Here is a 253,530-nt window from a genome sequence, read left to right on the forward strand (position 1 = left end):
AAAACTACCTATGTTTTTATACCTAGATCCAAAAGCCCCAAATTTAAAACACACCTAATATTTTAACCAATTTTTTGGGGTTTTTCTTTCTAGCATATACCTACTTATACTATGTATAAATAATTAACTGTCCACATTGTATTAGCTAGGCATATGCATATGTTTTTCTTAAAAAATAATCAACTGATGGTTTCATTACGACAATCTACCATTTTGGGGGTTGAAAAGATTCACATAGGTATTTCAGCCTCCTCAACCATCGTACTGCTACTAGAAATCAAACATAAGATATACCATGTGAAATATGGGTCTATAATTCGCCATCAACTATTGAGCTACCCATTGGTGGTTGCAAGGCATAAGTATCTGCAGGTTGGTTAATTAGGTCTTTCACTATAATATTAATGGCGACACTTTTAGGCCCAAATGTACAAATGATGATAATCCTTCCATAATTCAATTAAAATATCCTCCACGTAGTAGCTATGTGTTTTCCCTTTTCATGTTCATATACACCCCGCTCTATTATATTTATTATTTTCGTCTGGTCCCCCTAATTATTTTACTATCGGGGCTCAAATTAAATTTATCTTCTTTATTAGTTGTCTATTAATTTATGGTAATACCATCTTATAGTTAATTAATCAAACCTTGATTCCCATCATACTTACAGTTGGCTACCATTTTAATTTTTTTTTTAAATGATTATTATTAAGAGAATGTGGAGAATCAGAAACTATTACAATAATTAGGCGAAAAAAATGTTTTGAATTTGGAACACATAAGTACAAATCCAACATCTAAAATTTATTAAGATATTGGACCACATACCGAGTTGGCTACCTCAAACTCACAACAAAAGAACAAAATGAGAATCAAATTTCACTGAATGCAGATACCTAACCTACATTGTTTAATAATTTAGTCGACATGGAGATCTTGTAATGATCTCCCAAACCCATAGTTTTTTGTATACCTTGATAGTTACTGTTTTCCTATAATATACACGTTGGTACTTAGTTTTGAGTCAAATTTGAAGATATTTATTCTACCTTCGATGATAGCAAGTTTGACCAGTTCAAAATGGGATGACAAATCAAGGTTGTTGGGCTGGTACATAGACAACAACATTCAACCACTTCGTATAGGTAAAGATATATTTAGTGACGAAGTGGGAATTTTATGTGTGAGATGGTCTCTTACATACATAAGTAATTTTGAGAGTAATTTGCATAAAAATTAAATGACCCTAAATTCAATAGAGATAACTAAAAACATTGCACAAACCCAGAAACCCAAATATAAGGTAAAGAGTCAACACGATTTTTTTTATTTATAAATATAAGTTAAAACCAATGAAAAGTTGAAAGAATAAGGAGGGGAAGTGAAGACTGCACTGTAGAGAAATGGAAAGAAAAATGAGGCCTAGCTTGGAACAAAAAAACATTTGAATTTAGAACACACTTTAAATTTCAGGGTATTAGACTGATATGCAACAACATCTATTATAATGGCAAGAAGAAAAAAAGGCAGGATGGACTAAGGATCATTTTGGTCTCTTAGTGGTTTCGCCATTGGATATATACACTAGAGTTGCATGAAGATGACGGCTCTCACATTGGATATGATTGCATTGGATTGAGTGAGACCACAATACCGTGAGAGTTTCATATTTTTGCAAGAGGTGTCACACTAATGACTGCTTAGTCGATACATGATACCTAAAATATGATTTGTTCTCAAACAAGTTACAATTTATTTATGAGTAAAGTGTTGATTTTTCCCCTGAACTTTTATTTAACTTTCGACAATTGGAAAATTGAGAACTTAAACTAATTTTTTTTTGGCCGATTTCCCCCTAATGTTAGTTTTCATTCATTCCATCAAAATTTCTGTTAAATAGAAGTACATGCGCAACATGTGAGGGTAGTTCGGTCATTTCGTTCGTTAAAATAATTGAAAACCTAGATTTTTAGAATGTATGATTTTATAGCTTTTGTGTCTGAATGTTTAGCGAAGTGACACTTTTGTCCTCAAAGTAGAGTTATGTGGTGTGCATGTGATAAGAGTTAACGTTAATTTGGATGGAATCTATGAAAAACTATCTGTAAGGGGGAAATTGGCCAAAAAAAAAATTAGTTTAAGTTCTTGATTTTCCATTTAAAAAGTTTAGGAGAAAATCGAAAGTTAAGTTAAGGTTCAGGGAGAAAGTCGGCAATTTACTCTTTATTTATTATTTGGATTTTGATTATAATAATAAATTGAACACGCTATGGAAACGTCTGGATAAAAGGCTTGCTCTAAAAGGGATAAGAACAATACTAGAATATGACAAAGGGATTTTGGTACGCTTGTATTGGAAATAATTATTATTGCTTTTACTTGGTAAATTAATTTGATCACGTACACTACATGTGTTCAACATGCTTTTGTGAACATGTATGTCCCATATCGATCTGTATTGACTAAAAAAACCATTCAGGTGTGGTGTTTATCTGAATCCTTTACTGTCATGATTAGAGTTTATGATTTGACCAGATTTGATGATTAGCTTAGGTAGCTAGATAGGATCGTTATCTTCTCTTCCAGCCTTGTTCAAATCAGATACGATGGTGGGAAAGACCTATTCCGATTTGGTGTACATCTGGCTAGCAGCTTAATTAAGAGAGAAAATTAAGGATGGATTTGGTTTTCACTTAATTATATGTATGAGTCGTTACTGATACGGTATACTTGTATAAGTGACGTTATATCTGTATGCTAATTCTTTGTGGTTTTTGTTTGCCTACTTCTACATGATCTTTGTTGGCTGTCCGTTTGGACTTCCTTGAATGAATGAATCGCCAATTGACCAAGAAAAAAAACTATATTTTGAAACGAATTTAGTTACAAGTTTATAACGTCGAAGTTTGATTAATTAAACGCAAAGCAAAACTTAGGAATATCCTAGATAATATGCTTTGATCAAAGGATCAGCAGCACTACAAACGATGAAGGTTCTAGCGAGAAGTACGTAGCACCAATTATGTATCTGCATCTTTGTTTTTTCTTTCCAGCTATATTTGAGTCATTTGACAGAGAATTATCAGCATTAGTTATCAGCAACATGCATGATGGCTTGCCAATAAATTCCAGACACTGAGTTTACTTTTTATTTCTTCCTTTTACGTACGCCAGCAAAACCCTAGTGATGGAGGAGTTCGAAGTAAATACGAAAAATCATAGTTGCCGGTGAAATGGTGTCCGAATCCGGTATTGGTACGTGTACCAGTACTTTTTGGATTCGATGGTCAGTTCGATGGTTTATCCAATAATCTCTAATAATTTTTAATCAAAATACATAAAAGAAAAAACACCTGTAATTTTTGGGAAGAGAAGATGGAAACAACTGGAATTTTGGAAAGCTCTATGCTTCTGATTTTCATCAGGTAGAGGGCAGCCGAAGAGGGAGATGAAGAGAGATAAAATGTTTAGTTTAACTGTAATTTTTAACTTTTTTTTATTGTGTTAGTTTGGGGACCCATCTCGAGTGTTGATTTTTTTGAGGAGAAGTAAAGAGTAGGAGGAGAGATTTTTCAGTATGACCGGCACACGAGGTGGTACGTCACGTGTTACAATACAAATTTTGGGATATGTGTGTTAAAAAGTTAATAATTTAAAAAATAAAAATTTCTACCACTTACATAAAAATACGTGATGTACCACCTGTATTCTCTTTACAATAAGAAATTTCTAAAGTGGGAGGCTGATAGCATTTCCCAAGCTCCGTATTAATTTAATATTTATATTATTCTGATTAGATAATTAAGTGAATTAATTGTTTTTTATTTGTAAATAAATAGTTGCTTACAAAATAATCAATTTAAACAAAAATAATTGTTTACAATAACTATAAATATTATTGTAAAATGTATATTATAAATATTTTTAATTTATATTTTTAATGAATTAAGAACAAATCGAACTGAATATCGTACTGTCTATGTATACTCTCTAACGAATGATACTTTAGGTTACCACCGAATTCCGTACCTGAACCGAATCACGAACTCGAACCGTATCCGTATTTGGCAACTATGCGACAAATCAAAGCAATTTTGTGGTGCACGTATAAGCTATCCAGAAATTATGAGAAGATGATACGACCAGCTGAGCTGCATGTCATATGTCTCATATTCCGCGTTGATAAATAGTTAAATTTCCCAACCAAAACCTAATATAAAGGCAATACTTCATTGTCTGCTTGTAATAATTTGCAGATCGATAGCGTTGTCACACTCACTCTCACAGGTCTCTTCTTTTGTCTGTTTTCCAATTAAATTATCCTTATGTCGTCGACAGTGATTGGTGAACTTATAAATACTGAGACAGTGAAACTCGACTTGCATTGGAGAACAGTCAAACGTATCAATTGTCTGCCTTACAAGAGCGGGATTCTAGGAGTGAGACTCAAAGTCGCTTGTTAGTTAGTGAACATCAAGATAAATATTGGGATAATATGATAAATGCATATCAGTGAAACTGAAACAGCTAGCTAGAGATAGTAGAAATGCTTGTGAAAATGCAGAATCAGGAGCTTGGGCAACGACAACACTACCTGTGGACGTAATGAGTGCCAATCCAATATCCATATTGTAAGTTTGTAACCAATCATATACTATCTTTAACTCCAAAATCCCCCCCCATCCCTCAGGAAAAAAGGAAGATTCAGAGTTTGTCTACTGTCGCACATGTACTGTCCATTCTAAATATATATGTGTAACTGAGATAACATGCACATGCGTGTAAATTAAGATTAAAATATAGCATATGATCATGCTAATGTCCATAGCATATGCCATACTGCCACCCAACCCAATGTTGTAGGCACATCAATAATCCTTGACTCGTTCTCGGATATCTCTGCCATTGATTTAGGTGACTATGAAATTTGGTATGTGTGGAACCTGGACTTGCACTCACAGCAAGTCGAACAATATGGAGATTGATGCAGCCTACGAGATGTTGTGAAAATTCTTCAGGTGAATGTCTCTCAAATCTTGATCTTCCTCCCTAGTTTAATCGTTATTCATATGGTATTTATCATGTCTACTATCAAAGTTCTTGTGTGGTTCAACAAAATATTGATATGGAATCTTGTCTAATTATTAAAAATGTTGATTACAAAGAATTTTTAGAGTTGGAGTTTCATGATTTAATGAGTTCATTGGAAACTTCTAGATATGTTGATTTAATTGGGGTTGATGTCTTCTACTTCAGAATTTCCAAAGTTTTGGTTGATATTATAAATCGAATGAAGAAAGAGAATGTCAAGGTTGCGAGGTATGCTATTAAGGGTGCTTTTCATGCTTCAACAACCAAATATGAAATGCTCCAATTATCTATTTGTTTGGACCGGTAGAGTTCAATTTTATCGCTCCAAATCAAATATCAATATGATAAATACCTACATTGTAGACAACTAGAAGAACAAAGATGCAGACTCTTAAACAAGAGAAGATAGTGGACCATACCTATCCAGACTCTCATCGCACTAGAAGATAGTGGACCATACATATCCATCATATTTATCATTTTGTTTCGTTTTTATCCACTACGGCACATGCTTTACAAACTCGTAAAAATTATAAATACCTACATTAAAATTACCTCAAACATAAGTTCAAAGAACCTGCTCAATTCCTGTTAAAGATAGCAGTGAAATCAGTAACTACATAAATCCTTCTACCACGAGTCTTGCCGGATAACTTGATTTCAGGGAAAACATATCTGACAAGAAAAAGAAGCCAACAGATTCATAATCTGGATTCTCTATCTCAGCAATGCGAGATTGTCTCCTCCAACAATCATGTAGAGTACTGCAAATATGAAAACAAACTGAAGCTCAAGGTAGAAATAACGATCTATTCCATCGTAACGCAGCTTTTTGAAATGTAGTATAAATGTGCGACTAACTTGCAATGGAAAATCTGTAGTATGAACTAAGGCCTTTCAACTAGGACCTTTTGCTTACGCTTTAGGTGAAAGGAAGGGCAAGCTTGCATTTTTTGTTGAGGAAATTGGAGGACTTCTGTCCAAAAATATAGATTTTTTAGCAATAAATATGAGAAAAAAATTGTAACTGAGTTAAAAAGTTACCAAAAAGATGATTGCTTCACATTGTAACAAGTATAGTGGCCAATACTCACAATACTGTAATTCAATACTCCAATTTTCTACATTTGTTTGTGTAGTTTGTTCTTTAAGAAAAGAAGACATTTTTTCTTCAAGTCGTGTTTTTACTATGAAGAAGAAGGTTTAGCAGGGGAGCTATTGAGTATTGACAAGAAAATTATGCTCTGTCCGGCTCCGCAACTGCGAACTTCTCATATCTAGTAGTTAAGATAATAACAAAGAAAGAAATGAAACTGAAATTGTTGTCAATTTATCATAAAACTAACATCTCGTATGCGAGAGGCCTTTTTAATCAAATGCGACTTGTAGGTTTTTCGGAATGGTTGTAAATTGATCCATTTCAGTGTTGGTATAATTTTATGTCACTTCACAGGGAAAACCATATGCAGTTTTTATGGCTTCGAAATTAAAGAAGAATTGGATTCGGAAATTCGTAGGTACGTCGATGGTGGAACAACTTCAAATCCCATCCCCTCGAGCAATACCTTTCCACGCGAGCAATATCTTTTTAGGTATCAAAAGATGTTCTTAGTTTCAAATCTGTTCGTGTGGCTGGAGAAGTTCTTGAGTACTTCTCGTATAACTGTCCATTTCTCGTATGATACCTCAAGAAAATGTAGAACGATAAGGTTCAAATGAAAAGGTTGCAAGCATTCACCTTTTATAATAGGTCAAAAACTTGTCAAATTTAATGAGTTCAGTCTCGTCATTGATAAATTCAAGCACACGAAAGGAGGCCTTAGGTCGAAGATTGTAAATAGATTGCAATGGATCTATATGCTACAACTCATGCATACATATTATGTGGTAAAGTGAGCTATACTACATGTGTAATCAATCCAATGAAAGTGAATGGACATGTGAGAAAAAAGAAGCAAAAGCAAAACCTCAAAGCTCAAATTCCCTTCCCATTTGGTGCATGATGGAGATTCACCTACCTTGCACTATGCTAGTATTGGACCAAGAAAGAGACATTGAAGTGGATATGGATTGCTTTATATCTTCAAAAGTTGGGTGTGAATGTGATCCATACCCAAACGTTTGTGAAAAATCCGACCACATCTCATTGGATTGCAACGTTCGGAGCAAATATGCATCCATGTCCTCAGTCTCCGACTCATCCTGCTGATCGTTGTTCTTCCCCTCCAACACTTCAACCACTTGTCGCATCGACAGTCTAGCATTTGGGTCAGGATATGCACACAACAATCCCAAATGCAAAAGCTTTTCCACTTCCTCCTCATCAAACTCTCCCCTAGCCCTTAGCCTCTCATCAAAGGCTTGTAACAAGTTTCCTTGCACCATAAGTTTCCACACCCATTCCACCAAAGGTGGCATCCCACTCTCTAGAGGCCTCCTCCCACACAGCACTTCCAAAATCAAGATCCCGAACCCAAACACATCAGTTTTCTCTGATGCTCGCCCCATCCGAATCACTTCCGGGGCCAAGTAACCTACGGTTCCGACAACCTTAGTTGTGCCAGGCACTTCACCGTGTCCATGCATCCTTGCCAACCCAAAATCCCCAAGCCTTCCATTCATTTCCTTATCAAGTAACACATTACTTGCCTTAATGTCCCTATGTAGGACTTTGGACTCCCAACCCTCATGTAAGTACAACAGCCCTGAAGCCACATCTTTCAAAACCCTAATTCTGTCTTCAAAATTCAACATCTTACTCTCATCACAATCAAAAACCCTTTTGTCCAAACTCCCATTTTCCATGTAATCATACACCAACATGAAGCTACCTTTCTCTCTCTTGCACCAACCTCTCAACCCTACCAAATTTCTGTGCTTCAACCTCCCAATGCTTGAAATCTCAGCCAAGAACTCCCTCATCCCATCATTTTCATGCGAAATGCGCTTCACCGCGACCTCCCCCCCTCCTGCTAAAACACCCTTGTAAACCTTCCCATTGCCTCCAACTCCGATCACATTCTCTTCATCGAAACCCTTCGTCGCGGCCTCAATTTCCTGATAGGTAATTCTATGTGGCCAGTACTCCAATTCCCAATCTTCCATTTCCTCTCTCTCCCTTGCCAGCCTCCTATGCCTCTTGACCAAAAACAGAGCAAACAGAGCAATCAGACCAATCATAAAAAGTCCACCCACTGTGATCCCTGCAATGAAACCCTTCGACTCGAAAATCGACCTCTTTGGAAGCACAAAAGAAGGCAAACCAGAAGTGATCAGGCTCTCACTCAACGAAAAGTTGGAATTGCTAAAACTCCATGCCAAAATCTTGTGGCTCTCAACTAACTGCCCTGTTGAACTTGTGAACCCAACAAACATTTCATCCTTAAAAACACCAGACAAATTGTAGCCAAAACTCAACAACGGGGTTTTCGGCCTTTTCGCGCCGGCCCGAACCATTGTAATGTTGATAAGCAGATCCTTGAAATCAATCCAAACCTGGTAATTTTCCCCACTATTAAGCTTCAATTTCTTGAAACTTTTTTCATCACTTCCATCACTATTTTCCGGCCAAAAACCTGCCTCGTGTGCCTCGACAGATTTAAGTGAATTCACATCAACGCCGACATGGTTGTCATTAATATCTCCAAATTCCTCATTCTTAAACACATCAAATTCGACACCGAAAACATGGTTGTCGGACTTACCGTCGTTGGTGAGGTTGAAGAGTCCTAGATGCTGGCTGGAGCTCGTCCCCTTGATGCCGGTTTCCGGCACAAAAATGAAGACCAAGCCGTGGCCGGGAAGCGTGTTCTTGTATGGGGCAATGGAGAAAATGAAAGAAGTTGAGAAAGGGTGTACGTACAATGAGTTTGGATCTTTGGTGGGGATCTTGGACTTGTAGAGCGCTCGGCCGATGGAGAAGTTGGTGTTGTTTGTGAGCGTTAGGGTTCGAGATTCGACGGTGGCGTTGCTGTAGAGGAGCAACATATCGGAGGAGTTGAAGCCATTGAAGACAAAGTCGACGGCGAAAGCTGGTTGGAAGGATAGGATCGAAGGTAGTAGAATCAGGAGGAGGAGAGGTTTGTGATTTGAGTTTGTCTTGTTCATTGCAGAAAAAATCAGAAAGCCGCGGACGCGGACGTGAGTTAGGTCGGTTGGTTAAGTAGTGCGGCGCTCTGACTACAGCTGATGGTGAATCTACGAAGATTAAAGTAGTTTAGAATATCGAAAGGTAAAACGGAGGAAGCTCACGATGGTGGAGGAGGTAAAGGGCCACTAATGGATATCGGGAAATGAATGAAACAGGAGAATTGTTGGTGATGCAGATAATGGTCTCTGTCCTTCTTCACGTCGGCTGATAAGGTGTGTGTGTGTGTAGTGTGTACGGTCAAAGACCCAAGGTCAGGTGATTTGTCATTTCTGCCCTTGGAGATGGGTTTAATTACAAAAACGGTAGGGTCAGACTACACGTGGATAGCACCACGAACAAGCAAAATGCAGCATTCTTTCTCGAAAGTTGAAATTTAAAAGTCCTCTAATCTTAACATTTTATGGCCAAATTTTAATTTTATTAAGTCAATTTTGATGGTCTTATTTGTTCTGAGAATCTGAGAAATTAGTGGTTGGGATTTTGTCTTTTTGTTGATTCGAATTCTAATGACATACTAGTGTTGCTTAATTTTCTTGAATTCCTTTCGCTTCTTGATTTGTTGAAGTGTTTTTTTTTTTTTTTTTATCATAAGGCTGCCAATGCTCAATTTAAATCAGTTGTTTTTCTTTTTTACTATCACTATTTAATTCAAACTTTAGTATAGTTAATATTAAAGAAAGTTATGGGCGAAAGATGAGAATCTTCGGCTCGAAAATGGTTTTCAATAGATAAATCTACATTTCTTAATTAAATACAAAGAATTATAGCTACATCAACGATCAAAAAGCAAAATCTTGCTCAGCAGGTGGACTATTGAGCATTTGTACTTGGAATTGAAGAATAAACCCTAATCATTAGGGACGTCACCACTTATCAGATGTCAGTATGATTCTATATTATGCATTAGGTTTTTTATTTTTTCGTGGTGTCAAAGACCCAAATCACATTAGCCTTTCCACTCGGGGGAAATTGATTAAAATGTTAATTATATTTTATATATTGGGTCAACCAGTGTGACCAAAATGGCATGTTGGTTATTTTGATAGAAACGTTGGCCGATTTCCAAGAGGAACCAGGTTAATATCCAAAACCGAGGTTGAAGAGTCAAATGGGATGGGTGCATCTTTGGTGAGAGAGATTTTTCAGTGTCATCGTCACACGGACATCATGTGTTGTTATATAAATGGAAGGATGTGTATGTTAAAAAGTTAATAACTTAAAAAATAAAATTTCTCATCACTTACATAAAAACACGTGATATACCACCCGTGTTCTCGTCACAACTAAAAATTTCCCCATTCCTACGAACCACCACCAAATAGATTAGATTCCCTTTCGTTTTCCGGGCCACAATAAAAAATTAAAAATAAATAAAGTAAAACGTACACAACGTCAACATATTCAAATGGACAAGGATTGTTTGTCCTTCCACTTTCGGTGTCCTTATGTGCCTTCTTATTTTGTGTGGTCACGGTTAAGCCACGTCAACATTTTATAAAATATTGACGTGGCTTAACCGTGACCACACAAACAAAAAGACACGGAAGAGCACTGAAAGTGGGAGGCAGACAATCCTTGCATTCAAATGGCAGCTGCCGTTGGACTCTCTCCATCAGGAAATGACTACAAATGTTTTTTTTATTTGACCGAGCGATATTATCTACATCAACGGATATGAAATGAGTATAATTTTACAATGAGTTAATAATAATGTAGTTCAAATTCATTATTGGCAAGAATTGAATATAAAACTAAACGAAGAATAATATCATTAAACTGTAATATTAGTGTCAAAAGATGACTAAAAATTAAATGTTTGACATGATTTATATGTAGAAAATGACTGCAATATAACCACTCTAGAAGAATCCACCTGCTACCGTACAATGAAATAGAAAAGAGGTGTTTTGACTTTGGGACAAATAGTTTTAGTTGGTCAGATATTTGACTGTTATTCTAAAATATTACTTCTCAAGCAAACACGGATTCAAACTTTATCAGTCTATATATTTTGATGAATTCAATGTGGCGTATTCTCTCGTTTGTGAAAAAAAAAAGTATTATTGGTCTAAATTTTTAATTTGTTTACAATATTTACATGTATTTAATAATTACTATTTCGGAAATCAAAATGATAATTATATTAAATACATGTAATTACATAAATTATATATAATTATCACACGTTACATGGTGTCTCATTCCAAATATTAGAGAATGATAGGATTGATGTCTCATTTATATGATATATTAATAAAGAGAACTGTTATTAGTACTTCAAAATTTTCATTCTACACTATTCACGAGTATATTTTTCTTTCTAATTATAGAAAGTTTGGAGTACGAAATGAGATTTTTGGAATTTTAGTAACAATTTCCTTAATAAAAACACATGTATAATGTTTTGGGTGAAATAATAACATTACATAGCAGTGTGAGTGCACCAAAAAATTGCTGGTTAACGTGGGCTATGTTTGAATGGCATGTTAAGTTGAGGTACATTAAAAATTATGTACCATTAAGTAATATGGTAACACAACTTAGTTGCTAACCACTATTATCATAACGACTAAGCTTCTTTCTATAAATTACTTATGCCAACTAATTACCTATTTTTTCCAGGTAGATTATGAATAAGTATATAATTAGTGATATAAGCCATTAAGCGTTATAAGGTGTGAATATAAATACATAAGAAAAATATTAAATATAAGAGAGATTGTAAAATTATGTAAGTAGAGTCTTAAGCCACCTTAAAAAGAAGAGAGACGGTGACTTTAACACGGTGGGTGGCCTAGGCCTATCATAATCATTAATCAGTGACCGATTAAATAATTAAATGGCCATGATTTAAGATTAATCTTTGTTAATTGATATTCATCATAAGTTCACATGGCACATGATTACAATTTGACAATCATGATTAGCAGAAGGCGTCATTTTGGGGAAATGTTGCGGATGAGGTCAATGGGTTTGGTTGATGATCTTATGAAGGGCAGTGACAATCCCAACCTAATTAACTCCACACATGTTGTTCTCATTTCAAAGGTTCCAAACTCGGATTCTGTCTCTCAATTCCGACCTATTATCCTTTGTAACTATTCTTACAAGATATTGTCTAAGGTCATGGCAAATCATATTAGGCCGTTGTTGCAGGAGCTGATTTCCCCATCACAGAACGCCTTCATAGTAGGAAGACAGATCCAGGATAATATTGGCATTGCACATAAGCTTTTCCATTTCCTCAAAACGCAAAGAACAAGGTGGAAATTTGAACTTGGTGTCAAATTATATATGCATAAGGTTTATGATAGGGTGGAATAGGATTTTCTAATAGCAGTCATGGAGAAGATGGGGTTTGATCAGAAATGGCATAATCTAGTCTTCAAATGCATATCTTTCGTAAACTTCGCTGTCATTCTAAACGGACAACCCAGACCAAAGTTTGCCTCCTCACGTGGCCTCCGTCAAGGTGACCTATTATCCCCATATCTATTTCTTTTCGTAAGTGAGGTCATTTCCCTGCTCATCACGCGGGCTAGTGAAAAAAGGATGATTACAGGGGTTCAAATTAATCCTCAAGGGCCTGTTATTTCCCACATCTTCTTCGCAGATGATACCCTATTTTCATGAAAGCTGAAAATGAGAACTACATCAACCTAGTAAATTTAATCAAAGAGTATTGTGCGGCCTCTTGGCAACAGGTAAACCTCCAAAAGTCTAGTGTGTTCTTCGATGCTAATGTCCCTACAGCCATATCGGAAGAGCTTGGTTGTATTCTTGGGATGCCAATAGTTAACAACCTTGGGACTTACCTTAGGGTGCCATCTATGTAGATGAGGTCCAAAAGAAAGGGGCTTACATATGTTAAGGAGAGGATCTTGGGAAAAATTCAGGGGTGGAAACAATCAACCTTGTCACAGGCGGGAATATGGGTTTTGATCAAGGTTGTGGTTTAGGCTATTCCAGCCTATCCGATTAACCTATTTAAATTCTTCGCCACCATTTTGCAAAGAAATATACTCTTTTATTTCTAACTTCTGGTAGGGGCATAATGGGGATGAACGACACATACATTGGGTCTCCAAGGATACTCTCGGGATCCCAAAGGTTATGGGGGCTTGGGTTCGGAAACTTCATGGACTTAATGATGGCTTTCTAGTGAAACAATGTTAATGTTTAATCCAAGAACATGACTCAATGTGGGTGATGGTTCCGCACGATACTTCCCACACTATTCCTTTCTTAATGCCAAGCATGAATGCTGAGCATCCTGAGCGTGGTCAAGTTTGCTTGCGGGAAAGAACCTATTGCTTAAAGAGACCCACTGGCAGGTCATGAATGGAAAAGAGATTCGGGTGTAGAGTGATAGATGGATACCTTTCCTTCCAGTAGGACACCCCCTCCTAACCGGGACTGTGTAGGTCTGTTGCAACACCATGATGGAGTTTTTAATTGACCAAGCAAGTGGGGAATATGATATTGATTTTTTAAAACCGTTCCTTTCGACGATAGAATATGATGCAATCCTAGAAACTCATATTGGTGATCCCATGCTCTGGGATATGTTGGTGTGGCCACTAGATAAAAGAGGGCTATACTAAGTTAAAAACGGGATATCATTGGGCTCATTCTCGTGTAATTCCAAGGGTAAACCCAGATCTTCATCATTTATGTCCATCCTGGGTTCGACTTGGAAAACAGTATGGAAGCTTACAACCCTCTAAAAAAAATCAGGTGCTTTATGTGGAAGACGATGCATAATGCACTGGCTAAAATGACGGCTCTCTATAGACAGAAATTTGCTTCTTCACCACTATGCCCCCTGTGCAACTTTCATGAGGAGTCGATTAAGCACCTATTTCTTCTCTGTCCTTGGGTGGAAACAATATGGTTTGGTGAAGTTTTAAACTACAAGGTTAACATGAATGAGATCACAACGTGGACAAATTGGATTCTTGCAATTATCAATGCCAACAAGAACTCGAAGGCTGAGCTGGAGAGGATTTTGTCTTATGTTGCCTTTCTTTTGTTGGCATATTTGGAAAGCTAAAAGTTGCCTCCTTTTTCCAACATCAACAAATCATTCCGAGCCAGGTGCTTGCGGCCATCTCCACTAATGTATATGCTTTCACGGATGCTTCGCGGATTCCCACTATGAGCGTGGTGCAGAGCAGACATGTCAACCCTGTGCATGCCCGATGGACTACACCGAGCCCTTCTTTTGTAAAAATTAATGTTGACGCTAACTGGGTGGTTGCCATGGACGCTAGGTTTGTTGGCGTTGTGGTGCGAGATTCTTTTGGTAGCTTTGTTGATGTTCACAAGTATTGTCTTAATGCTCCTAGCGTCGCTGCAACAGAGGTGATGGCCATTCTTTGCGGATGCAAATTGGGTATCTTATTGGATCTGAACTTCGTTATTGTTGAATTTGATTCCTTGGAATCCATCTCTTGCCTCAGAGGAAAGATAACAAATGGCAGATGAAAGGTTTTTCTAGCCCTGATGAAGAGCTAGAAATTCGGAGAATCATTTCATGACTGTCGCTGGTCTTGGATACCAAGATCAGCCAATATGGCAACTGACCAGTTGGCATCGCGAAGATGTTTGGAGATGTGTGACTTTACATGGGTCGATAGACCCCTATCTTCACTTGTTTATGTCCTAAACAACGATGGGTTACCTTGTCCTCCTTAAATTTGTATTGGTTGCGTAAAGGACGCATTTTAGCTTTGCTTGTAGCGTCGAGTCTCATATCTCCCCTTGCACTTCCTGATTTGTTATTTTGGTTGCTTGCCTTGTTGTGGGTTTTCATTGTGTACTTTGACATCTTTATCATGGTTTTGATAAATTTCCAATTCACCAAAAAAAAAAAAAAGCGTCTCAAATTGGAATTTTATATTGGAGTATATATATAGTTTTTTACTTGATTAAACAACACCATAATCCGATGTCATTACTTGGTTTTCCAGATTCATCATCAATTAAAAAATGGTTAGCATGGTTTGTTTGTTAGTATTGGCAATGTCTCATTTGCTTCGGAGCAGCAATGTTTAGTGTAATTGAAATATGATCACGTGAAATTATTGTTCTATTAAAATTATAACATGTATTTAATTTTTATTAATATATATTAGAAGGAGACGTTAGATCATGTTATTCATCCTTATTATATCAGTATAACACATAGAACGATATATTATAGGTGATTTGTGTACCTAGTACTCATAAAGATTTTGCTCTCTGAATGACGTAGGAATAAAGAAACTGCTTGATAATGCGAACAGTTTAGAAACGGTCCGAGTCGTTTAAAGGGTTTTTCGTGATCAATGAAGATTTATTGTTGCTTGTCTTTTCATTTTCTTGAAACATGTCTTTATAATCTGTTCTTTTGCTTTGTAATAAACAACTTTGGTTCAATACAAAATTCAAAAACGAGAGTTTCTCTCTCAACTTCTGGAATTCCAGAGTTCTTTCAAGGGAGACCGTTCGTGATCCATTTTCTTACAACACACGTTTTAATTCACTTTGCCCAGTAAACACACTTAATTATTGTGTGATCAATATGAGAATATTAATGAATGAGTAATGCTAGAAAAACAAAATTTGGAGGCTAAATGATGTGTCACCAATAGGGATGAACACGATTATCAACTCTTAAGTAATAATTCAATTATCAACTTTCATGTCATTTAGTTTATAAAATTTAATCTCCCTAATATTACTTTTAGGGATGTGCTATTCACACACCCATTTTTACTTCTCATACACCCCTTATTAATTTCTGTCCGTTGATCTTTTTCAATTCATCCGATCCGACGGTCGAAAACCAAAAAGGTGTGGGATAAGTAAAAAAGGGTGTGTGGATATCACACCCCTATTTTTAATGAATAGTTACACTGTCACTCAATCAATTTGACCTTTTCATCTATATATATATCACAATAATAAGATCGAGTGACAGTGTAACTTTGAGATATTTTTTTCTTAATTAGGCCAAAGTATTTTCTCTAAACAAATCCGTTAATCCGAATACATATTACATAAAATACACAATACATACAGCTAAATAGTGATGCAAATCACCTCAGAAAAATAGTGATGCAGATCGAAGTTAGAGAAGTTCCACCGTAGGCAATAACCTGATGGACTGGCTCTCAAACAGTGTCAGACCCGAGCAACTTGGTCTAGCATATGCTGGAGATTAAGCCCGGGCTCGAGGTAGAGGCTCGGCATGAGTTGCCAGCCCGAGAGCCCGAAGGCAACATTACTCAAGGCTGACGTCAGGGCAACGTCAGCCACAATAAAAAATTAATAAATAAAAAATGTAAAAAATTAATTTAAAAATGTAAAAAATTAATAAAAAAAGTAAATAATTAATAATTTTTTTTTTAAAAAGGAAAAAAATTTTAAATTTTTTTTTAATTTTCTATAAATATGTTATCATTATCTTCCAACTTACACCATAATTTTATATTTTCTCAAATACTCTGGGTTGTAATTTCTTATTTAATGACAAGTGCTATAACGAGACCGATTAAAAATCATATCCGAAATTACAAATAAAATTATTTTGTATTATTTTATAAAATAAAAAATACTAATATTTTATTGCCTATTGTCAAGGCTATTCAGTGTAGGGGTGAAGATGGAAAAGGTAATTACTGTTCATTGGATACTATTCAATATTACTTGCTTTAGGGGGCTTTTGCAACGATGAAGTTGCTCTTATGAACGCATATTTGCCTGCATGACCAACACACCACATGGGTTTGACAACCAATTGGCTACAATATATATATATTATAACAATGACAATATTTTTTTATAATTTTCTCATTCCACCAAATTTTACCAAAAAGTGAGCAAGGAATTGATTGATTTATTTTACTTTATAATTATGATTTGAAGTTAACACATAATTCATCAGAAACAAAGTCAAAGATCTGTATGGATTGGAGGATTTTCAAACAACAAAATCATAAATTAAAATACTCAAAAACGTACTAAACAAAACATTGATATATTAATCCATAAAGTTTTTCATAAACATATTACATTATCTCTCAACACGTTTTTATGCTTTGAAAGCGTTACATGACAACCTCATTCAGTGGCAAAGCTACATAGGAGCGAGGAGGGGCGACCGCCCCTCCGCTCGTGGGAAAACAAGCCCAGGAGCGAGTCTTAAGCCCCTCTGGTTCGGCCGGAATCTGGAAAACATGGTGTTGTTCCTGTTCATGCTGATGCGCTGCTCCCCAACCAGTGCGCAGGGGTTTTGTTTTTAAATTTTAAATCCAGGCCAAAACGACGTCGTTTTGGTCCTCGTAAAAAAAAAAAAAAGATTTAAACTAAACGGCGTCGTTTTACTTGTTATATGAATAGAAAAAATAATATTGCGGGGAACCACTGGTCCCCATTCCCATCCAACCGGTTCTAGTTTCCCATTCATCCCCCCACCACACCTTCTTTTCCCAAAATGATAAAATCCCTTCACTTTTCAAAAGTGTGCCCAATCCCAGGCTCCCAGCAAGCCATCCAACCCTATTCCGTTGGCCTTCCATTCCAGCCGCCACGCCAGACTCCATATACCACACCAGCAGCCCCTTCCCAAATTTGAGGTAAATTTTTTATTTTCTGAAATATATATTATTTCAAACCCTAATTGATTATTTTTATTTAGAATATATGATAATATACTAATAATAATTGATATGAATTCTCTGGGTATTGACAAATGAAATTATTGTTTAGGGTGAAAATTGAATTATTGATTATTGATTGATTAATTGAATTATTGAATAATGTATATGATTATTTATATTGGTTAGTTGAATTGAATTTTTGTTTATTGAATAATTTTGTATAATTTTTGACATTTGATTAATTGAATTGTTAGTTGGATTAGTTATTAGTCATATCAGCCTAGTCTGCTTTAGGATTAAAAGTCTTAAGATTTTTTTTCTTCCCATTATACAGTTACGTAATAGAACGATACTATAAGACCCTAGACATAGACGTCGAATGCTTGATTATCCACCTAATTATGGTGAAACAATTCGTAGACATTGTCTCCAAAATAAACCTTGCCAACCTAAATCCCACATCATCCGCATGCCAAGAAAATTTAGCAACAATCTATGTTTTATCACTCGTTGGTTTGCCATTTTTGTTTAACTTTGCACTCTTCTAAGTTCGCCCCTCCCCTTGATAATTCCTGACTTCGCCACTGACCTCATTATCAATACAATCCAATATATATATCTCTCTCTATAAAAATAATCATGTTATCATTTATATCCATTGATCTCTCATCCGTCGATCTTAAAAAATTTCATGACCGAAAATGATCTTTCAATGATAGCAGTAACACATAAAAGAATTAATACTAATGTTACAATTTTTTTTTTTTTCACCAAACAATTGAGTGGGGGTATCCGCCCCTGGCCCTGAGGTGGTTCTGTCCATGCGACAAACACTTGTATTACTGAATTAATTCAATTACACCTTTACTTTAAATACTTGAATTTTCCTTGCCTCTATCTGGCTGCAAGTCAACCATACATATGCATGCAAGTAAACAGATTCGATAAGGGAATGGCCTTGAAGTAAATGAGTAAAAAAGTCAATAGTCAATCATACGTGCTGATTGATTAGCCAGCAAGTAGGCGTTCCAGGTGTACATGCAACATCCGGTATAAGTAGTGGTACGTAGGAAATACATGGCAACTACACATAAAAATGCGAAGGCACCATCCCTGTTAAAAAGACGGAGGAGGTAATGTTACCAGCATGCACGCCTGGATAACTTTTTTGTACCACCCATTTCGACACGAAACGATATGAAAATAACAGTTCATTATCGAGTCACCTGTTAAGAACTAATACGATAACGTTTGTCAGATTTAGACGTTAGGCATGATAATTTATTGTATGATCCGTTAACCCGACACGGTCCGTTAATGAATTGGATTGTTTTCCAGCCACCTGTTAAAAAACAGTTAAGATAATGAGTTTGACGCGAGATGATCTATTAAAATAAAGAGTATGACACGAACACAACAAATACGATCCGTTTACCAGCTTAGTAGTAAATTGGTCGAAATATTCAAACTCACAATTTAATCTTGTGAAAAAAATTACGGTTTAATGAACTTTTGAAAAGTAGTCCAATGGGGGAAGATGATTTGTCTGCCTCTGTATTGTGCCACATGCATTTCTCCTTCTGGAAACACACTAAAGTTTGGAGGAAAATTCTCCCGGTACTCAAACACAAGATATGGAAGATGCAACCACCAAGTTATACAATATATTCAGGAAAAAGTCACAGAGAATTGTATTACCATTGACTGTCAACATAAATCATGATAATTTAGTTTCATTACCTGCATAATTAAATATGATAAATACTCGGGTGCATTTATTTCGTATATCGACAAATTGAAAAAAAAATGAGCAATTTTGATTACAATATGTGCACAATAAAAAGGTTGGACAAGGCGGTGCACCCTAGTGTGAGTTTAAGTATTGTTCGATTAATAGATTTTCGGTCCCGACGTACTTAATTTTACATATTAACTCATATTTATAGACACATGATTAGTTGGTCTAGCGCCACTTAGTCTCTACTTTATTTGAAGAAGGTCTCAAATTTGACTCACAAGCATGCGACGACGTTACATAATAATAGTAAGGTCGATACTATGTTGTAATATTTTATAGCATGTTGTAAGAGTATACTTGGAAGTTGTAAAAATTAAAAATCCATATTGTTTGTCCCAAAAAAAAAATTTAACAGATAAAAACATACTTTAAGCTACTGTTGGGCCATAGGCCCATTTACAAAATAATCGGGGCTTAATGTAGAGAGAGTTTCTCAATTTTTGGAGACTCAAATTGCACCAGTCCATCCATGTATGAGGCCGACGTTGACCTATCCAATCTGCTATATAATTTTTTTTGTCAAATAATAAATTTTGTTACATTAACTACCAACAGAGTTCGTACCTATGTCGTCATGCAAGGGCTTAACACCTTTCTTATACTATGATAAAGGGTCACTTGCAATCTGCTATATAATTTCAGTACACTATATTTATTATTGTATATTTTTTTATAGTCATAGGACTGAATAAATCACTAACAAATAAAAATAAATATAAATAGATAAGGGAGCTCGAGAGACACAGAAAAAATATAAAAATTATTCTTCATTTGTAGGTGAGAGATCTTATATTCGATTATCGCCAGAAGTGAGTTTGAACCACATTATTGCTAGCACATTGTAACGCTAAACACACTCCCTTCTTCTTAATGTAGATAATATCGTTAGTTCAAACCAAAAATAAAAAAATAAAAAAAATGAGCTCCTAAGTTAAGAACTTATAAATCGGACCAGATAAAACGAGACTCCATAGGGTTTCATGGGTCATAGCCATGCGTATGACAATCTCTAGCACCACCAAGCAAGTGGTCCACTCCACTGCCACCGTTGGCGTGGTGGTTCAGCCGCACGGAGAGGAGTAGCATTGATTAAAGGTGGCGAAGTCGTGGTCTGGCCTGGTCCCTAATTGCCTATTGGGAAGCACATTGGAAAGTTTTGGCACATGATTTTCAATTATTTAACAATACAAGTCATGTTTGAAATTTCTTCGTTGATATTTATGTGGAAATATCGGAAAAATCCAAGAAATATTAGAAAGGGGAGCGAAGTATTCACAAGATATTGGAGAAACTCTTAATTTTTTACTAAAATTGACAGATTTTATCAATATTTTCGACATATCGATTAAATTGACAAATTGACATATGACATTCCCTAAACTGTCATTTTAAATGTCTGCATTTTTTAGCAAATTTCCATTGAAGGCAACCGATATCGACATATCTATCGATATTTTCACACAATTGTACATCGATATTTTCACAGATAGGGATATATTAAGCACTGCTTGTATGTAAAAGGTCTTAAATTTGAACCTCGACAAAGATGAACTTAAACCAAATTAATATAATTACTGATTGTGAGATTTAGCTCACTCTCTCACCTATTAATGTAGATAATATCGAAGGTATATAAAAAAAAAACAATACACAACACTTACGTGTCTCGTAAAGGGATTGGAACGATTTAGACGTGTTTTAATTTTAAAACCAACCATTATTTATTGCATAGTAATATAGATAATCAGTGATTAGTGGTGGCCTTTTTCTAATTAATTCATGTCACTATTAACTTTCAATAATTGGAAGCAATGAATTTGACGAATGTTTTAAACCTTGGCTACTGTGCTTATCCAAGTTGCATCAAATTAATCAATTTGCAACTTGGACTTTTTAATTTGAATTGAATTTTTATTTTTTATTTTTAAAAACTTATTTATGAGCATTGAAAACTTTCCAAATCAAACGAAAATAAATAAGAGGAGAGATTGCATCAAATGAAAGTTATGCTCCCTTTGAGTACTAGCATGACAAGTGGCTTGAAAAGCTGAACAAAAATCAAATCCAACTGTCCTCATTAACTCATCCTGCTAGTAGTTAGCCCACTTAAAATAAATCAAGGGCTTTGATTTTTCTTTGCACAAACTAAGTTCTCAGATTTTCTTGTCTTTAGGCTTCAGACACTAAGGTCTGGAGAGGTTCCAAATTAATGCATGACGATCTTATTCATTTTTTTTAACTCACGATATTGGAAAAAAGACGAACAAAACACAGTACTTCGAATGTAAAGGTAAACTCTCTATACTAACTAGAAGAGTCTTGCACTTTGTCCACTTTTCAAAGAAGTAACAGATCGAGAAACATATTGCCTAGCACATATACTTCTATTATCGATACATAGTTGTATGAGACAACGTATTAATTGAAAACATTACAGATCTGAACGTTCGTATACGCAAAAACAGAAAAAGACGCATCTGATTTTGTATGTTGAAAACTTTTTATCTTATGGTCAAGATTTCATCACCCATTACATAATTGAGAGGATTTTCCAACTTTCCCAGAAACGTCATAGTGCACTCTAGCCAAACCAAGTAGGAAGAAACAACCTTGTTAGCACAATCCCACCCCCACCAAGGAGGACAGTTTTGACGTTCCGATTTCGACAAGTACTTTCTGTTTTTCCGGTGGAAAAGTTTGTACTTGGTACTCAACCATTAAACTGCGCACAAGTAAATAATTGTACTGTTACTGACATGTCAATGTGATTGTGGAAGTTTTCGGAGCAGCTGGTGACCTCGCTACGACATTTTACTTTTTTGGCAGCGATTTGGATGACTTACAGAGATATTGCAGCCTAACCAATGTGTCAAGAATCGAATACAAAACTTGCTATGTGGAATACGAGTTTAAAATCATCCTCCTAACCCAATGGTGGTTAAGGTGTTGTAGAAGTTGGCATGTTGGCTTAGTATCTTCTTCCTATTACACAATTGTTATAAGAGTTTTTATCTTTCGCATGATCTCACTATACTGAACGCATCGGTTTATATCTTTTGTCCTTTCTAGCAATGTCTTGGAGCATACGTGGTTAACCAATTGAAGGCTAGAAACCAAAAGTATTAAGCTGTAAACAATAGTTTTACAGTTAGATTTTAGTTGCGTCAAATACATATTTTCACATAATTATAATTGATCGTCGATAATAACTATATTAAATACATATAAATATCGTACACCATCCCACGTGCTAAACGTCTCGATTTGAGCTTAGGCCAGCCCGAAAGATGAATACGGCATGAGTGAGACAAGGTGACGGCGTCTGGTTGTTAACATCGGGCACATGGCGCAGGTTAGACAATCATAAATTCCCATGCTTTCATTTAAAATATTTCCACAAATTTGGACAAGATATATAAATCCCGAGAATTTTTTCAGAAAATCATCCCCTCAAAATTAGCATAATAAAAAGGAAAGGGAAAAAGAACTTTGATTTGTATGTAAATTGTGATCCCGGATTCCTTCACACAAGAAAACTAGATTTCATAAAAGCCTAGATTTGTGCTATAAAGTATAAACCCTACAAACCGAATGCACCAATCCCTAATTTTCCACCCATTGACAGAGTTCAAATTTCATTGATTTCAGTGATTGGAGCAAAATTTTGTTCGTTTTCTGCAAAACTCGATTCCCAGAAGCATTTTTGTTCTTGCTCGTCGCTTCCCAACTTGGAATTTTGGTTTTTGGATTCGAGAATAAAAAAGGAGAGTTTTCGGAAACGCTGAGTTCTGAGTGTTGTTTGAGTGCAATTGGGCAGCAGGGGAGCTTGCGATTCAGTGAAATTTGGGAGTGGAACTTGATTCTGGGGCCGATTTAGTGAGTTGGGTCGTTGAAGTTTTGGGTTTCTGATCGAGAAAAAAATCTGGGTTTTTGGGAGATTTTTGAATGATTGGGCTGGGATTGGGAGGAGGAGGGAGATGAGAGGGGCACATGAAGGTTTGGATCAACAATGACTGGAGGGTCATTGGGAATTCGATCAGGGAGTTATGGTTCTTTGGATAAACAGCTACACAACAACATCAACAGCATCAACGGAGTGTTGCCAATCCAATCTGCGCGTAAGCCTTCGAAAATGCTCAAGGAGAAGGAGAGGTTGTTCCACTGGATCTGCAAGTTTGCCGGCCGGAAGAAGGTTGGAATGCTGCTGCTCTGCCTCATCTCCGCAGCGGTTTTTGTCTGGGTTTTGTACGTTGGAAAAGGTTCGGCATTCGTTTTCCTGTGCATGTTTGATTTTTTTATAAGTTAATTTGGTTCTGTTTTAGTTGTATCTGTTGATGAGGGTATTGGGTTGTTTGAGTTGATCCTAGTTGATTTGGATATAATTATTCTTCTGTGATAGTTGATTGAGTTCGAATTTGAAGCTGGGGAAGTGAATTGGGTCGAATGCTAGTTATCAACTGAGAGCAAAAGATTAGTCTTAGCAAATTGATTAAGCTAACCTTAAAGTCGAGCACTGCATTTCGCACAGCTTTTGTAAATTATGCTGGGAAAATCACTATATTACCATTATTTTCAAGAGATACTTCTAGTATGACAGTGTGGAATGAATTTTTATCTGCATTAATATTGGCTTCCTTATCTGGTAGTATAAAAATCTTCTTTTAGTTGAAATTCCTCATACTAAGTTCATTTCTTAGACTAAAAGATGTTTCCTTGTGTAAGTAATATACGCTTATCTGCTCATATATAGGTGAAGACGGACAAGATGTTGTCAGTGTCGGAAACATTAGTGTTAACAACAGCATCACTTTAAGTATTTCTGAATCCTTGCGAAAACATGGACCTCAAAGTAACAACATGACTTTTTCGCTGGCGTTGCCTCCTCCTCCTCCTGCTGTTTTTCTGGGTTACACTCTTCCTCCTGGACATCCATGTAATACATTCACTTTGCCTCCCCCACCAGCAGATAAAAAAAGAACTGGACCACGACGTAAGTTTCTACATTTTCTTTGTTTTTGGTTATGCTAGATTTTCCTCTTCTCTGGAAAAAACTATTTTTCCGTTACTTAAACTTAAAGATGGCAGGAATATTTGGCACTGAGATAGGTTAACAACTCATGTGATGTTGCTGAGTTTTATTCCTTCTTTACTTTTCAGCTTGTCCAGTATGTTACCTTCCTGTGGAAGAAGCCATAGCCTTGATGCCCAAGGTCCCTTCATATTCTCCAGTTCTGAAGAATTTAACATACATTTATGAAGAAAATTTATCTAGAAAAACAGAATTTGGAGGCTCAGAGTTTGGTGGATACCCTACATTGAAGCAAAGGAGTGATTCATATGATATAAGAGAGTCAATGAGTGTGCATTGTGGGTATGTGTTTCTTCCTTTTTGCTTTACCTTGGTCAAGTTTTCTGTTTTTATTTTTCAGACCTGACTTTTGTTTTTTGAATTAGTTAGTCTTATAGTAATGAGCTTCCATTGGCCCTTCACTCATTTAAGTATACTGTGCATTTTGCTTGACGGATTTGAGCATCAATCAGATTTGTTAGAGGAAGTAAACCTGGCCGGAATACTGGATATGATCTGGATGAGATTGACCTAAATGATATGGAGCAGTGTAATGGTGTGGTTGTTGCATCGGCTATATTTGGTAATATGCAGTATAATGTTAATTCAACTTTCTGTTAGATATATTGGTGGATTCCTTATCAATTGAGTTTGTTTTCATCAGGAAATTTTGATGAGATAAACCAGCCAAGGAACATTAGTGATTATTCCAAGGAGACCGTTTGCTTCTACATGTTTATAGATGATGTGACAGAAGCTTACTTGAGAACATCTGGGAAAATGGGCGGCGATAGGAAAGTTGGTATATGGAGAACTGTGGTTGTGCATAACCCTCCTTACACGGATGGAAGGCGCACTGGGAAGGTAAGATTTCTAATTTTTTGTGAGCAAATTTTATCGACTCTAGAGTAGAGTTGTCTTGGGAATAGTTGCCTGAATTCGCTCTTTGGTTATGAATTATCCGTAGACAGGTGTTTATCATGTTGTGCAAGATTTAGATCTTAAGTGGACATTAAAATTATTTGGGAACATGTAAGATATCATTCAGCTTCTCTAAAAGGAAAAAATGAGTATAGTGTGAATGGTTGCGTTTCCGTGCATTTAAATGTGTCAATAAGATAATGAGGCTTTCTTTGCAGAATGCTGTGTTTTATGTACATTTTTAGTACCTTGACATAACTTTGACACAGATTACATCTTTTGCAGATTCCTAAGCTTTTAGTGCATAGGATGTTTCCTAATGCCCGTTTTTCCTTATGGATTGATGGGAAACTTGAACTTGTCGTGGATCCATATCAAATTCTTGAAAGGTATATCTGATTGAAAGTTTCACAAATATCTAGCCATCTTAATTTATTTATAGGTTATTTTTTTCACCCAAAAATAAAATAAAATTACAGCTTAGTCTTTCACTTTCTATCATGATAAATAGGTCTTCGTAATTTTTGTTTTTTGAAAATTACCCTGAGTATGGAATATCATCAGTGTCTTGTTCAACATTTTGGCAAGTCTGCTTCGAAGAAACATCCAAATGTCCAGATGCAAAATACCACCATCATAGTAATGTTGTCAAACAAGTTCATTTGTAATATGATATCTTTTGTTCAATTTCCTGGTTACCTCTTTCAGATGCAATTTTGCTGCTTACAACCACGTCTAACTGTGGCACATTGATATATTATCATATGCTTTGCTTAACTTACAAAATCGCTTTCCAGTTAGTGCTTTGAGTCCTGAAAGCTTCTTTCCCCTATTTGACTGTCCTTTACGTTTGCCCCACCATTCACATTTGTGCGAATAAAATCAAAATGATCCTCCAGTGCGGATGAAACCCCCCCCTCAAACACGACAAGATATTTGAGTCTTACTAAACTTATGTTAGATCCTGTCCATTTATGTACTCCTATCATTTGGATACGAAACATCAGATTGAAAAGCAATTATGTTCCCAGTTCACGGAAGGGGCTTTGCTCTTTTACGCCAAGCCTTATTCACCCTGGTTTTACAAGCATTCATGCTGATACATTCTTTAAATTTAACCTATATTTCAGGTTCTTGTGGAGAAAGAATGCAACTTTTGCGATTTCTAGACATTATAAACGCTTTGACGTGTTTACTGAAGCTGAGGCAAATAAAGCTGCTGGAAAATACGACAATGCCTCTATTGACTTTCAGGTTGAATTTTACAAAAAGGAAGGTTTGACCCCATATTCTGAGGAAAAGCTTCCCATTACAAGTGGTAGGTGGACCTTTCACTCTGTTAAAACATTTCGTGTATGTTTCGCTTTTACCAAGTTTCCTTGTTTTGGTCTTGCTGCAGACGTTCCTGAAGGATGTGTTATAATAAGGGAGCATGTCCCTATCAGCAACCTTGCCGCTTGTCTTTGGTTCCATGAAGTTGATCGTTTTACTTCCAGGGATCAGATTAGTTTTTCCACAGTGAGAGACCACATTCGGGAAAAGACAAACTGGACTATCAATATGTTCTATGACTGTGAAAGACGCAATTTTGTTGTTCAGGTACGCATGTATATGTTTTGGAAGTACGGGTTTTTTCTCCCTTTGGGAGGGATGTATGGGGGTTTCTGGGTGCTATTGCATTTCGATTCTCTCTTTCTCATGTTCCTCGATGCATTTCGTGTGTGTTTTTCACTGTCTACAGAAATATCATAGAGATGTATTGGAGCACATGGCTCCTCCTCTTCCTAAGGCCGTTCCTCCACCACCGCTATTACCACCACCACCGTCACCCCCAGCTTTAAGTAACGAACCACCAGTTAAACCATCAACCGAAACTTCACCCGAGAGCATTGTAAAAGCCCCAGGTAAGAGGCCTCCAAGGCGTGGGAGAGATAGAAGGTCGGGCTCTAGACGTCACCGCAAAATCGTGGCCGATGCTAGAGACATCGATTCAAGTTAAAAGTTTTGTTCAAGAAAGTTGCATCATTCTTTAGACCTCCCCCTTCCGAAACTTGTTCACGGCGGCGGGGGCGGCGGTTACGGAGGATTTGTGCAAGATGAGAGTGTCCTAGCTCTGCTTCAACATGGAGCGGCTTTCTCCTCATTCTTTCCACCTTTTGGAATATTGTCTCAGTTTTTTTACTCAATTTTTTGTTGTACATATAGAAGTATAATTTTTCCAAATAAATTATGAAAAATATGGGTTGCTACCAAAATACCCCCTCATGTGTAGTGGCCCATTTTGTCCTTTAATTACCATTGTACCCCCACCCAAAATTATATACTAGTAGATGTCTCTTAATTTGAAAAATCTATATTTTTTTTTTGTCTTTAATTCTTTATCTGAAAAGGTAAAGATAAACAACATTTGTGTTTTTCTACTGTCAATCAAACACGTGGACACCAGTTAGTAAGTTAAGACGACGCATATTATGTTCTTGAGCTCATCGTACAATTTTATATTTGAAAATTTATTTCAATTTTTTGGTGGGGGTTTGGTTTCGAACAGCCCAAAAACATTATCTGAGAAGTACAAACCAGACGATTTTTAGAAACTCGTAAAATATCAGTAGAAAAAAAATCACCAATTCAAATAGGAGGTTCTTCAAGAAAACAAAAGCCCATATCAAATTATCAATGTTGTAGCTCCAATTGGTATGTAACAAAATTCTTCTCTCTGTAAATATGCTTGAGCTGAGAGTATTCGAATTGGTTCAAAATCTCATGATAAATACGCAAAAGAGAAGTAAGAGGATGAAAATTATCGACCCCTACATAGCCAGCAATAGAATGAACTGAAGGATCATTCTTTCTTTTAGGTCATCACAGCAGGACGATTCTTCAAAAATATCTTCCGATCCGTTTTTACCTCTCACACGTCTCTCTCAAAATGAACGTAAGGATACACCACCCTATCTTCAAACCCAAAGGTGTTGTTTATTTGTTATTTGGTCAGTAAGTAGACAAGATGCTCTTAATCTTTAGCTCAACCGATTTGAAACAGTAGGTCCCAGTTGGAATCTGTCGGTACCACTAGGATCTCGCCACGTTTCCATCCCAAGACCAAATGGACCCCATCCGGGTCCCACTGGATCCTTATCCTTGCTGCACTCGCTCATCACCGTATCAACAACAAAACCAAGAACACATTTTTCACTTTTATCTCCTGAATTAAAAATTAAACCAAAAAGAAAATAAATTTGAAAAAACGTTATCAATTAATTATTTTTCTCCTTCACCTTCTTCCCAATTTCTCAGAAACCAAAGGGTTGATCAATGTCATCGCCGGCGCCGACACCTCGATAACTCGATCCCAGCCGTCCGATTGATCGATGTCATCGCCGGCGCCGTCGTCGGCCTTCTTCGTCATCTGCCTCCTCCACTCCCTAATCGCCATATCCTGCGGAGCCCTCATGATGTTCTACATGACGGAGGTCTACACCTTCGGGCACGGGACCGAGACCGCCCAGAAGCTGATGGGGTCCACCCCCCACGACCAGCTCCTGATTCGGACCTGCGACTCCTTCTCCGGCCTCCTCCTCTTCGCGATCGGCTTCCTGCTGCTCATGGTCTCCTTCGTGAAAGATCGCGAGTTCCAGACCTTCTTCGCCAAGGGGTGCACGGTGCTTCACGTTTTCATGGCTCTGTGGCGGTGCTACTTCGAGCGGCGGGTGGAGGACCTCGCCTGGGACTGGCTGAGGCAGACGGTCGGCGACGTCTTGCTGGCTGCGTCTTGGGTTTTCTTCCTTGTTTTCTCCTGGAGAGAAAAGTACGACTAAGCCCCTCTTCTTCCTCGTTATTTACGGCTTCTTGTTTTGTTATATGTTGTTAATTTGCTTTTTGGTTCAGTCACATGTTAGTGGAATATTGGTCATCTTTGTTGTACATATTTACTTTTGTGGATAATCAAAGTTGAAACACATCATCCTTTGCTGGTCATTTTTGTTCATATGCCATGCAATTTATTATTCGAGCGATATTCTAATCTAAACGAAGCTGAGACTGCGGGAGGAAAATCCGAACTCTTGTGTAGTGGGGCGAGTACATTGCTCTAGCTACCTTGGCTATGCTCAGGTGTGTCGTTTTTGTTTATATTAAAGCATATGACTTGGTGACTGATAAAACATTGCCTTGAAGGCTTGAACTTATCCGCTGATGATCATAAGTATGTTTATCTTGAATCTTGAAGGCAGTTAAAATGTGTGGAAATCGGAACTTGGATTTACAGGAATTTAAAGGGGTTTTAAGTGGTGGATTTTTTCGTCTCTGGCCGGTATCTGTAGCCGTGATTGTATCTGCATAATCCTGATGCATTATGGTTTTTGTTGGAATTGTGCTATTTGGGATTGCAAATCTGCTTCTTCTCATGAACTGGAGTACTGAACTGCTAGAAATCTAGTTGAGAAATTACTGTTGTTTCATTAACCTCAGATTGATATACTATTCGGCACTCCTCTGCCCGTAATCCCTGGTTCTGAGCTTGGCATGAGCAGCTGGTATGGTGACACTCCAGCCCCGCATCTGTTCCGAAGGTTTAAGTCGGCATTTCTTTGTTCAATCTCTTTCTCAATGCACTTCATCTCCATTGAAAATCTGTAGAATGCCTCGGTGATCACCGTGTCAGCTGACCAAGTTGACAAGTCTTTTCTCCCCCCGATATATACCTCATCCGGTGAGTGCGTTGAAAGGATATCTATTACAGCCATGTACTTCGTTGCTTCAAATAAACCTGGCAGGGATGATAGAAAGTATTTCTGTGGATCTCTTATGAAAGCAACATACTCGGGATCATGCTCCTGCGGCAATAGTCTCCGCATGTGTGGTGGGCGGTTCGGGACATACCCACCATATGGATATTGCCCGTAGTTCAGTGCTGCGTGCTGTGCTGATGAGACCCAAATGATGGTGGTGAGTATGGAGATAAGATCATCTGGAGTTGAGAGTTTCGGCCACCAGCTAGCATGGTGAAGATCGCCATGGCCTACATTGATTGACTCGTTGTACCATGCCTGGAGTTCTGTATCACAATGAACCACACTTGCATCAGGATAGTAGTAATCGACATAGGTCCGAACCAATGTCTCCATTGCCGACCATATGAGGAGTCCATCTGTTGCATAAGGGTAATCTTCGACCAGTAGACGTATCCCGTGGACTTGTGTAGAGTCCGGTATTGCCATTCCTCTATGCAGAAATGATGATGAAGTTAGTAAGCTGCCCACTGCTGGAGATGAAGAATTTACAGTTCAGTGATGATAGATAAATAAATTGAGAGAACTTCAATCAAACCTTCTGATGAGATCTGCAGGAAGGCCCTGAAGGTCAAAGCGCCACCAATCTCGATACGCAGCACAACTAATCTCCATGCTGTATCTACCGGCACTGAAATCAGACTCGATTATCCCTCCAGCGTTGATGAGAAACTGACGGGCCATTGCATTTATCTTCAAGGTGTACCGCATGTGAGGACTGAGAAGCTTGTAAATTGGATGCATCACACTCAGCTGCCGGTGGGCTGCTATTATGAATGGCTCCATGCAGGCGTGAGTGCGTAACCTGGTTCAGTCATCAAGTTTCAGGTTGTGGCATGTTTGCATATTATCAAAAATTAAGGTAATCGGTGTGCATACCAGTGGTGAACCAGTTGATGAACGCAGGCGTCGTTGGAGCATACATGGACTTTACCGAGCTGCCAAAGCCAATTTGTTGTAGCATCAACTGGAGGAGTGAGAACCTGCTTAGATGGTGAAACTGAATTGGTTGCAGAAGAGCTGAGTTCTATAGCAATAGGCTTTAACGTTCCCATTGACGTCAAGAACAAAATTGTACGCGTTCCATAAGCTTTTCGATCATTGAAAGCGTTTATTTGGTCCAGAAATGGAAGGAAAATGTCATGATAGTCTAGTACGAACAGTTTGTTTTCTTCTAATGCCTGCAACACAACCATTTATGCACTTTAGTGAACCTTTCATGTGTTTTACGTATGAAGTAATCCATGTCTTTCAACTATTTTTTCCTTCGTCGTCGTACCTGTTGTACGGACATGCCGTCGAGATGGCCTGTTATATGTTCCTCCTTGAGTGCCGATTCTTGTGAACCATAAATGGAGGGGTTCAATTTGCTTACAGGTGGGAAAACCGTGAGCCTTTCGATGCTCAGAGGGTTTATGCCGGCAATTGCTTGACGTCCGAATTCGTCGTCTTCCAACCCGGAAGATATTGCCCCTGAAATTGGAGTGAGATTTTAGAAACATTCATGGCTTCATGATCATGTTCACTCAAATAATATGATGCTTACGACATGACAATTTTGGACGTTCAAATCTGAGGAATTCTTGAACTTTGTTCAAAGGCTCTGGTGAAGACGTGTCTTTAAACAAACCAATTTCGTCTGAGGACCACTTGAAAACTTTGTTGTCGCCGGAAATGGTTGTAAGGGTAGGAATTATATGCCGGAGAATTCCCTTCAACTTTCCTAGCTCGAGAGCTTGCATCTTGGACTCTTCAAACTCTTCGTCTCTCGGCACGTAAAATGCCGTCGACTCGTTTATCGACGACTCTATTTTCTCATCTGTTGCATAGACATGTAAGTCAAAACTAATCGTATAATGTTGAATACCCTTTTTTGGCCCAAAACAATTGAATTACCCTTTTATTGTTTCGCTAGGGAAATCAGTCTATAGTACTTGTGACATTGTCGATATTTTGTTTTGATACTCTATCATGTAGGTCGATAGTTGGTAATCACAATAAAATATTGACAATGTGCCATATACGTGCATTGGTATCTGGTACCAGTCAATCACTCTCCTTACCTGTACTGGTTGGAGGGCGTCCGGTTCGACAACGTCTAGGATACGGATTCTTGTGGCCTCCAAGAATTGGTCGGGAGAATTCAACTCCCTCATCTGGATTTCCGATGTCATTGTAGGTGTCATAGTCGTATATTCTATCAAATGGCGTTCTAAGTCCTTTCCCATCACCCCTCAGCTGTTCTAGCTCCATCTCTCTCGGCTCCTTTAGCCCTGCTGGTGTCTCACTTGGTAGGTAAGCCTGCAAAATTACATTTACATATATCATACAAAGTCACATAAATTTTTTAGCCTAAATTTTTTGTGCATAACATCTGCTCTTTAAACAGACACGTAATGTATTGATACTAGATAGCATGTTGGCTACAATGATATTGACACATTACCAGTGACATAGATTAACATAAAGAACGGGTGTAAGTCGGACTAATGAGTATATGATCTATATAAATATAATATATATCTTGGTATTGTAATATGTGTGTGTGTGTGTGTGTATATATGTATGTATGTACCTTAGTAGAGAAGAAGATTCTTTTTGAGGACCCATCAGCTTGTTGAACCCAAGAGTTGCAGGCAATATGCACAACACCTTCTATGTTGACGCTATCCAAATAAATCTCCTCCTCAAATCTGTTACTCACTGTGATGGCTCCTGGCATCCCAAATTTTGAATCCACCATAAATTTAACTTGATAAGTGCTTTTCTGATCAGCACTTCCCAGTTTTAGATCCTTGGACCAATCTAGTACAGCTTCGTAGCTCAGTTTTGGCTTCGTTGATTCTTTGTTTGAAACAAGTTGTACGGGGAAAAGCCAAAATGAGGTTTCAACAAAAACAAACACATAAGAGAAAGAAAAGAAAATCCAAAATCCGCATACCAACAGATGCAATAGTACTTAATAATTTGTTAAATTGTGTTTGATCTCATATATCATCTTAAATAGTAATGCGTACGTTTGTTCTTAATTTAACCACTTGTATTCATTCAGGTGTGAGGCTTTATTTCAAAAGACGTATAAAACTAGTGAGGCTCACACATGAGATCAAGTAATAAGCTTTCTTTACCTGGTTCAGTTTCAGTACTAACAAGCTGTAAAACAACACCCCTGTTGGAATGGTCATGGTTGCCGCCAAACCAGTGACGTATCATGTGTTGGATATTTGACTTCAGAGGTCTCCTTACAGTCACCAGCGCAGAGAGCTCCAAAGCCATCACAGGCTTTTCTGCTTCATCAGCAGCAACAGATGAGGAGGACATTGACATTGTTACCATTTTATTGTTCCCTTGCCGAGCAACACCACGACGAACAGCAAATCGGGCTGCGCCAGCATCCTCCGTTTTGATTGTCTTCCTTTCTTGGAATCTCATTCTCTTTGTTGAAGGAAAGAGATTAATGGCAGAATAAGTATAATCCAGTGGACTTGAAATATTGTGAACATTGGGATTAAACATGCCCATGGTAATTGACATAACTATATATATAAAGTTGGCCTGGTATATATAAGGGTTTTGATTTTTAGGATTTCAAATATTTTCAGTTACTATAAATTTTGATCAGCCTACCACATCCAATAAGCTTGGAAGTTATGTTGGAGAACATGATCGCATATTGTGTTCTCCTTAATTTGCCAAATTACATAGCACTATACATTGAGAATGGAGATGTTTAAGTTGGATCAATTTTCTCTTTGTTTAAGCAAAAAATGATAAGAGAGATTAGAGATGCGGGAAACAAAATATGATGAAAAATAGACATTTATGTACGATTGCACTAGTCTTCTCATGTGTGGTCGGTGAGTTGGGACATAACTAACCACCGTATGCGGCCAAAGTTTAGAGCAGCATGTTGGGCGGATGTGATCCAAATTTAAAGGGACACCTCATACTTAGATATTTTCTGTTTGTTGTGACAGTTGTAAATTTGGTTACAACTGTTTTGTAACTAATCACTATGTTAGTGGTTAATCTAATGTTATTAGTCACTAAGCTTATTTAGCAAAGTGTATATAAACTTAATTGTAATTACTTCCTTACTAAGAAATGAAATACATAAAGCATTCTTTCTATCTTGGTATCACTCGCCTCTCTGCTTAACCGCCTTTTGATCTTCCTTTCTCTGCGATTCGATCTTCAAGTTCTTTCTCTCGATCTCCAATTTCTTCTTCTTCTCAGCAATGGCATCGTCAACTTCTTCGCCTATGCATCTTGAAATTGTTCCTCTTAATCCTACACCGATTGAGTTCGTCGCCCCCAATTTCTCTGCGATGAACCTTAATTCTTCCAGTTCGTCGATCTCATCGATCACAATCCAGAATATTAGTTGTGTGGTGCCTATGAAGCTATAGCATGACAATTACTTAGTCTGGAAGGCTCTCTTTGCTTTGATTTCCAGGTGCTACAAGCTCACTGGCATCGTTGGTGGTTCCGAGTTCTGCCCACCGCCTTATCTTCTTGATCAAACTGGTCGCACTACTGGAATTCCTAACCCTGCCTATGAAGCTTGGTATAAGAAGGATCAGAATTTCCTTATTTGGCTTAACTCTACTCTCTCTCTGAAGAAATCATTCCGTTAACTGTTGGTGTGACTTCATCTCGTGATCTTTGGCTTAATCTTGAAAATCGATTTGGAGATGTATTTGCTGCTCATATTCATCAACTCCGATCTCGTCTGCATTCTTTACACAAAGGTGACCTTTAGATTTCTGAGTATCTGCAACGCATCAAAGGTATTCTGATGCTTTAATGGCGGCTGGTTATCCGGTTTCTGATCATGACCTTATAGCTGTCATTCTTAATGGTTTATTTGATGAATATGAATCTTTTATTGACTCTATTATGCTGAGAATTTCATCAACCCTTCTGGATGAACTGCATGGTTTATTGATCAACAAGGAATTGTTCATGAATCGCAAAACGAAAGGTGTTGTCTCTTCCTCTCAAGAACCTTTACAGGCCTTTGCTGCTCAATCTCAGGGTCCTCTCCTTCCTACACCACAATACTATTCCTTTCCACAAGCTTATGCTGCTCAATTTCACACTCCTCCCAGATTTCAGAACAATTGTGGCAAATGATTATTTTAGTGCAATAATCGTGAGATTGAGCAGCAAAGGCCTGTAAAGGTTCTTGAGAGGAAGAGACAACACTTTTCTTTTTGCGATTCATGAACAATTCCTTGTTGATCAATAAACCATGCAGTTCATCCAGAGTGGTTGATGAAATTCTTAGCATAATAGAGTCAATAAAAGATTCATATTCATCAAATAAACCATTGAGAATGACATCAATAAGGTCATGATCAGAAACCGGATAACCAGCCGCCATTAAAACATCGGAAATACCTTTGATGCGTTGCAGATACTCAGAAATCGAAATGTCACCTTTGTGTAAATAATGCAGACGAGATCGGAGTTGATGAATATGAGCAGCAGATACATCTCCAAATCTATTTTCAAGATTAAGCCGAATATCACGAGATGAAGTCACACCAACAGTAAACGGAATGTTCTTCAAAGAGAGTAGAGTTAAGCCAAATAAGGAAATTCTGATCCTTCTTATACCAAGCTTCATAGGCAGGGTTAGGAAGTCCAGTAGTGCGACCGGTTTGATCAAGAAGATAAGGCGGTGGACAGAACTCGGAACCATCAACGATGCCAGTGAGCTTGTAGCGCCTGGAAATCGAAGCAAAGAGAGCCTTCCAAACTAAGTAATTGTCACGCTATAGCTTCATAGGCCCCACACAACTAATATTCTGGATTGCGATCGATGAGATCGACGAACTGGAAGAATTAAGGTTCATTGTAGAGAAATTGGGGGCAACGAACTTGGCCGGAAAACGTTCTAACAAATCAGCTGTGTTCCGTCCAAACCACAAAGAGTTAGCCGTTGAAAAAGGTACCATTCTCTTCGTCTCGTTGAGAAGTGTGATTTTCATTTTTGAATCACTTGATTTCGTTGAGTATTGAAGAAGTTATGAACGTTTAAAGTTTACCCAGTTTCCGGCGAGTTTTCAAGTTTTCACTCGGACCTGTCAACTTGAGGCTATTTTCCTGCCATCTTTGGCAACCAATGGACTTTGAAATAGGTATAATCTTATTCTACACTTTCCTATCTTCATTTTGATATATTATGGGTTGAATTTGGTTGAGAAATGATTGAGTTACAAAGTTTTGAAAATTGCGCAAACTTCCGGCCAAGAGCTTCGGGACACTTAACAGAGTTTTTAACGGAATGACCAAAATAATGGATGGTGGACAATCTCAAGACCACTTTTATCTATTTGGAATCTCAGAGACCAAATTGATGAGTTATGCAAATCTCAAGGACCATTTTGACAATTTACCCTATTTAAAATTAAACACAAACAGTACCTGACAAAAATTGACCGCACGATGTACGATGAACGAACACAATTTACGGATTCCTGGAATCCTCCCAAAGAGGATCCGGCGAGGATTTCTAGAATTATAAGACAAAATAACCATGTAACACGTTTAGCATATTCTCAACAGTGGCCGTAGAGAACAGCACTCAATTAAATCGTACCCTGTGACTGTATATCATGCATGCTCTTAGGCCTCGTTTGGCAGCCCGTATAAGGAATTGGATAGGACAAGTAATACGGATCCGGGTGTTTGGTGCAACTATGTACTAAATAGTACCGGTATTACTTAAACTAGGCCCACATCTTTTATCCGGTGTCTGCCCGGTTATTTATCCTTCCAGAAATCTCCGTATTATTTAGTCGGGTCCGCGTCCTCGCTCCATCGGTCTGGCGCATCGTTCTCTTCTCACTTCCGTTGCCATCGTTCTTCTTCCTTCTTCTCCTTTCTTCTCCTCTCTTCTCCTCTCTCTCCTCAAACCCACTCACCAAATCGCTCAGTCGTCAATCTCAGGTTCTTCTTCCTCCTCCTTTCTTCTTCCCTTTCTCCTTTCTTCTTCTCTGCCTCTCTCCCTCCTCTTCAGTTCCTCGTCGCGGGACCCGCACGGGTTCACGTGCCATCGATCCTGGATTTGAACTAGATCCGACTGAAACCCACGTCGTCGGAGCACAAGAATTGCCTGCATTCACCTACTGCCCAACATCGCTACAACACCGTTCAACAATATCGACAATCTAATGCAACCTCTCGATAAATTGAAAATCAAATTATGGATTAAATTTGGGAAATCAGGTATCATATAGTCACTGGGAATCTCTAGTTCATATCATTACTTCAGGTAAATGTCGTTCTCACTGGGAATCTCCAGTACGTTAAATTTGGGAAGTGTTGATAATTTGCAGTTTGCTATGGGTAACTGCCGTTCTCACTGGCCATTGATGCCAGCACCGACAATCCGCTTCTTCTGTATAGAGGGGGAAGATTTGCTTGAACTGGTAAGGAGAACTGGAGAAGGGAGTGAGGGTGTCTGGTGTCTGGGGGCTATGCGGTGGAGAAGATCTGGGGAGATTTTTTATTTTTATTTGTTAAAATTTGGTTTAAATAAAGGACAAATAGAAAATAGAAAATACTATCAAAGTTCAAAATCACAAACAAGATATTTTTATTTTATTTTTTATTTTGATGCATTCGGTTGTTGTGATTTTTTTTTTTTTCATTAGTCATCAAATTTTTTTAGTAAAAATAATATAATCCGATCTCTTATCCAGTACAGTACCAAACACATAAATAATACGGTTATTAATACGATACTACACCAAACGCCCGACTAATTTAGTCAGTACAGTCCGATGACAGATTATCCTATCCGACTGAAATAGTCAGTACAGTCCGAGCTGCCAAACGAAGCCTTAGTACACTAACTTGTCTCCCTCTGTTTTCAGCAAAGAAACATAGAATAACTTACATGAAATAGGTTCACCGCCATCTTGACATCCCAATCTATTTATGTTGTATCTGTGGAGATAAATTTACGCATGGCAGTGTATTATTCTCCACGTAAGTCGTCGAAAGAACGAATAACAAAAATCAAGCACGACCAAATAATAATCATGGCATTGTATAATCCTCCATGTTTTCTTCAAACTATACAATACGACTACACTCAGAATTACAAGGCCTAAAGACCTTTTGTTCAGTATACAACTCAATACAACCAAGAACTGATCCCAACAGGGGAAGGCACTAACCTTGTGAAAAAAGAAAGCTCTTCATTCCTCAAGAACAAAAACCCGAAACAAAAACAAAAATCGAAATGTCGAAGGGATTATCTAAAACATAAGAATGTGAATGATTAATCGAACTATCGAAGTATTAGAATTCTGTGGTTTTCAATGCAATAAAAACTAATACCGAACAATGTCCTGAAGGCAATCGAAAAAGTGAGTGATGTTTATCTTCTCTTTTCCGGAGTAGATAGCCTCGGCAGAGCCTCCTTGGTCACCCTGGGCTGCCATCTCAATTAACATGTAGAGCTTCTTGATGGGCATCTAGAGAGTGACATAGATGAAAGTTGGATATTAACAGCGGAAAACTAAAAAAAAAAAAATGAAGGGATGAAGAAAATTAAGGATGTCAAAGTTTACATCATTCAGTGCCTCTGCAGCCGCATCGATGTCTTCGTCAGCAAAAACATTCAACTGGGCTAGCACCTACAATTAGAAAAATGCCAGGAAATTAGGATATAGGTACGAAGTTCAAAGTTTATCAGTTTACAACATATTTGCTCTAACATCGTGATAGACATTCACTGAATCATATTTGGAAGGCGAGGACATTCACTTACCAACAACGTCAAAACAAAAAAAGCTGAAAATGTAAAGCCGAAAAAATAACCAAAATGGAAACAAAGGTATCGTTACCTTCTTTGCATCCTCCGTCTTTAGTGTGGGTACATTGTAAGTGACAGAAAAGGTATCACAAAAGCCGATTGAATCTAAGAAGCCCAATTCACTTGTTGTTCCAAATACCAGAAGTTTTTTCCCCTGAAGAGGAGAGAGGTTAAAAACAAATATTATGGGCATCCAAACTCCATAATCTTCAGAGATGCAAAAAAAATGTAATCACGTTCCAAAAAGTATGGCATTGTATAGACTCAGCTAACAGATATCCTAACAGGTGTCTTTAATATTCAATGAAGTCGAGGATAAATGACGAACCTTAGGAGGGAGGCGCTTAAGTAGGACCAACAATGTTTGAGATATTAAATTGGAAAACCTTGGACCAATAGCAACATACTCCAGTAACCTGCAAAGCAAATTAAAAAGACCAATTTATTCAAGATAAATGGTTGTTAAAGATTTTCGGAGACGAGCGAGTCACAAAAGTCAATTAAACTTAAAGCAGCAGTAATTACCTTTCAATGTCATCTAGGATAATGATGCTCAATGGTGACTTGTATGCATCCTCGAAAACCTATTCAGGAAATAACAGAAATTGAAACGAAAACAAAAGACATTCATCCATATGCGTGTGTATACACAAAAGGATTTTCAGTTAACAAACAGATCATCCCAGAATCCTGAATAATTTACAATAGTTGGGAAGTTGAATATTTGAGACATGAAAGTGACATCTCTATAAGCGAGCAAGAAGACAATACAAACCTTTACAATTTGTGCGCATTTGGTGCTCTCATGAAGACCAATCATTGTCTCAGCCGAGACCTATCCAATTAAAAATTCAAAAAAAAAATTGTAACAGGAATAAAAAGAATATTGATTATTTGAAGACTGCAAATTCTTGAAAAGCATATTAATATGTAAAGTGAAACAAATAATCAGGGAGCTTACAATCTTGACGTAGGGAAAATCACTGTCGATCCCAACAGTAGCCGCTAATGCAGATTTACCACTGTCCAAGATGGGTAAAGTTCAGAATGCTCAAAGTAAACAAAAAGCAAATGAAAATAGGATAAAAATGCACACAACCATGCATACCTGCCACTCGGGCCTTCCAGAAGGCAAGTAACAAGTGGGCTTCCTTTGCTCAATTTAACTTGTTCCACTAGTAATATAGCTCTTTGATATATGTGCTTATGTCGATCACCACAATCCACCATGCCATTAAGTCTAGAAACCAAGCGACAAAACCATGAGAAAATAAAATATGAATAAAATTTTTAATAGGCTCCAGATTGGCTTCAGACTTCCAAAAAACGCATGACTTCATTTTAAAACCAGAGTCAAGATTTCTGTACTTTTACCAGGGCCTGTGCTTGCTAGCATGGTGTAATTTAATAAAATGACGAAACCAGATAAATAGCTGCCACATTTCCTATTACTCCACTGTTCTGAAGTATAATCTGAAGCCATACCTGCATCTTTGAAGGTCATCAGTGGAGGCTCCAAATGCAGGTACAATTTCTTGGAGTGCATGGAGGAAATCATCCATCGTAACCTTAATACTCTCTTCATCCACTGGTTTGGTAAGATCATCCAAACTTAGTTGTCTATTCAGAGCAAATGATACTGCACTTTTAACAACACCTTCAAGTTCTGCACCACTGTAGTTTTTCGTACGAGCAGCTGCAAACATGAAAGATATAATCAAACCCCTCCATCTCCTTCAAGGATACATAGGTATGGTTCAAATTATTGTCAGAATTCTTAAAGTTTCATGCATTAACAATTTGGAACATTAAACTATCAAAGAATATTCCAATATCAAGGTCATTGATTTTTAAAAACATTATACCCCTACTCAGCCTGAGTAAAAAAGTCTTACTGATGTTACAACTTTTAAGAAACAGAGGAATTGAATAAAAGGTGAAAGAGTAGGAAACTTTTTATATGTAGTGATGTAATCTTATGCATATCCCAAGATTACATCCAAGTAACAGATTAATAAGGATCTGGCAAGCATGTCACGTATGCACATACCAAGCTCTTGGAGGTTTACATCCGGGGAAAGAAAAGAGCTCTCCTTCATCTTGTTTGTATGAATCTGAAGAATCTGCACACGACCATTTTCATCAGGAAGGCTTATCTCAATTTGAACTTCCAAACGTCCTGGCCTACAAACAAGAAAAAGACAAAATTTAGATGTTTACTAAATAAACATGTTGTGAAAAGGGTTTGGAGAGAGGAGCACCTCAAAAGGGCTTCATCAAGCAAATCTTTTCTGTTAGTCATCCCAATAAGCAAAACATTATTGAGAGACTCCACACCATCAATCTGAAAAACAAGCAGTTTCAGACATATTGATGAGATTGCTTACGAACACAAATAAGATACTGGCCTAGAAAAGTTTGTTAGTTTTTGCAAGACTTAATAAGCACAATTGCAAATTTCACTAACCTTCGTGAGTAACTGGTTCACAATACTGTCATGAACCCCGGTACCATCTCTAGTTGATCCTCTTGACTGTATTGCAGAATAAAGCATGTGTTATAGTAAATAGCATAAAGTATGAAACCTTTTGATCCAACTGAAGCTATGCAACTGTGATAATGAAGCATTTGGAGGTTATACAATACAGAAGAAACAAAAGTAGGTGAACAAGGAATCTTAGTAAATAGCATAGAGTAAGAAATCATTATACCTTACAAATAGCATCAATTTCATCAAAGATTATCACATGCAAATCACTCTGGTCTCCTGGGGAATTAAGGACATAATGACATTAGAAATTATTGAAAAACCAACCTAAGTGCACTTGACACACACACACACACACACACACATATATATATATATATTTTTTTTTTTTTTCATACCGCGAGCCCTTTGATCATTCTCGGCATCAGCAAATAGATCCCTAACATTTTTCTCCGTTTCACCAACGAACTTGCTCAAAACTTCAGGGCCATTAACAATCTAGCACAATTCACAAAAATATAAATATCATCAATTACCCTGCAAACATGCTCAAACAGCTTTGGAACCTTAAAATAATGTGCTAGCATCAAAATAATGTGTTAAATCATGATTCGGCATGGTTCAATGTTTACAGCTGGCAGAACTTAATCGATTCATTACCTAAGCCTGTTATGAAAAATGAGAATACAATATTGTTACAATGAGTACCTACTTAATTTCGTCTCAGTTTCAACTTTCACGTGTCATCATTTGGTAAGTCTTATTTGAAATTACAGCTGAAACTTAGAAAAGTAATCATTCAAACATTCATAAATTCTCAACTGTCCGGACCAATGAACAGAACAAATTCTTAGTCCTAAGAGAATTGAGTCAATTGACAACTCTCAGAAATTTGATTATTGAAAAAAAGGTGGATCAAGCTCCAAACCTTTGGTTCTTTCCCGTTCAACATCTTTCCAATTTGACGAGCCATGAGAGTTTTTCCAGTACCAGGGGGCCCATAAAGCAGCATACCCTTTACATGCTTGATCCCTAATCTGGAACATCAAAGTCCTTCCATTAAGGAGCGTGGTATAAAGATAAACCAAAAAGATATCAGTGCAGTTTGAAGAATTAGTTATCTTACTTATTTGTCACGTGAGGAGGGAATACACGGGATGCAAAAGCTCTTCGAAATATATCTGCAAACTCAGCACTTAAGCCACCAATTCCAAGTGTTTCAAGATTAAACTCCTTGTGCCTGAAAATGTTGCTACTTGCAGCTTCACGCTGATTTACGATCTGGAGAATAAAAAAATTTAGAATATCAAATTTGAATACATTATTTTATAATGTATATACTATTTAAAACGTTCTCCTGAAAATGGCCATCATATCGTGACTTTGATATATGCAGCTAAAAAAAAAAATTGATCAAAGGTGCAAGTACAAAACTATTTGTCATTGCAAGACCTTCTCGACCAAGTATGAAGTGAGTCAACCAATTTAATATATGATTTTGTTTTTTCCTATTGTAAACACATGGTCATGAAAAACCTATAATGATAAGTTGATAACCATTACCAACTACATGAAGTTACTTTTTCTGAACATAGAATAAGGATCTACTTAGCCTGCCTAGACAGTGATACTAAAATATGTCATACAGTCCTTTCCACCAGTTAAAACTAATTGGTCTGACATAATTTGACAATTTATAGGAATAAGTAAAGATTAACATCAAAATCTCACCTTTATTCCACTTGCATTTGATGTCTCGAAGATGAAATATGTATCATTCACAATCATCCCTCTTTCAATACCGTTATTGGACTTTTCTTGTCCCTCTACTGCTGCTTGATTGACAGTAAAAATGTAGTTAATCCCGAGAAACTCAAATGATACTCTTTGTCCAGCCGTCATGACCTGCACATAATAAGGCCCAATGTTTCAAAAACTCATGACCTTCAGTATAGGTAATATATACTGATAGGAAAGAAGGGGCGGGGGGACTGAATGAGAGAGGATCAAACAAGCAAGTCAGGAAATAAGAACACAGCTGATTTTTCAAGCAAAATATAGCTGAAGTTTGCATCTATTTTAATTGAATTAGTACTTGACCACTACAGCCTAACCAAAACAATTTAGCATGAGTTGGTTTTATTCTTTCCTTAATTTAATAGTAAAATTCATACACACATTCAAACGATAAGGAATCTTCATTTAATGATATACGTAATCAATTCGGTAACCTGCCTTGAGAAGATCATGTTAGAAATTCGAACAACATTGGTTTCATTATTTGGTCAGCGGGGGTGCAAATAAGCATATGCATACGATCCACAATAAAGCCATAACAAGCATGAAGAACAAGTAACCTGGTTGATAAATCTTTTTTTAAGTTGGGCCGACAGACGAACAGCATCAACCTACAACACAATGCGGAAGCTCTTCAGAATCCCCAATGCTTTGAATGGCATTTGTATTTCTAAACAATAAAGTAAAATTCAAATCAATATGCAAATACCTGTTCACTCTTAGTGCCCTTTTTCACAAACTCCAAATCCAGCGTGAGCAGCGCCAGATTGAAATCCTCCGGCGGAACAAACCTAAATTAGGGATTTCAAAAACACAATTAGAAACCTGAAAAAAGATCGAAACCTCAGCTCCGAGCCAGTGATCCTTTAATTGATTGAGGGCCTGACTAACCTGCTAACGGAGACTGAATCGCCACTAGAAACCCTAGCATGCCGCCTTTGGATTGCGTTTAGCGCAATGTGGCCGCTCTGTATGCTTGGATGACCGGTTTCTTTCAATTAAGGCCACCAAAAAACACAACATAAAATTCACACCAACTCCAAGCAAATGAATTTTCAAAAATTCGAACAAAATTGTAACAATTTCACAATTAATTATAATCAAATCAAAGAAAGATCGAACAAAAGGGGTGTGATCGAGTATTGCCGGATTGCAGGGAAAAATTGTATGAAAACTGTAAAGATAATCAGAAATCGTGAAGATCAAAAGGATATGAGACGGTGAGGACGAAGGAGTCGCCGACGGAGGCTAGGTTGAGCTTAGTGCCGGGGATGGCGAAGTTCTGTAGATCGGCGGGGGAGCAGTAGGCGAGATTGGTGAGAGCGAGTTCTGCAGCAGGGGTGTTGGTGACGATCATCATCACCCCTGGACGAGAGGAGGAGAAGCCGAACCGGCCGGCCATTTTATGATCGGAGACGGAGAGAGAACTTGGTGGACGTTTTCTGGTTCCTTTGGTGGTAAGAAATGGAGAGGATGAAGTTTCTTCGAATTTTTTTTGCTTTAGATCGGAAGGAGACGGTGAATTTTGAATTTGTGGATTTTTGTCTCTGGTGGCCCAAATAAAGCCCAAAACAACAGCTGGATTTGATCGAACTTTGTCGGTCCTTTTAATAAGCCTTGTAGCCCAATCCCAAATATTAGCGACCAATTGTGTGCCTTTAAAAACAGGAATAGAGACATTCTCTGGATCTCACATTTCGGAGCTGACAAATCGAGTAATTTAAATTTCGGATCACTTATTTCAAATTTTACAACCCTCATTAGTTTATCTCTTTGGCTTATCTCATAAAATACAAGCGACGAGATCTCTCTTTCTTGAATTGTTCGGATAACTTGGGACATTAATTTCGGATTGCGAGGTTCGTAGAGGATCTGGATTTAAAAATGAGTAACAGAGGATTGAAGACACATTTAAACCAATTATGTGCTTTTTAAATGAGTAATGCTAGGTAAACTAATTTTTAAACCAAATTTGTAAATCATGAGATATATCATTAACATAAAATAAGTACGTTAATTAATACTTAAATAATAATTTGATCAATAACAATATATTATATGGTTTATAGAATTTGGTCTAAATAGTTGATCGCTCTAAAATAATGCTACAGACTAAGTTTTTTTTTTTTTTTTTTTTTGGTCAAATAATAAATTTTGTTATATTATATCTTAGATTAATCATCAACGAGATTCGAACTCATGCCGTCATGCAAGGGTCAACTTTACACCAAATTTTAACGCTTTTATAATAACAACTCTAATAAAAGTGCTTTCGCATAGAAGCAATTGCATTCATTTGGATGTGCTTTTAAAATAAATGAAAGTGTTTTTGATGAAAATATTTTTTCAACCAATCTTTGGTAAAAATGCAAGTAACTCTTAGAAAATCACTTAAAGTACTTTTAAAACCTAAAAATATTTTTCCTAAAAACGCTTTCATCATTTTAAAATCACGTCCTGACCCATAACAAATTCCAAACCCCAGCCCCGGTGACCAACCGGAACATCGGCCACGGCCACCTCAAAAACCCCAAACCGAAGCGAAAGCTTAAACCCTAGCCCTGAAAGGCCGAAGGCAATCTCAAAAACGCCCAAATTCAAAAACCAAGGCCAGCATAACGACGGTCATGGCGACCCGACGGGGCCTCCAAGCTCTGACCCGCCACGCCTCCGCCCTCTTCTCCATAAACCCTTCATTCCACTCCCTCCCAACCCCACCTCCCCTCCCCATCTACCAACCCCTCAAATCCCTCACCTCCAATTTCTCTCTCATTTTCTCCAACCCCGATCCCACTCGCTCGCTTACCCGCCATTTCTCTTCGAAACCCCGAATCGGCGACGTAAATGAAGACAATGATCACAGTGACGATGATGAAGATGAAAATGAAGATGAAGATGAAGATGACGATGACAGTGAAGGAGTTGGGGACAGTGAGGACGAGAGTGCGTACCGCTGCAGCGGTTCGAAAAGAGAGTATACTCCAGAGGAGAAAGAGGTGGAGGCTGCCGCCATTGGGTACCAAGTGATTGGGCCGCTTCCGAGGTCTGATCGGGTTTTCAAGCCCTATGAGCCAGTTTTTGCCGTGGTTCAGGTTCGTGTGTAGTGGAAATGGAATATTATCTTTCGGCGTTGAATGAGACTGTTGGATTTGTAGAATTGGGTTTTGATCAATGTGATTTTGTGTGTTGTAGGTTGGTTCACATCAGTTCAAGGTTAGCAATGGGGACTGCATTTTTACTGAAAAATTGAAATTCTGCGAAGTGAATGATAAGGTTGGTACAGATTAATTGTTGTGGGTGTGTGTATTTCGGTGTTACGATGACATTGTTTGTTGTAGATATGTGTGAACTTTATGAATTGATCTGGTATGTTATGGCCCGCTTACAAGTGGAAATGAATACCTTGGTGAGATCTTAGACTTGGAAGATGAAAACTTTGCACCGGTATTGGTAAATATACTAGACTAGGAAGATGGTTTTGTGATCAGCATTGAGGGCTTCCTTAGTTCGAAGTACTAAAATTTTGATGTTATTTCTTTTCCATTGGTGTTCGATTTATATCCATGCCCTCAAGAGGGCAAGTCAAACTAGCAAACTTACATTTGGTTTTTGTTATCTTTTAATTCTATCCTTTCCGGGTTGTTTTGTAATAGGTCTTGGGATGTCTATCTCAGAACTTAGCTAAGTATACGAAATGAGAACCTTTTTGAAGATCAAAGTCTTGTATTATTTCATAAATTTTTGGTAGATGCAGTCTTTTAATTTCATATATGAACTCAATTGTTTGTTCTTTTGAATGGTTGTCTATTGCAGTTAGTATTGAACAAGGTTCTCATGCTGGGTACAAGCAGTCAGACAATAATCGGTAGGCCCATATTACCAGACGCAGCAGTTCATGCCGTTGTTGAGGAGCATGTAAGTGTGACACCACAGCATTGTTTCTCTTTTCTTACCCTGTGTATACCTGGGTTTCAATGGAAGATTTATTTTTGCTTGAGAGGTTTTTCCCCATAGGCTGAGGGTGGGGAAAAACCTATGTTGTCTAAAGAAACTAAATTTTGAAAGAAAAAGGGTTTAGGGTTTAGAAAGCAAACTATAACTGGTTTAGGGTTTAGAAAGCAAACTATAACTTACTTTTCAAATTGTTTTTTAGAAACTCTGCTTCTTAAACTTGTAACGCGGAAGAAGAAAAAGGTCATTGTTGTAATCAAGCTTCATAACTTGTATACCGTGCGCTAATGTAGTGTATCACATATTGTTAATTTCACCAAATTCTTTATAGCCGAAAATAGTGGGATAAGAATTTGACTGGCACTTTACAATATATATACTTTGTTTCTCTTCAAATTTGGAGTTTATATTCATATTGTTCCTTTTTCGCATCTCAGGCATTAGATGCAAAGGTAATTATATTTAAGAAAAAGAGGAGGAAGAATTACCGTCGAACCAAAGGACATCGCCAGGTAATTATTTTCAGAAATCCCTTGTCCGAAGAGTCACAATTTCTTGTCTTAGTACAATGATTATCATTTTTCTTGGCGTCTCTTTTCAGGAATTGACTAAGTTGAGGATAGTTGATGTTCAAGGGATTGAGAAACCAGAGCCTGTAGTCACTGAAAAGCCTTCAAAGGCACCTGGAAAGAAAAAGGAAAAGGTTGCAGCCGCTGCTTAGGATAGACGTTCACTATCGCTGAACATTAGCAATAGTGGCACTCCGTTCATAATGCTGTGCTTTTACGGTTAGCATGATCAGATTCCTCTGTTGCTCCATGCACATTTTTGGATGTCATTCAAAATAGAAAATTTAGAATGGAACCCGGGGGGTAGTTGTTGTAGGATTTGTGTCACAAATCTTCGCCATTCTGTATTTAGAAGTGCAAAGTATGAAAAACCCTGAGCTGATTGAATCAGTTTTGTTCCTCATGGTCTTTCCTTTGTGCTCGATCTTGACTCTTCTAAGACGTGAACGATGATGCAACTCGTGCATGAACCACGAGAGCGTTTCTTGCACAATTCCTTGTATGGCATGTCGCTGTTTTGTTCTCGTGTCATATATGGATGTTGGTCGAAACTTAGATTGAATCGAAAGTTGTAAGTTTTATTGGTCGAAATTAAGATTCAAGTTGTATCCTTCTTTTCAGTTGAATGAAGAGTATGTGAAACACTAAGCTAATACCTTCTTGCAGCTTCACTTTTTGTTAATGTGTGATTTGTTTTTGGTCAACTTGCAGAACCTTGATAGTGCTTTCTAATTTGGACTAGTACATCCATGATCCACCAACATTTAAAAAAAAAAAAATCACTAAGGTTAAACTAACTTAGACCATTAATTTCTGAGCTACACGGCACTTTCGGACCTTTTCGGATTAATAGATCTGTACATCATTTTTAATTTCCGACCATCGGATTGAATGAATTGAAGAAGATTGAATGACAAAAATTAATAAGGTGTGAGAGAAGTAAAAATGGGTATGTAGATATCACACCCTAATAGGTTTTATGTTAAGTCAATTCAAACTTTGTCAATCTCTTCAGTTGCTACCTTATGATGTAATCAGATTCTTCAGTCTAATTGTTGTATATTTCTATGTTGAAGCTAAATCTATGGCAACCAAATTGGGAAAGGATTGTCTTTTGATTTATGTTTTAAATTAATCTAGACTGCAGGAAATGAATTTGAATTCAGGTGTATAGGGTGAGTACATCCGTTGTAGCCAATGTAGTTAAAACAACATCTTAAGAGGAAGGATTGGCTTTAAATTCATTTTACATAAGCTTATATAATCCATGGATGGAGAGAGAAGGCCGAGACTCCAATCCTTCTCATTACTCAAATAATGATGTAAAATTTCGTTGCGAATAATGGTGTAAATGGACTCAGTGAAGACTAAGCAAACTGCAATATATATGACGGATTTGTGATACTACTTTCTTTTCCTAATTTTTTACATACGTTTTTATAGGGTTCATTTTGTAATGTATTTTAACGATTCAAACCGTTTATCTTTTAGGTCTTCCCTCAAATATCATATCTACCAAAAATCTCCAAATCTAAAACCATATGACTATTGGGTTAAGTGTTTAGGGTTTCTTTGTAGAATCATATTCGTCTATTTTCTTTACTACAAATGAATGTCACTAAAAATGTATGTCTTAATGGTTTTGGATTTCTCTATTTTTTCCAATGATGATATATGAATCATGTTCTAAAAGACAGACATGGTTTTGGATTTCTCTAATTTTTTTAATGATGATAAATGAATAATGTTCTAAAAGACAGACAATTCAGATCGTTAAAATATATTACATGACAATTCTCACAAAAAACACACACACATAGACATATACATATACATATCTGTTTCGTTGACCCAAAACTTGATCAGGATGAAACCCATCACTTTTGGTCATTATACCACTTCTTTGTCTAAGGTCCCACGATCTTTTCATAATGCATTCCTGTGCATTCCAGTTACGTTAAATCCCACCACCATAATAGTTTGTAGCCTGTAAGAATTTGGTTTTCTTTCTCTTTTCCGGTTTTCCCTTCTGTTTATGAGATGTAAACTTGTGATATGTCGTTATCAATAAAATATGATCTCATAATTTGTCGTAATTTATGAGACTGTAACTTATGATTTGTCATCTACGAAATTTCTCATATTATTTTGCATGTTTATTTAAAATTAGATCTTAACTCTACAAGAGAACATCTCAATTTATAACCCATGATTCGAATTGATAATTGAGATCTAATTTTAAGTAAGCACATAGCAATTGTAAACGTGTTCAGTAAGAGGGAGTGGAAGAAGCAATAACGCCTAAGGGGGACAGCTGGAGATTGTTTGTAATAGGTCATTTGGGTAACTAACCCCGCATTGAGATTCTTTTTCGATCTCGAGTCCGAAGTTGATGAACTAAGTAAATTCAACCACTCATTTTAAATATTACGGCCTCCATTAATCAATTTAATTGCCCACCTTACAAAAATCAAAGGTTTAGATTTCAATTTTGAACGATCTAGAGTACGCAGTTAATCAGTTTTAAACTGCGAGATCCAGAGTGTCCCAACTAAATATTCTTCTATGATTTATTTTTCTGTGGAGTCTAATCTTTTGTGTTGATGTTGGTCCGGATGGTAGAAGAACCAGCTATAGAGGTATACAGTATATGAGAATATCCCCCTTCCATGAATAAAAGTGCTTTTTAAGTGGATTAAGCACTTTCTGTTTGCCACCTGTAAATCCTCTTTCAACTACTTACTATATTTGTATACAGAGTTGGCCATTTTCCCTAAGGCACTTTTGTATCCCACTTTTCAATTTAATATGATTATGCTAATGGAATTCTTTGTCACTTTAATAGTTTCCCCACTTCATCTCATGCATAAGGGATTCTCCAAATAAATCTCCACTAATACCATCTTAAATTAACGTACGCATGTCATTAGTTAATTAATTCTCTCTGTCTTTGTACTATAACAGAATATGATCCGGCCGACGACTATTAGCTTAATATATTTCCTAAACTTTAATTTCTTAAAGATTGTCTTGGACTAATAATGACCACTAATTATAATATCAAGTTTGTGTTCATGATAAACTATGCTAATTTATCTCCTCGATTGATTTTCATCCATGTTAGTCGAATCAAAATGTTCAAGACTAAACACCATTCGATTTGGATAATATCAATTGTAGTGCTAGGGGACAGTTTAATATATAGAGGGGGCATGTGTTTGCACATCTATAACCGAAATGAAGAAATCATGCATGGTGTCATAATATGAGCATACGTAATTGCTCTTTATATGGTCAATTAGTTTTACAATGAATTTTAACCCTTTTTTATAAGGCCAGAGAAAGGTTTCTCACATATGAAGTTAAACGGCCACATGTGCTTTACGTCACTCAATTTGTGTTGTCTGCGTGTGTGGGTTGAAAATTAAACACACGTGGAGAGCATGTGAGAATGTGAAAGTAAAATAATCTCAAATCGGTGAAAGAAACAATCTTATAACGGCTTATAAGAAGTTGAACTACTCCTATATGATTAATTAATTTTAGAGAACTTTAACGAAAAGCTTCCGGTACTGTTCACTTTAACGAAATACCATATTTTTACACTAAAAAGTTAATAATGGTACTATTCAATTTACCCTTTATTTTGTCTTTATCGTTAAAACTCAAAGTTTTCAAGTAATTTTCATTAGTTTTCCTTTAATTTTATAATAAAACTTCAACTCATTTTATGTAGTTCGATTATTATTTGTGTTTCCTTTATTTATTTATTTTATATTTTTTATGAAACGCACATTCAGTGAAAGGAAGAACGTGATCCTTGCATCACCGCTTTTGTCTCTGAAGGCTTAAAATATTTAAAAGATGGAAATTATGTTACATCCACCTTCAACGGTATGGATACACTACTGCTGGACCAACTTTATTCCAAAACCATCACCCTCGAATAACCAAGGTTTGAAAACTAAAATCGTCTCCTAGATCCGTCTTCTCCTCGTCTAAAGTTGTATTGTTTTGCTATAATAATATATTTATATTAATAATGAGATATTTGAGCTAAATCATAGTCCGTTGTCTTTTCCTTTTTAAGTACTATAAGAAGGACTTGTATAATATAAGTACATCATTATGGTGACGTTCTGTGCTAGCAATATAAAAACATGTAATGATGTGGTTTTGTATTATTAGCTTGAGACGCTACTGAGATGGTGTAATTTACTATACAAGTTAGCTCTTTTGAGTTGTAGTGCTAAATGACATTGCATTTGAATTAATATATATATATATATATACAGAGAGCTTAAGGGGAGGGATCCCCATTTTTTGAAAAAAATGGGGATTAGGTGTGGGACCCACTTCACATCTAATTTCAACGATCCGAACCGTCTATTTTGTTAGTCTCGATTCATAGATCAGCCTTGCAAAATATTAGCTAAATTGGAAATGTTTAAGATATCTAATTGGGTTAAAGGAAATGAATGAATACTTTGTTATATAAGAAAATATGAAATTTGATATTGATAATTAAATAGGCAAATGGTTTCGGATTGAATTGAATTTTTGCAAGGATGATCTATGAATCGAGACTAACAAAATAGACGGTTCGGATCGTTGAAATTTGATGTGAAGTGGGCCCCACACTTAATCCCCATTTTTTTCAAAAAATGGGGATCCCTCCCCTTAAACTCTTTGTATATATATATATGTATATATGTACACAAAAGTGCAGAGGGAATTTATCATGAGTGATCAATCAATAATATTCAACTTGTTGATCCCATGGGGTACTACTACACTTCCTGCGCATATACTACTAGGGTTTTTAAATTATCAAAGGTATGAGATGCGCAACATACAAATTAAAACCATCAATGCATTTCCAGACGATCCACCATATATGTCTATATTATAAGATGATTACGCACTAACCGGATTTTTTGACATGATTTTGCTGAAAAATATGAACTCTTGTAAATTTTGAATTTTTGGATTGAATAAAATAAATGAAAATTAAATGATAGAATTAAGAGTGTACAAAAATTATATTTATATATATACTAGTCAGTAAGTTACTATGGGGCTTATAATTGCTCGTTTGGGCTCATTTTCCAACAAAATATCATGATATGAGATTTTAAAAACCATCATTTGAAAACCGTTCGTGCAAAAGATTACTCAAATTGAAAACCGTTTTACCGTTTGATTGTCCTTGTGAATTTTTTTGCAAGTTTATAAGAAAATATTGTATTCGTCGATTTGTTTGATTTGACTAACTTTTTGCACTTTAAAATAAACAGTTCGGATCTTGAAATTTTGTTACGAAGTGGGCCTGACGAGCTATTAACGTTATATTAACTTACTAACCCATTATTGCTTGAGCATTCATGTATGTATGTATATGTATTAACTTACTAATCCAACAAGCTATTAACGTCATATTAACTTACTAACCCGTTATTGCTTGAGCCTTCATGTATGTATGTATGTATGTGTATATATACTTTAAATGGTTACCTACGACAAAGGGACCAATGAATGCAAATCTTTATACCTCGAAAGAACATGGTTGGTCCCTTACGAGCCGCCGAGGACACTAGGATGAATCGGAAGTAATATCTAGGGCAGATACATAACAACCAAAAGACAAATTCCATGCAAGTATGCAAATATAATTTCTCCATAAAAAAATAAAATTAAATAAAATTAAAAAAAAAACGAAAAACAAAAAACAAAAAGCACAAGAAGGATGTGACAGTTTGAAATAATTCACCCGAAAAGATTAGAGAAAGTAGCCGCAGAGAAAGCAAATATAGAGTTTACTATGTAGAGGACATAAAGGTCTGGTAGTTAGGAATTAGTCATTTTCCATTGCCTATATACTTTTAGCATTCTGTATGTCTAATTTCTAGTGCTGTTAGGGCAAGGCATTAAAAGTTTACTCATCTTTTCGAGACTTTGCCTGGAAGAGGACCGAACCATGTTCGTAGCCTTTTAGTTTTGTACTCTTAAATGGTTCATCTTTGGTTATTATGTGAATTGACGAATTCATGTGATATACTATGAGTGAACGACTACATCAGAGCATAGTATTAACAATCATGAATTAGTTATACATACCATGCATAATGTATGCATGTGAGATATTCCAGTACTACACATTTTTCGGCAAACAATAAAACATCACACTTGACATTAGTCCTGCGACAAGAGTTCAATTCTCACTCTTTCTTTTCATTATTCAAGCCTTAATTAGCCCTCCATTATACTGATCGAATCATAACATATCGAATATAATCTTCTTCTTTTTTGTACAAAATATTCCAAAAACATGGGCTGCTGCCAAAGTATATTATCTCCTCTTTAAAATTAAACCAAAACAAGTGTTTTGCATCATCTAAAGGTACTTCTGATGCTTATTACATTTGTGTATCTCCCTTTATAAAATCAACATTAAAATTTATTTTCGAGAAGGATTTTTCTCTATAATTTAATTCTCTAAGTGTTTCAACTAATGTTTGTAACTATTATGTAAACCGCAATATTTATTTATAATCTAAACTATAGAAGTAGAGGGATTGAACTTGGGCATATGGGGGAGCCTAGCCAATCTGGCTGCACCCTCGTCTGTGATGAATGTAGGGCTTACATAAAAACAAGGTTTGGTTGCTGAACAATTAGCATCGGTTCTTGCTTAAAGCTAATGCTGCTCCTAACTTGACACTTGTCCAATTAACTTTTCAAGCTGGATAATTCTGTGTAAAAAAAAACAAAAGATCTAAACATGTGTCAAAGAAAGGAGAAGCCACATTGGCTTTCAGCAGGAACGCTAATTGTTCAGCAACCAAGCTTTGTTCCATGCATAATCATTCCTAGCAAAAAAAGGGCAAAATGGTAATTTGATAGAAAAAGGTTCAGTGAGGTAATTGTACTTTCAACAGTATTTGTGTCCGATACCGTTGGTATATTCTTTCGCCGTACGTCTTATAATCCAACTGGCTGCCACCCGCACTCCAACCCCTCCAAATTAATGAGCCATCACCAAAATCCAAATTTCAGAAGAAAAAAAGCTCTCTGTCTCTGCATGCGCGCCAATCCACCGTGCCCATCAATGGTTTCGAGGCTCGGCGACGCCGCGAGGGATCTGTCCGAACCGGGCAGCAGCAGCATCTCCGTATCTGGAATCCCATCTCTTCCTAGCTAAAACGTGGGAAAGAAAGTGCTAGAAAGTGACGGAAAATGAGACGACTGATATTCTTCCGAGGGATTGTGTCCTGGGTCGACTTTCTCTTGTCAGCTTTTGATGGCTTTCTGATGTTTTCTCAGTATTACTGGCTGTATTCGTAACTTTTTCTTGCCATGGTTTCCCCTGCTTTTCAGAGGCTCCTAATGGTACGGACACCGCACACACTTGTTTTTGTTGATTATATGATTGTTTTTTTAGTGGATATTCAGAAAGTTTTAGACTTTTAAGTTCACTGGGTACTGAAAAATTCTGGGTTGGAAGTTCTTGAAGTGATTAGTGTACCAATTCAGTTTTTTCATGATTTCTTTTGGTGATTTTTTTTTGGAAGAAATGGTTAATGGGATAGAAGGAAGTTGACATGTGAATAGTTGTATACAGAAATTGATGGGTTCCTCTGGAAATTTAATACTTTTTGGGTTGCATGTGGAATTCTGGATACGTGAGGTTTGGAAGAAATAGTATGGATGTCAATTTGAAGTCTCAATTATAGAAAGTATGGTCTTTTTGGTAGTTATTATAATTTATAAATGGCTTGCATCCTTTTTTTATTTCGTACTAGAATTTGAAATTATTAGTTGGAAGATGTTTGATTCTTGTCACAAATGATTTAGTTGGAGTAAGAGCTTCTTTCTGGTTTTAATTTTTATCTCCCTTGGGCATTCCACAGTAGTTTGAGTGTGATGCCTATATATAGGAATCAGACAACTTGAGTTTGATACCTATAACACTATTGCTACACTAGTGTGAGTTCAATATATTGATCTCAGTATCACACTAAATTTTCCGGTGCATTGTAGGAGTGTGATTCCTATATGAGTTCAATACATTGGTATCACACTCACTTTTTCTAGCCTTAACCTACTTGTGTTTCCAAAATTCTCCTCAAATGTATTTTGGATACCGAAAATCCAACTCTTTTTTCAAATCCTCAATTGGTATGCAAATCTGAAGCAGCTGCTCTCTCAATTATTGTTTCTAAAGTTGCTCTAATGGAAATGAAGCTTTGCTGGTTTTTGTTAATGGTTATAGAAGATAGCAAAAAACAAAATAGTAACAATACGCATCCAGAAAAAGAGCACATGCTAAAGATGCAAAATTTCCATACGATACTAAAGTGCTTTGGTTTGGTTGTTTCACAAAGATGCTAAATCTTTAACAATTTGAGGCATTCTTTCACGCACGAGGAACTAAAGCGATTAGTTAAAAGTAACATATTCTGTTTTCTGCATCTACTCATATTCTCGAACCTTTTCCCCTCTAACTTTCACACTAAAAATGAAAGGTGACTCTTGCAGGTTCACAGAAGCTCTTATCACTGTTGGCCTTGAAAAGTGGCTATTTTGTAAATTTCTTAGAGTTTTTGCAGATATTAAGGTAGTGTTGTTGCTGAAGTATCATACTGTTTATAGAAGCTCTCAAGATCTTTCTCGGTGAAGGTTGTTCTACCTGTCTGAGAGATGACGCAGTTTTTGGCTGAACTGCGGTAAACAAAGCGTAAGGACATACTTCTGTTGGGTGGATTAAACTTTGATGGTCTCATTTCTGCATTCTGTTGGTTAGTTCAGCTCAGCTAACCTCCTTTGGCAGCAGATAATTCCTGACAGAAACTTCGACTTCCTTTTGGGGTACATCTCCTTTGGCCAGAGACACGCACACATCTCCTGTGTGCATGTCTCTATATATATTATATCAACTAGTTCAGCTCTGTTGAGCAGATCTCCTTTGGCAAAAGTTACTGAAGTTCCCTTTCGTTGGTTGACTTCCTTTCGTAGTGGATGAGAAGAGTGCTTCTTTTGTTGAATTGTCATCAATTTATCTCAAACTCCAGTGTTTCTTTAGGGCAGATCTCCTTTGGCATTCTCCTCGCTATTTCGGCAAGCTTCACCTCAACCTCTGAGAAAGATCTCATCTGGCAGTTGCAATCCATTGACAATTCTGCAGTTGAGAAAATCTCCCTTTTGAAGTTCTTCTGGGTAATTGGTTGTAGTCAAAAGTTCACCCCACCGATCGGGCAAATCTTCTTTGGTACTCGGAGTCCTTTGTTGACTTCTGTTACCCTTGTAGGGCAAATCTCCTTTGGCATTTGGAGTCCTCGTAGAGTCCTGTTATCCCTCCCTGTATAGGGCAAATCTCCTTTGGCATTAGATCTCCAGTTTTAGTGGTCAAAGTACCCTACTGGAGATATCCCTATCTAATATCAACTGGAAAAGTGTACGGCAAATCTGTTTATCACAGAGGATGTTGTGGCAATAGTCATCATTTCATCCTTTGGAGACTACACACATCCTTGTAGGAGTTCAAGATAAGCTCAGATTGTCACGGTGTTAAGATTCATTCCGTCCCGGAAGGTATGTAGTCGACATTACTACTGTACTATCTATTTACATTTATCGTTTGTTTCCAACATATTTCTAGTTTGTGTTAGACTTCAAACAAATCCTAAGTTGCAGAAATAAAATGTACTTAGTTCTGATTTGTGTGCTTTCTATGGCAATTGATTTCAAAAAGATCCTTTGTTTTGCAGTTCAGTGAAGATTAACCAAGTTTCTCAGACGGCTTGTAATTTTATCTGTTCCCATTTTGCAGTTGAGGTGAGAAATCCTGCACCGCGGACTCTTTACTCTTTTCATTCATTTGATTTTGGATTTATTTTGTGTTATCTTGTAATCATGTTTTATATGTACATGTACACATGCATCAACGTAAATAGATTTGCAAACATACCTCTATTCATATTTTTGACATCGAACTGAGATGTACGGTTATCTTCCCATAGGCATCTGAATGACGAATGTACTCCTCAGTGACTCGGATTGGGAGAGTTTTAGTGAGAGTGGTAGTAGTATGGATCAATATGAAAATGAATCTTTCTATGGCGGGCATGCGAGCAGCATCTTGGCCAGCCTGGAGGCTTCCATTGGGAAAATTGATGATTTTCTCTCGTTTGAGAGGGGATTCATATATGGAGACATGGTATGCTCCGAAAGAGATCCATCTGGGCAGATGGGCAGAGTAGTTGGGATTAATATGTTCGTTGATTTGGAGAGTGTTAAGGGACACATAATAAAAGATGTTAACTCTAATAACCTATCAAAGATACGCTCCATTTCGGTGGGGGATTATGTTGTTTGTGGTTCATGGCTTGGAAGGGTGCATAGAGTGGTTGACCATGTTCTGGTTGTATTTGATGATGGAACGGAGTATGAGGTCACTGCTGTGGATCAAGAGAAGCTCTTGCCCATTTCTCCAAACCTACTTGAAGATCCACAGTACCCATATTATCCAGGACAGAAAGTGCAGGTCAGACTCTCAACCGCTTCCAAATCAACTAGATGGTTATGCAGTAACCGGAGGGAAAATCAAGTCGAGGGAACTGTTTGTTCTGTGGAAGGAGGTTTGGTGTATGTTGATTGGCTTGCCTCTGTTCTCATGGGTTGTGATTCGAAATTGCCTGCTCCTCCACGTGTGCTGGATCCGAAAAAGTTGAATGTGTTGTCATGTTTCTCTCATGTAAACTGGCAGCTTGGTGACTGGTGTATGCTTCAAGTTGCTGACGATAAAGCTGTCATGGAGCAGGATTTTCATAGTGCATCTACTTGTGAGATGAATAACAAGCCCAAGATATCAGGAAGAGGATTTAGGAGAAGAAACGCAGATTCAAAATTCGATGAAATCTTTGTTATCATAAAGACAAGGACCAAAGTTGATGTGGCGTGGCAAGATGGTAGCCACTCTTTGGGATTAGATTCACAGACACTAGTTCCAGTCAGCGTTGTAAATGATCATGAATTTTGGCCTGAACAGTTTGTCCTGGAAAAGGGCACTTGCGATGATCCACACATGTCTAGCAGCCAAAAATGGGGTGTCGTGAAGGGTGTGGATGCAAACGAGCATACAGTAAAGGTGCAATGGAACACTATCCCTGCACCTAAACAAAATTACTCCGAGGGAAAACAGATGGAGGAAATTGTGAGCGCTTATGAACTAGCTGAGCACCCAGATTACTCCTACTGTTTTGGAGATTATGTGTTCAGGTTGGTCCAGAATCAGTTTGATGAACAAGCGGATAAAAACTATCCGCTCACAAAGATTGACATGAGCGAGGAGGTTGCTTCTGAAGACAAGGACTGTGGTGAGGATCAAGAGGATTACACTGATAAATGTTACCTATCTCACATTGGAAATGTTGTCGGCTTCAAGGATGGAGCTGTGGAAGTGAGATGGGCTACTGGTGTTACAGGCAAGGTATAAATTAAGCCGTCCTTACTGGTTTGTTTATTCATCATTCTGTGTGTAAGATGATTGCCTGCTGACTCTGGTTTCCCCTTAAATTTTGATAGTCATGTCATGTTTAAGTTTTTTGTTGGTCATTGTTACAGGTGGCCCCTAATGAAATTTTCCGGTTTGACAAACATGAAGGTTCAGCTGCAATTCCTGCAGAAGATGACATCGAAGACTTGAACCGAGAGATGATTCAAAATGCAAAGCAACCTTCTAACCAGAAGGGAAAGGTAGAGCCATCTCTCTCTCACTCTATGTTTTCTTTTTTCAGTTTTCAATTCATTGGGTGCCAAGTGTTTTTGAAACATTTGGTGTATATGAAGTTTATGGAATGTTTTGATGTTTTGGTTTTCAATAAACTTGACATTATTGCTTCCCATAAACTCTGAAATTCCATGGAGGAAGCCTGTATTTTCTGCATTTTCCTCGCAACAAGCTAAATGACATTTTTATGTTCAGGATTCATTGAATTTGGATGATGGTGGCAAAGATTACACAAGGGAGTCTAGTTCCTCTTTCCTTCCTCAAGCTGCCATTGGATTTTTCACAAGCATAGCTGCGAGTCTTTTGGGATCCCATGAGTCTGCACCACTTTCAGGTCCTTCGTCATCAGCCTGTATTTCTGAAGTTGGAAATGAATCTGAGATTTCCCATGAGAAAGGAATAGCGGAAACTTGTGACCTCTTTACTGAGCAACAGTCAACGACTGAGCTGGAGAGGTTTGAGGAGAAGAGCATTCCACATTCAAAAGCTAATGACAGTGCAGATCAGTTTAGGCAGTTTGACATAGTTGCTGATTGCACCGACCACCATTTTCATGGTGCTAACAAGGAGTTGGCATTATCTCAGGTTAGAAACATGATAATATTTCCCATAAACATACCATTTCATATATTCGTATAGCAGAGTTAGTCGTGATTTTTATCTGTTCGGTTCCGTAATAGGTGAAAAGAGGCTGGATGAAAAAGGTCCAACAAGAGTGGAGCATCTTCAAGAAAGATCTGCCTGGTTAGCACTTCCATCTGTTTTTAAAGTTTAATTTGTAATGGTTTTCATTGGTAACACAAGGGATATTTTTATGCAAAGTGCTTTTGAACCATCTTTAGAAGAACAACACTAACTTAACTTTACCCATCAACAGAACAAATCTATGTCCGCGCCTTCGATGAAAGGATGGATCTACTGCGAGCAGCCATTGTTGGTGCACCTGGAACTCCATATCATGATGGGCTTTTCTTCTTTGATATTTATCTTCCACCTGACTATCCTCATGAACCGCCTGTAAGTACTTGCATGTGGTTGTGCAGTTCTAAAATTTTACATTGATGTTTATCATCGTGAGTGCTAATTTAGCATGTCAATCTTGAAATTTTATGTAGATGGTACACTATAGTTCTGGTGGGCTACGTGTCAACCCTAACTTGTACGAGTCCGGAAAGGTCTGTCTCAGTCTCCTTAATACATGGACGGGCACAGGCACTGAAGTTTGGAATCCAGGGAGCTCCACCATTCTTCAAGTTCTTCTCTCCCTTCAAGCCCTCGTGCTTAACGACAAGCCATATTTCAATGAAGCTGGGTATGATCAACAGATAGGAAGAACCCAGGGAGAGAAAAACTCCGTAAGCTACAACGAAAATGCATTCCTGATGACATGCAAGTCCATGCTGTATACACTCCAAAAGCCACCTAAGGTACAATGCTTGATTCTGGATTCTCATTAGGTTTTCCTTTCTGTTTTAATTAGTAGTGCAATATGTTTGTTTGGTATACATTGTAACTTAGTAATGTTGATGCAGCATTTTGAGGAGCTTGTTATCGAACACTTCACTCGGCGCTCCCAAAATATTCTAATGGCTTGTAAGGAGTATATGGACGGGGCTCCAGTAGGGTGTGCTATCGATTTCCTGAAAACTGAAGATAAACACAGTAAGGGAAGCTCTACCGGATTCAAAATCATGCTCTCTAAGCTCCTTCCAAAATTGGTTGAGGCATTTTCCAGCAAGGGAATTGACTGCAACCGGTTCATGGGGCCGGAGAAATGTACATGGTGCAAAATTGTAATATAAAGGTACCCAGGGAAGATATTCCTGTCATGTATATAAATAAGTCCATATGCTTTCAATGTGTGTTTGCTGTATGATTGCTCATGTAAATAGTCTGGTTGTTTACCCAAAAAGAAAATTGGGGTGGGGAGAGAGAGAGAGAGAGAGAGAGAGAGAGAGAATCCATGGTGGTTTGTATGTGTATAAAAAATGGGTTTCTAAGATTTGGAATGTGATGAATCAGTAATATAGTATGCCGTGCTTACAGAATTTGTGAAATAAAAAACAAGAGTTGTGTTGTGTAGGAAGTTGGTTGCCAAGAAAAAGAAGTACCAATTTTCTCACTGCATTTTACAGGTTTGAGATTATTTTTAAAGGGTGGTGCTAGCCAGATATTCATTTATTTCTCACATACCCCTCTTAATCCGGTCGGCGGATCGAATGAAAGATCAATGGGTAAAAATTAATAAGCGTATATGAGAAGTAAAAAGAATGTGTGAACAAGACTACCCGTTTTTAAGAAAAATGGACCATGAGGTTTCAATTTTCTCAAATTGTATCATGACGTTTGAGATTGTATCAATTTACGCATTTTGTTTATTTGAACATCAATCCTCCATTAAATTGATAAGCTATTGAGTCAATGTATTGCAAATGTGGCTTACAAGTCAACTCAATTACAAGTCTTATACTCATCATGTCATCAATTTAATGAATATTTAAATAATTGATTAGACAAAAATGCAAAAATCATTATAATTTCAAAAAATTTAAGTTGCACTATAAGAAAATTAAAATATCATGCTCTGTGGGAATAGATTCACATGCATTAGTTCAGTAAACGTTTTAGATGATCATGAATTTTGGCCCCAAAAGTTTGTCCTGGAAAAGGGTACTTTGTGATGAAAAAAACCACATGGGAAATTCCTGAACTAAGAAGAAAAGGCCACACATGCTAAAAGAAACACTACAATTCTACAATTACAGACTTATCATAAATACTATACAATTCATTAGTCACAGAGAACTCACATTGAACCAATACGAAAGATAAAAATAACACTCATGAAGACTAAACCCTGCAAGCCAAAGAACTATCGTAAAGTTACCACATGGAAAGCACCAATCACCTTCTAGTGATCTTACCATCCTCAACAAAGAAGTCTTGCTATGAGCCACCTAACAAACATTGACAGATGCCAACAAATGTTGCTCTCGTCGTCTACAGAGGAAGATAGCGATCACTATTCCACATAGAATCTCTTCGAGAGAGTGAAAGAACCACAACCAGTCGATGAAGGATTGTCGAAGATAAGGTAGGGAACAATGGATTTTTCTCTCTAGCAGCTAGGCATTTAGATGGCCTCCAGACAAACCAGTGATTCTATGTCCTCGTTCGTAAGACACTGTAATGTGCAAAACCAATCAACCATTGAGAGTTGATGATGGAATTAAGGTCTAACTAATTGGTTGTTACCTTCTTTGTCTCAGCCAATGCCTTGAAATGTCGAAGCACCTCGCCAAATTTGTTTTCTGCCAGATCATGACCAAGCTGAATAATAATACCAAAAAACCAATTAATTAGTATTACTAATGAGAAAAAGATTTACCAATAATTTTAGACAACAAAAATAAAAATAAAAACCTGCAAGAGGCGAGACTTCAAAGCATGACGATCATTGTAACAAAAAGGAGAGAGAGAAAAAAAAACATTTTTCAAATTTCCAATCAATTGTTTTATTCCAATTGGTGTATACCAGACCGTGTTTTCGTCAAAATTTGACGAACGCAAGTATTGAACGATGCCGGTTTCATTAGAATGGACAAAGCCAATATCTTCTGCCGAAAATCTCGTAGGTACTCTTACTTTTAAGAACTCCATCCTAAAAAAAAAACAGACAAACACACACGAGATTTCTCTTTATATATACATATATTTATGAAATAATTCATTGTCTATAACTGTATATATCTTTTACTACAAATTAAAATTAACCTGGTGAACTCCACTAGCATGCGAGAAGATGTTGGCTCTCCAACTATAGCCTTATGTAGTTGTATAGAAGGTTCACTGTACTCTTCCACCTAATTATTATTGCATGTAAAAAGTTTTACCTTACAGAAATTGAATTAGTATTGGCACTCTAAAAAACAACATCCCGCCTTAATTTTTCTCTTCTTTAAGTTTAACATTATGGAGGAGTGCATGATGACAACTTTTTTCTAGAGAACAAACAACAAAGAAAAGTAAAAAGAACAAAAGAAGAATTACCATCGTGTTGGTAGATACAATATGCATTGTATATATTCATGTGTGAAGTCCCCCAAATATGTTACCACGAGATTTGATGGCTATCACAAACTATACAAACATGTATAAGAAGAGTACTGTGACATATTTCATTGTTAAACTATTGTTAAACTACGGATTTAGAACATTGATTAGATAATTCCTTACTTAAATTACATAACATAAGCTATACTTATCATTGGTGACTAAAATAGAGATTTAATTCCTCTAAAGAAGCATTTACAGCCCCTTCACCAATGCCATTGATTGTGACTTCAAGTTGTCTGGCACCAGCATATGCACCCTATCAAAATTAGATTTGTATATTTCTTAATCAAAATTAAATATATGTATATCTTATTGGTGTTGAAAATTATATATTATAATTAATATTACAATATTTAATTTCTATATGAATGAAAAATAAGAGTCATGTGTCATAGTTGAATTCAAATTCATGAGTTGCGTTTGTTTGTTGGAACTTTAGGCAACAGTTACAATGCATCAAAAGGGGTGGCTTGAGTTCTTTATAAACTCAAACATCCCACATATCTAATGGACCAAAGATAAGAGTTTTCTCCAATGTCTTAGTAAAAATCCAAGTCATGTCTTGAGAGTACGGAATATATGAAGTTCGCCAGAGTCTGAAGATTGAAGTGCTTTGACTTCGGATTATAGATTGTTGAATCCTGAGGGACGGACGCCTACCGAACTACAAGCACAAGAGTATGGACGAAATTATGTCTTTAGGACATTGCATTTATGCAAGCCTCAATCTCCAAGTTTGTCAGTTTTTTCTAATTTTCTCTCTAGTTGTTTATATTAATCTCATATATAATTGATGTTGTGAATTTCTTTATGATCATTATCATTGGAATTATATTATTATTTTATATATTTTCTAATATTGCTCCAGGAACTTAATTAATCTGTGTATATAATTGTAATGGCATACTGCTATTGCATTGGCCGTGGCGAGGTCAAAATCGTTATGGCAATGTACGGATATGATTGCATTTTCATTTCGGATTCTGTTGGGAATATATTCGGGGTGAGTCGGTGGTTGTGGTTGGGACAGAGCGTAGCAGCAGCGCGTGTTTGCCCCCATCAAGCAGCGCGTTAAGTTTTTTTTTTTTTTTTTTGTAGTGTTTTAACTCAAGGGTAGCCTTGAACTTTCACACAGACTTTCGGTTAGATTTATAAGAAATGAAAATTGTTGGCTGAGAATAATTATAGGGGTAGAAAGAGTGGCTAGTTATCTAAATTTCTTAGGGGAGAGTTATAATTTGAATCTGATCTGTCGGCAGAGTGAAACGCAAAGCATGACATTGACAATGGTGGAGATCCCAGAGCAAAAGCTTTACGACGGAAATCGATTCCCGGCAGTTATATCTCCGACTCCGACTCCGACTCCAGCTCCAGCAGCAGCTGCTGCTGCTACCCCTCGTCTCACAGAAACCATCCAAGCGAATAAACAGTACATACAGGACCAGCTCCGAAAATCCGGGGCAGTACTCTTCAGGGGGTTTCCTGTAAATATAGCCTCGGACTTCAACGACGTCGTGGAGGCCTTCGGCTACGAGGAGAATCCTTACGTTGGAACTGCTCCTCGGACCAAGATCGTGGGTCGGGTTTTTACCGCCAACGAGGCCCCACCCGATGTCAAAATTCCATTTCACCACGAAATGGCTCTGGTAAGTGGCAACTATATAGTGCATTTCATTACTTTTCTATTACTAACCAGAGGGGGAAGAGTCCTAAATTGTTACTATAATTTAAGGATGGGAGAGCTTCGAACCGGAATAATAGTTGGAAACTCAAAACCCTATTCACTAGGATATTGAACGATATCTTATTCACTAGGATATTGAACGATATCTAATACAGGAACATAACAATAGTTAAACCTTTTTGTTGAATTTCTTCAGTCAAACACACCCTCTATATGTGTGTGTGTGTGTATTTATTTATTTTTGAAATAACATCCTATATATGTATAATGTTCTTTCAAGTTGCAGAACGTGTTGTTTTTATTTGTTTTCCTTGTGTGATGCTTATGACGTGTCGTTCAGTATCCAGAGTACCCATCCAAACTGCTATTCTTTTGTGAAGTAGAGCCTGTAAGTGGGGGTGAAACTCCCATTGTTCTAAGCCACATTGTGTACGAGAGGATGAAAAACAAACACCCGCAATTTGTTCAAAAATTGGAGGACCATGGATTGATATATACCAAGATTATAGGCCACCACGACGACCCTTCTTCCGCGATAGGCCGTGGCTGGAAGGCCACATTTGCGACCGAAGATAAGAACATAGTTGAACAAAGGTATTTATTTGTACTACTACATACTGAAAAGATGACTATGATAAGACGCTTACATAACGATAGGACTACATATTGGCAGGGTTTCTAAGGAGGGGTTTAGGTTGGAATGGTTGGAGGATGGAGGAGTGAAAACAATCAAGGGACCGATCCTGGGCATCAAATGTGACAGCAGCACAGGGCAGCGCAAGACTTGGTTTAACAGCATCGTGATAGCATATACAGAGTGGAAAGGAGATGCAAGAAATGACCCTGAGAAGGTTGTCACATTCGGGGATGGCAGCCCGTTGGCAGCGGATATCATCTACGACTGCCAGAAAATTCTTGAAGTTGAAAGTGTGGCCATCCCTTGGCGCAAAGGTGATGTTTTGCTGCTGGACAATTTGGCCGTTCTTCACTCCCGGAATCCATGTACTACACCTCGCAGAGTCCTTGCCGCCCTCTGCAAGTAGACTAGCTAATCAGCTGTATTAAACAACTAATCATATGTGTCCTCATATGTATCTATATTATAGTATGCCTTGTTTACAGAATTTGTGAAATAAAAAGCAAGAGTTGAGTTGTTGTGTTAGAACTTGGACTTGTTTGGTTGCCAAGAAAAAGGCAGAAGTAAGAAGAACCCTATATGATTGCTTTGTGTATCTTTCTTTTCTGCCCCTTTTAACCTTTTTTCTGGAGGTGTAAGATAATCCCACAAGATGAACCCGTCATTCCTCTTTAATTGCAAATAGTTTTTCTATCAAAGTTTGATTTGTATGCAGAGAGATTTATTTCGAATAAGGGTAAAAATGGAAGTATGAGGACATGAATGGAATTTTACAAAAAGGGTTGTCTTCTCCAAGGTAACTAGGGTTGCTATTTACATAATTTTGTGTCTGATCTGGAAGCAATAATTAATCTCTGTCCCATGTTACACGATCGTACCTAACATGAATATTATATAATACCAGGATCCTCTCCTGAGCAGTTCCCTAGGAATCCTAAGGATCCCGCAATCATGTCCGTTCATCATATATCGTGCGGTCAAAAATTATTTAAAATTTAAATTTTAAAATTCAAATATAAATAGTATCTAACGAAAACTGACCGCACGATATAAAATGAACGGACAAGATTGAGGGATCCCGGATCCCTAGGGAACTGCTCAGGAGAGGATCCTCGTTCTATTATATAAACCACAAACGATTAAAGTATGGCAGCAAAACAATGACGGCTTGTTTTATTAATATTTCACATTTGTTAATTACACTCCACATATTTAATACATTTTATATTTACTTTTTAAATTAAAATTTTTCTTAACACACCCCATGTATTTTCCAATACTACCCTCACACCTCACACCTCATATCTCATACACCCCACATCTCACATCATCAACTAATTAACCACACATCAACCTCTTCATCTCTTTCAAACAAAAGAATAATCCACATATTAAAGACAATAAAGATGAATTAAATTGTTGTATAAAATCTCCATTTGCCGTTTGATTTATAAACATCCATCAAATTTTCTTAAACAATCATGTTGGATTCTAAAAAGCCAGATGGACAAATGGTAGGAAATGTTCTTATAAGGTCATGTCAGTTCCAACCAGCCAAAAAAAAATTGAATTTCTTCATCATCAAACATCCACAAGAATATTACATTTAATTACATCTTAAAATTTTCAACATTCTCTAGTTTTCTTCCTATTTCTTGGATTCCAATTAGAGCAGGCTTCGCAAAAAGAAATTTTTATTCCATTATTTAAATATTTTTTTTAATGTGAAAACCAATGAATGAACGAGGAGCAGAACTCGATTTTTTGTTTCATTCATCAAAAGATATATTTTCATTAACTTGTTTGTGTTTTTAGGGTTTTGTGTAAGAGCAACTATGAGGGTTTGAATATTCATTTCATATTAGAGTTACAAGTTGTTTAGTATTACATTTTTAAATGGGATGTATTTAACATGTGGTGTGTTAATAAAAAATGAGGTGGATTGTCTGCCATCCCATTTCCATATACTCTTTCCATCCCTTACTGTTTGTGTGGTCACAGTTAAATACGTCAATATTTTATATTGATTTTTTTATAAAAACAATAAAACAAAAAGTAATAGGAATATAAACGTAGCTTAACCGTGACCACACAAAACAGTAGGAGATGAAAATAGTATAAAAATGGTACAGCAGACAATCCACATCCAATAAAAAAAAACCAACAATAATTACAAAGAAGACTCTTGAAGCAGCAGCTAACAACAGAGACGGAGACAGCATGGCATTGACAATGGTGGAGATCCCAGAGCAAAAGCTTTACGACGGAAATCGATTCCCGGCAGTTATATCTCCGACTCCGACTCCAGCAGCAGCTGCTACTCCTCGTCTCACAGAAACCATCCAAGCGAACAAACAGTACATACAGGACCAGCTCCTAAAATCCGGGGCCGTACTCTTCAGGGGGTTTCCTGTAAATACAGCCTCGGACTTCAACGACGTCGTGGAGGCCTTCGGCTACGAAGAGAATCCTTACGTTGGAACTGCTCCTCGGACAAAGATCGTGGGTCGGGTTTTCACCGCCAACGAGGCCCCGCCCGACCACAAGATTCCATTTCACCACGAAATGGTTCTGGTGAGTGTTACGCTATGTTTCCATTTTTAATGTTAAACTTAAGGCTGAGCTCGGGAGTTCGATCCGAATCTTTATAAAATAAATAGAACTAAGAAACTAAAGTAAAATAAAAAGAAATGAAAAATGAAATAAAATTCAGTGTTGCAGTGGTTGTCTTCCAGATTGAAGTTTGGTACAAAAATGTAATTAGGGGTATAATTTAGGGGGCATAACTATAGATAAACCTTCTACTGTGGTGTCTTACGAAGTGTCGTTTCAGTATCCAGAGTACCCATCCAAGCTGTTATTCTTCTGTGAAATAGAGCCTGTAAGTGGGGGCGAAACTCCCATTGTTCTAAGCCACATTGTGTACGAGAGGATGAAAGACAAGCACCCGCAATTTGTCCAAAAATTGGAGGACCATGGCTTGATATATACCAAGGTTTTAGGCCAAGATTACGACCCTTCTTCTGCGATGGGTCGTGGCTGGAAGTCCACATTTGGGACAGAAGACAAGAACATAGCTGAACAGAGGTATTTATTTGGAGTATAAAATGTTTATTATTGCTAAATATTTAAGCTTTAAACAATATGATCTGATAACAAATTGCAGAGAAACAAAACAAAAAAACTGTGCTAAGACGTATGGTACGTAACGATAGGAACTGCATCTTGAATTATATGCAGGGCTGCTAAGCTGGGGTATGTGTTGGAATGGTTGGATGACGGAGTGAAAACAATCAGGGGACCGATCCCGGGCATCAAATGTGACAGCAGCACAAGGCAGCGCAAGGTTTGGTTTAACAACATCATGGCAGTATATTTAGGGTGGAAAGATGATGCAAGAAATAGTGACCCTGAGAAGGCTCTCGCATTCGGGGATGGCAGCCCCTTGGCTGCAGATGTCATCTACGACTGCCAGAAAATTCTTGAAGATGAAAGTGTGGCCATCCCTTGGCGCAAAGGTGATGTTTTGCTGCTCGATAATATGGCCGTCCTTCACTCCCGGAATCCATGCACTACACCTCGCAGAGTCCTAGCCTCCCTCTGCAAGTAGACTAGTAAGCTGTATCAAACAACTCATCATATGTCTCCTCATATGTCTGCATATATTATATGATAATGTCTTGCTTACAAAATATGTGAAATAAAAAGCAAGAATTGAGTTGGTGTTGTTAAGATTTGTTTGGTTGCCAAGAAACAGACAGATATAAAGAATAATCCCGACAAGATGAACCCGTCATTCCTCATTACCTGCAAATCATTTGCTATGACTTTGATTTGTATGCAGAGAGAATTAATGTATGTCTGATACAAATAAAATAATGTACTCTTAATATATTATTAGGATTCAAACAAAATATTTTGTGATTTGGAATTATATCCACACCGTTGATTTGGAATTAGAGGTCGCACTTGGTGCGATGGCAAGTGCCTTCGCTCATGAGCGGTAGGTCTCGGGTTCGAGACTTGGGAGCAGCCTCTCCATAAATGGGGGTAAGGCTAGCCAACATTCACCTCTCTCAGACTCTGCGTAAAGCGGGAGCCTTGTGCACTGGGTACGACCGTTCATTCCTTACGTATTTATCATGGCTAATATGTAGTTTTGGTTGTTTTACTTGCCTCCGGTATATTGTTGAATATACTCTACATACTTTTTCACACTACACTCATACTTCACACTTTCTACATACACCTCACATCTTAACGTACATCTCAAATCAACCTTGCGTACTCCATATTCTTTGTTAAAAAAGAAGAAAGAGAGTAAGTAACCTACATAATTCCTCAAATTTTCTGCACATCTAGGTTTATGTCTATCTTAAGATTTAGGTTTCTATATCCATTTGGCGGAGGATCAAGTTTTCATCTCTGTTTTACAAAGCCAAAAAACTGTAGTGAGAAAATGCAGATCTTCGTTTATTGAAGTTTAGGGTTTTGTAGAAGCAGAACTAGATCGAGGAGTTCTTTCTTTCTTTGTCCTCTGCTCAAATGCATGTGACTCTGTCATAAAGTGTATGGCACCATTTTTCCATGCAAAGATAATCTCTCTCTCTCTCTCTCTCTCTCTCTCTCTCTCTCTCTCTCTCTCTCTCTCTCTCTCTCTCTCTCTCTCTCTCACAGTGGCAGAGTGTAATCCCTAAAGGATTTGCCATTTATTTCAACCCCGAAGAATGTATTGTGCTTGAGGGATATAATTCCAATGGTTCGGATATAATTCCAAATATTATGTTTGAGAATCCTAATAATAATAAAATAAAGGGTAAAGTGAATAATATCAGGTTTGACTTTTTAGTGTAAAAATGTGGTTTTTCGTTAAAGTGAACAGTACCGCGGGCTTTTAATTAAAACTTTTTTTTTATTGTGCTCGAAACGCGAGTGGTACATCACGCCACATTATATTGTGATTCGTGATGTATTATTCCGTAAAAATCTCTCATCAAACTTGGAAAATGATCCTCTCTGGATCCCTTCCTCATAATCCACCAAGTCTGGGGATCCGGACCATTGAAATTTGATCAGCTAAAGTTATTATAACTTTTAAAGTGAGCCTATTTTTGTAGTCATTTGATCAAATTTCAATGGTTCGGATCCCCAGACTTGGTGGATTATGAGGAAGGGATCCAGAGAGGATCATTTTCCAAGTTTGATGAGAGATTTTTACGGAATAATACATCACGAATCACAATATAATGTGACGTGATGTACCACTCGCGTTTCGAGCACAATAAAAAAAAAAGTTTTAATTAAAAGTCCGCGGTACTGTTCACTTTAACGAAAAACCACATTTTACACTAAAAAGTCAAACCTGATATTATTCACTTTACCATTTATTTTATTATTATCGTTAAAACTCAAAGTTTTCAAGTCATTTTCATTAGTTTTTCTTTAAAAAAAATTGTGTTTGAGAATCAAACTTAACAAAGGCTTCTCGATCAACAAGAAATGGGGATGACAATGTGGCCATTGGCATTTAGAGATTTTATTTGTTGTGGACAGAATATCTATGAATAAAAATGTAATTCTTATTATATATTTGTATCATTCATTTGTATCATCTATCTAATAGAGATGAAACTCACGTGTGTTGGTGAGCTTTACCTCTATTAAAGAAATGAGACAAATAGATGGTAAGTATATGAAGACTAAATTTGCTCCATTTTCTTTTCATTTTTTATATCATTAAATAATTTTATGCGGAATATATTTAGAAAAATAATTTTTATATCAATAACGTGTTTTGCAGATTGAGGATGTCCTCTGCCCAACGTTTTTTAATGAGATTCCTAAAATATGCGGAATAGTTAAGTTCCCTTATTTTACGTAGGCGATCTATATTTATAATTAACCTGCAATTTGGCTCAAAGCTCCTCAATTTCTTTCTTTTGACGCTTCAGAATAGCAGCATCTGTTAGAATCTGCCAGGAATGACATATTTGACATTCGCAAGGACACTCTCTCTCTCTCTCTCCCCCCTTTCTATTTGGTTGTCTACAACTCTCTAATTCCCTCTGTAAACTGAAAATCAGTTTGGAGAAAGAGGAATCCGTACCAATTTGAGATAATTCTGGAAGGCAGGAGCAATCTGATGGAAATTTAGAAGAAACTTCGAAAAAACATGTGGAGGAGATTGGTCAGTGTAGGAGAAGAAAGTGAATTCGTGTCTCTTTTTTGCATGCGTTGCGGGGTGGAGTGATCCTATGCTCACTTTAAACGTGCGGTAGGAATAAAACACAAACATTAATAATTGAGAAATTAGAATTATGGAGAAGGAATAAAACTAAATTAACCACAACAGAAATTGTGTTACCGACTTTGTCAAAGGACTAGTTCTTGTTGGTTTTTTGCCAATTTCATCTTCTCCCTGAGACTCCAGTAAAACAATTCAATTTGTTCTCTTCAGATTATTTTATTTTGTGTTTTATTCACATCTCCTCCCGCAAAACTGCTTCATATCCCACGTTTGCTTTTATTTTCATGCATGTTTGCGTTCCACAAAACTGCTCCCATTACACAGTTCAAGCCTTCAACTGCAGAATAACAGTTTTAACTGTAAACGTGTTAGGTTTCTTTTTTATTTTTTTTTATTTTTTACTCAATTACTGAAAGCAGTTTGAAAACTGCAGTGGAAGCAAAATTGAGAAAGTAAACGAAATAATTTAAAGTGAAATGATAAAGAACTTATAAACCAAAACGTACGGACGATTTCTTGCCGCTAGATTTCCAAGGAAGCAAAATCTTCAGCTGATGCAAAACCTCGTTTGGTTGGTTTTTGTAAGATCCCACATCGCCTGGGATGAGGATTTTGTAAGCCTTGTATATATATTCTCATCTCTACCTAGCACGAGACATTTTGGAAGCTCACTGACTTCGGGTTCTGTAGAAACTCTGAAGTTAAGCGGTAATGAGTCAGAGCATTTCCAGGATTGATGACCTATTGGGAAGTTCTACTCATGTGAGTTTCCAGAAACAAAATCTTGAGGGTGTGGTCGGGACCAAAAACGGACAATATCGTGCTACGGGATGTGGTGGAGTCCGGGTCGGGATGTAACAATTTGGTATCAAAGCCAATTCCTGGCCAGAAGTGTGCCGACGAGGACGTCGAGCCCTTAAAGGGGTGGATTGAAAGATCCCACATTGTCCAGGGGTGAGGATCTTGTAAGCCTTATATGTATATTATCATCTCTATCTAGCACGAGACATTTTGGGAGCTCACTGGCTTCCGGTTTCATCGGAACTTCGAAGTTAAGCAAGTTTGCAACAAGAGTGATCCCAGGATGGGTGACCCACTGGGAAGTTCTCATGTGAGTTCTCAGAAACAAAACTGTGAGGACATGGTCGGGGTTCAAAACAGACAATATCGTGCTACAGCAGAGTCGACCCCGGGATGTGACAGTTTTAATAAAACTGTCCTTGAATAAAAAATAAAATAACTGAAGTGGAGCGGTTGTATTGAGGAAAATGTGGGAGTAGTTGTGTGTGTGTAGAGAGACGAAAAGGGAGAACAAGGGGTCATGGGTTTTTATCTTCTCTTTTCTTTTTCTTTTTTTCTTTTTTCTAATTTTTAATGCCCTTTTTGTTTAACATATTTTTCATTTTTGTTTTTGACAAAAGTATTCCAGCTATTTTGTTTCTATTATTTTAAACTAGTTGTAGATTTTTTTGTTTGTGGGGCTTTATAGTTTTTTTTTTTTTTGTAAAGCTTTGAGAAACCAAACTCTCCTTCTGACTTTTTTTAATATTAAAGATTAAAGATTAAAGATATTATTGGTGCAAATGTGAGTACTTTTTTTTTTTTTTTAAATACTTGAAATGTTGTTTGATGGAAGAACATGAAAATGATTTTTTATTACTTAACGACACTTTTAACTTTTTTTTATTATCAAACAATGTCAAAAATAATTTGTCTTAATAATCTAACAATGCTTTTAGTTATTTCCAAACATGTCTAGTTAATTATCGGTCAGTGAATATGAACCTGAGCGTTAAAGAGCATATACACTGTTTCGACCACAATTAAACCGTAGCCTTGAAAAATCATTATTAAAATTAGCAAAGAGTGTTGTGGTCTATTTTATCTGACAGAGGGACTAGGGCCGGCGGCAGAGAGAGAGAGAGGAGAGAGATGTGTGTTTGTAGAATTGTAGGGGAATGTGTGTGTTGTTATCCCTCCTACATTGTGCCTTTATTTATAGTAGTAAAGGGAGAGAAGATATTCCTTCTCCTCCAAGTAATACAAGTTGTAATAGGAAAGGATAACTAGAATCAAATCTTATCTAGGATTTACACAATCATACTTAAACTAGGAATGTTTACAACACTCCCCCTTGAGTGGGTAAATACTCAAGGTAGATTCAGCATCATGCAGAAGTTGAGGAAGTCGACTCGTCGGCATTGATTCCAAGGAACAACGCTTATTCTCAATAAGGTAGGAACTTGCATAAGTATTAAGTCTCACTAAAAAAACCCTAAGGCTATGGCAAAAACCCAAGTAGGGACAAAATCCATAGTCTAAGGAAAAATGCGTGAGAAATGCAAAGTCAAAAGAAACGTCTACAGGACGTCATCAGGGATATGACCAGCCCAAGGTGGGTGCCTCGTTAAAACCTAGTTAGGTAGCAAAAACCCAGTGGGAAAAATGCTCCTAATCATAGGGAAAAAGAGTACATTAAGATCAAGCAAGTATCTAGAAGATACTCCCCCTGAGTTTGACATAATTCCACAGAGAAATAGCAAAGTTACAACTCAGAAAGTTTACGCATACCAATTCCATGAACAAGCTTCTGAAACGTCGCCTTCGGTAGTGATTTGGTGAAGAGGTCGGCCAGATTGTCTTGTGATCGGATTTGCGTGACTTCAATCTTCTGATGCTCTTGTTGTTGATGTGTAAAGAAGAACTTCGGCGCAATATGTTTGGTGTTGTCTCCTTTGATGTAACCCTTCTTGAGCTGTTCGATGCAAGCTGCGTTGTCTTCAAAAATCGTCGTCGGGGCATTAACGGCGGGATGAAGATCACAGGAGCTTCGAATATGGCCCACTACTGCTCTCAACCAAAAGCATTTCCGAGTTGCTTCATGTAAGGCGAGAATTTCAGCATGGTTAGACGAAGTGGCAACTAAGGTCTGTTTAGTTGACCTCCAAGATATTGCGGTGCCTCCAACGGTAAAGACATAACCCGTTTGAGAACGCGCCTTGTGCGGATCAGATAAGTATCCAGCGTCAGCATAACCAACAAGGCGAGAATCAACCCGATGAGCATAGGGTGCGGCATCACTCGAGGATTCGTAGGGATAGAATAAGCCCAAATCCGTAGTACCCTTAAGGTAACGGAAGATGTCTTTCACGCCAGTCCAATGTCTGCGTGTTGGTGCATTGCTGTATCTTGCCAAAAGATTAACAGCGAAGGAGATGTCGGGTCTAGTGCATTGAGCTAAGTACAATAAAGCGCCTATCGCACTTAGATAAGGAACTTCAGGCTCCAAAATCTCTTCATCATCCTCCTTCGGACGGAAGGGATCTCGCTTTGCATCTAGCGTACGAACGACCATAGGAGTACTCGAAGACTTCGCTTTATCCTCATTAAAACGGCGCAACACCTTCTGGGTGTAGTTCGATTGATGTACTAGGATTCCATCCGAACAATGCTCTATCTCGAGACCGAGACAGTATCGAGTCTTACCTAGATCTTTCATCTCAAATTCCGACTTCAGGTGCGAAGCAGTTCTCGCGAGCTCTTCAGGAGTTCCGATGAGATTCATGTCATCGACATATACTGCAACAATCGTAAATCCGGAATGTGACTTCTTAATGAACACACAAGGGCATAGTTCGTTATTCACATATCCCTGACTAGTCAAATACTCACTTAAACGGTTATACCACATTCTTCCGGATTGTTTCAAACCGTATAGTGAACGCCTCAGCCGAATTGAGAGCGTGTTCCGGGGTTTGGAAATATTTGAACCAGTCAATGTAAGTCCTTCGAGAACTTTCATATAAATTTCCGTATCTAGATCCCCATAGAGATACGCGGTTACTACGTCCATCAGCTGCATATCCAGTTTTTCGGAAACTACCAAACTGATAAGGTATCGAAAAGTAATCACATCCATAACGGGTGAGTAAGTTTCGTCATAGTCAATCCCGGGGCGTTGTGAGAAACCTTGTGCTACAAGACGAGCTTTGTAACGCACAATTTCGTTCTTCTCATTACGCTTCCGAACGAAAACCCACTTGTAGCCAACGGGCTTCACATGTGGAGGAGTAGGAACTACAGGTCCAAACACCTTACGTTTCGCAAGTGAATCAAGTTCGACTTGGATTGCTTGTTTCCAGTTTGACCAATCAGCTCTACGTCGACATTCATCAACGGAACGCGGTTCAATGTCATCGCTCAACATGATCTCAGTAGCTACTGCAAATGCTAATGCATCGTCGACAATCATCTCATTTCTACGCCACACATCATCTAAGCTAGCATAATAGACCGAAATCTCACGATTCTCGGGAGGAGGATTCGTCTCTTCAAGGACGCTTCCATAATCTAGAATTTCCTCATGAGTTGGGTAAAATGAGTAAGCGATAGTCGGATTCACGGTAGGCTCTTCAGGACCTTGTGCCGTGGTTTTCCTCTTCCGGGGGTGTGAATCCTTTGAACCAAGGGGTCTGCCACGCTTTTGTGTAGGGGCAGATGATTGGCTAGCCGCTAATGTACGTGGATCACCAGAATTGGCGTCCCGGGCTTCCAGGAGGGTAGTCTGTCGTACATTTGGTACATCCATCTTTGCAGGCGTATTCGCAGCTGGAATATGTGATCTTGTCACGCGCGCTAGATCGGTGAAAGCATCTGGCATGCTCTGAGCTATGCTCTGGAGATCTAATATGCGCTGCACTTCAGCTTCAGACTGAGCGGTGCGGGGATCTAAATGAGACAAAGTGGGAGTCGTCCACGATAATTCGCGTCGTTCATTAGGAACGTTGACGTTCTTATCTCCCCCTAACGACGGGAAGACTGTCTCATAGAAGTGACAATCCGCGAAACGAGCGGTAAACAGATCGCCTGTCAAAGGTTCTAAGTAACGAATAATCGAAGGAGAATCATATCCGACATAGATTCCCATCCTTCGCTGAGGCCCCATTTTTGTACGTAAGGGCGGCGAGATCGGCACATAGACCGCACAACCAAAAACGCGCAGATGCGATATGTCGGGTTCACATCCGGTGACCAACTGAAGGGCACTAAATGGTTGTGTCGCAACAGGCCTCAGGCGGACCAACTTTGCTGCGTGCAATATTGCATGGCCCCAAGCAGCGATCGGGAGCTTGGTACATATGACCAACGATCGAGCAATCATTTGTAAACGCTTAATGAAAGCCTCTGCCAGGCCATTCTGGGTGTGAACATGGGGTACAGGATGTTCAACTTCAACCCCAACCGACATGCAATAGTCATCAAAAGTTTTAGATGTGAATTCTCCAGCATTATCTAATCGAATAGATTTGATCGGATAATCAGGGTGGTGAGCCCTGAGCTTGATAACCTGAGCCAACAGTTTGGAGAATGCAGCGTTCCTTGTGGACAACAAGCACACGTGTGACCAACGTGTAGAAGCGTCAACCAAAACCATAAAATATCTAAATGGTCCGCAGGGAGGTTGAATCGGTCCACAAATGTCCCCCTGAATCCGTTGTAGAAAAATGGGAGGATTCGAACGAATCTTGTCATAAGAAAGCTTAGTAATAAGCTTTCCCATAGAACATGTTTGGCATGCAATTTCATGGATCGAACCTAAGCTTCGGGTTAGTGGATGCCCGTGTGAAGTTTTGAGGATACGGCGCATCGCTATTCGTCCAGGATGTCCCAAACGATCATGCCAAAGTGTAATTTCGTGCGCGGTCCCTGTGGTAGGGCCGGCCACATAGTGGCATTCTATGGGGCGTATGGTCGTAGTATACAGACCACTCGGGTTACGCTCCATCTTCTCTAGAATACGCTTCTGGCCATATTCGTAGGAAGTTACACACATAAATTCAACTCCATTTTCTACGTGGGTTTCAGCGTGGTAATTGTTATCTCTAATGTCCTTGAAACTTAGTAACGTTCTTCCGGAACGTGGAGAATAGAGTGCCTCAGCAATGGTCAAGATTGTACCATTGGACAACATTATACGTGTCTTACCGTATCCTTCGATCAGGTTGGATGGGCCTGAGAGGGTTGTCAGAGGTGCATTTTTAGGTACGAAGTTAGTGAAATAGATGCGTTCACGCAAAACAGTATGCGTGGTTGCACTATCTGCCAGACAACTAACTTTCCCACTAGTCATACCTAGAATGAAAAATTAATTTGAATTGGTCACATGCATAAAAGTTTATAAAAACAAGTATCAATTCAAAATAATTTCATTTATTCAAGGAAAAAACTTAATATCCAAAATAAATCGCCAACTAATAATCCAAAACATAAAGGAAAATTGTTCAAAATCAACCAAAAACAAGGTGGGGTTCGGCCACAAGGTGGAATTCGGCCCCAATTGTCTTATTTTAACTGAAAAATAAGTCTATGTCTAAGATTCTAATCTTCCATAGGAGTGGTATCCTCCTGAAAATCAGAAACCTCCATCTTTGTAGTCTCCGGTTCGTCCACTTGCAGGAAGTTTGATTCAAACTTCGTACGACGAGAATGATATGCATCCACAACCTTCTTGGGAGCACGGCAAATACGGGACCAATGGTCCTTGGAACCACAACGATAGCACATATCGTCATTCATTGTGGCAGGTGCTTTGCCCTTATTCTTGAAGTTCGGGGCCTTGGGAGCGAGGTTTGGGCGCTTCTGGGCTTTGTTTCCTCCCTTGGATGGGCCTTGGCTCTGTTGACCTTGGTGAGATGGCTTCTGGCCGCCCTTACCACGCCTCTTTTGGCGTTTTGCGTGCTGATTAGTGCTATAATGTGCTTCAGGCACAGCAGTAGCCCCAGTAGGTCGAGCTTGATGATTCTTCATCAACAGCTGGTTCTGCTTTTCAGCAAGAAGTAAAACAGAGATCAAATCCAAGAACTTAGTGAACTTCTGAGCTCTATATTGTTGCTGCAGGACAATATTAGAAGCAGAGAAGGTCGAGTAGGTCTTCTCCAGGAGATCCTCTTCAGTCAAAGTTTCATTGCAAAACTTGAGAAGTGATCGGATTCGACAAACTTCAGAATTATATTCATTCACAGACTTAAAGTCTTGGAAGCGCAAGTGCTGCCAGTCGTGTCTTGCTTCAGGCAAGAATATGTCCTTTTGGTGATCGAAACGATCAGCCAAAGCGACCCATAATGCACGTGGATCCTCCTCAGCAAGGTACTCAGTTTGTAGAGCGTCATGGATATGTCTTCGGATGAAGATCATAGCAGTGGCTTTTTCAGCTTCGCCAACAGGTTTATCTGTTGCTTCTTCAATAGCAGGACGCAAGTTCTTTGCAGTGAGGTGGAGCTTCACATCTTGAACCCACTTGAGGTAGTTCCTTCCAGAAACCTCCAAAGCGGTGAAGTCGAGTTTGTTCAAATTCGACATGTTCCTATCACAAAATGGATGAACAAGATGTGGTTAGTGTAATGGAGAAAAATCAATCCATTCACATAGGAGTAGAACATACAGGTTCTAATAGACATGTATTGGTTTAATTTTGCATGAAAAACTTCGGGTTTTCATGGGTGATATATTTAAGTGAAAACTTCGGGTTTTCAAACAAGGCATGTGTATAAGAAACTTCGGGTTTCAAAGTAATTATGAACTTCAGGTTCATATATTCCTGCAGGTAAACACAAATATATATGCAAACAAATATGCAAAGAATATATGCAGAAATATTGTATAATGATAAGTGAATTAATTTATTTTTGGTCTTCGGGGCCAAATTAAAATGTGGGTGAAAATATAAAAACCCATATTATTTAAAAAAAAATTAAATAATAAAATCTCGGGGCCTAAAAATATAGGCCAAGAACCCTCGGGTGGGATTACAGGCCCACGGGGTGAGAAGAGGGGAATGGGCTGCTGTGTGCAGCCCTAAATTTTTTTTTTTTTTTTTTTTTTTTTTTCTCGGGCCGTTCCAGGCGAGCCCAGAAACTTTTTTTTTTTTTTAGATGCATATATAATTCAATGAATCACATATTTACTTTGATGCATATGCAAATAATAGTTTCAATGCATGTACATATGTAAGATTCAATTCATGGCAAATATCAAATTCACATAATTGTAGCAATTTTGATGATGAAGCATACACAATTTATGTAGAATCTAAAATACGTTAAACGTAAAGTTGGGTCATGCATCATGGTGAATGTTCATGCTATCAGGGCTTGCAAAATATCGAGTTAAAAGCCGTTGTTTGGAAAGAACCTGATTGCGTGATGATATGGATGAACTGGTTTGATGCAGAAAAAAAATCTCCAACGTCAGATTCCTAAGCGCAGCGGTAGGAGCGTGCTGATAACGTGTTGTGGTCTATTTTATCTGACAGAGGGACTAGGGCCGGCGGCAGAGAGAGAGAGGAGAGAGATGTGTGTTTGTAGAATTGTAGGGGAATGTGTGTGTTGTTATCCCTCCTACATTGTGCCTTTATTTATAGTAGTAAAGGGAGAGAAGATATTCCTTCTCCTCCAAGTAATACAAGTTGTAATAGGAAAGGATAACTAGAATCAAATCTTATCTAGGATTTACACAATCATACTTAAACTAGGAATGTTTACAACAAAGAGCACTTTGTGTGTGAATAATTTCTCTTAATTAGTGCATTTTTTTCTATACTATTATTAAGAGAAGCCTCATTGTCAACGTTTTTCTCCTTTTTTTCCTATTTTGGCCTCTTTATGTAAATATTGTGTATCAAAAGTGTTATTAAGGGAAGGCTCATTGTCAACTTTTTTTCCTATTTTTTCCTCATTATATAAATATTGTGTATCAAAAGTGAGGGTAAAATTGGAAAAATAAGTATACGATTGTCATTTTCTTAAGAATAAAAAAATGTAAAATAGGGAAAATAGGGATATGATTGTCATTTTGTCAAAAGGTACAAAATTACTATTTTACACTCCTTTTTGTCAATAGTGTGTAATAGAAAAAAAGGAAAAAGTTGACAAGGAGGGTTCTCTTAATAATATAGAATAGATATAGATAATAAGATTAGACAATAAAAACAGATGTGTCGATAACATCACTCTTATTAAAAATAAAAAAATAAAAAATAAAAACTCATAATCTGACAAGGAAGAAAAGAACTATGAAATTAAAAAAAAAAGATCTTTTGATATAGGCGCCTCAGTTTTGAATTTTCTAGATGAAACATCCATGTCTTTTAGTGATTTGATTAAACTTTTTTTTTGTCATAATTTTGGTGCTATATGCACATTATATTGTAACAAATTTCCTATAATCTAGCATTTTGATTACACTCTCCTCCGTTAGAGATAATTGTAAAAAAAAAATTGGTTAGATTCAATTTATTTTCACAATAATGCTACAATTTAGCAATAATTATCTATGGTTTAAGATATTTTCTTTCCAAAATAGTTTAAAATATTTTTAAATCCCCCAAAATCAAACGTACCGAAATAAGTTTTTTTGTTAGTATATTAAGAGAAAATAGGATTGAGAATAATATAAACGTACCAATACACAATGTGTACAAAATAAAACATACCAAAATAAAAATAACGTACCAATATTAACAATATGTATCAAATCAAACATACCAAAATTGCAAATAAACATATCAATTAATGATTTTTGTAAATTCAAACGTACTGGCAAATAATATATACGTAATGTATTATACCTAATAATAATACGTCAACAACTATGCTTAAAAAAACAACGAAAAAATATAATTTCACAAAAAATATTGAAAAAAATTACACGAAGCTTTTATGCTGATCACCAACTATTTGAAAAAAGAAATAATATTAAATGTTTGCATAACAAAAAAAAACACTGATAAAAAAAACATATTGGGAAGAAGACAAAATATAATTTAATTACTAATATTTTCACTAAATAAGAAAAAGTGCAACATGCAAATAAAAGAATAAATTCAAAAATTATTTTTAATTTTAAAAAATAAAAATAACTGTTGATCAAAGCACTTTAATTCAATTTTAAAAAGGTACATATGTTTAATTTAAATAATATATAAAAACTATGGGGATTCTAATTTTTCAAAAAAAAAAAAAAAAAGAATAAATTGCAACTTTCTTCTCAGATTCTTCTTCCTCATCAGCTCTCTCAGCGATGGAGTCCAATTTCTCACCACAATCTTCGGCTCCGTTGCCCAAATCTAGGGTTAGGGTTCTTCAAGTTATGCGATTCTCCTTCTTCTTCCTCTTCTTTCTCAATTTCGCCACCACAGCTTCCGCCTCTGTACCCCAAATCCCAAAATTCGATGCCCTATACTCCAAGCACTGCAATTCCATTGTCCCCAAATCGGACACCGATCCCTCCAAATGGTTCGTCACCAACCTCTCCATCGCCGACATTGGCTTCGGAAACGGCTACTTCTCCGGCGGCGATCAGCTTTTCGGTAACCTGAACGGCTTCAATTACCTGAGGACTCTCTCCTTTTTTGCCAACGAGGTGCGTAAAACCCTAACCGAAGGGATTTTCGAAGTCCGGTCAGTCCTGCGGCTTCGCGACTTCTACAAGGTAGGCGACGGCAACTCTACGCGCCGTAATCTGCGGTTGGTTTATCATCCGAGAAACGCGTATCGGAAGGGAATGATGAGCTTTAGGCTCAGTGGGTACTACTCAGAATCTTCAAGGAAGCTTTGTATGGTTGGAGAAGGTATGCCACAATTTTTTGGGAATCGTTTTGTCGCTGTTCTTAAGCTTAATTATCCGAAAAGTTCGAGTATTTATGATAGTTTAATCACTGGGATTTTAGAGAGTTTGGATGAGAAGAAGGATCCGAATTATTTTGAAGCTCTGAACATGTTGGCTTTATATCAGAGAACTAGCTATGAATATAAGTTAGCTGGGAAAGATAGTGAGAATGGTTGTTTGCAGGGCGGTGATGATGGCGGAGAGAATTTAAGTCTGAGAAATCCGAAGCGGGGTGTGTGTATGTTGATTGGTAATTTTCGCGAAACGTTTGAATTGGAATATGGGAGTGAATGTGGGGGTGTGAATTGTGATCCTGTTGGTGGGGATGCTGGAATTGCATCTTCCTTGGTTTATCATGTAACTCGGTGTACAGATGACAGGAATATGCAGATGTTGTTGGGTTTTTCGAACACTAGCGGTCATAATATCAAATTTCCCTTTGATCCCAAAACAACTTTCATTGCTGAAGGGGCATGGAATGAAAAGGAGAATCGTCTTTGTGTTGTTGCGTGCCGGATATTGAATTTTACAGAGTCTTTGACTAATGCATTTGTTGGAGATTGCTCGACTAAATTGACTTTGAGATTCCCAGCAAGATTGTCTTTAAGAAATAGGTCTACTGTTGTGGGGCAAATCTGGAGCAACAAAGAAGTGAATGACTCGGGTTACTTTGGTAAAATTGGGTTTCGCAGTTTGTCGGGATATTTGATGAAACTGTTAGATTACAAATATGACTATTCTGAGAACGAGTCTATCAGAAATACATGTGCAGAAAAGATGGCTGGGAGAGGCAAAGGAAAGAAATACCCTGCAGAGTTTTCATTGGACATGAAATTTGGCATGACAGTGAGAAACAGTGATGGACGCCAAGCATATGGTTATTCATCCCCTTTATTTGTGGACGATGAGCGAACTTTTGGACGCCGGTTTTGGGATAACTTGCCGCAAACAGACTCACCAATGCAGCAGAAGAAAAAACATACCCATAGCAGTCCAATGAACGTCAGCTATAGGTTGTGGTTCGCTGATTTTGATTTTCGTCATGATGTTTTCCCATCTAAAGCAGAACTATCCGCTGAAGGAATATATGATAGGGATTATGGTAACCTATGCATGATGGGATGCAGGCGTGTACCATTGAAAAATCAGACATTGATTCAAAAGGACATGTTAGACTGTGCTATTAGAATTAATGTACAGTTTTCTCCGTTGGATACAAAGAATCGTGAAAATGTCAAGGGAAGTATTGAAAGCACAAGGGGAAAGTTAGACCCTCTCTTTTTTGAACCTATTCAGTTTTCATCGAACTCAATTTACTATAACCAAGCTGCAGCATCCATTTCAAGAATCGACTTGGAAATCATTATGGTTCTCATTTCCAACACCCTCGCATGTGTCCTTATCGGATTGCAGCTCCTGCACGTGAAGAAGCACCCAGATGTTCTCCCATTCATTTCAATTGTGATGCTTATTGTTCTTACTCTGGGATATGTGATTCCGCTTCTGGTCAACTTTGAAGCAATGTTTGTGCCAAGCCACGGCATCATCCAGCGGGATACTTTTCTTGGCACTGGTGGATGGCTTCAAGTGAATGAAGTAATAGTCAGGATGTTAATGATGGTAGCTCTGCTTTTGCTGCTACGTCTTCTCCAACTGATGTGGTCCGCAAGACAAGGCGATGGAAACCAGAAGAGCTTGAGAGATTCTGAGAGGAAGGTTCTTTATGCAACTCTACCATTATATATAGCTGGCGGACTGATAGTTTGGTTTGTGTACACCTACCTGAAATCACACAGGCCTTTTCTAAGAGTCCGCAATCCCCGGCACCACCACAGGATGGCTTACCGAGTGTCTAGTCTCCACCATCTTGCTTACGACAACTACTCTCTCAGGGAGGACCTCAGCTCTTATGCCGGCTTTGTCCTGGATGGTTTTCTGCTCCCTCAGATATTGTTCAACTTATTCTTCAATTCAAGAGAAAAGACTCTGGCCTCCGCCTTTTACTTCGGAACCACCATAATCCGTCTGCTGCCTCATGCGTATGATCTTTACAGGGCTCGGACCGGTACATGGTTCCTTGAACTTCCGAATATTTATGCAAATCACAGAATGGACTTTTACTCCACTGCCTGGAACATCATCATCCCCTGCGGCGGTATGCTGTTCGCTGCCGTTGTATTCCTGCAGCAGAGATTCGGCGGGCGTTGCATTCTTCCTAAAAGATTTAGAGAGAGTTCTGCTGTATATGAGAAAGTTCCTGTCATCAGCAATGAGCAACTGTGAAGGACATAAATTTACCCAAGATTTTTTTTTTTAATGATAGAAATATAGTCGAAATTTTTTTTTTTAAAATGCAATCTCTTTTATGGTGATAATTTCAAATTTTCGGTGGTGGTGATGGAAATTTCATGTCCACTATTGTTTTGGGGGGGTTCTAATTCTATCTATTGACATGGTCAATTGGTTTAAGGCGTAAAATTATTATTATTTGGAGCTTAGACTTTGGGTTTCTAATTTCGGATAAGTTGAACTCTTTGGTTTAGGTTTCAAGTAGGATTTAGTTTAAGGCTTAAAACTATTACCATCTGACGATTAGATATGATGTGATGACATCTAAAGGGCATGCAGGACCATCAAATGATAATAGTACTATGCACCTTCAAAAATACCATGCATAGCTAACTTTGTCCATGAACGCGGATTAAAATTTAAAGAAACTTAAGTGTAACTAATGTTTTCTCAAGGGTCATTCGGTTTCTCGGCCAAAGAATGAGGAGAGCAACTTACATGAAATAAATTTACCGCCACGTGACATCCAGATCCAATAATACATCACGTGGACAAAAACTTGCACATGGCAACGAAATATTTAACAAGGGACACCACGTGACGGTAAATCCAGTCCATGAAAGTGCTTATCAAGAATGAGACTTGGATGAATTTGGGGTACTTTTCTGTGACTAAAAAGAATATAAATTCTGTTCCAGTTGAGACTTGAGAGAGGAATAGAAAAAGTGATAGGTGGGAAATTGCATTAAGATTGCTTTAAATACGCTACCTAGCATAGAACAGAAGCTACGCTAGATATGAACAAATATTTACACAACCAGATCCTTAACAACTAATCACTCGAATTACTAGAATTACCCTGCTTCATTACAAAATCTCTAGCCCGAAAAGATTCGGAGACTCGCAAATTGAACACAGGAGCATCAGAAGAGGAGGAAAGATGTGCTGATTAGTGCAGATCAGCAGCTGAATTCACCAATGGAAGAATCGTGACCTGAAACATAATGCAATCCAGTTAGATACTGTAGGGTTTACGGCGGTCATGGACTCCGGAGAAGGAGCACACAAGCACGAGTGAAAATGGAATCGAAATACTACCTCTGAACGCATCTCATTGGGACTTTTTGCCGGAAAGAATACGAGATATCTGAAGACCCCGGCTGAACGCTTCATTGAACAAGATCCTAGTCTGCATTGACTGAAATCCAGGTAACCATGACAGCAGTGCCACAGGAGCCATAACAATTACTCCGAAAATCAAATCATACAGTCGGGCCAACGAAACAATAGTATCCCACACCACCGTAGACTGCAGAAAAGGTCTGAGTACTTGAGCTATTAAGATTATACCGTAGCCAGTAGGGATGAATGCCAAGAGACTTGAGATGAAATCAAGAAAACTGATCTTAGTGAACTCAATCAGCAACACGGCTACGAGTACTAAGGCAATTATGACAGTAAGCTGAACTAGCCGGTAGTGAATGTGGTCCTTTGCTGCATATTTGTCCTGAGCATATGCTAGGACTATATAGATTCCAACAGCCACTACCATGTATATCCAAGATAACAAGTAAACAGCTATACTTGTATTTTCATTAGTAATCTTCAGTTGATACACAACACCATACTGGAAGAAGAAGAAACGAAGATCCAGAATAATTTCCAACAGCTTTCCCCAAAGACCAGTTGTTCTCAGATGATCTTGTTCCTCGTACCACCATGTTTCCCAGCTCTGTTCAGCTTTCGTAAACACACCCCCGGAATACCATAACCAGTTTATAAAATCATCAAAGTCATATACAGTTTTCAGCCAGTCAAATCCTGAGGGGTTGAACACAAATGGTGCCATTATCCACGACAATACGAGACACCAGCTTGAGATTGACATGGCAATGTAAACAAAAGTATCCGCAACAGAGCTATGAGCAGCATACACTATTAAAATGATCCCAAGCTCAATTGCCTTCACAAAATGGCTTCGAGAGTAGAGTCGATAGTTCTCAGCAAAGCTCTTGTGTTCGACCACAAAACCACGTCCAGTTGCTCGGTATTTTGCACCCCCATGAAGAATAGTACGGCCAAAGAAGTGAGTACGAGTGCCCATTGAGAATGTGTAGAAAGCTGATGCAAGCTGCAACTGCATTGTTAAGAAATCCCAAACTGCTCGAAGGAAACCCTGTTCAAGAGAGTTTTCGACAATCATTGGGAGGGCAGTGAAGAGACCTAGCTGGATAATAAACTGCTGGTTCAAGATCACACCAAGCGATTTGTTGGTGCTTGTCTTTTTTTCGATGCCACTGAGAGAAAGAAAAAGGCGGCCCCACAAGAATGAATAAACAGTCAGTATCACCATCATCGTGTTAAAGTAGAACCCAACAGTTGAGTAGAAGAATGAAAGCATTCGAAAGAAGTCCAATCTATGACCCAGCCGGTACACATCTCTGCTTAAAACCTGCTCACCGTTGCCACTAGCAACCTTAGCCTCAAACATCGAGATCTGATTCAACCCGACATCCCTCCCCTTGCCCACCTGTATATATTCATGGTGAGTCACATTGCCACCTCGCAATGTACAATTGAAGCCAGCAAATATGTCCTCGCTGATATTGATCACTTTAGAAGCCTTGCTAATACCACCCCGAGGCAAGAACCAGAATCTGTCAAACACATCTGGGTGACCGTAGTGCATTCGCACCTTCAAAGGGTTTGCAAGAACACGCTGGTTCAGGGTCACAAAACTCATCTCCTGAGCAGACATGAACCAAGCAAGAGACGACACAGAACCAGTGAAGATATTCTCACGGACACCCAAGATAGTCGGCTTCCTTATACCATAGAAGTGCTTAAATTCCTCCAACAAATTCCGCATTTTGAGTGCCTCCTCAAAATAATTGTCTTGGTTCATGTCAATGGTCTGAATTGCATCACCCCTTGTGAAGATTATGGCATGGTTCTGATTTTCTGGTTTGCCTTCCCCAAGCTTCAGTGGACCAGGCAACCTAATCCGATAGATCTCAACCTCCCTTTGCGTCCCCTGATCATATTTAACAAGGACAGAGTAATACTCAACCTCGTCCCTCCCCAAGTGAACCTCATCAACATAGGCAACTCGAAGGGCCTCATTGTCTTTCATAAGATATAAGATCTCCTCAGCACGGTAGTCTCCCTTCGCCTTGTGTTGCCCGTATACTTGGCAGGCAACCACGTATGTGAACTTCAACATAGCAATCCCATGTTCATTCCCCTTGAATAAATAACTAACGCTGCTACTTGTTCTTCCAAGTTTCCGAGAAGAATGAGTCATGCCTGACTGTATACCATCCAAACCACTACTTTGGCTTCTCAAAACATGAGAACCAACTTGCTGCGATCCATCATCCCTTATGTCCATCTCAGATGCAGTATCAAGAAATGCAAGCATCTTAAGGGCCCTATAGTAGTACATCATTCCTCTAACAGTGCGAGATAATGTCTGGCCTCTGAACGATGCCCAAACACGGAGATCCCTTGCCTTCGTTTGAAAGATTTCGTCATCATTCTCCATGCCCTGTCTGTGCATCCGTTCCATAAAGTTCGTCCACTCATCTGCATAAATCTTCTGCAGATAAAAGAGGGTGGAGATGCCATCTTCATTCTCACTTCGAAGAGCTTCTTTTCCATACAACACTTCCTCATCGTAGTATGGAGTCAGCACGCTGAAAGCCATCATTTTTTCAACATAGGGAGCACGGGGCATATTCATAAAAAGAGAATTGCTAAAGAAAGCAATACGTCGCCTCGCCTCAAGATTCATTGGGACATTGTGCATTGAGTCTCTAGAAGTGAGAATTGTATGCAGTCGACGCAGATGCCTAAAGAAGACCGCATCCTCATCATCAGGAAAGTTGACTGCCTTTTCAAAAAGAAAGTCAGCATCAGCGGCTGATCTACGAGGTGCCAAGCCTTCCATCCTCAAGGTGTCCATGGTCTTCTTCACCCTCGGGAACTCACGAACAGAAAGTTCGTACAAGGCCTGCAGAACATCCACAACCTTGCTTACATCTTTCTTTTGTTGCATTAGAAGCTCAATAAGGGAAATCAACTTAGCATGAATCTGCGGAAGCAGAGACATCTTGTATGTAACCGTGACCTTCTCAGTCTGAATACATTGATCTATCTCCATGAAAAAAATTTTAACAATGGAATTTTCTTCCGTGCCATGTTTAACAACCATGTGAAGCAGAAGATACTTGATGCTGTCATAAGCTTCAATGACAGCACACCGCCGATACTCATTCTTGCATATCTTCAACCAAAGCAACAGGTCATGTTCCTCTCCCATCTCTTTTGCCTGACTCAGAGCAAGCAATAGTTCATTGCAGAGGAGGCAACATGGCCAGCGAATAACCCTAATGTTCCAGCAATTAGGTGGCAGTTCCAAGAGCTCAAGTTCTCGATCACTAATGAGATCTTCCTCCCTGAAAGTTGTCATGATTTCATTCCATATCAAGGCAAACCTGGTAGCTTCAACTTGGCTGGATTCAGTTTTCTTGTAAGCTTGACCAAGTCCATAACGCAGTTTCAGTCTGTGGATGGCCTCACGGAGCTTCTTCACCGCCGTCACCTCAGGACGTAAGGACTCCTCCTCTGGCATAAGATTAAATTGCAATGCACTGGCAAAGAACTGAAATCTAAGCCTTAGCTGTTTTATATTTCGGATCTCGCCCAAATGTGAAAACAGCCCAATCGTTGCACCAATTAAGGATTGGTAAATGGCAAACCATATTTGCAAATCCATACAGTACATCAACACAACAGGGATCCACAAAAACACGATTGCTATTCTATTCCCGCTGCCAAAAAACAAATGTATTTTGTAATCGAAATGCTTTATGTCCAAGAGAGCCTTCGTCGGGGAAACAAGAGGCTTGATCTGCAGGAAATAACTGAAAGAGAATTTCGAGCCCAAAACTGCAATCCAAAACAATGTATACTTAATATTACTGACAAGCCCCTCCCTCAGTCCACGACCCACGAAAATCCGCGTATGAAACCACCATGTAAACACATATAGTATACTAAAATCCAACTCCTCAAGGAAGTTTCTCACCCAAGGAACTATAAATAAAACCAATGCCAACAACTCTGGGACAATGAAAACAAGTGCAGCCTCAAGAAATACTACAATCCTCCGATTGGCCTCAGCGGACCACCTCCCATCTTCATTCCTCTGAGCCCAAATCTGCGCATAAAACACAGAAAACACAATAGTCCACGTCGCAGCAACCAGACCCTTCAGCACCATCCTCACCCCAAGCAACACTGTCTCCTTGGACACCAAACTATACTGAGTCCCAGCATCAAGCACCGCCTGAAGAAGGCGAAGACCGCCCCAAGTAATAAACACGGTCAGCACCTGCACCTGATCATCCCTCCGATCCAACGCCTGCCACGGATACTCTGTCTCCTTCCATGCAACAATAATAGCAGCCTGTAAAAACAAAATCAACATAACCCAGAGCTTATCAAAGCTCCTAAACAGATTCCAAAACGACCTCTGCTCCACAAACCCCGTCTTCCCAACCCTCCGATCCTTCGGAGTAGTAGCGAAAAAGTTACTATCGAACCTAATCGGCCATTGGAGCTTCTTAAAACACCTCCTAGACCAAAAATACTCGTTTATATCATCATAATTTCGCCACGCCGAGTGGGGAGCAGTGCCATTTCTGCTGCTCTCCACCTCGGTTTTAATCGTCTGGTAAATTGGCATCACCACACTCTTCAGATACCCGCAGTCCCCGGAAACCGAGGGCAGAAATGGGCGACCTGTATCCGGGTCCGTATACTCATCAAGCACTTTGTTCAGTTCCATAGCCATATGATGATAAATATAACAAACACATTCGGGTACGAATCGAACGTTACCGGACTCACCCCAAATCAGCAGGAACAGCGCCACGTACAGCAGCTCGCGCCGAAGGTCGTCGCCGCCGCGGCGCCTGGAGAAGATGATGCTCGACTTCCGGCCCAGGTACGAGCACCAGGAGGTGTAGTTGTAAAGCAATTTGCGGCGGAACCGCTTGAGGACGCTGGGCTCGAGCGAGTCAACTATGTTCGGCGGCGGCTGGAGGCGCATTTGGGAGTTGGCGAGGTGGAGGACCAAATGCTCCCGCTGGTTCCGAACGTTGTCCATTTGGAACCCGAAGAATAGTCCCAGCCAGTCCATCAGGTCGTAGGACGGATCCCAGGGGATGAAAGGCGGCTTACGGAGGTCCCCAACGGCGCGTAGGGCTGCGGCGGCGGCGCGTACCTCGGGATAGCGGAGGGAGGGGTGGTCTGCGAGGAGGTCGTGTATGGGGATTATGTTGTAGGCCTGTTGCATCGGCTGCAGCGGCGCGCGTATCGGTCCGCGGCCGCCGCGACCTGGCTGCGGACGCTGCCGGAGATCCATATAACTTCTTTCAGATTTCAAGGCGTTTGGATTTTCGGTTTCGGTTTCATTTGTTGCTTGTGGAAGTGAGATGAAGAGACTGGGAAGCTGCTGGGTTTTTAGAGGGGTGCTGCTGGGTGTACAGATGGGTTGCTGGGTTTTTTTAGGGTTTTTAAGTAACGTACACGCAGGCTGTCGCTATTCGCTGCGGATGTTTTGATTTGATTTGATTTGATTTAATCGGAAGGGGGTTGATGGTGTGACGTGAAGACACGCGCCAGAAGGCGAGTTGTGGAGGACGATGGTAATATAGGCGAAAGTGGGGGGACTGTGGGTCCGAAGTCAGCCAACCGTGCCGGGTGGGACCCGCCACTGAATATCTCCATTATCAGATATATCCGATTCGTCTCGAAAACCGAGGGATACACGCAACAACCCCAGCAGCAGCGCACGTTCAGTGTTCTTTGAAACGATGCCGTATGGTGATTTTGAAGTTTTCTACTTTTTAGCATATCAGACGAATCCAACGGGTTTTTTTTTTTTTTTTTTTTTTTTGGTCAATAGAATCCAACGGTTATATGTCACACATGCAATGGGAAAAAATAAAAAAATAATTTTTCTTTAATAATATTTTTTATTTTTCTTTAAAAATAAGAACAACTGATTGCAAACTACGATTATCTACCTTTTTCAGGGATCGAGAAGACTCGTAAAGACAAACCTTCCTCTGATTTTTCCTTTGATAATATATTTTGAAGAACAAGAGATTTATGTAAAAGTACATGTATATTCTTCCTAACATTAAACATAAAGAAAACTTTTTTTATTAAAAAAAAAAAAAGAAAAGTAAATATGGTGGCAGGAGGGATTTTTTGGAATGTTGGAAGTGGTTATATGCTAAATATAGTACGGAGGGAGAGGCTGGTGATTTGATGCGATGGGTGGTTGGTGGCTTATGGAGGATATGGAAATGTCGTAACAACTTGGTTTTTGAGAAGGTTGACATATAACCCATTGTTGCCATACAATTGCTTAAACAACAATGGGAGGAGTGGATGATATGTGATGAAGCACATGTGAAGCCTTCTTCCCGTGGGCAGCAAGTGAGAAGACCGAACCCTCATGGGTGGATCAAGCCACCTTTTGGAACTCTTAAAATTAATTGTGACGGTGCTTGGTGTAGTCGGACGGGTATAGGTGGTGTTGGGTGGGTGGCAAGAGATTTTGTGGGCATTTTCAATGGTGCTGGTGGTATTGGCAATATTCCTTGTGTCTCGAGTATTATGGCGGAAGCAATGCGGGTGGCTTTGGTGGCTTGTGTGGAGAGAGGCTTTACCTCTATACAATTGGAGACTGACTCTCAGGTTCCTGTTGATATGATTCATGGCCGTATACAACCAGAGGTGGTCTTGGATGGTATCTAGTGGGATATAAGTATATTGAAGCAACAATTTGATGCTATTGAGTTTTCCTATACTCCTCATGCCTGTAATAAGGCTGCGCATATGATGGCATCTTATGTCATGCGTATGGGGGGTAGTCATTCTTGGGATGGTTTAGAACCAGAGTGGTTGTTTAATACTTTGACTTCTGATGTAAACATTTCGATTCGTATTTAATTTTAATCCAACCTTTGACAAACAAAAAAAATGAAAGATTTTGTCATAAATGATCGTTGAAATTTACGTAATTCACTATTTTTATCTTTTATGATATAATCTTAAAAAGAAAGATGAAAATTCTTAAGTTTTTTTTATATCCAATCGAAAGAGTTGTTTTTGAATGATGAAAATGTCCCCACAAACGTTGTATCTTTTAGACCCACCTTTCGTTCTTAACAGACACTTTATGATATTAGAGAATCTCAAATATTCAAGTTGAACTTTTACTCTAAGAAATTATACTAATTAAAGTTGGACTTTAAACAGTCCCTATTATTACAATATTATGATTTTTTTTTTTTACTTGTAAATAAATTCGATACTAGTTTATTATGTTGTCTCATCACATGTCATTTTTTAACGATGAGATATATACATTAAAGAGTGATAGGAGAACAACTGATATTAAACCTGTCATGCACAAAATTCAAATCAATACTTATAAATATAGAAAAATATTACAAAACCGTAAATTGACTATAATCAGAAGTTAGACTTGAAATTTAGTAGTAACTTCTTTTCTCATTAAATGAAGATTGTATAATAATTCATTAAAAAGAACAATCAACGACTTTTCAAGTCTTGAAACCTATAATTTGATGTTACGTTGAGAAAAAGGTCGGGTTTTCTTTTTCTCTTTTCTTATTCTCCTTTTTTATGCTGACATTAACAGCTGAAGCACAAAAACGTGGGTATGCACCATCCTTTTGTTCTGCCGTGTCGTTACCGGATATGCGTCATGTGGTGCTCTTATTTTTTTAAATGCTCGTTTAGATATATTTTTAAAATGATTGAAAGTGTTTTTGATAAAAATACTTTTAACATCAATTTTAAGTAAAATTGTAAGTAAATCATGAAGAAAAAAAAATACTAAAAGTACTTTTTGAAAAAAACACTTAACTACATAAAACACTTCAAATATTTTTAGAACCTAAAAACATTTTTTCTAAAAACATCTTGAACCATTTTTAAAAGATATACAAACAAGTCATATATTATTCTCTGACTCGTGGGTAAAGTTTTAAAGGCAGAGAATCTCTTACACCATTTTATTATAATATTAACTAATTTTATTTATTTGTCTAAAAATCATATACTTGTGTGCGTATACGCACTGCTCACAAAGGAAGCGTCATCGAAAGGGGTCGGATCAAAATTAATTTTGATACGTTATCGTCGTTGTTTATGTAAAGATGCGATTATAAGGTAAAGACTATGAGCAAAAAAAAAATAGAAAAAGATTTTGGAAGACTTAGAAAGAGGTTTTACGAAAATATATGAAGTATTTAGAGATGATAAGAGACATGATGTAAAAACGAGTACAATGATATTTTAAGATTCATACAATTGATCTCACTTAGTAAAATAAGGATTGATAATTCTCGTTGTTGTCATTTTCAAAGTAAATCAAATATGAAAATCTTTCATAATTAAATATCACTAAAGTTTGAAATTACACGTGACAGATATGCATGACACTAAACTACTTGAACTGAAATTAATATTTTATGAAGACCAAAGTATTAAACCCCGATTCCTAAACGTATTAGCCAATAAAACTAATGGTTTTATAAGACGTGAAGTTATGAATTTGTAACATTCCAAGTTCCAACGGCTACATCACATTATTTATTGAATTTATTTCTGTACTAATGAATATCAGTTCTGTAACCCCACTAAACATGTGCCATGAATTTAATAGGACAAGGATTGTCTGCCCTCCACTTCCGGTGCCCTTTCCGTGCCCTCATGTTTTGTGTGATCACTCACGGTTAAGCCACGTCAACATTTTATATTGTTTTTTTTATAGATATAATAAGACAAAAATAAATAGTAATATAAAATGTTGACGTAGCTTAATCGTGACCACACAAACAGGAGGGCACGGGGAGGACACCGGAAGTGGAGGGCAGACAATCCTTGTCCAATTTAATAACATAGGAATTTCAAAAACCCATAAGACATTATCATGCGGATATACTTATGAATGATTCTGTTTTTTTAAAGGGACTTTTATAAGAGCTAGGAATATCAGCAACTAGTCATCATTGTGTGATTCATCAGCGACAAGAATCGAACCAAGAACGTGTCATGTGAAATAATTATATTCATCGCAAACCACACTAAATTTTAATTTCTTTTTGTATAAATGAGGGCTTGTTTGAAAGCGTTTCAATACGACTGAAAACAACTTTTGGTGAAAATGTTTTTGAAATCAATATTTAGTAAAAATCTAAGTATATCCTGAAAAATCACTTTAATCTTCCTGCAAGAAGCACATATCTAGTTGAGGATTCGAGTTTGAGACGTATTCTAACGTTTAAAAGAAATACATCACCAGACAAACAGTAGTTGGTAACTCAAAAATGTTGGGTGTCCAACCAGAATGCAACTAGGCGGACTATGAAGCATAGGAAAGACCCAAAGCCCACCTTCATGGACCACTAGACCAGTGGCATATTTCTGCATCATTAGAGTTCTCATTTCCAACATTCACCACATTTTCATGCACAAAGTTTGACTCATAACATATTTTGAGATCAAAAATGGTACAATAGAGCTACAGAAACAGTTTATCTATATCATTTTCGCTTAATTTTTCATCGAACCTCGAGATTTTGAGCTCAACTAATGCTCCGCGACATCCCTGATCTGGTTCTTCGATTCAGCATTTCAGCTTTGGTCCGATGCACCATACTTGGCGTCCCATAAGAAGCAATTGGTAATAGCCTTTCCATAGATTGACCAGAAAGTCATAACATTGCATTTGATCCTGGTTACCGGTGATCTGCCAGTTGTCTCTGCTTGCAATCCAAGCAATGTGATAGAACCCTATTTCGAATCATGTCTTTGTTGTAGAGGACAGCTTAAATCCTCCTAATGCTAACTAGACGATTAGTTGGAGCCTCGGAGGTGATCTCATTCATCACCAGTAATCCATACACGAACAGGAGCCATCTTTGAAGTGGTGAAACCGAAGCTTATCCCGAACAATAATTTCTCGTTTGGTAACTATAGAAATAAACTTAATTGCCTCATGGCAGTCCTCGCACATTCGAAGATTCTTTACAATCCGAATGGACACACCATCCTTGGTTTTCAACAGCCCAAATGTGATTGCAAGCTTCTCACTATGATATCTAAGGGCATATTCCCTCTCTTCTTCTTCCACTTCATGCATCACTGACTCAGGCGCCGGTGCATACCCTGCTTCCCTGCACCGGGACATTAGTTCATCTAAATGCTGATAAACTTCACTAGTTTCAGGGTGGGACTTGTCTCCCATGCTAAACAGGTAGGTTCTGTGATTCAAGTCAATCGTGCTATAGCCAACTCGCTTTCTCAAGCTTCTTCCCATCATCATGTTTCTAATCATTTCCACCCGATCCATCTGGCCTGCCAGTGCATATATATTCGAAAGCATTACATAATGGCCAGGATTTTCAGGCTCAACCTCCAACAGATGTTCAGCAACTATTACTCCAAGATTGAAATTCTTGTGCATCTTGCAAGCCCCAAGCATGGCAGTCCAAACAGCCGGGGCTGCCTCCTCAGCACCAAGCTCTTTAATCAACTGATATGCTTCATTGAGAAGCCCGGCACGCCCGAGCATATCAACTAGGCAAACATGATGCTCCACACTTGGCACTAAGCCGTAATCTTGCCTCATGCTTGCAAAAGCCTCCCGGCCTTCTGGAACTAGCCCTGCATGAGCACAAGCCGCCAAGACTGCCACAAAAGTGATGGTGTTAGGAACAGGACCGCGAGCTTTCATTTCACGGAAGAGCTCCACAGCTAGAGTACCATAACCATTCGTTGCATACCCAGAAATCATAGCCGTCCAAGCAATCACATTCCGTTCCTTCATCGAATCAAAAACTTCTCTTGCTTTGCTCACATTCCCACACCTAGCATACATGTTAATCAGTGAAGAGCCTAGAGCCACATTCACATGAAGGCCACTGTTAATAACATCACGATGCACCGAACAGCCTAAGCCAAGAGCTCCCAACTGAGAACAAGCCGCCAATACGCTCACGAAAGTCGTCGAATCAGGTTCAACACCCAATTCCCGCATTTGATCAAACACCACAATCGCTTCTTTCGATAACCCGTTTTGCTCATAACCCGAAATCATCGAATTCCAAGCCACAACACTTCTGTCCGGCATTTTATCAAACATCTTCCAGGCGGCACCCAAATCTCCAGACTTGGAATACAAGCTAACGAGAGCGGCTTGAACAAACGAATCCGCGCCGTACCCACATACCAAAGCATGCGAATGAACGCCTCTTCCGAGTCTCAGATCAGAAAGATCGGCACACGATTTAATCACCGACGTAAAAGTGTAGCTCGACGGCGGAATGCAGAAGGCGAGCATGCTGTGGTAGAAGAAAACGGTGTATTGCGGGAAGCCGAACTTCGAAGAGGCTTTGATGAGGGAGTTGAAGAGGAAGGCGTCCGGGATCGGAACAGAGAGGAAGAGGCGGTGAGTGTAGAAAATCGAACCGGCTTCGCAGGCCAGAGTGAGGAGCTTGGTGAGGAGGGCGCGGCTGCGGTGCGAACCGGACACGACGAGGTGGGCGTGGACTTGTTGCAGCGGTTTGATCCGCGGACCGGCTCGGAGAAGAGCGAGGTAGGCCGGAGACTTCGGGGCTGAACCGGCGACTCCGATATCGTGCCGGAGCTGTTTGGCTTCCATGAAAAAGAAGGGAATTGTATGAGTTGTTCCAAACGCAGCGTTTTAAGTTTTAACACGCATTACAAATTAATTTGCAGTTCGCGCGAGCAAACTCTAGTGCAAAGCGCAGCGTTTTAACATCCATGAGGGGTATCCTTTTCCTCCTCGTCACCCGGTCTCTGACAGCAGTAGCCGTTCATGGAAAGAGATTCTCGATCTCTTCTACCAAAATCACCAGATCAAATAATCGGACCTTTTAAATTTTATTCAACGATAAAAAATTATCACAGTTTTTAAGATGTCAAAACAGATGGATCATTTGATGAAATTTGAAAGATCCAAATCACTTGATTCGATGGTCTTGGTGAAAGAGATTAGGAAATGATCTCTTTCTGCCGTTCATGACTAGGCCAGGGACTGCTCGTGTACGACTGTCGGACCAACATTGCATAGTCTGTCTATGGTCCGACTGACTGTCTCACGAAAATATGCGATTTTCGGTGTTTGTGTATGCTGCTTTTATACTGCTGCCATACAAAAAACTAAAGCCTTGGTTCAAGGCTTGAAGAGGTTTTAAGTGGCTATGTTTCGAAAGTAAGGTAAAAATTATTAAAAAGTAGATGTGGATTAGACCAGTTAGATAGAGCATCGTGTTTGCTGCTTACAGAATTTAAAATATCTTCTTTATAAATTAGAGTAGTTTATCACATCGTCTCATCAAAAACTATTTTCATTGTCCCTTGCAGAGGACTTAGGAAAGAGCAAACCTTGCAACAACGTTGGACCAAGTCTAGCCGTCAAAGGCTCAAAGCATGGTTCATGTTGGTCTTTATTAACTTTCCCATTGCCAAAATGAAGTGTTTCTCGATAATATTAACAGCTATCAGGAGGCTATCCTAAATAAGTAGATGAAGCAATCAACTGAAGATATCTAAGAGATGGTTTGGTATTGCTGTGCTTTGAAAAAAAACTGATTCTGCTGTGCTGTGAGAATAAGCAGCTGTAAAATAAAACAGCAAAGTGTTTGGTAAATTTTTTTGTAAAAGTGCTTTTGAAAATAAAAAGCAATATTATAGTGTTTGGTAAACTTTTATGTAAAACAAATGTGGAAAAAAACCGGTTTTTCAAAGCTGGGTTTTGCAGCTTCTTGTTTTTTGCTTTTTTCACCAAAAACGGTGGAAAAAAGGCCAAAGGTGAATGTTTACAAAACACAAAAACAGCTCTCAGTTTTTTTTTATACCAGTTTTTTTCAAATTCACCTCAGCACCAAACTAGGTCTAATAAATAACCTGAACTTTATTTTCATCATTCCATTTCCATGAGCTAAGGCCATGTGGCCATGTAGGTTGTGTTTGTTGGTTCCAGAATCCAGATTTTCAGTTGGCTTCTGGAGAAATTTTAGTTTTGTGTTCAATGTGCATCACATACATCTTCAGGTTATTCTGACCGTTGGATCACATATCTTGGATGTGCTTGAGATTCCTTTATCTACTGGATATATTAGCTTGAATTAATCTTTGAAGTAGACAAAATCTGCTGGATTACTATTGAATTAGTGTAGTTTTCCTTACCTATGTTAATGTTAACAAGAAGCTTGTGACATCTGTTAATTTTAAGAAGAAACATTTAGAAGAATAAAATTATTGAACAAAAACATCACTTATATCAACTATTAATGTCATATTAACATTTAAGTACATGATTTTTTTTCTAAATGTTATTTTTAACTTTTAAGTATTTTTTTTAATATGAAATATATCTTTGAGAAATAACCCTAAACCAATAAGAATAAAAAAAGACGATGAAACACCACCAAAATGGTAATATTTGTCCAAAATTGTAGCTAATGGTTTTGTAACCAAGTTATGCAATCAAATCACGTTATTGTTAGCCTATTGTGAGATTAAGTCCACTCATTTTTCTTAGTATAGATAATATCGTTTGTTAAAAAAAAAAAACTAAGATATATCCCGATGACGCTGTTGACATCAATATATGTCTTATTAAAAGGCAATAGGACATTGCCTACTACTAGGGAAAATGTTAATTTTCACACATCAAAATCACACACTTAACCCTGAGACAAGTCACCTAATTAACAATTAAAATTTCTACAATCTCAAAGATATGCATCAATTATCAACTAAATATCTCAACAATTTCATGCATGACAATTAAGTTCGTAATTTTTCAAAAAACGTATTTTCTGGGAAAAACAGTTGTATAAAGGTAATACGAAAATAAAACTGCCCACTCACCTGGAGTTCGCCCAACAACTCTCTAGAACCGTACATCAAGCCGTCATGACGATCAGTGCCTAGAACAATAATCAAATCCAACCTCAGAAATCCTGCCGATCGAATACATAACTTATATAAGACACGTCACTACGTAGTTCGATCCGGATGATTTGCAACTCAGATTTCAAATCCGTAACTTCCAGAGGTCCACAATATACCTCTAGGACAACATCCTAAAATTTCATTACCATCCAACGGTCGGATCTCCGTCAATTTCCAAAACTAAGTGACGGTTAACATTCTATTTTATGAACTTATATAAGCCTGTGGCAGTTGATCATATTTTTCTAAAATCATTCGTCATACTCATAAATAGTATGAAAGAGAAAAAAAAAATTGACGATGACATTTTCGAAAAAAAATAATATAAAAAGGACTTTTTCATAAATTCCAAATTAACAGCCATTCAAGTACAATATTACATTCAAATTTTTACAGTGGAAAAAGCAGAAATGCTGAGAAACATCGAAAGGAAAATTAACCCAACAGAATTTCAAGGTAATTAATTAGGTTTTGCCACAAAGAGAGGATTAAGAACATTGTAAAGAATAAATAGATTAAGCACATAGTAAAATATTGCTGCAAGGATGCCAGCAACAAGAGCTCCACTGACATGGTTGCAAAACTTGGAGACTTGTCCACAAATTGGCAGCCAACCAGCGTGAGTGTTCCCTTTCTTCCCCACTTGAGCTATCGCCAAGGCTGCTGACATGCTTGAAGTAAGAAGAAGAGCTGCAACCTGCAACAGTTTCAATCCCTCAGTTCCCATTACAATGGAAATTAGAATAACGGTTCTCGTGACAAAGACATACTTACATGAAACAAGCACACTTAAAGTGGTGGTTTCCACCCGGTGCATGTCTATCACGTGTAACTTTTTCACATGGCATTGCATGATTGGTTTGGGACACTGACACTTTAGTGTTTTTGTTTCATGCAAATCCTTCTCCTCAATCCGACTTCTTCTTACTCCGATTCCATGTTGATAAACATGTCATTATTTCAAATAAAAAAAGGAAGAATTTACTTAATGATATGGTGTTATTACCACATCTAGGATGATAACTATGCGCCACAGTGAGCCCTTTGAAGAAAGAAGCAGGATTATAAGGTTGTATCCACTTACAATTGCCTCCACAATCACAAAGTACCTTTTTACATGTTTTAAAACAAAGAAAAAGTTATACAAAATGCTAAAAAAAAGTTACATAAAAGCATTAAGAAGATGATTAATTGCGAGGAAATGGACTATCTAGAGAGAGAGAGGTCGACGGTCTACCGAACTTGGATGCATATTGCCTTTAACAAACTGACCTAACTCACGTTTGCGAATTTGTTACAAACTTGGAGAAACTTGAAGAGTAAACTTACGTGAAAGTTGGGGAATCACTGAATTTGGCCTTGAAGGTCAAGTTCAAGACCCTGGTAGAGTCGTGGCTGTTGACCATAACTATGGTGGCAGAAACAGTAGCAGCCAAGGCCAGCAGCCTCAGCACAAAGGTGAAGATCCTCCTGGTCTGAGTCATGGAGAAGTTAACCTAAACGACAGAGTTTTACAACGAAACGAAGAACTAAGCTAGGGAAGATCGAAATGCTGAGGGGTATATTTAGAGCAGAAGAGGGTAGATGTAGAGAGTGTGTTAGGAGGACAGATAGGTGGTGGGGAGGACCGGGAGGTCGGAGGGAGGGCACTTGTCTTCTTTGTATTTCTTTACACCAACAAGGGTTTGGTTACCTGCAAATTGTACAAGAGTCTGAAGATTGCCGCAACACCAGCCAATTAAACTTTTACACAGCAACACGGGCCCCCGCCCGACTAAACCCGTTTTGGGTCCGTTCAGAGCTTGACACGTGGCTTCTTCTACAAGCAAAGTTTTGATGAAGAATTTGTGTGTAAATTAAGGGATCATAGCACGGTCCATTTATATTATGTGATTGCATGCATGCATGCACACCACATGATCGATTGTTCTCATTTATTGATTATGTTTCGTGATATGAATCGGCCAAAAGGTCAAATAGCATTTGGATTTTTAATAAAAACTTGTACATGGTTCTAGTAAAACGCTTAAAGAAAAATATGTACGAGTACAAAGTACTTCTTCCATAAGTTGTATCAAATGAATCAATGATCACAAGAGTGACGTTTACCATTGAACGTGATTGACCAAAGTCTAGCTACATCTTGGGTTAGTTTTACTTTTGTCTTAATCTTCACGAGTCTTCAAAGCCTAAAGAATTGAAATAGTAAAAGTGAAGGAAATGTGTCAAGGAACTTATAATTTTGTTAAGTAAGAGTATTTATCTTTGCACATGAGTTTGATCATCCTTATCATCATTGCTTGTCCAAAAGAGAAGTGAACATAATGAGAGTATAATGAGAAGGAAATTCTATATATGCTAAAAGGTAATAAAAATATGAAATTTTAACGAAAAACTTCTGGTAATGTTCATTTTAACGAAAATCTACATTTTTACACTAAAAAATCAATTATGGTACTATTCACATTACATTTTATTTTGTTCTTATCGTTAAAATTCAAAATTTTCAAGCTTTTTTCATTAGTTTTCCTATAAAAACACTGGTCATTCAATAGTTTTTTGACGGTTTGCTCCCATTTTATTGTTTCCGCCTCTTCATTTTTTAAATGCTGATGTTTCTACCTCATTGCCTTATCCCTCCATTCACTTTAAAATAATATCTTTTTTATACCAAATTGTAATCAAAATTGGTAATGAACAGGGGGTGAAAGCTAGCTCAAAGATATATTATTACAGACAAGGCAAGTCCTAGTGACTCTTAACATATCATCAAATAAACGAATCTCAATTCATTTAGACAGATACTCAAAATATTAATATTTAAAATTCATATTATAGCTCCAATTAATAAGGTCATCGGGAACCATGTTTTTCTCCTAATACACATGAATCAGTTCACAACCTCCAATACATCTCATAAACTGTCTGTAGTAATCAATATGTTGCCAAGAGGGTGAAAACTGGTATTAGTCATATCGGTGACCAGATGAACCATCAAAAGCCGCATTCATCTTTAAACACTAAGTTTGAAATTAAGATCACACGTCAAATATCAGAATACTTCCCCCATGAGGAGTAGTCAGGGTATTTTATTTTCAATCGTCGAATCGAATAAATTAAAGAAGAACAATATAAAAATTAACAAGAGTGTATGAAAAATAAAAATAAATGTGTCTTTTAGGTTTCGTCGTGTGAGTGCGTTTATTCCACCACGAGAGTCAACGTCGTTTTTCTATCTTACGACCGAAACCGCCTTAATCTTTACGTCGTTTTTTATCCAACTGAACCACCTCTCTACCACCTTGTCCAAAACGCATAAACCAAATAAAAGCTCACTTCGCTCGACATTTCCAACTCCGCAATCCTCCCCGGTAAAGTCTCCTCCGAACCCCAACGGCGAAGAAGCTCCGCTAGGGTTTCGCTCGCACTATCAAACGACCCCGTTCAATCGGGCGCAGAGAACCAAACCGGACCCAGACCTAGGGTTTCGAATCCCAATCCGCCACCGTAGATCATGGAGGAGGAGCACGAGTACGACGATCAGCAGTACATGGAGGACGACGACGAAGACGAAATCACGCAGGAGGACGCGTGGGCCGTCATCTCTGCCTACTTCGAGGAGAAGGGCTTGGTGCGCCAGCAGCTCGACTCGTTCGACGAGTTCATTCAGAACACAATGCAGGAGATTGTCGACGAGTCGGCCGATATCGAGATTCGGCCTGAGTCGCAGCACAACCCGGGGCACCAGCCTGATTTCGCCGAGGTAGGGTTTCCTCCCGGGAAATTATGGGTGTGAAATTGCCTGCGTTTTCTCTAGGGAAACAAACGGGGGTTTTAGGGCCGGTTTGCCAATGGGTTTTAGGGCTAGTTTTACCAATGGTAGAATTTCTATTAAATGGTATTGTTGTTAACGAATTCAAGCTTCCTAATTTTTGTAGTTTTAGGGGTTATACTTGGTGCACAAAACCACAAACTTATAAGCAAGCGAGCTAGGGTTTTATTCTCACAGAGTCACAGTTGATTTCTTTGTTACGAAACGAAAGGAGAATTTGGATTGGAGCATTGTTTGGAGCTTTAATACTGTTGTATTCAAGCAAATGGCATCGTCATTAAATAATCTGAGCTTTGTAGTTTTGTTGAATTTATTGGTAATAATTGGTGCAAAAAACTAAAATTGGATAAGCAATTGGGAGCTAGGATATCTTTATGCCGGTTAATTATTTAGTACAAAATGAAAGTAGAATTTGAAGCATTTGTCATGGTTATGTTGTTTGGAGCTTTAACACTGTTGGGTTGGATTACAGACTGTATGCAAGATTAGCTTTGGTCAGATTTATTTGAGTAAGCCCATGATGACCGAATCTGATGGAGAAACTGCAACCTTATTTCCCAAAGCTGCAAGGCTGAGAAATCTGACGTACTCAGCACCCTTGTATGTGGATGTCTCAAAGAGGATGATAAAGAAAGGACACGATGGCGAAGAACTCACCGAGACCCAGGATTTCACCAAAGTATTCATTGGGAAGGTGTGTAATGTGATTATAATTATTTCAATAACGATGGATGAGTTTAACAGTGCTAGTCAACAACTTGGTTGAATTTGTTTTGTTGCATATTATCAGGTTCCTATAATGCTTCGGTCTAGTTATTGCACACTGTACCAGAATTCAGAGAAAGATTTAACTGAGCTGGGAGAGTGTCCATATGATCAAGGTGGATATTTTATTATAAATGGGAGTGAAAAGGTTCTTATTGCTCAAGAGAAGATGAGCACCAATCATGTCTATGTGTTCAAGAAGAGGCAGCCGAACAAGTATGCCTATGTGGCTGAAGTTCGGTCTATGGCGGAGTCTCAAAACAGGCCGCCCAGTACCATGTTTGTTCGGATGCTTGCCCGGACTAGTTCTAAAGGGGTAATGAAACTGATTGTGGCAGTATTGTTTATTTTTGTTCATGTAGTGTCTGCTTTTTGTTTTCATTTTGTTTGTTTGCATTTGTATTATTGCAGGGTTCTTCGGGACAGTATATCAAAGCTACACTTCCTTATATTAAAGGGGAAATTCCTATTATCATCGTTTTCCGGGCTCTTGGGTTTGTTGCCGATAAAGACATCCTCGAGCACATATGTTATGACTTTTCTGATACTCAAATGATGGAGTTGCTCAGACCTTCTTTGGAAGAAGCATTTGTGATTCAGAATCAACAGGTGTTTTATCTATTTCATGGTTTGATGTCTACAAGTTTCTCAAATACTTTTTAGCATGTGGCTTATTATTCTATTTTCTGCTACAGGTTGCATTAGATTATATTGGAAAGAGAGGTGCAAATGTTGGTGTAAGTAGAGACAAGAGAATCAAGTACGCGAAAGAGATTCTACAAAAGGAAATGCTTCCACACGTTGGTGTTGGAGAATTTTGTGAGACAAAGAAAGCTTACTATTTTGGGTAGGTTTTTAGGATATGCATTAGCATCCAGTTGGATTTTGAATTGTTAACTAAATGGGCATTTGTGCTTGTTCCAGATATATCGTTCACAGGCTTCTACTCTGTGCACTTGGTCGGAGGCCAGAGGATGACAGGGATCATTATGGAAACAAGCGGCTTGATCTTGCTGGTCCCTTACTTGGAGGCTTGTTTAGAAATGTATATGTTTTTAGTGGAAATTAAAGGTTGTATGAATTTTTTACCATTATGTTGTTGACCATGGAACTGTTTATGTAATCGCAGCTATTCAGGAAGTTGACTAAGGATGTGAGAGCTTATGCACAGAAGGTTATTTACATGAACCCTGAATTTATTAGATTTCTATTTTATTTGGGTTTTTACTTACATATTTAATTCATGTTGCAGTGTGTTGACAATGGAAAGGATCTTAATCTGCAATTTGCCATCAAAGCTAAAACCATCACGAGTGGCCTCAAATATTCACTTGCCACTGGAAACTGGGGACAAGCAAATGCAGCTGGTACAAGGGCTGGAGTGTCGCAGGTGTTAAATCGTTTGACATACGCATCCACCCTCTCACACTTGAGAAGACTGAATTCTCCAATAGGGCGTGAAGGTAAAACCACTTTATGCTTTCTGGCTTCTGCTGTGTTTTGTACTCTTATGTTTCAAATGTAAAGACTTTGGATCAACCCTTCTCTTCACCAATCCTCTCCCACGCAAATGACTGAATCAACCTTCCTAATGCCAGTCCAGTCAACCTGTTTGCTAGCCCAGCGCTAGGGCATCCTCGTCTTCCAGCCCCATATGCAATTAGCTTGCATCCTCCTCCTTCATCACTCCATCCATCACACCACTCCGACCTAAACTTTGTAGCGTCCTCTCACATCTCAGGGTCCCTATGGTTGTAGGTCTTTGGATTGCAGTTATAAGCCTCATCTGTGGTGTAAGGTCAAAACCTGTAGCATCTATTTTTTCCCAATCATCTTGTTGCTACTGCTATTTGTGGTCCCCTCCTTCCCTTGAACTAAAGGTTTCTTTTATCAGGGAAATTGGCTAAACCACGTCAGCTGCATAATTCGCAATGGGGAATGATGTGCCCAGCTGAAACACCCGAAGGCCAAGTGAGTATCACATTTTAAAAGTTCTAAGTCTGCAAGTTACCTTGAGAAACCCTTTCTTTCTGTACATGGCACTTAAATCTTAGTTTGTCTGTTAAACCAGGCATGCGGGCTTGTCAAGAATCTTGCGTTGATGGTATACATAACGGTAGGATCAGCTGCATATCCAATCTTGGAATTTTTGGAAGAATGGGGTACAGAAAACTTTGAGGTTTGTTCTATTAGTTGTAATGGATTCTGATTTATGTTTTCTTTATTTCTTTAGTTTGACAAGCGTCTTTATCTTGGCTGTAGGAAATTTCACCTGCGGTTATACCCCAAGCTACAAAAATTTTTGTTAACGGCTGTTGGGTTGGAATCCATCGTGATCCTGAAATGTTGGTGAGAACATTAAGAAAGCTAAGGCGACGGGTGAGTATCTCTTTTATTTATTTCTTTAAAATTGTAAATTCCAGTAGATATGTGCCAAAAGAACAATGCTCAATCTGCAACATTCAAAACATTGGCTTTTTAATCAGAGTCTGTTTGGTTAATTTGCCCCATTCTTTTCTTCCTCTTTTCCTTTTCATCTTGTGCTTTGGTCTTACCTGCCCAATCTTCATAGTGCGTGCTTATAACCATTCTGACTAGTAACTTTCCACGTTCAAATGTCACAATAAATGTTACAGATGCTGATTACTCTGTACTTGTGCAGGTTGATGTCAACACTGAAGTTGGGGTTGTGAGGGATATCCGTCTGAAAGAATTGCGGATATATACTGACTATGGCCGTTGCAGTCGTCCATTATTCATTGTGGACAAACAGAGGCTTCTCATAAAGAAGCGAGATATTCATGCATTGCAGCAGAGGGTGAGCTAGCAGAAATCTTCTATTTAATTTCTTTTGGACTTCCAATGTTTACATCAATCTACCCTTATATTCTTTCAGGAAAGCCCTGAAGATGCTGGTTGGCATGACCTTGTAGCGAAGGGATATATTGAATATATTGACACTGAAGAAGAGGAGACTACAATGATTTCCATGACAATTAATGTTAGTAGTTCTTTCTGGAAAAATGCATCTTGGTTTTATTTGGATTATAAAGAGACATGTAGAAGCTGTAGGGATTCATGATTCAATTTGGAAAAACTTGTGTGCAGGATCTTGTCCAAGCAAGACTCAATCCTGAGGAGGCATATTCGGACACTTATACACATTGTGAAATCCACCCATCACTTATTTTGGGTGTTTGTGCTTCTATTATACCATTTCCTGATCATAATCAGGTGATTTTGTTGTACAGGTGAATTTAATCTGTTTGATATTTTATTAAGTTATTATTTCATATATTTATTAGCTATGTTGTGATCAGTCTCCACGTAATACGTATCAATCTGCTATGGGGAAGCAAGCTATGGGGATTTATGTCACCAATTATCAGTTCCGGATGGTATGATTTGGTTCTCACGTGTAATTAATTATTTTATCTTCTAATGTTGAATGTTGCAGTTGATTAATGAGAATCTTCTTGTTTCTTCGCTCAGGATACATTGGCGTATGTTTTATACTATCCTCAGAAACCACTTGTCACCACACGAGCCATGGAGCATCTCCACTTCCGGCAGCTTCCCGCTGGCATCGTAAGTATTTAACTTTGTTTTACTATTCCTCTCTCTTTTCGCTTTTCTAACTTAGTGTCTGATGATGAACGTTTTCCTTGTCTTCCATTCCACATCAGAATGCTATTGTTGCCATTTCCTGTTATTCCGGTTATAACCAGGAAGATTCTGTCATTATGAATCAATCCTCTGTGGACCGTGGATTCTTCCGGTCACTATTCTTCCGATCTTATAGGTCAGTTTATCTGTAACAGCTATTTTGACTACAAGTCATTTGTTTTCCTACAATGTTGCATCAATAACTTTTACCCGTCACAGGGATGAGGAGAAAAAGATGGGAACCCTTGTCAAAGAGGATTTTGGGCGTCCTGACAGAGCCAATACTATGGTGAGAATTTCAATTTTTAGCTTATGTTTCCAATGGTGCTGCTCATGTAGTATTGGACGCTATTCTAAGGTTTGAGTTTACAGGGTATGCGACATGGTTCTTATGACAAATTGGATGATGATGGTCTTGCTCCTCCTGTAAGTATATGCATATTTGTATTACTACGATTTTTTGTCAGACTATACCCTGAAACAAAGATGAACTAATTAACTTCTCTTTGATATTACCTTAGGGAACTAGGGTTTCAGGTGAGGATGTCATCATAGGAAAGACCACACCCATGGCTCAGGACGAGGCTCCAGGGCAAGCGACTTCGCGTTACACGCGGCGTGACCACAGCATAAGCTTGCGCCACAGTGAAACCGGCATAGTTGATCAGGTTAGTTTTCATTTCAGTTCCTTCTCCCCTCTGCTTGCAGCTCTACTGGCTTCTTATCACAAGACTGGCATTTACTTTGTGTTTGTAGGTTCTACTGACGACCAATGCCGATGGGTTGCGGTTTGTCAAAGTAAGGGTGAGGTCAGTCAGAATACCGCAGATTGGTGACAAATTCAGTAGCAGACATGGACAGAAGGGGACAGTGGGCATGACTTATACGCAGGAAGACATGCCATGGACTGTGGAAGGGGTCACACCTGATATAATCGTGAACCCACACGCTATTCCATCTCGTATGACAATTGGTCAGCTGATTGAGTGTATCATGGGGAAGGTTGCAGCTCACATGGGAAAGGAAGGAGATGCTACTCCTTTTACAGATGTGACGGTGAGTTGCACTTTCTCGTGAATTGAAACGTTTCTTTAGTTGCTTCTTTTGTTTTTCCTGGAAATTCTCACGTTTTATTGTTTTCTTTGTTAGGTGGACAATATCAGTAAAGCTCTTCACAGTTGTGGTTATCAAATGCGTGGATTCGAGACCATGTATAATGGTCACACGGGCAGGCGGCTCAGCGCTATGATATTCCTTGGCCCCACATATTACCAAAGACTGAAGCACATGGTCGACGACAAGATCCATTCACGTGGACGGGGCCCAGTGCAGATCCTCACAAGGCAGCCAGCTGAGGGACGGTCTCGTGATGGTGGTCTACGATTTGGAGAAATGGAACGAGATTGCATGATTGCCCATGGTGCTGCCCACTTTCTGAAAGAAAGATTGTTCGACCAGAGTGATGCATATAGGGTTCATGTCTGCGAGCGTTGTGGGTTAATAGCTATTGCAAATCTCAAGAAGAATTCGTTTGAGTGCAGGGGTTGCAAGAACAAAACTGACATTGTTCAGGTACATCAATCTCTCTCTCTCTCTCTCTCTCTCATACGATACATGAATTCACGCCTACAGTTATAATATTGCTCTGATCCCGTTCTTACGGTAAGAGGTTAATGCTATCCGCTGCTCGTCTTTCATTGGTGTAGGTTTACATTCCTTATGCCTGCAAGCTGCTATTCCAAGAGCTCATGTCAATGGCCATAGCGCCAAGAATGCTCACGAAGGACATAAAGCCGGCCAAAAACCAAAAGAAGAAAGGAGGCTGATATAGTCGAAGTTGATTGCGAAAACAGACACGTCCTTTGTTTTCGCTGTTTTCGTCAAAACAAGCATGGAGTTAACGATTAGAGGCCTTACCGTCATAAAAATAGACACACGCCGGAGTTTAAGGAGGTTGAAGGCGGCTCAGAAGGTTCATCGGTTCCTGCCTTGGGGGGATTGGAAGACATAATCAGAATGAGTTGAGATGTATTTTCATGGGATTCGAAAGGCTTTGTGTTTGGAATCGGTTCAAACTGTATTGTTCTGGTCTCGTTTTAAGTTGAGAGTTAGAACCTCCTAATTGTAATTTTTCTGTAGTTAAGCCATCACATTAAATCATATATATAAGTACATAACATTTTGTTCGAGTAAATGTGTGTTTTCCTAAGGTGTGTGACATGATCATTAAGTATAAGGCCGGAAAAAATACCCGAAAACACCAAACTCTTTTCTTAATCAATTTGAACGATTTTATAATAAAATCTACATCTTAACGCCAGGTCAGCATTTCACTTAATGTTGGCAGACCTGTAAATAGGTCCGGTTTGGGTCGGGTTCAACCCGATCTGTTAAATTAACGGGTTACCTGTTTCATCCGTTAACAATTATTATTATTATTATTTTTTTTCATAGAGTTTATTTTTTGTTGTTAAAACTTTACTGAAATTATTAAAACATTTTCAACTAACGGGTCTAATAGATTGACCCAAAGTGACCCGCTATTTAACGGGTTGTTAATAGGTTCATCTGATAGTGATCCGACCGTTAAGCATCCATCCAAATACTAATATTAACGGGTCGGGTCGGGTCCAAATGTCAGGTCTAGAACTTGGCCGCTAGAACGACATCGTATCATGATTCATGACACGTCCAACTCCAAGGCGTTTTCTGCAATCCGCCGCTTGTGCCAAGCGACCAAGCGACAGCAACGGAGACGCACAGAGGAGGAGGATGGAGAGCAAAGTGGAAGTAGACGAAGCGCCGCAGCCGGAGCTCCAATCCACCGCCGCGCAGCCATCACCGCCTTCCGGTGAGTCAGTGAGCCTCTTTCCGTTTTAGATTCGTATCAATTGGGTTTTTTTTTTTTGGTTGGAAAAGGAAAAAGGTTTTTGTTTTATTCTTTTTAATTTTGTTATTTACTTTCTTTTTGTTGATATATGTGATTGTGATTAGCATTTAGGAACTGCAACTGGGTTGGGTTCACTTTTAATTGTAAAGGTTACCCAATTAGGCGCATATGTGTATGTGTGTAGCCATGTTGGCTAGAGCGAATGTGCTTCCTTATGCACCGAGTTCGAATTCTTTCCCAATAGTTTAGATTCGTTTATAGTAGAATATCGCTTGTATCGACAAAAAAATAGTTACCCACATTGGCAACTGTCTCAATAGTCTCTTTAACTTTCTATTGTAAGAATGGAAAGTGAATAATTTGGGTTACAATGCACTAATTTCATTGGAACCGGATTCTCTTCCCTCCAAATCCCTTCCCGTTCAGATGTTGACGTGGCTTAATTGTGATCGTTTAAATACGAGGGGACTGGGGGGGAGGGGGATTTGGATTCCTGAGAAGAATGTCCTTTAGGGCCTTTCATTTCATGTTGGGATTAATAAATAGTGCAAAGTTTTCTCACCTGGTGAGGTGTGTGATTGTGATGTAGAAATAGCTCAACTGGTTTGTGGCTCTTGCCGCCGCCTGCTTAAGTATCCACGAGGAGCCAGACATGTCGAATGCTCGTGCTGTCAGACAGTCAACTTTGTTTTAGAAGGTTCTTCTCTCTTCCTTCACTTGGATACTTGGAGTAGCTAATAAGTTAAGCTTCTATGTATGTCTTATTTCTCTCCTCTTTTTTCTTATTTTCTGTAGTTTAGGATGATTTTCTATATCTTGCGCCAAAAGGTAAGGTGACAATGCAAAAAGGGAAAGAGAGGCTGCAGTGGCATTGAAATTTCTGCAAATAAGCCATTCATGAAGCTAAACCGTGATCTAAACTAACCTCAAATGTGAAAAATTCGCAATAATACTCCAAAGCGTGATCTAAACTTAGAACGCAGTGTGCAATACTTGAGTTCTAAGCCAAAAATCCCGATGGATATAATTCTATTGCTTCTCTTGTAGATTGATAAGTTTCGGTTACCAGAGCCTTCGAGCCTAATGCCTGTGTATTAAAGTGTCGTTTTCTCTTCTGCAAATGTATGTTCTAGTTTCTAATGGATTCTTTTTTTATCAGCTCATCAGGTTGGACAAGTGAAATGTGGTAGTTGTGCAGTGTTGCTGATGTACCCATATGGAGCGGCATCCGTTAGGTGTTCCTCTTGCAATTTTGTGACAGAAGTTGGAGTAAGTAAACAATTTACTTGAAAAAGTAAAATAGTTACGTATGTGCTCTAGACATATCGGAGCCATTCATTTATATATGTTGCGATTGTAATCCATTTGTTAGAGGTAGCATTCGGAACAATATTCCGGGATAATCACTAAGTTACGTCGTTATACTTCTCGCACGTTTCCCTAAGTATAAGTTTTGGATTTGTAGACTTCACAATAGGTATGATGCGACAAGGAAAGTTATATTTTTAATCAGTGAGCATACAGTGGTGGTTGTACTTTCATGGAGTTGTTTCGTTGGTAGTAGTCAATATGGTATCATTATGAGGGAGAATAAGAAGAGATTAAAAAAAAAATGAGGGAGAATAAGAAGAAAAGCACTTCTGAGATAAGTTGTCTGTCATTTGTATAGTTATTGCAAGTAGATCAGAATGCAATTGCTTGTGTTTCATTTGTGTGATTGGATGTGAAATGTTTCTTTGTAGGAACACAACAAGCGCCCGCCATGGTCCGTCCAACAGGGGCAATCACCAACTCCTCCTAATCCTGTTCACTAAACTGCTCATGCGAGTGAGGCAGTCCAGAAATTGTTACTAGCATCCGAAGCTTGGCAGTACTCTGCCTTGTATTGCCGTTGCATGGATTGGGGAAGAACGAAGGGCTTACACCAGAACTGGTTGATTTGATCTTCGCAGGAAAGGATCTTCTTGGTACGATCGACAATGAACAACTCTTCTCCAAATTTAATTTGCAACTGTATATAAAGTTAAACTGTTGAGCCGTAGTAAGCTGTTTCGGACGAAAATTTAACGAGACTGATTTGACATTATGTTAGCTAAACTATTTGAGAGAAATGATATGTTGTGTGACTACCAACAAAGATCACCGATCTCTAAAACGTTACTATGCTTAGGGTGCAAGCAATTCCCATGACGAAGAGAGAAGCATTCTCGAACGTCATGGGAAATTATAGTATAACGGTACTAACGGACATTAACGTCAATTTCGGTTCACTACCATAGCGAAACTGAGAAAACTACGCAGAGCCATGTACTATATCATATTGAAAGTAATAACAAACGTAACACCTCGGGTTAACGGAGATTTAACGGCTGAATATTTGTAGCACTGCCCTTTTGAACTCTGAAGTGATCTTCAATCATCTGCCGGGATGTCCTCGTCGGAACGCTGAAAGTTCTGTCGTCCTGTGATTGCAAACAGAAGAACAAATCTTGTTTTGAGACGTGTTTGCAGAGAGAGAGAGGTACCCGCTGCTTCTTTTTCAATGACTTCCAGTTTGGCAATTTTATCAGCGCAACCTTTCTCATGTTCAGAAATCAGACTCCTTTCTCTCTTCCCTGACATCAACCCGCCGGAACATTAGCAATATCCGATTCCTACTTCACGGTAAGGAGAGAGTTTTCTTTTTCTTACTCAATTGTTCATATCGTGCGCAGAGCCTTTCCTTCTTTTCTTCGTACTTCGAAATAATTCCTGTCAAACAACTTCCACAGTTTGCAATCAACAAAGACCAGCAGCACTCATTTGCATTGTTCTCTCTCCCTATGTTTTGGATATAGCTCAACAGAAGCATTTCCTTTACCAAAACAGAACAATAATGCCCAACAGCATCGAGGGTCTACACGTAGATTCATAATTATATGATTGCAAGACCTATACTGCGGTTCGGGTATGATCTTTAATTTCACTTTTACAGGAAAAGGGAGATGTGAATGCTTCATTGAATGTGTGGCCACATGGGATATGACAAGATTAAGAATGAGAATATCCGAGGTAGAGTAGGAGTGGTTGTTGAACATAAAATGAGCGAAAATCGGTTCAGATGGTTTGGACATGTGAATTGAAGACCTACAATGCTCCTGTTAAAAGATGCGATTATAAGACCGAAACTCAGGCAAAAGGAGTAGAGAAAGACCTAGGAAGACTTGGAAAGAGACTAAGAAAAAACATGGAGTACTTGAAGCTAACGGAAGATTTGGCGCAAAACCGAATGCAATAGCGTTCTAGAATTCATATAGCTGACCCCAATTAGTGAGATAAGGTTGTACAGTAAAACGAAGAGAGACCACGGAACTACATGTAAAGTAAACCTCCTATCCAGCTATCCACGAACCCAAAAGTATGCGGAAAAATAAGTCAGTTTCCGATAGTCAGTCGCAGTACCTATCATTCTCTCAGTTACTGTAACCAGATTATATCGACTTGAATTTTTATTACCAACTACGAAGACAAAACCAATGCAAGGAGTGATGGTGATTGGAACATATACTGTATGCCAAGAACTGACCTATTAGGGTTTAGGACCGCGTACCTTTCAAGGCCTGCAGATGGTTTGCCTGATCCTTTCAAAACTTTTCATAAACTGCTTGGAACTTGACAGCTTCAGTCTTCAAGCAGTTCTTCTCACACTGCATACATAAAATCAAATTAATCAGAACAATAAATTAGGGCATTACACAATGCCTTCCAGCATAACAACTACATATTCAAAAATTTCGTGCCGGATCATCCATCGTTTTCCACAGCTCTTCGAAAGGTATTTAGCGAAACTTTGCCTGACAAGTAAAGAAAACAAAATGTACCCAATTAGTTCACTTGTTGCGAAGAAACTATTGATGTGAAAAAATTGAAAGAAGAAGAATCGATGAATCGGAAAATTGTACTTGGAGAGGTCGAGGTCGAGATCGAGGTGATCGGAATTCGAGATCGGTGGCTCGGTCCTGCGCTTCTTGTTGCTCGCTTTGGCGGTCGACATTGTTGTCAGCGTTTGGAGCTTGAGGATTTTGGTTCGGAGGTTGAAGAAGGTCGTTTGAGTCACTGGGTGAGATTCCCGCGCATTCAAATTTGGTGCTCTTTAAACTCGCGAGTCGCGACTGATAATTGGGCCAGGCCTTACGCACTTCTGGGCTATAATAATGGGCCGAATAATAAGATTTGGAAATTTTTATTTAAACCTATGTAACATCTTTTTACACTCAACTTAAAATTTGAGTGTTACTAGACCCACCTCAATATTTTATTTCTTCACCCATCTTTTTATAAAAAATTTAATGACATATTTACTCTTATTAAAAAGACTTTTAGACCCCTATTTATAAATTCATTATAATGTTCTTGTAGTTATAATAAAAAAATAAAAATTAAATTGGCCCAGCAAACTTTTCCCCTCCCCCACCCCGTTTCCTTATCCCCCGTCTCCAACAACATTGAATCAGGGAAGTTGGAGATCTCCAACAACTTGATCAAACAAAAAAAAAAAACACAATTCAACTCATGGAATTAGGGATTCTATGAATGAACTAAGACTGTGAATTGCAAAGAAAGGAGGGAAGGGACAAGACTTACGCGTCCGTCAACCTGGAGATGACCAGATCCAACAACACATGCACCCGAAAGACATCCAACCTCCGACCCATTTCTCACATCTCTCTCCGATCATTTAGTTTGGTAGTGCTCTGTCTCTCCCCTGCTTCTTTCTCCTCATCGCCCTCCCGTTTTGCTCTCTTCGATGGCGAGTACGAGAGGTCGATTGTTTCTTTTTAATATTTTTTTTAAATAAAAAAAAGAATTTAGATATATTAAAGGTTATTTTAGGAATAATGGTGGGTGTAGAAATAACATATTAATTTTTTAATATTTCATAGTGGGTGAATTTATAATGTGGGTGTGAAAATAAGACAATGGGTGGGTTTAATAGCACTCTAAAATTTTAAATGTTAATTGTCTATTTTACCCTATTACATAATTACTATTAAGTACAAAATGAAATTAATAATAAAACTCAAATTTATCGATAAACCCAAACACTATAATTAAACCCTATGATCACTATTTGTTTATCCTACATTCATTCCGGCTAAAACCATAATAGCTCTCATAGAGAAAACTAAGTTTTTTTTATTGATGGATGATGATTTTGAAGTTTTGAATCCTTCAACCAAGGTATGACTCAATTTATGAATATTTTTTTCGTTTGATTTCAATTTTTTAGAGTTTAGAAGATGAGTATTTTGGTTTTAAATTTTTTTTTTCAATCAATCCCGCATAGTTTGTTTATTTTTATGCAACAATTTGTTGTTGCAGTTGGTCTCCCACTATTCATCTGCACCACAAAAAACCAAAAAGACTTGCAGATATTGCAAGGACCTTGGATTCCGTTTGCTTCTTTTGTTTTTATATATTTTTTTCTTCTCGTCGGTGTAGTCTAACTACACCCCAAAATCATGGCATCAATGTATAGTATTGCCTAAAAGTCCTAATACAAAATTGCACATCAAAAAACCAAAAAGACTTGCAGATATTGCAAACATCTTGGATTTTGTTTGCTTCTTCTGTTTTTATATTATTTTTTCTTCTCTGTCGGTGTAGTCTGACTACACCCCAAAATCATGGCATCAATATAACTATTGGTGCAAATAGTATTGCCTAAAAGTCCTAATACAAAACCTGCACCCCAAAAAACCAAACAAACTTGTAGATAGTAGTATATACAAGCAAAAAATAGAGTTAAAAATCAAATGGGTGTAAAAATAAATTAACATATTGAATTGGGTTTATGGAGGTATATTAGGTAGTAAATTAGGGTTTAAAGATATATTAATAGTTTAGTTAAAAATCAAATGGGTGCAAAGAGTAAGTTGAGTGTAGAAATAGGTTACATGGGTTTAAATAAAATTTTTTTCCCCTTTGAAAATGTATGTATAGTAGCATTTAAGCATTAAACAGTTAGTGAGTTAATATTGTCCTAACTAACTATTACATGAAGTAACCTCGTAAAATGAATTAGGTTTATGGGGGTATATTAGGTAGTAAATTAGGGTTTAAGAGATATTAATAGTTTAGTTAAAAATCAAATGAGTACAAAGAGTAAGTTGGGTGTAGAAATAGGTTACATGGGTTTAAATAATATTTTTTTTCCCTTTGAAAATGTATGTATAGTAGCATTTAAGCATTAAACAGTTAGTGAGTTAATATTGTCCTAACTAACTATTACATGAAGTAACCTCGTAAAATGAATCGATTCTATGTTTTTACTTTCGAGTCATTCTTACGGAAGTTCACTTAAATCAGAATTGTTCAGTCATTTGTTAATAACCAGAAGATTTATTTAATATCTTAGTGCAAGGACAACCGAGCCTTTTAAAATAAGTTCTTCCAATTCCTTATTTTACTTATAAAAATGCTGTGAGTCGGCCAACATTAGGAGCGAGACAAGCAAACACGAACCCATGAGAGAAATGACACCTGCTACGATCATTTGTTTGCAAAAATTTTACGCACGTCATAAATTGTAAGTTGATTGATTCAATTACGTCAATACTCTTCTCAATTTGAATGCATGTATGATACTTCGTTGAGTACCTAAAACATGAAATATCCAAACGAATGGTTATTGTTGTATTAACTTACAATTGACTAATTCTTGAGCGTCGATTAATTATGGGAAAACTTGATATAACTCCAATTTTTTGAGCCAATAGTAGGAATAGTCAAATTTATTAAAATAAGTCCAATTCTTTAAATTTAATTATTTTATTATCAATAATTATCTCTTAAAAGAAAAAACTTATTGTAAAAATCAAATTTCTTCCTGATTATTTCTTTTTATTTATTTATTTGTTATTTCTTGTTCTTCCTCTTGCTTTAACCCATTTATAGTTTTTTTTTAAACTTTTATAATCAACCTATATCACAGGTTAATTGTATTTATCTACCTATATGATAGATTCTTTTTCATAGTCAACCTATCACAGATTAATGTGTCTTGCTTGTAGGTATATTATAATTTTTTCTACCTTTTAGTTAGGTTTCATATCTCACTTATAGGTATAATATACCTTCATATATTTGCTACTTGAGTTAGGGTAGAATGTTTTGCAGATAGATTTATGTTAGTATATTAATTTTTTGTTTGTTTATAAGATATTAATTAGATATTTTGGAGTTGAAAAATGCATAATTTTAAAAGATTTTAATTGATTTTTAATATTTTTAGAAAATATAAAAGGAGTATAAAAGAAATAAAAATATATAATTAGATAACTTGAGTAGCTCCTAAAAACATTTTATGTTTTTGGACCTGGATCTAAAAGCCCCATTAATTATTTATGTTAAATATTAAACGTTTTGAATCTGAGGACTTGGAATGGTCGATATCGGCAAGTCAATAACTTACTCTTAGAGTCATGGGTCCCGATGTCCAACCGAATTAGCATCCTAGTCCCTATATATAAACCATCAATAGTCAATTTAGCTAAAAATATGAAAAGCAAAAAGGATTCCGATTTCAAATTGTAGAGTTGGTCTTTAGTCTGGTCCACCTTCGGTCTAAAGTTTATAGCCCCTCGTAATTTTCCCCCCTTCCCCAACTTAATTTGTCTTCTTATAGAGGACTGTCGGCACTCAAAATAACATTGTGACAGTAACCTAAATCAATGACAGATTGTAGAAAACTTAATTAAGAATCATAATGTTGGATAATGCATCAATCTATAATGTATTATTTGGTCCCAAGTTGATCAGATTCTAAAGGCTTTTTAGTTAAAATGATCACAAGATTGTCAAAACTCTTTATTTTAGTCATTGAGATATAAAACTAATAGAAGTGGTTTATGAGATTGTCCACTATCAATCATTTTGATCATTCTGTGAAATTTTTTCATTGAATTGAAGAAATCACTAGTTCAAGTGGAGGAGTTGATTTGACAAAAATACTCTCAATTTAATGGAGATTTTTTACGGAATAACCAAAATGATTGACGGTTGATAATATTAGGATCACTTATATTGATTTTAAATCTCAAAGACCCAAATGAGGAGTTATATTAATCTCATAAACTAGTTTGGCTAAAAAAACCTATTCTAAAACTTCTTCAAGGACTAAATCGAAAGTTATTAGTTCGTTGATGATTTTCAATTTAGTCTATACCCTAAAAGTTCATCATGCATTCCTATTAAAGACAATCAAGAGAGAACTTGCTGCTCAAGGATTTTTTTAGATAGATTTTAAAGCGTGATCGTTACAGATGACTATACCGACAATATATTATTTCTTTATTTGTTACCATATAGTCGTGGATGATAAGATTGATAAAACACGAACAATAATTTCATACATTTTGTAAAATAATAAATGAATAATATTATATGACAGAATCGTTTACGATAAAAAGCTCATCGACTAGTTAACATCATCTCTAGAATAATTCCATAAAATGACAGTTGTCGTTGTTCAATTTCCGTCGCATTGGCCAAATTGTGGGACATCTATGAAGCTCTCTGCTGACCTTTGCCTTGGGGCAGGCAGTCATTTCGTATAAACATATGGTGGCTAATTTTCTTTTAATATTTCTTTAGCCGTATGTGCTATGTGGTGACTTGAGAAATTATTTATTTGTACCCATCATGTGTAATAATTTATCTTTCTCTCGTTTTTACAAAGATTGTCACGAAAGTTTTTTATTTTTTATTTTTTTTTAAATGAAGCAATTGGTAGTTTCATCACGGTAGTTAATCTTTTCAGAGTCAGAAAGAGTCATATAGGCATTTCAGCCTCCTCAGGCCACAATCGTGTGATTCACCAATATCAAGAATCGAACGCATGACATGTCTTGTGAAATACAACCGAAAATTTGTCCCTAACCATTGAGTCATCCTGTGGTGGTTAGATTGTAACAAAAGTTGGCAACAAATATTTTAACAAAAAAAAAAGTGTTTTTCTAATGTGAGAATGTGAGGACAAAGTCTCAATTATTAAGGGACCAAACCATGCAAGAACTTATAAGAAGTTTGGGTATTTCTCATATTGTCAATTAGTTTTATGATAAAACCTTAACTTTCTTCATGTTATAAGAGCATGATGGCATATGTGTGAAGCCAATGGTCACAAGTAAGAAGTTATTACTTCCCATATTATTAATTATTAATGCCAATTAATTTTGTGATGGAAGAAATTGAGTGTTTGATTACAACAATAGCGAGAGTTTGAGAGATTATTTAATTTATAGTTTTACATTGGGCCACATCAGTGGTCAATAAAAATTAGGTACTCAAAATGAGTATCTAAGTATTATCCTTTATTTCAACTTACGCGTTTTGTGTGAAACTCTCATCGCTCTTTTTTAAATTTAGTATAAATTTCATACACAATAAAATAATTATAGAGGCACTGTAATTCTCACGTACAATTATTGGATTTTCCCAACTAAGAAACCCTAATTGTTATTATTTGATGTGATTTTTGATGTGCATATGCACCAATTCATTTGGCTGGTTGTCAGCCATCACCTCGTTGGTTACTAACCTTTTCCAACAACTTAACCATTCTCACCTTTTAAAGCTCTAGATTTTCTGACCTTTTCTAGTCAAGAATTTCATTATAAAACTAATTCTTCATCACCAAATCCTTCTTATTAAATTTACTAATTCTAAGCAAAAATTCAGAAAGGGATTCTCTCCAGATCCCCTTCCATCGAATCCAAAAATTTGATACAACAGCTTCAAACAGATGGTCATTTTTAAAAGTTATAATAATTATAGCCGTTGGATCAAATTTCAACGGTCTGGATCTCAAACTTGGTGGAATAGGTGGAAAGGGATCCAGAGAGGATCCGCTTCCTAAAAATTCATACAACTTATATTACGACACATAATATATATAGTAGGTAGTAGGTACTGCAAATGGTTTATTCAGACTAGATACATTTTTTGATCGAGTTTTAGTAGTTTTAGTCTCGTGAAAGGGAGAGGAGAGAAGCCCATTAAAAAAACAAAATTGATTCGTCATCATAGGATATACATCTAACGGTTAGAATCAGTTGATCCGTCGAATTTGGACAGAAAAGTCTAGAGAGGATCCGAGTCTGAATTTTCATACATTATTCTGCCAAACTTACATGCACTCTTAATGGCTAGATAAGCAGCCAGGGGGAGTATACAAGTCCTCCAAACCTTGAGGTGAGAAAACCGGTTGTATACCATCTTTTAGTAATTACTTGAATTGCGATGTTTTAACTTTCAATTCCACTTTTGTGAACATAATTTTATTTGCCATGTATCGCAAGTGTGGGAAGTTCCTAATAAATTATAATTATTAAAAAGAAGGTTGATTAATCAAGTGACTACGTGCTCGTTTGGAAGTTCTTATAAATAACTGAAAACGTTTTTGATGAAAATGTTTTTTGGTTCTAAAAACACTTCAAGTACTTTTTCAGGATTCACTTGCATTTTTATTAAGAATTGGTTCCAAAAACACTATCATCAAAAGCGCTTTCAATCATTTTGAAAGCATTTCCAAACGAGATATAAGAACATAGTTGAATTTATATATACAGGTGTTGCAAGTTGGCATGTGCATGCATGCTTGGAGGTTAGAAAAAAACAAAGACTCGCGACAAACGCACACACATTGTTTGCATATGAGTACAAGATAGAAGAGGTGCACTTGACTTTTAACGTTTCAAACTTTTGCTAGCTAGGAAACCCTGCGTGTGTGACTCCAAGTACTTCACCTTGCTCGTGGATTTCTGTCCACCACGAGAAAAAGAAGGGGATGAGAGACCAAGAACAAAATAAGCTATGATTCATCTGAAAGGACAATTCTCCACCACCAGGTGAGGCATGTGCATGAGAATTGTATGTGTGCATACACCAAAAGAACACAAAGATCAACTTTCTTGTATTTGACTTTACTCAGCAACCTTCCTATTAGGTTAGGCTCAAGAGATAACTTTTAGAGACGAAAGATACGGAAAAGAAGAGTACTAGTCTAAAAATTAATTAATTATTTCAATTATAAGTCTTTTTTTAATAACATTTGTATTTGTTTTCACTATCAAATGATGTTTCAAGTGCGGCTCGTGTGAATATCGGGAGACATTGTACTTATAAGGAGCTTGATGCCTAACCGTTATCGCTAGAGTATCGCGAATGCAATAAATTTATTGTAGACTTTGTAAATATTTTGTCGTTTGTTGAGAATGAATCTAATATTGATGGAAGGAGAGATCTTGAATGAACTTATAAGTAAGGCGGACTCCTCTTCATATTGTTAATTAGTTTTATGGTAAAATTTCAACTTTTTTCATGATATCAGAGCAGGTTATCCCACGTGTGAAGTCAAGCGACCACACACGATCCACATCACCCCATTATGTTGTTCACGTATTAGACTTGAAAATTCACCACACACAAAAGAGTGTAGAGAATGAATCCCACATTAATGGAAGAATAATTCTCCACCATTTGTTGAGGCATGGGCATGAGAATTGTATGTGTGCATATACCAAAAGAACAAAAAGATCAACAAGTACTAGTCTAAAAATTAATCAAGTATTTTTTTTAAATAATTTGTCTTCATTATCGTATGATGTTTCAAAGTCCGACTCACCTGAATGTTGAAGACATTCTACTTGTAAGGAGCTTGATGCCTAATCGTTGTTGTGCATGAGATAACTTTATTTCTGCTCTTTGGTTTTAATTGAATTTTATAAATATTCTATAGTTTGCCATTTTCTTTTTTTAATAAGTATTTAAATTATAGTAGATACTAGCTTACATAAATTGGCTAAATTAGTATTTTTTATTTCACCCGAATTTAAATTTCTCTTTACTTATTTAAAAAGAAAATATTTTAATTATGAATGCGTTCGGATGATGATGCATGCAACAGGCATTATCGGCAAGATAATACTAAGGTGCTACTCATACACTTACTTCTTGATTTGGCCAAATCAAAATATGTTACATGTTTCTTGTTTTTTAAGGTCTAAGAAAATTGAATAATATGTCTATTATTCTTTAAAACGATAAAACATGTGTTAAAAATTCATTAAATAATATGTGTATTATTCTTTAAAACGATAAAACATGTGTTAAAAATTCATTAGGCCATAATCAAAAAGTAAGTATATGAGATAAGGTGCATTTTAGATTACCACCCTCAAGTTGTGGTAATGTTTACTACCCTATTTATTACTATTATATGAGTTTAAATTTCGAGATATGTGTAGTGGATGAACACAAATTTCAAAATTTAAATTCATCTAACGGTGATAAATCGGGTGGTGAACATTACCACTACTTGAGGATAGTGAGCAAAAATATTCCTATAAGGGATACTAATTTTTTTTTGTCAAAGATTCTCATTAATGAGTATCTAGAGTAATGCTAGGTAGATTGCATTCGTAGACTAAATTTGGAAACTAAATGATTCTCACATATAAGAAATAAATATATTAATCAACACATTCAATCATCAAGTTTCATGTCATTCGATTTACAAAATTTGATCTATAAATTTAGCTTGTCTAACATTACCGAGTACCTAAGTATTATACTTATCGTTATGGGCATGAGTTTGACAACACAAAAATGTCTGGTTGCGCCATGTGCACCACTTTGCTGTACAATTACTCTCCTTATCACAAAAAGTCCGGATGTCTTCTAGAAGGAGGGCCGGGGAGCTTTCATCCCATGCAATTCATCGGGCTAAGTCTTCTAAAAGGAGGGCCGGGTAGGGAGCTTTCATCCCATGCAATTCATCGGCTAAGTCTTCTAGAAGGAGGGCCGGGTAGGAAGCTTTCAACCCGTGCAATTCATCGGCTAAGCATCGGTTAAGTCTTCTAGAAGGAGGGCAGGGTAGGCAGCTTTCATCCCATGCATTCTCTGCAGTCTCATCAATATACATATATACATGTGTGTGTGTGTGTTGTGTGTGTGTGTGTTCCCGTTGTCTAATTTAATCCCACCAATACAATTTAATGTCCACTTCTCCTTCTCACATCACTGGTTATTTTCGTCAAGGGGGAATGTGCTAACTAACATAACTCCACTAGGACCATTACTTTAATGTGCTCTTTCTTGCCAACCATATGCACAGTGACGGATTCATAATATTTTTTCTTTCCGATAAAATGAACAATCATTTGCCATGCATTCTCTGCAGTCTCATCAATATACATATATATACATGTGTGTGTATGTGTGTGTGTTCCCGTTGTCTAATTTAATCCCACCAATACAATTTAATGTCCACTTCCCCTTCTCACATCACTGGTTATGTATTTTTGTCAAGGGGGAATGTGCTAACTAACATGACTCTGCTAGGACCACTACTTTATTGTGCTCCTTTGTGCCAGCCATATGCACAGTGACGGATCCATAATTTTTTTTTTCCTGATAAAATGAACAATCATTTTGCGTTTGGCACGTAAGGGAGGATAAGGGCAGATTTAGGAAATTTTCCTCTCAAGAGCAAGATGAACCAGACAATTGCCCTTGGGCACCTACGTACGCTGCCTCTTCTTCTTTGAGGCATTTTTGATCTTCCTCCTATATGATAACCGTGCTCAAGGAAAATCTCATAGGAAGATTTGGACCCTTTGTGTAACAAGCGGCTGGAGTCAACTACATTATACACCAGCTCCTACGTATATTTTTTTATTGGGGGCAAATGTCCCTCTCGACAAGGGTGGATCTACCTTGAGGCATGATGGGTCAACTGACCCCTCCTAGCTTGAAAAGTTTATAAGGAAGAGTTGGGTGTTACTCTTTGAAAAACTGAGATGTCCTTGAAAGTTGTCTGCTAATTGCTTGACGAATTGCTCCTATGGATACTAAGCAGACTAACTGCTAGCCTCATGCCTTATGCGTTGCTATGGGCATTTTTTTGATATGCTCACTCGGTATATGTTGACATTTGTCGGCATGCTCACCCAACAGTTATTGACATCAGTTAACATGTTCGCTCAAAGGCTATTGGCATATGTCGACAGACATGTAATATGACTTGACAAATGACCTTATACCTACCAAAACTCTATGAAATGTCAATTTGCATAGTCTTCCGTCCAAAAAAATTTATGCACAACGCTATTCTCATTGCCCCCACCCCCCCCCCCCCCAAAAAAAATTAGGAAAACTAATGAAAAGGGTTTGAAAACTTTAAGTTTTAATGATAATGACAAAATAAAGGGTAAAGTGAATAGTACCAGGATTGACTTTTTAGTGTAAAAATGTGGTTTTTCGTTAAAGTGAACAGTACCGGGTGATTTTCATTAAAGTTCCTAAAAAAATTTCCATACATCTGCCATTACGTCTCGAGCTCAAACTGGCAGTTTCGTCTTCCTATCTGCACATGTTAGTTATTCGCAAGAACGCTTGTCATAAGTATTTACTATGGTATTCATAATGCATTGTTGAAATAAACCACTCATGTTTCTTCAACGTTAGAACTTCATTGTCTTCGCAAATGATGTTATGCATAGTTGTAAGCTGTCTATAAATATGTGAACCCAAAGAAAGAAAAAAAAACACTTTCATACGTGAGAGATGGATATTTCACAAGGTGCGGTTCCCTTCCGGCTTCTAGAAGGGGACAGTAACGATGGGGTAAGCAGATGACAAAGTGACACAGAGGAAATTGTTCGACTTAGTTTAATTATTAAATATTATTTATTCTTGTTGTTATTTAATTTTTTATTCGCTAATCAGACAATAATTTATTGAACAACGAATAAAAAAGGGACAATTATTTAGCACTTCAACGGGATTACTTTAGTAAACTCTGTTGTGATTCATGTGAATTTTTGACTTTAGTGCCGTCTTAGGACAGTAATTTCGTTTAATAATCCATCGGGTCATGTTACTTACTTGCCCTCGGGTGATTGACTAAAGTACAAAGCAAACACGTTCACGGTGCAACTTTGCTTACCATGATATTTATTCTTAAGTTTAAATTTTTTAAAATTTGTGTATATTCATCACACAAATTTTGAAATTTATACTCAAAATAGAGTGATAGCCATTATCATCACTTGAGGATGGTAATAAAAAAGGAGACAGATTGTCTGCCCTCCTATTTAGGTGCACTTCCCATCCCCTCTTATTATGTGTTGTCACGGTTAAGCCATGTCAACATTTTATATTGATTTTTTTTATAGACATAATAAGACAAAAAGTGAAAAGAATATAAAATGTTGACATAACTTAACCGTGACCATACAAATAAGAGGAGATGGGAAGGACACCCAAATAGGAGGGCAGACAATCTACCTCCAATAAAAAATGCACCATAATGCAACAAGGGGTGGGTCCCTATACCGTTTATTGAATCAGGGTGAATTTTTGCTCTTTGTCCATAAGTGGAGGTAATGTTCACCACCTCACTTATTTGTGTCGGTCTACTTCATAGATTTTGAAATGAATCCATTTGATACTACGAAGATCTTCTAAGGCTTAAGTCGGAGTACAACATCGAATAACTGTGTTATGATACAACAATTATTTTATAGAATTTAAAATCAGAATGATGAACATCACCATCACTTATTCGTTCACTTATTCGTGGAACAGCAAAAATATTACCATGTGACTTGTTTGTAAAACTCCAATAGAAAAGTTAGAAACATGGGACCGGCACCTTTGATTGTATTTGTTTTTACTTAAGGCCACTTTTATTATGTGTACATTACAGTTTTCTTTTTACTTTATGTCAATTTCATCATTATAATTGAATAAATTGGGCAGAGGTGTGGGATTTGGTCATAGGGTCAAGGAGAAGCACAAAAGGCCTTCATACGTTACTTCACAAATACTCAATGTGTTAATTAGAGCAATTAAAGTCACTTAATATTATGATCCGATGATATTTTTTTAAAATTTATAATTAAGAAATTTTAGATTCAATTCTCGTCAAAGACGAATTTGAACCACATTATTGATAGTCTATGAGACTATCTTCCCCTCTTCTCTTGAGCGTAACTGAATGACAATTGAAATATTCTTTGATATATTCAATCAATATCAACCAACTATATATTCTTACTCAAGAATAATAATTTTTTTATGTTATCTGTGAGTATAGTTATTTTGTTGAAAACAAATTTCGCAATCCGCCATTAATTAGTGTTAACTAGGATGGATCTTTTCTTAAGCATTTTTTGTCATTAAAAGTTTGCAAAAATGGAGAAATCTGAGGTACCATAGATAACTACCAAGCCCACAAGCAACCACCGGCTACGGGGGGACCGTTGATACGCCGTGCAATTTTGTACTTGAATTCCCTTTGTACCTGCTTGTGCTACTCTTCTACAACCATTTCATCGTTGTACTTCTGTTTTCTCTAATAAATTTTGGGTGTCATTGGTGTTTAAATGGATAGGAGTTCTCTATTTAGGGCTAGGTTCCTTCATTTTGCTTATGAAAATTGCAAATGAATCGTAGGCAACTATAATTGTACAACGACATGACTTCGATGTTTCTCTACTACCTAATTCTTCGTTATCTTGGATATTGTCGTTGAGAAAAAACCTATATCCGTTTAGTAAAAACTCTATGTATAAAATCTTTTAATTTAGTTTGATTTTTATCACACATATGGCTGCACTACATACAACACAAGAATAACTACCTATGTATATTTTGCCAACTTCTTATAAAAAAAAAAAGTCCAATTTCTTACTAGTCTATATTGGGAAGAGATCATCTCTAGATCTATTCTACTAATGTCATCGGATCAAGTAATCTGAGTTTTTGAAATTTCATCTAACGGTCCATCTGTTTTAACATTTTAAAAACTGTAATAATATTTTTACCGTTAGATGAAATTGCAAAGGTCCAAATCATTTGATCCGGTGTCCTTAGTGGGGATCTCTTCTTGTCTTTATTTACCGAATCCTGACCCCTAAAATACCGCATTTACCAAATTTTTTTTTTTGTGCGAAGATAAAATCCGTATTTACCTAAAAAAATCTAAACTCACGCGCGTATCAAGCAGTGGAAAGCGGAACTTGAGAATTGAGATGCACAGTAATTACTGGGTTTGCCTATAAAAGCAGGACGAACGAGACTCCCACCCCCTCCTTCTGATCAACGCTCTCTGTGCTAAAAATCGCCATTAAAGCTCGAATTGCAAATTCTCGAAGATACCCAGAAAGAAAGTTTGAAGCTTTGGTGGTAGGAAGCTCTCAAGGATTGAAAGCGATTGCTGTGCCGATCTTCTGGGTTTCTATTCACGGTACGTTTGTCAATAAATTTTACCTTTTTTTGCTGCATTTGTTCCTGAACTGCACCTTGGTTTTTTCTGTTAAGATGAAAAGACTTGAAGGGGACGTTGAAATTTGTGGGTTTTGGGTTTTGTGGGGATGGTGGTGTGTTTTGGTTTGTTGAGCCGCAGATCTAGCTTTGTTTCTGCTTTCGGTTTCATCACTGTTTGGATTTTTGGGGTTGTTTGGTTGCTGGGAAACTGGTTTGGGGGAAGGCAAAAGGGAAATGCTTGGGAAGTTTGTTTCTTTGGGAAACAATTCTCAAGCATTTGCCTATATCCAACACAACAAGGGGGTGGTTTTTCTTGTGGGGGTGTGGATATGGTGCCAGAGGTTTGAATGCTTGGTTTAAATTAATCTGACACTATATTGTAAGCCAAGAGATATGTGTGGTTTTTGGGGTTTTCTGTGAGTCAATCCTGTTCAATTTTATGATAGTTTTGTGAGAAGTGGTTTCTAAGTGCATGTTGAGCTTGATGAAACTCTGTTTTAGCTGTTTAGGGGCATGTAGGTGTGCATCTTCGTGTTTTCGGAGTTTATAGTGTTTGGTCGTACCCGAATTCTATTATGATTTCCTCTGATTGTTGTACTTCACCTCATGCTGGAGGGTTTCCCCACAATTTGAGGGTGTAGTGAGATGTATACCCTCAAACAAGGCTGATCAGCTAAGCGTTATATCGAAATGAGGTCGGTTGAATCCCTCATTTCGTACTTGTGTCTGCTATAGAGCCGGGGTGGTAGAAAATCCGGAAAACGTTTTTGTTTAATTTTGTGTTGTGCTTGATGGAGGGTTCGGGATTGGTTCAGTTTCCTCGTCAATAGGCATTTTTTCCGTCACTGTTGTTCTACAGCAATTTAGATTGCTCTATGTCCTTCATTAAGCTGAGGAATTCTTGCAGCTAATCAATTTGGTTGGATGTCAACTCAAACATAACTGTCTGTGTGAGGTAGAATGGTGAGTGTGAACTTGGTTGAGAGATGTGTGTGTATAACAGTTTCCGGTGGCTAAAGCGGGTAGCATTCTTGATCCAGTGCAGATTTTTGGATCACTCGGATTTATTAAGTGAAACTTTTTTTCCATGTTTCCTTTAATCTGCAGCCATACATGTTATGTGAACCTATATGTATAAAATACATCCTAGGCAGTGGCGGATCCAGGATTTTAAACTCGGGGGGTCCCAATAATAAATTTCAAAAAAATTATAGACAAAAATAACATTAAAAAGTTAAATATAATACATTTCATTCAAAATCATACGCAAAACAACATTACAAGCTATAAAATCACAAAACAACAAATCGTCGTTTTTTCTTTGCATGCAAAGTGTATGGGAACTCATGCTTTGTAGGCCTACAAGGTCCCATTTGCAAATATGTTCTTTGAACCTCATCTTGAATATTAGAAGAATAGTCCTTCATTCGAATTCTTTTTCTTGGGTCTCTCTCAAGATTATTAAAATCAACGTCACACTCATTTTGTCTTGAGCTCGAACTACCAGAACAAATAAATGGTGCTATTGGCTTTGGAAGGAAAAATCTTTCCATATTTCTTATTTGTAAACTACATATTTAAGCAAAAACACAAAACATATACCGATTAACCAATAAACAAAAATTCCATCTAAATTCCAATGATAAAATGAGTATACAAACATAAAACATATCAACAATCATATCAATAATAGACTAAAAATCTCCATCAATATCTAATATAATTTAATTGAGATTAGATTAGAATTCTAAAAAACTTAATTGAATTTTGAACCAAATAGTGATGGAGTGGAGAATTAAAACAAGTGGATATATGATATTGGACTTACGTAATTATAATATGGGATTGGGTCATGGGTGAGATTAGAAATTTAGGGTTTTGAAATGGGGGGAAAGAGGGAACCAAATAATAGGGAATTGGGGGAAAAGCAGCAGGGAAAGAGAGAACTTTGGGGAAGGGCTCAGGGGGGCTGGGCTTTAAAATTAAAGCAATATTGAGTCATCATGCAGGGCAAACGACAACGTTTGTCTACCTTTTTGTTTTTTTATACTTAAAACAATGGGCCAAAACACAGCCGTTTTGGACCAATTGGTAAAAAGCCCTATTTTCTTTCTTCTTCCCGCAGCGTCTTCTTCTTCACTGCTACCTGCAACTGCAACCTGCAACCTGCACAGCAGCTCAAACCTTGTGTTCGAGGGGTCCCCCGGAAATTTTCTAACAGGGATTTAGGGTCGCCGAAGGGTCCTAGGACCTCCCAGGTCCCTCTGTAGATCCGCCACTGATCCTAGGTGCTATGAGCGGGTGCTCTTTGGAGTTACCGTTGTCTCTAAATTGGTTTCATTTGTCTCTCACAATGTGGTCGTGCACTGCTATATTATTTAAACTTTTTCCTCTCTCGCAAGCATTTGTCTTGTCTTCCATTTGTTAATTTTCAGTCTGATTGTTTTGCAAGGTCATCAGATGAGGGACCTTCAAAAGACTCATGGTACTGAACTGATTTCATTTATCTTTTCTTTTGCAGTACTGGTGAAAGAAAAAACAACAAATTAAAAGAACCGAAAAAATGGCCTTGCAGCAATACTTTGCACACGAATGCAGATCCGTATCGGGGGCAACAACAGATTCAGAAAATTCCAAAGGTGGGTTTGACTGCAACATCTGCTTAGAATTTGCGCACGAGCCAGTGGTCACCTTCTGCGGCCATCTATTTTGCTGGCCTTGCATCTACAAATGGCTTCACGTTCAGAGTGCCTCCCTTGCCTCCGATGAGTGCCCTCAGTGCCCTGTTTGCAAGGCTGATATATCGCACACCACCATGGTCCCACTTTACGGCCGGGGCCAAACAACTTCCGAACCTGAGCATGAAGGAAAGATGACACTCTACAGGGGAATGGTAATACCGCCCAGACCATCAGCATGTGATGTGCAAGCTCTCATATCTAGCACCTCTCAGACCGTCCAGCAACTTCCATATCGTAACCCTTATCAGAACCAACAATATGACCCTCAATCATACGGCAGTTTTGGGGAACATCCTTCCTCTCCACTCCTTGACCTCGGAGGCACTGCAATGGCAGGTGTCCACCATCCGGCGGTTGGGGTATTTGGAGAAATGGTTTATGCAAGGGTGTTCGGAAACTCAGAGAGCGTATATGCGTATCCGAATTCTTATCACCGAACGGGAAGTAGTAGTCCAAGGCTGAGGAGGCAGGAGATGCAGGCAGACAAGTCACTAAACAGAATATCTATTTTCTTCTTCTGTTGCTTACTTTTGTGCCTTCTTGTCTTCTGAAGTTCAGAGATTAGGTCATTCTCCTTCTCTGCCATTTTGTTACTGTATAATTAATGCTTGTGAACATAGATAGATGAAATTAGATGTGAAATATAAGGGGTAGTAATGATGCTAGAATTTTCTAACGGCTGGATGTGCGTTGAAATTTTTTAGAAAATTCCATGATCAAATCATATTATGTTGTATGGATTATAGTTTAAACCAAAGTATAAGTTATTATAGATGTTCGTAACACATATAGGGGCCGTTTGAAAGTGTTTTTAAAATGATTGAAAGCGTTTTGGATGAAAATATTTTAAAAACTAATCTTTAGTAAAAATTCAAATGATCAAATAAGCTCATCATAATTTTACCAAATTGTTATCATAACAAAACTTAGGCCACTCGGCTCCAATGGGGAGCCCGATTTGGCAGGAATCCACGGCCCAGACCTGAGGCTATATAACGCAAAGTTGATGTTAACCACAATTTAAATTATTGCTAATAATTTTATACAGAAAAATTTTAAAAATTAAAAAAAATATTCAATAAATACCTAACCATGCTTAAAAATCATATTCGAAATTAAAAATAAAATTATCTTTCATTATGTTATTAAAAAATAATGATAATATTTTAATCCCAATAACTTGAGCTATTCACTTTAGGAATGAAAATGCACTTAGGCTATTCACTTGGGGCGATTGAGTTGCCTATAATCCAAGGAGGCTTTTGGGGATGGAAGTGCTGTAATAAGTGCTTTTGGGAAGGAGGGGCTCCATCCTATATGGCCGGCAATTATTTCACGGCGGGTCTGTTTTAAGCCAACTTGGTCACACAAATATGAGCTTTTACCAGTCCAAGCAGCCAGTCAAGCTCTATTTATTGCGTTTGGTGAAGTCCTGATATATTTGAATGAACATAACAGTATACATTTGAAGCCACTCAAGCGTTATCCACACTCTTTCATTTTTCACACATTCTTTGTCAATTTATATTATTTGATCTTATTCGATTCATTCGATCCGATGGCTGGGTGTGTGGATAGCACACCCTAAATCAATGATTTCAACAATAAGAAGATAGGGGGAACAAGAAATGAAACATTGCTTAACTCATTATCGAGAAATCGGAGTTTGACACATATTAGACAAATATCTTGGTAAAACTACAAAATGAGAAATTTTCTTATGTTAAATTATGATAAGAAGAAATGACTCCACACACCCTAAATCAATGATTTCAACAATAAGAAGATAGGGGGAACAAGAAATGAAACATTGCTTAACTCATTATTGAGAAATCGCAGTCTGAGACATATAAACAAATATCTCGGTAAAACTACAAAATGAGAAATTTTCTTATGTTAAATTATGATAAGAAGAAATGACTTTTTATTCATGCTATGTCCACTTACCTGTCCTATTTTTCTGCCAATCTACGTATATCGTCCCACCAACCTCAAAGTCGAGGTAATTGGTTCACCTATACCCATCCAATTTCCCATTGAAATGCACAAGTAACAACATTGGTTTGGTTATTTTCAACCGCGAAACATCATCTTCAACATTAATTGTCATTACCAATCACTAATCAAAAGCGGTTGGCCGAACCAAGAAACTTCCTGCATCACCAATCACAATGTCCAAATCAAATTGATTCTTATTTTGGTACAACAAAATAGTTGTTCTACCTTTAACATCAAGGTGTTGGGAACACGGTTTAGTACATCAATTGTACTATTACACTTGGTGTACCGAACCGTGTTCTTGACACACTAATTTATATATAAAACGTGAAGAGAAAGATCCTAACAAAGAATATATAACCGATTATACGTCAGATCTCTATTAACTTTAGATCCAAGAATCTTATATAATCCTCGACCGAAAGGGTTTGTAACTTTGTAATGATGAAATTAGATTGTGGTGGACACAAAGATTTGTGGGTGAATGTGCATCCCAAAATGTGTTAGTGTGGTGATAATGTTGGTATGGAGGTCTCAGTCACCATTTGGCCACCCAACCCCAACTGTGGTGCTGGAAGTTGCAATCTTTACTTGATGCCAATGTGGAGAGATTTTTTAGTGTGATCGTCACACGAGGTGGTACACCGCGTGTCGCTATATAAATGGTGAGATATGTGTGTTAAAAAGTTAATAACTTAAAAAATAAAATTTCTCACCACTTACATAAAAACACGTGATGCATCCATTAGGTTTGTCTATTTGAATCGCTTGGTAATTGCCATGTGTTTTAGGTCCACTTAGTTTTGTCGTTTTACATTCCATTTGCATCCAATATTTGAAAATAATGTAAGTGGCAGCCTGTCGTGTTTTCATGTGTTTCAATAACGTTATTTTATGTCCTGTGATATTATGCTCAACTTAATTTCATATTACAAATACATGCGATTTAGGTACACTTATTTGTGTTGTTTAACATTCGACTGCATCAAATACTGGTCCTGGCAACTTGTCATGTTTCAATTTGTGTTGTCATGTTTCAACTATGTAGTGGGCAGCAGGAGCTACTGCTGATTTTTCAGCAGCCAAATTCCGTTCTTTTTATTTGGTGTGAGATTATGCCCAAACGTACGAATCTAAACTAATTTGTGAATCTTACATGTTGGGCCATATATCACCCATTTATAATACATTTTTTTTTAGACAAAAGTTTACTACTATTAGGAGGAGTAGTTTTAAACCCAAGACACATTGATAGAAACTCACTACCCGATCCATTAAGATATTGGACCACATGCTCATCTGTTTATCGGAAATGTGTTTAGCCACAATATATCTATTAGTTGCAATACCAAGATATGCGTTTAGGTCCACTTATTTGGGTCGATAGCATTTGACTGCATCAAATAGTAAACTTGCCAAGTGTCCTTATGTCGTATGAGATTATGCTAAACTCATTCACAACTTTTTCGTATCATGTCTAATTCTATCTATTGACTAATACTATTCAGCCACAATAAATTTAGAATGGTGCTATCTGCACACTCTGACTTTTTTACATTGGACTGCATCTATGGATATCAAATTTCAAAGTGGGGCCGCCTATAATTATGCCAGGGGGATGGAATTCTTCAAATCATATTCAAACTAGCCACTAAACCACATTGAGATTTATGGTTTTTACCGCTTTTCACACAATTTTTTTTTAATATTTTTTTTACACAAGTTTGTTAATTTTTTTTTTCCACTGATCTTCTTCAATTCATTCGATTCAACGGTCGGAAATTAGAAACGTTTGTGAGAGGTAAATATAAGTATATGGATAGCACCATCATTTTTTTGTGTCAATGAGATTTATAGACTTAAATCTGAATTTTCTTCCCATTTCATTGAATGACCAAATAAATTGTTGTACGCTTCTACTTAACTGGAGTTTATATTGAGAACGATGTTTTAATTATACTTGTCTATAAGGTATTAATCATTTGTACGGCCAAGCGATCATCAAAACTCAAAATTGCTATTAGAATAATTTCGCGAAAGGATTGATATTGACACTCCACAGTAGTTATTTTGGAAGAAAGTAATATTCACCGACAGTTCGTTAAATAAGGGACAGAAGTTGGTTAGGGATAATGAATGAGTGGGCCTAATGACCCAGAAGGGGAGAGTGTGAGAGATGGACCTTAGTATGCTTATCCCAGTGGATATTAAAAGGAAGGTAAGGCCTATATGCGCTTGCGATTAGGCCTCGTTTGGTACGCAGTTTTGAACAGGATATGGACTAAGTTCAGTTACATCTCGTAGATATGATCACGAAACAAAAATCACTTCTGGAATCTTCAGTGAGTTTTTGACCAAGATTCCACGCATAATTTGCTCACTCAAAGTATAAGGAAATGCTGATTCGTTAAAACAATCATAATATTTGTTACCAAAAAAAAAAAAAATTCATAATAAGAAAGGTGGATCCAAATATGGAACCTCGAATGCGGAGATAAATGCTCTTAATTTGTCAACTTGTAGCTCAATTTGGAATCTGTATGTACTCCCCTTGGTGTTATTGGTTTTTTGTTCCCGACACTTTAATTCATGAAAGCCTCCTATTGGTCCTTGGTCTTATATTGTACTAGTAAATTTATTAGTCTCAATGCATATGTGTGTTAGGTAAGTTGATTAAAGCAATGTATCCGATCTCTTGAGTCCAAATATGAATCCACTTTAACATAATAGAGTAGTTCAAAATATCATATCATATCATATTACAAATAATTTTTTTTATCATCGGTATTAATCGTGGGATTATTGGCCCGAAGACGGGGAGAACTACTGTTGTAGGAAAACGCTTCTTGATAGCGCAACCCAATTAAAAAGGTCAGTCAAGAAAGTTATGATCGACCCAGCTTACTTAGAAACGATGAAGGTCATCCACCCACCCACCCCTAATAGAAGGCGAAAGCACTTACTACATACAGAGGTGGAGTGGGGCGACCCACCTGAAAGATGTCAAGGTGCGACCAAGGGCTCAAAGGAGTTCATCCAACTACAACTTCATTAGAAACAAATAAGTTCTAGCACCGAAGGACTTTGTCCTTTAGATGGGGGTGGTGCTCTCTGTCGTGATGATCACTTATGTATCTTCTAGACACAGTCGTGGTTAATTTGTGCATGTGGCGCCATTAGGGGTTTATAGATATGGTGAATATCTACAAATATACCATTAGAAACCACATATTGTTCTTGTGGGTTTGGTAGGCTCGTTAGGATGATGCCTTAATAACCAACGAAGTGCGCCATTGTAAGATCTCACATGATGAAGTGCCATGTGGACGTGTCTGTAGTGTCTTTAGTCTTGTACCTTCGGACATGGAACAAACTCCACGACAAGTAACATGAGATGAGTTTGGTAACTCACTTACAGTGGGAACTTTGTAAAGCAAAGAACAAGGTTTTCATTCTTGCATGTTTACAAAACTCTGCAAAGTCATCGTTGTATCATGACACGGTTATTCGATGTTGTACTCCGACTATAGCTAAGCATTGTGGTTTTCCGGGACTGAATGTAGTTCAAGGTAGCCCGGTTTGGTACCTTTAGTCTAAGATTAGACAAAGAGCAAGGAGATATATATATATATATATATATATATATATATATATATATATATATATATATATATATATGTATGTATGTATATATATATGTGTGTGTGTGTGTGTGTGTGTGTTAAGAGTACTGAAGGTTAAGGTTCATAAAACTGTAAAGGGTGTAAACCACCAGATTAGATATTTGGTATATGTGTTAGTTAGGGATTGCTGAGTCAGCTAAGTTACCTTTGGTATTTATGTATAAATACTCAATGTACACAAGACACAATTAATACAACAGAAATACATTTTACACATTTCTCTTTCTCTCTCTACATTTCTCACTCCCTCTCTAAAATCTCTGATTTCTTACTTGCTAAGTTTCTGTTTTCAACAATATGAAGCTCTGCCGGGTAAACCGTGGCTCCCACCGGGGTTATTCATGACTCGGCTAATAAAAAGCAGTCTCAAGCAAGGAAATGCAGGATGGAAGGTGGAAAAGGTTGGCTTCGTTTCACAGAAAAAGGACTAAGGAAATTGAGTCACTCAACGGCGGGGTCTAAACACGAAGAGTTGCACTCGTTGCGGAACTTAACTCTACACTGACGACGGCCCGCACCACTTGTGTCCGCGTTCCCCGAAGGCAACCCTCTCTTTCATGCATGCAAGCAGCAATACTGGAAGACCATACTCACATGGAAAGAAAGAAAGAAATATATAATTCATGAGAGCATTGCAGCCTTGCGGACATAATAAGAAACTCTGCCAGATTGTTCCAAAATTGGTCAGACTTCACGGCCCTTTTGATTATCTTTTCAATGTTTGAATTTCTTGAGGGGTACCTTTGGGATGACCGATGAGTAAACAATCATTCAATGCACCCAAACCCTAAATTTCACATCTTTATTTGTACCTAGAATTTTCTACACGACTACTTGAGTTTTTGTTACGTAACAAAAAGAGTTTTATGGTCATTATATAGTGGGATATTTTGTTTAGTCAAGTCAAATAGTAGAACTTTTGTTTGACCGTGTATTTCATTATTCATCTAAAATAAAAATAAATAAGTTTCATCATTAATAAATTCACGAAAGTATCAGTATTTGCAATTGCTCTTTTATTATTATTATTATTTGTTAAACATAAAATTGTCCAACGCCCCTTTATTATTCTCATCGATCACGAGTACTATAAAGAAAAAATGGCTCCAAAATACTGAGGCGTGTACTAAAGGACAACTACTAATTTAAGTGTAGCCTTGGCTTACACTCAGCGAGTACTCCTTATAGATCCTCCACGTGCCATTGTCCAAGGAGAGAATAATGAAAATTCTATGCCTCCATCTATTTTACAAATCTTAAAATGATATAATATCCATGTTATAAATTAGGCTTTTGGGAAAGTTGCATGAACTAAGAAACTTAAAGAAAGAGCAAAGAAAAATAAAGCCAAAAGGAAGCAGTCCACCTTCCACGCCATTAGCTAATAGTTTCCAAAAGCTAGAGGGTGAAGAGCATGGTATAAATAAGAGGCCGTACTTGGAAACAAAAGATTCAAAAGCTAGCTAGCTAGCCAGCCAGCCATACATGGCTGAAAAATCTTCCCGGACAAGAAGCACCGCTCCGTTTCTATCTAAGACGTTCGATTTGCTAGAAGAAAATGACGGAGGAGATGGTGGTGGGAAGAGAAATATTGTCTCATGGAATGTAGAGGGCACTGGATTTATAGTATGGTCTCCTGATGATTTCTCAGAGCTCTTGTTGCCTAAATATTTCAAGCACAATAATTTCTCCAGCTTCATTCGCCAGCTTAATACCTATGTGAGTCAACCTTTCTTTCTATCTCAACAATTTCCGTCTATTAGATTTGAACTCAAAATTTCATCGGCTAGATTTAGCATTCTATCTTTATACAAAGAATATACTTATGGAAAATATACGTATCTTATCAAAGGTTTAGAAAGCTAAGAATGTTTTCTTTGGTTATTTTTTATCACTTGATTAAGAACCCATTATTTCATAGATTAGAGAATAAAATCTAGGGTTTGAACCATTGACTGGTGTACTCACTAAAAGATTTCTTGGATTGAGGATGATGGTTTTCTGTTTGGTTGGTGTAGGTATCAGAGTAGGTTGTTCCCAATATGAAACATAACCACCACATGTGTTTCGCATCACCGATTTGTATTGTTTTAAACTTGAAAATTCACCACGCGTGAGAGTGCATGTTGAGAGGGACCTTGTTGGTGCTTATAAGAAATTGAACTATTTCTCATATTACCAATTAGTTTTATGATGGTAACCCCAACTTTTCTTCAAATTATACCTCTCCCGGAACAATAGTCAAACTACAAGAAAATATAATTATTTGATAATAAACCATAAACTTATACCCACTATGTGAAATACCTGGTGTAACTGCATTTTTATCTCCTCTTAACATGTTTTCTTTAATTCTCATGTTACTTAATTTGACGTCACGTGAGAGAGAAAAAATGAATATTTCTCAATTTCACGCTAGAAATTTCAAAATAAATCCATTTTTACCTATTTTCCTTTTGGTCACAGTATCTCCCTGGACCCTTCAATTATTTTAGCCAAGGTAAAATCTTATTGTCCTTTATCTTAATTATTTTCAAATCCATGTGCATCCGTGTGTTTGTAGTCTAATTAGCAATCATTAGCGGTTCAATGGTCAAATTTGGTTTTGGAATAAACAAGTCTAATCGTGGTAGGTACCCTTTTATCCTTTTGCAGGAATATGGCCTCTTCAATTTTGTCTAATACCATTCTCCCAAAACAAAATTGTTTTCTTAGTCCAACGACAAGAATTTTAGGTAAAAGATGTATATGCCTGGTTCTCTTTTTGTGACCGCTTTTAAAATAGTTAAAAACGTCTTTAATTTTTTTACAATATTTGGTAAAAATAATTAGGAGCTTTTTCAATTACAATACTATTTTTAGTACTTTTTGAAGTCTTAAAGAAGCACTTGCGTTCTTAGTGAAAATTTGGTTGTGCTTCTAGTAAAAGAACTTATGATCATGAACGATGAGCTACATATATCCTAGGTTATTTTTTTATCTCATAATTCGGATGGGTTTACAACACACTCAAACCATAGGCTTGGTTTGTGCTTGCTTATGAGCAGAAGTGCTTCCAATAAAAGCAGCCCCAACATTAGTCAGAGGCTTAGCTATTTTAACTTGTGATCCTAACCCTCAAACCCTAAAGCAGGGATTCAAAAAAACATCACGAAAAGAGTGGCAATTTAAGCATGAGAAATTCCAGAAGGGCTGCAGGGAGATGCTAGTGGAGATCACCAGGAAGAAATGCGAACCAAGTGCTTTTCCAGTGTATCTAAAGGCTTCAGAAGAGAGTGGGAGCACAAGCACTGCAGTGGCAGCAGCAGAAGAAAACAACTGCCTGCTATTAATGGAGGAGAATAAGAACCTGAGAAAGCAGAAGTTGGAGCTGCAGGTGCAAATAGCTCAGTTCAAAACACTGGAAGGTAAGCTGTTGGACTGCGTTGCTCAGTGCATGGACGACCATCAGAACAAAGTTCGATGCTGATGGCACACTACAAATTAGTTTGGCTTTATGGAATAAAAGAAATTGGCAGTTCATCAAAACGATATCCCTAAACAATTTCATTCGAGTGGATGACCGTTTTAGCCATTTGTATGAATAAAAGAAATTGGCAGTTCATCACGAGAATACTAATTGTTTACCATAATTGTTGGTGGACAAGTTAAATAACTAAACGGACTTCAAATCAACTTGAGTTTTTTATCTAAAAATGATCTTTAACTAATGATAAAAAAAAAAAAAACAAACGGTTTTGATTATTTTTATTGTTTGATTAAATAAAGAAAGTTTATCATACTGGGAATCAAAATCAATCTAGAGGGTTGATGTAAGTATTACAATAAAGAGGACGGATCCATAACACCACATTTTTAACACCATTAAATTCACCCACTATTGAACCTCACATGGTTATTTCTGATAAATATATTTAATCATTTCAAGGAAAATTATTTACTTTTTCTGCATAAAGCCCACTAGCCCATATTTAACTAGACCAGCCCAACTAAAAGGCCCAATTTCTCAAATATTTTAGCCCTTTTTCTCTAAAAGCCCCCTTCATCTTTATTTCTGTGGTTCTTCACCCCCAACTCCAAAAACCCTGAACTCTAAACCATGGATCCGAAGCTCTTCGCCAAAACCCTAATCCGAAATGCGATGGCGAGCAGGTCCTACTACACGAGCCGGACCAAGAAGCCGACCCTATACAACAAAATCAGTCCGCTCGGAAACCCTAGCCTGAACGTGGTTCCGGAGCTCGACGACTGGGTCTTCAATGGCAACAAGGTCCGAGTCGCGGAGCTTCAGCGCATCATTCACGACCTCCGCAAGCGGAAACGATTCTCTCAAGCCCTCCAGGTTTTCTCTCTTCCCTTGCAATTTGCGTAATCCCCTGTTTGGTTGCTCAGAAAATGAAAGAAAATTGAAACAAGCATCAAAGTAACTAATATTAGTTAAAGGAAGTGAGCGAGAGTGGGAATTAGGATTTTGGTTAGATAATGTGTTTGTTTGTATCAAAAGTAATTGGAAAGTCCTCTGCTTTTGAAGTAATATGTTATAGGTTGCAGATTTCGGAGTGGATGAAACAGAAGGGGATATGCATATTTTCGCCGGTTGAGCATGCCGTGCAGCTGGATTTGATTGGGAAGGTGCGCGGGTTTGTTTCCGCGGAAGAATATTTCGATGATTTGAGGGAGGAAGATAAGAACTTCAAGACGTATGGTGCTCTTCTGAATTGCTATGTCCGGCAGCGCCAAGTGGATAAGTCCCTCGCTCATTTGCGAAAAATGAAGGAGATGGGATTTGTTTCTTCGCCTCTAACTTACAACGACATCATGTGTTTGTATACGAATGTTGGCCAGCATGAGAAGGTCTCGGGCGTTCTAGCTGAGATGAAGGAGAACAATGTCCCTCCCGACAACTTCAGCTATAGAATCTGCATCAATTCGTATGGTGTGAGGTCTGATCTTGAAGGAATGGAGAAGGTTTTTAAAGAGATGGAAAGCCAGCCTCACATCGTCGTGGACTGGAACACATATGCTGTCGTTGCCAATTTCTATATAAAAGAAGGCCAAACCGACAAGGCAATGGATGCTTTAAAGAAGTCGGAAGAGAGGCTGGAAAGCAAAGACGGACTTGGCTACAATCATCTGATTTCGCTCTATGCGAGTATGGGGAATAAGGGTGAAGTTTTGAGATTATGGGGTGTTGAGAAGAGTGCTTGTAAGAGATGCATAAACAGGGATTATATGGGCATGTTGGTATCTCTGGTGAGGCTCGGTGAGCTCGATGAAGCTGAGAAGGTGATGGAGGAGTGGGAATTGTCCGGAAACTGTTACGATTTTCGGGTGCCACAAACTCTCATTATAGGCTACACGGTAAAAGGATTATATGAGAGAGCAGAAGCTGTGCTTGAAGACTTGATGGAGAAGGGAAAAACAACCACCGCGAGAAGTTGGGAAATAGTGGCTGCCGGGTATGCAAATAGGGGTGAGACGGAGAAGGCTTTCGAGTGCATGAAGGCGGCTCTCTGTCTGTCTTCCGAGAAACGGTGGAAACCTAACCTTGGAGTTGTGACAACCGTATTGAGTTGGCTTGGTGATGAAGGCAGTGCCGAAGATACGGAAGCTTTTGTTGGGGCGTTGAGGAATGTCATCCCGGTGAACAAGCACATGTATCGTGCTTTGTTAAAGGCATATGTAAGAGAGGGTAAAGAAGTAAGTAGTGTTACGGATCGTATGGAAGCTGATGAAATTGATGTTGATGACGAAGAAACAGAGGACATATTTGCCACTAGTGAAAACAAAGAACACATATCCGCAGATTAGAACATCTGCGGAAGCTTAGGGCGTGGCGAAAGGTCTGCAAAAACAGATTTTAAGACGGTTTTTGTGGAGTTTCACGATTAAAAACCATAACAATTTATGTGAAAAATGCGATTGTTGGGATTTCGTGCTGTGAGAAAAATGTTATATTCCATAAAAGCATTTTTGCCATTCATCGGCCCCTATTAGTTAGGAGAACTTTAACGAAAAATCATATTTTTACACGAAAAAGTTAATTCTTGTACTATTCACTTTACCTTTTATTTTGTTCTTATCATTAAAACTCAAAGTTTTCAAGTCATTTTTATTAATTTTCCTTATTAGTTATTGTTTTAGAATTTTCAAGCTGAGAAATAGAATCAATCACACAAGACAACCATTTAGAGCTCATTTGGAAGTGCTGTTAAAATAACTGGAGAACGTGTTAACTTTTAGAGAAAATGTTTCTTGATTCCAAAGTGCTTCCTGCACGAAGCACGGGTTATGCTTCTTGTAGAAAGCACTTTTAGTGCTTTTTCAAAATTTCTTTGCATGTTTACTAAAGATTAATTCCAAAAGCATTTTCAACTATTTAAAAAGCAGTTTCAAATGAACTCTGGATTATTTAACAAATCTCACTTCCTCCACTGCCATTCAGTTTTAGCAATTGAATTGAACAAATCAACATAAAATTATGGGACAAAATTAAGCCTAAGCATGCAAAACGTCCAAAGGTACTATATGGCAACAACTAAAATTTGAACAAAAAGCAAAGCAGCAACCGATAAACTTGATGATCTTGCTTAGAACTATCCCAAATAACCCCAAATTTGCAATCGTCGATTGCACAGGAAAACATATGAAAGCGTTTAATAAGACAGCATCTCAAGCAAACTTTTGGAATGTGTATAATGTCAGCAGACACTGCATAACATCAGAATAAAAATTGCTTTGCCGGGATTATTTGATAAATCGAGGCTGCGCTTCACTCTGTGAGGGTAGCTTTAAGCTCTCCGTTGCTTTTCAGCTCCATCACGATATCACAACCTCCGATCAGCTCACCTTTGTAGTATAGCTGAGGATACGTTGGCCAGTTGGAGAAGACTTTGATCCCCTGCCTCACATCCTCGTCGGATAAAATATCAAAGGACCCAAAACTCACACCCTCTTCTCTAAGGGCATTCACGACCTTGGAACTAAAACCGCATCTGGGTGCATCGGGTGTGCCCTTGATGAAGACCATCACTGGTGAAGAAGTAATCAATTTCTTTAAACGATCTTCAAGAGTATCTTTCGGAACAATCCCTTTCTCTGCCAAAACCTTCTTGAGCTCACCACTCTTTTGCATCTCCAAAACAATATCTGATCCACCAATTAGTTCACCTTTGATGTATAGTTGAGGATAACTGGACCAGTTTGAATAAACCTTAAGCCCTTGACGGACTTCTTCATCAGAGAGAATATCAAAACTCTCAAAGTCCACCTTTTCTTGCACAAGGATATCGACCACCTTTCGGCTGAAACCACACTTGGGTTCATCTGGTTTTCCCTTCATAAACAGCACAACAGGGCTTTTATTAATCAGGCTTTCGAGTCGAGAGTTAAGAGTTTCACTCACACCAGTAGATGCTGAGATTCCACCCTTTCCGCTTCCAGCTTCAGTTACTTTTGCCCCAGCAGAATCAGTAGTATCAATTCCATGGTCTCTGAAAACTTCCTTTAATTCACCACCCTCATGCATTGAAATTGCTATGTCACACCCACCAAGAAGCTCCCCTTTGCAGTAAAGCTGCGGAAATGTTGGCCAGTTAGAATACTTCTTCAACCCCTCCCTGACTTCACTGTCCGAAAGAATATCGAAACTTCCATATTTGACATTCTCCTTCTTCAAAATGTCAACAATTTTTTGGCTAAATCCACATTGGGGCGCCTCAGGGCTACCTTTCATGAAAAGCATGACTGGATTGGAGTCAATCAGCTGCTGCAACCGCCTTTTCAAGGCATCAGCAGGGCCATTTTGCACTTGAGTTTTCACCTGGGAAGAACCATTTTCTCTTGCTAACTCTTGGACTGTTTCGAGTATGGTCGATCCAGCAGCCATCCCAAGGCTTGCAGGAGCAGCAGGTTCTCCAGGGTTAATTGATCCCGCAATCCTAGCAACTTTATTGGCCAAACTGGATGGATCTGCGCCTTCTAATGTATCAGCAACCTTTCCATCCTGACAAATGAAAACACAAACAGAAAATGACCAAGAGAAGAAAAATACACAGAATTAATTACAAAAGTTCATTAACATCATTCATATGGGATTACTCAGTAAATTCAAACTTTACACGCTTTACCACTTATCCTATTAGAATGAGTATCACTATATTGCATGTGACAACTAAGTTTGCACTACTTCATCTTCCAAAAACATGAGTCATAAATCATCCTGCGACAAATAACTCGAAAGTAGCAGGCCTGGTTATTTTCACAGAGCACGTCTTAAGTCGAAGTATAACAAACCAAATCACCATCCGAATTCTCTCACATTCTTCGGGGTGGATAGCCATTCAAATTGATAAGGTGTAACATAAGGCTTCTTTTAATATCTGATATTCACATCACAATCCATGTCACCATCCTCAGATCCTAGTCCTTCTCCAGTCACACACACTAACAAAGTGTTCCAATTGAACTTCTACCACCCTCTCTCAAATTTTGAGTTTGGCATCATAAACGGAGCGTATTAATACTTAATTCTCATTAGAAACTATCGTACCGCAACTATTATCCTATAATTAACAATAACAATAAACTCTTAACTCAATTGTAAACCACCTGCCACCAGATGCAAGCTAAATACCCCACCACATTCACACAACCTGATTAACCAAATGTAAAACCTGTTTTCACATTCGAAATTGAACAACCTAATCATGCTTATTCAAAAATCACACAGGCAGCATCAAAATCACCAAGAAAACACGTATAAACCCAATAAGCATACCTTCACAAAGGCGAAAAACGGCACAGCAGAAACCGAATAGGCCTCGGATATCTCCGGCTGTTCCTCAGCTTCTACCTACAAATTTACAACCAAAAGTAGATTAAATTTTAAATTAAGAAATATATATATACACACACAAAACAGAAAAAGCAAAAACCTTTAGAGCAGAGGATGAAACGTTACCCTTAAGAAATGGGCGTGAGGGAAATCGGTGGAGAGATGGGCGAAAACCTCGTCCATGTGCTTGGAAGCTTCACACCACGACGCCCAGAAGTGCAGAATCACCGGCGCGCCGCCGTGAACCAAGCTATCGAGCTCCTTCTTCGACTGCACATCCTTCACTGAGCCACCCATCGAGAATGGAGTCTGCTGAATTCGAAAACCCCACAACCAAAAGCGCGAGAGAGAGAGTGTGTGAGGTTTTTGAAGCTGCTTATTATATCAGAGCAGAATGACCATGGAAAGACCTAGAAGACGCTGTGGCCTTTTGCGAACGTACTCTTTCAGCTGACGAATCGTGGAGGAATGCGATGGATCATCTCTCGCCGTTGATTTCTCTTGGGATTGATTCCTCTATCGTGTATGTGTGGGTTCTATCCACACGATATTGCTTGGTGAGTTTTAGTTTGTAGGGTGCAACTTAAGTTGGATCAACCCGAATTCGATTTTGTCTAACTCAATTTAATAACCCTCCTAATCTCAATCCGACCTCAATTAAATCTTTTATTAGGTTGATAGTGCTATTTTTACCTTTTTATGTTGTTCAAGTTTTGGTATACGTTTTGTAATTTAATTTTAACTTTGCAGGGTTTGAACATTAAAAATAATCTTTAAGTTGTTTGCTTTAACTTTTGTATGGATGGATGTATAAATGAAATTTTAATTAATATTAAAATATTTTTAAAGCGTCTGAGAGGTGATAATAGAAAACATTTTCTTGTAATGCCTGAATCTTGACACGTTATGTTGTCGGACTGTAAACATAAATGATGCATTGGTTAATTATTACTTGAATGCATAGCGTAAATTCACAATCTAACAAGAGAACGTTACCCGTGTGAGTAAATCTGAAACATTCAATCCAAGATTTCAAACAAAAGATGAAATTAAAGTTTAGTCCCAAGCCAATACATAGCAAATGCCTCTTCTTTTTTCTTTGGTAATTGGAGATTTTCACTGCTCAAAAGAAAGTATACATCATCAGTTCCAACTCCTTTCAAAATCTTAATCACATTTCGCAAAATTTCGTTACTTTCTCCTCCAACGATTTGGTCGTCGATCATCCCTAAATCTCAATCTCATAAGCACCTTTTCGAGAAAGCACTTGAATTCATTTCTTTGTGAGAAATGTTAATTGCTTTCGATTAACACTGGCTAATTGGACTAGTATTGTTCCAGCATTTTCTCCTTCGGTCCACTTAATCGATTCTTCCTCCAGTAGCTTCAGAACCTGCGTCAATTCGAAATACAGAAGTCAAATAACGAAGCATTTGTTAAACAGATGCAGCAAATAATTATGAATCAGTCTTACCAATGATCGTCTTCGCGATCCTTTTGAGATATCTTCCTCTTTTGTATCGCATATGACCTTAAGGTACTTGATTGCTGACTCGAAGATAGGAGACGATTTCAATAAACATGGGAAGAAGTTCAAAGAAAAATAGGAACACAAGAACAATTACTTACATGAGATGCCAGAAAATGATGAAATTTGACACTTCAAAAGACGTATTGCCTCCTTGGCACCGCGTTCTTGCAAGTCAAGCACTATTTCACCTTGAGTCTCAACATTTCTGACAAGTAACAAAATAAACGAGAAGAAGATAATAATTAGCATTTCTGACAAGGAATACAAAGCAACAGATGACAGAACTTTTGATAAAACGGATTCTAACCTAGTTTTAAGAATCACTTCATTCGACTCATCCTCTGCTTCACGCGCCTTTTTGAGGAAAAAATGTCCCTGCAGTAGCACAATAGAAGTCATAAATTAATTTTCTCGACGCAAAAAAAATTACCAATGAGGGGGTTGTTCTACACTTGAAATTTTGATATCTTATCATTTTAGCTTAGATGCGTGAGCAGGTCAGGTTCTGTATCAAACTACGCCTTGTTCAATGTTTGAAGCAGAGTCACAAGATGCTGTATTCTTTGTTAAGGAAACTAGTTCTTTTTCTTTTATTTGTATGAAAAAAATATAAATCATATCCAATCACTTCATAACAGAAAGACGGAAACCTTACTTGTTCTAGAAGTTTGTAAGCTCGATCATGATCCTCCTTAGCAAATGCGGCTACAGCCTAACAAACGAAATGATATCCTTACTCAATAGCGTGTAAAAATTTAAGGCTACTAAGAGACACTACCCTCCATGTTTTATATATCAAACAACTGGACATAAGATAAGCCATAAAAAGATACATACAGCCTGGTAATAGTCCTTCATCGTACTCCGATAATCCTTCACAGATCTACGGAGAACCTGGTAGCTATCTTCGTCATCTGCATCTGTAGTTCTAGCACACTTTAATTGTAAAGGAAAATACAAGCATAAACATGGATTTGACAGACAAATTGACACAAGCAACACACACAGAAATTAGCTACGGCCTCAAAATGTCTTTTGGATTAATCTGGATTTCATAGGAATTGAATAAATTCTTAAGGGCACCATTCCCTCCACAAAGGATATTAGGGAAATGAAGTTTCTCCCATATATAGAAAAGGGTGCATACCTTCCTCGCCATGATGATGTTGATACACAACAGCCGACTTGTACTCTGAAATGAAATCGTCCGGAGGTTCAGCAACTAGTTGTCCATATGCTCCATATCCACTCCCTGACTTTATTGTTCTTCTTGGTCTCTCCACTAGTCTCTCCTCGGCTCTCTCGGAAGCACAAAACAGAGAAGCCAGAATATCCTTCTCGAGATCATTTCTCTCCTTTTGCTGTCCAGTAAATTCTGCTTCGTTTGTATTTGAAGCCCTATCTCTGTTACTGCATGAGACGAGCACAAACAAGTCAGAGTGATTGTTATAATAAACTAGGAACTAATGAACACTAAAGTATTGAAAACGCATACCCTTCGGTGGAGTTTTTGGATTTTCTGTCGGATGATACTTCATATTTCAGGGACAAATCTGCAGACTGGACAGTAATCTCAAATAAGACGGAAAGGGAGATAAATACCAAAGTAGAATTTACTAAGCATGCTGAACCGATTTCATGGACTAGATCTTACTGTACCTAAAACCTAAATGCTACACAAAACGAGCCCCCCCTGTCCATCAAAACTATGACAAAACAATAAAGACATTTTTACTTTCAAATATTGATTACAACAGCTGCACAAAACTGCATGAGTACATCCACTTACATGAATTGTGAGCTCTCGTCGTCTTTACCTCTTTATATGAAGTTAAGAAATCCAAAAGCTTAAACAAATTATATTATAATTGAATTAACTTTTCTGAAGAACTGATTGGAATGTACATTAGTGATGCAGCTTGACATGTAATTGTTTAGAAATCAGAAGGCACACAAATCCCATTTTGGAAGTTTACTAACCTTCTCACTGGATTTTCTGATGAGTTCGTTCCTTTTCTCGGAAGTTGATGCTGGCAGATTAATCAGTTTTTCCATGCTCTGAATGGTATTAAAATGAATTGTATAACATCAGCAAATGGGAAAATTATTTTACACATACATCATATAGTAACGAAAGGGCTACAACAGTTGTAAAGAAACTACCCTTCAGGTTTCGAGAAGTAAAGAGGGTTTAGTGTACCTTTTCCATATCATATCCGCAACCATCTGCGTATTCCAAATAAACCAGGATTAGTGTTCACACATTAAGGTCATTGAACAAACAACGCTTAAATACAACACTAACATCCATCAATTGGATCCAAAGTAGTCATCTTAAATCTGCAACCATCAAACAGATTGCAATCAAAACTTTCAACACTCAGTTCATGCACCAAGTCTTTCTTTTAATTACGGTATAAGGATCATGCATTGCCCCAACTTAATCATTTTCTTACTTTTACTCTCGTCTTCCTTCTCTAAACCAACTCACTCTTGCCCTCTACACTTCAATGTTCTTTCTTCCGACTCTTCACTCCCAACTCCGATAACCATGAGTGTGTACGATACTTCAAGTGAGTGAGTGAGAGCGTGTCTAATCGTAAAAGCATTATATCATCTCCATTCGAGAAATCCAACACGAGCGAATTCATCAGAACTAATAATCCACATTATGCTAGAGAAAATTCAAATCATCCTTAACAATTTCAACAATCATTTCAGACTCGTAAAGACTAACCTTCATGTAAATTTATAAACCAAAGAACAAGTCAAACTGAAAATCTCAAAACAGAACAGATAAGGATCGAACTTTACCAAGAACTTGCCGAATCTGATCCCTCTCTAGCTTGAACCCAACTCCAAGCATACTGAACAGAAAATCCTCCATGCCCTGGTGGAGCAGTTCATCCCTTGAGGAACACGACTCATCGTTTTCGACCCAATTTTCCGACATTGGCAACACACTGGAGTCCAGCTTCAAGGGCTTGGTTGCTTCATTAGACCCATTTGCCGGCGCCGGCGCCGTTTCCTTCACATACTGCTTCCCAATAATGCTCGAAACGCTACCAACCGAAACCGGCCGATATTTCGGCTTTGAAGGTCTGGGATTCCCATCCCCGTTCCTATTCCTATTCCCATTCCCATTTTCTTGATAAGGCGGCTTCTTATAGATACTATTGGCAGGTAATCCGGAAGTTTCTCCGCCATTGGGTGCAGAGGTAGCCAGGGCTTCGGCGGCGGCGTCAGCATTCTTCCCTGCCTTGCAATACGCAGAAGTGATTTGATCGAGAGAAAACGCAGCCCCAAACACCTCCAGCAAACCCCTCAGCGCCATATCGTCAGCGAGACTCGACGCGCCGTTCGAACCAGAGGCCTCCATTTTCCCAGAAACACGTAACACAAAAATGGATTCTGGGGAAGACGAAGAGACTGATTAGAACAACAGAGGTGGATTCTTCCCTAAACAAAATTCTGGGTTTGAATCAGGAATGCAAAACAATCAACCCCATTTGAACAAAAATTTAAAATTCTTAAGAATTAATCGGAATTTCGGACTCGTAGACTCAAAGTTTGAAGCTTTTGGTACTCAAAAGACGCTGTTTTTTTTTTCTTCTTTTTTCAAAAATCCAACAGCAGCGATAATATTGAATTGAATGGTTTCAACAAAATCTGAATGCGAGTGAAGTTGTGAGAGTGAGTGGATTGAAGAATATTTTGTATAAATAAATAAAAAATAGAGAATAAAGTAAACTTGAAAAACAAAAACAAAGAAACAGAAGAAAGCAGCATGCTTTTGGCGCCTTCGCTGTTTGCTTACTCGCTTTCTCCCTTCCAAAGCACGTTCCTTCCGATGGAAGTTGTTGCGGAACTCCCAAAGACACTGAATTTTTTTGGCCCACTGAGTGATTGAGATTGAGTGGTCAAGTCTCAGAGTTTAAGTACTGATAGGTGATTGCCTACCTGGTTAAATACCAACAAAAAATACATGGATTTGGTCAACTAAATTGTGTGATGTTAGGAGGAGTTGTTCACGTGCGCATAAGTGATGTGGCCGTTGATACATTCGGGTTTACATGCATCAATGGGTGAAAGTGACTTAACGGAGACTATACCAAACCGCTTTGATAGATTAGTTTATTGTTTGATATTAAATTGGGAGAATGTTTGGTATGTTTTTTAAATTTTCATATCTAAGTTGATACGCAATTCTATATCAATAAATATATGAAGATTTATATGTATGTTATGTCATTGGTTGATGAGAGATTTTTTAATATTTCTGGAACACAACGTAGTACATCACGTGTCATAATATTATAGCACGTGGTATACCGTATTATGTTTCAACTACACATAAAAGTTTATATGCCACCAATGTTTTCTTTGAAGACTATATTAGTTATGACTCATTCTAGTATCTAATGCAGCAATAGTATTAGTGTTATAGAAATAAAACATGTGTACTTGGTGGCGCCACCACCAATAAGAAAGACCCAAATACATATTACATTTACATCAAATTGCCCAATAAAAATCGAGGATAGTCAATAAGCTCATTCAACAAAAAAAAAAAAAAAAAACGAAAAAGAGAACCCTAATCCTTATCCCGCAAAGGCAGAATGCATTTGGTGGCGCCACCACTGCCGCCACTTCCACCTCGCCATAAGCCACAAGGGTAGTTGCCCTAAGAAAATCGACACTGTGTTGGATTCGACAAAGGCATTGCAACATCAAAATTTCAAACCCGCAACAAGAGAACAATCTCAACCAGATTTCTTCGATGAAAACATCACACCATAAGAGAATCACCACATCCAAACCCCAATCACAAACCCCTGCAAAAAAAATAAAAATAAATCACAAACAATAAAGAAGAGATGGGGCTAAGGGGCATTAAAACACCCTCCTAATTTGCTAAAGGGTTATTTTATACACACCCCCACAATTTTATAAACACACCCCACATTAAAAAACTTTCTCAAAAATTCCAGTTTTGTCCCTCATTCTTTTGAAGCCACCCCACTCCCCACACCCCCATTCCAAAAAAAAAAAAAACACACTCAGCAGCCCCAATTCGACAACCAAGTATATCAGATTACCTCCATAAACATCAGCTGGAAACTCCCATTTATTTGGTTACAATCCAACATTTCGACTCATCAACCCGGATACTCCTTTACCTTTATCACCTTCGTCGTCGAAGTCGTCGTCCCACACAAGCCACCCCATCGTGGCCCCTCTTTGTCTCTCACTTTCAAAAGAACATAAAAAAAAGAAGACATTTCTTCTAGAGTATCAGATGCAAATGCAATAGAGAGAGAGTTGTGCTATCGTGATGAGAAATTATGACTGGTTGGGCTTTTTTGCCTCTGTTTGCATGAGGTGTTGCTGCCGGCAAGGAATAGTTAGGTGACCGGGGTTTTCTCTTTGTCTATTAACTTAAACTAGCCTCTTGCCACATGCATTCGCGTGTGGCAATTGGCATTTTTATATTAGATTATGTCGTTTAATTTTTTTTAAATAACTATTTTATATTTTTATTAAAAAATTATTCAAAAATAAAAAAATAAAAAAGCAAAACCATGAAATCACCCACTAACATGGGAGTTTTTTTTAATTAAAGTTTTAAAATTAAAATTCATTCAAAATTAAAATGTGGTGAATTACTTTAAATTCTTATGGTTCAATTGTAATTTTTAGAATTCTTGAAGGACAATTTTTGGCATTTTGAATGTCTTTATATATATAGATTAAGTAGGGGTAGAGGAGGAAATTTAAGTGAAAAAATTAAGGTGTGGAGTGCCTTCATAAGATTGTAGGGGGTATTAATAGAAGAGAGCTGCTAGACCCATCCCGTTGTCTTATTTCCCCACCCACGTTATATTTACACCCACTATAAAAAGTTAAAAAATTAAAATGTTATTTCCCCACCCACTATTATTCCTAAAATAACCCTTAATATATATATATAATTATATAATTATAAACTTGTCTCTTAAAAAAAATATAAACAAATAATATTATTCTCTTCTAAAAGCCACCAAAAAAAAACCGGAGTCTTCCAATCTTTAGCCTAATGTACATGTTTGGTCGTGATTGAAAATGGAGGAGCTTACTCAAGTAAACCATTTCTCAACCTATAACCCCTGGGGCTATGCTAGGTGATTGATGGAAACAGCTTCAAATGGGAAAAAGTTTTATATCATATAATAATTTTTTCCAAATACCTTGATACAAATTAAAGAAAACATCTTGAAGCTTAATAGTTTCGGGAGATTGTGAAGGAATCTCCAGAGGTCCCATGAACACGCTGATGGCATAGGAGCGTTACGACTCAGATCAGTGTCTAAAGAAAAAGGATTAAATAGAATGATGAGTTAGGGTTTAAGGAAGACAAATAGTCTAAAGAAAAATAGTAATGCAAAAGAGGGTAACTAAAGTCCTTATTAGTCATTTTATAAATGGACAAATTTGTAATTAAAAAAGTCATTAAAAAGTGAGTGGGAAGATAAAACATTGGGGTGGGAATAACCTTTTGCTTAAAAACTGTCGACGCGACCAAATTCTCTTTTCTTTTGATTTCAATTCTCCTTTCACGGTCATTAAATGGATGGCTCATATCGATTCATTCATGCTATTGGTTTGAATTAGTGCAAAGGGAGGTGAAACAGTGTGAATTACTCCATCATTCCCTGTTAATTCGTCTATTCATTAGATAATTTAACTACCTACTGAATTATTTGATTGGTAATTATCAATGTAAGCAGATCGTTGATTTCAATTAGGTTTTAATTAGGTCATTTCTAGGCTTTCTTACTTCCACTGTTACGCATAAACCCTACTTGCATGCAGAAATTATCAATTAAATTCGGTTTTTTTTCTTTATTCCAACATATTCTAATTTACTCTAAACAATAAAAAAATAAATTTGAACTTGAGTACATAGCAAAATAACACCGCTTTAGCCAACTTAATTGTTGTACTCAGGTTTGCAGCTTTTATTTTATTTTTAGGGGTGTGCTATCCACACACCCCTTTTTACTTCTCACACATCCCTTGTTAATTTATGTCTGTTGATCTTCTTCAATTCATCCGATTCGATAGCCGAAAACTAAAAATGTGTGGGAGAAGTAAAAAGGGGTGTGTGGATAACACACCCCTATTTTTATTGTTAAATATTATGGGTAATGTTAGGGAGACAAAATTTGTAGACAAAGTTTTGAAAACTAAGACAATTTCCAACCGAAGGCTGGCCAGATGGCTCGTTTTAGCCCTTTGGCCCTCCAAGAAATTAATATTTTAATTAACAGTGCAATGCCATATTTCTTACTATCTTCAACTGAGGGCCAAAGGGCCATATGACTCGTTTTAGCTCTGTCACAAAAAACCATCTCCAATCGAGGGCCAAAGGGCCACACATAATTTATTATTTAAATTTAAAAACTACAACAACTTAAATTTAAAAACTACAACTTAAATTTAATAACTACATGTAAAATTTTAAAAAAAAAATACAGCTTATATGTTTCAAGTCAAGTGTGATAGGTTTTATTTAGAGTATAAAAAAAAAGAAAAAAAAAAGGGGAAGTGGGTGGGAGAGTCCCACATCGGTTGTGGGATGGAAGTGGTTGGGAGAGTCCCACATCAGTTGTGGGAGAGATTTGAGTAACCAAACATGTTTATAAAAGCCACATCTCAACGCCCAGCTTTGAACAAATCACATTGGGCCTATAATTAAACATTTTTTTAAAAAATTTGGCCCAAAAAAAAAACTGTAAAAAAATATATATATATATATAACGGCTAGTTGATATCAGCTAGCCGTTGCATTTAAATTTGTGGCCCAGCCAGCCGATTGGCCCTTTGGCCCTTTTTTGTCCAATGGGGCCCACGAGTCATTTGGCCTAACCCTCGCTTTAAGACGGTTTTCGGGCTATTTTAAGCCTTTTGGACATTTCAGTTGGAGATGCTCTAAAGGACATGAAAGTTGATAATTGGTTTATTACTTAATGTTGATAAACGTGCTTATTCTTATTGATGACACATCATTTAGTTTGCAAATTTAGTCTTCCTAGCATTACCCAAATAGTATGAGTTCAAAACAGTTACAAATTCTTTGATCACGTAAACACCATGCTGCCCTGGTTTCCCTAGCCAAATACATCTTGATTTGCTTGCTTCCCGTAGCTTTGCTCAACAAACTGCCTTTTTATGCCATTTTCACTAGACATACTGATCTGCATGCAGACTTGACTATATATAAACCCTAAACATGAAGAACTAGAAGATCATAGGCAAAAGAAAATAAGTTGCTAAAGATGACAACACCTAAAAAATGGGCATCCGTAGCTTATTTGCTGTTACTTAGCTGGGGAGTGAGCTCTGCTCACAGGGCAATTAATATTGGCAAGGATAAAGCTTTACTAGTTGATAAAACCAGATTCCCTTGGCTTCCGACAAATTGGTGGAGGGCTTGGCCGACAAATGGGAGGGGGCTTGATGGGCAGATGGGAGGGGGGCTTGGCGGACAGATGGGAGGAGGGCTTGGAGGGCAAATAGGAGGAGGGCTTGGCGGACAAATGGGAGGAGGGCTTGGTGGCCGTCAGATGGGAGGAGGGCTTGGCGGACAAATGGGGGGAGGGCTTGGAGGACAAATTGGAGGAGGCATTGGTGGAGGACAGATGGGAGGAGGGGTTGGCGGACAAATGGAAGGAGGGTTGGGTGGACAAATCGGGGGAGGGCTTGGAGGAATAATTGGAGGAGGATTTGGTGGACAGATAGGAGGCGGGATTATTGGAGGTGGTATTAGTTCCAATCCAGGTTTTGGTGGCGGAGATGAGGGGAATTGTGGTGGCCGTGGATGTAGTGGTGGTGAAGGCAGTGGTAGTTGCGGTGGCCAAGATGGTGGATATGGATGCGGAGAAGGTGGTGGTAGTTGTGCTGACCAGGGCGGTGGATATGGATGCAGAGACGGTGGTGGTAGTTGTGGTTACCAAGGCAGTGGATGTGGTGGAAGCTATGGAGGTGGCAATTGTGGCGGCGAAGGTGGTGAAAGTGACGGTGGGGAAGGCGGTGGTCATTATGGCAGTGTTCACCATAACAATCTCAAAACGACCTATGTATCCAGGGAGGCAAGCAAAAGCCATGAACAAAATGGCAACCATGAAATTGAAGACGGACATGAACAATGGAAGAAGCCAACAGATGAAAGTAACCGCAATTCTGAATCGCGTCAAGCGCATGTTATCGATGCCATAGCTCCACAAGTTCTGGACGCCATTGCCATGGCTCCACAATCAGGCTAGGCAGACCAGGATCTTCTATAATAAACTATATATATATATGTCTCTCTCTCTCTCTCTCTCTCTCTCTCTCTCTCTCTCTCTCTCTCTCTCTCTCTCTCTCTCTCTCTCTCTCTCTCTCTCTCTGGTGTAATATTGTGTTTCACAAAAGTTCAATAAAAACCCCCAAAAACTTGGGACTAAAAATGTGTTTTGCCCTAAGCCTTTTTAGAAATTGGACTGAGATTGCACACGGAGTTAAACAGTGACTGAATACATGAATTTTGAAATCTATGTATTCTCATTTACATGCATTAATTAGGAGAACAACTTACATGACACAAGTACATCGTGACGGTATACCCATGTTATATAAGTTTTTCTTATCAGTTAGAGTAACATCAACATTTACATTTCCTATATGTAAGTATTTGCGTAACATTTACATCTAAAAACGCTCTAAAAACGAGACTACTCTTTGTGCAAGGGTGGAACTGTACACAAAGCTACCATGGACTATTGGGATAGACAAAATTAAAGATACTATAAACAATTTTGGTTATTTTTCAATTGTTTGAACTTGGTGCCTCAAATTAAACCATGTAGCCACGAGAACAAACCTAGCAACACTAGATTCAAATATATGAAGTCCAGTCTATAGAGGTAGTGAAAGGCATTCAGATCAACTATCCCCCTATTTTCAAGCATTGGATTATGGATTTTAAGGTGGAAATCGCACCTTCAATTTCATTTGTATTAGTAAATGCATAAAAATAAAGAATCCAAATGATTCCAATTCTCGTTCTTGTTGTTGGTACGTACTACGTAGGAGGAGGAGGCAAGCCCACTGATGATTCCAATGTCCACACTTACAACCTCAAAAAGACCGATATGTATATGGAGGCAAGCCCATGAACAAAATGACAACCATGAAATTGAGGACAAACACGAACAATGGAAGACGCCAACTGATAAAAGCAACCGCAACTCCAAATCTTCTCAAGTGCAAGTTCTGGACGCCTTGGCCATGGCGCCACAAGTTATGGATGCCATTGCCGTGGCTCCACAACCAGGCTAGCCAGACCAGGATCTTCAACTATATATAATAATATGCTATTTATATATCTGGTGTATATAAGCATCATTGTGTACTATGTTTCACAAAAGCTGATCAAATGTGATCTGCGTCTAAGCACAGTGACGAACAATGCATTTGACCTTAAAATATAAGCATTTAAGACCTCCAAAGGGCAATAAGATCACATAATGGCGCAGCCACTAAACTTATTCTATTTTATTTTACAGTCTAGTTTAAAACTCACCAGTTAATTAGAAAATACAACTTATTGTAGTTAGCAGGCAGCCTCAGGGGTGAATGTTATTCTCCTCCTTGACAAGAGTTATGTCGGCCCAATTTGAAGCACTACCAGTGCGCGGAATGCTGGGGATTCGCGTGTAAAGATCCACCTGAAACGTCACTCCACAAACTTGTCCATTGTCGTCTTCACGCCTAATTGCCCTTACCTTGTGCATTGGATGAACAAAGCTCATCAACCCACTTCCACTTGTGAATATGCAACCTGTTAGACCATTTAAAACCATTTACTTAGCTTCGGGTCAAGTTGCCGCAAATTCAGGCAGGGAAAGGTAAACGAGGGTCGCCAATTTGGATTTTGGGACTAACCTGGAGGGAAAGGTGAACAAAATTTTCCACAAGCGTCGATGATGATGTCAAGATTGTGTGAGCAGACTAGGGATCCATCACCTGCCATTCCCCAGTGAAGCTCCACGCTTCCATCTCGGTCCTAACATTTGCAAAAGTTGCATTGTGGAAGAAACAACGTTAAAGTTTTCCTTAGCATGTCAAACGATCGAATCATACGTTTCAATTATATTACGTAATTTCGGAAACAACTCACCCTGGCAGCAAAAAGTGTATCAGTTCTAGCATCGAAGAGAATAAATGCGAATTTTCCTTGTAGATCTTTGATGACTTGATCCGGAGGGTAGGGTGCGCGATCTCTTAGGACTTTATAGGCTTCAACAACGACCATAGCTTCTGTTGCTTGTCTTGGAAGGCCGTAGTGTCGTCTCAGGTCAGAAGTGTTTTCCAAAGTGCCTATAAAAATGCAGAAGACATCGTCTAGGACAACAATGCACCTGCAAATACAGAAAAAAGTAACACAAACTGATCAAGTAGCGAAATTCGAGCTTCAATATTGCGTGCAGACTTCGGTGCAAGAAAAGATCTAGACGACTGGATCATATGATGTGAGAACTCGGCTATTTCCTGCAGATCTTGATCAAAATCCATTTGGAAGCTAAACAAGTGCAAAAAACGAAACCAAAAACGAAACCATAAATGCTTTTAGTTTTAAAAAAAAGTGCTTTTAATCATACCAAACAAGCCCTTAATACCTTGGGTGTGGCTGAACACTCTCATTGTCCTGTGACAAAGCCATGAAACTTCCATTAGAAAGGTGGTAAACAGTGGACTCGGGACACGACGACTGGAAAATCTCCAAAATCTCCTCTCTGGTCTTTGCCTTCTCCACCACATTCGAAGGAACCCTCAGCTCCTCGGGCGGTTTTCCGACCGCTTTCTCAAAAGCCGTCAACATTTTTCCGGCTAAACCTCCAACGACACAGAGCTATGAATCGTAGTTTATTTTTCCCAAATGCTTATCTGAGATTCTGAAGAAAGCAAGTTTGCTAGCTTACAAGATTGGTGCGTGTGTTGCGTGGGAATATGCATGTGGCAGCTTTAAAAGACGTGGAGAATGCTGCAGAAGGCAAGTCATATTATTGCCAAAAATATTTTGGCTTCTACTTGGTGGTGGACGTTACAATCTTTCATGGTTAAATTGCAAATTCCGATAAAAATTAATAGAAAATGATTTATGCTTTCAGGCTTCAGCATCTTCTGCATGGAGTTTGAGATTTGTATCAAATTAAAATTTTAATTTTTTCTCCTCCATCCAAGGAGTGACTCTTGTGTTCGACCGTGAGACCATGTGAATTGTTGGATCTCTTTGCAAAAAAAAAAAGAGTTTTCCGTATGGAAATGCTAAAGAGAATTTTTCAAAGTGAGACTCTATAGATTCTTTGACGTCTCAATTTCACGTTAATTCTTGTATTAACATTAAAAAATATTGTACCAAAAATATGAAATGAGAAAAAGTTCATAAAGAACCTCACTCCTTTGTGGATGGGTCAGACACACGGTCTGACTATCGAACACCAAATTTCATCATACTAAAGGGATTTGGATCTCATCCGGATTCAAATTGTAGAAATCCTAAGGATCCTCACATCCTAGTTATTCATTGTGCATCGTGCGGTTGGAAATTATTTAACTTTTTTTTATTTTTAAATTGAACACAAATAGTACCTAACAAAAACTGACGCACGATATACAATGAACAGTTAGGATGTGGGAATTCCCACAAAGTGGATTCAGAAATGAACCTCTTCCATACTAAAGAAAGGACAAGAATTGTCTGCACTCCCACTTACGGTGCCCTCCCGTGCCCTCCTGTTTTGTATGGTCACGGTTAAGCCACGTCAACATTTTATATTACTATTCATTTTTGTCTTATTATCTCTATAAAAAAACAATATAAAATATTGACGTAACTTAACCGTGACCACACAAAATAAGAGGGCACGGGAGGACACCGGAAGTGGAGAGCAGACAATCCTTGTCCCTAAAGAAGAAACTTGGTTAAGGTCCACAATGTTTCGCACGCATAAAGATGCATCGAGTTCAAATGAAAACTTAAACCAAAAAGAATCAAAATGGTTATTAAACGTCCCTTAATTTTCGTGCTTTTTGTTTTTTATGGTGGAAGAAAAGCATCTACGAAATCCAAATTGTGTCAATAGTATTCACATCAATGCTTGTGGGAAAGAGTCAATCAACCAAAAGGAATCAATCCCCCATGAACTAACCGGAAAATATATGCCGGAGTCTCATGTTCAAGATCAGGTTTCTGAAACCCATATCCATCGCAGATTGCAGATTAAGATTTACAAAAGTGTGCGGACACTTCAACCCGGCATAAAACAAAAACCGATCAGTTGACTATCGTTTTTACTTGATGTAAGCAACTGTACAACCGTAATTCGTTGAGCTCTCCGGTTCGTACTTGGCTACTCGTGGATGTTTTTTCAAAATCTCAAGTGCTCTCTCTTTAACCACCCCTGTGCCCATTCCATGTATGACAAAGATAACTGATTGAGACTCTCTACCAGACAGGACCATGTCCAGGAGGTAAGAAGCTTCCTCCACCCTCATGCCACGGAGATCCACTGTGTTCTTTGACGTTTGTACCGCTGGCCCATAGGATACCTCCTCCCCACTTCCGGTTTCCCCATTACGACTCCGGCCAACCTACAATGTCAAATCAAAATGATCAGATTCTATCAGTGAGTTCGATGGTATCCCTCAGAAGCGCAATTACAGACGTTCGTCTGCGCTAAAAAAGCATCTTGCATCTGTTAAGTCCAAGTCCAGTTTTGTACAGGAGTATACATTTGTGTATGCACATGCAAATATTACCAATTCATAACAAATAATTTGTCTAGAACTTGTGTGAGGAGTCAAAACAGATAGAGGCAGGGACGAGTTGTAATCATGCATGTGGAACAATTAGAAGGGATATATACCTGCTGCTTCAAACGTGGGACAGAACTAGGTGTGGCATTCTTATCAGCGCTAGGGATAGCTCTAATATCGCTCTTCTTCAAGCGAACCTTTATTTTACCATATTGTACAAGGACTGTCCCATCATCTCCAGGTGCTTCAGCTACAGTAGCTATCTTATCTCCCAGTCTCTTCAAATAAACTTGCTCTCCCAATCGGGGTGTAAATGACGTAGCAGATGTCTCACTAACCAACAGATCATCCTCAGGAGAGTGAGCTTCAACGACAGATGCAATTGCAGCTTCTGATTTCCTAATCAGCCAATTCAATTGATCAGCAGCAGCAATTTTGAGTCGGTTATCAAACTCCTTCAGCACAGTCTCCATTTGGGATTTTGCAGCCTGCACTTCTTGCTGAACCTGTAGTGTTTCCTTTACCATAAGAGCTCTCTTGCGCAACTCAAGATCTTCTGCTTCGTCGTGAATCTTCAATTTAACAAAAGCAAATAAGTAAGGACATAATGAGCCACACAAAAACAAGAAAAAGAAAAATGGTTGCAGCAGGAAAATTGCAAGAAAATAAGGAGCCTCATAATGGATCTTAAATTTACCTCACAATAAATGTCCATGATATCTGAATGAAGAGATGCAGCCATTTTGGCCTGAGCTTCCAGTCTGTTTCTTTCCTCTACTAACGACCGATATAGCAAACCTTTTCGCTCCTGTTGCTTTTCAGGCATTAACCTCTGCACCCATTTCTGTGCATGCTCAATTACGTGTTGATTGAAACCGATGGATTTAGCAATACTCAATGCATTTGAATCACCAGTACTTCCCCACAGGATCCGGTAAGTAGGTTGTAAGGTTTCTGGAGAAAATTCCATGGCTGCATTTTCAAATTGATTATCCTTTTCTTTCAGGCGACTTAAATCCGCATAGTGAGTAGTCACAACGGCTAAGTCAACACGATCTTTGAGATATAGCAAGATGCTGGCGGAAAGAGCCACACCTTCTGAAGGATCGGTTCCACTGCCAATTTCGTCAATGAGGACAAGTGATTCTTTTGAGGCCACTTCCAATATATTATGAATCCGTGAAATGTGCCCACTAAAAGTTGAGAGATTTTGCTCTAGAGACTTCAATCGAAAAAAACCCATAGTCAGACAAATGAAAACATAAAGAACCTAGGAGTTTCTGCCATAATTAAGGTAAACAACTACCTGATGATCTCCAATATCAGCCAGAACAAGATCAAACCACGGAAGCCTTGGGTGGTTTTTAGCAGGCAGATACATGCCAGCCTTCGACATGAGAGATGCCAGGCCCAAAGTTTTCATGGAAGCTGTTTTCCCCCCAGTATTAGGTCCTGAGATTACAACCACTCTGGTTCCACATCCAATTTTGATATCTATTGGCACTGGAAAATCAGATGTACGACCAGATAAACTTCCAGAAATCATGTTTACACCATTTCCGTTGTTGGAGAAAAGTGGATTTCTTGATGCAAAATCATCAGACAAATTTTTTAAGGATGACTCAACGAGCAATGGATGTTGCAGCCCTTCTATATCTACAGCTGCCAGAAAACCAGCCCCACCAGAATACAGGTCCTTGGAACTAAAAATTGGACATACCCCATTCATCCGCAGAGCATAAGCAGCTCTAGCAAAAGCAAGATCCACTTCCAAAACTTTATCTAACAAATACATTATCAGTACTTCCGATTTCGCAATTTCAGATGTAAGGAAGCTCAAAATGCCGATTTCCTCAGCTCTCTCAGCATTCGAAAGCCTCACTTCCATGTTGTTCAACTCCACCGCCTCTTTAGGTTCCACAAAGTATGTTGCTCCAGAACTACTAGCATCCAAAACTATGCAACCCGGAAGCAAATGTTTGTGCGTGGCCCTAACACCAACGCACATCCTAGCCCTCCGCATAGTCACCAAAGGGCTATCAATGCCGCCCGATTTAAAAATCTGGGTTGACACTTCCTTCAGCAAAGAATCCAGATTTTCCATGTTCCTCTTCCTCTCTGACCTAATGATCTCTAAGTCTTCGCTAGCCGTGTCAAGTATTATCGAAAGCTTGCAATCTATACATACTCCTATCGTTTTCTCTAACTCTACTAGGAAATCACAATCCTTGAGTATTTCGATCAGGGGCAAGTACCTGTTCAAGTACAACTTAACAAAAAATAAATCATAAAAATTTGATTTGTCTTAACATTTTTATCAATTTATCACTAAAATTAAGTACTTCACTAAACCCAATCTAATCAGTGTTCAAAATTCAACCCAAATATATGTTAGATTATTAGGTTAGTGGACGTAGTGGCTCTATCCACTACGTAAACATCGGGTTGTTAATGTAAGCAGTTTTAACTGCATGGCCGAATAAACCCTAGCTTTTAGGGATCAGTAGAAGTTGTTTTCCTTTTGACTTAGTCTTATACCACGTTTAGGATAATGTTTAACGTGGGTTGCATGTTTATCTTTTCCTCCGTTTGTAAGGCTTATATAGCCTGCTTATTCTTTGTTTAATGCTAAGTGAAATTCCTCCCAGTTTACAAAGTTCTCATTCGACAAACACTAGGGTTTAACATTTGGTATCAGAGCCCCCACCTGGGGCTCCTGATCAAAAGCTTGAGAGATAGCAATCTTTTGAGTGCAGAGGTACGAGAATATGGCAGGAGAAGGAAGTGGTTTTGTGCAGGCATCTATTCCAAAACTGGATGGGCATTATGACCATTGGGCAATGCTTATGGAAAATTTCCTACGTTCAAAGGAATATTGGAGTCTTGTGGAGCATGGAATCCCTGCAGGAGCAGAAGGAGCTTCACTTGCGGAGGGACAACGAAAAGTGTTCGAAGATCAAAAGTTGAAAGATCTGAAAGCCAAGAACTATCTGTTTCAAGCAATCGATCGAGCTGTTTTGGAAACAATCTTGAACAAAGATACGGCTAAGGAGATTTGGGATTCGTTGAAACAGAAGTATCAAGGGACTGCTCGAGTTAAACGAGCACAGTTGCAAGCGCTTCGAAAGGAGTTCGAGATGCTTCACATGAAGCCAGGAGAAACTGTAAATGAATTCTTTGGTCGGACCCTGACCATTGCCAATAAGAGAAGGATCAATGGTGACAAGTTGACGGATGTAGAAGTCATTGAGAAGATCTTGAGATCGATGACTTCTAAATTCGACTATGTGGTTTGTTCCATAGAGGAATCCAAAGACTTGGATATTCTCTCAATTGATGAACTGCAAAGTAGCTTGTTAGTGCATGAGCAGCGGATGATTGGACATAGCGTAGAGGAACAAGCACTAAAGGTGACCTATGAAGAGAATTTTGGAGGAAGAGGATGTGGTCGAGGAAGCTTTCGTGGAAGAGGCAGAGGAAGAGGTCGACAGAACTTCGACAAGTCAACGGTTGAGTGCTATAATTGTCATGAATTAGGGCACTATCAGTATGAGTGCCCTAAGAAGGACAGGGAAGCCAAGGCTAACTATGCAGAGGCTAGTAACGAAATGTTGCTAATGGCGTATGTGAATACTCATGAGATCAAAGAAGACGTTTGGTTCCTCGACTCGGGCTGCAGTAATCATATGTGTGGTAAGAGGGAGTTGTTCTCTGAATTTGTTGGAAGTTTTAGAGAAACTGTGAAACTAGGGAACAATACGAGTATGGCCATCCTGGGGAAAGGAAATATTCGACTACAAGTAAATGGCATGACTCAGGTGATCACAGGAGTGTTCTATGTACCTGCTTTGAAGAATAATCTGCTAAGTATTGGGCAGCTTCAGGAGAAAGGTCTTGCTATTCTCATTAAACATGGGAAGTGCAAGATCTATCATCCTGAGAAAGGATTAATCATGGAGACGGTTATGACTACAAATCGCATGTTCATTCTGGCTGCTCAATATCAGCCCAATGATCAAGCATGTTTCAATGCTCTCATAGATGATCCAGTTCAGTTGTGGCACTGCCGTTATGGGCACTTGAGTATTGGTGGTTTAAAGACTCTACAACAGAAGCAGATGGTGAGTGGACTGCCTCAAATAAAGGACTCCTCAAAAGTGTGCGAGAATTGCTTGGTAGGAAAGCAACCAAGAGATCCGTTTCCAAAAAGAAGCACCTGGAGAGCATGCCAAATCCTACAACTCGTTCATGCAGATATTTGTGGACCGATCAAACCTACGTCTAACAGTAAGAAAAGGTATCTCCTCACCTTTATCGATGACTTCAGCCGTAAGACTTGGATCTACTTTCTAACTGAGAAGTCAGAAGCCTTCCGAAGTTTTAAAGCCTTCAAAAGTCTAGTTGAAAATGAAACTGATGCTAGTATTAAAAGCTTGCACACGGATCGTGGTGGGGAGTTCACATCACATGAGTTTGATGAGTTCTGTGTTGAGAATGGGATTCAAAGACAATTGACAGCAGCTTACACCCCGCAGCAAAACGGAGTAGCTGAGCGCAAGAATCGGACCATCATGAATATGGTACGTAGCTTATTAACCGAGAAGAACATGCCTAAGATTTTTTGGCCAGAAGCAGCAAACTGGACAGTTCATGTGCTCAACAGGAGTCCCACATTTGCAGTTAAAAACAAAACACCTGAGGAAGCATGGAGTGGTACGATACCATCTGTAAGTTATTTCAGGGTTTTTGGCTGCATTTCATACGTACATATTCCAGATAACAAGAGGACCAAACTAGATGATAAAAGTAGAAAGTGTGTGCTATTTGGGATAAGTGAAGGATCAAAGGCCTATCGGCTATTTGATCCAATCTCGCAGAGGATTCTAATCAGTCGTGATGTACGATTTGATGAGAATAGTAGCTGGGATTGGGATGAGCATCATCATGAAGATGTCATAGCAGATTTGGAATGGGACGATGAAGCAGATAAGGAACTTGAGACTGATGAAGTTGACAGTCAGGGAGGAGATGAAGATGAACCACATGGAGATGGAAGTGGCACAAGCAATAATAGTGGTTCAGACGAAGTCTCAGAAGCAAACATATCCAGTCCAGCAGAAAGAAGATCTAGGGCTCCACCAGTATGGATGAGAGATTACGTGACAGGAGAGGGATTATCTGATGAAGACGACATGGGGCATTTAGCTCTCTTAGCAGACAGTGATCCAACTTATTACAATGAAGCTGTGAAGAGTGCAAAATGGAGGAAAGCTATGGATGTCGAAATAGCAGCTATCGAGAGGAACAACACTTGGGAATTGACAGATTTACCTCCAGGAGGGAAGACAATTGGAGTTAAATGGGTCTACAAGACTAAACTGAATGAGAATGGAGAGGTGGACAAGTATAAAGCACGGCTGGTGGCTAAGGGGTATGCTCAAGAATATGGGGTTGATTATGCTGAAGTCTTTGCTCCTGTGGCTCGGTTAGATACCATCCGAGTTGTTGTTGCACTTGCTGCTCAAAAGGAATGGACAATCTATCAGTTGGACGTGAAGAGTGCCTTCTTACATGGAGAAGTTGATGAAGAGGTGTTTGTAGAACAGCCACCTGGATATGTGCAGAGAGGTAAGGAGCAGAAAGTTTACAAATTACGGAAAGCTTTATATGGACTTAAACAAGCCCCTCGTGCTTGGTATAGTAGTATAGAAGCTTATTTCTCGAAGGAAGGATTTGTGAAGTGTCCTTATGAACACACTTTATTCATCAAAGTTGGAGATGGAGGTAAAATTCTCATTGTTTGTCTTTATGTTGATGATCTCATTTACACTGGCAATGATGAATTCATGTTCATTAAGTTTAAACAGTCCATGATGAATGAGTTCGAAATGACCGATCTTGGTAAGATGAGATATTTCCTCGGAATTGAGGTATTGCAGCAGGTAGATGGAATATTTATCTGTCAAAAAAGATATGCTCAGGAAGTGTTGGAAAGGTTTAGAATGGAGAATTGCAATCCAGTGCATAATCCCATTGTTCCAGGCACCAAGCTAACAAAAGATGTAACTGGTGAGAAGGTTGATAGCACCTTTTATAAACAGATCGTGGGGAGTCTCATGTATCTCACAGCCACTCGGCCGGACATTATGTTTGTGGTAAGCCTAATCAGCAGGTTCATGGAGAGTCCAACAGAAATGCACTTGGCAGCGACAAAAAGGGTTTTGAGATACTTAAAGGGGACGATCGGCTTAGGAATTCTTTACAAAAGGGGAGAACACACTGAGCTCAGAGGCTATTCAGATAGTGACTATGCAGGTGACTTAGATGATAGAAAGAGCACATCGGGGTACTTGTTCATGCTAAGTTCAGGAGCTGTGTGTTGGTCTTCCAAGAAGCAGCCTGTGGTCACGTTATCAACAACTGAAGCCGAATTCATAGCAGCAGCTTCATGTGCTTGTCATGCAACCTGGTTGAGGAGAATAATGAAGGAATTAGGTCAAGCTCAGCAAGATTCTACAACGGTTTTCTGTGACAACAGTTCAACAATAAAGCTCTCCAGGAATCCTGTAATGCATGGCCGAAGCAAACACATAGACGTACGGTTTCACTTTCTTCGAGAAATGACTAAGAACAAAATCGTGCAGCTAGTTCACTGCAACACCCAGGAGCAAGTAGCAGACATATTAACCAAGCCTTTGAAGACTGATGCTTTCCTGAAGATGCGTGGACTTATGGGAGTATGTCTGGAACCAGTTGTAAACTGATTGCTTAGCAATAGCAATCAGTTTAAGGGAGGATGTTAGATTATTAGGTTAGTGGACGTAGTGGCTCTATCCACTACGTAAACATCGGGTTGTTAATGTAAGCAGTTTTAACTGCATGGCCGAATAAACCCTAGCTTTTAGGGATCAGTAGAAGTTGTTTTCCTTTTGACTTAGTCTTATACCACGTTTAGGATAATGTTTAACGTGGGTTGCATGTTTATCTTTTCCTCCGTTTGTAAGGCTTATATAGCCTGCTTATTCTTTGTTTAATGCTAAGTGAAATTCCTCCCAGTTTACAAAGTTCTCATTCGACAAACACTAGGGTTTAACAATATATTCATAAAAACGAAAATAAAATAATTAATTACTTAAATAATAGACAAGGAAAGCTCAATAGAACCGATACCTGTCCGTACAATCTGCGCCCAAATCCAAGCCCTTCACTTTTTCGAACAATCCCTTCGCGGCAGTCAGCGTCCTGCGCACAGCGCAGAGCTCGTTAATGGTAAGCAATTTGCCTGAGACGGCGGAGCTCACGATATCCGAGACGTTCTCGATGGCCGAGAAATCCGAGGGTGGAGAACCGACGGCCGCGATGGCATCCACCGCGGCAGCCGTCTGATCGAGAAGCTTCTGGCTCTCCTCCTTGGTCCGGCCGACTGGAACCCGGGCCTTCTGCGCGGTCGAGAAGCCCATGGCTGTGGACGCCAGCGCCGAGAGCTGCTTGCAGACCGAGGCCCATTCTAGGGTTTCTAGGGTTTCGGATTGGAGGGAATGCACGAGGCTGAGTCGGCTGGAGTGCGACTCGGCCGAGTTGGAGAGCGAGAAGGAGGCAGTGGCGGCGGTGGCGGTGGGTTTGAGGGCTCGGGCCAAGAAGAGGTTGGCGGTGAATTGCGGTGGAGGAGCGAGTGAGGGAACGAGTTGACTCAGTGAGTTGAACATGGCGGAATTGGTGGGTTTGAGACGAAGGGTTTTTGCATTTTATCCGCTCGGAAGAAAACTGTGGAGGGAAAGAAACGGTAATATTCAGACTCTTCTGGCAGCGGCGTGGCGCCAGTGTTTAAGCACGTCGCTTGGTCGTTCTGCCTTTCCCAACTACATGTCGTTTTTCCCTCTTCATTTTTGGCATACAAGTGTATATTTGGTACAATATTTAAGCCGAAAGTAAAAAAATAAGTGAAAAATATAGAGATGATAAAATGTATACATAGTGTATATTTAAAATTTTTTTTTCTTTTTAATTAGAGATGTTAAAATCACTTGTAGGTGAGGTTTAAACAAAAAATAGCAAAATTTTATTTTGTTAAATAGTTTTTTCATCTACTTTTGATTGACAAAGAAGGTTCTATTAATATGTAGTTTAAATTTAGATAAAAGAAAATTTAAATGGGTTAAAATATCTTTTAAGTTTAGGTTTTAAATCGTTGATTACAAGTGTTTAATACATATTATAATAGATTTTACACAAAAAAATATATTTTGAAGAACATGAATATGATAGTTTGTCGTAATGGTAAGAGAAATAAAAGAAAAATTAACAAAAATGATTCAAATTCTTGGGGGTGCCAGAAAGTCACACGTGACTCAAGAATTTGAAATATTTTTGTACATTTTTCTTTTATTTCTCATACCACAATGAGAAACTATCATATTCATGTTCTTCAAAATATATTTTTCTGTATGTGGAGCCCAACTCGTTTTCTGAGCACCCAGGAATCTGCCTCGTTTTGCATGCTCGGAGCCCGCCTCATCTTATGTGCCTAGGTTTGCCTCGCTTTTCAAGTGAGGTGTCTGCATCATTTTGCGTGTTAGAAACCCGCCCCTTTTTGCGTCCACGGAATCCACGTTGTTTTGGCATGCCTAGAACCAGTCTTGTTTTTCGTGCGCAAGGTTGGCCTCAATTTGTGCGATGTATCCCATCTCAATTTACGTGCTCAATGCTTGCCTAGTTTTGCGTGCCAGAAGCCTATCCTTTTTTCTTGTGAACAGAGCTTGTGTTATTTTGTGTGTCATGGTTCGTCTCGTTTCGCGTGTGTCGAGCCCGCCTAACACCCACGTTTTCTGACAAAAATGCAAATTTTTTATTTTCACAAAATATTTTTCCTGAGCATTAAATTAAATTTTATAAGTAATTTGGAAGTAGTTTTACGGTTTATTGAACAATAAATGTATATGTAGACATCGAAATTTCGGTAAATAAATGTTGACCGATAAATCAAAGTGTCAACGCTCATGTATTGCATAAATTTTACACGTAGCATGTGACTCAACGAAAATTGAAATGAGTTGGAAAAGTCATCAAATAAGACACGTGTCAACACCTGGCAGAAACGACTTATTTCATCTGGGATATTATATTCAAAATTAGGTCTTGGAAAATTCTATAAATACAAGCCCATTTCATTCATTTGGGGAAACCAATTCAACGACCCCTTGAAGAAAGCGTTCATCGTTCATCAACTGTTCATCCTCAAGGATCAACCCCCAACGGCCCCTTTGGATCGACAACATCAACGAATCCGCTCATCCGCTGTTCATCAAGCCCAAGCCTCGACGGCCCTTGAAGGAAGCGTTCATCGTTCATCACTGTTCTTCGAGATCAAGCCCAAAAGCTCTCGAAGATCTTTTCGAGCCCAAAAGCCCTCGGAAATCCGTTCATCACTGTTCTTCAAGATCAAGCCCAAAAGCCCTTGAAGATCCGTTCATCCTCGTTCATCCAAGATCAAGCCTCGACGGCCCTTGGATCAATCGCACATCCCACAAATCAACACCTTACGGAGATCGAATCAGAGGACAAATTAGAGAGAGATTGTAACCCAAAATCATCAAATACAAATATTTGTTTGTGCACGTTGTTCTTGTCTCTTTCGTTTCAGGAATTTTCCGTGTTCACAGTATATTAGTAGAATATTTGAGTTGCAAACTAAAGAAATAAGTGAAAAAATATAGTAGTACTAGTGAGGCCTAAAACATTGTCAAATGGGGTTCTACATTCAATAATCTTAACGGAAAATCTCACCTTAATTTTCAAAACTCCATAGTAAGGTGAAAGTGAAAATAAATTAGATTAAAAGATGATTTATGTACGAATTTGTAAAATCGACTGAAAATTATGAGAATGTACATATGGATTTAGCTCATGTTTGTTTATTGCAATCCAAGTTACGAACATATAATAATTAACTACTACTCAGAACACCAAAACAATTAATTTATTGTTATTCTGAGAAAAAGCATGTTGCAGGAAGGATTTGTTTAATGAAGACTCTGCCGATAAAAAATTAAAAGTCGAACCTGAAGTACGATTTTTTCCTCTTATATTTTCATCTCGTTCCCTCTCCTTCTCTTACATATTATTTTTCATCTTATTATTTCTATAAAAAAATCAATATAAGATGTTGGTGTGGTTAAATCATAACTGTTCAAATAAGAAAGAAGAGAAAGGAAGAGAGACTAGGAGAGGAAAGAATTCTCCTTCCCTCGCCACATTAGTGTTGTTGAGGAAAGAGCACGCAAAAGCAAAAAATAGTGAAATAGGTACCCCTTTGCAAACAAAAAGAAGGGTTAAATTGTACCCGCGGGTAATAGTGCCCGTTTACAAACTGCAAATGCCACGAAAACAATGCCGGTTGTATTCCGAAACAAAACAATTGTTCATTTGAAGGGAAGAACATGATACACAAGATTTCCGATCGCGGTTGGCCACCGGCAAACAGAATTCACTTTCTTGAGACAGGAATTCGAAATCGTTTGTTAGGCTGATGTTGTTAGAAAATCCATAAACATATGATTTCACAACAGCAATGGATCAAAAAGGGTATAACTTCAGTTTCATTTCACTTGTTTTTTTTTAATTTTATTTTTTATCTCTAGTATTACAAGCAATCAGTCCACCAGAACCAATCTCTGATACTCTTCACCGGAGATGGCTGCTTCCATGATGCGATCCGGGCGGATTTCCCCATCATTATCCATGAACATCTTGATCAAGTTCTTGGAGAATCCGCTCAAGAATGCCACCCCAGGTTGGTTCGAAGGCGCAGGCGTAGCCTCCGAGTGCCTCAGATTCCAAAACACTATCTGTGGCACCGCGTTCCCATAACCTCTCTCTTCAAACTTCCTTTTAATTGCCTCGTAATCGGTCTCCCAATCGTTCCCTGTAGCCGAGGATTCATCGAACTCCATGTCGCTGAACACAAACACCCTTTTTATCATGTCCTCCGGCTTCAAGTTCCCCTTCACAGCCACCTCGAGAAGCAAATCAAACACCTTTTGGAAATTGGTGTTGTCCCCCCAATCCATGTCTCTCATGAAGGCACACTTGGCCCGGAGATCATCCCCTTCGATCAAATGCAGCTTAGGCGACGCGCTGAAAGTGATAACCTTTCCTTTCCATGGATCTGCACTCAATTCCGACAACAGAAGCCCCAAAGCTACAGACACGTCCATCGGGTCTCCGTTCATGCTTCCGGAGACATCACAAACCGCCAAGGAATTCCTCAACTTCCCCTGCTTCAACAAGTCATCCACCATTCTCTTCCACTGAAGCTCAGCCACTTGACACCCCCCATCGTCTTGAACCCGATCCTCATCATCGCTATCCATGTATCTATACACCATATAACTATCAATATTCAGAGAGGCTATGATCTCGTACGGAAGCAGAGCACCCGCCGCAATGGTGGACTTACCAGCTTTCACATCGGCCAAATATTTTCCGAACCGCTCGTGATCATGCTTCAAGAACTTGTCCTTGTAAAGCTTCATGGCCACGGAAGCCACCCGATTGTAGGGAATCAACCCCCATTGAGTGGCGGACATATAAACCTCCGGCAACTCCAACGCCTTCCTCAAGGGCACCAACACCTCCTTTCTCAGCCTATCACGAACCCTGTACGCGTAATGCTCCTCCTCCAATTCCTGATACTCGATGTAAGATTCTCGCGGGAAAACCTTCTTCGCGATGCATTCGCAGATAAGAGTTGCCTGATCGAACGAGGAGTCAATTGAAGGGCACCACTTCGCGGCAAGGCTGATCTTCTTGGGCTGTTTATCCGAATTCAAGTGCTCAATGTCGGATTTCAAGCACTCCGCGAAGAGATCCGAAACCCTTTCGTGCAAGAATTGGTAATCCGGGTCGCGCTGGTACCTCTCAACCGCCTTCTTCGCCATGGCCAGAAACTTCTCCTTCCTCGAAGCCCTCACATTCTCCTTTTCCAATCGTGCCCTCTCCGCTCCGGTCAATTTTTTCACTTTCGGTACCCGAGGCTCCTTGGGCTTCTCGGTCTTTGTGCGCTTAAACCTCCCCCTGCTCAGTACACCCACCACGCTGCTCTTCCTCTCCGACCACTGGCTCTTCTGGATCGCCCTCACGTTCAGACCTTCTAGAAGCCGGTAAAGAATCTCCGGGAGGTCCTTAAAGTACCCAAACTCCGCGAAAGAGAAGAGATTGCAGGCTAGGGTTTTGGGGTGGTGGTTGTGGAGCCAAATCGCAGCCGTGTAGAAGTTCTGCTTGTCGGACTTTCCGGTGCCGCGCACGCCTCGGAGGTTGCAGATTAGTTTGAGGGTGGTTAGGGCGTCGTGGGACCAAGCCAACGGGAGCTGTTGATTGAGGTAGGATGCCGGGGTGTCGGGCACGACGTGGAAGAAGAGATCGAGGCAGGGGTTGCCTGAGGAGACGAAGGTGGGTGCGCCGTTCTCGGTGAAGCCCATCGGGGGTCTGACGGTGGTGGCTTCGCCGTAGTAATCGGCGTCAACTGGATAGCTGGAATCGGATTTAGGGGAATTTTTGAGCTCCGGAGGACCAAGAAGAAGACTTGGAGGAGCCATTGACTTGGTGATCGGGAAGTTGTTACTTAGGCACGAAGTTAGGGTTTTTGATATGCCCTTTTTTTTATACAGGGAAATTGTTACTTAGGCACCAAGTAATTTCTTAGGTGTTTGGGAAACAGTTAAGCCGTCTTTTTATAGGGAAATTGTTACTTAGGCACCAAGTAATTTCTTAGGTGTTTGGGATACAGTTAATATTGCCAGCTGGATTTTACAAAGAACTGCAAAAAAGATCATTTGAGATTTTGTTTCGTTTTCAGAGAGTTGTTTTTTAAACTACTTTAATCTATGAAAATAAAATTATTGATTGACGTCGCGTTTGAAAAGTGTGTAATTCGTTGAAAACTAAAATCTATTATCCACAACATGCGGCTAATTGATTTGTATTTGCATCACTTGGAATCGTGTCTCCGTTTGAATGAAGAATACTTGAAATTACTCAGACAATGAGCCGAAAATTTTGAGCCGTATATAAAATCGAACTCGCATAAACTATTGTGGAAATCCTCAGTAGTTACATTAGTTACATTGGCATGTCTTGCAAATTGTAATATTACAGATCTGGGAAGCAACTGGCCTGGCTATGTACACTTCAACCCTAGAGATGAATGCCATGAACAGTGCTTAACAGTGGCAGAGCCATACGTGAATGAGATTTGATCATACAAGCATATATGCACGAGAGTATGTGTGCGATTTTGCTCGTCAATCGACAGTTCTTTTTCCGCCCTCAGTTCGCCAGAATTGGAATGCCGCAGAGTGCAGGAGCATGTTTCCCCTCTTTGAAGACAAGGTTTCCTCTTACAAATGTGGCTGCAACTCTTCCAGATAACTTGGTCCCCAAGTATGCTGAAATGCCCTATACATGGAAAAGGTAACACGTGAGAGTAAAACACTTGCTCAACGCGATGAACTCCGAATTAGGTTGAATGGATAGAGGTTCTTAAAAATGTGATCAAGGAATATTGTATGTACCGGATGTTTAACATGGGTGGGAAATTCATCACCGAGGTCAAACTCCACATCCGGATCCCATACTGCGATATCAGCATGGTTCCCGACTGCAATTGCCCCCTGAAATTTGGAATTCAATTGGTGACGAGACATAAATCGGCTTTGAAATTCTAGTTTTCTTGATGCATATATGAAAATACACGCGTCTGCATGAAAGTTGGCTAAAACAAAGCAATTTTTCCTATGCTGTAAAACCAAACTTCAGATTTGAGCAGGAAAAACTGGTGACAATTTCACCTTCAATTTTTGTCCAGCAAGCCTGGCCGGCCTTTCGCTCCACCATAAGGCTAACTGTTGTAATGTCACTCCATATTTCTTGCCATATGACCATGTCACAGGAAGAACAAACTCCAGATGTCCCCCCCCCCGAAAACAATGTCAGTTAGTTCTGAAACAATGCAACTTTTTACATTTAATGCAAAAATATGCCAACCTGCAAAGATGATATGCCACCCCAAGCCCTCAAAAAGTCTCCGTCGTTGAGAAGCTTAAGTTCTGGCACAGTTGGTGAGTGATCAGAGCTTAGCATGTCAACATGTCCGTCCTGAAACAAAACATTGAAAACCAAATCAAACCAATTTGACAGTAGATAGCAACCTTGCTTGCTTAAATTAGAGTAGTTTGGAAAAATCGCTTTGTAAGGGGGCAGGGAAACAGAGCATGATTACATGCCAACAAAGCCTCCCACAGTTTTTCCTTGTTGGCTGCATTGCGGATGGGTGGAGAACACTTGAAACGTGTATCTCCATCGCGAATCTCTTCTGCTGAGAAAGCTAAGTAGTGGGGGCACGTCTCAATAGTTAGACTATCACCACCACTTTTTGCTTCCTGTGATAATGCAGAAAAAGGCAGTTGCATTGCTTAACCTGGACAGAATTTAGAAACTAGATAACCACACTTGTAAAAGACTATACCTTAATAAGATCTAACGAAGAGCGTGCGTCTGACAAGTGAACAATGTGAAGATGAGCTCCTTCTGCCAGGCCACCAATTCTCGTATCCTTTGTCAAGGTCAAGAGATCCCTAATTGCTGCCTCTTCCCTGATTCCGAAACAGAGGAAAAACAGAACAATTTTAGTGAGGGAAACTGCAATATCAAAAAGGATTTGGAATTTGAAATTCAAGCCATTGGAGCGACCGATATCTTACCAAGAAGGTGGCCTGGTCTTGAGATATGTCAAATAACAACGAGGATCGTTACTACCACCTTCAACTCCCAAGTCGCTTTCGAGCTCTTGTGCTTTCTCTGCATGTACAAGTAAAGGCCTTCTGTATTTTGCTAGTACAGCTAGTCCCTCCTAAGGAACAAGTAATTGAAAAGAACGCAGATTTTTTAAAAGACATCAGAACTGCGCAAACAACGTTTCATCTCATGAAGCCAACAGATGCAGCGATACAATAAACAAATAACACGACAATTATTTGATTTTAATTAAACTGCAAGGCAAATTAGATGTTTTATGTGATAGTGGAAGGGATGAGTCTCATGGAACAAACCTTAATGTGACTGGCATTTGTCATAGGAAAGTCGTTAATCCCGGATGGACACATGAAAGACTACAAAAACAGACGTTGAAAAATTCATCAGAAGAGACAATTTGCGGATAGAACACTGTTTCCTAATGCAAGAAAACAGAAAAACTGGTCCACATTCGATCGACACAAACCAATTATCAAACTCAGAAATTTCTTAACACCTAAAGACACAAGAGTCTGAATTAATTGCTAAGACCCTTACTTGTAACACAAGAAATATAATGGAACAGATATCTCTCTACGCACAGATTTCACTACTTGAACATTACCTTTAGACCAAGAACACCGGCATCTAAGAGATCCTCGAGAGCAGATGCGTTGAAAGCATTTTCAGGAACAAGACCTCCCCAAAAACCTGTTCACAATGTACGTAAATTTATACCGGTTCTAAAAAAAATTAGCATAATTGTATCCCCAACATATAGCTTCAAGTTCTTACCAACATCAACGTAAATTCTGCTCTTCGCTGCCTTAATCTTGAGTTCCAAGGTCTCTCTAGAGACGGTTGATGGCTCACTATTTAGAGGCATGTCAACCAATGTTGTTATCCCGCCTGCAAGAAAAGTAATCCATTATCGATTTCAAACAATCCACGAAAACACAAGAACGGAGCAGAGTTTGCATACCAGCAGCAGCAGCTTTTGTTCCTGATGGAAATCCTTCCCATTCAGCTCTTCCAGGATCATCGAGATGTGCGTGCCTGAATCAATGCAATCAACGCGTTTAAGCTCCAATCAAAAACCCGATGAAGAAAGCTTTCCCATAACTGTAGGATTACATCAAGGCTCATCCTTAAGGTTGGTAATGGATGAGTTAACAGGACATATTCAAGATGATATTCCTTGGTGTATGCTTTTCGCAGACGATATAGTGTTGATAGATGAAACTCAGGAAGGGGTAAATGCAAAGCTTAACCTTTGGAGAGAAGTGTTGGAATCTAAAGGTCTTCGCTTAAGCCGATCAAAGACAGAATATATGGAGTGCAAGTTCAGTGCAAATGGAGGCCAAAACGAGTTAGGGGTGAGGATCGGAGATCAAGAAATACCAAAGAGCGACCGTTTTCGTTACCTAGGATCTATCTTGCAAAAGAACGGAGAATTAGATGGAGATCTCAACCATAGAATACAAGCTGGATGGATGAAGTGGAAGAGTGCATCCGGCGTGTTGTGTGACCGCCGTATGCCACTGAAGCTCAAGGGAAAATTTTATAGGACGGCAATAAGGCCGGCGATGCTGTATGGCACAGAATGTTGGGCGGTGAAACATCAACACGTACACAAAATGGGTGTAGCGGAGATGAGGATGCTTCGTTGGATGTGTGGGCACACGAGAAAGGATAAGATTAGGAATGAGGATATCCGGGGTAAAGTAGGAGTAGCCGAAATTGAAGGAAAGATGAGAGAAAATCGGTTACGGTGGTTTGGACATGTGCAAAGAAGGCCTACTGACGCTCCGATTAGAAGATGCGACTATGGGACAGAGGTTCAGGGCCGAAGGGGTAGAGGAAGACCTAGGAAAACTTTGGAAGAGACTCTAAGAAAAGACTTAGAGTACTTGGATCTAACGAAGGACATGACACAGGATCGAGCACAATGGCGTTCTAAGATTCATATAGCCGATCCCACTCAGTGACTTGGATTTTCCAAGTCTCCAACCGAGAAGTTTTCCTCACTCGGGAAATTAAGGGAACACTACCCCAACCTACATGCTCCACTCAGAAAGCTTCACCATACAAGTTTCAACAAAAGAAAATTCAAAGAACTTAGCGAAGAAGGCTTTGGTGTATTTAACACAATACGTTGAAATGAAGGAAAGCTTATTTATTGATATCCCCGATAAGCTACAAATATGTACATATACATGAGTCAAAATAAACACACAAGAGGGAGCCTTCACAAAGGTTGCTTAGGAGAAGTCTCAGCAGTCGGTAGAGCCCCAGAAAGAGAAGGCACCGGAGGGGGATCATTTGGAGCCTCAGTACTGGACAGAACCCTAGAAGGAGGAGGCATCAGAGGTTGATCATTCGGAGCTTCATTACGCGGTACAGCTCCAGAAGACGAAGGCAATAAATGCCTTTGGAACAAACCCACAAATCTCTGATGATCAAGTAAAACCTGACCATCAGTTTCCTTCATCTGGTCAAGCTTCCTCTTCATGTTTGTAGCATAGTCATGTGCGAGCCGGTGCAACTGTTTATTCTCATGCTTGAGCCCTCTAATCTCCTGTTTGAGACTCATCACTTCAGCCGCCAATGATTCAACTTGGCGGGTTCGAGCAAATAGGCGTTGGGCCATATTAGACACAGAACCTGCACACTGAACACTGAGAGCCAGGGAATCCTTAACAGCTAACTCATCAGACCGTTTAGAAAGTAGTCTGTTATCTTTAGGAGTGAGAAGGTTCCTGGCCACCACCGCAGCGGTCATATCATTCTTCATCACGGAATCCCCAACGGTAAGAGGACCAGTAGGGGAGACGAAGGATGGGCGCCATATGTTGTCTGGAGAAGGCGGGGCTGTCTCTTCAACAAGGTTCAAGTCAAAACGACGGTCGGAGGGGCCAGACATTTTCAAAGGTGTTGAAGAGAGAAGAGGTCGGACAAATCAAGATCTTAGAAGTGCAAGAATGAAGCTTCTACTGGTGGAGATTCAAGTGTGCTTTGGAACTTAATGCCAGCCCCTATAAAAATCTGCACTCGACGGAGCTTCAGAAATCGAAGAGGCGCCTGCTCAGAAATCGAAGAGGCGTTTGCTTTCTCAAAAGCTGGGCTGCTTAGAGATCACGAGGGTTGATCTCAGAAATCGAAGAGGCGTTTGCTTTCTCAAAAGTTGGGCTGCTCAAAGACCACGAAGGCCGATCTCAGAAATCGAAGAGGCGCTCGCTTTCTCAAAAGCTGGGCTCCCCAGAGACCACGAGGGCCGATCTCAGAAATCGAAGAGGCACCTACTTTTCCAGCCTTGTCAGCACCTGTCACACGCACACTCAGCTTTGCGGAAATTATGGGCATTCTGTAGAAGACTTCTGGGGAAGTAGAAAACACATGAATCTTACTGTTCAATCACCCACTTCCCACACGCAACAATAGCTCATGGGTACCACAGATAACTTTGCCAAAGTTCTCTGCCAAAGTTGAGCACGTGAAGCTTGCAGCTCCCACTACATCGCTCTGACCAAGAAGGGTAAAAGAATAGCAAAGAAACAGCACTAACAAAGTTTAGACCCATAAATTTTGAAGGTCTAGCTACCATATTATTACCCACAAGGGTAAAGGAACAGTACCACTGCTGGATAATTGGAAAGTCCCTGTGTGTCAACCTCTGTGCTTCGTGGCAAGGTAGACTAGCAAACATGCCCAACCTTTACTCACATTCGAGAAAACACTCCCAATAAGATTGCTTGCTCCAAAATCGAAGAGGCACCGTCCTCCGAATCTCGAGAGCCAGACTCCCAACATGACTACTTTCTTAAAAATCGAAGAGAGGGTAAAGGAACAGTACCATTGCTGGATAATTGGAAAGTCCCTGTGTGTCAACCTCTGTGCTTCGTGGCAAGGTAGACTAGCAAACATGCCCAACCTTTACTCACATTCGAGAAAACACTCCCAACAAGATTGCTTGCTCCAAAATCGAAGAGGCACCGCCCTCCGAATCTCGAGAGCCAGACTCCCAACATGATTACTTTCTCAAAAATTGAAGAGACACTGCTCCCCTAATCTTCGAGAGCCAGACCCCCAGCATGATTGCTTTCTCAAAAATCGATGAGGCATCGTTCTCCGAATCAATCGAAGAGGCGCTCGCTTTCTCAAAAGTTGGGCTGCTCAGAGACCACGAGGGCCGATCTCAGAAATCGAAGAGGCACCTACTTTTCTAGCCTTGTCAGCACCTGTCACACGCACACTCAGCTTTGCAGAAATTATGGGCATTCTGTCGAAGACTTCTGGTGAAGTAGAAAGCACATGAATCTTACTGTTCAATCACCCACTTCCCACACGCAACAATAGCTCATGGGTACCACAGATAACTTTGCCAAAGTTCTCTGCCAAAGTTGAGCACGTGAAGCTTGCAGCTCCCACTACATCGCTCTGACCAAGAAAGGTAAAAGAATAGCAAAGAAACAGCACTAGCAAAGTTTAGACACATAAATTTTGAAGGTCTAGCTACCATATTATTACCCACAAGGGTAAAGGAACAGTACCACTGCTGGATAATTGGAAAGTCCCTGTGTGTCAACCTCTGTGCTTCGTGGCAAGGTAGACTAGCAAACATGCCCAACCTTTACTCACATTCGAGACAACACTCCCAACAGGATTGCTTGCTCCAAAATCGAAGAGGCACCGCCCTCCGAATCTCGAGAGCCAGACTCCCAACATGATTACTTCCTCAAAAATCGAAGAGACACTGCTCTCCGAATCTCGAGAGCCAGACCCCCAGCATGATTGCTTTCTCAAAAATCGATGAGGCATCGTTCTCCGAATCTCGAGAGCCAGATACCACAGACCACTTTTTCAAAGTGCTCTGACAGAGTTAAAACATGTGAAACTGGCAGCTCCCACTACCGTGCTATGACCAAGCAGGGTAAAGGAATAGCATTACTACTTGTTGTTAGGGAGACTCCTATATATGTCGACCTCCATCCCCAACGGACAGGCAGACCTGCAAAAATGCTCAACCCTTCATCATATCTGAGAGGGCACTCCCAACGAAGCCTTTCGAAATATTCAGCTTTCTTTCCCCCCGATAATACCTCTGCAAACAAGCTATACTAGAGCAAGAATATCTCATATCATCAGGGTTAAAAGCAAGAGTATCCCATATCATGCTTTTTCCCTGTCTTTTCCTTTGGTCTTGTTTTTACCTGCAAGACAAGGAGAAAGAGAGCAATCAGTCAGCACTTGGAATCAAGCTTCCAGCCAGGAACTGACTGCCTGGAACCCCTTACCTGATTACTTACCTGGCATTGCTCTCGAGTACTCATCTTCAACATCTTATGTTTCCAGGGAAGATTCCGCATCTGCTTGAGGAACAGATAGGGCAAGTGCGAAGGATACAAGGAAGCATGTGGAGACAAGCGTAACAGCACACGTGCCGATACATCCATTACTCTATCAAAAGCAAAAGTATCCCATATCAGCAGGGTGGAACGTACTCTAGATTTGATGGACTTGTTTTGACCCTCAAATTCTTCAGTCGGCCTTATACTTTGGAGGAAACCAGAAAACCCTCCAGCTCAGTTCAAGAATAAGCCTGTGGAAAGTTACTTCTTCAAAAGCAAAAGTATCTCATATCATCTCTTCTCATTTTTCTTCTCTTTATCCTTCATGCTGCTGCAAGATGGGGAGAAGGTGAACAATCAGTCGGAGCTCTGATTGCTTACCTTGTCTGTCACCTCTTTCAGCAGACCCCCTAGCTCGGCGACTTAGGGGACTCCTACTACATGGTTTGTATCGCGCTTGACCAAGCCTGAAACTACAAGTAAGCTTCAAGTGAAATTGATACATTACCTTGTGCATCTCCACCAGTTAAAGATACCACCCCTGGATGGAGGAAGAGTACTTCCAGAGAAGATGCCACATCTACTTATGCCACATCTACTTATGAGACAGATAAGGCAAGTCAAGACGACACCACACTCCGATATTTAGAAGTTTCGTGATTACGAGATCATTCTCCCACAATATTTCCGAATGTCATTTGTACTAAATCATTCACTTGTACTCACTAAAGGAGAGCTTGAACCTATGTACTTGTGTAAACCCTTCACAATTAATGAGAACTCTTCTATTCCGTGGACGTAGCCAATCTGGGTGAACCACGTACATCTTGTGTTTGCTTTCATATCTCTATCCATTTATATACTTATCCACACTAATGACCGGAGCAATCTAGCGAAGATCACAAAAAGCGACCGTTTTCGCTACCTAGGATCTATCTTGCAAGAGAACGGAGAATTAGATAGAGATCTCAACCATAGAATACGAGCTGGATGGATGAAGTGTAAGAGTGCATCCGGCGTGTTGTGTGACCGTCGTTGGCCACTGAAGCTCAAGGAAAAATTTTATAGGACGGCAATAAGGCCAGCGATGTTGTATGGCACAGAATGTTGGGCGGTGAAGCATCAACACGTACACAAAATAGGTGTAGCGGAGATGAGGATGCTTCGTGGGATGTGTGGGCACACGAGAAAGGATAAGATTGGGAATGAGGATATCCGAGGTAAAGTAGGAGTAGCCGAAATTGTAGGAAAGATGAGAGAAAATCAGCTCCGGTGATTTGGACATGTGCAAAGAAGGCCGACTGACGCTCCGGTTCGAAGATGTGACTACAGGACAGAGGTTCAGGGCCGAAGGGGTAGAGGAAGACCTAGGAAAACTTTGGAAGAGACTCTAAGAAAAGACTTAGAGTACTTGGATCTAAAAAATAGCCGACCCCACTTAGTGGGAAAAGGCTTTGTTGTTGTTGTATAACTTACACATCAATCAAGCCAGGCATGACAACAGCCTCTCCATAATCCATCACATTCTCCAGCCTGATTTTCCCATGCTTTTCCTCTTCTTTAACAATGGAGGCAATCTTCCCATCCATTATCTCAACTGTTCATTCACACATTTCATAAACGAAAACTAAATTATAATTTGGTGTCATATTGCGTGCTCGCCTCCTTCCACACGAGTTGAATTCCCTTCCCCGTAAATTAGTATAGTTTAGAATATCGTCTTACCTGCTCCGGAAATGACCCCTTGAGGTGTCACAATGCGCTTGCTGGCGATCCAATAATGTTGGAAAGGAAGCAGGCTGCAACTATTCTGATATTGCTGTAAAATAGAAAGATCGATCGAACTCCATTAGAATGGCATTTAACTTCTCACTCTATTACGGCACTAAAAGTTCAATGCATAACCAAAGATGAAATATTTTGTGTCACGCGACTCAAAAACGAGCTCGTTTCTAAGTGCTTTTAAAATGGTTAGAACCCAAAAATATTTTATCTAAAAACCCTTTCAATCATTTTAAAAAACAATTAAAAACGAGTCCGTATACATACTTGATACTGTTCAACTAATTTTACATCACGAACATGATAATTTTTCTCATTTATACGATGAACAGTATGACATGAACATAACATAAATATAAGAGCTCGTTTGGATGTGTTTTTGAAATGACTAAAAACGTTTTTAGTGAAAATGTTTTTAGAACCAATCATTAATAAAGATGCAAGTAAATGATGTAAGATATATATCATCTTATTCGATGCCACAAGGTTGCAAAAACCATATAAATCATAAATTAAAAAAATTAGTTTAGATCGATAAATAATATCAATTCAACAAAATAATAAACATTAAAACAAAGTATCTACATAAAATAGTGTTTGGTTGGCGAGAAAATGCAGAGAAAAGGAAGAAAATTTAATCTAATTCGAACTTTTCCAGTATTAACAGAAAACCAATAACTTAATAAGATTTTTACATCATTAGAATCGGTAAAAAAAAAATACATAAATACAACCCAACGAAATAAACAAATGAAAAATGGGAAAAAAAATCGAATTAAACTGCATGAAAAAAGAGGTTAATTTTGTCATCAGACCTGGGAGGGATACTGGAAATAGAAAAATACTATGAAAGAAGCGATTAATGTCAGCAGCGGCAGAATCCTCCATTGCACCGCCTTCATTTTTATCTCTCACTCCACTGATTCTGACTGCAAAACACACTCTCTCTCTCTCCTTTCTCTGTTCTTTTTCTTTCTCTTCGCTCTATTTATGCAGTTTAATGGACCAATGGGAGCTCTTGGTTTTAGTTAGACGGTGATGGGCGTCCACGTGTATAATCTGTATTCCTTCGCAATTAAAAATTTCTCATTTGGACTGTCCGTGTGCTGATAGAGATTTTTCAATGTGACCGGTACACGAGTGATACATCACATGTCGTTAAACAAATTGTGGGATATACGTGCAAAAATGTTAATAACTTAAAAAATAAAATTTCATACTATTCGTATTAAAACACGTAATGTACTACTTGTGTTTCCGTTATAACTAAAAATTTGCTTGGTGATGTTATCGATTCCCTGTAAGGTTCAAGAACCCGGGAGAGATTCCAGAATCTTTGATTCCTTCCCAACAAGTGGGCTTTGTCGTAGCATGCGTTGGGTACCCGTATCCTTTTGATTTTTTTTTTAATGAGGATAAATAATGAAAAGATACGGTTATTCATTTTTCTCGGAAGTTTTTAATTAATTCCGTCAATTTTCTCTCCTACCGTAGAGATTCTCTTGAAAACAAAACTAATCTGGTCAATTTAGTTAGACGTAGTTATATCATTTCGGTCATTATCGTTTAAGTTAAATATTAATAAGAGAAATGCAAAGTAGGCTTTTTAAAAAATAAATCTCTTTACAAACCCTTATCACTTTATGCTTTTTTACATAATATTTTATAGTATTTACACAAAAATTAATTTTTAACTGCCCCAAGTGGCAGAGAGTTCAGCCTCACTTTTAAAGAGTTTTCTTACTATTTCTGTATTAATAATGTTTGTTGATGGCATATACAAAGTATTATACATTATAGTAAGGGAGTTTTAACTAAATATTCACAGTACTGTTCACTCTTAACGAAAATGATATTTTTACTCTAAAAAGTCACTCATAGTACTATTCACTTACAACACATTTTTGTCATTTTGATTAAAACTCAAAGTTTTCAAGCCATTTTCATTAGTTTTTCTTTATAGTTAACGTCAAATTAGTTTAATCAGACAAATGAGATAAAAGTTGTTAATTAACCGATTAATAAATAAGTATTATATCTTTATCTTCATTTTCATCCACATAAATATACACTATTCTTTCTCTCTTTTTCTCACTTCATGATAATTGCGTTCTGACTTCATGATATTTTGTAATACGTGACATTTCACTGAAATATAAATAAGTTAAGGTTTGTTTGGAATTACTTTTAAAATGATTGAAAACGCTTCAAAAATATACTTTTGGGTTCTACAAGCACTTGAAGTGTTTTCTTTGCAAGAACTAGTGAAATGCTTTTTATAGAAAGCATTTTAAGCGTTTTTCCAATATTTACTTACATTTTTACTAAAATTTATTTTAAAAGTATTTACACCATAAACGTTTTGAACCATTTTAAAAGTATTTTTAGACAAATTCTTAGTATTCGTGAGGCATTGTTAGTTAACTTTGTGTTAAAATAGAATGGAATCGTCTTTTAAGATTAGTAGTAAAATGTGGCTTTCGATCTAATTGTGGCATTTTTGGTTCTTACACAAGTTCCATTTGGATTGCGATTGTTTGAGCTTTTTGTGTGCAATGGCATTTGTGATATTGACTAATATATGAACATTTTCACATATAAAGAAGTACATATTGACACGCACAAACCAAATACAACTAAGATTTCATTATGTATTGGAAGAAATCCTAAAAAGAAATGATACGGTGCTGAATAAGTTAAAAAGAAATGTTATTGACGTGCTAAAAAGGCATCATTTGAAACAACGAATGTCATCTACGTTGGATGCCTTGATTCGATTATGGTTCATGACGATATACATTGGTTGCTCAAACAATTGTACTCGTAGCTCTCCATTCCCTGTCTTTTGATTCGCAACTTTCAATAGCAAAATTATCGAACAAATGAGTTATATAAAAAAAGTCTTCATACATTTCTCCCATACAAAAATATAAGGGAAAAATTATATCTTAAAAAGCGCGTGATGATTTTATCGAAGTACCAATAACTATCTTTTTAAAAACTTATTTCATTAATCGAGGATTTTAGGTTTAACAACCAACTATTAACAAAAGATCCATTATGTTTGAATTAGTCTATTACACATCTTTTATGTGTTTTAATTTAGTCACGTGGCATTAATACATAAGTTGGTAAGCTGCTACCACATCGGATTCTCATCTGCTTTAAGAATCCACATTAACTCTCCAATCGGATATCTCTTTTTGGCTTAATCGTGCAATTAGTCGTGATAAAAGGAAATCTTCGAATCTCATGTACCATCTTAGTTGTATGTAAGTTCTTATCCATTTAAACACCGAACCTGTCTCCTAGCCACTTTTTGAGCCGGTTCAGCGGTTCACGCCCTTTCAGTCTAAGTCAAACAACAAAATCACCCTCGAATACCTTTCAAATTACAAAATCACCCTCGAATACCTTTCCCCATTTTCCCACCGCTCCATTTCCACTGAGCAAGGTTCTGATCAGAGACCGAGGGAAAGAAGAAGAAGAAGAAGAAGATGATACCGCATCGATGGGGGTCTCCGTGCGGGAACCAATGCACGCACAAGTACGCAGCGCTTATGCAGATTCCATGTAAACCCATTGTCCTCCTCACTCTCTCTGACATTTTGCTTCCTTTGATTTCCTTAATTTCTTTTGATTTTCGTTTTCGTTTACTAATTTTATTTTATTTTTGCTCTAATTTTGGACATTTGGCTTGTTTTCACGCTCGTAATGATACTGATATCAAAATTATCGCGCTGTTTATGTTAAATATCGTGTTGGGTAATTCACGTCGTTGAGTGGATTGCAGAATTTTTCGACCCCTAATTCTGATTCCTGTATTTTGTACGATCAATTTTGACGAATGTTTCGTTTGTTATTACGGAAATTTCCCGGTAAATTGGGGTTTGAATCGTTTGATTAATGATTGCTTTAGGTACACGCAAGCACCGGAATTCCAGTTTGAATAGTGATCAAATATTGATTGTTTAAAACCTTGATTTATTACCCTCGATCATTGTATGGTGTTCTTGTAGGGAGAGTATTTTGCAAAAAAGGGTGCGATGCGGATGGAGAAACTTGGGAAGAATGTGAGTATTAATTTGTTCTTCAATTCAGTTTTCGTATGAACATACATAATTCGATGAGAATCTATGTTCGGTTTTGTTCTTTCTCCATTTTGAATTTCCCTTTTGTCACCTTGATGTTTTCGGACACATTACTAAAATGGTGTTTCTAAGAACCCGTTGGCTGCCCATAGAGTAGACTTCGTTTATGCTGTGGGAAGTTTCCCATCTGCATTAACTTTTGGTTTGTGCATTAACTTCGCTCTTACGATATCTGTATCTGAAACTTGATATGGAAGTAGACTATTGGTTTAAAGAGTTAGTACGCTACTAGATACAAGTATGGTTTCGTACTTAAGTAATTCAAGTGATATAGCGAGTAGATATAATACAGGCTTGGAGGAGTGCAATGAGATATGCTATAAGGATCCTGTCTTAAAGGACCAACAATGGAGTGCTTGCATTGACCGTTCTCCCGGAGTTGACAGGTACTCAGAGGTATGTATCCCTCTACAGCTTCTTCTTAGCATGCTAAGGCGTACGTTGAGCAGCGAGTAACATTTTGTGAAAAAATCAAGTCCAAAGGTTGCGGGTGGTAGTGTCAGTGTCATTCACTATAGTAGCCTCTGGACTCTCAATTTCTTTTAATTTTTAATTTTTTTGTATTTGGTATGCACTATGCAGAGGCAAAGTAACTTGTAAATTTTAAACTTATTGTGTTATAACTGACATTTTTAATGATTCCGACTGACCGAGTATTATAATTGTATTTAAGGTGAAAAGTAGGAAAGTGTAAACTTAACTTATGTTTATATTTACACCCTTCATCGAACAGTCTCTGTATGTCGAAAGATTCATATGGTTGCATATCATCCTCGTCCTAAAGCATGGTTCTGATCCGATGCACATTTTTTCAGATGAGTTATTGCTGATCCAATTCTATGTGCAGGAGTGTTTTCATGCTTGCGTATCTGGTTGCGGTTTCAAGGTTAGTCCGTTCTCAACCCGGTGAAGTTCTGGTTACATTTTATCTAGGATGAATATTTAGAAAGTTATAACGTTCCTCGATCTTGCAGTTTGATAAAAATCCAGACATAGCTGATAAAGTTCGTCCAAACAGGCCGGTTAAGCCTCCCCCTGTTGAAAAGGCCGCCGCACCACCTGCTGAATCCACGGCAACAGCCGAAGACATAGTTGGCACTTCTGCATAGTGAGAGAAAAATAATGAGTGTCCTCTAGGATCCGCCATCCTCAAATCGTATTTGTTCATCGTATATCGTGCGGTCAGAAATTATTTTAAATACTTTTATTTAAAATTAAATATAAATAGTATCTGTCGAAAACTGACCGCACGATATACAATGAACGATCACGATTTGAGGATAATCCCTAAGATCCTCACAAAGAGGATCCGGGGAGAAAAACCTAACTATACTACAAAATGGATAACTTTAGTTAGTTGCAGGATTTATTTTTCTTTTTCCTCGTCGTTACGCATGGACTAACATTCGGGCTTCCAGATTTTTTGACAGTAAAAACACGTTGGAAATGTTATTTGTAGACTGGATTCTCATTCTGTTGTAGTGGAGTTGGAGACGATTTAATTGTTATCGATACATTTGTAAGTTCAATGCTCGGAAAAATGTTTGAGAAAATAAATTAGTCAACAAGGAAATTTCTCCCTTCTATAACGTTCTACTTCCAACTTGGACCTCTATTTCTTGCTTCCAATTAGATGTAGCAAGTTATTCACTCTAATCAATCCTAGTAGCAACCAACGAGGCGTTAAGGCATATAAATAACGCGGTGTGATTAGCAATGTCACACTGAAAAAAAAAAGAAGCATTGGGTTTGCACATAAAGTAGCGTTCTTTTCTGGTTGAGCCTAATTGTATTGGTTAAAACGAGCTCTCATTTGACCTGTTACTACACTTTAAAATTAAACTAGCCTCTTGCCACACGTATACGAGTGTGGCAATTGACTATTTTTTGTTTTTTTTTTAGTTTTAAAATATTTTAACATATTCTTTAATAAATACTTTTTAAAATAATAATTTTTGGTATTACGAAAGCTTTGCCATTTTGTTTTATTAATATTTTCACTAAATTTTGGTGAAAAAAATAAGAAAAATGAGTTCAGCATCTCTCAGAAAAAAAGCTACCAGACTCACAAACACGTCGGAAAAACTAGAAACGTACCAGAAAGTGATCCAAGACGATCTCCGGCGCTCTTCAATCGTCGGAGAATATCACAAACACGACGTCGCTTTGTCGACCTTCAATCACACTCACACTGAAACACACAGAAGAGTGCAAGAAACACAATCTCCGATATGTACCCTTGAATTTAATTTCAATCTTCAAACTCCGATTTATTTGAATTTTATTTGCGAGGGGATTGATCCTTGAAGAACAAAGATGCCTCAGGTGAGGATCATAGCGAAGAATTTCATGGACATGGTGGCCGCCCTGCCCGCCATGAAGCTCGACAAGCTCTACGAAAATGCCTTCATCTGCGAAGCAATTCTCAGGTCTCCACCTTTTCCGCTTTTCTTACTTCAATCTTTCTTCGCTTTCGCAATGTCGAGTTTTAGCTCTATTTGCTCACCGATTTTCGGGTTAATTTCTTGTTTTTGTTTGTTGATTGAGTGCGTATGGAAGCAGCCTGTAGCTGCAATTTTCGGGTCTCGATCTTCTTTCGCATTGTGGCACATTAGCTTTGATTACTATTTGTTTTTGGGTTATTTTGCGTTTTGTGTTATGTGATTAGTGCATATGAACGAGCCGAGCCTGTAATATTTAGTGATAATCATACAGGTTGAATTTTCAGGTTTCGGGTTGCTTTCGCAATGTCACGTATTAGTCTTGTCTACTTGTTTATTTGGGTTGTTTTTTAGCTTAGTGCTAATCATAGAGCTGCAATCTACAGGTCACTGCCACCGCTAGCCAAGAAATACGCCTTGCAAATGCTATCCATTGAAGTTCCGGTGACTGCCAAGTCAATGGAGGAGTGGGTGCTTCCTGATGGGGTCTCAAAGCATAGAGTTGCAATTGATCGCCTGATTCAATTGAGAATATTTACAGAAACTGTGGACAGGTGATCCGAGCTTTCTTTTATGGTTTTCCAGAACAACGTTTTGAATTTGATGCTGGGTGATATCATTTTTTTTTATATTGTTTTCATTTTTGACTTTATGACAGGAAGAGGGAAGCAACTTACACCGTAAATCCTATATTTCAGACTAATCTCAAGAAGCTTTTGGTACATGGGTGAGTATTGTGTCCTGTACTTGCTACTATTTATATGTATATGAGGTTTGGGGATCAAAGTAATTACAAGATAGTGGGTTTTGCATTATGTATAGGGTCCAGTCATGCAGAAGTTTCAGGGTCTCCGTTCATTAGTTCACTTTAGCTACAATTTCTTATTCTCTAAACTGTGATCGAAACAGAGAGTTAGTTTTAGGATTATAACTCCATATTTTTGGATACTGCAGTGTAGTTTTGCCAAGAGAACCAATGCCTTCAAATATCACAGTGAGGCTCCCTAGCTTGGAGGATCTTGAGGCTTTTGCCCTAGAACAATGGGAGGTGCAGGATTCATCCTTGCATCTATTACCTTTTTGAATTTATGATTGTGTTTTCAGATCTTTTGTCTGCCTTTTGTGTACTGCGGTGACTATGATATAGTTGCATATATTATCATTTATTTCGTATTGTGAAGTTTATAATTTAGGTTTGCCCTTCTTTATGACTTGCTGTCATGTAATGCCAGTGTTTCTTGCTGCAACTTATCAACTCATCTCAAATTGAGAGGCCATCGAACATCAGTTCGTCTATGATGAAAACTTTCCAGCGAGGTCTTTTGTGTCAAAGGTCCTTACTTTTGTTATTACTTTTTCCTGCTACACAAGCCTGTCTTTCTTTTGCACATATGAAAAGTTTAACATTGTATCTCATATCTGATGTCAGGGTTTTCCATTATCTGTTTGTACAGGGATAGAGAAGCTCCGAGATTAACTGAAAGTGGTTTCCAGTTCTTGGTATGCAACAAACCGCTTCAACTGCTTGCACACATTATGTTTGATTTTTCTTAATTCTTACTGGGTTTTATTTCTACCATGTGAACACCACAGTTGATAGATACAAATGCGCAACTATGGTACATCATTAGAGAGTATATCTCTAACTCGGAGGTATGGATTCATGAAATTGTTGGTTGTTGGTTCCTTTCCAGACCATTAACCTGATATTTTTTGCTTGTTATAACTCTGTACGCTGACCTTCTATCAAGGTTCCAAGTAGTTTATCAAGTACTAGAAAAGCTAAATTTAGAACTGATTTGTGATCGAATGTTGCAGAATTGGTTTGCAGGTTTATCTTTCCAGGGCATAGATTCATATTGAAAACCAAATCTCTTATTTCTGTTTGTGTTCCTATGATGAAATAAGGAAAATTTTACCTAATTTGTTTCATTGCACACTTGAGTTAGAAGTTGAACGTACATTGTGACTATGTTGTCTGTGATGTTGACAGTTATCCTACACTAATTTATTGAGATGAAATGAAGGTGCAACTTAAGTTTTTCTTCACACTAGCTGTGTTCTTGAGTTTCATCTTATATCTGGTCTCTCCTCACCTTTTTTCTTTGGTGCAGGAGCGTGGGTTAGATTCTGCAGATTTGATTTCATTCCTGCTAGAACTTAGTTTTCATGTTACAGGCGAGGTATTAGTTATATGCTCTTTATACATGACTATTCTCTTGCAGTAACATATGCTTTATTGAATTTCCACTAGTTTTTTTTCTGGCTACTAGTTTTTTCCGACTGGAATATAAATAGTGCTGCAGTAAAGAAGAACTTTTCGTAGTTTTGAATTCATTATTTCTTTGTAGAAAAGTGTTTTCTTCCACACGGGAAGTTTCTACCTGGAATTTATCTCTGACATCTTGATTCTATTCTCTTTTTTGTGTGTTAGGCATATAACATAAATACATTGAATGAGAGGCAGAAGAATATAGTCAAGGATCTTGCAGATTTGGGGCTGATCAAACTTCAGCAGGTTATACTTATGTTATTTATTTTTGGTATAACATTTTGCTAATAATTTCCCAGATGATAGTTTAACCATGTCCTAACCTCAAGTTTTACATTGCTGTCTTTTTGTGTACTTATCCAGGGAAGGAAAGACGGTTGGTTTATACCTACTAAATTAGCTACTAATCTTTCAGTTAGCTTGACAGACTCATCATCGAGGAAACAGGTAGGTTATTTTTACTCATTCTAGCTTTGTCTCTAAGTGGTTATTCTGCAACTGATTCCTAATCACCAAGAAAACCGATGTGCATTCCATATGTGCTACTTATGAATTTTTTACTCACTTTTTTGTTCAGGGATTTGTTGTTGTAGAAACAAACTTCAGACTCTATGCCTACTCAACATCTAAATTACATTGTGAAATTTTACGTCTTTTCTCAAGGTATGCTGACCAATTTGTCGATCAACTGTCTTGTACAGTTTGCAGTTTCTGTTTTCTTTTACTCATGAGACATGTGAAAGAATCATTGGCTGTTCAGATATTATTTTCTATCCGTTTAATTATGGCCTAGACATTACTGAAAGCACAAAGAGATGTATATTTTATTTTCTGATACATATAAGAAAGATGGTAGAAGAAAATCAAGAGAAGCTTTTGTGTGTATATATAAGGTTTTAATAATATGCATCTATAAAACACTTCCATGGTTGCATTTTTTGCAAAGAACTAAGACTTATAAATTCAGTTTTGGATCTCCTGCCTCTGAATTTTCTCATCCTAGGGTCAGGCTGGACCTTTCCGTTATTAAGGGGGAGAGGTAGCATTTGGCTGCAATGGGCGGTGTCGTTGTTTTGGTTGTATTGGTATCTGAGTTCTTCTTGTTCTTGTTAATTGCTGACTTCTGAGTTAAGTTTTTATTTATATTCTTACTAGAATTTCTTCTTCTACTCTGTGCAGGGTAGAATATCAACTTCCAAACCTTATTGTTGGAGCAATAACAAAAGAAAGTTTGTATAGTGCTTTTGAAAATGGCATTACTGCGGATCAGGCAAATATTGGCTTTTCGTTACTCTACTTTTAGTTTTCAGTATAAGTCTATGTACTTTTGGCTATGCTTTTTCCTTCTCCTCAAGTTGTCTGAGAGTCGTGGAAAAACGATGGTGTACTTAGTTGAGATAACTGCCCAGGTGATAACTGCCTCAATTCTTGTACGACAAATGAGTAGAAAGATGGAGCCTTCTCGGGATGTTCTGCTTCACAAGCTTAAGAATTAAGATGTTCTTCTGAAATTGTCTTTTGTGGCTTTTTCTCCATTTGAGCTCTTATTCTTCCTTATGGGAAAGATTTTAGATGACCTTCATTTTAGTTGCTAAGGTTTCTTTGCTGTTTAGGGTTTTTCAAGTTTTCAATGTTCTTGGTTTAATGAGTGTATATTCCCCGTGTGCTTATGGAAAAGGCTTCAATTGCTAGCACCTTTCTTTCTGTACGCACACACATGCACATCCTCCCAAGTCACATGGGAGAAAAGGGCTGCTGAAACTGTTTCCGGAATGCTGGAAGTCTAAATCTTTTGATTTTTTTTTTTTTTTTTTTTTGCAGATAATTTCTTTTCTTCAGCAAAATGCACATCCACGTGTTGCAGAGAGATTACCATCTGTACCTGAGAATGTCACAGATCAGGTTTGCTCCTTCTCCATCTTCATGTTTGAATTCAGCAAGATATTCGAGAGTTCAATTTGCTTGACTCCGATCAAGAAAAATGTCCAATATCAAGTGCCTTCGCCCATGAGCGGTAGGTCTCGGGTTCGAGACTTGGGAGTAGCCTCTCCATAAATGGGGGTAAGGCTAGCCGACATTCACCTCTCCCAGACCCTGGGTAAAGCGGGAGCCTTGTGCACTGGGTACGACCTTATCAAGCTCAGCTATGTTCTTATATAAACATAACGAGCTCTTTGAATTGGATAGTTATTATTATGTTATGTTGCAAGGGACTTCCATGCATGTTGGTATTCTGACGTTTTCAAATTCACCCGCATCTGACAGATTAGGCTGTGGGAAACAGATCTGAATAGGGTTGAGATGACTCTAGCTTATTATTACGATGAATTTCCAACCAGGGTGACAATCCGCTTACCAAAATTGATGTCTGTATTTATTTATTTTTGTGTGTTTTATGATTTTTCTAAGATTTCTCTGTTAAAACTGCCAGGATCTCCTTGAGGGTACTTCTGACTTCGCGCGAGGCTATAATGCTCTGCTATGGGAGGAGCCAGATTCGAAAAAGATGCGTTTAGTGGTCAAGGCAGAAAACCACACGCACATGAAAGAATATCTTAGCCGTCAAAGACAATAGGTCCGGTATCAGCTCTTCACAGCTCAACACGATCATATCCTGGCAAACCTTGCTTGCACAGTCATACCTTTCGGAAGTATTAACGTTATCAGAAAACGAGGCAGAGATCTATTCTGTTGCAATCGGATGGTTGGCATGTTGCGGCGAACAATCGCAAGATGAATGCAGTATTCTGGTAATTTTGGCTGAATATATCTAAACACTACTAGGAGATGAAATATGCCGTGTATGGAAACACGGCAAAACGGATGAGTAAATTTGAAAAATTGGAAGAGAAAAGAAGTCATTTCCCTGCTTGTATTAACAGACAGATTATGATCATTCAATTTTGCTTTCCATTCATTTCCAAATCATGTGTTATTAAGGGAAGGTTCTAACGTTGTGTTTAGAATTTCGCCGGTAAATATTTTTTTTGATATCGCAATGTACATAATTCGGTTGAATGTACGGTTAACGTGATTTACGAACCATTTTGTGGGAAGTCCGAGGCTCGATTCTTCTCAGCATGACGTCTTCCAATATCCTTGTATTAATGACATGATTTGTAGCCAAGTGTAGTTGCCGAATGCATGCAATGTTCTCGACCTGTGCACCTAAACATTAAATTCATCTATCCGTAATTTGGTTGTTTAATTTAATAGGGCGATACTCAAAACTACTCTAATGTACAGAGGGAGGTTTGGACTTGTGTGCAAGAGACTTACATTGTCTTGACCGAATGAGGATCCTCTCTGGACTCTCTTTGTGAGGATCTCGGGATCTTCCAATTACATCCGTTCATCGTATATCATACGATCAGAAATCATTGTAAATCTTTTTATTTAAAATGAAATATAAACAGTACCTGACAAAAACTAGCTGCACAATATACGATGAACGGATGTGATTGAAGGATTACCAAAATCCTTACAAGGACGATCCTGAGAGGATCCTCATTCGTCTTTGACCAATCATCTTAAAAAAAAAAGAATTAAAAAATTAAAAAAAGGGTGGAAATTTGTTGCTGCCCAGGATCGAACTGGAGACCTTTAGTGTGTAAGACTAACGTGATAACCACTACACCACAGCAACTTATTAATTGTATATCCGAAGTCTACAACATAACCTATTTTGTTCCTTAGAATTACTCTAGTCCTACCACTGTGTGAAATTTCTTCGATAGTCAGTATTCCCATGGAAATTTTGAAAAAATCAGAAAAAGATATGGAAAGAGGGGGTTGAAGTCTAAACATCACCCCATATCATAGAAACTCTTTAAGTTTCGGCTAAAATTGACAAATTTTGTCGATTTTTTTTACATATCTGTTAAATATCGACAAACTGCCATATGATATTCTCTAAAGTTTCATTTTAAATTTTCACGCTTAAAGAACAAATTTCCAGTATTTATATCAAAGGTAACTGAGATCAATATCAATATATTTATCGATCTTTCCATCAATTTGCATATCAATATTTTTACCGACACCGACTGATTCCTATCACCTCAGGATAGACATTGTAACGTGCAGCGTAGGATTGGAACAGACCAACATATCAATATCACATGACAAAATCTACACACAAAAAATCATAATAAAAAGACACATTACTCACTTTCTTAGAAATTTCCTACTCGGCACTTCTCACCAAGTTTCTTCAACATAATTAAAGTTGTACCTCTACCTCTTAATCATTAACATAAATTCGGGAACCAAAAACATCGAACTTAAACGTTGGATGCTCGCAAGTTTTTTTACTTTGAAGCGTTTTTGTTTGTCGGAAAACATTTTCAGAAGCCGAGATTTGATTGGTGGGATTAATCTTGCTTTGTCCAAGTTGAAGAAGCTTTGGTAGTCACTAGCTACTACGATGGCGGCAACAGTTGTAAGAATCTGCCTGCAGTCAGTGCTGAAAGCAGTGAACTCACTTTTGGGAATGGTTGGAATTGCAATGATTTTGTATGGTCTCTGGATGGTTAGGGTTTGGCTGAGGGACATTGACGGTTCACCCTTTGATCATCATAATGTTGTTCTTCCATGGTAAGAACCCTGCCAATTGTTAATATGGTGTCGATATGGGTCGCTTCAGCTACAACCGTGCCAAATCCCCCTTACGAAGGGTTATGCATAAATATTTTCAAAAAAGCAAATTTCATCAGTTTTTCACACATTGCTGACATATTTTCGTGTACTATTAATGGTAGTAATCATTTTTGTTGGCGACCATGATATCGACGCATTGTTGATGACAGGTTTACGTGCACTTCTCTTGGCGCTGGATTTACCTTATGCATAGTAACATGCATAGGTCATGTTGCTGCAAAGTATGCACATGGTTGTTGCCTCTCTTTTGTATCCTACTCTCTTTTAGTACAAAGATTGTTGCAAACTTGATTTTATCTTATGTTCGATAGATTCTAACGTGTGACAAGGTGTAAATCGTTCTGTTAGTATTTATGCATCACTTGATACGGGAGATACTAATGGAGCCATGTTTAAACCCGATTGTTCCCAAAAACGCTATTTATGTTGACCTTGAACAAGTTCTAGTACATGTTGATCATCTTTTTGGTGATTCTATTGGAGCTTGCAGTGGCTGCAGATATACTTTTAAATTCAGAATGGGAGAAGGTAAACATCTTGGGAACCACACTTACATTATTCGAGGTGCGTTAAGCTAGTAGGCTAAAGCACTGTAGTCGCCTCTTTACGTCGGACAAGGATTGTCTGCCCTCCCACTTTCGGTACCCTTCCGTACCCTTCTGTTTTGTATGATCACGATTAAGCTACGTCAATATTTTATATTGTTTTTTTATAGAGATAATAAGACAAAAAAGAATAGTAATATAAAATGTTAACGTGGTTTAACCGTAACAGGAGGGCACCGAAAATGGGAGGGCAAACAATCCTTGTCCCTTTACGTCTAATTTCGGATCCCCTTTATTACATATTATAGCAATTTAGAATATCGTCTTGTTTTTGCCCTAGCTTAATTTGTTCTTCAATTTTCAGGATTTACCATATGACCCAACGGGAAAGTTTAATGATTTCAAAGATTTTGTCGAGTCAAACTTGGACATATTTCAGTGGATAGGTTTGTTCATCGTTTTAGCACAGGTAACTTCCAAGTGTTTTTTATGACGAATTCGATACCAAATTAGGTTGTTTATTATATGGCTTAGCCGAATTCTCCCTCTCATTAATGTAAAAATATCGATGTATTAAAAAAAAACTTCCAAGTGTTTTTCACAAGTGAGCCGTTTAGAACTGTGTTCTATATTCGAAACCGCTTACATCCCATTTCGAAGAGAAACTCTGGACCCAACTGTTATTGCACTGAACGTTATTTCAGTATAGGCAAGAGGTCTTTTCTTACTATAGTTTGATTCTTTGAGTGTTGCTCGCTAACATTATCAGTTGTCGTCGAGACTAAATAGATAATCTGCAGGGGTTGTCAATCGTACTAGCCACAGCTCTAAGGTCTGCAGGGCCAAACCGAAGATCCAGCTACGACGGCGATGAAGAGTGTCCCCCGGAAAGACTCCCGCTCATAAACCCTAATAGTCACCCGCCGGAATTACATTATCACTGCCAAGAACGGTAATTGGAGTGTAAGTATTCACTCCTAAACTTGCATTCTCATTGCTCCGGTTTCTTTTATTTTATGAGGCATTTGATGCATCACTTGCTTCTAATCTCTCTCAGTCAAGCAAGTGATGTAGAACAAATGGTTGGGTGGACCAAAGAGGAGATGGACCGACGGAATCTAAAGAATGCAGCGGGAATTTGTATAGTTGGCGTTCGAGCTTCGATTTGGACCAATGATATCTTTACAGAAGGACACTAATGCAACGGTTCAAACTCACAACTTTGTCGTAGCATATGATGGATTTTGGTCTTGCCGTTTAGACTTTTAAAAATGCATTTCAAATTTCTGCAATAAAAACAGACATTTTGTTTGTCGTCCGATTAAATGTTGTTTTGCTTTTATTTAATTTCCTAAGGCCTTTGTTAACCGGTGTGTTGTAATCAGGTTATTTAAACCATTGGTTGGCTCCTATTGTCAATCATTAATATATCAAACCTTTTGGGACTTCTCTCAAATTTTAGTGGACTCCAGAACTCGCTGTTCAAGGGATTACATTGGTATCTCTTGTTAGTTTCGTCATTGGTTCCACATTATTTTCTTAGAAACATATTTAAAGTAGTAATCGTGTTGTTTTCCTACTTCGGTTTACTTCTTTTGGTTCAATAATATCTAGACTTTTGCTAGCGTAAGTGGCCCACACGAGACTGTAGCATACCTCAAATCTCTTTCCATCTTTTGAATAAATACTAAAGAAAACACTGAACTCAGTTTACGTATATATAACTAGGGTTCATAGCTTAAACAAAATGTCTTTTCCAATTGCTAATTAATGAATAAATAACTTCCTTTTCATCAGTCTAATTAATGAACCAGGAAAGGATACAAAAAAATGGAACAAATTGTTGCAGAAGAGAGAACCTATTCAGATTTTGTTGCCTTTCTCTTCATTCGACTGAACGGTCCAACTGTTCGATCCGCTATGTACATGTAGATCACTTGGCTCCAAGATTTATACGACTCCAAACCCTCGTAGTATTCCGGTGCAATGTCCTTCACCTTATGAAGCTTGCTCCCGGGAATTCTGGGGAAATCATGGTGCTCGTTGTGGTAGCCTACGTGCCAAGCTAGGAGATTGAGAGGGCCATAGTAAGAATACGTCTCTTGATCAGGGTTGAAGACATAGTGCTCCGAAATGAAGTGACCCGCCATTGGGTGCATCCCACCGCCGACAAATGTAGAGAGGATCAAGTAAGCAAACGATTTCCAGCCGCAAAAGTAGACCATTGCAGCATCGAGGGCTACCTGAATGAAGAGGTTGAGGAACTCCCAGTAACCAGGGGGTTTCGGTTTGAGAAACACAGGACGAAGGGCATAGAAGAAGAGTTGAAGGAGAACCCAAATGGATTTCGCGACCACATTTGTCACCACATGAGCCTCAACCTTGCTCGGGATGTCCATATCAATGCCGTCTACTCCCTGGAAGCGGTGGTGCTCAAGGTGATATTTTTGAAAGGTGACAGACATGGGAACACCAATCGGGAGGTTAGCAAAAATACCGAGCCAACGGTTGTAGACTGGGGTCGAGAAGGCGAGATTGTGACTGAGCTCATGGATGGCCAAGAAGAGGTTGTGGTTGAGAAACGAGCCAAAAAAGTAGGCTATCGCTAGTATCTTCAGCCAGCCTGCATTGTGGAGGGCTGTAGCAGTCCCAAGCTGAAGTAACACAACCACCGTAATCTGCAGCACCATGATTCAATACACGGTCATCACTCAAAAATATAATACAGCTGATCAAAACATGTAAGTTTCGGTTCGTCTCAAACCAGACAACTAACAATACTCAAGACAAAATCCGCAAATTGACAAGTTGAATTAGGTTCTAGAAACTGAATTTGAAAGACCAAACTAGAACTAGTACATTAGCAATAGCAACACGTTACACGAGTCATCATCACTAATTGCAGAGCTCCACAAACTAATAGGTTAAACTATGTTCTCAAAGATCGAATTGTAATGTCTTTGATTAAGGTTGTTCTTTCATTCTAAGATTCGATTCACACGAAAAAGTATGAATGATATATCAAGTGAGGAAGCACATTCACAACAATATAAATCCCCGATAGCATATGCCCAATTGTTCATAACATCTTAAATTACGATATTTCGCTCCGAAAACTAACATCTGAGAAAGCAGTGCAGTTCTACATACTTGAAATAAACAATAACAGGTGAAAAATGGATCTGGGGACTCAAAAGTCAAAACTCAACTCTCATATAAAGGTTTTGGACAACACAAAGATGCTTCGCATCCAAATTTCGCAACAAAATTCCGAAAAGCGGAAAGCTTTCGATACCCAATTGCAGAAACGAATCAAAATCACATTCAAACCAAGTTCTTGGAATCACCCGCATTGTCACAGATCTAAAAACCAATGAAAAAAACAAGCAGAAACAGGCAAAACACAGAAAACCCAACAAAAATGGCGGACTGAATTTCTGGAAAGACAAAGTGTGGAGGGATATACCTTGAGGAAAGCCCAGGGGTCGGGACCAAAGAGCTCCTTAATCTGAGGGTACTGAGAGAGGATCTGACGGCGCCTGGAAGCGTGAGGCTCATCCGTGTAGGACCAGAAGAAGTCTGTAGCCATCGCTCCCTCCTCTTCTGCTGCCTCTCTCTCACCCCCTCTTCCCATCTCTCTCCTCCTCCTCCTCTCTCTCTCTCTCTCTCTCTCTCTGATTCTCTTTGAATGTGAGCTGTTTTCAATTTATTTAAAATTATTAGAATTAATTGGGTAAATTGCTGGACTTTGTTCAAATTTGGCAAAGCCGTGAAAGGGGAGTGGCTAAAATTATGGAACCCCAGATATTCTTTGGTATGTGGACTTGTTTGCCAACCGAAAAGTGATTGTGTCCCTCTCACCTTTTGAGGCTTTTAGTTATGTGTTTTTACCTTTGTCTATGACAAGGACACCAAAAGCCACTTATGTTAATAGTTGGTTTGGTATTGTTTTTCTTTGAAAAAAAAAACTGATTTTGCTGTTTTAAATTTCAGTTTTTTTCATCTAAAACCGTAAAAATCAGCTTGTTTTTAAGTGTTTACCAAACACCTTTTTTAGCTCAGCTTTTTTTTTTGTACCCAATTTTTATAAAAGCACTTCAGTACCTAACTAGTACTTCTTGTATTGAAGTTGTTGTATAACTAAGAAGTTGATCATGTCGCATGTCTGACTATTTAACGTTGAATTATTGATCGGCATGGCATTATGTTAACAGTTATTAGCTTGTCGTTTGATTTATTACTTCAATTACGCAGCTGTTGATATGCTCGCTAGTGAAAGTCTACGCAGACACCAACTAATGTGATAATTGTATTGGCTGCTTACAGTTTGCAAGGTGGCCTCGTCCAAATTTTTTTGGCGGTATACATTGGATTCGGATTCTCTTTGGATCTTACACTCCTAAGCTCACATTAGATTGTACAATAAAGAGAGTTATGGGTATTGGAGAGAGAGATTATGTGTGAACTGAACCAAGGAGATGAGCTAATGGAAACTGTAAAATTCAAATTGAATAGTCCGGATTACTAGATCCGTGAGATCCAAAGAGGATCTAAATCCATGTCAATGTGCCCTATAAATCCTTCTCCCCTCCCAAATAGCATCATACATGGTCAATCACTCATACTAGCCAAGCTGGCATAAGGGTCCTACACATGCGTCCATTTCAAATGCCGCTTAGGCCATCTCCAACTGAAAACTGATCAGAGGGTCCGTTTTAGCCCTCTGATCCTTCAAAAAATTAATATTTTAATAAATAGTGCAAGACCATATTTCTTACCATCTCCAACCAATGACCAAAAGATCATATGACTCATTTTAACCCTGTCACAAAAAATCGTCTCCAATTAAGGACCAAATGGCTATAGTATGAAATGTGAAGAATTGAAATAAAATAAAGTAATATAGTATGAAATAATGAAAAATATGTGAGAAATAATGTAGGAAAAAAATTAGAAATTAAAAAAAAAAAAGTTCAAAAAACAAAAGTGGTCTGGGTATAAAAAACAAAATATGAGCTGAGACTAAAAAAAGCCTAAGCCCTAAATCCTAAAGTGGGCTGGGCAAATGGAAAAAAAAACCAAAAAAATTAAAAATTAAAAAAGAATTTGGGCTAGCTGGCCGATTGGCCCTTTAGCCCTTTTTTGGTCCATGGTTTTTTTGTCCATGGAACAACCAAAAAACAGAACTTGGAATAACCAGCCGGTTGGCCTTTTAGCCTTTTTTTCGTCCATGGAACTCACAAGCCCTTCACCATGATCCTCAGTTGAAGACGATTTTCGAACTATTTTCAACCTTCTGACCCTCTAAAACCTTCGATTGGAGATGACCTCGTATAACCTCACACATGGTCAATCACTCATACTAGCCAGGTTGGCAGAAGGGTCCCACCCATGTGTCCTATAAACCCTTCAATTCATAAACGCTTATCGAAGCACAAGATTCTTATTTGAAATCGAAATGCCCCTTGAAAATAGACGCTTTTCCAAAAGAGCGACAAACACGGCTTAAACTGCATTTAGTTGTTTCAAAGCATGCACTAATGAATATATGCTAACAAACAAAATGATGAGAACAATAGGCCCATGCGCGCCCAGGAAAACAACAGTCTACTTACCAGTTCAGTTGTCCATTATTTCAGGAACAATAAACACAGTTGAAGCCCATCCATCTTCGAAGTGTTGGGTATATCGGTCGCAACTTGGTACGAAGAAACATGAACTCAGTATTCTCATCAACTCGAAATTCTCACCACATTGTGTTCTTCCATCTCTGCCCGCTTCCGAACAGTTCCTCCGTCCATACCACTCAATTCGAAACAAGGAGACGACTTGTATGTAAAAAACTAAGCCAACTTCAAAGCTGTACAAGCATGTACAAATTTACCCCACACAATTTATAAACTCCTCAACTTCACCAGCCAGCCTACAATAACTCAGGCTGGGTCTTCCGAACAGAAGTGGGAAGATCTTACACCCGCCGAATGAATTTTCGGTCCTTATGTAATCAAAAGAAAGGAAACCAGTCCATTAAATTGCCACGGGGGACTGGTTTTGGACCGCATTGATCACCTTAGGTGGGAATCATACGAGTCAAAAGGGTTATCCGGTGTAATAAGAGGCAACTTATCTATATACGTGAAAAGCCTCCTGAGATTCTCCGTCATCACTGTTTCCATGTCAATTATGTCCCTGCTGTCGGTGTAGACCCAGAGATCGCCTGAGTTCACTCTTTTAAGATTGTCACGACAGAAAGGGCACGACTGAGATCTTGAATGCCTGCAAATATGTCAACTGAGCGTTAGTCTCATTCATATTCATGTATACAGAGAAATGAACCAGAAAAAAGAAAAACTTATCTGGTCAGCGAACAAATCAAATTAAGAGCACAAGCTAGAACCATAGAAAATACACCATATAGAGTTTAGGATTTAGGCGACGACAACCGGCTCAACTTTTAATGGCAAACCCGTGGTACAAGGTTTCTCATTCTTTCCTCGATTCAATTGCCAACAAAACAACCATGTTGGGTGTAAGTGAGTCTTAACAAACAACGAAGTATGGAGCAACAGTGAGAGGTCTAGAAAAGTTCTTATCCCACACCCACAGGACAATAGTTGGGGAGATGCTTCTGCAACCTATGTACTGAACCAAGAAGCCGCAAGTCGACATTACAATCATTCCTACGTTAAATTTCCAATTACCATAACTTAATACCACTATGCTCATGATGCCGTAGCTCAAAGTGCATTTCAAATTTGGGCAAAGTTACCCATGTATTGCATCACATACATTTTAAGATTGGGAACACTTAGTTTCATTAGTCTTAGAACATTCACACCCCTTTTTAATCTAAATGTAGGGCTCAGAGTCTTATCAACTTTTGATACTCAAAGCAACATAATTTATTGAAAACATTCCCAAAAAAATTACCAGAAATATAGAGGAGCAGGAGAACTTTAATGTTTAAATAAGGTCACAGAGAGAGAGAGTACCAATCACGGTAACATTTCAGGCACAAAACATGGTTGCAGTTGGGCAATACAATTTTACTATTTGTCTCCATGCATATACCGCATTCCTCTTCTCTTTCAATGTCGATATCTGAACACTGTCGACTTTCCTCATCATCTCTTTTGCGATACCTTTCCAGGCACACTGCCTTCTGCCTTTTATCTTCACTATCGGTGACACCTCCTTGAAGTTGCAATAAAGAGGGATAAATAACAGCTGCCCACATAATGAGGTATCAGTAGGAATATAAACCCTTTACTGGCTCAAAAAGAACCATCAAGTAAAAGTTGTGAAATCAAAAGTTTACCATAGAACTCTCTGATGCTTGCTTTCCTTTCCTTGGTAGACATGGTGGTCGAGCCATCCACATAAACCTGTAGCATAAGCAAAAATGAGACGGTTGCCCACATCCATGATTGGAATCCAACTCAAAGAAACAGAAGCTAATCATAAGCTACAAGCTTTAACCTTGTAAATTAGAATTCTTAACAGCCCAAGGGCTCCTGCGAGGTTGCAGTCAGTCCATTGCACCAGAAAAAGGAAGAGATGAGCGGCTGGACTGTATGACATTCTCATCTGAACACAAGCACCATCATACTCCCTCGGAAAATCTGAGGCCCTGCACCTCACATTTCCACATAAGGAATTCAAATAGAAACAGAAAACTAATTATCAGAATAAACTACCAAGATCACAGAATTTATCAAGTCATAAAAGATAGGCTTAATTGGATTAATAGTCTCCGTGGTGATAGGCTAGTTGGAAAATAACTCACGTGCTAATCATTAACCAAAATTTGACGGAATTTTCAGTTTTGGACATAAATCCTAACAGACTTCACCACTAGGACTTAAATCCTAGTTTTTTTAGCACAAGAGCTATCTTCCAACTATCCTATCACCATGGGACTAATAATCCAATTAGGCCTAAATTATACCAATCCAACTAGTCTCTATCGATAAAACCATCTTTTGAATCAAGCTTATCATTGCAGCATTCTATTAAGAATGATGATTAAGCACGTTTTTCACAAATCATCTATTTGCCAGTGTAACCATCCAAGTTCTCAAAACAACGTAAAACACGAAAAACTGCACATATTAAAACGATCGTACAGTAACAACCATATATATATAGCATTCAAAACAATGACACTAAACATTACATTCCAATAATAATGCACAAATAATTAAAAGCAGCAGCAGTAGCAACCAGCAACCAGGTGGAACCCATTGGCCACGTGAACTTATTCAATCGCTGACAATTTTGGTTCGGCTGCTAATGCTCACTCACAATTCATCAAGATAAGGATAATGCACAAATAAATATCTACTTAAACAATTGCTTTCCCAGAATCATGTTGTCAGTGCAAACTAATTGTCAACTATTTATTTATTTTTATGAAAGAGACCCAGAAATTACAAATGAAAGAGAAGAAACTGAATTTTTTTTTAAAACAGAAAAAATTAAAGCTTTGTGATTCTGCCATTGTTTCCAGAAAAAAAAATTAACTAAACAGAGCAAAAATTTGATCTTTAAGCAGTTTAGTAACTAAAACATAAATAAATTGACGACCAAAAAGTAAATAAATCAAAATAAACAAACTGAAAGGTTCAAAATCTTACATTTCCAACATGAAATACGAATAAAAACGGAGTTAAAGTTTAAACCTTTAACATTCGAATTCAAGAACAATATTACCCAAAATAATAATAATAATAATAATAATTAAATAAAAGCAGTTTTTCAGAAGAAAACATCAAAACTAGAAAAACCCATTAAAAAAAAACAGAGAGACGATTACTTACAGAGTATTTGCATGCTGAATATCAGCTTCAAGAACTTTCAGAGAGTCCTTGAACGACTTTCGCATAGAAGCTATGTACATCTCCAAATTTTTTCGAATTCTTTTTTTTTAAATTGAAATAATTACAAACCCAAAGAGATAGAGAAATGCTCAATCAGCCCCTCCAAGAAGAACCCTAATTTTTTTCCCAAAAACCCTCGCTTTCTCTCTCCACTCTCTCTCCCTCTCTCCCCCTCCCTCTCTCACCCTTTTCTTTTGCAGTCGCCTCAGCCTTCGTGTTGCTTCTTTGGTGTTCTTGAAAACGAAGACGAGACCGCGCCTCGACACGTGTCCGCCCAACTCAAAATATTTATTTGAAAGTAATCGTAATAAAAGAAGATGATTGTTATTAGAACTCTAAACATCTCATTTTACGTTCTAAACATTTTATAGAATTTTTTATATTTGAAAAAATATATATACTTATAAGAAATGTAGAATAAAATTTTTTGAGTGGCAATAACATTTATCTACAAGAATTATATAATTTATTTTTATGAAAAAAATAATAATAATAAAAAATAGAGGGAATAGCGTCGAAATTTTCACGGGTGTTATGTCCACTCCCTTTGGGTCTGCCACTTTTCCCCTTCCCTTTCTACTCCTCAGCTTTCCCTCCACGCACCGATGCGATGATCGTTACACCCGCCATCTCCTCTACAGTTGCCCCTCCCACTTCCATCTATTTTCAAAATTACACTTTCTTATATTTATCCTTTTCCTTTCTTTTTCTTTTTAATTTCTTGGGGTTGGTAAAATTAGATGAAATTTTCAATATAATCGTAACACTATCATGTGTTGTTACTATGTGATTCGAGAGATATTGTTTAGATAAACAAAATCGAAACACATGCTAACAATTTGTAATACAAGGTCTCACATACGAGAAATTTTTCAATATGTTGAAAACACGGTCTAGTATAGCAAATGTTATACTACAAGTTGAAATTTTTTTCAAGTACGTCATGTTCCTAGTGGGAATTTTAACGAAAAGCTTATGGTACTGTTCACTTTAACGAAAAATCACATTTTTACACTAAAAAATCAATCATTGTACTATTCACTTTACCGTTTATTTTGTCATTATCGTTAAAACTTAAAGTTTTCAAGTCATTTTCATTAATTTTCATGTTCCTAGCCCTTATTAAAGAATATATTGGTTTTTTTTTTTAACAAACAATATTATATACGCTAGGGGTGAGAAATGGGCTAAGCCTCATAATGAGCTAGCAATAATGTGGTTCAATTTAGCCTTTAGCGAGAATTAAATCTAAGACCTCTTACTTTCAAGTAAAGGGGAATATCACTAGACCGAAGTACTAAATGGCAAATATATGTGGTTGTTAATAATAAAGAAATATGTTATTATAGAATTGTAACATCACGTGATAGTCTCATTAAAACTCTCTCGTTATGTAAAATATATACTAACAATTTTTCCGTTCATAAATATCCAAACTTCAAAGGATTTTAGACTTTATACGTTAAATTAATCTAGCCTACATGTAAATGGTTCAATTAAAGTGGATAAATGAAGTCTAACCAATGTAGTTACGCTTATGTATTTTTCAAACTATATATGAGTTTTAAACCTAACAATATTTAAGGTTAGGCTTTAGTCGTATTTCTCTACTCATTCATTGTGATTGAGTCTTTGCTCTGTCAACTCAAGCTTTAGGGGGTGCTTAATGCAATCTCATTAACAAATACGGGTGATCAATATCGATTACAAATATAATCCACCTAACCTAGTCTCTTTTATAATTTTTTTTTCGTGAAATTTTTTGTTATTATTAAGAGGAGAGAAGGGAATTCGAAACTATAATTGAGGGAAGAGAAAATTTCGATTTACAAGGATATCAGACTACATGCATCATATTTTAACTTTATTTGATGTATTTACTATTACTATTAATTATTTGTAATGATAAGACTTGCCATATTATGATAGGTGCATGTGTGTTTTCCACGTCATGTTCCAAATTTGTGGTTTGGGAGAAGATTGAGATTGAGCGCAATTAGACACCATAACAAAAAGTTTGGCAACGGATATATACATACATGAATAAAGCAAATTTAGGTTTGGCGATCATCTTCTGTATCATAGCCTTCATATTACCCATTTGTGTGCTAACAGTTGAGTTTGTCATTACATCAGATTTCTTATGATTTTTTGTGCCTCTGTGTCTTTTATGAGTAAGATTCACTTTCATTTAAAGTTGGAAAAACTAATGAAAATGGCTTGAAAACTTTGAGTTTTAACGAAAAGATAAAATAAATGGTAAATTGAATAGTATTAGGATTGATTTTTTAGTGTCAAAGTGTGATTTTTCGTTAAAATGAACAGTACCGGAAGCTTTTCATTAAAGCTCCCTTTAAAGTTTTATTATTTCTTTAAATCACCTCTTATTTGAATAATCACGATTAAACTATATCAATATTTTATGCTGACTTCTTTATAAAGAGAAAAGACAAAGAGAAAAGTGAGAAAAGAGACGAGAGAAGAGAATTTGAAATGGAGAGAAACTGATTTTTTTTTCTCGTCCAATATCTTTATGTTAGTCAAATTAGTATTCCCTTTACAATAATATTGATTCGTTATGTATAAGCTCCATTTCTCTTTTTATTGAGGGTTTGTTTGGTGGATTGAATAGGATTGGACATTAGGGATAAAATTGTATTGGAAACGATAAATAAGACATAATTTGTAACATGTGTATAAGGATGAATTAGATAACTCATTTTATTGTGAATTCTTAACTCATATTGTTCAGTCATTTCAATTCAACATTTTGACACAATAAATAACAGACGAAACTTAAATTCTTTTCAATTACTCGGCAGCTGTAAAATCTTTAATACTAGATATAAGAAAACTTGTTGCAATGATCTATGTTCCAAGTTCCAACAAAGCGAAGATGGATCAATTTGGATCTTAATAGATGATAACATAATTAGCATCATTGCTGCCAATTCAAGTTTTAATTTGGTTGTTGGGAAATCATTCCCCGTTAACTTCGGCTTATGAAATCCATGGAAAGACTATCATTGCTTTTAGATTTGGAACGTCATTTTTGTTAAAAATCATTCACATTTTCGAAAAGAAAAATGCTAAGGAGACTCTCTTAAAATGAAAATTTTTATGAACTCTCTACCATTTTAGAATTTAATGTTAATTTACGTGCCAACATTATAAAATGTAGTGCAAAAAATATGAAGTGGCAAAGAATCGGAGAGTCTCCTTAACATTTCTAATTGTGGTAAAGAGTCCATAGAGAGTCTCCTTAGAGCAAGTCCACCCCTAAGGACTTTGCGCCAGCACCCAGCGCATTTATCCACTCAAGTGAACAGTAATAGGCCAATGCATCTCTACCCCTAAAAAAATGCGCTGGCACGCAGCGCATTTATTTGGTGTGTTTTTTTTTTTTAAGTTTATTTCGGATAAGATTTTTAACCAATTTCGGATAAAATTTCAAATAAACTTAAAAAAAATACACACTAAAATAAAATTACAACTCATCAAATAAACTTAAAAAAAACACACTAAAATAAAATTACATAAACTCATCAAATAAATTAAGGATGAGCTTTTTGGTATTTTTTTCACACAAAAAGTATATGAAAGCTTTGGTAGAAGGTGTAAAAAATATTGAAATGTGGTGTAAGGTGGAAGATGAGGGTTAGGTATTTATAAAAAAAAATAATAACTTTTTAAAATTTTTACTGTATTTAAAAAAAAAATTCTGTATTTTTTTTATATTTTTAATTAATTTTAAAGTAGTTAATTAATCTGAACCGTTGGATTTAAAAAATATTCAAATCCAAGAGCCCAAGATTGGCCACGTGGCCAACGCCAGCAAATGGCCCAGCTTCTTGGTCAGCCTGTTTTGTGCTGGCCCAGAGACCAGCTTGGGCTGGGTGCCAGGCTGTTTTGTGGGCTGGAGTGAATGTACAGGGTCCCAATCTGTATTTTGTGCTGGGTGCTGGCCTAATCCACCATCGGTGGACATGCTCTTAGCATTTATCTTTTGAAAAAAAAAAAAAACCACCTCCATTCAAGTTTAAGACACCATACTAACTAAAATTTGGTCTAATAAGAAATGATAAAAAGAATGTTAAAATCAGACTATTTATGAATTATTTGTCATCTCACACTTAAACGTTAATTTTTGTACGAACATTATAAAATATTGTATCAAAAACATAAAGGGACAAATAGTTCGTCATTGTGTCTGGTTTCGTTATCCCCTAAAAAGAAAAGCGACATAATTACTAGTCGGAGAGCCAAAAGCCAAATGCCAATGACACTAACCAACCAAGATTTCGCAAACGAAATGAACAAAGTCGTGAGAAACTAAAACTAAGGGTACCGAAATGACAAAAGTGCCCACCACCATCTGTATATTCACAAATTGCCCATATGATTTCAAGTGTATCAATTTACCGTGCACCCACTCGGCTCAGGACTGCGAGAGCTGAAGAAGCTCAGCCGTTGTTGCCGTGAAAGATAGCAGCGCGGCCGTCCGTACAGCCCCTCCCCCTCCTCGTAATTCCCAATGAAAACCCTAATTTCCCACTTCATCGTTAACTGTTCGAATCCCCAATCCTCGCCGTTGGCTTTCATCTTCCATTTTCCGTCACCTTCTCGGGAAAACCAGAACTTTCTTCACATTTCTCGCAGAAAATGGTCTTGCAATCCCGGAACCGTCCGATTCTCATCCGTCAGAGCTCAGTGTGTTTCTGACTCTTACGGCGGGTGGGACGACTTCAGACTCGCCGGCGACCCGGGTCCCTCTGGTGAGTCCGATCAGTTTCGTCAATTTCTGAATTCTATCGGAATCGACGATCAAAAGCATGCTTTCGTGTTTCTGTTAGGCCTTGTGTGTGCTTTCGCCATTTCTAGGGTTAGGGTTTCTTCTGTTGTTGTGTTTCCAGCTTCGATTTTAGTTTTCGCGGTTGGGTTTTCATTTGGATTTGTTCGTAGTGAAGGTGTTGGTGAAGTGAGCTTAATTGGAGATAAGAGAAGGGGAAAGGAAGAAAATTTAACTGCTAATTCTGATAAATTGAGGAAATTGGTGGAAATTTTCGACGATTTCCATGTTGAAGTTGGTAATTTGAAGTATGATATACAGAAAGCTATTGATTCGAGAGAAATTACAGTTAATGATTTGGAAAGATATGTAAAGGTCATTGAAAGTATTAGTTTGTTGGTGTCGAATGCTAGGAATGTTACTGATGAGTCTGTTAAAAATTTGGGCAAGTTCAGTGCTGAGTTAGCCGAGAGCAAAAAGGCGAGTAAAAGAAAGAAAGAGCCCGTTGGGATTGGATACGAGTTGTTCCAGTACATCGGAGGTTTGTTCAAAGACAAATTGGCTGATTCGAAGTCTGGTAGAGTGAAAAACAATGTTAAGCGAGAGACTACGGAGAAAGTGATGGACGATCAAGCTCGAGGGAATGATCCGGTGCCTTCTGTTAAAGGAGTGGTTCTCGGTTCTGTTCATTCTCAAGAAGTGTTTAACGAGTCTGGTATGGATGAGGCTGGAAATGGAAGAATCAAAGTTGCTTTAGAAAATAATACTTTGAGTTCAGAGGAGGTGGATGGGGGTCCTAACAGATCTACAGCTGGAAAAGAGTTTAATTACCAGAATAATGGATTGCAATTCGCGAGCAACGGTCAAGTGTCTTTGAAGATGGATCATAATAATCACACTGAAACGTGGGAATCCCCTGAAAGTCTACTTGATTCTGTAGATTTCGGTGTCAGAACGAAACAGATGGACAATAAAGGTTCCTTTGTACAAGAACAAATGCTGAAGCAATCTAATGGGGTTTACAGACCACCTAATATGAGGGGAAAAAATGTGAATGCAACTTATGAGTCTCATAGTAGAGAAGAGCATGTAAATCGCAATGACGATTCTCATTTGGCTGATCACCTGTCTGGACATGAGAGTGAACTACCTTCCCTTTCATCTTCGTTGGTTTCGGATGATATATTGTTTGATAGGTATGTTACGGAAGCTAATGATCTTCTAAAACAAGCCAAGGAATTTGTAAGGGTCGGACAGAATGAAGAGCGTGCAGAAATAGTATTGTACAGGTCAGCCAAGTTACTGTCCAAAGCCATATCTATGAAGCCCGTGAGTTTGCTGGCAGTGGGCCAGTTGGGCAACACTTGCCTTCTTCATGGAGAATTAAAATTAAGGATTAGTCGCGAGTTGAGAATGCACCTTTCGAGAAGTGACCCCTTATCTGTTGAGAAATGGATTAGAATTCAGGATAAAGTCACCAGTAAAGATGACATTGCATCACTCCTCATTAATGTGTGTGAAGAGTGTGAGGAACTTCTTGTGGAAGCAGGCAGAAGGTATAGAATGGCGTTATCAATTGACGGGAATGATATGAGAACCCTATATAATTGGGGTCTTGCTCTCACCTTCCGTGCACAGTTGATTTCAGATATTGGGCCGGTAAGAACTTGTCAACAATTTTTTTTTTTATTTATCTTGAAAAAGACTTGTTCATCAATGAGGGTTGAGGAACTATTTAAAATTGCTCAGTTGAGTAAGCCAGATTATCGTCAGTTGAATTAGGCTTTAAACCCCTTCTTCTGTGGATTTCAGGAAGCAGCTTTTGATGCTGACGAACTGTTCTTGGCTGCAATTGATAAGTTCAATGCCATGATGTCAAAGGGAAATGTTTATGCACCAGATGGTATGTTTCTGGTCTCCCCCTCCTCATCCTCATGATTTTTCGGTAGATAGTTATAAGATATTTGATTCTATTTGGATTTCGAAAACCTGTAATTGCAGCTCTACTTCGATGGGGTGTGGCACTACAGCAAAGATCCCGCCTACGGCCTAGCAATGGTAAAGAGAAGGTGAAGTTACTACAGCAGGCAAAGAGGCTGTATGAAGATGCACTCGAGATGGATTCGAACAATGTCCACGTGAGAGAAGCCTTATCATCGTGTGTGTCGGAGCTTGGCAGTAGGCGACTTTACTCTTAACTAAACCTGAAACAATACGTTGTTGCATCGGCTTCTCCATTTCGTTTTCCAAATTGTGTCCCTGTAGGCTCTCCGTGCGCGAAATGATGCAGACGTTGCTTCTTTGATATATTTGTATATATATACAACAACAACAACAACAAAGCCTTTTCCCACTAAGTGGGGTCGGCTATATATAATAAGAAAAAAAGTGATGGACAAGAGCAGATGGAAGAAAGTTTATCACATTGGAGATGAATCATAATTGGCAGCCGAAGGGTAAATTACGTATTTAATAGGTTGATCGTGAGGATGTTACTTTTTCTATGTAAAATAGAGATGAATCATAATTGGCGGCCAAAGGGTAAATTACGTATGTAATAGGGTGATCGTGAGGATGTTACTTTTTCTATGTAAAATAGTTTGAAGGAGCATGGTAAATTTACAATGATTAATCAGGTGGTCAGATCAACAACTGTGTCACATGAAGAAAAACATCGTCATTCTTATTTTCTTTATCGATTGCAAACATTAAGGCATCTGTAACAACATTGGAAGAATTATTACAACCACAACTTTAGGAGTGTGATTAATTGCATCACATTTAGTTTTCAGGCTCACTATGTAAGGTCTTAGATTCACACTTGTGAATGATAAGTTTGATGTTAAATTATTATGACAAATTCATTGGGTGATTTATCTTAATCCCTTACCCTTTTAATTCTTTTTTTTTTTTAATGATGGATTATCTTGTACTGGACTAATTTTAGGGATTAAGCTAGATTGCTTTGGTATGGACTAAGCAGTACAAGAACTATGAAACGTTTGGTGCACTGCTACCCCATCCGCTAAAAACATCACTATTTTATTAACTCGTATCAAATGTGTTTTCCTTCCTCAGCCATTCATTCAAACAAGAACCAACTATCTTGCATTCAATTAGCCGGATATTATACCTATACTAAAACCCTAACGACGTGGTACTGTTCACGAACAGTGCGCGGACCAAAATACCCCTCAATTCGTTTGTTAAGCCACTGTTAGAGAAGGCAACTCCAAATTATCGACAGCATAGACCTGCAGAAGCAAATCTTGCTCAAATGCAGGACACATTATACAGTCTAATAAGATCAATCCATCCTCTCTATCGTACAGACCCCTTTCAACAGCGATCCCCCAGACTTTCACAATCCGTGGGTTATTAAAATCACAACGAACACCTTACGGATGATCACAAAAGCAAGTATTGCCATTGCATCCCCGCGCGCTGTCAGCTGAAGGTTGATCACAGCATCCATTGCATTTGTAGTGTATTGAAATATGAAATCATCAGGAAGCATAAGACCCCGCTGATTCTAATTCGGCATACTTCCATGCAACCGAAGATCCACAGCCATGCATTGCATCCCCGCCTTCAGCGAATTCAGCCTGTATCAAATGTGTTTTCCTTCCTCAGCCATTCATTCAAACAAGAACCAACTATCTTGCATTCAATTAGCCGGATATATTAACTATGTTCGAATCTGAACTTGTGCGCAGGTGATTGCCGAGAAGGATGCAAGGAGTAACATTCCTGATATTGATGCGAGGAAGTTCGTTTCCATTCCATTTTCCTTTACTTATCTTGATTTGGATTGCTGTAGTGGAATAAGATAGTTCCCCTTCACGAATTTTTGTTGTCTATAATGTTTTAATTTTTGTGTATCGTTCTTAATATGTTGTAGCGATATTTCAATTCTTCACTAGTAAGCGAGATGTTCGAATATTGTGAAGAGGAATATCATTCTTTAGAGTTGGTCCGTGAATTGTTCTTGAAAATTGTTTGGACACAAGAACTCCAGGCCCGCAGTCTTGCACGTCTTGAAAATTTTTTGGACACAAGAACTCCAGGTCCACAGTCTTGCACGTATTATTGTTATTTTCTATGGATTCTTGTGGAATTTCTTAGCATTTTATCATCCAAATATACCTTATTTTCGAATCCCAAGCATACTAATTTTAAGTTTTATAGAGATTTTTTTTTCCACCACTTAATTATTAATATAGTATTAGGTTCGAATTTTATGGTGCACATTCTACAAAAAAATGTGCAAAAAGTAAAACTTGATCTAGGGTTATGCCAAAGACCTCAAACTTTCCCGGAAGACTTTGAACATGCTTGCAAAGGTAACAGTGCCGAACAAAGTTGCATCCTCTTCGACAACCCACACGTAACTCACGCGATGCGAAAGCGCCTGAACCATCACCGCCACCAAGGAGCTCCAGGGATAGCACACAATCGCCTCCGACCTCCTTACTAACCGTGCCGAATACCCTCCCCCGGATCTCCTTCCCAACCCAAACTCTTCATCTGAAGACGTTGAACAGAAAGAAGAAGACGATGACATTGACTCTTCTTCCATTAGCTCCAAAAACGCCCCGTACTTCTTCTCCTCCAATCTCTCTTTCACCAACTGAACCAGCTCATCTGGCGGGCCACCGCAGTCAATGTACGCCATCAGGTCACCCGCAGAAAGCGTGGCAATGGCAGCTGCCACAGACTCGTGGCAGGTGTTGAGGGTGTACGGGGAGATCTCTCCGATCACCTTGCCGTCCACGTCAAGAATGGCAACGGAAGTTTGCTGGACGAGGGATTGAGAAATGAGGGGCAATACAGCAGAGGCAGGATCGTCGTAATGGACGGCTAGTAAGTTTTCGGTGTCGATGACTTGGAGGGAGTTAATGGGGGTGTTTGAGGCGGGGCTGAAGACTCCTATGTAGTTGAGGAGGTAGCGGATGATGTCTTCTTGTGTGAGCCAGCAGTATTCACGGTTGTTGTGTAGGGTGTTGAAGGAGCGGTTGGGGAGGAGCTTTTTTCTTGCCGCTGTGGTCCGGCGGCTTTGAATCGGAATCACTAGGTTTTGTGCACCTTCTAGAATTAGATCAATGGCCTCCACCAAGCTGAAAATTACAAAACAATCCAAATTAAACCAAATATAATACATAAAATCCTAAAAGAACAATTTTCAAAGCCTTTTTCTTGCAAAAAAAAAATCAAAAGCCTTGCGAACACAAAGCAATAAAAATAGCACAGGATCAAGAAACAAACCTATCGTGTGGTTCCAAATGCCTAACAAGGCCAGACCCTTTTGGAATCAAAACCTCCAGCGGTGCCTCGAGCGCCGTCGCCGGAGACGACAAGTTCTCTTCTTTCCCCAAGAAGCATATAACGTCCACCATGCAAACCTTTCCTACGCATCGGCAGTCCTCTGCGGAGTCAGAATTGCAGATGATATCGACGTTGCTCTTTTCCGAGTGGTCACAGCTCCAAACGCTGAGGCTGCTCTCGCCGAACAGCTTCAGGGCCGACAATGCCTCTCCGACCGTGGCGGAGATCGACACGGACTTTAGCGGAGGCTTCCCGAGGCAAAGATCGGACACTTCTTGCAAAAGCAGAAGCGGTGCCATGCACGAACAAAGTCGAAAACTGAAGATCAAAAACCGAAAACCAATCAACCGATCAAACGTGAGAAGATTAAGAGCTTGAGGTTTTGGGGGTTTGAAGGTTCAGAAATTGTTGAGAAAAATAAGCCTTAAATTTGAGAATTAAAAGAGATTTAATTGTTTGTGAATATGTGAGGTTGGAACTTGGAAGACTATTTAAAGGCGGCTGTTACGTAGTAGACACGGATTCGGGCTCTCGCTGAGATTATGCCTACTCATCTCCGTACCCTTATTTGTCACGGATTTTTCTGTCTTGTTGCGATCAGCCACTGGAGTCCGGATCCTCGCCGGATCTCCTTGTGAAAAGATCTTGGAATTCATAAATCGTGTACGTTTATCATACATCATGCGGTCAGAAATCATTTTAAATATTTTTATTTAAAAATAAACATAAATAGTACTTGACAAAAAATGATCGGACAATATACGATAAATGGACACGATTCACGAATCCTCGCCAGAAAGATCATGAGAGAATCCTGTTGGCAGCCGCTGAATTACAGATCACACAAAATTAACAAAATAAAGAAAAAAAGAAGTGTCTAGAAGAAGATATTATATTAGAAATAATATTTGGCTTTTCTTGACTAAGTAAACGTGTGAAAACTATTTGACAAATGTAGTATTAGGGTTGTTTTATTCACATCCCACACGTTTTGTTAACTACATCATACATATGTAATAAACTTTACTTTTACTTTTTGAATTAAAATTTATCTTAATGCCCCTCATATTTTTTCCAATACTACCGTCACACCCATACTCTCAATATACACCTAACACTCAAACTCTTTATCAACATCTTGATTTATGTCAATTGAGTGTTTAGTTTTCTATCAATTAGGGATTTTAAATTTCATATTTGAAGAAATTGGATCAAAAGCATCGAATGCAAACCAAGTTTTAAAATAGAATAGAGCCCCTGCAATCTTAGCAAGTGAGTTCAAAAGATTCTTCCAGAGAATTTCGGAAGTGTCCATCATCATCAAGCCATGACATTGAAGACTATTACTTCTATTGGCTCGAGTAAGAAGCAATAATGTGAGGATTATGATAAGTTGCCCTAAGTTGCTTCATGAGGTTTTCAATATTTATTCTCTGTATATACCCAACAGGCAACAACAAACTCCATCATATAAAAAATAAACCCTTTCCATTTTATCTGTAGAGATTTTAGCCAATCGAATGAAATATTATAAACACAAAACTGATATGTGATAAATGACGTTGCATTGAATGGTGTCGTTGAGTTCAATAGCGGGTGAGAGTGGCTTCGAGAGTTTGAAAAAAATAATATACACTAAAAATGATTTGAAGGTGTATTCATAATCTTATGGGGCCTAAATAGTCTTTTTGTTTTAGAGTATATAAGTAATATTTTATGTGTTGTAAGTGAATAGTATCATGAATGATTTTTTAAAGTAAAAATATTATTTTCGCTAAAAACAGTACCGAGTAAACAATTAAATATCGTTTAATAATACTTTTTCACATTTTTAGATTTTATCATCATGTTGAAGTGTAGTATTATTGATCAGTGTGATACAATATCGGAGAATCGTAACATTGTTAATGTCACTGAAGAACTAAGCAAGCAAACCATCACGAGGCGACTCAGTGGTTGAAAATGAATTAAAGGCTTGTATTCCATACATCATGTTCGAGGTTCATTTCTCGCATCGTTGAGCGATTAGAGAGAAATTGAAATACCTGTGCGAGTCTTTTCAATCCTTATAAATGTAAACTAAGGTGACAAAATCACCGACTAGTCCGCTTTTAAAGAAAAAAAAAATATCTAAGCAAGCATATTCTCTATTGATGTGGCAAGCCACCCCAAAGTTTATGGCTACAAATTCTACATACCTTAACCACATATATAGAATCTTTGCATGGTCCACGTTCTAAATATTTTTCAGCCGAATATCTTAGTGTGGGTGCAATTAATATGAAATACATCGTGACGAGAGAGACATCAATAAGAAAATATACTTTTGATTGTACGTTATAATTTGGCGAGAGTACAAATTAGACGTGAGTATTGATATTATTACAGTAATGGTTTAATACTATGTGAAGCTCTTAAAATGTTATCAAAATTTAAGGGAGGTGTATTCTATTAGGAATTTGAGAGATTTTAACGGATTTATAAATTCATGGATTTTTATGGAGTTTAACTGATTTGTAGAGATTATATATAAAATTTTGATTCAATTCCCTCGAAATTTTATGGGAAGATGTGAGATTTGTGGATGCTTAAAATACACTACAAAATCTCTCTAATTCCCTCTAATTCCTTAACTTTTCCAAATTTTCTAAATTATAATTCTAATTGAATACACCTAAAATGTTATAAACATTTTTAAAATTTTAATTAAATATATCCGGATTTCTAATAATTTTAATAAACTATCTTAAAATCAGTCTAAGTCAATACAATTACGCGGTTATTATGCGCCAAAGAAAATCACACAAAACCCTTCAAATTCATGGTCAATTCAAGGCCGGCATTCATATACGTTAGCACTAATCACCAAAATATGTAATTTACAAGTTGACAAAAACATTTTGCAAATAAAACTTTTTCTTAATCAAAATATCCCCCTGCCCATTCCTTGACTATTTATGTTGGACAAACGTAACACGTTTAAAAGTGTTTTTAAAATAGCCGAAGAAACACGAGTAATGTACTTTTTGGAACTTAAAAATACATTTTAAAAAAATATTTTTAATCATTTTAAAAACAATTTCAAAAACAATTTCAAATAAGCCCATAACTACATCAATTAAAGAGTGTTCAGATCTATTGGCTCTTTTCCAATCTAGCAGTTTTGGTTGCGACTTTTGGTTGGGGCTTTTTCCTTGTTGCATGTTGATTTGTTTTGCGTTGCGATACCTTTGTCAAATTCAAGGCGAAGTTAGTTTTCTTTGGGTGACTACTTATGTGGTCGCTGACAAGGTGATGGCGGCTGTGGTGTCGGGCTATGCGGGATGAGGATTAGGTTTTTATTTTTGCATTTTTTGCTGATTGGGCTTTTGATATCCCCACCTTATTCGGCTAATTTGATGAACTTGTATTTGGCCTTCCCCTTTCAATGAAATTGCTTGCTTTGTTTTCGACAAAAAAATTAAAAAGAACGTATCACGTTAGAGTATGAGTTTAAATTTTTACTTTTACAGTGTTAATTTACAATAAAATATCACTTGTATTAAAAAAAAAAAACATTTGTATACATAACCTCCCAATATCTAAATCGTTTTCCCTCAACCACAGAAAAAGAAACAACCCCAGAAAAGAGAGTGAATCTTCCAAGAAATGAGCATCCTCTCCAGATTCTCTTTATGAAAATTCTAGAGATTTTTAAATTTTATTCGTTTATTGTATATCGTACGATCAGTTTTTGTCTAGTACTATTTATGTATAATTTTAAATAAAAATATTTTAAATAATTTTTTGTAGCACGATGTACAATAAATGAACATGATTTAAGAATTCTCATAATCTTTATAAAGAGGTCCGGAGAGGATCCTCATTTTTTCCAAGGATCTTTCCAGATACGCGGCAAGATTATTTATGTTTTGTTTTTATGAACATGGGGACATGAATTTCTATGGCTCACACATCGCACACGTGGTCGTGAATATACTTTGATGACTGAGACACATCCAAAACCAAAAGCAAATCGATATAGGAGCAGACTATTGGCTTGAATGTTTGATCTAATCCTCTCGTTCATCGAATAAGAGATTAAGAACTGGTTTAAAAATATTTTTAAAATAGCTGAAAGTGTTTTTAATGAAAATGTTTTTAAAATCAATCTTTAGTAAAATGATATTTGAATTTTGAAAAAATAAACTTTATTACTTCATATGAGAAACACATAGCTGGTGCTTCACTTTAAATTCTTTTGAAACTAAAAAACATTTTTTCTAAAACTGTTTTCAATCATTTTAAAAACAGATCCAAATTAACATCACACGCAATTACTGCATTTTTAGTGCTCACTAGTATTTTTATGCACTTTTTATTTTTGTTTGCTAGCGAAGAAATCCCATCATGCACAAAGCTCTAGAATAAACTCGCACAACATGCATGTGCGCTTGTTTTGTTAAATCATACTTGGTGTCAATCAATCCAACTTTTAGTCCAAAATTAGAGGTTAAATCATCAAAAGGATTGTCGGACTCGCATCATATTAGCTGGGACGATGGTCCAAAAACAGACCATGATTTTCAACGCCCAACCCTGAAATGTTTCATGTGTTGGTGCGTCAGCGCTCACGTACGTGGTTTGTACGCCAACCTCTTAACCTAGTTAAGGGGAATAGATCTCTCTCGATCGCTTTCATCCGGATTATGGGATTATGGAGAACCTTCAATCTTGGACGGATCATATGCTAATTAAGGATTGTTTCAATTTGCTTGGGTTCTTTTTTGGAATGGATAGCTCATTTTATGTTCATGATTTAGCAATTAAATTGAGAAGTGTTGGATTGACGAAGAGTCAGAATCTCGAGTTTTTATTAAAGATGTGTACCAATTATTTTTGTTGTTTACTAAGTGACCGAAGTGGAAACTAGTCCATTACTAAAATGGCATTATTTTTTATGCTTGTCATAGCAATTCCACCCGTTAAGTAGGGGCAAGGGCAACTCAATGGCAATGTACTAATTACTCTAAACAGAAATTATTTTTGTGCAACTGCACCCGTCGAACAAGGGCAATAGCAATGATTTTTGGTCAAGAAATTAAATTTGTAACGAAAAATCTCAAGTGCAACCGAGTTCAGTACAATCAAATAGGAAAAATATTCGAAGCCTTCATCGAATGGGCTTTTTCTGTTGATGTGGCAACTGGTGGGAGTTCACTAGCTGAGTTAGGCCCGTTTAATATAGCGGGCTTATCTGAACAAACACTGTTTTTTCGACATGTGGGCCTGAATTTAAAATCACCGAGTCGGCCCCCTCCAATCAGGCCCAATAGCGATCGCGTCCAATGGTACTCTCATCGCCAGATCGAAAGAGCCTGCAAATCGCGAGCTTCTGGTTTCAGCGAATTTCCAAAATTAGGGTTCTTCTCGTTTGAAATTCGGACTGCTACGATGTCAGATTACGAAGGCGTCAGCAAGGTTCTTTTCTAAATTCCTTCTGTTAATTTGTTAAGCCAATTTCTGAAACTATGCTTTCTCGTTTCATTTGTCAATTCGTTCGTTTTCGATATGTTAATTTGTCGAATCGGATTGGATTTGGGTAAATAGTTGTAATTTATGGTTTTCCAGAGTAAGATGTTATTGTTTCTGTTTGTTAAATCACTTAGGGCATGAAATTAGGCAGTAATTTGGTATATTTGTGTATGAATCTCTTTTCCCTAGAGGAACCGATGAATTTGAAATGAATTACTTGATTTGAATGCGAAGCATTTGTAAAGAGTGATGCATACGTAGTTTCGGATCGCGATTTTCTGTTGAGTGTGTTTGTGTGACGATTATCGAATGGCTGAGTGATGTTTTAATTGCCTCAGCACAATTCTCGTGGATCAGAACGTGAGAGCTGTTGGAGAGATCGAGAGCGAGGCCGAGGTCAAGATAGAGAAAAAGATGGTGACCGTTATACACGGCAGTATAAGGATAGAAGTGGAAGATTTGACAGAGGGAGGAACTCGTACGATGGCTATCGCCGCGGTAGAAACCAAGATTTCGACAGGTTAAACATGTGCTTCTTAATGAAATAAACTTATCCAAGTTGTTCGCATAATCTCAATTGCATTGTGGAGTTAGCAATTGAAATTGTTTTTCGACTTTAGGTTTGCTTACATTGTATGTTTATCTTGTAGGCATCGTGATTATGATCAAGATAGAGGAAGGAGGCATAGACATAGATCACGATCACGTTCTCGTTCTCACTCAAGGGACAGATCTCCTTCTCATTCTCGTTCAAAGAGGTTCGGGAAACTTTTACATAAACATTCACTTTCATATTGTTATCTTGATCATGACACATCCGATTGTCTTTTTAGTTGATGAGAAATATATCTTTCGTGCTCCTTTAGGTTATGCATTTAGTGTTGAGTAATGTTGTTCAAACATTATTTCCTATTTCAAAAGCTTTAGCTGGTTAAAACATAATATGGATGCTGTTAGTATTTTGTCAAGAAAGCCGCATTGCTCCATTGTAATCTTGCTGAAATCTTTGTCTACAGCAAGCGTACAAGTGGTTTTGACATGGCACCACCTGCTGGGTCAGCGCTGCCTAATGCTTCCGTTTCAGGTTTGGATCTAACTACTCGATCACCAAATTCCTGTCAAAGTATATGCAGCACTTTCCATTCGAGAATAGCTTCCTGACCTCCTGTTATTTATATGAGCATGCTAGAAGTTATCTTTCTTATTGTTTTACTCTGGAAACTGAGAGCCATTGTTGTGTTGTTTGGTTGTTGTTGTGTTGTTGTTTGTATGTGTTTGCTTTTATGGTTTGGGTAAGAAGGCGATGTTGATGTGGCATGACTACATCAATTGATGTTCAAGGGAGAACCAATGGAACGATTGGCTGGACATTCTTCTCCTTCGACTGATACAGTACTTACAGATATTTCCCTACCATCCGCAATGATGGAATTTGTTTCTTTATTATTTCATGGTATATCTTAGGTATGAAATATTAGCTTTTTCAATGTAAAAGATACTTTTGGGCTTTCAGATGGATTTCATTACTAGTGTAGTTGTGACTTATTTTTTCTGTAAAGCTATACTACTTATCCTTCTGGTATCACTTCAATAATAATAATGCAGGACAACTGTCAGGTATTCCACAAACGATGCCTGGAGTGGTACAAAATTCATTACCTTTTGGGGCATTGCATGTACGTTTCACCACTATAAGCTTCTATGGGATCTTGAGTTCGATTTTTCTTTTGTGTTCTTTGTGAATAACTTCATATGCTTTTGCTTGTTACAGATGGCTCTTCCATTGATGCCAGCTCAAGCCATGACTCAGCAGGTAAATTTATTGTATTTATGTTCATATATATAAATTTGCACAATTTATTTTTCTCATAAATGCATGAACGGTGTCTTTTTCATTGGCCGATGAACAATATATATATATATATTTCTCTCTTGTAGGCTACAAGGCATGCACGTCGGGTATACGTTGGTGGGCTTCCTCTCTTGGCTAATGAGCAGGTTATAGTTCTGGATTTTGTTTTGGATTCTTTCCAAAGTAATAGCAAGTGTTTTGACTTTATACTGGAGTGGTGATGAACAGGGAATCTAGGCTAAAGTTTGATGCCATTTGTGTCATCACTCTAGAATCTAGGGATTTACTTTGCATATAAGGAAGCTTATAAGCTAGCTTTCTGTTACAGGGCCAACTGCAATGGGTTTCAAATGAGCCAAAATTTTGATTAAATGTTTTCAATTTTTGAAATTCTTGTTTGTCTCTTTCTTGTATTCTTTAAAAGACCTTGATGGAATGTTATATTTTTGTCAGACAATTGCCACATTCTTTAGCCAAGTCATGGCTGCCATTGGAGGAAATTCTGTTGGTTCAAGTATGTGTAATCATAGTCTTACTTTAACTAGGTTCAACATGCACCTTAATGTATTACATGATTCAGGATCTCATGGGTTTTATCTGAGAGCAATGTGTTTTCCAGTAACTGAACTTGCAGGTGATGCGGTTGTAAATGTCTATATTAATCATGAGAAGAAGTTTGCATTTGTGGAGATGAGAACGGTTGAAGAAGCAAGTAATGCAATGGCATTAGACGGGATTATATTTGAGGCATGTCAATTACAAGTTATCATTACAGTTTTGTTTTTTGTTTTATCTGTTTATAATCGTCATAGGGGAAGGTGTCAATGGTAAAGTACTGTAAACAAAGAATGTGAGGGTAAAATAAGAAGCATAACTAGTGTAGAACTGAAATGTTATCATATATCATGTCTATCGGATCAAAGCTTTTCTAATTTCAGTATTATCAAATTCATTAAGTTGGTTAACTCTCTTGGGTAAGGAACCCTATCAATTTTATAGAGAATTATCATAAATATGCCCAAAAAAAAAATTTAACATATTGAGATTTGTATTTGTTGGTTATGATGGGGCTTAGGTCAGAATCTTTGGATAACGTTTTAATCATTCTTTCTGTGTGCTCTGTGGGGTATGGAGGAAATATTTCTTTGTTGACATGCTCCTTTTGATTATCAGGGGGTTGCTGTGAGGGTAAGAAGGCCAACAGACTACAATCCTACTTTAGCTGCAACACTTGGTCCTAGCCAACCAAGTCCTCACCTTAACTTGGCTGCCGTTGGTCTCACACAAGGGTAGGTCGATTTCGGTTTTTCAATTTGAAGACGACTTTAGTTTCATACTCTCTATAATTACTTTTGAAGTTTTTGGATTTGAGTTGTAAAAGTCTTCTGTTGTACTAATTTTGCATTTGTTTGGCAGTGCCGTTGGTGGAGCTGAGGGACCTGACCGTATCTTTGTGGGTGGGTTACCTTACTACTTCACTGAAGCTCAGATTAGAGAGTTGCTTCAATCCTTTGGGTATGGGCTTAAATTTCCAGCAATCTTGACATTCCTCATTTTTGATAAAACCATAGTTACATATTCTTAACTTCGTATTGATCACTGCAGACCTCTCCGTGGTTTTGACCTCGTGAAGGATAAAGATACAGGAAACTCTAAAGGATATGGATTCTGTGTTTATCAGGTACATACTCAAAGCCTGGCTTTGATTTTGATTGTTACTTTTTCAATTGTTTATTTTCTTCTAAGTGATTGTTTTTAGGCCATCTCCTTTCTCTTTTATACGTGTATACTGTTTTATGATTTTTAAAGGTCACTCCTAGAAATCTGGTCAACTAATGTTCTAGAACTTCAGGATCCAACCGTGACAGACGTTGCCTGTGGTGCTCTCAACGGCTTAAAAATGGGTGATAAAACTTTAACTGTCCGGCGTGCTACTGCCAGGTTGGTATTCTTTCAAACTAAAGGGCAAGCCTGATATTTTATTTATTCAAGCCAAGTTAGACAATTTGAAAACTTTTTGCAACGATTTTACAGCAACGGGCAGTCTAAAACAGAGCAAGAAAACATCTTGGTACAGGCACAACAGCATATAGCCATGCAGGTAAGGAATACATATCATTGGTTCCCTGTATATGTTTTTCAAATGCATTGTTGACTTATGTCTTTCGTTGTAGAAAATGGCCATGCAGGTTGTTGACTTGAATCTTCTAGGAGCTGGAATGGCAACTATGGCGAGTGGTGAGACACCCACTAAAGTCCTATGCTTGACTGAGGTAGTATCACAGTTGAAAATGAAATATAGAATTCATGCATTTTGTTTGTATATTTAGTTTTGGCACTGTACTTTTAAAAAATTTGGATTTGTGGATTATGGGTTAATATTTGATTGTTCCTACTGGCTGGTTCTTGTGATAAAGGCGATTACTGCTGATCAACTGGGTGACGATGAAGAGTATGTCGAAATATTAGAAGACATGAGGGATGAATGCAGCAAATTTGGTATTTTATTCCTAACCTGTTTGCCTGAATATTTTTTTATTTAAAACCTTAGGTGTGTCTGTGGAAGATGTTTGATGTTTTTTCAAGTGAATTGTTGATTTTAGGGTATTTAAATTTGAGTCCCCGGAACTTTAACAGGTTCCCACTGCTTGACTTTTGCTATGGTTTTGATTGGAACTGAGAAATTTCTCGTGTGTTGGATGATTAGGAACTCTGGTGAATGTTGTTATTCCACGTGCGGATCAACGCGGAGAGCAGATTCCAGGTGTTGGGAAGGTAAAACTCTTGTGCTGCGTCCATTTACCATGCTCTTATTGCAGTTCTTTGCTCTCGGGCACTGAATACGTAGCTTCTCTCTTTATAATTATACGATACTTTCAGGTGTTCTTGGAATATACCGATATTGGGGGTTGCGCCAATGCAAGGAATGTACTCGGTGGGAGAAAATTCGGAGGTAACACAGTGAATGCCGTTTACTATCCAGAAGAGAAATACCATAACAGGGACTACAGTGCATAAGAGTACTAAAGCCCCCCGGCCTAGGTTTTTATCGTTTTTGTTGCAATGTAAAATAGCTGTACGTTCCAAAGCGAACCTTCAGATGTCGGTAATGGTTGCTCAGGGAACCGATGGCGTGCTAGTATGATCGACGATTTCCTTTCCCGGCCTTCGTTCTCTTGATGTTTTGATGCTGGCTTGGTTTTTTGGCCGTTTAGGTTGGTTTGTATTAGTATGAAAGTGTACATACCGTTTAATATACTCTTCAGAGATTAATAGTGGTCTTCTCATTTGCATAGCAATTCTGTTTATGTAGTGTTCTTTTTATCGGGTCGACCCGTTAACAATTTGCTCGTTATCTGTTAAGGACACGATAAAATCACGCAAATGACCCGAACATGATACAAACACAACCTGTTGGATACGTCTGGACATTAGGCACTGCAATCTCTTGCATGTTATGTTAATCTGATACGTAACTACAAGACCTGTTAACTAATGAATTCTTAACGAGTCATTTTTTTAGATTTCGTAAGATAATAGGTTTGATATGATACGATTCGTTAAGGCAATGAGTATGTCACAAAAATAACATAAATATAATAAAGACGACCCGTTTGTCAAGTGTACCTAATTGAATGATAAAGCTACCTTTAATGGAGTTTCATTTGGAAGGGAATCCTCTCCGGATCCCTTTATCTTAATCCACTGAATCAGTAAATCCACACTATTGAAATTTGATCAAATTATTACAAATAGGGGCACATTTTAAAAGTTATAATAACTTCAACCGTTAAAACAATTTTCAATGACACGAATTTTTTAATTTAGTGTGTTAGAAGGAAGGAATTCGGAGATGATGACTTTCCGTTTCATTGGTATCCTCCATTGCAGTATATGTCTTTGGGCCGTTGATTATTGTCCACGTGTGTGCGTCAGAAGCGTGGGGAACAGTCAAAAGAGTAATAAAATAAAAGGTCGGATTGGACGGTGGATGACTCAGATCACAGTCACCAACAACACACAGTTTAAACCTCCACTTGTACTTTGTTTATAACTGTTTAGTTTTGGATAAGAGCGTTCGTACAACTCAACACGTTTTTGACCGTTTCCAAAACATCTACTCAGTTTTATCTTAATTTTCTAATCATCCGGATGACTGGAAGAACAAATTTCGTAATAACATCCTAAACTAACGGTGAGCATTACTAACATTTTAAATGCCGTTGTATAACTTATATTACACGAATTTAATTTCTTAGATTATAATCTAATGGATATGAATGATTTACTTCGAACCAAAAAATTTTCTATTATAACATTGTTGTTACCCTCGATTCACGTCCTTCTTTTTGGTTTGGCAAAAGATTACTATCTTGCGAATTTTAGTAAACAAAAAGGATATTGCTCGTCTCATTTATTCCAATAAAAATTTTACAAACTGTTTCGTATAACCTGTCTTATCTCAATACGTGGGGTCAAGTGTATGAATCGGAAAACGTCATTGCGCTCAGTTTTGCATCAAATCTTTAGTTAGTTTCAAGTACTTCATATTTTTTTATAGTCTCTTTCAAAGCTCTTCTAGATCTTTCTCTCTTTTTGCACGGAGCCTCCATCTCATAATCACATATGTATATCTTTGGTTTCGTGTCCAAATCATGTTAACTGATTTTTTCTCATCACGTGTCCAAACTGATACATATGCGGACGTGATAAAAGAATACGGTATAAAATTAGTTTTGTACAAATATCAAACTATAATTTGTTCATAAAGATAAAAAGTCGGATGTGGATGTACGGTGTACCGAAGCAAGTACAATCCAAATAAAAATAGATTAAGTTGGATCGAATCTCCCTAAGTAATAGAGGAGAGAGAGTTTTGGATAACGTTGCCACGCACACTTTCCTTCTTTCTCTCTCTCAGAATAGTATTTAGCTATATATATACCCCAACAATTACTCATTAATCTCCATCAGTTCCCTTTGCCTGCGTTAAACTATTTAGTACCGTCTTTTGTGTTCGAGAATTTTGATCCAAAAACTGTGTTTGAGATTCGTTTTAGTTGGAAATTTGAAAATGCTTGCAATATTCAACAAGGAAGTGGTGCAGCCACCGCAGGAGCTCCACAGCCCCGCCGCTGCCTCCGCCAATCCCGCCAAGAAGCCTCAAGAAATTGCCAAAGATTTCATGTCCTGCCATGATCCAAACAACGCAGTTTCAGTCTGTTTTGGAAACACAGCTTTGCTTGCTTACGTTCCTCCAGCCAACCCTTACACATCCCCAAAAAGGTATAACCCCAATATCTTTTCTTTACAATTATTAATATATACTACCATGGTCCGGTTACGCAACCAACATCTGTCCATATGTCATCGTTAATGTGTCCATGTCATGATATCACCGTGACAAAATATATCGATATCAAGATGAATCAATACAGCTTTTACTAGGAGGACGGAAATAGAGGAGTGCAGAAGGGTTCAACTGAAAAAATTAGTACCCGTCCGTCTATATTCATACAATATTATCGATTATAAGAACAGACGTCATGCACAAAAAATTTCTACGTAACTGACATTTGGACGTTCTCAAATCTCAAACCATCTATTATTTATAATTAACTAACTGATGAATTCATTGCAGGGTGTTCTGTTCATTGGACAACATATACTGCATTTTTCTGGGGGACCTGAACAACCTCTGCAGCCTGATCAAGCAGTACGGGCTGTCGAAGGGCACCAATGAGGCCATGTTCGTGGTGCAGGCCTATCTGACCCTCCGCGACCGCGGCCCGTACCCGGCTGATCAGGTCCTCAAGGATCTTGATGGAAGCTTTGGATTTGTGCTCTATGACACCAAGGCTGGAACCGTCTTTGCTGCATTGGTAAGTTCCAAATCAATCAAATGTTAGAAAGCAGAAGCTCTTTGCAAAACAAGAGTAAGGGTCCGACCTCGCGAAGCGAAAAGCTTTGTTGGCTTGGGATTGCTCTTTTATAAAGCAGAGGCTGGTGTCCTTATCAAATATATCTTTAGGGTTCTTAGCATTTTTGGGTGTGGTTTGTTTTTATGCAGGGTGCCAATGAAGGGGTTACCATTTTTTGGGGCATTACAGCAGATGGTTCGGTGGTGATTTCTGACAACTTGGGGGTCATAAAACAAAGCTGTGCTAAATCTTTTGCCCCATTTCCAACTGGTACGTAAAACGCTACCGCTAACACGACACGTTGCACGATTCGAAATTTGCACGAATACAGAATTCGATGTGTACACAATTATTACTTTTACGAGCCTCTAATGTTTTGGTGGGTGGAATTTTGGATGCAGGGTGCATGTTCCACAGTGAGCAAGGGTTGATGAGCTTCGAGCATCCAACCAAGAAGATGAAGGCAATGCCTCGGATTGACAGTGAGGGGGTCATGTGCGGGGCCACCTTCAAGGTTGATGCCCAATCGAGGATTCGCAACATGCCACGTGTCGGCAGTGAAGCCAATTGGGCAGCATGGGGCCAACAAGCCTAAATCAAGGAGATAAACATACTTACGTTTAACTGCTGAGAAATAATCATTTGGAAGTTTCTTATTTATTTGGTTTAATTTCAATTCATGTACATATTTCCCTGTAATTTATTTTCCCCTTCTAATGAGTACCTACGTATTATGAATGAAGAACTATGTGTAGTTGTTTCTCCGGAGTTCGCTTCGCGTGACATTTTACCAAGAAAATGAAACTACCGAATCTCCCCCAACGGTCATGTTTACCATATTTCACATTTATAATAGTTCAAGGAGAAAATTGATCAAAATAATAATTCGAGATGTTTACCATATTTCACATTTATAATAGTTCAAGGAGAAAATTGATCAAAATAATAATTCAAGGGGGGAATCGACAATGGAGTACAACTTTCGCCCGCGGGCGGGGGGTAATTTGGGGTGGGTTGGAAGGGGATTTTGCAGCCCAAGCCAGTACAACTTCAGGGAAAAAAATGTGTAAGATACTTCAATCCAACTCTCAGAACCAAATTTGAGGACCAAACAACTGTTAGGAAAGAAATGGAGGGAGAGAAAAAGTAGTAAAGTGCGAATTACCCTCATCTTATGTAACAATAGTTTCCAAGCAATTATATCAGAAATCTGTAATTTCATTAGCTACTCCGTTTAGACTACTTACGGTTCATCGCAAGTCATCTAATCTTACAACTATACAATTGTCCCCCAATGTAATCAAACCGTCAAGTACTTGGACGGACAACCCTTTAGGGAAGGAAGAGATTACTGAAGCAAGTCATCAAGGGCCGGAGGAAGGTAAACATCACCAGTAATCGGACTAGAACTTGATGCTTTCCATTCAGATCTGTTTGGCTTGATTAAAGCTAGGAGACAGATCATGGCATCCGCTCGACGTTTGATAATCCCAGCCCAGGATGGGAAGCAAAACCGGTAAAACCTAGGCAATGATTAGTCGAGATCCACAAAAATCTGCAACAAGTCCAGAAGCTTGATCAGAAGTGAATAATAGCAAAAGCATTTGGGGTTCTAGTTTAGATGGCAATGACTATTTTACCACAATTCGCAACAGTTAAATATGTTTATTCAAAACTGGTAAAAAAAAAAAAAAAAAAATTAAAACTAACCTCCAAATCTGGCAAAGGGTCGTATGACTTTTTCTCTCTTATGTTAAACACAGTAATGCCCGTGATCTTCTGAACTCCAAGTTTAGTAGCAATGAGGTTCTGCATTAGGAACAAGCTACTCTAAGAAACTACGCAAACAGATGAAATATGAAAAGCAAATTGTTTTAAGGGCAATAATCTCAATGTTATATTGTTGAAAGATGACTGGTTACATTTAGGTTGAGGGGTTCAGAGAGCTACTCTCAGAACAACAATACATTTACTGACATCCCTATAAAGAAATTAGCACTATCAATCATCATCACCATTGTGATAAATCATTTACCAAAGATGTTTAAACTGAATCTATAAGGTGCTGGTGAAATTATTCTCCGTACCAGATTAATATTTGTGGAACCAAACGCCTCAACCCTCGGCAAAACCTGTGTGTGGATTTCAAATTCATATATCAGTTATATAACAAGCGAGATGCAAAATATTTGTAATTTAAAAGTATGAGTTCAAATATGCAACTCATGGTTCCTAACTTATCTTTCATCACGTAAACTTATGTAATCTAACTGAGACAACCTAAAAGTTCAGAGAGTATACAGGGTCTGTTAAAATATTGAGGTCAACATAAGCAATTGATTATAAAAAAAGGCACCAACGAAGCCCTACAAGAAAGGCTTGGATAGGACATTCCTATGATACCATCTAAAATCGTATATTGAAACAGACTTTGGGACAACATATAAACTTGGGGAATACTCATCAAGAACAATATTTGAAATCTGATTTAAAGCATTACCACTGTTTGAAGACCATTAATCACAACAACCTTCTCCTCAGGTGAATCATCTTGTGATAACCAAACTTCAAAGGGGCCGAGTTCCTTATCTGTCTCATTTTCTAATTTCAAATGTAGCTGCATAAAATTTTTACTTGCTCAGGTCCAAATCATTGCATTAGTCAGTGGCTAATTCTATTAACTGAAGAACAACAAGTACAAGAGGTAAATAGAGGGTGAACTGTGAAGTATGAAGTCCAATAGCCATGAGAAACCTCTATTGGTGACTTTACATAGACAATCAAGCTGCAGTAATCTAATTACCAAGAGACATATAAGAAACCAAAAAGAACGAAAATTACTGAAAAGGGTCTTTCCAACTTGATGGCAGACGGCACCTCCACCACATGCAACTCAATATCCTTTCGTGTTATGGGCTGCAAAAGTGTATATCAAGAACATAAGTGTAATACCACTTAAGCTCTAGCATGTCCTACTTACACCTCTCATGATATATCCAAAACTTAACAATTCGTAAAGCATTCTAAAGCCCATAAATGCCCTTCCTAGTTGAAATTAAACTAACAATATTTTAAAAGTTAAATAGTAAAATCAAACCATATTTTGAACTTCCCACTTTCTGTAGAAGTTTTCATGAGTTTGAATTTAAAGAATTTTAAAAAATAACTGTACTCTCTATGGAAGTTACAGGATAAGAGCTAATAACCACATAAACTTAAAATTGGTTTTGCAAGCTGTGTATGTGACGTGTACTAAGCTTGTACATGTGTGTGTATGTGTGTCTTAAACTATAGCGTGGACTTCTAATTAGACAGAATTTTCAGACAAAAAGCCAGAAAAATAAACACCCTGCAGATCTAAAGTGAAACAAAAAGTAGTGGACAGTATTCTTCTTCTAATATTAGTGTTAAAAAATGAACACTCACACTTCCCATAATTTGCTGTGTCTGTAGGCGACCAGGTTCGCCCAGATTAGTTCGCCATGTTATCTGAAGTTTACCAAGAATATTGCTTCCCTCAACTTTCCCTTGGGCAGAACCATGTGATATTAACTGATAAAGATAGTTATGAATTCCTCCGCCAGATTTGATAAGAATTGGTGGCTTAAATATCTCTCTGCCATGAACAAAACCAGAAGAATATGAAGAAAAGAAGAAAGGAAAGAGGAATATGAAGAAAAGAACAAAATTCGACAGAAGCAAATAAACCATATTGTACCTTGTTTGAGAATTCTTTTCGGAATGATGTTCGTCAGCTTTTAGGATTTTTGCACTCCAATGCTGAGCGGGCTCAAACTCAACTTGGTCCATAAGAAGATTTGACTTGGTATGATTTTCAATGCAAGCTTCTAAAAGCGTGATTTCCTGTGATAGAATGCATTTATCATAGAGAGACTAATTTGTTATAGGTTATCAACAAGATCACAGCAGTTACTTAGGCTGCAAAGAATAGAAGTAAACAATAGAAACCGAATGCTGTTAAAAGAGGCACATGCTTTGGCATCGGTATAACACATACGAGACACTATGTCTAAGTTTGATCCAGTGTGGTGTATACATACACGGTCATGTTTCTACTGAAAATCATCAATATATATTTAAATACCGTAGCAATGCAAAAAAGCAATGTAACTTGTATATGTATCGAAAAGGCAGGACTCACAAACTTACAATCAATAATTAAAAGAACCTCAACATACCTTTACAACACGGACCTGAAAAAACAAAGTCAAATTGTTAGTTTCACTAGGATTTATGAAATGCAGTTATTCACATGTATGTGAATTGAAATTCAGAAGTGCACATGCAAATTCCACGGCGTGTGCAAGGACAATACCTTAGTCCTGACAGAAAGCGGATTGGCCACAATGAACTTGAAGAACTGCGGTAGATATTTACGCTCTCCTTCCCCGTCATAGTACAATGCAGTGCATACCAACCTATAGAGATTACAAAACCTTACCACAATCAAACAACAAAATCATAATACATGAGTTTCGAGGACTGAGGAGGAGAGCTTACGTGTGAGCGCCGAGTTCCTTGACATCATGTTCAACAATGAAATCATAACGGCCGCCTGCACGTATGGATTCAACCGGAGATTTCGACGTGTCCAGCAGCAAAAGCCTCTGCCTTTCGGTTTGCATTTCCGCCTGCAATTCTCAAAGTTAACAAAAGATTAAAAATTGAACTGAATTGATTTAACATGAAATAATTACGGAATAATGGAAAATAAAGTCCAAGAATTTGAGATTAAAACCTTGATTATAATTTCCCTGACTTCGAAATTGGAGCTGTTATTGATGCTAATATAGCTACAAAATGTCTCCCCTAAATAAATTGCTCTGCAAAATCACAACTTTATTAACAAATTAAGAAATAAAATGAGGGTAAGGGGAGGGGGGGAGAGAGAGAGAGAGAGAGAGACCCGAAGGCTTGGGGGAGGACGAGGAGGCCGGAGAGGCCGATGGAGTCGGACGGGTGGTGGAGGAGGAATCGGGTGCGGTAGGTGAGATCGGAGGAGTCGGAGGAGGCGGAGGAGGAGGGGTTCGAGGAGGCGGGGGAGTCGAGGAGGCGAGGGAGTTGGGCGGCGGCAATCGGGTCGTCGAAGATGTCCTCGCCGACGACAAGATCGGCGGGGTCGAGAAGGAGGGGAATGGGGTCCACCTGGAATGAGGGCTTGCACAGCCTCATCACCCGGAAGGCTAGGGCGTGGGGTCCAGCTTGAACGCTGCTCATCGCTGCTTCCTCGTCGTCGATTCGCCGGCGTCCGTCGAGATCAACCGGATTTTCGCGCTTCCGAAATTAGAGCCAGTGTGACGAATTTTGACAATACTCCTTTTTCAACTGCGTTTGTTGGTGTGTTAACAGTAACTCCTCATCGTATTAACTTTTAACCACTTGGGAAACTCTGGTAAATAAATTTGATGGCGGTAAAATGCACCTTAACGAGACACGTGGTGTTTAAGTAGCCGTTCTCACGTGGTGTCATAACGATTTGGTTCCCCTCTCCTGCAGGTCTGAATCTACCGACCCAATAACACGGGTAGTTAAATTTTGATCTAAAGGTTACAAATAGGGAATCTCTCTAAACAGTCCGTATTATTGGGTCAGGAGGACTCCGACCCCTGCTCATGAGAGGATCCAAATCCGTGTCATAAAACGATTTAAGTTAATTAGAAGTGTTAATAGTATGATATAGAAATAATCTCAGCGTCACATAATGTTATTAATTTATGTGTTTAGAAGAAAATTATTATTAATGTAAAAGCTAATTGATAAATGCGTGCAACAAAATCCGAAATTCAACCCAACATTGATAAGGAACTGTCATTAGAATAAGAGCTAAAAGCTGGTTGATAGGCGAGCATAACATGTACAGAATTTAAACTTCAAATTGTTCCAAAACTAAAAAGAGAACTATCACTACACTGAAAATTACTTAACAAACAGAGACACAAAAGAGATGATTACGGGTGCATCTCAACACCCTCAAGCGGTGGAAATGCTCGCCACTATTAGATGAGTTTAAATTTTGAAATTTGTATCTATCCACTATACAAATCTCAAAATGTAAACTAATCTCGGTAGTGAATAGAGCGGTGAGCATTGCCATCGTGGTCAGCAAAAATATTTCTCCTATCCACTATACCAATTAGGATTAGGAAAAAGAAAAGAGTGAATATGTTTGTATTGATTTGCTTCAAAAATGTTTACAACATAGAAAACAGGAACCCTACCAACCACCTGCCTTCACAACCCCACGCCCAGAAGAACGGCAAAGTTCGTGCAACTCCAGTGTTAAAACTACAAATCTAGCAACGTGGTAAAGCAAGTGGATCCACGAGAGACATTTGCCGATGCTACCATCTCAACGACGTTCCCTGGCGGCAGCCATTAACGTTTACATATGCGTATCATATGTTATGTTCTCACTCCAGGTCAAATGGATCCACGGAGGTGGTCAGTGAAGATGATTTACAACCTGCAAAACGGAAACCCTAAAAGAATCGTAACTCAGCAGCAGTTGCAGATGTGAAGGAGAGTTTTCCGTTGCAAGTAAGAATTTATCATTAGACAGGAACCCGAAAATAACGAGCAGGGTGCCCCTGATTTCTTTTAACCAACAACCACTCACCAAGGTAACTGACTGCCTTAACGAACGCTTGTACTGTATATGTCCAATCTGCGCCATATGACTCAGTCGTCAACGATCAGCAACGGTTTATGCATGTCCACCTTGGAACTCGTTCATTTGTAAAAGGATTAGGAACTCACCTAATAAATAATTCAGTCAGTTCAGTCACCTATACAACTCGAACCCATGTTCCGCCACACATAGGACAGCAATAAACCCAGCGGCTGATCCACCAAGTCTCCCGCCCAGTTTGATTCGCTGCAGTAGCAGCATCTGGGGAAGCAAAAGCTGACGTCTGCCGCAAACATCTTATGCACTGCATGCACACGAGTACAAAATAAGATTCATAGGATCACTACCAGTTAAGATGGGGAGACAAACAACATTGACTTTTCATATCAAACCTTGTACCAAACCCCTTCAAGCCCAGTCTTCCATACGGCAGTAACAACATCTCTCCGTGAACCCATTATGCCCAGATATGCCCCTAGACCCACAGAAGTATTTAGGCCAAAAGCTGCATCTCTTTCAGACATCCTGCGCTTCCTTGGCCACAGGCCATGGGCTCCATAATAAACATCACAACTTTCCAAAGATCCAGAATCAGGTAGGTCTGAAGAATTACATAGCTTGGGGGTATCATCTTGAGGGCCCATGTCATCTGGATCAGACCAAGGCCCACCGTACATGTTGCGCCTATGCCACTCTTCAGCTGGAGGGTGGAGTTCTAACTCTCGGAGTAACAGACCAGCAGCATCTGCACCTCTAGGCCGGGGCATATTCTGTATAGCCCATCAAAAAAAAGATTGTTACTATGAGATTTCAGATTGTGATTGACACTAAAAAATTAAGTAAAGTTACTCTTAAAGATTTTAGAGAACTTTAAGCAAAACAAGAAAGTTAATCCTCCTTTACAGAATAAAGTTGCAGGCATTGAGTTTAGCAGCATTATTGATAAGTAGAGCAGAAACCATGCCACTCCATGATCATGAGTGGTAAGGAATACAACTATACCTGCATATGCGGGCCAAGGGATGCTTCAACAACCTCCGGAAGAACTGTATAATTACCATCAATATAATGCAGCCGCACCTGAATGTTGCTGCTTCCAACCTGAGAAACTGGCAATGGATGTGCCAGGCTTGCTGTTCGCCGACAAAGATCCATAAGGATGAGGAAAAGGACTTTCACCTGCAGGACAGCAACAGAGTGCATTACATCATTCTAGCTTTTGCTTATCAATTTTCTATGATGAACGGAATTATCCAATTAATTCAGAATACCCTTATAGTGTGTCAAATTTCCAAAAATGAGACATAAAGATTGAAAATCCCATTCACAATTCACAAATCAAATAATATAAACCAGATATAAACAACTAAGGCAACATGTAATTTTTTGTAGAGATCTTGGACGAAGAGAGCATCAGTTTCTACCTCCTCAAAAGTGTAACCCTGACCAGCATTTCCAGCACCCAATCTTGACCTTCCAGCAGGTCCTTCTTCAACTCCTTTTGCTCCAGGTATCTGACTGGGCCGAGCTATCTGACCCTCCTCCGGCCTGACCATGGTTGTAGATGATTTTGCAGAAACAGAACTGACCTCCTCCACCTTCCCAGGAGCACCAGGTTGTGGCTTTTGCATATTTGAATCAGCATTTCTCTGTGCTCCCCCAGAGAAACGGGGTAGCTGAGTTCGCCGAAAGAAAAAACAGAAAAGCAAAAGCTGGCATAACCTATGAAGGAAATGGCAATCCCCAATTAGCCTAACGGCAGGTGTACCAGGAAAGGTTCCTGTGTTGATACTTATTGGCATGAAGGAAGATGGCCCGCTAATGGGGTTTGGAGTTGAATTGGAAACTCCATCAGAGGTGCTACTAATCTTTGCAATGGCACCTTGAACCCAAGCTTGCATCTGGGTGTTTCCTGTAGAATTTGTGGTTCCACTTTGACCCCCTGAAAAACATAGCACAACATTGTCAAAGAAATGTTGCATTGCAGATAACGCAAAACAAGAAGTAAATAAATAAGTATAAAATTCAAATGCTGCCTGTTTCTCCTAACATAAATAACGGCAAACACCTCCTGAGTAAGAAAAATCATGATACTTAAACCCTAAGATGCCTCAGAAGCTAGTCTAATTTCCAAATGGTATGGGATTTTTTTAAAGAACCATATCTGGTCAATCCTGATCTAAAAGATTATTTACGCGATTTTCACAGAAAAAATTTTCAGACTTCTTTTGCACCTGAATCGAACTATAGAAATAATATCTTCAGTTTCCATAATGAGAAGAAGAATGCACATTGACCTTGACTGGTTGCAGGAGAAGCCGAACTTTGGGTAGGACCAGCCACCATATTGCGGTTGCTGCCAGCTCCAGCAGTAACAGCATGGCTAGCCAGTGTGCGACAAAAACTTGCATAGCGCCGCAAGCGAGTGATGAAATGTGAAGCTAAATCAAGAACTGCGTCAACGTAAGCCTGTATTATGTGGAAAGATTAGGTACGCGAGATTTGAAGAAAATCATACAACAATCCTGGGACACGTGAACTGACTGGAGGAAGGTTCAACCAACCATCTTCATAACCATACATGGACTTTACAAGCCCAAACTAGCTCACGCATACTTCTACTATTTATTTCATAGAAATGAGGACCAGGTCATAACCATAATCATGCACCTACATGACTGGATTCCACATTGTTGACAATAAAATATACATTTCAATAAACCACCAATTGAAATGTAACACAACCACCAATTATTTGTCAAACTTTTAGCGACGGCATGACCATTCTTCAGTGTATAACTTTCAACAGACGAAAACAATAAGTTTTAAGATTAAGAACAGTCAACAGAAAACCTGAATATGTGGAACTAGTGCTGGTTCAATAGCCATTGCTTCAGGATCAATGCCTGATAACATTTCGCCAGATGCCTGCCATGGCTCTGGTACCAAAGCAGATGGATTTATTAATGCTGATTCTATTCCTTTCCCCAGCATGTCAAGCAACAACCTGGCTTGCATGTCTAAAACCATCGCCCTAACTTCTTGTGCATTTGTACCTTCCAGTAGCCTGCACTTTATCCTGTCAAGACTCTGCATCAAAACAGAATAATTTTCTTAGTCAAACAACAAAAGTAGTCAACAAAGACGTGAAACTGAGGCTGGAATGGTAAGGATGTGTGACTGTGAACTACTAAACCCTGTCCTGAACCTAAAAACAGGGATAGAAAAGGATAATAAAAAGGCAGGATGTAGCCATGCAACAGCATGAAAAGTTGATTGAAAACTCGAGTCTTTAGGCCAAAAAGTCATGCGCAAAGCCTCAACTTCAAATTACAATCTAGCCATTTTCCCATCTAGTCAGTTTCCCATGCAATCTGTCTTAAAATATCCCAAAACAACTTTTTCCTTATAAGACACGCCAAGATACTTTTACAATCTCCAGCATGGGAAACAGGGAGGCCATCTAGGTGATACTTTGCTTGAGAAAATAAGAAGCAAGTAGAATTGTCAACACCTCTTACATGTAATGCCAATAGCCTTTAACAGCAAGAGAGTCAACAATACCAGGCCATTCAGATAAGAAAAGATTATGGGACCTTGAATTCATTTAAAACTCAGCATATATAACTACTTGCACGAAACAAATTATATTACATCATATCTGAAAGTTTTTATCAAAAAATTAGGGCCATCCACCAGAATAATTATGGACAAAATATCTCTGACATACGAGTAATAAAATGTTAGTGCATCAAGATTATAAAATAAAAAAATGCAGCAACTAATTTCACTAAAATGACACATGGTCCTAATTGTCATGAAAAAGTTAGCATGGACAAGAAAAAATCTATAAGCATGAAACAACCTGCGTCAGAGCAAAAACTTACAGGACCATACTGTTGCCTGTGCTGAGTAGAAGGAAGAGAATGAAAATCTGCATCCAGTACTGCAATGACACTATTCAGAGAAACTGCAACAAACAAACAAAAAACCACGGTCAGAAGGTTGTGCACATAATTTAGTAAAGAAATTTTCAATGAAATGCAAATAAAATGGATTGGAGACCTATAATTTGCTTCCTACATCTCAAAGTACTTTGCAATTTATCAGTGACACAAGAATACCACCAATAGGAATCAAAGGTTTATTACCAATGCCATCCTCAGCAGCACTCTGTGTACAGCCAACAGCATCCCACCAATCAACCCCAACCAAAAGACTCCACCAAAACCTGCCATGATGACCATCACTCTATCGTACCTTAAACATCCATAAGAACTAGTTTCAGGGATTCAAGTTTTATCAGGGTGGAAGTACCTTTCCGCAATGGCACGTTCCCAGGTTGACGAGTTTGCCTTCACTTGGCTGCTTGGAACAGCAGGAGGAAGAACACGTATTATTTTTAAAACTGTACGGTCCTTAGCACTATCGTGCCAAACAGAAGCTGAGCAGCAGCTTGTCGATGAGAAGGCTGGGGCAGCAATTGCAGATCCGACGTTAATCTGGTAATTATCAACAGGTGCAAAGTTCGGACCAGAGAAGATGTGAACCCCACCCCGGAGAAAAGCGACAGCAATCTCACCACCATGAGCAGAATAGACTATTCGAGCAAGTGTTCTAACATCACTTGGCAGGTCAAAAGGATCAAAACTGACTCTTTTTACTTTCTCTATGTTAGAATCAGGAGTCTTCCTTGCATCAATGGTTGCGGCCATCGCTGCTGCTTGGTGACTTTTAAAATCATTAGTTGGTTGTATGCTTGTGTCCACTTTGGATTGCCAAACAGTTTGCATTGGTGCCTGCCCACCAAAACTGGAAGTAGGATTTCCAAATATTTGGTGAAGGACAACGGGCTGAAGAGATGATTCCCACCGTTGCACTCTCCATCCTGTAATCGATGGACCCTCATCTGGATCATAAGGAGACATGTATTGTCCTGCACACATGAAATATAGGAATCATGATTCAATTAATGCAACTACTATAGTTCAGACGTATTTCTAAGAAAACTTAGTTTAGGAGAAATTAAGACTCTAACAACCAACTTTAGGAGAATTTTTTTGGGAAAATGTACATCTGGATTAGAAAAGATCAACAAATAAATGCATGCAATTGAATTCCAAATGTAAAAGATAGGGAAACAAAAGGCTCTCAAGGAAGAAGACAATTAGTACCCTCAACTATGACAACAGCAATGACAGAACCACCACGAGTTGGATCAAAGGCAACTGCTGTAACTCCAGATCCCCATGTAGTAGTAGTTGCAGATTGAGATGCAGCCTCGGGACTCACATATGCTGAAAAATTAGAAACTGGAGAGCAATGGAGTGGTAAAGTATCACTGAAATCTGGATCGGTCTGCTTTCGCCCTTGCTTTGCTTCGGATATAAGATAATCCTGCCAGCTAAACAGATATGCAGCCAAAGGGGAAAAACCTGCCCAATTGGGTGGATTTATTGAAGGTGGGACCCCATTAGTTGTGCTGATCTTTGGACTTGCATGAAATCCATTTCCAATGCCAGGAGTGACCTCCCAAACAACAACAGTAGATGGGTTTACAATTGGAACACCTGCGACATGCATGGCACCACTATCTGTTATGATAGCATCAGCTGCCATGATCCCACTAGGCCCAGCACCCAAGAGTCCCTTGCTTGTTTGAAACCACTTCGGTGCAGCACTAGTCTGATTAAGAGGATACTGGGACCAATGAAGCTGAACAGAGCCTGAAGAGAAAACAGAACAGATGCACAGAAAACTGGGCCACCTAGCTGCAACAAATAACAAAATATTGCATCAGATACCAACCGTACACACATTGAACAATGAAAAAAGGGGCATATAAGAAAACTTGAAAATAAGAGAGGTTGCAATGAAAAGAAGAAAAAAACCTGAATTCTGAGACTGCTGTGAAAGAAATTTTTCTTCAAAAGTTGACTTTGCATTGGAGGATGTACTTGATTTTGAGGAAAGCCACCTATACTGGTTCATCAACAAAAAGATTAAAAAAATATTAACCATCAACACCATCTGAAAAAGAATAATGTAGACACACCAGTAGACGTAAAATCAGATATTCATATAAACAATAAGCAAGCTAAAATGTTACATTTCAAAGAACAAAATACAGTCAGATGGGCAAAATATCTTCTAAAACCAGATGAGTAGCAGAAAACAAGATTGCTTACTGGGGACACTCCTGACAGCCACTTTGTAACAACTGCAATATCCTGCTGCCATTCATGATCTCGTTGCCAGCGGCTGGCATCACGTACGAGATTAGCTGGCCCCTAAACAGATAGATCAAATATAAACATTTAATAATAGTTTTGTAAAAAAAATGTGGGAAAATTGGCCAAGATTATTGCAATTTAGCTGTTACTGGAAAAGCCACTTCAAAAGCTTGCAAGGGGAAAAGGTTATATACATAAGAGAAATCAGTCCAGCAAGTGTAACTTACTTGAGAAGGCTGAGTCCAGATCGTTACTCTCCCATGGAAATTGGCAATTAGTAAGGCACGAGAGCAAGAAGTAGGGGACCATTCAATAAACTGAACAGAATCACGAGGAGAATCTGCAAAATATATTCAATGTGACTATCATGGTTAACAGAATTAGAACCAGTATTTAGGAAAGCAAAAGCAAAATATCAAAGGTCTTCCTAACCCAGCAACGAATGAAAAAGACATGCAAAGACATATGCCAACTGTCAGGAAATTTCTTCCAATATTTAGGGAATTGTCATCCAAATGAGATAGGATCTGAACACTTAAATGAACTAGCAGGTAATAACTATTTTACTGTGGATGCTAAAAAACAACTTTGTATGCAAGAGTTGCTTGGAAAGAAAAAGAAATTTGACATATGTAGATGTTCATAGCAAAATCATACTGTGCATCAAGCAAGGCCAAAGAGGATTATCAAGCCTTCATAGTTATCAAGCTATTCACTGAATAAGTTGCAGTGAAGAAAACTTGGGCAAAGAATCTAAAGAATCAAAGGTTCTTATAAAATCAAATAACTCATCTAAGTACCTGCATTCACATTGAACACTGCACACTCAGTTGGTCGCTCTGGGATCACGATATGTATGGGAATCCAAAAAGGTGCATTTGCATTAGAACTACAGAAAAGTCGATAATAAGAAGAATTGTCATAATTGTATGCCAATGTAACTAATAACAAGGGAGAAAACAAAATAAAATACAGGCCAAACTTAAGCAAGGTTAATCCCCACCAACCAGGCTGCCTAGATTTTTAAACTCAAGTCATTCCTTGATTCTCCAATTGGACCTTATATGAAAGAAGGAAAGACGTTCTATTTTTAAAAGCCAGCTACAATTCTTAGACATTCTTGAGAGATTCATCCTTTTCTTTTCATAGTGCTTTCTGAGGTCCAACTAAGCAAAAATAAATGGTAGGTTCCATAATCAAGCACATTGTCATAACAGAATAAATCCCACATTTCATGAGACTAAGAAAAAAGTGAGCATAAACAAGGAAAACCAACCTTGGAATTCTTGCACAAGTTTCGGATGCACAAGCGATGGCATTCAGCTTCCCACACCATGCAACAGCACTAGGAAACAATCAAAAAGGGTACACATAAAGCCAAATCTTCTGTATGTAACTTAAAACATAAATGTAAGATGTCCAGGGCAATTTAGCAGTGTCATGTTAATAAGGAAGTAATATATTTTCCAACTAGCTTTCCATTATGCTTCTCATTTTCAGATTTCTAGTTACCTTGGCCATAATGAAGCTGATAACCCCTACGCCTCTCACACTAAGGCGAGTAATTGTTATTAAAACTAACAACCGAATTACGCAGTGTAGAGATGTGGTAAGTTGTCCAGTGTTGTCAGAATGAAGTAGCCACTATCCGGTACTCAAAACTCTTATGTCCACCTTTATTCACATCGTGGAAAGTTATCAACTGGCAACAGTTCATAGGGCAATGGCGTAACTAAATCAATAAAGACCTAAAATTTCGGTAATTACCAGCCATAGAATCCCCAATGTCAATACTTCTTTCTCCACATTTCAAAGTCAACAACTTTTCTCTCTTTCCCACCTCGGTATACACTATATAACAACAATTTCTTATTTCATTTCAGTAAATTCAGAATTTTTCTCAATGAACAAACAACTACAGAGTTCAAACACACAATTCTATTCATTTGATTCGTAATACCGCTTCAGAACAAAATTGTAAACACAATTCAATCAAATGCCCACCACCCCCACAAAAAAAAAAAAGATGCATAATTCAATGAAAAAAAAACTCAAAATTGAACTAATTGCAGCTGGAACATTAAAATATACCTAAAATTGCGACAAAGCTCGGGGACGCTCATCTTGTGCTGCAAATTGGACCTGGGCTGCTTGAGCCGGATACAGAAGACGGCGGCGGGGCTGGCGGCGTCTTCGTCCATGGGGTCGTCGGGCTTGTCCACCGGGTCTTCCTCTTCGATTTCCCCTCCTCCGATGCTCTCAACACTCCCAGTTTCGGGCTTATCGATCTCAAGGGAGTGAGCTACAGTCTCGTCGTCAGAGTCCTTCACTTGACTCATTACCCCAAAACCCTAAAAAATTATATATACAAGGAATCACAAAGCACAGAGAGAGAGAGAGAGAGACAGAAGATTGTGAGTGGCGGAAAGTCGTAATTGAAGGCGACAGAAATCACTGTGGAAAGCGAGAGAGAGAGAGAGAGATAGAGAGAGATGGAGAGAGTAGTGGGGTTAGTGTGTATGTTTGAATATGTTGAGAGAGAGAGGAGAGAGAGGGGGACTGAATTGGGGGATTGGAATTGGATTTTGTTTTCTTTTTTGGATTTTGAGGGCAGGTTTGAGGCGATTTTGATTGATTTTTTTTTTTTTTTTTTTAGGGTTTTTGGGTTTCTGAGAAAGGCATGTGATCCCAAAACCCAATTTCCAGGTGTTGGTGGTGTTGGATTTATTTTTATGGGTGTCACTGTCAACATCTTGTCTTCATTGTTTGTGTTGGCCTAAAGTTTTGCGAAGTCTCTTGGCACACGGGTTTTTAGGGATTGAGCAAAAATTCCTGTAGTCAAATTCTTGAGTTTGCATAATCAATTACGTCACTTATTTGATCATATAACGAATCAACACACAAATAATCACATTCAAGGCTCCTTGCTCCCACTAATCGAGTCTTTAGAGGGCATCTCACACGATATAATGTTCAAATCTACGACTTTCTCTAATACAAGAGTCCTACTTGTTGAATATGTGATCATATGAGTGACGTATTTTGTAAGAAAAGAAAATGACCCCAAATACACAAACTAACAAAGGGAAAAATATGTTAGTGGATGGTCCAATGGTGAGTTAATGTCAAGCCATGTAACATACGCTTGCTGCTAAGCAGAATTTTAAAATTATTGGTTAATGAAAATTAAATATCGAAGGTTAGAAGGGCACATCCTACACACCATGCGTAGTTAGCAAAATCGTGTATATAACTTGAACAAAATATTTTCTTAAAAAATGGGGAGGGAGTTGTCAACGGCAAATGGTATTTGTCCTTTCTTTCTTGGCCTGATTGGAAGGGAGGCAGATTCTCTGCCCTCTCATTTTTTGTGCCCTCCTGTGTTCTTTTGTTTGTGTGATCAAGTTTAAGTCACGTCAACATTTTATATTACTATTCATTTTTGTCTTATTATCTGTATAAAAAAATAATATAAAATATTAACGTGAGTTAACCATGACCATACAAAACATGAGAGCAGGAGAGCAGAGAATTTGCCTCCGATTGGGAAAGGAGGAGACATTGTTGTGCTGCTGACGTGCTTCTTTGTCTAACACTACTATTCTTATATGCTTTAATGTGTTTCAATTCAATAGACACTCGATTGGAAATATATATATATATATATTTTTTGGTCAATTCGTTTGGATATTTTTTTAAATAATTTTAAAATGCTTTAAAAAAATGTTTTTGGATTTCAAAAGTACTTGAAGTGTTTCGTACAGAAAGCATGTTACTGATATTTTTACTAGATGGTGGTTCTAAAAAACAATTTTACCGAAAATATTTTTAATCATATTAAAAGTACTTCTAAACAAATCATATTTTTTAAACTTCTCACGGCTATGTCATTTGACAACACAGACGGCTGAAGCCAAAAATCCATCAAGTCAAAGCAACTTTTGAAAATAATGCAGACATATACAGGTAATGGGAAGCATGAGCTTCCACTTTGAAAATGGGTTTTGACTCACTAAGATCATGGACTTGGATTCTTTGCCCTCTAATTTGGTGCCCTCCTCGTGCCCTCGTGTTTGTGTGGTCATGGTTAAGCCACGTCAATATTTTATATTACTATTTTTTTTTGTCTTATTATTTTTATAAAAAATAATATAAAATGTTAGTATGGATTAACCGTGACCACACAAAACAGGAGGGCACGGGGAGGGTACCGAAATGGGAGGGCAGAGAATCCAAGTCCCTAAGACCATGACCAACATTCTCGCTAAACGTCGTTGTTTTGATATTTTAATGGAAAAATGCATAGATCGCCAGCTTCTCTAAACCCAATGGGATCCTTCCGGATCATTTTGGTAAGAATTTTGAGAATTTATAAATCGTGTCCGTTTATCGTACATTATGCGATTAATTTTTATCAAGTATTGTTTGTATTTAATTTTAAATAAAATTATTTTAAATATTTTTCTGACTGCACAATGTATAATGAACAGACACAATTCACAAATCCTCAAGATCCTCACAAAGAAAATCCGACGAGAATACGATGACACGAAGACATGGAGGTAAATTTGGGACGATGGAGTCACGACTAGTAGCTGCGACGATGAAAATGGAGCTGATGAGATCTTGAAAGAACAAATTAAATTTGGGACGATTGACCAAAGAAAGAAGAGTTATGGAAAAAAAAAACTAATGAAAAGGGTTTGACAACTTTGAGTTTTAATGATAATAACTGTTTGTACCATACTTGACCAATCCCGAAACTACCGAGCACCGGCCAACGCTATACTGTCAAGGACCCAGAAGAGTTCCCCTCCGACCAGGAGGCCAATCACTACTCGACACGTGTCAAGATTAGAAGCCAATCAGAGCGCAGCACGTGTCGACATCAAGAACCAATCATAACATGACACATGTCAATGTGACAAAGCTACAAGTTTTTCTATAAATAGGGGTCATTCCCCCACAATATTGCCTAATGCCATTTGTGTTAAATCATTCATAAGAACTCACTAAATTGAGAGCTTGATCCTTTGTACTTGTATAAGCCCTTCACTACTAATAAGAACTCCTCTACTCCGTGGACGTAGCCAATCTGGGTGAACCACGTACATCCTGTGTTTGCTTCTCTGTCTCTATTCATTTACGTACTTATCCTCACTAGTGACCGAAGCAACCAAGCGAAGGTCACAAAACCTGACACTTTCTGTTGTACCAAAGTCTTCGCTGATTTTGTGCATCAACATTTGGCGCCGTCTGTGGGAAACGACACTTATTCCTACTCTCTTCAGCTGTGTCAAGCTGGTTTCTATCATTCGTACACTTTCTTTTGACCAGGCATCCCTCTCCAACATGGGAAGCGAAGGAAGCCACAGCACACAGAATGACACCCCCCTTGCACATAGTGCGAAACAACGAAAGAATGAAGGAAAACGAGTTCTTCTTCAAGCTAAAGTCGATGAGTTGGAAGCTCAGAACAACAAGATAGCAATGAGGAATGAGGTCCTCCAGGAGCAATATGAGAAGCTCTTCGAGACACTCCACGAAGCTAGGCAAGCTCAGACACGCGAGCTTGTTGCCCCCGTGGAAGTCAACCATCAACTGGGTGCCCTCCAACATGGAGGGTCACATGCATTCGACATAGATATCCCTGATAGGGAACAGATTACTCCTCGACTTGATAATCAACATGAGGCTTCTCTTAACCCAGTTGCTTCGACCCGAACCATGAGAAGTGGAGGGAGACACCTCTTTGCTGAAGGGGCAGAAGGATCGAAAGCCGTCTTTCGCGATTGTCGGGATTTCCTGAAGCAACGTCGAGAGAATTCCATCCATATATGCTCAAAGATTAATGACCCAAGGATTTCTAAGAGACTCGGTCCCCTGCCACGGCCCAAGCCAGCCACCAATTTGGGGAAGGGGCAACAAGTCCTAGAGAGACATGAGGGTACAGGGGACTCAGAGGTGTTCCGACAGACATACCCTGGAAGCCAGTACAGCGAGTCCAGGGAAAAATCACATGCCCTTGATCAAACCTTCCTAATTCCAAGAGGAGATGGAGATTTACGAAAGAAAGCTCCAGTGGCACATAACTCCGCTCAGGACCCCCTTGTCCTACAACTTCTTGAGGAAGTAAACAAGTTGAAGGCTGAACGTCAGGCTGAAATACCTGACTGGAACCAACCCAGGCCTGGCCCTCTTACAAGGAGGATCCTCAACACCCCCCTTCAAGCAAAGACAAAGCAAAAGCTTGGCTTGCAACTTTATACTGGAAAAGAGGACCCGATTGAGCACCTTAACCTCTTTGAGTCCACCATGGCATACCGGATGCACACCGACGAAGAGCGATGTCTTCTCTTCCCCTCCACCCTCTCTAGTGGAGCTCTAAATTGGTATTGTCGTCTTACACCTGAGACGGTAGACTCATTTGAGGAATTGAGGAAACTATTTGTTTCCCAACACATTTTCCAAACCGATCGCTTGCACTCTGCAGATGACTTGTACACTATCCGCCAGAAGCCAGACGAGTCATTACGTATGTATGCTGGCCGCTTCAGCCATGAATACTCCCGGTGTGCCGAGGCAGACGACAAGACTGCCCTCAAAGCCTTCACGGCAGGCCTACGTGATTGTTTCTTTAAATACATTATCAATGCCAATACTTGGAAGACTTACTCTGAGGTGATGGCGCAGGCTTATAACCATGCCTCCGCCGAGGCAAAGACATATCAGGAGAAACCCCCTACAACCATCCTTTATCAACAAGTGGGAGGTGGAAGCCAGACTCACCTAAATGAGAAGACCTCGACTTTCCAAACAGCAGTGGCACCTCCCCATGCCTTGCATAATGCTTCACCGAATCAACAGACATATCAATTTCAAGGCAAGAGGAAGGATTTTCATCCTCACCACTCTCCTTTCAGTAAAAAGAGTAAGGGACACTATCCCGATAACCAAGGGTATCGCCACAATAACGCTCGCCCCCAGGCAGTCAATGCAGTGGGTCAAACCCGCGTCAAGATACCCCCTACCCCAAGGTATGAGACATACACGCCCTTGAATGCCACATGCGCGGCCATTTACCCCAGCATAGCTCACCTGATACCAAAGCCAAAGCCGAGGCACCCAGATTACACGCCCCCGAATAGCGCGGGCATGTTTTGTTGCTACCATGAGCATAACGGCCATGATAGCGAGAAATGTATCATCCTCCGTGATCGTATTGAAGCTTTGGCACGAGAAGGAAAAATTGATCAATTCCTTCTTCACCCTCAAAGGGATAACCGTAACCAACGCCAGGTGAATGTCATATATTCCATAAGCGGCGGCACACCCATATCTGAATCTTCCAATAGGGCCATGAAAAACAGTGAACGAAGTCTGAGGCCTGGTCACCAAGTGTTTCACGTGGAAGACATCAGGGGAGGGAAGTATCAAAAACCTAACTGGGATTCGATATGTTTCTACCCTGAGGAAGAAAGAGGCATCATCTACCCTCATAACGACCCATTGATCGTGGAGGCTCACATAGCCAACTTTGATGTTCGACGAATCCTCGTAGACACAGGGGCTTCGGTCAATATCATGTTTGCCGAAGCTTTCAGGGCACTCAGTGTAGCTGAACACTTGCTCGATCGCTCGATTTCTCCTCTGATAAGCTTCTCCGGTGATATCGTGCAACCCTTAGGGAGCATACATTTACCCTTTACTATTGGTACAGGCCCTTACACGGCTACCATTACCACTAACTTCCTAGTGGTTGACTGCCCAACGGCATACAATATCATCTTTGGGCGCACAGGCATCAATGATCTCAAGGCTATGGTATCCACGCATATGCTGTTGATGAAATTTCCAACCCCCCATGGCAACGGCTACATCAGAGGAGATCAGCTTACTGCACGATCATGTTACAACACTTCAGTTAAGCAACAACACTTGCCCGGACCCAAGGAAACCCTGTCTGTACATGACCAAGTCACAAAGACCAGCCTAGATGAAGCGAACTTGGATATTCCTGATAGCAACAATCAACCCGATGATCCTCGAGATGACTCTTTCACCCAGCAAGCCCAACCTGCTGAAGAGTTGGAGAAGGTACCTATCTCAAGAGATTATCCAGATCGCATGGTGAAGATTGGCACCACATTGTCACCACCCCTTCGGTTAGCATTGATATCTTTTTTGAAAGAGAACACTGAAGTCTTCGCCTGGTCATACGAGGACATGCCAGACATCTCTCCCGATGTCATCTGTCATCGTTTGAGTATTGACCCCAAGATCAAGCCGGTGAGACAGAAGCGAAGATCTTATGACGCTGAACGATACGAGGCAATGAAAGCAGAAGTTGAAAAACTCAAAGGCATAGGCTTTGTCCGCGAAGTCAATTACCCGACATGGGTAGCAAATGTGGTCCTTGTTAGGAAAAATCTGACCAAAGAAAGTTTTTCGCTTCAAAAGGTCTTGTGGAGGATGTGTGTTGACTACACCGACCTAAACAAAGGGTGTCCGAAAGATAGTTTCCCTCTTCCTCTTATTGACAGGCTTATAGACTCTACGGCAGGGTGTGAGCTCTTGAGCTTTATGGACGCTTATTCAGGATACAACCAAATCCTCATGAACCCCTCAGACCAAGAACACACGGCCTTCACTACTAACAGGGGACTATATTGCTATAAAGTCATGCCTTTCGGCCTAAAGAATGCATGAGCAACTTATCAGAGACTGGTCAATTCAATGTTCGCCGAACAAATTGGGAAGAACATGGAAGTTTACGTTGATGATATGCTAGTCAAAAGCAAACATGCTGACCAACACATCACCGACCTATCTGAAACTTTCACCATTCTAAAGAGGTATCGAATGAGGTTGAACCCCAACAAATGTGCCTTCGGCGTGGGCTCTGGCAAATTCTTAGGCTTCATGATTATCCAACGAGGCATTGAAGCTAACCCTGAAAAGATCAAAGCAATCCTCGACATGAAAGAGCCAATAACTTCAAAAGACATCCAAAGCCTTACTGGCAAGGTGGCAGCCTTAACCAGATTCATCTCTAAGGCCACAGACAGATGTGCTCCTTTCTTCAAAGCACTCAAGGGAAATAAGAAGTACATTACATGGACGGAGGAATGTGCCAAGGCATTCAGGAACCTCAAAGAGTACATGAGTAAAGCCCCTCTGCTCTCCAAACCAAAAGTTGGTGACACTCTCATCATCTATCTATCGGTTTCGGCTTCAGCAGTCAGTTCTGTTCTTATTCGAATGGACAGTGGTGTCGAACGGCCCGTCTACTACGCTAGCAAGGCCCTACAAGATGCGGAGACACGATACTCCAACATTGAGAAATTAGCTCTAGCATTGGTCATGTCTGCTCGGAAACTTCGCCCTTATTTCCAAGCACACGCCATCATCGTGCTTACCAATCACCCTCTTCGACAGATACTCCAGAGTCCTGACACGTCTGGACGAATGATCAAATGGGCGATAGCATTGGGTGAGTTTGACATCTCCTACCAACCAAAACCAGCCGAAAAAGGCCAAGCAGTAGCAGATTTCATCGCCGACTTCACATATCCTGTTGACATTGCTTCTACACCTGAAGCAGTAGCTTCATTACCATCGGAAGCTCAGAAGGTAGAATCAACGACCTCAGCATGGAGTCTGTATGTTGATGGCTCATCCAACCAACAGGGCTGTGGAGCGGGACTAGTCTTGACTACACCCGACAAAGTAGCAATGGAGTATGCTCTTCGTTTCAAATTCAAGGCATCAAATAATGAGGCCGAGTATGAAGCCCTTCTAGTAGGATTACGTTTGGCCAAAAACCTCGGGGTTAAACAAATTGATATTTTCAGTGACTCCCAATTAGTGGTCAACCAGGTTACCAACAACTTTGATGCTAAGGACAGCTCCATGGCAGCATATCTTGCGCAAACACAACTTTTGCTCAAGCACTTCCACTACCAGATCACCCAAGTTCCTCGAGCGGCAAACAGTCATGCAGACGCCCTGGCTCGCCTCGCCTCAGCTGTGGAAGACAAGATTGGAAGAAAAATTCATGTCGAACTGTTGGCAACACCAAGCACCATGGCCGCAGAAGTATGCAACTTACAACAGGGGGATAGTTGGATCACCCCGATCTATAATTTCCTTGCTCATGGCACCCTCCCAAATGATAAAGTCCAGGCTAAGCAAATTCGATACAAGTCTACCCGCTACCTGATCATCAATGATCAACTCTATAAGCGAGGTTTTAGCCTGCCATACTTAAGGTGTCTTACGCCTGCCGAGGCGGAAATCGTCCTTCGGGAAATACATGAAGGAGTCTGTGGAGATCATGCTGGATCTCGGTCCCTAGCACACAAGACTTTTCGCCAAGGATATTACTGGCCAACACTCCACCAGGATGCCATCAAAGTATCCCGCTCATGTGACAAATGTCAACGATATGCAACTATTCCTCATTCCCCTCCAGAGCCTCTTACTCCTATGATCAGCCCTTGGCCCTTCGCCCAGTGGGGACTTGATTTGATCGGCCCAATGCCGGCAGGGAAGGGCAAAGTCTGTTACGCAGTCGTTGCAGTGGACTACTTCACAAAGTGGGCCGAAGTAGAACCCTTGGCAACCATTACTGAGGCAAAGATAGAAGACTTCGTGTGGAAGAACA

At 38.5% G+C, this 253,530-nt stretch overlaps 35 protein-coding genes, 2 long non-coding RNA genes, 2 other non-coding genes and 2 pseudogenes across 67 annotated transcripts; 19 read left to right on the top strand and 22 right to left on the bottom strand.

The window, feature by feature from the left end:
* Positions 1 to 5,622: 5,622 nt before the first annotated feature.
* LOC126587187 (uncharacterized) lies at positions 5,623 to 6,457 on the bottom strand. The gene is made up of 2 exons (XR_007611000.1): positions 6,014 to 6,457; positions 5,623 to 5,858 (listed from the first exon to the last, which is right to left on the bottom strand). It is a non-coding gene; the product is annotated as an uncharacterized LOC126587187 (long non-coding RNA).
* Positions 6,458 to 6,913: 456 nt separating this feature from the next.
* LOC126587185 (L-type lectin-domain containing receptor kinase VII.1-like) lies at positions 6,914 to 9,431 on the bottom strand. Its single transcript, XM_050252209.1, has one exon. The coding sequence runs from the start codon at positions 9,199 to 9,201 to the stop codon at positions 7,105 to 7,107; it is 2,097 nt and encodes a 698-aa protein (XP_050108166.1). The 5' UTR covers positions 9,202 to 9,431; the 3' UTR covers positions 6,914 to 7,104.
* Positions 9,432 to 22,887: 13,456 nt separating this feature from the next.
* LOC126587189 (probable hexosyltransferase MUCI70) lies at positions 22,888 to 27,968 on the top strand. 2 transcript variants are annotated; one of them, XM_050252214.1, is made up of 10 exons: positions 22,888 to 23,039; positions 23,492 to 23,946; positions 24,438 to 24,677; positions 24,845 to 25,058; positions 25,229 to 25,338; positions 25,420 to 25,619; positions 25,962 to 26,065; positions 26,807 to 26,994; positions 27,076 to 27,275; positions 27,418 to 27,968. In XM_050252214.1, the coding sequence occupies exons 2-10, from the start codon at positions 23,697 to 23,699 to the stop codon at positions 27,673 to 27,675; spliced, it is 1,764 nt and encodes a 587-aa protein (XP_050108171.1). In that variant the 5' UTR covers positions 22,888 to 23,039; positions 23,492 to 23,696; the 3' UTR covers positions 27,676 to 27,968. The 2 variants fall into 2 exon arrangements, with proteins under 2 accessions (XP_050108171.1, XP_050108170.1); XM_050252213.1 differs by having other exon boundaries at positions 22,920 to 23,039; positions 23,336 to 23,946.
* An 872-nt stretch (positions 27,969 to 28,840) lies between these two features.
* Positions 28,841 to 29,654, top strand: LOC126587190 (uncharacterized). Its single transcript, XM_050252215.1, has one exon. The coding sequence runs from the start codon at positions 29,048 to 29,050 to the stop codon at positions 29,492 to 29,494; it is 447 nt and encodes a 148-aa protein (XP_050108172.1). The 5' UTR covers positions 28,841 to 29,047; the 3' UTR covers positions 29,495 to 29,654.
* A 117-nt stretch (positions 29,655 to 29,771) lies between these two features.
* Positions 29,772 to 34,210, bottom strand: LOC126587188 (linoleate 13S-lipoxygenase 3-1, chloroplastic-like). The gene is made up of 8 exons (XM_050252212.1): positions 33,595 to 34,210; positions 33,042 to 33,310; positions 32,530 to 32,767; positions 32,013 to 32,285; positions 31,746 to 31,939; positions 31,346 to 31,647; positions 31,005 to 31,271; positions 29,772 to 30,899 (listed from the first exon to the last, which is right to left on the bottom strand). The coding sequence occupies exons 1-8, from the start codon at positions 33,998 to 34,000 to the stop codon at positions 30,143 to 30,145; spliced, it is 2,706 nt and encodes a 901-aa protein (XP_050108169.1). The 5' UTR covers positions 34,001 to 34,210; the 3' UTR covers positions 29,772 to 30,142.
* A 4,302-nt stretch (positions 34,211 to 38,512) lies between these two features.
* LOC126587191 (vesicle-fusing ATPase-like) lies at positions 38,513 to 45,111 on the bottom strand. The gene is made up of 21 exons (XM_050252216.1): positions 44,799 to 45,111; positions 44,476 to 44,571; positions 44,294 to 44,375; positions 44,145 to 44,195; positions 43,519 to 43,692; positions 42,914 to 43,068; positions 42,716 to 42,824; positions 42,186 to 42,285; positions 42,011 to 42,066; positions 41,767 to 41,832; positions 41,561 to 41,643; positions 41,350 to 41,483; positions 40,785 to 40,995; positions 40,408 to 40,539; positions 40,261 to 40,321; positions 40,075 to 40,134; positions 39,825 to 39,883; positions 39,628 to 39,715; positions 39,331 to 39,453; positions 39,055 to 39,120; positions 38,513 to 38,958 (listed from the first exon to the last, which is right to left on the bottom strand). Exons 1-21 carry the CDS (start codon positions 44,984 to 44,986, stop codon positions 38,815 to 38,817), a joined length of 2,238 nt encoding a protein of 745 aa, XP_050108173.1. The 5' UTR covers positions 44,987 to 45,111; the 3' UTR covers positions 38,513 to 38,814.
* Positions 45,112 to 46,047: 936 nt separating this feature from the next.
* Positions 46,048 to 48,757, top strand: LOC126587193 (50S ribosomal protein L21, mitochondrial-like). Its single transcript, XM_050252217.1, has 5 exons — positions 46,048 to 46,676; positions 46,777 to 46,857; positions 47,398 to 47,499; positions 47,973 to 48,047; positions 48,137 to 48,757. The coding sequence occupies exons 1-5, from the start codon at positions 46,212 to 46,214 to the stop codon at positions 48,254 to 48,256; spliced, it is 843 nt and encodes a 280-aa protein (XP_050108174.1). The 5' UTR covers positions 46,048 to 46,211; the 3' UTR covers positions 48,257 to 48,757.
* Positions 48,758 to 56,733: 7,976 nt separating this feature from the next.
* On the top strand, positions 56,734 to 61,978 carry LOC126587194 (probable ubiquitin-conjugating enzyme E2 24). The gene is made up of 9 exons (XM_050252218.1): positions 56,734 to 57,695; positions 57,872 to 57,938; positions 58,124 to 59,592; positions 59,727 to 59,858; positions 60,088 to 60,477; positions 60,573 to 60,636; positions 60,770 to 60,909; positions 61,008 to 61,319; positions 61,425 to 61,978. Exons 3-9 carry the CDS (start codon positions 58,132 to 58,134, stop codon positions 61,692 to 61,694), a joined length of 2,769 nt encoding a protein of 922 aa, XP_050108175.1. The 5' UTR covers positions 56,734 to 57,695; positions 57,872 to 57,938; positions 58,124 to 58,131; the 3' UTR covers positions 61,695 to 61,978.
* A 3,232-nt stretch (positions 61,979 to 65,210) lies between these two features.
* Positions 65,211 to 66,924, top strand: LOC126587195 (clavaminate synthase-like protein At3g21360). The gene is made up of 3 exons (XM_050252219.1): positions 65,211 to 65,654; positions 66,033 to 66,286; positions 66,366 to 66,924. The coding sequence occupies exons 1-3, from the start codon at positions 65,283 to 65,285 to the stop codon at positions 66,733 to 66,735; spliced, it is 996 nt and encodes a 331-aa protein (XP_050108176.1). The 5' UTR covers positions 65,211 to 65,282; the 3' UTR covers positions 66,736 to 66,924.
* A 1,552-nt stretch (positions 66,925 to 68,476) lies between these two features.
* Positions 68,477 to 70,263, top strand: LOC126587196 (clavaminate synthase-like protein At3g21360). The gene is made up of 3 exons (XM_050252221.1): positions 68,477 to 68,903; positions 69,163 to 69,416; positions 69,570 to 70,263. The coding sequence occupies exons 1-3, from the start codon at positions 68,550 to 68,552 to the stop codon at positions 69,937 to 69,939; spliced, it is 978 nt and encodes a 325-aa protein (XP_050108178.1). The 5' UTR covers positions 68,477 to 68,549; the 3' UTR covers positions 69,940 to 70,263.
* A 12,341-nt stretch (positions 70,264 to 82,604) lies between these two features.
* Positions 82,605 to 85,623, top strand: LOC126587197 (uncharacterized). The gene has a single exon (XM_050252222.1). The coding sequence runs from the start codon at positions 82,654 to 82,656 to the stop codon at positions 85,522 to 85,524; it is 2,871 nt and encodes a 956-aa protein (XP_050108179.1). The 5' UTR covers positions 82,605 to 82,653; the 3' UTR covers positions 85,525 to 85,623.
* A 624-nt stretch (positions 85,624 to 86,247) lies between these two features.
* On the bottom strand, positions 86,248 to 92,087 carry LOC126587198 (callose synthase 11-like). Its single transcript, XM_050252223.1, has 2 exons — positions 86,629 to 92,087; positions 86,248 to 86,524 (listed from the first exon to the last, which is right to left on the bottom strand). The coding sequence occupies exon 1, from the start codon at positions 91,958 to 91,960 to the stop codon at positions 86,642 to 86,644; it is 5,319 nt and encodes a 1,772-aa protein (XP_050108180.1). The 5' UTR covers positions 91,961 to 92,087; the 3' UTR covers positions 86,248 to 86,524; positions 86,629 to 86,641.
* Positions 88,909 to 88,989, bottom strand: LOC126588109 (small nucleolar RNA J33). The gene has a single exon (XR_007611333.1). It is a non-coding gene; the product is annotated as a small nucleolar RNA J33 (small nucleolar RNA).
* A 3,950-nt stretch (positions 92,088 to 96,037) lies between the features above and the next one.
* LOC126587199 (pentatricopeptide repeat-containing protein At2g33760) lies at positions 96,038 to 98,393 on the bottom strand. Its single transcript, XM_050252224.1, has one exon. The coding sequence runs from the start codon at positions 98,300 to 98,302 to the stop codon at positions 96,527 to 96,529; it is 1,776 nt and encodes a 591-aa protein (XP_050108181.1). The 5' UTR covers positions 98,303 to 98,393; the 3' UTR covers positions 96,038 to 96,526.
* Positions 98,394 to 100,943: 2,550 nt separating this feature from the next.
* LOC126587200 (CASP-like protein 1C2) lies at positions 100,944 to 102,270 on the bottom strand (annotated as a pseudogene).
* A 1,673-nt stretch (positions 102,271 to 103,943) lies between these two features.
* LOC126587202 (DNA-directed RNA polymerase II subunit RPB2-like) lies at positions 103,944 to 178,687 on the top strand. Of its 2 annotated transcripts, XM_050252229.1 has the most exons (23): positions 103,950 to 104,386; positions 104,928 to 105,149; positions 105,246 to 105,536; positions 105,632 to 105,829; positions 105,916 to 106,067; positions 106,145 to 106,265; positions 106,350 to 106,394; positions 106,473 to 106,683; positions 107,115 to 107,191; positions 107,292 to 107,399; positions 107,483 to 107,599; positions 107,883 to 108,038; positions 108,117 to 108,221; positions 108,329 to 108,454; positions 108,541 to 108,618; positions 108,713 to 108,808; positions 108,907 to 109,022; positions 109,106 to 109,175; positions 109,259 to 109,312; positions 109,408 to 109,554; positions 109,643 to 109,942; positions 110,036 to 110,458; positions 110,593 to 111,080. In XM_050252229.1, exons 1-23 carry the CDS (start codon positions 104,138 to 104,140, stop codon positions 110,710 to 110,712), a joined length of 3,582 nt encoding a protein of 1,193 aa, XP_050108186.1. In that variant the 5' UTR covers positions 103,950 to 104,137; the 3' UTR covers positions 110,713 to 111,080. The 2 variants fall into 2 exon arrangements, with proteins under 2 accessions (XP_050108187.1, XP_050108186.1); XM_050252230.1 differs by lacking the exons at positions 109,106 to 109,175; positions 109,259 to 109,312; positions 109,408 to 109,554; ... (1 more) ...; positions 110,036 to 110,458; positions 110,593 to 111,080 and adding an exon at positions 178,072 to 178,687 and having other exon boundaries at positions 103,944 to 104,386.
* On the top strand, positions 111,545 to 113,913 carry LOC126587228 (protein LOL2-like). 2 transcript variants are annotated; one of them, XM_050252269.1, is made up of 4 exons: positions 111,545 to 111,737; positions 112,372 to 112,473; positions 112,936 to 113,045; positions 113,519 to 113,913. In XM_050252269.1, exons 1-4 carry the CDS (start codon positions 111,569 to 111,571, stop codon positions 113,588 to 113,590), a joined length of 453 nt encoding a protein of 150 aa, XP_050108226.1. In that variant the 5' UTR covers positions 111,545 to 111,568; the 3' UTR covers positions 113,591 to 113,913. The 2 variants fall into 2 exon arrangements, with proteins under 2 accessions (XP_050108226.1, XP_050108225.1); XM_050252268.1 differs by having other exon boundaries at positions 111,551 to 111,737; positions 112,366 to 112,473.
* Positions 114,062 to 115,809, bottom strand: LOC126587226 (uncharacterized; annotated as a pseudogene).
* LOC126587223 (E3 ubiquitin-protein ligase RMA1H1-like) lies at positions 128,893 to 132,506 on the top strand. The gene is made up of 2 exons (XM_050252260.1): positions 128,893 to 129,069; positions 131,611 to 132,506. Exon 2 carries the CDS (start codon positions 131,653 to 131,655, stop codon positions 132,379 to 132,381), a length of 729 nt encoding a protein of 242 aa, XP_050108217.1. The 5' UTR covers positions 128,893 to 129,069; positions 131,611 to 131,652; the 3' UTR covers positions 132,382 to 132,506.
* Positions 138,822 to 141,124, top strand: LOC126587227 (heat stress transcription factor B-2a-like). Its single transcript, XM_050252267.1, has 2 exons — positions 138,822 to 139,230; positions 140,645 to 141,124. Exons 1-2 carry the CDS (start codon positions 138,997 to 138,999, stop codon positions 140,978 to 140,980), a joined length of 570 nt encoding a protein of 189 aa, XP_050108224.1. The 5' UTR covers positions 138,822 to 138,996; the 3' UTR covers positions 140,981 to 141,124.
* LOC126587211 (pentatricopeptide repeat-containing protein At4g21705, mitochondrial-like) lies at positions 141,556 to 143,490 on the top strand. 3 transcript variants are annotated; one of them, XM_050252244.1, is made up of 2 exons: positions 141,556 to 141,853; positions 142,063 to 143,490. In XM_050252244.1, exons 1-2 carry the CDS (start codon positions 141,611 to 141,613, stop codon positions 143,320 to 143,322), a joined length of 1,503 nt encoding a protein of 500 aa, XP_050108201.1. In that variant the 5' UTR covers positions 141,556 to 141,610; the 3' UTR covers positions 143,323 to 143,490. The 3 variants fall into 3 exon arrangements, with proteins under 3 accessions (XP_050108201.1, XP_050108202.1, XP_050108203.1); XM_050252245.1 differs by having other exon boundaries at positions 141,634 to 141,853; positions 142,056 to 143,490; XM_050252246.1 differs by having other exon boundaries at positions 141,706 to 141,853; positions 142,043 to 143,490.
* LOC126587212 (monothiol glutaredoxin-S17-like) lies at positions 144,056 to 146,835 on the bottom strand. The gene is made up of 3 exons (XM_050252247.1): positions 146,474 to 146,835; positions 146,291 to 146,365; positions 144,056 to 145,516 (listed from the first exon to the last, which is right to left on the bottom strand). Exons 1-3 carry the CDS (start codon positions 146,642 to 146,644, stop codon positions 144,284 to 144,286), a joined length of 1,479 nt encoding a protein of 492 aa, XP_050108204.1. The 5' UTR covers positions 146,645 to 146,835; the 3' UTR covers positions 144,056 to 144,283.
* LOC126587210 (putative nuclear RNA export factor SDE5) lies at positions 147,378 to 151,805 on the bottom strand. Its single transcript, XM_050252243.1, has 12 exons — positions 151,696 to 151,805; positions 150,693 to 151,289; positions 150,079 to 150,104; positions 149,859 to 149,936; positions 149,374 to 149,438; positions 149,026 to 149,288; positions 148,716 to 148,798; positions 148,534 to 148,590; positions 148,186 to 148,253; positions 147,977 to 148,083; positions 147,822 to 147,895; positions 147,378 to 147,740 (listed from the first exon to the last, which is right to left on the bottom strand). The coding sequence occupies exons 2-12, from the start codon at positions 151,255 to 151,257 to the stop codon at positions 147,621 to 147,623; spliced, it is 1,506 nt and encodes a 501-aa protein (XP_050108200.1). The 5' UTR covers positions 151,258 to 151,289; positions 151,696 to 151,805; the 3' UTR covers positions 147,378 to 147,620.
* LOC126587232 (uncharacterized) lies at positions 152,294 to 153,266 on the bottom strand. The gene is made up of 2 exons (XR_007611013.1): positions 153,059 to 153,266; positions 152,294 to 152,713 (listed from the first exon to the last, which is right to left on the bottom strand). It is a non-coding gene; the product is annotated as an uncharacterized LOC126587232 (long non-coding RNA).
* On the top strand, positions 156,047 to 157,422 carry LOC126587224 (glycine-rich cell wall structural protein-like). The gene is made up of 2 exons (XM_050252261.1): positions 156,047 to 156,342; positions 156,438 to 157,422. The coding sequence occupies exon 2, from the start codon at positions 156,458 to 156,460 to the stop codon at positions 157,181 to 157,183; it is 726 nt and encodes a 241-aa protein (XP_050108218.1). The 5' UTR covers positions 156,047 to 156,342; positions 156,438 to 156,457; the 3' UTR covers positions 157,184 to 157,422.
* Positions 158,331 to 159,904, bottom strand: LOC126587220 (stem-specific protein TSJT1-like). The gene is made up of 4 exons (XM_050252257.1): positions 159,578 to 159,904; positions 159,079 to 159,319; positions 158,844 to 158,964; positions 158,331 to 158,739 (listed from the first exon to the last, which is right to left on the bottom strand). The coding sequence occupies exons 1-4, from the start codon at positions 159,778 to 159,780 to the stop codon at positions 158,525 to 158,527; spliced, it is 780 nt and encodes a 259-aa protein (XP_050108214.1). The 5' UTR covers positions 159,781 to 159,904; the 3' UTR covers positions 158,331 to 158,524.
* On the bottom strand, positions 161,020 to 169,581 carry LOC126587204 (uncharacterized). The gene is made up of 5 exons (XM_050252232.1): positions 168,888 to 169,581; positions 163,024 to 163,972; positions 162,415 to 162,939; positions 161,828 to 162,289; positions 161,020 to 161,552 (listed from the first exon to the last, which is right to left on the bottom strand). Exons 1-5 carry the CDS (start codon positions 169,421 to 169,423, stop codon positions 161,253 to 161,255), a joined length of 2,772 nt encoding a protein of 923 aa, XP_050108189.1. The 5' UTR covers positions 169,424 to 169,581; the 3' UTR covers positions 161,020 to 161,252.
* LOC126587206 (uncharacterized) lies at positions 172,111 to 174,390 on the bottom strand. Its single transcript, XM_050252235.1, has one exon. The coding sequence runs from the start codon at positions 174,308 to 174,310 to the stop codon at positions 172,367 to 172,369; it is 1,944 nt and encodes a 647-aa protein (XP_050108192.1). The 5' UTR covers positions 174,311 to 174,390; the 3' UTR covers positions 172,111 to 172,366.
* On the bottom strand, positions 174,760 to 184,584 carry LOC126587208 (allantoinase-like). Of its 4 annotated transcripts, XM_050252239.1 has the most exons (14): positions 184,450 to 184,584; positions 183,578 to 183,671; positions 183,329 to 183,449; positions 177,487 to 177,560; positions 177,300 to 177,413; positions 177,130 to 177,215; positions 176,822 to 176,881; positions 176,474 to 176,622; positions 176,239 to 176,365; positions 175,997 to 176,152; positions 175,758 to 175,868; positions 175,562 to 175,672; positions 175,286 to 175,384; positions 174,760 to 175,169 (listed from the first exon to the last, which is right to left on the bottom strand). In XM_050252239.1, exons 1-14 carry the CDS (start codon positions 184,534 to 184,536, stop codon positions 175,041 to 175,043), a joined length of 1,518 nt encoding a protein of 505 aa, XP_050108196.1. In that variant the 5' UTR covers positions 184,537 to 184,584; the 3' UTR covers positions 174,760 to 175,040. The 4 variants fall into 4 exon arrangements, with proteins under 4 accessions (XP_050108196.1, XP_050108198.1, XP_050108197.1 ...); XM_050252241.1 differs by lacking the exon at positions 175,997 to 176,152; XM_050252240.1 differs by lacking the exon at positions 175,562 to 175,672.
* Positions 184,585 to 187,021: 2,437 nt separating this feature from the next.
* On the top strand, positions 187,022 to 189,314 carry LOC126587229 (uncharacterized). The gene is made up of 5 exons (XM_050252270.1): positions 187,022 to 187,207; positions 187,654 to 187,707; positions 188,078 to 188,181; positions 188,633 to 188,671; positions 188,760 to 189,314. The coding sequence occupies exons 1-5, from the start codon at positions 187,132 to 187,134 to the stop codon at positions 188,892 to 188,894; spliced, it is 408 nt and encodes a 135-aa protein (XP_050108227.1). The 5' UTR covers positions 187,022 to 187,131; the 3' UTR covers positions 188,895 to 189,314.
* A 187-nt stretch (positions 189,315 to 189,501) lies between these two features.
* On the top strand, positions 189,502 to 195,625 carry LOC126587213 (general transcription and DNA repair factor IIH subunit TFB2-like). 7 transcript variants are annotated; one of them, XR_007611008.1, is made up of 15 exons: positions 189,502 to 190,214; positions 190,613 to 190,780; positions 190,885 to 190,953; positions 191,181 to 191,274; positions 191,459 to 191,559; positions 191,681 to 191,726; positions 191,820 to 191,879; positions 192,341 to 192,409; positions 192,661 to 192,744; positions 192,862 to 192,945; positions 193,076 to 193,161; positions 193,678 to 193,768; positions 194,320 to 194,621; positions 194,764 to 194,838; positions 194,930 to 194,995. XR_007611008.1 is itself a non-coding variant. In XM_050252248.1 (15 exons), the coding sequence occupies exons 1-15, from the start codon at positions 190,102 to 190,104 to the stop codon at positions 195,071 to 195,073; spliced, it is 1,365 nt and encodes a 454-aa protein (XP_050108205.1). In that variant the 5' UTR covers positions 189,515 to 190,101; the 3' UTR covers positions 195,074 to 195,625. The 7 variants fall into 7 exon arrangements, 3 of the variants coding, with proteins under 3 accessions (XP_050108206.1, XP_050108207.1, XP_050108205.1); XM_050252248.1 differs by having other exon boundaries at positions 189,515 to 190,214; positions 194,320 to 194,400; positions 194,930 to 195,625; XR_007611007.1 differs by lacking the exon at positions 194,930 to 194,995 and having other exon boundaries at positions 194,764 to 194,903.
* Positions 195,626 to 196,071: 446 nt separating this feature from the next.
* Positions 196,072 to 196,144, bottom strand: TRNAV-UAC (transfer RNA valine (anticodon UAC)). Its single transcript has one exon. It is a non-coding gene; the product is annotated as a tRNA-Val (tRNA).
* Positions 196,145 to 196,722: 578 nt separating this feature from the next.
* Positions 196,723 to 199,158, top strand: LOC126587225 (tetraspanin-19-like). 4 transcript variants are annotated; one of them, XM_050252263.1, is made up of 6 exons: positions 196,723 to 197,094; positions 197,307 to 197,406; positions 197,605 to 197,721; positions 198,067 to 198,171; positions 198,503 to 198,665; positions 198,765 to 199,158. In XM_050252263.1, the coding sequence occupies exons 1-5, from the start codon at positions 196,925 to 196,927 to the stop codon at positions 198,656 to 198,658; spliced, it is 648 nt and encodes a 215-aa protein (XP_050108220.1). In that variant the 5' UTR covers positions 196,723 to 196,924; the 3' UTR covers positions 198,659 to 198,665; positions 198,765 to 199,158. The 4 variants fall into 4 exon arrangements, with proteins under 4 accessions (XP_050108220.1, XP_050108222.1, XP_050108219.1 ...); XM_050252265.1 differs by having other exon boundaries at positions 198,769 to 199,158; XM_050252262.1 differs by having other exon boundaries at positions 196,728 to 197,094; positions 198,760 to 199,158.
* Positions 199,159 to 199,355: 197 nt separating this feature from the next.
* LOC126587218 (sphingolipid delta(4)-desaturase DES1-like) lies at positions 199,356 to 201,397 on the bottom strand. The gene is made up of 2 exons (XM_050252254.1): positions 201,169 to 201,397; positions 199,356 to 200,380 (listed from the first exon to the last, which is right to left on the bottom strand). The coding sequence occupies exons 1-2, from the start codon at positions 201,334 to 201,336 to the stop codon at positions 199,562 to 199,564; spliced, it is 987 nt and encodes a 328-aa protein (XP_050108211.1). The 5' UTR covers positions 201,337 to 201,397; the 3' UTR covers positions 199,356 to 199,561.
* A 1,718-nt stretch (positions 201,398 to 203,115) lies between these two features.
* On the bottom strand, positions 203,116 to 206,779 carry LOC126587222 (E3 ubiquitin-protein ligase AIRP2-like). 2 transcript variants are annotated; one of them, XR_007611011.1, is made up of 6 exons: positions 206,522 to 206,779; positions 205,182 to 205,332; positions 205,021 to 205,087; positions 204,695 to 204,929; positions 203,318 to 203,978; positions 203,116 to 203,212 (listed from the first exon to the last, which is right to left on the bottom strand). XR_007611011.1 is itself a non-coding variant. In XM_050252259.1 (5 exons), exons 1-5 carry the CDS (start codon positions 206,599 to 206,601, stop codon positions 203,768 to 203,770), a joined length of 744 nt encoding a protein of 247 aa, XP_050108216.1. In that variant the 5' UTR covers positions 206,602 to 206,779; the 3' UTR covers positions 203,116 to 203,767. The 2 variants fall into 2 exon arrangements, 1 of the variants encoding a protein (XP_050108216.1); XM_050252259.1 differs by having other exon boundaries at positions 203,116 to 203,978.
* A 4,203-nt stretch (positions 206,780 to 210,982) lies between these two features.
* Positions 210,983 to 214,002, top strand: LOC126587205 (uncharacterized). Of its 3 annotated transcripts, XR_007611006.1 has the most exons (5): positions 210,983 to 213,029; positions 213,183 to 213,273; positions 213,372 to 213,685; positions 213,739 to 213,846; positions 213,932 to 214,002. XR_007611006.1 is itself a non-coding variant. In XM_050252233.1 (3 exons), exons 1-3 carry the CDS (start codon positions 211,116 to 211,118, stop codon positions 213,566 to 213,568), a joined length of 2,202 nt encoding a protein of 733 aa, XP_050108190.1. In that variant the 5' UTR covers positions 210,983 to 211,115; the 3' UTR covers positions 213,569 to 213,693. The 3 variants fall into 3 exon arrangements, 1 of the variants encoding a protein (XP_050108190.1); XR_007611005.1 differs by having other exon boundaries at positions 213,739 to 214,002; XM_050252233.1 differs by lacking the exons at positions 213,739 to 213,846; positions 213,932 to 214,002 and having other exon boundaries at positions 213,372 to 213,693.
* Positions 214,003 to 215,330: 1,328 nt separating this feature from the next.
* LOC126587215 (CBS domain-containing protein CBSX5-like) lies at positions 215,331 to 217,167 on the bottom strand. Its single transcript, XM_050252252.1, has 2 exons — positions 216,636 to 217,167; positions 215,331 to 216,487 (listed from the first exon to the last, which is right to left on the bottom strand). Exons 1-2 carry the CDS (start codon positions 216,992 to 216,994, stop codon positions 215,662 to 215,664), a joined length of 1,185 nt encoding a protein of 394 aa, XP_050108209.1. The 5' UTR covers positions 216,995 to 217,167; the 3' UTR covers positions 215,331 to 215,661.
* Positions 217,168 to 222,010: 4,843 nt separating this feature from the next.
* LOC126587207 (splicing factor U2af large subunit B-like) lies at positions 222,011 to 227,360 on the top strand. 3 transcript variants are annotated; one of them, XM_050252236.1, is made up of 18 exons: positions 222,011 to 222,155; positions 222,548 to 222,729; positions 222,860 to 222,967; positions 223,226 to 223,293; positions 223,815 to 223,885; positions 223,981 to 224,022; positions 224,148 to 224,207; positions 224,515 to 224,575; positions 224,681 to 224,808; positions 225,235 to 225,350; positions 225,478 to 225,576; positions 225,667 to 225,742; positions 225,914 to 226,002; positions 226,096 to 226,162; positions 226,236 to 226,334; positions 226,479 to 226,560; positions 226,769 to 226,836; positions 226,942 to 227,360. In XM_050252236.1, the coding sequence occupies exons 1-18, from the start codon at positions 222,129 to 222,131 to the stop codon at positions 227,077 to 227,079; spliced, it is 1,581 nt and encodes a 526-aa protein (XP_050108193.1). In that variant the 5' UTR covers positions 222,011 to 222,128; the 3' UTR covers positions 227,080 to 227,360. The 3 variants fall into 3 exon arrangements, with proteins under 3 accessions (XP_050108193.1, XP_050108195.1, XP_050108194.1); XM_050252238.1 differs by having other exon boundaries at positions 224,696 to 224,808; XM_050252237.1 differs by having other exon boundaries at positions 223,827 to 223,885.
* Positions 227,361 to 229,012: 1,652 nt separating this feature from the next.
* Positions 229,013 to 230,750, top strand: LOC126587221 (stem-specific protein TSJT1-like). The gene is made up of 4 exons (XM_050252258.1): positions 229,013 to 229,347; positions 229,703 to 229,943; positions 230,132 to 230,252; positions 230,384 to 230,750. The coding sequence occupies exons 1-4, from the start codon at positions 229,136 to 229,138 to the stop codon at positions 230,575 to 230,577; spliced, it is 768 nt and encodes a 255-aa protein (XP_050108215.1). The 5' UTR covers positions 229,013 to 229,135; the 3' UTR covers positions 230,578 to 230,750.
* Positions 230,751 to 231,129: 379 nt separating this feature from the next.
* Positions 231,130 to 235,332, bottom strand: LOC126587214 (uncharacterized). The gene is made up of 12 exons (XM_050252251.1): positions 234,910 to 235,332; positions 234,742 to 234,826; positions 234,504 to 234,634; positions 234,319 to 234,421; positions 234,182 to 234,196; positions 233,701 to 233,846; positions 233,409 to 233,598; positions 232,824 to 232,898; positions 232,483 to 232,599; positions 232,070 to 232,114; positions 231,693 to 231,791; positions 231,130 to 231,537 (listed from the first exon to the last, which is right to left on the bottom strand). The coding sequence occupies exons 1-12, from the start codon at positions 235,218 to 235,220 to the stop codon at positions 231,517 to 231,519; spliced, it is 1,338 nt and encodes a 445-aa protein (XP_050108208.1). The 5' UTR covers positions 235,221 to 235,332; the 3' UTR covers positions 231,130 to 231,516.
* An 810-nt stretch (positions 235,333 to 236,142) lies between these two features.
* LOC126587201 (mediator of RNA polymerase II transcription subunit 16-like) lies at positions 236,143 to 245,539 on the bottom strand. Of its 7 annotated transcripts, none has more exons than XR_007611003.1 (18): positions 244,956 to 245,539; positions 244,141 to 244,209; positions 243,665 to 243,753; positions 243,092 to 243,204; positions 242,820 to 242,921; positions 242,523 to 242,613; positions 241,806 to 242,402; positions 240,949 to 241,567; positions 240,783 to 240,862; positions 240,519 to 240,601; positions 239,485 to 239,721; positions 238,929 to 239,100; positions 238,056 to 238,573; positions 237,634 to 237,810; positions 237,024 to 237,401; positions 236,760 to 236,935; positions 236,620 to 236,667; positions 236,143 to 236,466 (listed from the first exon to the last, which is right to left on the bottom strand). XR_007611003.1 is itself a non-coding variant. In XM_050252226.1 (17 exons), exons 1-16 carry the CDS (start codon positions 245,201 to 245,203, stop codon positions 236,789 to 236,791), a joined length of 3,720 nt encoding a protein of 1,239 aa, XP_050108183.1. In that variant the 5' UTR covers positions 245,204 to 245,539; the 3' UTR covers positions 236,143 to 236,667; positions 236,760 to 236,788. The 7 variants fall into 7 exon arrangements, 3 of the variants coding, with proteins under 3 accessions (XP_050108183.1, XP_050108182.1, XP_050108185.1); XR_007611004.1 differs by having other exon boundaries at positions 236,143 to 236,482; XR_007611001.1 differs by having other exon boundaries at positions 236,620 to 236,935.
* Between the last annotated feature and the right edge of the window lie 7,991 nt (positions 245,540 to 253,530).

Source organism: Malus sylvestris, chromosome 10, assembly GCF_916048215.2.
Source record: "Malus sylvestris chromosome 10, drMalSylv7.2, whole genome shotgun sequence".
NCBI classification, from domain to species: Eukaryota; Viridiplantae; Streptophyta; class Magnoliopsida; order Rosales; family Rosaceae; genus Malus; species Malus sylvestris.

Coding starts and splice junctions, on each gene's coding strand:
- LOC126587206 (XM_050252235.1), bottom strand. CDS start 174,310: ATGGCTCCTCCAAGTCTTCTTCTTGGTCCTCCGGAGCTCAAAAATTCC.
- LOC126587205 (XM_050252233.1), top strand. CDS start 211,116: ATGAAAACCCTAATTTCCCACTTCATCGTTAACTGTTCGAATCCCCAA. Junction 213,030..213,182: donor TGATTTCAGATATTGGGCCG/GTAAGAACTTGT, acceptor TGTGGATTTCAG/GAAGCAGCTTTTGATGCTGA. Junction 213,274..213,371: donor AAATGTTTATGCACCAGATG/GTATGTTTCTGG, acceptor CTGTAATTGCAG/CTCTACTTCGATGGGGTGTG.
- LOC126587194 (XM_050252218.1), top strand. CDS start 58,132: ATGACGAATGTACTCCTCAGTGACTCGGATTGGGAGAGTTTTAGTGAG. Junction 60,478..60,572: donor AGGAGTTGGCATTATCTCAG/GTTAGAAACATG, acceptor GTTCCGTAATAG/GTGAAAAGAGGCTGGATGAA. Junction 60,637..60,769: donor CTTCAAGAAAGATCTGCCTG/GTTAGCACTTCC, acceptor ACCCATCAACAG/AACAAATCTATGTCCGCGCC.
- LOC126587222 (XM_050252259.1), bottom strand. CDS start 206,601: ATGTACATAGCTTCTATGCGAAAGTCGTTCAAGGACTCTCTGAAAGTT. Junction 205,333..206,521: donor ATTCAGCATGCAAATACTCT/GTAAGTAATCGT, acceptor TGTGAGGTGCAG/GGCCTCAGATTTTCCGAGGG. Junction 203,979..204,694: donor CTGAAATGTTACCGTGATTG/GTACTCTCTCTC, acceptor ACATATTTGCAG/GCATTCAAGATCTCAGTCGT.
- LOC126587204 (XM_050252232.1), bottom strand. CDS start 169,423: ATGTTCAACTCACTGAGTCAACTCGTTCCCTCACTCGCTCCTCCACCG. Junction 163,973..168,887: donor GGCGCAGATTGTACGGACAG/GTATCGGTTCTA, acceptor GTACTTGAACAG/GTACTTGCCCCTGATCGAAA. Junction 162,290..162,414: donor TCATGGACATTTATTGTGAG/GTAAATTTAAGA, acceptor GTTAAATTGAAG/ATTCACGACGAAGCAGAAGA.
- LOC126587218 (XM_050252254.1), bottom strand. CDS start 201,336: ATGGGAAGAGGGGGTGAGAGAGAGGCAGCAGAAGAGGAGGGAGCGATG. Junction 200,381..201,168: donor ACCCCTGGGCTTTCCTCAAG/GTATATCCCTCC, acceptor ATGGTGCTGCAG/ATTACGGTGGTTGTGTTACT.
- LOC126587227 (XM_050252267.1), top strand. CDS start 138,997: ATGGCTGAAAAATCTTCCCGGACAAGAAGCACCGCTCCGTTTCTATCT. Junction 139,231..140,644: donor TTCGCCAGCTTAATACCTAT/GTGAGTCAACCT, acceptor ACCCTAAAGCAG/GGATTCAAAAAAACATCACG.
- LOC126587190 (XM_050252215.1), top strand. CDS start 29,048: ATGTCATCGCCGGCGCCGTCGTCGGCCTTCTTCGTCATCTGCCTCCTC.
- LOC126587195 (XM_050252219.1), top strand. CDS start 65,283: ATGACATTGACAATGGTGGAGATCCCAGAGCAAAAGCTTTACGACGGA. Junction 65,655..66,032: donor TTCACCACGAAATGGCTCTG/GTAAGTGGCAAC, acceptor CGTGTCGTTCAG/TATCCAGAGTACCCATCCAA. Junction 66,287..66,365: donor AAGAACATAGTTGAACAAAG/GTATTTATTTGT, acceptor ACATATTGGCAG/GGTTTCTAAGGAGGGGTTTA.
- LOC126587228 (XM_050252268.1), top strand. CDS start 111,569: ATGACACGTCCAACTCCAAGGCGTTTTCTGCAATCCGCCGCTTGTGCC. Junction 112,474..112,935: donor AGTCAACTTTGTTTTAGAAG/GTTCTTCTCTCT, acceptor TTTTTTTATCAG/CTCATCAGGTTGGACAAGTG. Junction 113,046..113,518: donor ATTTTGTGACAGAAGTTGGA/GTAAGTAAACAA, acceptor GTTTCTTTGTAG/GAACACAACAAGCGCCCGCC.
- LOC126587196 (XM_050252221.1), top strand. CDS start 68,550: ATGGCATTGACAATGGTGGAGATCCCAGAGCAAAAGCTTTACGACGGA. Junction 68,904..69,162: donor TTCACCACGAAATGGTTCTG/GTGAGTGTTACG, acceptor GTGTCGTTTCAG/TATCCAGAGTACCCATCCAA. Junction 69,417..69,569: donor AAGAACATAGCTGAACAGAG/GTATTTATTTGG, acceptor AATTATATGCAG/GGCTGCTAAGCTGGGGTATG.
- LOC126587210 (XM_050252243.1), bottom strand. CDS start 151,257: ATGGAGGCCTCTGGTTCGAACGGCGCGTCGAGTCTCGCTGACGATATG. Junction 149,937..150,078: donor GCGGATATGATATGGAAAAG/GTACACTAAACC, acceptor AATACCATTCAG/AGCATGGAAAAACTGATTAA. Junction 148,254..148,533: donor CTTACAAACTTCTAGAACAA/GTAAGGTTTCCG, acceptor GTGCTACTGCAG/GGACATTTTTTCCTCAAAAA.
- LOC126587191 (XM_050252216.1), bottom strand. CDS start 44,986: ATGGCCGGCCGGTTCGGCTTCTCCTCCTCTCGTCCAGGGGTGATGATG. Junction 40,322..40,407: donor CTGGAAGGCCCGAGTGGCAG/GTATGCATGGTT, acceptor CATCTTGGACAG/TGGTAAATCTGCATTAGCGG. Junction 39,121..39,330: donor AGACGGAGGATGCAAAGAAG/GTAACGATACCT, acceptor TTCTAATTGTAG/GTGCTAGCCCAGTTGAATGT.
- LOC126587215 (XM_050252252.1), bottom strand. CDS start 216,994: ATGGCACCGCTTCTGCTTTTGCAAGAAGTGTCCGATCTTTGCCTCGGG. Junction 216,488..216,635: donor CATTTGGAACCACACGATAG/GTTTGTTTCTTG, acceptor TGTAATTTTCAG/CTTGGTGGAGGCCATTGATC.
- LOC126587197 (XM_050252222.1), top strand. CDS start 82,654: ATGGAGTCCAATTTCTCACCACAATCTTCGGCTCCGTTGCCCAAATCT.
- LOC126587188 (XM_050252212.1), bottom strand. CDS start 34,000: ATGTCAATTACCATGGGCATGTTTAATCCCAATGTTCACAATATTTCA. Junction 32,768..33,041: donor GAATCTTCTTCTCTACTAAG/GTACATACATAC, acceptor GTAATTTTGCAG/GCTTACCTACCAAGTGAGAC. Junction 32,286..32,529: donor ACGCCCTCCAACCAGTACAG/GTAAGGAGAGTG, acceptor TCTATGCAACAG/ATGAGAAAATAGAGTCGTCG.
- LOC126587223 (XM_050252260.1), top strand. CDS start 131,653: ATGGCCTTGCAGCAATACTTTGCACACGAATGCAGATCCGTATCGGGG.
- LOC126587208 (XM_050252239.1), bottom strand. CDS start 184,536: ATGAAGGCGGTGCAATGGAGGATTCTGCCGCTGCTGACATTAATCGCT. Junction 177,216..177,299: donor CAGAATTTACGTTGATGTTG/GTAAGAACTTGA, acceptor CATTGTGAACAG/GTTTTTGGGGAGGTCTTGTT. Junction 175,385..175,561: donor TTGCTGGACAAAAATTGAAG/GTGAAATTGTCA, acceptor TCCAAATTTCAG/GGGGCAATTGCAGTCGGGAA.
- LOC126587185 (XM_050252209.1), bottom strand. CDS start 9,201: ATGAACAAGACAAACTCAAATCACAAACCTCTCCTCCTCCTGATTCTA.
- LOC126587224 (XM_050252261.1), top strand. CDS start 156,458: ATGGGAGGAGGGCTTGGTGGCCGTCAGATGGGAGGAGGGCTTGGCGGA.
- LOC126587221 (XM_050252258.1), top strand. CDS start 229,136: ATGCTTGCAATATTCAACAAGGAAGTGGTGCAGCCACCGCAGGAGCTC. Junction 229,944..230,131: donor GAACCGTCTTTGCTGCATTG/GTAAGTTCCAAA, acceptor GTTTTTATGCAG/GGTGCCAATGAAGGGGTTAC. Junction 230,253..230,383: donor TTTTGCCCCATTTCCAACTG/GTACGTAAAACG, acceptor TTTTGGATGCAG/GGTGCATGTTCCACAGTGAG.
- LOC126587213 (XM_050252248.1), top strand. CDS start 190,102: ATGCCTCAGGTGAGGATCATAGCGAAGAATTTCATGGACATGGTGGCC. Junction 193,162..193,677: donor ATTTTACGTCTTTTCTCAAG/GTATGCTGACCA, acceptor TACTCTGTGCAG/GGTAGAATATCAACTTCCAA. Junction 194,401..194,763: donor CTGAGAATGTCACAGATCAG/GTTTGCTCCTTC, acceptor CGCATCTGACAG/ATTAGGCTGTGGGAAACAGA.
- LOC126587189 (XM_050252214.1), top strand. CDS start 23,697: ATGACTGGAGGGTCATTGGGAATTCGATCAGGGAGTTATGGTTCTTTG. Junction 24,678..24,844: donor AAAAAGAACTGGACCACGAC/GTAAGTTTCTAC, acceptor TTTACTTTTCAG/CTTGTCCAGTATGTTACCTT. Junction 26,995..27,075: donor AAAGCTTCCCATTACAAGTG/GTAGGTGGACCT, acceptor GTCTTGCTGCAG/ACGTTCCTGAAGGATGTGTT.
- LOC126587202 (XM_050252229.1), top strand. CDS start 104,138: ATGGAGGAGGAGCACGAGTACGACGATCAGCAGTACATGGAGGACGAC. Junction 107,192..107,291: donor CTGAAACACCCGAAGGCCAA/GTGAGTATCACA, acceptor CTGTTAAACCAG/GCATGCGGGCTTGTCAAGAA. Junction 108,619..108,712: donor CCAATTATCAGTTCCGGATG/GTATGATTTGGT, acceptor TTCTTCGCTCAG/GATACATTGGCGTATGTTTT.
- LOC126587198 (XM_050252223.1), bottom strand. CDS start 91,960: ATGGATCTCCGGCAGCGTCCGCAGCCAGGTCGCGGCGGCCGCGGACCG.
- LOC126587201 (XM_050252226.1), bottom strand. CDS start 245,203: ATGAGTCAAGTGAAGGACTCTGACGACGAGACTGTAGCTCACTCCCTT. Junction 243,754..244,140: donor ACTTGTGCAAGAATTCCAAG/GTTGGTTTTCCT, acceptor ACTTTTCTGTAG/TTCTAATGCAAATGCACCTT. Junction 236,936..237,023: donor TTGAAGGGGTTTGGTACAAG/GTTTGATATGAA, acceptor GTGTGCATGCAG/TGCATAAGATGTTTGCGGCA.
- LOC126587211 (XM_050252244.1), top strand. CDS start 141,611: ATGGATCCGAAGCTCTTCGCCAAAACCCTAATCCGAAATGCGATGGCG. Junction 141,854..142,062: donor GATTCTCTCAAGCCCTCCAG/GTTTTCTCTCTT, acceptor TATAGGTTGCAG/ATTTCGGAGTGGATGAAACA.
- LOC126587214 (XM_050252251.1), bottom strand. CDS start 235,220: ATGAGCAGCGTTCAAGCTGGACCCCACGCCCTAGCCTTCCGGGTGATG. Junction 234,422..234,503: donor AAGGAACTCGGCGCTCACAC/GTAAGCTCTCCT, acceptor TAATCTCTATAG/GTTGGTATGCACTGCATTGT. Junction 232,899..233,408: donor CACAGCAAATTATGGGAAGT/GTGAGTGTTCAT, acceptor ACACTTTTGCAG/CCCATAACACGAAAGGATAT.
- LOC126587207 (XM_050252236.1), top strand. CDS start 222,129: ATGTCAGATTACGAAGGCGTCAGCAAG. Junction 225,577..225,666: donor GAGTTGCTTCAATCCTTTGG/GTATGGGCTTAA, acceptor TGATCACTGCAG/ACCTCTCCGTGGTTTTGACC. Junction 226,561..226,768: donor GGATGAATGCAGCAAATTTG/GTATTTTATTCC, acceptor TTGGATGATTAG/GAACTCTGGTGAATGTTGTT.
- LOC126587199 (XM_050252224.1), bottom strand. CDS start 98,302: ATGGAAGCCAAACAGCTCCGGCACGATATCGGAGTCGCCGGTTCAGCC.
- LOC126587193 (XM_050252217.1), top strand. CDS start 46,212: ATGGCGACCCGACGGGGCCTCCAAGCTCTGACCCGCCACGCCTCCGCC. Junction 47,500..47,972: donor ATGCCGTTGTTGAGGAGCAT/GTAAGTGTGACA, acceptor TTCGCATCTCAG/GCATTAGATGCAAAGGTAAT. Junction 48,048..48,136: donor GAACCAAAGGACATCGCCAG/GTAATTATTTTC, acceptor GTCTCTTTTCAG/GAATTGACTAAGTTGAGGAT.
- LOC126587212 (XM_050252247.1), bottom strand. CDS start 146,644: ATGGGTGGCTCAGTGAAGGATGTGCAGTCGAAGAAGGAGCTCGATAGC. Junction 146,366..146,473: donor CTCACGCCCATTTCTTAAGG/GTAACGTTTCAT, acceptor GTAAATTTGTAG/GTAGAAGCTGAGGAACAGCC. Junction 145,517..146,290: donor CGTTTTTCGCCTTTGTGAAG/GTATGCTTATTG, acceptor TTCATTTGTCAG/GATGGAAAGGTTGCTGATAC.
- LOC126587225 (XM_050252263.1), top strand. CDS start 196,925: ATGGCGGCAACAGTTGTAAGAATCTGCCTGCAGTCAGTGCTGAAAGCA. Junction 197,095..197,306: donor CATAATGTTGTTCTTCCATG/GTAAGAACCCTG, acceptor TGTTGATGACAG/GTTTACGTGCACTTCTCTTG. Junction 198,172..198,502: donor TGTTCATCGTTTTAGCACAG/GTAACTTCCAAG, acceptor GATAATCTGCAG/GGGTTGTCAATCGTACTAGC.
- LOC126587220 (XM_050252257.1), bottom strand. CDS start 159,780: ATGTTGACGGCTTTTGAGAAAGCGGTCGGAAAACCGCCCGAGGAGCTG. Junction 158,965..159,078: donor ATACACTTTTTGCTGCCAGG/GTGAGTTGTTTC, acceptor TGCAAATGTTAG/GACCGAGATGGAAGCGTGGA. Junction 158,740..158,843: donor TTGTTCACCTTTCCCTCCAG/GTTAGTCCCAAA, acceptor ATGGTCTAACAG/GTTGCATATTCACAAGTGGA.
- LOC126587229 (XM_050252270.1), top strand. CDS start 187,132: ATGATACCGCATCGATGGGGGTCTCCGTGCGGGAACCAATGCACGCAC. Junction 187,208..187,653: donor AGCGCTTATGCAGATTCCAT/GTAAACCCATTG, acceptor GTGTTCTTGTAG/GGAGAGTATTTTGCAAAAAA. Junction 188,672..188,759: donor TATCTGGTTGCGGTTTCAAG/GTTAGTCCGTTC, acceptor TCGATCTTGCAG/TTTGATAAAAATCCAGACAT.